Source organism: Giraffa tippelskirchi, chromosome 2, assembly GCF_054371585.1.
Source record: "Giraffa tippelskirchi isolate mGirTip1 chromosome 2, T2T-mGirTip1v1.2.pri, whole genome shotgun sequence".
NCBI lineage: Eukaryota > Metazoa > Chordata > Mammalia > Artiodactyla > Giraffidae > Giraffa > Giraffa tippelskirchi.
This window is the reverse complement of record NC_137276.1, coordinates 25,738,644-25,991,015: the sequence shown is the minus strand read 5'-3', so window position 1 is coordinate 25,991,015 and position 252,372 is coordinate 25,738,644. Positions and strand designations below refer to the sequence as shown.

General features: G+C 42.8%; 4 protein-coding genes and 2 long non-coding RNA genes across 14 annotated transcripts; 3 read left to right on the top strand and 3 right to left on the bottom strand.

Moving 5' to 3' along the window:
• Positions 1 to 3,894: 3,894 nt before the first annotated feature.
• LOC145526803 (glutathione S-transferase omega-1-like) lies at positions 3,895 to 12,362 on the top strand. Of its 2 annotated transcripts, XM_081543310.1 has the most exons (6): positions 3,895 to 4,108; positions 4,266 to 4,374; positions 7,745 to 7,967; positions 8,570 to 8,668; positions 11,246 to 11,352; positions 12,132 to 12,362. In XM_081543310.1, exons 1-6 carry the CDS (start codon positions 4,075 to 4,077, stop codon positions 12,283 to 12,285), a joined length of 726 nt encoding a protein of 241 aa, XP_081399436.1. In that variant the 5' UTR covers positions 3,895 to 4,074; the 3' UTR covers positions 12,286 to 12,362. The 2 variants fall into 2 exon arrangements, with proteins under 2 accessions (XP_081399436.1, XP_081399447.1); XM_081543321.1 differs by lacking the exon at positions 8,570 to 8,668.
• Positions 12,363 to 13,379: 1,017 nt separating this feature from the next.
• Positions 13,380 to 41,503, top strand: GSTO2 (glutathione S-transferase omega 2). Of its 5 annotated transcripts, none has more exons than XM_081543268.1 (7): positions 13,380 to 13,544; positions 20,755 to 20,973; positions 21,246 to 21,354; positions 23,180 to 23,402; positions 24,369 to 24,470; positions 39,707 to 39,813; positions 41,220 to 41,503. In XM_081543268.1, the coding sequence occupies exons 2-7, from the start codon at positions 20,940 to 20,942 to the stop codon at positions 41,377 to 41,379; spliced, it is 735 nt and encodes a 244-aa protein (XP_081399394.1). In that variant the 5' UTR covers positions 13,380 to 13,544; positions 20,755 to 20,939; the 3' UTR covers positions 41,380 to 41,503. The 5 variants fall into 5 exon arrangements, with proteins under 5 accessions (XP_081399394.1, XP_081399402.1, XP_081399411.1 ...); XM_081543276.1 differs by having other exon boundaries at positions 13,380 to 13,628; XM_081543285.1 differs by having other exon boundaries at positions 13,380 to 13,628; positions 20,636 to 20,973.
• A 10,904-nt stretch (positions 41,504 to 52,407) lies between these two features.
• Positions 52,408 to 77,649, bottom strand: ITPRIP (inositol 1,4,5-trisphosphate receptor interacting protein). Of its 4 annotated transcripts, none has more exons than XM_081543239.1 (3): positions 77,430 to 77,649; positions 76,926 to 77,050; positions 52,408 to 56,240 (listed from the first exon to the last, which is right to left on the bottom strand). In XM_081543239.1, exon 3 carries the CDS (start codon positions 56,225 to 56,227, stop codon positions 54,557 to 54,559), a length of 1,671 nt encoding a protein of 556 aa, XP_081399365.1. In that variant the 5' UTR covers positions 56,228 to 56,240; positions 76,926 to 77,050; positions 77,430 to 77,649; the 3' UTR covers positions 52,408 to 54,556. The 4 variants fall into 4 exon arrangements, with proteins under 4 accessions (XP_081399365.1, XP_081399373.1, XP_081399355.1 ...); XM_081543247.1 differs by having other exon boundaries at positions 76,930 to 77,050; XM_081543229.1 differs by lacking the exon at positions 76,926 to 77,050.
• A 9,537-nt stretch (positions 77,650 to 87,186) lies between these two features.
• LOC145526780 (uncharacterized) lies at positions 87,187 to 89,857 on the bottom strand. Its single transcript, XR_014069171.1, has 2 exons — positions 89,755 to 89,857; positions 87,187 to 89,512 (listed from the first exon to the last, which is right to left on the bottom strand). It is a non-coding gene; the product is annotated as an uncharacterized LOC145526780 (long non-coding RNA).
• A 1,762-nt stretch (positions 89,858 to 91,619) lies between these two features.
• CFAP58 (cilia and flagella associated protein 58) lies at positions 91,620 to 199,690 on the top strand. Its single transcript, XM_081543204.1, has 19 exons — positions 91,620 to 92,007; positions 92,777 to 93,295; positions 102,245 to 102,526; positions 104,496 to 104,644; positions 106,042 to 106,198; positions 107,086 to 107,280; positions 109,280 to 109,417; positions 114,065 to 114,224; positions 118,410 to 118,492; positions 122,465 to 122,656; positions 135,329 to 135,490; positions 136,138 to 136,284; positions 142,509 to 142,649; positions 143,608 to 143,831; positions 148,405 to 148,516; positions 150,357 to 150,461; positions 192,550 to 192,669; positions 195,260 to 195,393; positions 198,972 to 199,690. Exons 2-19 carry the CDS (start codon positions 93,074 to 93,076, stop codon positions 199,081 to 199,083), a joined length of 2,835 nt encoding a protein of 944 aa, XP_081399330.1. The 5' UTR covers positions 91,620 to 92,007; positions 92,777 to 93,073; the 3' UTR covers positions 199,084 to 199,690.
• Positions 199,691 to 233,744: 34,054 nt separating this feature from the next.
• LOC145526769 (uncharacterized) lies at positions 233,745 to 241,448 on the bottom strand. Its single transcript, XR_014069164.1, has 4 exons — positions 241,409 to 241,448; positions 235,525 to 235,614; positions 235,162 to 235,318; positions 233,745 to 234,178 (listed from the first exon to the last, which is right to left on the bottom strand). It is a non-coding gene; the product is annotated as an uncharacterized LOC145526769 (long non-coding RNA).
• Positions 241,449 to 252,372: the final 10,924 nt, after the last annotated feature.

The window sequence follows — 252,372 nt, the reverse complement described above, 5'->3', positions numbered from 1 at the left end:
TAAAAGGAATAATCATAGAACATGAATGAAAAGGTGAGAACACAAAAGGAATATATTTTAAAGTAAGGAGTGCGTGGTGAGTGTAAGCTAGAGAAAGGAGAGGAGAGTCTGAGAGGAGGGGAGAGTCTACCTCTCTTTAAATGTTAAAGATAACATTAAAGATGGTGGAGAGGACTGAGAAGGACACTGGTTTGGAGAGAAACTTCAAGGGAATAGTACAGTCAGGACCCGTAGCGGATGCTGTTTGGAGCACAGCGCAAGTAACACTCTAGAATGTGGAAGGAAAGCAATGCTAACTTACACCCGTGCAGCGTTTTATGTTTTTCACATTCCACTGTAAGTGCAAACAAATCCAGAGTCAGTGGATAGGAGACAGACGGAAGGGGCTGATGGCCCTAAGTACGGGTAAAATCACCAAAGGCGGGAAAGAGCTCTTATTATAAGTGGCCATTGAATAACTGGACGCGCTGGGGATGGGAGTGGGGAGGGGCGGGAGAGAAGTTACAGACAAAGGAAATCTGCGGGAAGGCACTGGGGGTTGACGGGAAGAGGTCGAATCTGAAAGTGAGCAGGTCTAAGAAGCGGTGGAAGGGAGAGGATGTAGTCTGACGGAAGAATTTTCTCAAGACCAAAGTGTGAGCGGCGAGGCCGGGGACACCGCACCTCAAATACGTGACGCTGTAGGCCTCGCCTCTCTCCCGGCCTTGCCCCAAGGGCCGTGTGTCTCTCACCCGGGTCGGGGACTGTGAGAGTCGGACCCAGACTCGGGTCTGCAACTGTTACTTGGAGGCCCGGGACTGCCCCCAGCTTCCAGACGGGAAGCCTCCATTGTTTAGGTTCCCATGACCCCTGCGCCCATTGGTTCTGCCCTTTCGGCCGCTACCCCTCGAACCAAGCCGATTGGTGGCAGCGCTGAGATGTCTCAACCAACAGGAGAGCGGCGAGTGAAGCAGGGGGGCGGGCCTCCAGTCGGTACTGGAGTGACGCAGCCTGGGGCAAATAGTTACAGTATTACAACGTTGAGTGCTGACGGTCCAAGCGCCGGTGCAGGTATAATTTCATTCAACATTCAAATCCCCAATTAGCCCATTTTACAGAAAAAGAAAGGGAGGATAAGAGAATTTGCCCAAGATTACAAAGCTGAGTAATTTACAAATTACAAAGCTAATTTAAAAGACTTTAAAGCCAAGTCTGAAATGCAAAACCTTCAATTACTGTATTACACTTTCTGATGTACCCTTGGCTATTTCAAGGACAGACAGCTTCTGGAAGTAACTGATAGACAGGTCAGCAATTTGACTTACTTCTGACCGTCCCTCTCAGACCCTTGCTTGCCCTCTCTTCCCTTCTTTCTTCCCTCTCCTCCAATCCTCTCCTCTTCCCTTTTTTAGGGCTCTTCTTCCTGTCTTGCCAAATTCTTACCTTCATTCCATTGAGAAATGTTTATTGAGTTTCTCCTGTGCATTCTGCTAGTCAGTTGGAACTGTCGAGGGAAATACTCAATAAACCAATCTATTCTAGAAATGGAAAGAGGGTTTTTTAAAGCCATACTGAGGATGAAAGGCTGGGAGACAGATTCAAGAAGCACTTGAATTGTGTTCCACCAGACAACCAACACTGCTCACACCTTGATCTGGGACTTCTAGCCTCCAGAATAAATTTCTGGTGAGAAATAAATTTCCTTGTGAGAATAAATTTCTGGTGTTTTAAGTCACTCAGTTTGGGGTATTTTGATAGTGGCAGCCCTAGCAAACAAGACAGCCATGGAGTCATACTCAAACTCAGGCAGGAAGGCTCCAAGATGGATGTGTTTATTACCTCACTCTGCTGCTCCAATAATAGAGCTAATAAAAAATAAAAACACACCCTGCTTCTCCCTTCCCAAATAAACGGCACAGTTCAGTTCATTTTAGTCGCTTAGTTGGGTCCGACTCTTTGCAACCCCATGGACTGCAGCATGCTAGGCCTCCCTGTCCATCACCAACTCCTGAAGCTTGCTCAAACTCGGTCCATCAAGTTGGTGATGCCATCCATCTCATCCTCTGTCGTCCCCTTCTATTCCTGCCTTCAATCTTTCCCAGCATCAGGGTCTTTTCCAATGAGTCAGTTCTTTGCATCAGGTGGCCAAAATATTGGAGTTTCAACTTCAGCATCAGTCCTTCCAATGAATATTCAGGATTGATCTCCTTTAGGATAGACTGGCTGGATCTCCTTGCTGTCCAAGGGACTCTTAAGAGTCTTCTCTAACACCACAGTTCAAAAGCATCAATTCTTCGGCGCTCAGCTTTTTTTATAATAATAAATAAATGGCACAGTAGTCAAATAAAATATTGACTACTCTTTTCCAAATGTAGTAGGAAATAGCAATCCACTCCAGTATTCTTGCTGAAAAATTCCATGAACAGAGGAGCTTGGCAGGCTACAGTCCATGGGGTCACAAAGAGACATGACTGAGTGATTGAGCATGCACTCTTTTCCAGCATCTGTATTATGTGCTCTGGAAGCCCCTCTTTCCTAATTAAGAGGGGGCTGACTGAGTGGATGACCTGGCCAGACAATTTTCATAGACCTATAGACTAAATCCACTAACCTACTTGACTCTGAGCATGTACCTCTTCTAGGGCTTCAAAATCCCCGTAGTTAATAGATTTTTGAAAACAGCATCATCCTTCTGATATTAGTAATATCCAGATTTGTGCTGCTTCCTTTGGGTTAAAATTAAAAGGATGTGTCCTAAGAGTGAAAGTAGGTTTACAATAGCCAGGACATGGAAGCAACCTAGATGTCCATCAGCAGATGAATGGATAAGGAAGCTGTGGTACATATACACAATGGAATATTACTCAGCCATTAAAAAATTACATTTGAATCGGTTCTACTAAGATGGATGAAACTGGAGCCCATTATACAGAGTGAAGTAAGCCAGAAAGAAAAACAATACAGTATACTAATGCATATATATGGAATTTGAAAGATGGTAACGATAACCCTATATGCGAGACAGAATAAGAGACACAGATGCATAGAACAATTTTATGGACTCTGAGGGAGAAGGTGAGGGTGGGACGTTCTGGGAGAATAGCATTGAAACATGTATATTATCATATGTGAAACAGAACACCATTCCATGTTCGATGCATGAGACAAAGGCTCAGGGCCGGAGCAATGGGATGACCCAGAGGGATGGGATGGGGAGGGAGGTGGGTGGGGGGTCCAGGAAGGGGAACACATGTAAACTCATGGCTGATTCATGTCAATGTATGGCAAAAACTATTACAATATTGTAAAGTAATTAGCCCCCAACTAAAATAAATAAATTTATTAAAAAAGAAAAAAAAAAAAAGAAAGAAAGTAGGGACAGCAACCCTCCCCGTAGTCATATTTAGTCCAGACAGAAAAAGGGAAAAGGCTCTCCAGGTGGCTGCGCGACTGGCCCTGAGCTATGGAAAGGAACCTTGGGAGAGCATGTTCTGGAATTTTGAGCAAGTACTGGAGCCCGGGCCACAGGCCCTGAAGTATTGGAAGCCTTGGGGTAGGAAGAACTGCAACCAAGTCGGAGCCACGTGACTGTGGCCAGGGCTCGCCTTCCACCGCCAGGGCGCCGGGTGTGGGAGGTCAGGGTCTGGGTGGGGCGTGGATCCACTCGCCAGCAAAGTGAAGGCCACCATCCCTCCGGGTCAGGGAAGGGCTCTGAGGATTTTGAGCGTCATTTGTGCATCTCGATATGTCAGCACCTCTTGGCCAGCACGATGAACTCTGGCACAGTCGCCACCTGAGGTGTTTTAAATAAGACTTAACCCCCACCAAACCCGGAAGGCCGGCGTTGCGTCAGAGCTTACGGGGTGGCGTCCGGCCGTGATCGCCCACCAGGCGAGAGCGGGCTGCGGCGTGTTCCTTCTTGCAGAGGGTGGGGAATGCAGCAGGGTGCGGGGTAGGGCCGCCCCAGAGGCCTTCTGCGCGCGGGTTTGCTTTACTTCTGATTGAAAGGGAGGGAGGGAAAGAGGGAAGGCGGGGCGACCGACTTTTTAATTCGCCTGCAAACCCCGGCGCCAGCTTGACCTGTACGGCGGTGAGATGTCCGGAGAATCAGCGAGGAGCCTGGGCAAGGGTGAGGCCTGCCGACCGTGATCCGACGCGTGTTGGGGGGGGGGGGTTCTGCTCCGGAGCCGAGCGGCCCAGGAGACTTCACATTCGCGGGAAACCGGCCGGAGACTGGATATCTCCACTGCAGTCCAGGCTGTAACCGCGTCCGCTTCTCTCCGCAGGAAGCGCGCCCCCGGGGCCCGTCCCCGAGGGCCTGATCCGTGTCTACAGCATGAGGTTCTGCCCGTATGCCCAGAGGACTCGCCTGGTCCTGACGGCCAAGGGTATCCGGTGAGAACCGAGGCAGGGGCCGCTCCCAGCCGGCCAGGACCAGCTGCTTGAGGAGGCTTGGAGAGGCCCGGGGGCGGGTGATGAGAATCTCTGATAGGGTCCCCACAGATTCCTTTACTGCCAAATACACTATTCTCAGCTTTCTGCGGGGTGAACTCGCCTGCCAGTGCAGGAGACAAAAGAGACTCGAGTTGGATCCCTGGGTTGGGAGGATCCCCTGGAGGCGGTAATGACAACCCACTCCAGTATTCTTGCCTGGAGAATCCTATGGACAGAGGAGCCTGGCGGGCTACAGTCCACGGGGTTGCAAAGAGTCATACAGGACTGAAGCGACTTATTGCATGCATAGAAAGCTATGAACTCTGTTCCCCTGGTGGGGAGTGGAAGGAATGCCACAGACTGCACCAGTTGAGGACATCTCGTTTTTTATGGGTCAGCAAAGCTGGGGCTCCAGTAAAGTTGGTGGCATGCAGAGATCACTGGAATGGGAATCACAGGCAGCAGCTCTTTTAGCTCTGGCACATCCCTGATTGCTTCTGAACTGCCTTCTCCGTCCCACTTCATTCCTGTCCTATTTATCTATATATTGTTTGCTGTTATTCTGAGGATATAGCCCTTTCCTGAATAGTGGATAATTTACCCTACTACAGAGTCCAGACCTTGACCATACTACTGGTAGAGTGCTGAATTAACTGTATGGTGCATTTTCTTATAGCTTGGGTTTTTGAATAAAATAAAGTTTCAGTGTCTAAAGGTTCAGATTTAGGGGAAGCCCCACAGTCCATGGGGTTGCTAGGAGTCGGACACAACTGAGTGACTTCACTTTCTCTTTTCCCTTTCGTGCACTGGAGAAGGAAATGGCAACCTACTCCAGTATTCTTGCCTGGAGAATCCCAGGGACGGCGGAGCCTGGTGGGCTGCCGTCTATGGGGTCGCACAGAGTCGGACACGACTGAAGTGACTTAGCAGCAGCAACACAGAAACTAGTTATCTACAGGAAATATTCAAGTCATTGACTTTTCTCTGACTTGAACAGCCATTGATTGGAACTGCCTCTCTTCCAATGACCTTTGGGATCTGTTGAACAGACATTAAATACCTGTGATGTGGGAGTTTAAAACATAACCCCCATTCCAAAGAAACTTTCCATCTATGAGCTTAGAGTTTTTAAACTAATTTTAGCCTTCTAGAGGGAGAATTAAGCAGGCAATACTTTTCCCTAAAAAAAAGTAAGCTATATATTCTAAAGAAAAAAAATAAATTATTTTTGGATTAATCATCACTTGAGTAACTGTTGGTCTTTAGATGAAACTGATTCTAAATACACAGCAAAATATTCAACATTTAGTAATATTTATCAATACATAGCAGATATCCAATTCAATTGGATTGCAAAAAGACATATCTTGTGCTCATGCAACTGAAAAGTTCAGGATCAAGACAGCTGAATTTGGAGGCCCAGAGTCCTGGGTTAGTGCCCTTCTGGAACTCTAGATCGAAAACTTTATCTTACTGGGTCAGTTTTCCAAAGGAAAACTGAAGTGATCTTATCATAAAAGTGAGTGTATGGAGAGTGAAGGGTGGTAACTGTTGCCTAACGGTGCAAACAACAGGAACCTGGTGGACTACAGTCCATGGGGTCACAAAGAGTCAGACGTGACTGAGCAACTAACATATTATGTTCATGGATTAGTTTTGAGTCCCAGGAGACTTTGATTAGAGAGATGGTAGACTTTACCACATGGTAGAATCTACTAAAGCATGGTCTTCTCTAAAAGACGCATCTTCCAACTTGTTGCAGCAGGTATGTTGCCCTGTTGGATCATCATTACTAAGATTACCAAAATGCATATGTGTTCTGAGAGCCTTCTTTATTACAAAAGCCGAGGATTTACCTTTTCTTTTCATAGTAGGAAATTTCAGAAATCTTGATTGGCAGGGAACCTCATTGTTCTTGCAGTGGATTGTATCTGAGTGTACAATAATCTGTCAGCAGACGAACCCTGTAATACATACACACAGACGCCAGTATTCAATCTGGCTATTCCTTTGTTCCCATGGGGGAGAGGGTGGGGTTGTGTATTTAATAGTACTTCAAGTTGTAGCTACTGAGGTGGATGGGGAGGAAAGAAACAAAAAATGTTGGGGTGTATTATTTCTGAGTAACTAATCTGTTCTATTGAACACTCATCCATCTTTGACAATGATATGGACCTAGCTTTAGAAATTATATGAAACTTCCCTTCCTCTTATTTCCCCTAAAATCTCTCAGACAAGAGAGAAGTTAGATCTAAAAACAGTCTTAGTATAGTCTGGACTTGACCTGTTTCTTCTTTATGGGTTTACTTAGTGTGATTTACCCATGTGGCAGTTTTAAAAAATATCAATGCATGGAGATTTAATCTGGGAGCTTATTTTGTGGTTGAATTTTTTGGATTCTCTAATATTCTTATAAAAAATGACTAGCTTTCTATTCAAATTAGCAAAAGGAATTTAATTTTATCATGTTGATGCTATATAGTGGCTGTGAACAAACTCAATTAGTTGGCTCATTTATTGTTGCAATTAGATACGTCTCAGTCCCAAATGGAGTATCTAATTGACAGTCTTGAAGCATTTCCACTTATTGTGTACTGAGTACCTATCTGAAAATGTTTATATTTTTTCATAGCACATAAATCTGTTTAAAACTTTGCTGATTTACATGTTTGTTTATGAATATGACCAAGACACACAAGATCACTGCTTTCCTGGAGCTTATATTCTAGGCAGGTGATATAACAAACATGTAATTAAGTGAGCAAAGTAATTTCAGTTACATATCATCAGTACAATGGAAAAAGTAATTCAAGGAATATAAAAAAAGGTCATTGTGGCCAGATCATAATGACCAAACCAAAAGTCATAGGAAACGTGACAGGTAAGCAGGGGCCAGATCACATGGCATGGAAAGGGGTTTAGAGTTTATCCTCACTGCAGTGAGGAGCACTTGAGGGGTTGTAAGTAAGCAGGAGGGTGGCCTCATCCAATTTACTTTTGTAAATGGATGTGGAGAATGAACTATAGGGAGGTCACAGGGGAAGCAGAGGGGCCAGTGGGACTACTGTAGAGATCCAGGTTGCAGGTGATGTCTTGGTGGCAAGTGTTAAAGCTGAGAAGCAGATGAAGGCAGACTGTGATTTGAAGGTCTAGCTGACAGGTCTTGCTGATCCATGTGATTTGAGGAAGAGGGGGCAGGGGAAAGGAATCAAGGCCACGCTGACTCCAAAATTTGGGGTCTGATCAGCTAAGTGGGTGATGGGACCAATGACATTTTATTCAGGAATACAAGAACAATGTTACTGTCTTCACTGTCTTCTATGTTTTTCAGGCATGAAGTCATCAATATCAACCTGAAAAATAAGCCTGAGTGGTTCTTCAAGAAGAATCCCGCAGGCCTGGTGCCGGTTCTGGAAACCAGTCTGGGTCAATTGATCTGTGAATCTGCCATCACTTGTGAGTACCTGGATGAAGCATATCCAGAGAAGAAGCTGTTGCCAAGTGATCCCTATGAGAAAGCTTGCCAAAAGATGGTCTTTGAGTCCTTTTCTAAGGTGTGCGTTTAAGAAATTTCAGCTCCTATTTAAAATATCTTTGTTTTTAAAGGTGAATCATTGCTGTCACTCTTGGTTCAGTGATTTGGGAGGGAAAGACAAACAGAATTATGCTCTTGCCGGCTCTGACATGTCCTATGAGTCCTTTCATAATCTGGACCCTGTTTACTTTTCAAAGTTACATCTCTTTACTCTTCTCCTAATACTTTATATTCATGTCATGGTGAATATTTTTATTTTTCCCAAACTTGCCACCTTCTTCTCTATTCTTGCTAGAAAACTCTTTCTCCTCACTTTGCCAAATTGTCTGTAAGTCCTCTTTCATGTACAGTACATGCCATTCAGTGTCCTTTTAAGATACATTTGATTCAGACTCACCAAAATGGCTTATTTGCAGCTTATAAAATCCTGAACAGTACAGCATCCTTGGTGACCAAACTGTTTCTAGGATCAGTATATAACCTCTGTGAACAGGAACTGGTGCACATTTCAAGTGTATAGAATACCCTGACATGGTCTATGAGGGTTCTATCCTGCTTTATGTGACAGGGTCAGTATGGTTAGCCTCACACTGATAAACTAAGAAATTATTCTGTGTCTAGGTACCACCTTTGATATCGACGATTCTTAGAACACAAAATAAGGAAGACTGTTCTGGCCTAAAAGAAGAATTGCATAAAGAAATCACCAAGCTAGAGAAGGTAATCAATCCCTTCTCCTTAATTCTTATTGGGTTAAGTGATATATTGTACCCACACTCATTTCTCCTCTTTTCTTCATATTCCCATCTCCAAGATGACTTTAAGATAATTAGAAATAATATCAAATAGGAAATTTTAGTTTACAACAGATAGCAGCTGTAAGCTACTGTATTTAAGATACAAACCAAAATACCTAAAAATGTTTTGTCATGGACCTGCTTTTAAAACTTTTTATTGCACTGACACCAAAATATTAAGAAAAAATTTCAACCAAATTTCCACAGCTTTACACCTGTTTATGTTTTTCCATGCTTGTTTTCAGTCCTTGAACATATATTTAAAACGTTAACATAACTATAATCAGAACATAAGTCATTTTTTCTGCTTGATGTTATATAATAAACTTTTTATAAATAAAATTATTTTATACATTAAAACTTAAATAAAATTATATAAAAATGTTTATTATATAATGAACATTTCCCACAAGAGTCTGCCATTAGACAGACACTTGGGGAAACCCAGATGTAGTTTTTTCCTCCTTTGTGGGAGAGATGCTATTTGGACCTTTATATGGAATTCTCTTCCATTTACACTCAGCCTTAGGTTTTTACTGAGGGAAGACACAGTTCTTGTCTCGTATGGAAATGCATCCTAACCTTTTATCAGTAAGTTTGCAGTTTACTGTAAAGTGAGTGAAGTCACTCAGTCGTGTCCAACTCTTTGCGACCCCATGGACTATAAACCTGTCCATGGGATTTTCCAGGCAAGAATACTGGAGTGGGTTGCCATTTACTGCAGATTTTTTCAAAGCTTTTTTCCTACTAAGAAAGTTCTATTACTAGTTTGCTAATATTTTTAAAAACTCATGAGAGTGTTGGGTTTTATTGAGTATTTTGTCTGCATCTATTACATCTGCTGAAATATTCACTGACTATTTTCCCTTTAATCTGGTGAATAGGTATGGTAGCATTGACAGATTTTTCTGGTGTTGAACCATGCCAGTATTACTGTGTAAAACCCACTTGCTTTCAATGGATTTTCATATATATTTTAAAACTAGTTGATATGTGATTATTGCATATTTGTTCATAAAAGAGACTACTTTGTTCTTATCATGTCTTTGTGGGTTTTTTTTTGTTGTTGTTGTTGTTTGTTATTTTGGCCATGCCAGGAGGCCCCTGGCAGTGAAAGCACAGAGTCCTAACCACTGGACCCCCAGGGAATTCGCTATATGGTTTCTATATCAGGGATTTTCTCAACTCATAAAATGAGTCAGGTTACTTTATCTGGTTTTCTAAGTTCTGAAACCATTTGATAGGGTTTGGCAATTTCTGTAAAACATTTGAGTCTGGTGTCTTTTATAGGGGTAGAGTTTTTATCAGTAGTTCAGGTTCCTTAATGTTAATTAATTTTCAGGATTTTTATATTCCAGTTTTGTAATTGGACAGTAATGAATTGTAATTCATTTGTAATGTTAAGTTTTATAATTTACATTTTTCTTTAAAGTTACATATTTCATATTCTCATATATACAGACAGAAAGAGGATCATGTTTCCTGATTTAGAAAAATCTCTATGTACAACAATAGCTGACTCTCGAACAAAGTAGAGGTTTAAGGAGCCAAGTCCCCAAGCAGTAGAAAATCCACATACTACCTACTAAATTTGGGGTTAGTTGGGGGACATGTAATTTTCTTCCCATCTAGTTTTAGACTCCAGGTTAAGGACTCATGCATTAAAGTGAGTGGTACTATTTCCATGTTTCAGGCTGCTGAGAGAGTATTTCCTTGACTGAAACTATCATACTTAACTTTATTTATGCATAATATAATTACCAGGCACTATAATTTAATGACAGACCTAGACAATGTTGGTTCCTTGTACAATTCTGAGTGCCTAATAACTGCAAGGCACTCTGCTGAACAGTATGGGAGGTAGAAACTGAGAGGCAGTCCATACCGTTCAGATGACTGGTTTGATAGTAGACCAAATATAAATACTCAGGTAGATATAAATAATCTATCTACAATGCAGGATGTTATAAGGGCCCTGAGAAAAATCATGGATGTTTTATAAAGTGCTTTGGTATTTATTAGCCAGATAATATTCTCAATCTTCTGTTTGCAAAACCATAATATCAATTCACCTCCTTAAATTTCAGACATATACTTTTGTACTTGGTTTTTAAAGAATTTTACTTGGTACTGTTTAATAGTTAATCTAGTTATGTCCAGTTTATTTTAAGTAAAGTTTTTATTGATGTATCATATGCAGAGATTTACCCAAAGCATAAGAGTACAGCTTGAATTTACAAAGTGAACACAGCCATGAAATTGGCATCCATATCAAGAAACAGAATATTAGTTTTGGATGATTTCTGTACTTTGTACAAATGGAATCATATAACATACACTTTGGGGTCTGACTTCTTTCATACAATATCAAGTTTCTGAGGTTGTGTATGTTGTGTATAGTTCATTCCTATTCTTTGTATAGTGTTCCAGCATATGACTACTGAACAGTTTATCCATTTTAGTCCTGATGGACAGTATTCTTATGCTGTTTAATATTCAGGTTCTGACTGATAAGAAGACAACCTTCTTTGGTGGCAATTCTCTTTCTATGATTGATTACCTCATCTGGCCCTGGTTTGAACGGCTGGAAGCTCTGGAGTTGAATGAGTAAGACATTTGATTATTTTTTGCATAATTTAGGACAATGATAACTGGAATAATATATACTAACCTTTCATATAGACAAAAATTAATGTATCTCATTCAGTTGACATGAATGGGAACAGCAGACAGGAGGAGATTTGGACTTTCCAGAGCATGTCCTATACCTACACTCACCATTTTCTCCCATCTCTGGGCTGGGCAGGGGTGGGGAATTCTGTAACAGGTAGTAAAATGTTTGAAAGGTGATTTACTTCTCCCCTCCTGGTTAAAAATCCATAAGGATGCACGTTTTCGTAAGGCTGTCAGGCAGGATTGTGTGACCAACGCCACCTCCCATTTACCAGCAAGAGTCCCACACTGTTTGCCGAGCTCCATGTTTTGAAGTTTAGTAGCCACCTTGGCTTACTCCCATTTCCTAAAACTTAGAGCTGCTCAGTTGCTATTAGTCACAGTCTGACCACAGAGTAATAAATATGTCATGTTCTTGATTGTCTTTCACAATCTCATTTTAAAAAGCTATCAGTCTTAGTTTGGACAAGTTCTCAGGTTAACCGAGCAAGTCACTTCACTCTAGTCTTAGACTCCTCTTCCACAAAACAAGGACCTCTACAATATCTTCCAAATCTCATATTTTATAATTATGCACATCTTAAAGAAGTATTTCTAAAGAACTGTTTGAAAAGATTAGAGGAAAATGATATGAAACTGCAGAGTTATAGAAGCCCTTGCAATGCCTTCCTACTTAGCCTTGTTCATCCCTTCATTATTTCCATCTCCCACAGGTGTGTAGACCACACTCCAACTCTTAAGCTGTGGATGGCAGCCATGAAGGAGGATCCCACAGTATCATCTCTCCTCACTGATGTGAAGACCTTTCAAGGTTTCTTCAACCTCTACTTGCAGAACAGCCCTGAGGCTTGTGACTATGGACTCTGATGGGGACAAGTCAGCAATGAAGACATACCTGATACTTTCCTTCACTAATATGAATAATACCATGGTTTATTTTACCACTTGCTCTCATGTTTTATTGAATCATCTCTGATTTGACACCAAATTTGGCCATATGGTGGGCTTTCCTCAAGGCCCTCCTGCAGCAATATAAACACATTTCCTGTCTCAGCGTGTTCAAATGACTTTAAGGGTTCTATCACACTCAATGCTGAAAATTTCTAAATCACCTCTAGTGAGAGCTGGAAGTCAATCTGGATTTTTAACTGCCCATAGGACATTTCCACATGGATACTGTGTTGTCATTACAAGAGATGCCCTTTCAAGTTTGTCTTCTAGGCTCTGAGTTAAGAACTTTTCAATTCCTCATTCTTTCATTTCCATGTCTGACTCCGTTTCATGCCTTTAATACAGCAGTAATGACTGCTGTTGCCACTTAAGTCCAGACCCACATTAACTCAAAGCCAGGTGACTAGGTGGTCTCCTATTGGTTCTCTCAGGCTTCAATCACTAACCCTTTCAAAATCCTTCCTACCAAATCCTACGCTGCCCAGCACAAAAGGTGTTCCATGTATATAACTAAATGCTGAGGTCACATCCATTCTAACGCTGAAAGAGTAATTCGGAAATACTAATGTCGTCTTTACTCTTCCATAGCTCATTGGGCTTCTCACTATTCACTTTCTACCATCACATCACCTCCATGAGAAAATAGGTCGGAAAGCATCATTTCATTCTACATATTATTCAGTTAAGGTCCTGAGGTTAACTGAAGTCTTAAGGTGCTGGAGAACATACCCAGTACAGGGCTCTTACATCAGAACTAGGGAGCAGGCTTTCAACCTGCCCTCATACTCTTTTAAAAAAGTAAGAGCACCTAGCAATCCCCTAAGGCTCACCCCTGGATTTCCGATACGATAGGTCCAGGTGGGCCCGGGAGTACACATATGAAATGGGTCTTTCGCCCTATGGTGATGCAGGCGACCTGGGGGCCGCACCCTAGGAAGCAGCAGCGAACTAGTTGACTTCACAAAAGGTCTCCAGCCGCCCACCTCCGCCGCCACCAATGCCCACGCTCCGGGCTGACCCATCTCTGTTGCCGTCCGCCTGCCCCACCCAACAAGCCCGGGTCGGCTGCGGGCGGACTTCAGTCGGATGTAGACCCGGGCGCTGATGTGCCAGGACCAGCCACTATTCGGCTTCCACTTTGACCAGCCACAAACCCGTCGGGATACAAGATTCCGGTACCCAGGACCCTGTAACGCGGCCGCCCATTAGCTCAGCTCTGCACCGCTCGGCTGGAGCGCTTCCAAAGGCTTGGAGGATTGGTGAAGCTCCGGGCGCCGCGGCCAATTGGGGGATAGAGTCGCGTTCCAAGGGGCGGGTTCCGCCTGGGCCCCGCCAGTCTCTGCGACCTATTCCCCCCAATCTCCCCCCCCCACCCCCGCTCCGTATCCGGTTCCGTCTGCCGCGCGCCGGGAGGTGTCTCGGGGACTTCTGTCATTTTGCCTGCACAGGGTGGGTTGCCGGGGCCTGCGTAGCATTTGAAGGGGAGAGGGGTTTGAGGTCAATTCTGAATCTTGAGATTTTTCACGAATTTGGAGACCCAGAATGGGATTGCCGATTTTTAATTTTGTGTAACACTTTTAGACGAAAGCCCAACTGTCTTCACCAAAGTTTCATCAATGATTTTAACATCAAAAAAAAAAAAAAAAAAAGCTATTCTGAGAATAAGAAACAGGTCTTTAAAGCGAATACCTTTAACTTAACGGGGGGAAATGTTGTCTATTTTCTGATTTGACTAAGACAAGTAAAGATGACCCCATATCACTGATTGTCAGCCCTGCATTGGGTACCGCTATTTTAGCTACATTGTAGGGACCTAGGTTGGGAAGATCCCCTGGAGGAGCGCATGGCAATCCACTCCAGTATTCTTGCCTGAAGAAGCCCATGGAGATAGAAGCCTGGTGGACTACAGTCCATGGGGTCACAAAGAGTCGGACACTACTGAGCGACTAAGCACAGCACAGCACAGGGCACTGGCAGTCGGGGGCATTTGGTCCCCAGGAATGTTCTGTCTTGTCAGAACTATGGGTCTTCCATGTTACGTTCAAATAATAAAAATAGTAGCTATTCTTGAATGCTTAATAGGTAATAGAGCGATCCTAGGTAATACAGGCTTGTCATCCACTGTCTGAATTAATTCTCCCCAAACCACATGATGTATTGGTGCCACTGGCTTGGAATTACACATGAGAACACTAAGGCATAGAAAGTTGCAATATGTCCAGGGTCACCCAGCTAATAAATGCTGAAAAGGAGATTCAAATCCAGCCTGAACTCTTATAGTCATTCAGATCGTTCTGAAAATAAGAATATACCTCTGCCCCAGACTCTTCACTCATCAACTTTTAGGTTTTAGACAGTGAGCTGGAAGAGGACTGTATCCACCTTTTTGACACACTGCTATTATGCCTGGGCTATATCAGAAGTGTTGACATTCCTTTTCGAAACCCAGTGTGTTTTGTTTGATTTTATAAATGTTTGATTTTGGCTTATTTTAGGATCTGCCATTGCTTATTCAAGTGGAAAACAATTTATTTTTGATCCCATAAGTTATAGAATAGTGATATGAAAGGAGAATCAAGTACTTAGAAAGTCTCCTTTGACCCTGCCCCATTGGAAAGAGGACGCTTCTCCCACTGACAACTTTAGTAATCTTATTTAATGTCCCAGAGACATTAGAACACAAGATTCTCTATGATCCTAACTTCTTGGAAACAAGTCCTAAATCTAGGCCCATTTGAGAAAGAGCCTTTTCCCTTACTTGTCTAACTCTTTGAACTTGGTGAACAATAGTGGGACTCTCAGTAACATAATCTGTCATGTAAATCAAGCTTCTGAAATATTAAGAAGAATGTCTTCCAAGTTCTTTCACTATCCGAGATTAGTATGACAAAACAATTTTGAAAAATTGCAAAATGCAAACCCCATTTCCTCTCCTCAAAACAGAGACTCATATTAATAGAGTGAAAAGATTATTTCTGTGGTGGCACTTTTTTTCCTAGAAAGCTTAAGACATCTTCACCCAGGACTGAAGATCTCCACATTTTCAAAACAGATCCGATCATATTTCAGGTCTCTGGAAACCAATTTGCAGTAGGTTTAATGTAGCCTAATTACCATTTATTCCTTGCTTGAGTGACTCAGTATTAAAGAGGTGTAAACATGATATAATAACAAACAAGGGAAATTTGCAAAGAGGATTTCCAAGAGGTACTTACTAAGTCTCAAAGAGAAAATAGGGTTAAACTTAAATGTCATAATTAAAATCTTTCTGGGGTAACCATATTGTTCAGTGGTAAGATTAAAAACTGAAATGTAACTTGCAGCATTCAACCCATTCAATTGTTGTTAAATAGGTAACTGGTGAAATAAGCATTCTGAGTTAAACTTTAATTCTGATGTGCAAGGCAAAGCTCAATTGCAGTGCATTTTATCTTTTTGGATATAAAATCAGAATGTACTATACTATTAAAAATGTGTCCTTATTCACTAGGATTAATCATTAATTTTGAAGTAGACTAAACTCTTACTATACTGAGGATAGCCACCTGAACAATTTCATCTGATACTCAAAACCCATCAAGTAGGTACTTAGTGTTCTCATTTTACAGGTGAGGAAGATGAAGATCAAAGAGGTTAGATAGCTTGCCTAAGTGCCAAGGTCAGGGTTTCAATATAATGCCAAGTGAGAACCTTGACATAATATTCCTTCCCTTCAGAGGAAGAACATTCCATCCTTTGTCCATTTTCCCCTGACTACATCAAATAGAACTTCACCCCATGACTTGCCATATATTAATACAAGTATAGAGTTGAACCTTGAACAACATGGGTTTGATTTGCAAGGGTCCATGTATACGTGAATTTTTTTCACTGAACACATGCTACAGTACTACATGGTCTGCAGTTGGTCGAATCTGCAGAAGCACAGATGTAAAGGGCTGACAATGGTGGACCAGTGCCCTGAAATCGCTACTTTTTCAAGGGTCAGCTGTATTTTTAATAAACAGTATTTACCAGCTCTCAGAGTTGGTTTGATTGAAAAGTTGGGGATAAGGAGACACAACATGAAAATACATTGTCTTCTAGTGTAGTAGAAAGGTGGACCCAGGAACCTTTTACTTTTCAAATGGAATCCTCAGTTTGGTTGCTAATTCAGTCATCATCAGTGTATACCAGGGATGGGCAAACTAAAGCCAGTGGGTCAAGTTGAGCCCACTGCTCACTTCTGTGCAGTTCAAGAGCTAAGAATAGTTAGGGAAAACATTTCAGTGAAGAATTATGATTTGTAACATGTGAAAACTATGTGAAATTCAGCAAGAGTGAGTCCTAATGTAAACTGTAGACTTTGGGTGATAATGATGTTTCAATATAGATCCATTGATTGTAAGAAGTGTACTACCCTGATGCTGGGTGTTGATGGGAAGGCTATGCATGTGTGGGGATAGGGTGGTCGGAAACTTCTCTATATTCTGCTAAATTTTGCTGTGAACCTGCTCTAAAAATTAGTCTGTTAAAATATACCTGTATATAGAATTCAAATTTAGTATTCATAAATAGTGGTTTATTGGAACATAGCCATGCCCATTTATTTATATATTATCTGTGGCTATTTTCACTTTACAAGGGTAGAGTTGAGTAGCTGAGACAAGATGGCTTGAGAAGCCTAAAATGTTTACTGTCTTGACCTTAACAGAAGAAGTTTGCCCGTCTCTGGTATAGATTAAGATTCTAGATGGAGTGACTTGCCCTGGAAATCAAACTTCCAGACTTCATAAGCCTCCTTCCACCTCTTACTAGTTATCAGGCTTTTGACAACTGACTTAATCTTGCTAGCCTCAGTTTACTTGTCTTTTTAAATGAGGTAAGAAGAGAACCCTTGTAGGATTATTTTAAGGATTTAGTGAGTTAATACACATAAAGCATTAAATAAATGTTAGTATAATTTACCTTGAGTTTAGAGAGTTTGACATTCCTCATATGGCCTTTCTCTTTAGAATCTGTTTATATGAAAGTTAACTATTTGAAATACTATACTTCCTTTATGTGAGTGTCACATTTACCTGATCAGGAGTCATTTCCTTGTCTACCAGAAGCTCTCACATGACATGGATATATTGACTGTTTCTTTTTTACACACCAGTCAGTTCATTTCAGTTCAGTCACTCAGTCATGTCTGACTCTTTGCGACCCCGTGGACTGCAACATGCCAGGCCTCCCTGTCCATCACCAACTCCCAGAGTTTACTCAAACTCATGTTTATTAAGTCGGTGATGCCATCCAACCATCTCATCCTCTGTTGTCCCCTTCTCCTCCTGCCTTCAATCTTTCCCAGCATCAGGGTCTTTTCCAGTGAGTCAGTTCTTCACATCAAGTGGCCACAGTATTGGAGTTTCAGCTTTAGCATCAGTCCTTCCAATGAATATTCAGGACTGATCTCCTTTAGGATTGACTAGTTTGATCTCCTTGCAATCCAAGGGATTCTCAAGAATCTTCTCCAACACCGCAGTTCAACAGCATCAATTCTTTGGCACTCAGCTTTCTTTATAGTCCAACTCTCACATCCATACATGACCACTGGAAAAACCATAGCCTTGACTAGACGGACTTTTGTTGGCAAAGTAATGTCTCTGCTTTTTAATATGCTATCTAGGTTTCTCATAGCTTTCTTCCAAGGAGCAAGTGTTTTTTAATTTCATGGCTTCAGTCACCATCTGCAGTGATTTTGGAGCCCAAGAAAAATAAATTCTGTCACTGTTTCCATTGTTCCCCCATCTATTTGCCACAAAGTAATGGGACCGGATGCAACAATCTTCATTTTTTGAATGCTGAGTTTTAAGCCAGCTTTTTCACTCTCCTCTTTTACTTTTATCAGGAGGCTCTTTAGTTCTTCTTTGCTTTCTGCCATAAGGGTGGTGTCATCTGCATATCTGAGGTTATTGATATTTCTCCCAGCAATCTTGATTCCAGCTCGTGCTTCATCCAGGCTGGCATTTCGCATGATGTACTATGCATATAAGTTAAATAAGCAGGGTGACAATATACAGCCTTTACGTATTCCTTTCCCAACTTGGAACCAGTCCATTGTTCCATGTCCGGTTCTGTTTGTACGCCAGTTTGTACTTTTTGATTAAAATTAATTCCAGAACAGTAGTTACCCTATTAGTTTCTCTGTTTTCAAAACTGTCAGTGTGGCAAGTCAAGAACCAATTTGTCTTTTCCAGTGCCAAGTTTCTTGCTGACATATATGCATTTTCTTTTCAGAGAACATTTATTCATACACCCCCCCCCAATTCTTATAAAGTGACAACAGCTTGCTGTATCTCACATGAAACCACTCAGAGTGACTTAACAAAGAATGCAGTTGAGTCACTATTCTAAATATTTTCAAAGATTCTTATTCAGTAGAAAAAAATGTTAACACTGTTAGCCAAGAATTTCTGAATAGATTGGAATTCCAAAGACCAAAGGTGGCCATTCATAAGCTATACAGTTAAGTTCTGTGATTTTCATTAAAAAAAAAAGATATTTAGATTCAGCTAACATTTGTTGAGCAGCTATATCTGTTTTTGGATTTATGTCCTTTCCTCTCCCTACTGTTATCAGCTTTAGAGGTCAAGTCAACGACCCAGACTTTGGACTTAGAAAGTTCTTCAACCATAATAGCTGATCACTTTGGGGAAATAATTTGATTTTCTGAGATTATTTTCTAACTTGTAAAATAGGAATAATAATAGTAATAGCTGGCTGCGTAGTTGTGGGAATCAAATAAGGTCATCCATGGAAATCATTTAGTCACTGTGAGTGTAAAATATATTTCTTTCCTTCTTTACCTGTCAACCCCATAAAATGCATTTAGAAGCAATTCCCATTTCAGCTCTAACCTGTAAAAAATAAAAGAATTATCTTTCCACCTGCTAAACTTCAGGATCTCAGCTTCTTCAGTTCAGTTCAGTTCAGTCACTCAGTCGTGTCCAACTCTTTGCGACCCCATGAACCGCAGCACGCCAGGCCTCCCTGTCTATCACCAACTCCTGGAGTCTACCCAAACTCATGTCCATTGAGTCGGTGATGCCATCCAACCATCTCATCCTCTGTCGTCCCCTTCTCCTCCAGCCCTCAATCTTTCCCAGCATCAGGGTCTTTTCCAGTGAGTCAGCTCTTCGCATCAGGTGGCCAAAGTATTGGAGTTTGAACTTCAACATCAGTCCTTCCAATGAACACCCAGGACTGATCTCCTTTAGGATGGGCTGGTTGGATCTCCTTGCAGTCCAGGGGACTCTCAAGAGTCTTCTCCAACACCACAGTTCAAAAGCATCAATTCTTCGGCACTCAGCTTTCTTTATAGTCCAACTCTCACATCCATACATGACTACTGGAAAAACCATAGCCTTGACTAGACGGACCTTTGTTGGCAAAGTAATGTCTCTGCTTTTTAATATGCTCTCTAGGTTGGTCGTAACTTTCCTTCCAAGGAGTAAGCATCTTTTAATTTCATGGCTGCAATCACCATCTGCAGTGATTTAGGGTCAGAGCAAAGGCTAGTTATCCCTTTTATCTCATGTAGATGGAAGAGCTATCCAAGTGACCTCCGTATTGCTGGGCTGTTGGCAGTATGTTTTTGGTAATTAAAAAGGGTCTGCTCTGAAATGTGTACTGGGAGTTGAAGAGAGCGCACAGATTTGTCTCTGCTTCTAGATACCTTGTTTCCTATTCATTACCAGTTTTTCATAACTTGAGTAAAATCTCATAAATAAGGCTGGAACTAGAGTAGTGAGGACATAAAATTAAAGGAGACACTTTAGGGTCGTGCAAGATCTTAACGCTAAGTTTTTCTTATCTGCTAGATGATGAAAAAGTTTGGCCTTATTTTGTAATTTATTTAATTTATTTATTTAGTCTGTACTGGGCCTTCATTGCTGCATAGGTAGCAAGCGGGGGTTTACTCTTTAGTTGCTGTGCCTGGGCTTCTCATCGATGTGACTCAGTAGTTGTGGTTCCCAGGCTCTAGAGCACAGGCTTAATGGTGGTGGTGCATGGTCTCAGTTGCTTCTGGGCATATGGGATCTTCCCTGATCAGAGATCCAAATCCTGTCCCATTGAGCCATCACGGAAATCCTTGGCCTTATTTTAAGATAAAGTACACTCATGTACAGAGTATGGCCAGGAGGGAGGGCTTAGCATGAGAAAGAGAACGTTAGTGTCACCCCGGTCAATTTGTATTAAACTCCCTTGGAATAAGTGGAATTCACATGCCCATTCTTCACAGATTCTTGATGCAGAGAAAAGACCGCGCAGGATGTGACTTCAAAGCAAGGGGTACTTCTCAGGTTTGTTTTTCCCACTCCTGCTACGCTGGCTTCTGAATCTGGGGCTCTGTCTCCTCAGGTTGAATTATCTTAGCTGCCGTCCTGGATCACTTCCCCACTTCCCCACGGGCCTGTTGCTCCAAAGTTGCATTTGGGGCCCGCGGGGCGCGCCGGAACGCCGCTCTCCTTGGAGCCTGCGCCGGCGGCAGCAAGCCGCACGGCAAAGACTGTGAGCGTTGGTCGCTGCGCAGACGCCGGGAGAGCATGACTGACGACGCGACCAGGACCTTGGGGAAAGGTGAGTCCTCCTGACAGTTGTCCGCGGGCTGGGGGTGCCGGGTGGCTGGATGTTGGCTCTGGAGAGGAGATTTCCGGTCCTTGGCTCGCAGACCAGCGCGGCGGCGAGGAGGATCGCGGTTTCTCCGCAAAAAAGCCACGTGCAAGAAAAAAAGGTGTCCTCTCTGGGGCCCGGGAGGCGGAGGCCCGCGGCCCTCGTGGGGTCCTGGGGAGGTGAATGAGCCCCTCTCTACACAGGGCTAATACGCCTCCCCGCCCCACCTCCACCCGCAGGAAGCATCCCCCCAGGGCCGGTCCCTGAAGGCATAATCCGCCTCTACAGCATGAGGTTCTGTCCCTACGCTCACAGGACGCGCCTGGTCCTCCGGGCCAAAGGCATCAGGTGAGCGGCGGGAGGCCCCATAGGCGCGCCGCTTAGGTGTCACAGGCTCTCTGTCACTTCTGAGACGAAGTCAATAAACGGTTTGCAGAGGGCAGGTGGGTTCTTGAGTGGGCCATCCTGAAATGCAGAATCAGGTCTCTGCAGGAAACCGTTAGGACCACTCGGAGTAAACTGAATGATGGCTCTGGTGAGCTGGGTTTCTTCCCTAAAGTTTGTGAAAGAGGGGACCCCGGAGGCTACCGAGGCCTTCTCTGACAGCTCCATGAAATGCAGCCCAGACCCCACCCCCCAGGTTTATTCAGGTCAGTTCTGTTCCCTTTATTGCACTAACAACATTTCCTTACTTATCTGTTTTTCCTCCACACTCCCCAGTCTCACTTCTATTGCCCCTCCCCCAACACCCGCACACCCACACTCACACACACACTCTCACACACACTGTCTCTCTCACACACAAACACACAAATGTATGTTCTTGAAGGAGGGACTTTGACTTTCTTATTCATGGGCTAGATGAGAACATGGCCAATAATAGGCACTTAAAACTATTTTTTGAATGAATGAACAAATAGTTCCAAACAAAGAAATAGAAAGGACTGCTATCAAGAGGTTTCCCACACACCTGAAAAATGGGTGCATACGGGTCATAGAAGGAATTTTGCAAGACTAGCTCCTGCAAAGGAGGTCTGGATTTTGAAAGCAGAGCAACTTTACTGTAAGGGGAGAGGCTGCACAGAGCCAGCTCAAAGCTGAAGTGTTACTCCAGCCTCCAATATGTATTATTAGGGAATGACTTCAGAGTTATGGACTTCAGAGTTATAGAGATGCAGAGACTATTACAGAGACGTTTTTTAGAAAAAAAAAAATTATGTAATTCTGCTCTGTGGAGTGTCTATGGCTTTTTTCCAGGTTCTTCCCTCTTGCTCAATTCTAGTTGGCCTAAAGTTTACTTAAAAAAAAAAAAACAACACAATAAATTGATGTTTTACCCACAGTGATGAAGTGGCAGCTTGAGAATTGATGGAAATCCTTCTTTAGGGCAGGCTTTCTCACCCTCGGCACTGCTGACATTTGGGGCAGATGATTCTTGGCTTTGTGTGTTTGGTGAGGGGGTGGAGCTGTCCTGTGTGTTGTTTGGATATCTTGCAGTGTCCCTGGCCTCTGCCCATTAGATGCCAGTAGAATCCCCCTCCTTCCAGTTGTGGCAAACAGAAAAATGTCTCCAGATATCAGATTTGTACTTTCAGACTTTAAAATGTACTGAAATCTGTGGTGCTGTGGTTAAGCTTGTGAGCTCTGAGTCAGACTGCCTGGCCTCCCGTCTTGGCTCTGCTACTTCCTGGTGGGTGATATTGGGCAAGAGATTGAACCACAAGGAGCCTTATTTCTCAGAAGGGATGTGTTAAATGATTTCTTTGCCTTCCCTTGTTTGCACCTCATCATGATTCCCCAGTTTACCTCATGGGAATCATGGAGAACGAATGGGATAAGGCATAGAAAACATCGAACACATCCTACTGCTGAAAAGAAGAATGATGTTGTTATGAACTTTTCTTTGTACAAACCTTGATTTAAAAAACTTGTTGCAAATTTTAATTTTATAGACTGATTGTTTCCGCTTTCAAGATGAGTGTCTGGGGACTTCCCTGGCAGTCCAATGGTTAAGACTCTGTACTTGCACTGCACGGGGCACAGGTTTGATCCCTGGTCTAGAAACTAAGATCTCACATGGGGTCTTTGTGCACTTCGGAAAAAAAAAAAAAAGATGAGTATCTGCCTATTCCTCTCATTTTTGTTCTGTCCTGTTTTCCCTTTGCTTTATAAGGCATGAAATTATCAACATTAACTTGAGAAACAAGCCTGAATGGTACTTTACAAAGCATCCTTTTGGCCAAATTCCTGTCCTGGAGAACAGCAAATGTCAACTGATCTACGAATCTGTCATCGCTTGTGAGTACCTGGATGATGCTTACCCTGGAAGGAAGCTGTACCCATATGACCCTTATGAGCGAGCTCGCCAAAAGATGTTATTGGAGCTATTCTATAAGGTATATCCATTTAAAAAAACAAAAACACTTAACACTTTATTTTACTTTGTATGTCTTTCTCAAACTCCAATCCATTTTAAAAGTCAAATCATTGGTGGAATTGATTTGTTTTAATACCTGTGTGTGCCTTAGGAGGATAACTGGTGTGGAATTATAGTAAAGCTGTGACCTCTGATATTAAAGGTTAAAGTCTTTGCCAATAGCTACTTTTCCAGTGGAACTAAGCAATCTTAAGAGTTATGATTATGGCATAGTTATGATTGTGTAACTTGAGACAAGAAATATTGAAAGAGTGGAAAACTGGTAATACTTTGAAGGAACTATTTCCAAGGTCTCAAGCGAAAAAAATATCGGGGTGTGAAAAAGGTAATGCACAGAAGGAGATTGCCCTTTATGGGGAACAAGAATGCAACTGTCCAGGAAATATGAAGAAGAGAGAAAAGGGGACAACTGTTGATACTGGGAGAGAATGTGATGGAGAAATTTTATGATAGTCTTTTTTTAAAAGAAAAAAAATGACTCAATGATATTAGTGACTGATGTCTACTGAGCACTAACGATGTGCCAAGCACTGTTCTAACTATTTTATAAAGGTTAATCTGTTTAATCCTCATCGCTGCCCTTTAAGGTGGGTACTATTCTTGTGTCCATTCTTCAGATGAGAACACTAAGGCTTAAAGAAGGTAAATGCCGCACCTAGGATTGTATGGAAATAGCTGAACAAGTAAGGAGTATGGTATAGAGTGATAGTATGGAAATAGCTGAACAAGTAAGGAGTAGCAGAGAGCCCCCTTTAAAGCACCTTGTTCACCAGTGTGCTGTGACAAGTGGATTCCTGAAACCACAGAGATCGCCATCAGGTGGCACTGTTGACAGAGTGACAGAGCTCTGGCTGTATTGTCAGGCAGAGCAGGAGCATGGAGTGCCCTCGGACTTCTCTGCTCAGAACCTGTGTCCTCCGATCAGGTCCCACATTTGACCAAGGAGTGTCTGGTAGCATTGAGATGCGGGAGAGACTGCTCGGATCTGAAGCTGGCCCTGCGTCAGGAGTTCTGCAACCTGGAAGAGGTAAAAATGGGGCCCTCTCCTGGCCAGATGTGGATAAAGTGATACAGGTCCACACCCTGGTCACCCTGACACCCTCCGCTTTCACAGACTTACATACTTTTCCTGTCAGACTTTGATAAGTTCAACTACTAGTCATTTGACTTGGTACTTGCGCTCCAGTAACCTCCTCTGGAATTTTTCTTGAAAATCTGGCTAGGGGTAGGAGAGGGCATGTGATGAATTTGTTCCTTTCCCAGAATCACCACATTCCTGACCTATCTCTGCACGGATTCTGTAGCTTCTACTTCTGAGTCCAAGGTCAACATTGGTTAAAGATTCTGTTTGGGTTCTAGTATTGATTAAAAAAATTGTGAAGGTTTATTCTTTCACACACATACACACAAACCTAGAGGTACAGTAGTATAGGGCCGTTTTGATGGCTTCTTTATGAAGTTACCAGGGACTGAGGTTTTTTTTCTCTCTTCCTGTTCTGTCATTTTCAGTGCGAGGCTTACATCTTCAAAATAACAAAACAGCTGCTGGAACTTCAGCTATCACATCCAAGTTCCAGGTTACAGAAAGGACAACAGAAAGGAAAAAACTGGCAAAAGGCCATACTCCTTTTAAGGCTTTCCTTGAAGTTCTATCCAATGATTACTTAAATTTCATTGACCAGAACTTAGTCATTGAGTTATAAGTATCTGCAGGGGAGGCTGGGAAATTTAATCTCTTAGCTGGGACCACCTTGCATAATATCAGAGTTCTGTAATTAAGAAGGAAGGGGGAGAGACTTCCCTGGTGGTGCAGTGGCTAAAACTCCACGCTTCCAATACAGAGGGCTCAGGTTCTATCCCTGATCAGGGAACTAGATCCCACATGCCACAGTTAAAAATATCTCACATGCCACAACTAAGACATGCACAGCCAAATAAATAAATAAATGTTAAAAAAAAGAAGAAGAAGAAGAAGAAGAGGGAAGTTTCTATGGGTAATCAAGGAGCAATCTCTGTTCCCAGATCCTCTGTGTATCTAGCAATAATAGGGCTACTTACCCTGTATCTCTCTTATAGTCTGGAAGGTGGTCCTTTGACTTCCTTTATCTTTGTTCTAGAAACTGATAAATTCCCCTATGGGTGGGTTGTAATTCTTTGGCAGCCAAGGAACACTATTTTTATCCCCTTAAAAGAAGGCTGATTACTAATATTCTTCCATCTGACCTTTGTGAAGTGGAAGCTGCTAAATTTATTTACAGTTCCAGCTGCCTGTCTTAGATTTATATAGTTTCAGCATTTATGGATTCAGCATTATGTGTAAGAAATGTCAGCCTTTGGTCCTGAGAACACAGACTGCGGTCTTAACTCTGAGGAGGCAAGTAGGATGAGGTGGAAAGAGTCTTAGATCCTAGGCTTGGCTTTATGGGATTCCAGAACCTTCATCAAGGTTCTGGACCTCTCTGTGCCTTCATTTCCACATTCACAGAATGAAAGAGTCTTTTAAAAGGTGTGTTCACAAGTTTTGCAGGAGGACTGCCCAGTGAGAGAAGGTCTGGTAGGTGGTTTTAGACCCTGCTTCAGCCAGACCAGCCCTGCTTTCAACACTGTGTTTAACAAGACATCTAATAAGCTTGAATTTGAGGAGGGAGGGGGACCTTGCTTTCAAAAAGAAGTTTGATAGCTCTTGCCCATGGAGAATTTTTATGGTCTTTATTTTCAAAGATTAGCTGAACTGATTTTATCATGTCTGGTTACCTCTTACAGTTAAATGCTGGGCCAGGGAAAGGAGCCTTGAAACAAAATCTTTTAAATTCAAAGATAATTGAAAACATACATTGACCTATCTTCTTCCTACTCTGCATTTGAATGATGGATGAACTTTGAAAATTACAGATTGCTAAGTAAACGTGTAATATTACAATGGAGGCACAGTTCCTTAGTTTGGGTTCTTCCAGGGAAGTGAACCTGTATTTTCGTGCCGGGCATGAGGCTAAAGTTGCTTTGCATACGTCCTCTTATTTAATCTTGCCAACGACCCTCTCAGATATAATAAGTAGCATCAGTGAAACTCTGGTTAGTTAAGGGCTAGCCAGGGCTAATTAAGAACCACTGAGTATGCAGTATTGTTCCAGATTTGAACTGGTTTTTGTCCCATAGAATGTTAGTAGGAATTATAACTACAACACAGGTAATATCAGAATCTGAAAGATGCCCGCTGAGCTTGAATTATTTGATACATTCCTCTGGATACCAGTATATTGACTCTAGGAGATTCTAGTGAAATTGAAACTTGTCAGAATAATTCTAATAGAGATGTTTTCTCTCTATTAATAGAGATGATGTGTACAATTTTTTTCTCCACGGTTTTGTACAATCAGGCTTTTCTGTGAGTTGAAAATATCTTAAATATCTATGGGCTGTCTTGAGTGATAAGCAACTCAAGAGACCAGTATGTAATATTCCATGTTATCTGCAAGCAAACAGCTTAGTTTAAGTTGGCAACCTTATACTCGAACGTTTTCTTCTTTTTAAATAAATACCCTGTTTGACTTTTACATTTTTCTTTTAAGCAAGTATCATCAAAATCGAAGGTTTATTTGTGCTTGTTATATAACCATATTTTTCCATGTTATTTTTATAGTTCTTTGAGATACACTTTTTGTTGTTCAGTTGCTTAGTTGTGTCTGACTCTTTGCGACCCCATGGACTGCAGAGGCTGGACTTCCCTGTCCTTCATTATCTCCCTGAATTTGCTCAAACTCATGTCCATTGAGTCAGTGATGCCATCCAACCATCTCATCCTCTGTCACCCTCTTCTCCTCCTGCCTTCAATCTTTCCCAGCATCAGGGTCTTTTCCAATGAGCTGGCTCTTCGCAGCAGGTGGCCAAAGTATTGGAGCTTTGACACCATCCTTCCAATGAATATTCAGGGTTGATTTCTTTTAAGATTAACTGGTTTTATCTCCTTGAAGCCCAAGGGACTCTCAAGAGTCTTCTCCAGCACCACAGTTTTAAAGCATCAATTCTTCAGTGCTCAGCCATAAAGATATTCCAACTCAATCTATACATGACTACTGGAAAAACCATAGCTTTGACTATATGGACCTTTGTCACCAAAGTGATGTCTCTGCTTTTTAATATGCTATCTAGGTTTGTCATAGAGTTTCTTCCAAGGAGCAAACATCTTTTAAGTTCATGGCTGCCGTCACCGTCCACAGTGATTTCGGGGCCCAAGAAAATAAAGTCTGTCACCGTTTCCATTTTTTCCCCCATCTATTTACCATGAAGTTATGGGACTGGATGCCATGATCTTAGTTTTTTGAATGTTGAATTTTAAACCAGCTTTTCCACTCTCTTCTTTCACCTTCATCAAGAGTCTCTTTAGTTCCTCTTCACTTTCTGCCATTAGGGTGGTGTTATCATCTGCATATCTGAGGTTATATGCTAACATGTAAATAAAGGCCTAGAAAAATGTCTGGAGAGATGCACATCAGACTCCTGCTGGTGCCTACTACTGGAAGGGGATTAGCCCGGGGGTGGGAAAGAAAAGTGGTTAAGAGCAAGGATAAGAAGGGAGATCCTTTGCCTTCTATACTGTTTTCTATGTTTGAATTTTTTTTTTAAATAATGAGAACAGTGTTCTGTATTACATGTGTAATTATTAAAGATGGGAAAAATCACTTTTCATTCTGCATAATTTTCCATATGCATAAGCCAGAGTTATGTATCCAGCACAATCATTAGGGTTATTTAGATTGTTTCAGTTGCTTATCATTATTAATGATGCCTCCCAGAAACAGCAGCTCCTTTGCAAAAAAAGCCCTTTCTCTGTTTTAAAATATGTCCTTAGGCCAGACTTCCAGGAACAGAATTAACAGATCAAAGGGTATGACCATTTTTAGAAGCTAGAGCTGGATGTTGCTAAATTGCTTCCCCCAAGGCTTGTGCTGTATACCCCCTACCCTCCATGTGTCGAAAATGCCCTTTGAACCAATCCCTTTTCACTGTTGGGAGATTTCATTTAAAAAGATACTTGCCTGTCTTGAGAAACAGTAGTTTCTCATGGTTGCTTTAATGTATATTTCTTTGATTGATAGTGAGGTGGTATATTTTCCCCAAAGTATTCCATTTCTTTGTGTTTTATTTGTGAAAATGGTCTGCTACCCATCTGTTTGTCAAGATCTTCCTGATTGTCCTTGTTAAATTTTTTAAGACTTCTTTATATGTAAAGGATATTGGCCTGTTTTTAAGATACATTGTTTTGTTTTAACTTTTTGTCATTTTTGTACATACAGAAATTTAACATTAAAAATATTGTGCTATCTTTCCTGTTGTGATTTCTTCCACTGCTTTTGTACATAGGAAATCCTTTCCCCCTTCAGAAATTTGATAATATGCTTTCATATTTTCATCTACCACCCATCACTTTAAAGATATTTGACTTGTCAAGCCTTGCCCCACTAGCTTTCTCCCCCTATTATCTTACAAATATATTGCAACAAAAAGAATTAAACCTATGAAAGGGATTCCAGGATAGAATTTTCAGGGTGGTCCTTTGATCACCTGCCAAATGTTGACAGGTTGCATTCTGAATCTTCACAGGAAACTCCTGGTTGTAAGTGGTGACCAGCAGAAGCGGCATGCTTGGCACAGACCCTGCTTCTCAGGCTTCTTTCCAGAGAAGTGGGTTTTATCTATACTCTAAGTTTGTTCTGTATCCTTGGTTTGTTTTAAAGGGAATCCGTTAATCTTCATTAGCTCAGCCTCAGCTATAGTATGTCAGTGGAGCAGGTACCTGAAATTTGAAATCTTGAGAATCTCCTCTTATCTTGTATGAACTCAAAAGATAACTGCCCTGGAGTGGATTATTTCTGCTTCTGGTTAGGGTCTGCATTGCTGATGTGACAGCAGGTGGCTTTGTGTATTTTATAGGAGGGGGCCGGTTCTGCTTCATAAGAACTGTTTCCATCAAGAAAAACCACTTCCTTCCTCCTCCAGCCAGGCCAGAGCCAGCACACTGTCCTGGTTAGAGCCAGGAGACTTCTCTGTGTGCAGGGCAGGTGGTGCATTAAGATCACAAGTGCAGTTATTGATGCTGCACTTGAGCGCCCAAGACTTTAGACTGAAGATTCTTAGGATGTCTGGTTTGAGGAAGTCTGGGCTTCTCTTTGTAATCTTGCTCGTCACAAAAAATTTTGCAGATTTCCTTTTCCTCCTTGGGGAACCTCTTGGCTGGAGAGCCTTGGCCAGTGAGCCTCGCCACGTTGGCCACCAGGGGGAGCCCAGCGCGCTTCTTCCTTCTACATGCGCTCTAGCAGGAATCTCTTTTTGTCCGCCTGGGGGAGCCCAAGAGGCCTTCGAGGCAGATGAGCGACCCTTCCAGGGTTCAAGTTCAGGGGTGCAAACAGCTACTCACGTGTGACCAACCAGTCTCTCCCTCTTCATTTGCATGCTCATTCCTTTTTCCGAGTCACATCCAGAAGCAAAAGAAGGATCTGTAGTCATTTTTCAGTGAATTGGAGAACAGAGAAATTTTAAAAACAGAGTTTTCTACTATTCCAGAACGTCAAATGGCTTTTTCCTAAAATAGCTCAAGTCTTAATCTGAATGGAAGATGAGTTAACACATTAAGGAAATCCCAGGTCTTGAAGCTAGAGGCTCAGTTCCTTCCCCAGGCCATGTGTGGCCTTCTGGGAATGCCTAGGGCCTTGGCGGAAAGTATCTTCTCTAAGAAGGCCATCTTGAAGGACAGTATTTCTGAAAATGAGGGAGTCCATTGCGAGAAAAGTTATTCAACATTAAGAATGACCAGTATCACTGTATGTGACAGGTGGGTGACAGAAATACCGCAAAACAGAGTTTTGATTTGTTTTTTTTAAAAAGACATTGGCTATTAACATAGCCACGGCTCAGTGGGTGAGGCAAAGCTGAAGCTTCCTGTTCTGATGACAGAACATTTAGGAAAGATAAGACATAGGACATTAAGACTGTCAGTTTATTTTACCTCTGACTGTCCTAAAATTCGTCAAAATATGGGAGTTGGACCATAAAGAAGACGAGTGCCAAAGAATTGATGCTTTAGAACTGTGATGCCGGAGAAGACTCTTGAGAGTCCCTTAGACAGCAAGGAGATAAAACCAGTTAATCCTAAAGGAAATCAGCCCTGAATATCCATTGGAAAGACTGATGCTGAAGCTGAAGCTCCAATCCTTTGGCTACCTGATGCCAAGAGCCAACTCATTGGAAAAGACTCTAATGCTGGCAAAGATTGAGGGCAAGAGGAGAAGGTGGCAAGAGGATGAGATGGTTGGGTGGCATCACTGATTCAGTGGACATTAGTTTGAGCAAACTCCAGGAGATAGTGAAGGACAGGGAAGCCTGGTGTGCTGTAGTCTGTGGGGTCGCAAACAGTTGGATATGACTGAGGGACTGAACAACAACAAAAGGGACTTAGTTTAAACTGAGAATACAGAAGAACTATTTTAAGTCAAGTTGCCTGAAGACTTTCTTATCCATGGAATGAGACAGGAAGGAGAGAATTTTGAAAAGCTCTTTTGCCATGATTGTATCTCACCTCTAAGTTAGTTGCCTGACTGAGAGAGAATGCGAAAGAGGAAGATTGTAAGGAGGGGGTGGGGGGAGTCCTCACAGGGACTCTCAAAGCTGGGCCAGTCCTTGGCAGAAGGAAGGAGGCTTTCAGGGTTTGCTGATTCTGAGCTTGTTGCTGATACTTACATTTAAAGAACAGACAAAGAATTCACAAGAGACTTGGGAAAGCCTCTGTGATTACAATCCTCATACATACATATTTGAAGTGACTGACACAGGGTTGACACTAGTCTGGGACTTAGGAGAATGGTGTCTTTGTCTTGGCTCTGGCACTAACCAGAGAGCCCTCTTACTTCCCTGGGATGGAGTTTCCTTCTCTCTAAGCAAGAGTCTCTTCCACACAGGAGACAAGAATCAGCTCACCAGCGTGCTTTCCTCTCTGTTTGAACTGCCAGGAAACTCAAGTCAAATTCAAAGCTTTATTTATTAAGGAACTCTGCAGGAACCTTGGCTTGATATCTTGAGACCATTTTCCTTCCTTATTTTGACCTTATGTTCTAACTTTTATTTTTCCCTTTCTTAGAATGTTATGATTTTTCATAGTTAATATTTTAGTGTACACATTTTTGTACCCTGCACCTCCAATCCTTTGTCTAGTGAGCATGGTATAAATAAATGGAAAAATGGAAGGGGAGTTATACTAGATGAATCCAGGGGCCCTTCCAGTACTGAAGTTTTGTGATTCTCAGGGGACAAGTCATTTTACATGTCTGGAATGTCTCAGGTTTTCAGAGAAGGGAGCTCTCTTACTGAAGGTCCTAAAGATGATAATAAGCTTCCAAAGAGGCCTGACCAGGATGTGCCCCTGGGTCACTGTGATGTGTCTGTAGAGAAGCCAGCACTTTGAGTTGGTTTATAGGAAGACTGCTTTTCTACTGGAATGTTTAGACTCGCTCTGTATGAAATCTGGTGGAGAAAGGCCTGTCTGAGGCAGGGCTTAAGAATCTGCAGCTGTATCAAGAACTCCAAGGAATTTTGATGTCACACTTGGATTTAAGAAAGTCTGAGGGAATGTGTAAATGTATCACAGGGGCAGGGGAGAGGCTGGCAGAAGACATCAATTTCATCCACATACTTATCTTGACTTTTTATTGTAATAAACACCTTGATAGAGGACAGACTTCTTTGATAAATAGAAGTAAAGCAGTTTTGATGGTTCCTAATGTCTGAATGAATAAGCGTACCATTCTGTTAACAAAAATTGATTGCATCTATATGATCATATGTATTCAAAGACATACTCCTACTTTGAGTAAACGAAAGGTTTTAAAATATACTAAATAAACATCAATTACTTAGCAGTTATTCATTTTCAAAATATCTCATCACCTCAACGAAAGACTTATCATGGGTTCTAATAAATGTCCATATATGGTCTGTTTTGACAAGGACTTTCTCAAGAGCATCTCTGCTCTGTAAAGCGGAAGAGTTATATAAAAGTTCCAGAGTCGGTTAGTTGAGATTCAGTTCTGATTTGTGCCATGAAGGCCAATAATAAGCTGGACAGATACATTTCAAAGCCAATGATAAAAGTTTGGGTAATTATTATCTGATCCTGACCATAAGGAAGGTTTAGGGCTTTCTGGAATTCATAAAAACTGGATGTTTCTTTTCCTTATAAATCAGGTCTTATTACATATGATTGAAAATAGCCTCTTTTAAATTTTCATTGGCCAGGTTCTACCATTTTAGTACTGTCTTCTTCAAACAAAATGATGCCACCTAACATTATTTCAGATTAGTCAGGGGGACTCCTCTATGCCATGCTGGGAAGTAATGAAGACATAGACTTTAGGGTACCAAGATTTGCTTTCTCCTCTGAGAAGGGTGGTGGCGAAGGATTTTCTTTCTGTAGATGTAACCTCTGGAGGTCTCTGTGAGTTTTCATCATGAGAGCTCATGTTTATTCGTGCATGATTCCATCATTCCTTACCATAACCTCTAAGATGGGCACTAACATTACCACCATTATACAAGTTATACAAGTGAGAACACTGATGAGAAGGTGAGTAAATTGTCTGGGTTCCATGTTGAATGAGAGGCAGAACCCAGGAGAGGACCAGGTCTGCCAGCCCCAGAGTTCGTTCTTAACTCCACCCCCTAGACTACCTCATAGAAGCAACAAGCTGGCTTGAAAGGTAAAGAATCAAGCCTGAGAGATAGAAAGTTTGAAATGTAGGTAAAGGATATGTGCTCAATTGCTCAGTTGTGTCCAACTCTTTGTGGCCCCATGGACTGCAGCACACCAGGCTCCTCTGTCCATAGAATTTTCCAGGCAAGAATACTAGAATGGGTTGCCATTCCCTACTCCAGGGGGTCTTCCTGACTCAAGGATCGAAATCATGTCTCTTTCGTCTCCTGCATTGGCAGGTGGATTCTTTATCACTAGTGCCACCTAGGAAGCCCAGATAAAGGATATAGGGATCTAGATCTTTTGCTACAGGGAAGTATTTAATTGATTATGAGTTATGTGGGTCAAAGAGAGTCTTTTGTTTGACTTAACTAGATAACTGGCATCATACTTTTCTCAATGGGAAGAGCTGGCCCAACAATAACCTCTGCTAAGTACTATTGCTTTTTAAATTTTCAAGTACCTCCCCGCCCGCCCCACCACCCCCCCCCCCACCACCACCACCCCCACTGTCTTTGGCTATCTCTCTGTCAAGAGTTTATCTGTTTTCTTTTTTTTTTTTTATTTTTTATTTTTTTTTTTTTTATTTTTTTAATAAATTTATTTATTTTAGTTGGGGGCTAATTACTTTACAATATTGTAATAGTTTTTGCCATACATTGACATGAATCAGCCATGGGTTTACATGTGTTCCCCTTCCCGGACCCCCCACCCACCTCCCTCCCCATCCCATCCTTCTGGATCATCCCATTGCCCCGGCCCTGAGCCCTTGTCACATGCATCGAACATGGAATGGTGCTCTGTTTCACATATGACAATACACATGTCTCAATGCCATTCTCCCAGAACGTCCCACCCTCACCTTCTCCCTCAGAGTCCATAAAATTGTTCCATGCGTCTGTGTCTCTTATTCTGTCTCGCATATAGGGTTATCGTTACCATCTTTCAAATTCCATATATATGCATTAGTATACTGTATTGTTGTTTTTCTTTCTGGCTTACTTCACTCTGTATAATGGGCTCCAGTTTCATCCATCTCAGTAGAACCGATTCAAATGTATTTTTTTTAATAGCTGAGTAATATTCCATTGTGTATATGTACCACAGCTTCCTTATCCATTCGTCTGCTGATGGACATCTAGGTTGCTTCCATGTCCTGGCTATTGTAAACAGTGCTGCGATGAACATTGGGGTACACGCGTCTCTTTCAATTCTGGTCTCCTCGGTGTATATGCCCAGCAGTGGGATTGCTGGGTCATATGGCAGTTCTATTCCCAGTTTTTTAAGGAATCTCCACACTGTTCTCCATAGTGGCTGTACTAGTTTGCATTCCCACCAACAGTGTAAGAGGGTTCCCTTTTCTCCACACCCTCTCCAGCATTTATTGCTTGTAGACTTTTGGATAGCAGCCATTCTGACTGGTGTGAAATGATACCTCATTGAGGTTTTGATTTGCATTTCTCTAATAATGAGTGATGTTGAGCATCTTTTCATGTGTTTGTTAGCCATCTGTATGTCTTCTTTGGAGAAATGTCTGTTTAGTTCTTTGGCCCATTTTTTGATTGGGTCGTTTATTTTTCGGGAATTCAGCTGCAGAAGTTGCTTGTATATTTTTGAGATTAATTGTTTGTCTGTTGCTTCATTTGCTATTATTTTCTCCCATTCTGAAGGCTGTCTTTTCACCTTGTTTATAGTTTCCTTTGTTGTGCAAAAGCTTTTAATTTTAATTAGGTCCCATTTGTTTATTTTTGCTTTTATTTCCAATATTCTGGGAGGTGGGTCATGGAGGATCCTGCTGTGATTTATGTCGGAGAGTGTTTTGCCTATGTTTTCCTCTAGGAGTTTTATTGTTTCTGGTCTTACGTTTAGATCTTTAATCCATTTTGAGTTTATTTTTGTGTACGGTGTTAGGAAGTGTTCTAGTTTCATTCTTTTACAAGTGGTTGACCAGTTTTCCCAGCACCACTTGTTAAAGAGATTGTCTTTTCTCCATTGTATATTCTTGCCTCCTTTGTCGAAGATAAGGTGTCCATATGTGCGTGGGTTTATCTCTGGGCTTTCTATTTTGTTCCATTGATCTATATTTCTATCTTTGTGCCAATACCATACTGTCTTGATGACTGTGGCTTTGTAGTAGAGCCTGAAGTCAGGCAGGTTGATTCCTCCAGTTCCATTCTTCTTCCTCAAGATTGCTTTGGCTATTCGAGGTTTCTTATATTTCCATACAAATTGTGAGATGATTTGTTCTAGTTCTGTGAAAAATACCATTGGTAGCTTGATAGGGATTGCATTGAATCTGTAGATTGCTTTGGGTAGAATACTCATTTTCACTATATTAATTCTTCCAATCCATGAACACGGTATATTTCTCCATCTGCTTGTGTCCTCTTTGATTTCTTTCATCAGTGTTTTATAGTTTTCTATATATAAGTCTTTTGTTTCTTTAGGTAGATATATTCCTAAGTATTTTATTCTTTTTGATGCAATGGTGAATGGTATTGTTTCCTTAATTTCTCTTTCTGTTTTCTCATTATTGGAGTATAGGAATGCAAGGGATTTCTGTGTGTTAATTTTATATCCTGCAACTTTACTATATTCATCGATCAACTCTAGTAATTTTCTAGTAGAGTCTTTAGGGTTTTCTATGTAGAGGATCATGTCATCTGCAAACAGTGAGAGTTTTACTTCTTCTTTTCCTATCTGTATTCCTTTTATTTCTTTTTCAGCTCTGATTGCTGTGGCCAAAACTTCCAAAACTATGTTGAATAGTAGTGGTGAAAGTGGGCATCCTTGCCTTGTTCCTGACTTTAGGGGAAATGCTTTCAATTTTTCACCATTGAGGATAATGTTTGCTGTGGGTTTGTCATATATAGCTTTTATTATGTTGAGATATGTTCCTTCTATTCCTGCTTTCTGGAGGGTTTTAATCATAAATGGATGCTGAATTTTGTCAAAGGCTTTTTCTGCATCTATTGAGATAACCATATGGTTTTTTTCTTTCAATTTGTTAATGTGGTGTATTACATTGATTGATTTGCGGATGTTAAAAAAACCTTGCATTCCTGGGATAAAGCCCACTTGGTCATGATGTATGATCTTTTTAATATGATGTTGGATTCTGTTTGCTAGAATTTTATTAAGGATTTTTGCATCTATGTTCATCAGTGATATTGGCCTGTAGTTTTCCTTTTTTGTGACATCTTTGTCTGGTTTTGGAATTAGGGTGATGGTGGCCTCATAGAATGAGTTTGGAAGTTTACCATCTTCTGCAATTTTCTGGAAGAGTTTGAGTAGGATAGGTGTTAGCTCTTCTCTAAATTTTTGGTAGAATTCCGCTGTGAAGCCGTCTGGTCCTGGGCTTTTGTTTGCTGGAAGATTTCTGATTACAGTTTCGATTTCCGTGCTTGTGATGGGTCTGTTAAGATCTTCTATTTCTTCCTGGTTCAGTTTTGGAAAGTTATACTTTTCTAAGAATTTGTCCATTTCTTCCAAGTTGTCCATTTTATTGGCATATAGCTGTTGGTAGTAGTCTCTTATGATCCTTTGTATTTCTGTGGAGTCTGTTGTGATCTCTCCATTTTCATTTCTAATTTTGTTGATCTGATTCTTCTCCCTTTGTTTCTTGATGAGTCTGGCTAATGGCTTATCAATTTTGTTTATCTTCTCGAAAAACCAGCTTTTAGTTTTGTTGATTTTTGCTATGGTCTCTTTTGTTTCTTTTGCATTTATTTCTGCCCTAATTTTTAAGATTTCTTTCCTTCTACTGACCCTGGGGTTTTTCATTTCTTCCTTCTCTAGTTGCTTTAGGTGTAGAGTTAGTTGATTTATTTGATTTTTTTCTTGTTTCTTGAGGTACGCCTGTATTGCTATGAACCTTCCCCTTAGTATTGCTTTTACAGTGTCCCATAGGTTTTGGGTTGTTGTGTTTTCATTTTCATTCGTTTCTATGCATAATTTTATTTCTTTTTTGATTTCTTCTGTGATTTGTTGGTTATTCAGAAGCATGTTGTTTAGCCTCCATATGTTGGAACTTTTAATAGTTTTTTTCCTGTAATTGAGGTCTAATCTTACTGCATTGTGGTCAGAGAAGATGGCTGGGATGATTTCAATTTTTTTGAATTTACCAAGGCTAGATTTATGGCCCAGGATGTGATCTATCCTGGAGAAAGTTCCATGTGCACTTGAGAAAAAGGTAAAATTGATTGTTTTGGGGTGGAAACTCCTGTAAATATCAATTAAATCTAATTTGTCTATTGTATCATTTAAAGTTTGTGTTTCCTTGTTAATTTTCTGTTTAGTTGATCTATCCATATGCGTGAGTGGAGTATTAAAGTCTCCCACTATTATTGTGTTATTGTTAATTTCCCCTTTCATACTTGTTAGTATTTGCCTTATATATTGTGGTGCTCCTATGTTGGGTGCATATATATTTATGATTGTTACGTCTTCTTCTTGAATTGATCCTTTGATCTTTATGTAGTGTCCTTCTTTGTCCCTTTTCACGTCCTTTATTTTAAAGTCTATTTTATCTGAAATGAGTATTGCGACTCCTGCTTTCTTTTGGTCTCCGTTTGCATGGAATATGTTTTTCCATCCTTTCACTTTCAGCCTGTGTGTGTCCCTAGTTTTGAGGTGGGTCTCTTGTAGACAGCATATATAGGGGTCTTGGTTTTGTATCCATTCAGCAACCCTTTGTCTTTTGGTTGGGGCATTCAACCCATTTACATTTAAGGTAATTATTGATAAGTATGATCCCGTTGCCATTTACTTTGTTGTTTTGAGTTCGTGTTGAAACATCCTTTCTGTGTTTCCTGTTTAGAGAAGATCCTTTAGCATTTGTTGGAGAGCTGGTTTGGTGGTGCTGAATTCCCTCAGCTCTTGCTTGTCTGTAAAGCTTTTGAATTCTTCATATCTGAATGAGATCCTTGCTGGGTACAGTAATCTGGGTTGTAGATTATTCTCTTTCATTACTTTAAGTATGTCCTGCCATTCCCTTCTAGCCTGAAGGGTTTCTATTGAAAGATCAGCTGTTATCCTTATGGGGATCCCCTTGTGTGTTATTTGTTGTTTTTCCCTTGCTGCTTTTAATATTTGTTCTTTGTGTTTGATCTTTGTTAATTTGATTAATATGTGTCTTGGGGTGTTTCGCCTTGGGTTTATCCTGTTTGGAACTCTCTGGGTTTCTTGGACTTCTGTGACTATTTCTTTCCTCAATTTAGGGAAATTCTCAACTATTATCTCCTCGAGTATTTTTTCATGGCCTTTCCTTTTATCTTCTTCTTCTGGGACTCCTATGATTCGAATGTTGGGGCGTTTCATATTGTCCCAGAGGTCCCTGAGGTTTTCCTCATTTCTTTTGATTCTTTTTTCTTTTTTCCTCTCTGCTTCGTTTATTTCCATCATTCTATCTTCTACCTCACTTATCCTATCTTCTGCCTCCGTTATTCTACTGTTGGTTCCCTCCAGAGTGTCTTTTATCTCCTTTATTTCATTATTCATTCTATATTGATTCCTTTTTATTTCTTCTAAGTCCTTGATAAACATTTCTTGCATCTTCTCAATCTTTGTCTCCAGGCTATTTATCTGTAACTCCATTTTGCTTTCAAGATTTTGGATCATTTTTATTATCCTTATTCTAAATTCTTTTTCAGATAGAGTCCCTATCTCCTCCTCTTTTGTTTGGCTTTGTGGGCATTTCTCATTTTCCTTTACTTGCTGAGTATTTCTCTGCCTTTTCATCTTGTTTAGATTGCTGTGTTAGGCGTGGCCCTTCTGTATTCTGGTAGTATGAAGTTCCTCTTTGTTTATCTGTTTTCTTGATGGTTCATCTATCTGTGTTGATTTGTCCCATTTGGGAATGCGTACTTTTGTTTTAAGGTGAAAGTTTGATAATGTTGAGTGGCCAACATATATGAAGTTCAAAAAGCTCAAATAAAAAAAGAAAATATGATAGAAAGACAGTATTGGGATTTGAGAGAGCCCATTAGATAGCCCTGCTCTTCCTTGCCTTAGTTTTGAATTGGTTGAAAAATAAGGCTAAAGAGGAAGACACGTGGAGACTATGGTATCTCCTTTATTACAGATAAATTGGATCTTGGAGAATGGAGGGGCACAACCACAACAAGTGAGGTTCCTTATGTGGCCCCTCGCTCCCAGTAATGGGCAGTGCTGCTCAGAGGCAGGGTCCCCTCTCCAGGGGCTGAGCCCTAGAAAGCTTAGAACAGGGAGTAGCCTGTTCTAGGCTGAGAGAGGTGGGGCTTTTCTTCCAAATCCTCCAATCAGATGAGCCACTGGGGTACTCCAGGGTTGAAAGGAGGGTGGGGCTAAGGGTGGCCAGGAGAACAGACCCTAAAGGAGATGGAAGAAACCTCAGGAAAAGGGAAGAAGCATTCACCTAACCAGATGGAAGACGACTCCAAGCCTTGGGTCTCCTTTGGGAATTAATTTGATATTTGTGTTTAGTGCCTATAAATATGTTAGCAGATGGGTTAATTAACTTGCTTTTGCTCTGTTTAAACTTTCAGATTCTTGGCTATCAGAACACCGTCTTCTTTGGCGGAGATTGTATATCCATGATTGATTACCTCTTTTGGCCCTGGTTTGAGCGGCTGGATGTATATGGAATAGCCGAGTAAGACATTAAGCTGTATGGTCATGGATTCCTAGGGTCACACTGGGTAGCAGTGCTTCAAATGATCTTTGTGCCATCTGTCCTCCTCTCCTCTGGACATGTTTCACATGAATGTGGGATGTAGTTTTAAACTATGTGCTTCCTTGTTCAAAATGTACCTGTGCTGTTATGCCACTAACTGTGGACACACCCTTTATCCATGTTTCTGCTGCTAAGACTGCATCCAAAAGCCTCCCTAGTGTTTCAGAGCCTGCTGGCTGTCCTCACTACCCATCTGGCATAGCCGGTGGTGAATGCAGAAGCAGGTGGATGGTCTCAATCACAGGGTTTTGGTGGCTTGTCTGTAGCTCCCTCGGTGGCCCTCCACCTGGTCCTGCCGTGTCACCTGGTGGACCCCACATCCCTTATGGGGCACCTTAGTTACCGGAGGAATCTTTCCCCAGATAGACATACCCTTAAACAACAAATGATTTTTAAAGTAATATATGCTTGATGTTAGATAAAGAAAATGGCCAGCCATATACCACATGAGTGTAGGGATGCTTAAAGTAGAAGAAATTGCCCTGTAGACTCGGGGAGACCACACAGGGGCCCCGGACAGACATGTGCTTTGTTCCCACGACACTCACAGGAGAACTTGAACTTGTGCTGGCTCTGCTCTCACACCAGCCAGTCACATGGTGGGTGCCGGACCCTTCTGGTGTTGGGGAATGCAGTCCTGCCGAGGGGGAACTGCATGTGGACTTTTATAATGCACATGCTTGAGTTTACCCAGGATTCATCTTATGAGCTCCTCACTTAGGGCAGGTCAGATGTCACAGACTTGGATATTTTAAACCATGTCAGAACATAAACCTCACCAAAACCTGTCTCCTCTGGGGAGAGATCTTGAACCACACATTAGGAACCCTCTCCTCCTGGATTTTCCATTAACAAGTTTACCGTCTGTGCAAGTCACTGCAGATCTGAGACCTACATATCCTGATCAGCCCCTGAAAGGACCCAGTCAGTTCCATTATTTCAAGGTTTCATGATTGTTTTACTCATTTCTTTAAAAATGTGTTTTTGAAAACTTTTTTTTTCAATCCCTCAAAAGTAAAATATGAGAATGACTGAAGAATGTATCTTTTTGTTGGTAAACAGTGAAAAACAGATACCTTATTTCCCCAGAGCGCTCAGTCCACAAGTATTTTAACTGCAGGGTTAAAAACAACTTTGGTGATTCTAAAGACACACAGCCATTTCAAGAATCAGATTTTCCTCCAGTAAGTGACTGTGCTCAGTTGATGGGAAGGTAACTAAGATAGCTCTGTTGCCCCAATAAACCCATCTCTTGTAGCTTGTAGTCTAAAATGGGACTCCCCCTTCACCTTCAGACCGGCTAACGCTTCTCTCCTGTTCTGCAGCTGTGTGAACCACACCCCTGCACTCCGGCTCTGGATTGCAGCCATGAAGCAGGATCCCACAGTCTGTTCTCTTCTCACAGATAAGAACACCTTCCTGGGCTTCTTGAATCTCTATTTTCAGAACAACCCCAATGCCTTTGACTATGGGCTAAGTTGCTGAGCCTTGCAGTCCACCCCTTCACCACCCAGACTTCCCAAGCCTGTCGTGATTCTGCACTTCTTTTGGTGGGGCAGTCAGTCGCTCTTCATTTTCTTTGAGGTTCCAAATAAACGAGACAGAATCATTTCTGATAATCATTTTATGACTCCTCTAGCCCATAGCGCCTAGAGATTCTCTAGAAATCTCAGTGTTATTGTTCAGAGATGTTTAGGGAGACCGTGTGCCTCCCAGCTCGATGACGTTTGCCCCAGTTTGACCTCCAGGTTATTGATGCTGATGCTGATGCTGAGGTTCAAGGCCGCTGCCCCATCACTGATGCTGTCGCTACAGATTGGTACCCTATATATCTTCCTGGTGAGAGAGATGAGAAGGAAGAAAGCACTTCAAGTCCACATACTCTCCATTTGGCAGATGAGAACTGCAGTCCTTGTCGGCGTGCGTGAGTCGCGCTCTCGTTCCAACTTTTTGGCTGTGGGCCTGGGAGACATGGAGGTCTTGTGACGGAAAGAATTCCAAAGCAGGAAATGAAACACCCAGTATCACCCTGGACTAACGACGTCAGAATATCACCGGTGCGCTCGGTGCTCAGAGTGGCTCACAAAATGTTCTAGAGTTGACATCCTGCCTTAAAAAATTACACATGCCCTAAACCCGGTCACAGGCAAAGGTCGTTCTGTTGGATTTGCGTCACAGATGCTTTCAATTCACCCCAACACATGCCCCTGATTGCCTATTGTGTACCAAGCCTGGGCCACGTGAGTGATAAAGATGACAAAGACACCAGAGCTCTTGATCTCTTCACTTATCCTGGTTGAGATTTTAAACCTAGAGCTTTGGAGCAACTTGCCTTGTAATGGGAAGGTTTCTCTTTTTAAAAAAGGTTGTTTAAACTGCAGTATAGTTGATTTACAATGTTGTGTTCATTTCAGGTATTAGAGTTTTCATTTTTCCCAAATATATGACCAGGAATGGGATTGCAGGATCATATGGTAACTCTATTTTTAGTTTTTAAAGGAATTTTCATTTGTTCTCCAGAGCGGCCACGCCAATATATTGGAATGCTTCCGTTGGCCAGGAATGGCACCTCGGCAGGCTCTGTCCAGCTGTGCCCTCCTCCAAAGATGATAAGGAGCCCCAGAGAATGGCCAGGTGTGACGACAGGTGCCTTAGGAGTGGGACATGCCTGGCGAACACCATTTTATCTCAGGGTCTCAAGATCAGCCTGTGATCATTTGCTTTGTTCACGTGGGATCTTTTCCCAGCCTCTAGCCACGCTGAGACCAGGCAGTGGCAGGAGTGATGTGGAGCGATGTTCAGACTTGTCAGTGCCCACAAAGGAGCTGTCTGCTATTCTTGCCTCTGACTTAGCCCAAACTGGCCCATTACTCCCCATGTCTCATCCTGACCTGGCCATCTGCTGCCGCTGGGTGGATTTTGACTCATGTAAATAGTTACCAGTGTGACTCCATGCCAGCTGGACAGAGCGAGCTGGCTCGGGGAGGTAGCCAATCTGCCAGAGCAGGCGCCACGTGACCGGGCAGTCTGCTGTGCCATCTGCTCAGGATGGGGTGCTCTGTTGCCATGGTGCCCGAGCCAACGCAGAGAGAGGTCTGCGAGTCACATTTCCTTGGGATACTTGCTCGGCTTCCGTGGCTCTCCTGGGACTCAGGGACTGATCATCTCTGCAGGTGTAAATCCTGTGTGCTGGCCAGCATTTGGCACGGGACTGAGACTGGGCCTGTCGCTGGATGGCTAAAACCAAAGATATTCTCTTCTGAGGCTCCATGTGCTAATTTAGAAAGCTTGGAGAACCAGGAAATAAAGGATGGAGGAGAGTGCTCATAGGGAAGTGTGCAGGCTGGGCCTTCCACGACTTCCTTCTCATTCCTTTATGTCATCTGTCTGAGCCACAGAGGGATCTGGATTATCGACCTCTGGATGAAACTAGGCACATTTAGCCTGGAGAAAATAAACAATTAAATAAGGCTCCATGAGGAATTTCAAAATAACCACTTCTTTTATTGGTGGGGTAGGGGAGGTAGAAATAATACATCAGGGTTAAAAATATTTCAGTGAAAGAGAAACAGGAGGTTGTGCATCATCCCATGTCCCAGAGAGAACCACTTTTGACAATTGGAGAATATCTTATAAAAGCATGTTGAACTATGGATTTAAGGTGAAATCTGTCCTCTATGTCCAGCAAATTAGAAAAAAATAGCTTAAACCACCACATTGAAAGAGCCTCATTGTCCTAGATGATGTTAACATCAGAGCTGACGATCAGAGGAGTCATGTGGACTTCTTTCCTTCCTGGTTCTGGACAGAAGCCCATCTGGGCTGAGTCCAGTTACATCCTGACACAGTGTTGTGGGGAGTGGTCAGGATAGTTGGCAGTGGTTATGGTGGGTGGGGGGTGGGGATGGTGAGTAAGGGTTACATGAGATTCCTTCTAGCTCTAAATCTCTCTGATGGCGGACAGCAAGCAGAGTGGCTGGGTTAGAGTGGATGAAATCTAAACGGTCAAGTCCAAGGTGGAGCATCTTCACTGTTACAGGGACTCCCCTCAGTTACCTCCATGTTCCTCCACGTTGGATCTTTGGTGGTCGGGCTGGGGGTGGGGTGTTTCTCTCCCTTAAGTTCTCACCTCGTGTACCGCCTGGTCCACATCTCCTCTGTCGGAGTCAATGGTCTTCTTGATGGAAGGGGACATCACCGCTGTGCCTTAGGCTCCTCTGTCATTTACGTCAGCTTGGTTCTGTTTGTCATCAAAAGTTATACAAACAGTCAACCATCCAGCCCGAGGGGCTTCTCACTGATTAGCCTTCAGCCCCTTCCTCCCCTCACACACACAATGAACACTGGGCCCACCCAGGAGCCCCCTCCTCACCCCACCCCCCATTTCCCTTTTGTTCACGTCTGTGAGTCCCTGGAAGGCTGAGCATCTGGTCTTTACTAACGTTTTGCTTGCCTCTGCCTTGTCAGACCTCTAGAGCCTTTGCAAATGCTGCTTCCTCCATTCTCTAATCTTCCTCAGAGCAGCCTCCTGGTGCTTTTCTGCAACTAGATTTTCTCTTGAAATGTTCAGATAAGAATTCTTCTTTGGGCAAAGAGGTGGTATACCATACAGGATAAGAAGAGGCCTGTGTGGTCAGATGAATGTGTTCAAATTCTCACTCTGCCACTCATTAAATTCCATGGGTAAGTTGCTTCAGCTCTCTGAGCCTTAGTTTCTTATCTGTAACACGGGACCACTAAGGACATGTTCCATAGGGCTATTGAAGAATGATGGGATTGTCCATGTCAGGACTTAGCATCTGCCAGGGAAATGCTCAGTGAATGGACAACAACCCTATTACCATGGTGAGCGAGCCTTCTGCGGATGATCAGACATGAACTCTGCCATTCATTCTCCCAATACTTCGCCAAACAGGATTGCACACAGCTTGATCCATGGTTTAGAGTTGTTTTCGGGTGGCTTTGCGGCTTCCCTCATAGCTCAGTTGGTAAAGAATCTGCCTGTAATGCAGGAGACCCCAGTTTGATTCTTGGGTCAGGAAGATCAACTGGAGAAGGGATACGCTACCCACTCAAGTATTCTTGGGCTTCCCTTGTGGCTCAGCTGGTAAAGAATCCACCTGCAATGCGGGAGACCTGGATTCAATCCCTGGGTTGGGGAGATCCCCTGGAGAAGGGAAAGGCTACCCACTCCAGTATTCTGGCCTGGAGAATTCCATGGACTATACAGTCCATAGGGTCGAAAAGAGACACGACTGAGTGACTTTCACTTTCACTTGGGTGTGTAGGTTTAATCTCAAATGCTCCCTTCCCCCATTCCCATTCAGTGCATCCAAAGCCTAGTTTTAATATGGTGAATCTTGGAATCTTGCCATGTTGCTGATGATGGTAAAATAAATACTCTTTCCCATGTTATGGAGTACTCAGAATCCAGCTTCTCTGCCCTCTTGGAGCATGTTACCACCTTACACGGGTTAAAGTGTTAGGGCTTTGCAAGGACTGCCCAGCTACCAGGCAGCTTGGATGTTGCATGAAACACAAAAGCACCTGGGACTGTGCTGTTAATGGAAAGGGTGATTATTATCGTGTGCTCCAGACAACAACTGTGGGCTACTCTGCCCTGTCATTTCCTCCCAAGGATCCACCACAACCAAGAATGCCTTTGCAGACAGCAAGAGTCCCCAGCCCCCTTGGTCAGTAGCAGACAGCCTTCTCAGAAGGCGTGGTTGGAGAGCAGCAGTCAGCTCCCTGGCTGGGATCCAGTGGGAAAGAGCCATCCACAGGCTCATCCGTCGGCGACACAGGACAAGCAACGGAGGCAGGCTCTGTGCTGGTGAGGCTGAGTGTGGCACCCTTCCCCCAGCAGCACAGGACAGGGGGGCTGGGAAGCAAGGAGGGTGGATGTCTGCTAGCAGGGGCACGCGTGCTAAGTCACTTGGTTGTGTACAACTCTTTTGTGACCCCATGGACTGTAGCCTGCAAGGCTCCCCCGTCCATGGGGTTCTCCAGGTAAGAATACTGGAGTGCATTGCCATGTCCTCCTCAAGGGGATCTTCCGAACCTGGGGATCGAACCCATGTTTCCTGAATCTCTTGCATTGGCAGGTGAATTCTTTACCACTAGTCCCACCGGGAAGCCCCCAGATTTTGCTAAATCTGGGTTTATACTTCCAAAGCTGTGGAATATTTCATTTACACTTCAGGGGTTTAGGAAAACCTCTCAAAGTATGTGTGTGTGTGTTTCTGGGTATTTCTGTCAAAGGAGGAAAGTACCAGGATGAATACTGAGGAAACTTATAAATGATCAGAGCAGGAGATAGTTTAAAAATTCTATCCCAAATAAGTATTGGCCATTCATGTGCTAAATAGAAAGGCCCCCTTGGGGTCTTTATCTGGGACACTGTCCTGGTAATCTGCTGGCAGCAGGGGGTGGGGTACACACAGTCTTCCCAGGGGCAGGGACAGGGGTACTACTGAGCCTGAAGCCAGGGGAAGAATTAGCTGAGGCTCTGCGGAGGAAGCGCTGGAGGAAGCTCTCATCTAAGCCTGGCTTTCGGTGTGTGGAGGAGGGAACTCAGGGCAGAGTCAGACAACAGAAAATCTTCCATTTCCTGAGTGGTTGCCTGCCATATGTCAGGCACTTTACGAATCCTAGTGATACCTCACAGCCTTTGAGGTAACTGCTAATTACCCTCATTTTACAGATGGGTAAACTGAGGCTTCGAGATGAAGTAACATGTTCAGATGTCACATGGCCAATAATGGGCGAAGTCCAGGTTTGAATGCAGGAAGTCGACTCCAGAGGCCATGCTCTTAACCTCTGCACTCCTCTGCTCCCCCTTCACCCATACCCACTTGCCTCCTGCCTTCCTCTGACTTCTCCTTCTGCTTAGCTCTCTAGACTGGGAGCTCTCTCAAGGTAGGAATAGTGTCTCACTTAAAATTTGACTTCCTAGCAGCTGGCACAGTGCCCAGCATATAGTAGTGATAGCCGCTCAGCGCTTTGTAAAAGGGCAGATGACGTGATTGGATGGATGATGGAATGAAGGGGTGTATGGATGACACAGAAACCTGCAACCGCCTCCAGGGGCTGCTTCCAGGCAGCTGTCAGAGCCGATTCCCCCCTTTGCTGTCCAGAAGAGCCCCTGATCTTCCGAGAAACAGGGATGCTCTGCCTGGTCCCCTCTCTCTGGCTCTCCTGTTTCTATGCAACTGCTGGTCTAAGCTCTGGTTGTTCGGCAAAGGGATCAAGAAAGCAGAGGAGGCAGAGAAGCCAAGGAAAGTGCCCCAGACACTATGGTCAAGTGCAATCTCTGAGCATGCGCCTGGCCTGAAGGTAGATGCGAAGCAAACAGGTCCTGCAGGTCCCACACTGTGTGCTAAGGGAAACCAGGGAAGACAGACTCACATGGGGAGAGGGGGTACTTAGGGACAGCCTCATCATCCGTGGGGGAAACACCAAGTAGGAATTTGGCTATAAGGAGCCCTCTTAAGGGCAAGGGTAATAACCGCTACTGTTTTTGTTGTTTATTACTCATCAAGCCCCAAACTAAGTGCTTCCCATGTGCCCTGTTGACTCAGTCTTCTCAATGACTCCACGAGATGGGCAGCATTATTCCCAATTTACAGAAGAAATGGAGGCAAAACCATTGCTCATAGAAATTAGTTGACTTGCTGAGCAGGACGTGGCACTGCTGGGACTTGACCACAGAGCCCAAGCTCTTAGCCCCTGTGTACTGTCTGAAATCTCAGTCTCATTGGTCCTTGCATGGCTTTGTCACAGAAATCTGGGCCCCCCAAGGGCAGAACCTCACAATGGCCCTCCAGTCTGAGCAGGCACATGGAAAGGGGGCAGGGGGACCTCCCTTCCTGTCTCTCTCTGGTTCGTTGAACACTCAGCTAAGCAATCTTACTGCTTGAGGTCTTGTTCTGTCCTGGAGGGGTGTGGCTTCAGTAGCTTCCCTGCCTGAAGGATTACAAAATACCATGAGGTGGAGACAGATGTGTGGAGAGAGCTTCTCGGGGAATCCTTCTTGTGGGAGCTGTGTTGTCAAGGGGAATGAACGCCACCCACCTCTCTGGCCTTGAATCTGGCTCCACTAAAGGTTTTGCTGTCGCCCCTGCTGGCCCTGATTCTGTGGGTACCAGGAATCGGGGGCATGTATCGGTTAATTCCTTGTCTCTGACAAGGAGATCTTGGAGCTGAGGTTCAACTCCTGGGGGCTGATTCAGCACTAGCCATGCCTTTTGGGAGAGATCCAAGACCATTTTCAGCCTTTGGAGGGCCAACCAGTGTCCCAAGAGACCTTTGGTCTAACACAGCTCAGTCCTCTCCAGTAATAGGTGAGAAACAAGGCTTGGGGGCTGTGTGAGTCATCTCCGGGAAGACAGGCCCAAGGGAAGCTTGTAAGAAGTGGCAGGAAGTGGGTCTCTGCTTTCTATTTCTGTTTCAAATAAACTGACCCTAAGAGAAACCTTCGGAGAAGGCAATGGCACCCCACTCCAGTACTCTTGCCTGGAAAATCCCATGGACGGAGGAGCCTGGTAGGCTTCACTCCATGGGGTTGCTACGAGTCAGACATGACTGATTTCACTTTCACTTTTCACTTTCATGCATTGGAGAAAGAAATGGCAACCCACTCCAGTGTTCTTGTCTGGAGAATCCCAGGGACGGCGGAGCCTGGTGGGCTGCGGTCTATGGGGTCGCACAGAGTCGGACACGACTGAAGCGACTTAGCAGCAGCAGCAGCAGCAAGAGAAACCTTAATGATCAGTGGGTTTTAAAGAGACAGATGAGATTGAATTCTTCCTGACTCCCTATCCCCACCTCCACCCCCGGCCTGAAAATCTCACCTTGCACTTCTAAGACCTACCTGTTGTGATCTAGGAAAAAAGAAATAACTCTGAACCTCACTGAGATTTATGTGGTTCCATCTTGGTGGGAGAGAATTTGTTGTTGACAGTTTTATCTTCTGGTCTCTTTGTGGGGCTGTAGAGAAACACCAAAGGGATAGAAAACACCGTTGTCTCTAAAGCAGGGGTCCCTCATTGTGCAGGAGAAAATAAACCAGCCCTGGGGCTAAGATGAATTTAGCACAGGCATTTGGTGATGGAACGACAATCGTACTGATTTGATTTTCTTTGGGGAGGCTCTACACATTTTCCTGTGTGAAAGGACAAAGGTCTCACTTGCACTTCGTTTTCCTAGCAGCTGGCACAGTGCCTGGCATATACCAGTAGCAGCCACTCACTCAGTGTTTTGTGAGGGGGCAAATACACGAATACGTGATTGGATGAATGATGAAGAGATATATGTTTGTCTTAACAGCCCAAACCCTAAGCTGATCTGGTAGCTCTCATATTCCTGTCTCCCTGCACAGGCCTCAGAGCCATATTGTTTCACTTTCAATTACTTACCAGTCTTCATTTTTCTCTGGCTTACTTTGTGGACATTGTTCTTACCTTCCTGAAAGACCCAGTTCCTTGGGGAAAGAGCCCCCCCCCCCCCTTGTCTTATATTTCTGTTCCCTACAGATCATCTGACCCAGGGTGGAACACAAACTGTTACTCAGTCCTTGGTTAAAAAAAAAAAAAGCCCTTTCCTCACTCTAGAGTCATGATGATTAAATAAATTCCAGAATAAAGGGATTATTCTTAAGTTAAGATGCTTGGTGGTAAATCCATATGCAACAAGTTGGTGAGTACAGATTACAGCAATTATTAGCAGAGGTGCACCTCAAAGCAGGTTTAACACAGAGATGTTCACTGCAGTGTTGTTTAAACAGCAAAAAAAAAAAAAAAAGAGGATATTTAAGTGTTCCTTAGGGGAGGGTGGGTAAATTAGGGTACATCTATCACACAGGGAGATAGCAAGCAGCTGTTTTAAAGACTAAGGTAGATTAAACAGTCAAAAAAGATGTCCAAGAAAAGTTAGACGCTGTGGTGCAATTTATGTAAAAAAGAACAAAAGGCAGACTTCCCCCGTGGTCCAGTGGTTAAGATTTCATACTCTGAATGCAGGAGGCATGGATGTGATCCCTGGTTGGGGAGCTGGGATGCTGTATGCAGAAGAGTGTGGCCAAAAAAAAAAGAACAAAAGAACAAAAGGGATGCATCCACACATGTGATACATACACAGAAAAATGTGCTTCCCAAGTGGCGCTAGTGGTAAAGAATCTGCCTACCAATGCAGGAGACGTAAAAGAAGTTCAATCCCTGGGTGGGGAAGCTCCCCTGGAGGAGGGCATGGCAACCCACTCCAGTATTCTTGCCTGGAGAATACCATGGACAGAGTCTGGGGGCGGCTACAGTCCGAAGGGTCGCAAAGAGTCAGACACGACTGAAGTGACTTAACACACACGCACACACCCACACAGAAAGATGTTGGAAGGATACACAAGACACTTCCTATTCATTAACGCTGGGGGAAATGGGCTGAGAAGTCAAGAGTGGGGGCTTTTATCTGTTACTTCATTTTTCTGTCAGTGGCTGGATTTTTTAATCATGACTACATTGTTTTTGTTTAAAAAAAAAACCCAAAAAACCATGAGTTTGAAAAACAAGCTATCTTTTGATGGCAAGGAAAAATGTTAACTCTGAAAGATGTCCCTCCAGGGTAGTGGGAGGGGGTGAGGCAGCCAGGCAGGGGAGAGGATGGGGGAGGTGAACTGAAGGCCCACACTCTGTCACTGGTTCTTGGCTCTCTCTGCTTGTCATCCACTGGCCAAACCAAACAATCTTCCTGCTCTATCCCATGGGGCAAGACCAGACAGGGCATGAGAACGTTCTGAATCACAGTCTGCAGAATGACTTCAGTTAGAACTTCCGGGACATTCGCTGACTGCTGCCACCAAACCCGCTCTGGAAGAGTGCCTGGTGCACAGCAGGGGCTGCTTAAATGTTGCCTATGTCCATGGTGCTTTCCTGAGGGCTTTCCTGGTGGCTCACAAAGTAAAGAAACTGCCTGCAATGCAGGAGACCCAGGTTCAACCCCTGGGTTGTCAAGATCCCCGAGAGGAAGAAATGGCAACCCACTCCAGTATTCTTGCTTGGTGAATTCCATGGACAGAGGAGCCTGGCAGGCAGAGTTGGATATGACTGAGCAACTCATACACACACACACACACACACACGCAAATGCTGCTTTCCTGCTCTCACTTCACAGTTCTGGATGAAATGCTTTTCCTGGTCAGTCCTGCCCAGCTTTGAGAAACAGTCTCCGGCAGTGCCTGACTGTGAGGCCTTTCGTAATCCTCCAGTTATCAGGGGTTCTTGGACTTCCAGCATCACCTGGGGAACTTTGGATGGCAAGGGAAAATGTTAACTCTGAAAGATGTCCCTCCAGGGTAGTGGGAGGGGGTGAGGCAGCGAGGCACGGGAGGGGACGGGGGAGGTGAACTGAAGGCCCACACTGTCGCTGGTTCTTGGCTCTCTCTGCTGTCGTCCACTGGCCAAACCAAACAATCTTCCCGCTCTATCCCATGGGGCAGAGAAGGCAGATTCCTGCACTGAACTCTTAGAGACTCCACTGAAGTCTGCTGTGTGGCTCAGGAAGCCGTGTGCCAGTGATACCCAAACCTGACCTGCCAGAAAGGAGTGCTCACGAGCTTTGCTTTCCGTATCCTCTCTGCTTCTCATACCACTAGTGCATTCTCAGATGCCAGATCCCCCTTGGACCACAGATCCCAAGCAGGCTCATTGGCTCCTACCAGGCTTGTGTTCTAACAGTTTTGGAAAGGAAGTGAAAAGCCATGCTCAGCTAGGGGGTATCATCAGTCACTTGAGGGTGCTTTAGGACTCTTACCTGGGTGCCCTGTAGGTTCAAGTTGGTGTCTGGGCATTTGACCTAGCTCTTCCTGTTATTCTGATGACAGCCTTGATTACAAACCAGTGCTGGATTACAAAGCAGGTTCTCAACTTAAGCTGTGGTTTGACAAGGTAGAGAGAGGGGCTGGGGTTTTGAGGAGGGAGGAGGGGTCTTCCTTCAACCTAACCAACCTTGTGGCTTCAGGCCAGCCTTCCTCATTTCACTTGCCAAGATGCATAGAAAAAGTCCTGGGCATTTGGCATAGCAAATGAGCAGACACTGGGTAAAGTCTAGCATCCTTGGGAAGAAAAGAGATTCCTTGAAGAAAGTTGTCCTTAGTGAAAAGGCCTAAGTGCCCTACAGGCCTAGAACTCTTCGGTTTATAAGGTAATCTGTTTTCTTCAAGCCAAAAGCTTCATGTTACTCCCAGGCCCCCACATTCTCTGCACACAATCAGCTCTGTGAAACAAGGTTTTGTGTTGAAATCCACTCTATAGCTGGCTTTCAAAGGCCCTTTCTGAAACTCTGCAGGCTGCCTCAGAGATGGGCCAGAAATATTCTATTTTGCAATTTTTAAAAGTTTTCCAAAAGCATAAGAATAAAAAAGGGAGTGAAAACTTCCTCTTGTCAATAGGAAATCCACCCTCTCCCCAGCTCTGCCCTGGGAAGCTCAGATTTCCTGAAGTTAAAAACAAATACTGTGACCAGTTTCTACTCCTTGTAAGAATTTAATTCTTCCTTTAATATAAATAAGGCAGCATGAAATACCAAGAGTCCCGCTGCTTCCTGCTTCAGAAGCAGCTTTGGTGCATAAAAGATCCCCATTTCCCTGCTGAGTTGTTGTCTCTGTATAAACAAGAGGCCAGAAGGTAATTTTTTGGTGAATTTTCTCCTGGAAGCAAAGGGGAAGCTGGGGGAGATTGAGGCTTGATCTTGGCTTCAGGAGACTGGTTCTTGGTCACTGGGGTCTCTTCAAAGTACATCAGATGAGGATGAAGATCGGAAAGTAAAGGCATGGGTGACAATAAATAAGGAAATTTACCCCAACTCGGGAAATGAATCCCCACAGAATGGGTGCTTAGGGTTATTGCTGGAGACCATGTGGGCCTGGGGAGGGACAGGCCCAGGCACTGCTCAGTCTAACCCCAGCTCACATGGAAAGCTTCTTACAGCTTCCTACAGTCTGTAATGCCTCATCACAGCTGAGCCAACCACTGCGAATTAACCCTGTCAGGCAAACTGTTCATCTTCTGGAAATTTCCAATGCTAGGTGAGAGCACTCCTGGGGCAGAGACAGGATCTTTTCTTCATTTATGGTAAGCCTGACACCCCAAGGAATCAGGCACGAGTCTGGCAGGTACGGGCAGCTTCAGCCCTGGAGGGAGAGTGCTGGGGAAGGAGCACTCATCCTTGCTTCCTGCTTGGCCCTCTGCAGGGTGACTGAAGCGATGCCAACAGAGGAGCTCCCAGAGGGCTAGAGAAGCCACAAACAGAGGAGGGAGCGGTTTCAAGCCCCCCTGAGCCAGGCCTGGAGACGGAGGCCAACTCTGACCGCAGGCTTTAGTGCTTGTGCAGGGACCGCAGCCCAGTAGTGCCAAGGTGCCCTCTCTGAGGCCTGTGGGCTGTGCCTATAGTATGTCTTCGTGTGTCCCTGTCAGCCAAGCCTCTGTCAGGCTCTTTGGGTGTTGGTCATCTGTGTGGCCAGCAAAACCCATCCAGAAAGGGGGGTTCTGCGCAGTAAGGGAACCCCACTGGAATGAACCACCAAGGGGATGTGGGGGCCTGCATGTGGAGCTGGGATTCCACAATAGATCTTGCTTCCGGGCACCCTTTGCTCTAAGATTGGAACCCTGAGGGAAACCCTGGGCTATGGCATCCCTCATCTCTATGACCTTCTCTGAACTGGGCATCTTCTCTGAAGGCCAGACTTCAGGCCAGACCCCAGCACACCAGGTACCAGGCTCTTTCCTTTGCCCCAGTCACCCTGTGAGTGCCCTTCTTTCTCTCTCATCTTCCACCTTCAGTGCCTCCACCTCCCAACATACTGGTGGCTGGAGAGACCAGCTGTGGAGACAAATGAGGGTGAGGAGCCACTGAGCTTGTACCCACATGGTATGTGGCCCCTACAGGGTTCAAAACGCAGCATCCAAGGGGAAGGGGCAGAGAGAAATGGGTACACCCTGAGTGAGATGTGGAGCTGAAACAAAGGCCAACTTCAACTTCTCTCTGCCAGGTACCCAATTCTGTACAACAGAGACTAAGCCACTTGGGCTGTGAATCTCTCCAAGTCTTTTCTCCAAACAGTATAAAAATGGCAGCCACAGTGGGGATCCCTATAGTGTGGGCTATGGATGGAACGCTGCAAATTCCCATACTGATGCTCACTGTTGGGCTGCAGATGCCTGCGGCCAAGGGTTACCCCAAAATCAGGGTGCGGGGTCTTAACTCGGGTTCCTGTTAGCATTCCTATAGATCCTTTGTTGATATTCAAGTCAAGACTGGACCTGGGATATAAGAAGAATCACACCCAAATCGCTGTATGCATTGTCTGGTAACTCAGCATCCATAGAGTTCTATCATCATCTTTGTCATTGGTAGTGATCCAAAATTCAGCCGCAAAGGATCCGTCCCTAAACCTAAACAATAGCTTCAACTGGCAAGTCCCAACGGCATGAAAGCAAACCAGCTTTGGCTTGGAATTCCATTTCCTCTGTACTATAGGGTCTGGCTTCCCCAGCAGGCTGAGCCATGGCACCCTATAAAGCCTGCCGTCTTCCCAGGACAGGGCCTGCAGATGCCCCCAGGGGTGTGAACACATAGGATGCCCTGTGTCCTGGCCCTCTGGGTCGTGGATGCTCTATAAGATGACAGTTTTTGGGGGCAGGCTGGCATGGTCTGAGGGGATATGGAGGGAGTACTCGCTAATGAGCGCTGGGGCATTCTTGAGCATCTCATAGAAGGAGTCCACTGTCTTCCGGTAGAGACTTCGTTGTAGGACAAAGGGCCGGAAGAGGTTGAGAGGCTCCGCCCTGCGCACGGCCTCAGGGAGCCCCATGGCCTCTGGCACCTTGCGGTTGCCAATGAAAAAGTGCTGGAGCTTCTTCTCCAGCAGGCTCTTCTCCAGGAAGCAGAGCAGCTCGTGGAGACGAGCATCGAGCTGCTCGGCCTTCCAGTCGGCGGGCCGCCGGGCGAGCAAGAGGTGCAGCAGGGCGGTCTTCAGGTGGTAGTTGCCCAACCCGCTGGGGCCGGTCAGGCGGCTCTGCTTGGAGAGCAGGAAGGAGGCGATCTGCAAGCAGCTGAGGTGGCAGGCGCCCTCGGGCAGCGCCTTCGAGGTTATCCTGAGGAAGTGGCGCTCGTAGACAGCGAAGGACAGGAGCCAATCAGTGCTGGATGCCCGGGTCCCCCCGCCGGGCTCCCGGGCAAAGTGGGAGACGAAGTACAGGTCGGAGTCGTCACACTGGATCACAGGAATCAGGTTGAAGGGCATGGACTTCCCCGAGCGGAACCTGATCTTGAGGGACCCCGGGGTGTCCAGCTGCCCAAAGGCCAGGTCGAACTCGTACTTGTGGGCGATGCGGTGCCAGGCTCTGGTGAGGGCGGTCTGGAACCACTTCATGACGCGCATGGTATCCAGGTACGGGGAGTCAGGGGCGCACAGCGGGTCTGCCGCCTTGCTGCCGCGGCGCACCACGTTGTTCCTGCCGTGGAGGAGACACAGCATGTCTTCTCCAAGCTTGGTCTTGCCGCAGATACAGCCCAGCGTGTCCTCGTCGGCCCGGACCACCTTGATCTGACCATAGCCCTGGCGATCCAAAGGCACCGAGCGGCTGGAGCACCAGAGCTCTGGGTGAAAGTGGTAGGGCTCCGGGGGCATGAAGGGCACGAAGAGGTCGCACAGCAGAGGCTTGTTTACCTGCCAGTTCTCGTACATGCTGTCCACACCGATGAAGTCCTCCACCTCCATGTCCGAGTCCCGGCTACACAGGCTCCTCAGGGCTTCCAGCAAGTCATCCACGAAGCCTTCCACAAACTCCCGGGTGCGGGCGGCGTCAGCCGTGGCCCCCCGGATGCAGCGCTCGTAGAAGTGGTCGAGCGTGGCCCTGTTGGGCAGGGTGAGGCCCCGGAGCGGGGCGCCCTCCAGGTAGGGCAGCTCGTCCTCATCCGAGCCCAGGCACTCGGGCGAGGGCGCATCCTGGTGGTCTTGCCGCCACACCTCGATCACCAGGAAGAGGATCATGCAGAGAGTGCTCCACAGGTCCCAGGCAGTGCGGCTCTCATTCTGCTGCTGGCCCTCCTCGGCCACCCGCTCCAGTGCCTCCTTCTCGGCCTCCTTGTCGGCCGCCAGCCGCGCCATCTCCTCCTCCAGGCGCAGCTGCTCCAGCTGCAGCTTCTCCTGGTGCGCCTGCATCTGGCGGATGATCTCCTCCTCGTTCTCGGGGACCGTGGCATTCTCTCGCGGGAACAGCAGCGGGTGGTTGATGATGGCTGTCACCACCACCAGGCACACCCGGAAAAGCCCCAAGGCCATAGCGGCGGCTTTCCTGGGAACAGAGAGAGACACACCGATGGTCACACTGAGCTTTCCTCAACACCGCTCACTCCCTTGTCCTTCCCTCCCACTGCCCTCCACCCCACCCAACCCACAGCCCAGTCTTGTTGGGAACAAGAACCCTGAAGTCCCACACCAGCATCCTGGCTAAACCACCACAGTGGTGGACCTGTTTCTGTCTGCCCAAACAGTCTTCTTTCTGGGAGCAGCACCCACTTCCTCTGGGAACCCAGTCTTTTCTATTCCCAGCCCTCATGATTTGGGTGGGGATGAACCCACCCCCAGTCAAGGGGTGAGCATATAACCCCCCGCCCAAGACTACTTCATACTCCCTCCTCACCCTGGCAGTGGTTGTTTCTGGATGAGTTTATGACCTGCTCTGGCCAGTGGGAGACAGAGGTAGGATTTGTTGGGACCAATGGGGAGAAAGACCCTGTTGGCTAGGGTTGCTGAGGGAACCCTGAGGGATTACACCTGCTATTGGCTCTCTAGCTACCTCAAAGGGAGATCTGCCAGAGAGAGATGCCAACATGGACCCAGCAGTGCCTGAAGCCATTACCTCTGGACTTTGTAGTCATATAAATCAATACATTCCTTTTTTTTTTTTTGTGGCTGCACCGCATGGCTTGCAGGATCTCAGTTCCCTGACCAGGAATTGAAACTGAGCCTGGAAGTGAAAGCCCGGAATCCTAACCACTAGGCCACTAGGGAATTCTGAATCCATTCTCTTTTTATTTAAGTCAGTTTCTTTTCTAACAGTTGAAACCAAAATAATCCTGTATAAGACATTCTTTCTTCCCCCTCAGTGAATGCCTGATTCCTCAGTACAGTATAGCCTAGTGGTTAAGAACGGGAGGGCTGGGTTCCAAAGCCAGCCCTGTCACTCACTGAATTAGCTGTGTGACCTTGGGCATGTTAATTTACCCCTCTGAGCCCCAGTTTCCTTACTGTACAAAAGGAGAGCGAGAGCACCCAGACGGTCATCATATTAATGAATTCATTGTTCATACAAACTACCTACACAACACGGTGAATGGTGCACAGCATATGTTTACTGAGCAGTAGCTGAAACAGTCTTGAGCCCTTATATACCCCCAATGAAAACCTCTCCTTCTGATCGGAAGACCGCACCCCAAATTCAGACACTGTTCTCCTGGCTGATCCTGGATCTTTCCCCGGACAGTCAAGGGAACAACGAGTGACTGAGTCATTGACTTGCCTCTCACTAGTCATCTGAACTTCTAACCTGACTTCCTAATTGTGAAAGGAGACGTGCCATTCCTCCAGGATTTTTAGGTCTCAAGTGACTTTGGGGTAAGAACTAACCCCTTATAATACTTGCTATTCAGACTGTGCAGCTGCAACATCCCCTGGGAGTTTGTTAGAAATGCAGAATCTTGGCCCCACCCCAGACCCACGGAACCAGAATCTGCATTTTAATACCATCCACATTAAAGTCTTCAAAGGACTGTCTCACAACATAACCCTTATATATTATACTCTCTCTTTTCCCTGGCTGGAATCTTGGGAAGTAACAATTGGCCTTTTCCGAATTTGCCCCACCCACTTCCTGTTGCGGACCTCAGCTAGGAAAGCAAATGGACAAAGGAGATCATTGCTGGAGAACCAAGAGCCCCCACCTCTGCCCCAATGCATGCCAACAGACCTGATAGGAGCCCCATTCCCTGACCTTGAATTTGCACCCTGAAAGCCACATGTTCTGGTTCTTACCCTAATGGTCCAAGAAGTAGGTAGTCTATCACTAGGTTAAGAACACCTCTGGACGGCATCACCGATGCAATGAATATGAACTTGGGCAAACTCCGGGAGATGGTGATGGACTGGGAGGCCTGGCATATTACAGTCCATGGGGTTGCAAAGAGTTGGACACAACTGGGTGACTGAACAACAACAAAACAACAACAACAACACCTCTGCAGGTTCTACCTGGCAGTGCCAGGATATAGATAGCCTGAGTTTTCACACCTGGGCAAAATCTGATGCTCAGAGGTCACCCCTCCTCATTGGCAGGAACCAAAAGTGTTGGGGGTGGGGAGGTCCAGCAGCAGCAGAGTTCAGTGTAGTTATGTTCAGGCCTACGAGGTGAACTTTGAGACACGCATTTCCACTTGAGAAGTCAATGGAGGACAGGAGAAAGTGGAGGAAGTTGGGCTGGGAGGGAGGTAGGGTGAGGAAAAAGTGCAGGGGGCAGCCAGCCAGTTTCTCTGCCCCAAGACAAGGAGCAGCGTGCTGGATAATTGCATGAACAGGCCAGCCCTGGTTTCTACATTAGAGAAACATCAGTGGAAAATTTGACCAGGGTGGTCCAGAATAAAACTGTAAGGCTGGCTGATAAACATGGATCAGAACTTTAGGATAAAGGTGTGGAGTACTAGTATAGAAATGGCAACCCACTCCAGTATTCTTGCCTGGGAAACCCCATGGACAGAGGAGCTTGGCCAGCTACAGTCCATGGTGTCGCAAAGAGTGAGATATGAGCAGGTGACTAACACATACAACATACATAATAGTAGAATACCAGGCAGCAGTCAGTCAGGAGATAACTTGGGTGTTTTGAGGCCCTAAAGGGCCTGTACTACAGACAGCCACATTTGGGCACAAGCAGGCCCTGACAAGTCACAGCCAAAGTCTTTGGCAACACCTGATTCTTGAGGTCAGTTTCCAGGGTAGGATGCCACCAGCTGGGGAGTGGGGTGCCATCACTAAGTCCTTTAACTGGGAAGTCCTCCCCTTCTCTATCCAACAGCTTCCATAGGGCTCCCTGTATATGTCCTCATGCCTGCTGCAAGATGATGTGCTCAACTAGGGCAGGCAAGTTTCAAAACTCCAAGTCAACTAGAGCAATCAACACTGTGAGGAGAGGCTAAGAGGATGGACTCTGGAGGGGACAGACTGGGTTAGCACCAGCATGTGCACTACTAGATATGTGACCTTGGACAAACCATTCAACTTTTCAGAACCTCAGTCTTTTCATCTGTAAAATGGGAATAATAATACCTGCTGTTGTAAAGGAAATAATGCACAGAAAGTACTCAGCAAAATGCTTGTATGTTAGTCACTCAGTCGTGTCCAACTCTTTGTGACCCCATGGACTACAGCCCACCAGGCTCCTCTGTCCATGGAATTTTCCAGGCAAGGATATAGGAGTGGGTTGTCATTTCCTTTTCCAGGGGATCTTCCCAACCCAAGGATTGAACCCAGGTCTCCTGCATTGCAGGCAGATGTTTAACATCTGAGCTACTAGGGAAGTCCAAAATGCTTGCCCCTGAGCAAATTTTCATATAAAATTTAGCTGTGATGGGGTGGGAGTAATAGATGAACCTGCCTGCAGGGGTCTGCAGATGCAGTGGGCCAAACAAATGCCCCTTCAGGGGATGCAGGCAGCCATAGGAACACTAGCTATAGTAAGGTTATGAACAAGACTCAAAAGGAGCAGGAATCACAAAAGACCCTGGGCTGTAGAGACAGGCCCAGGTTTGAACCGTGACTCTGTCCCCTGCCGAGGGGTCGTGGGTGAGTCATTTGGCTTCTCTAGGGCTCCACTGCCTTACTTGTGAGATGAAGCTAACAGCAGGCCCTCCTTCACAGAGAGGGGAGGTTAAGCAAGACCATCCAACTCGGGTGCTGAGCAGTGCCCAGGATGGGGTAAACACATTACAACACCACCTCCTTCCCCCTTGGCCTCTATGGGCTTATTATCTCACCTGTCAAGCACACCAACCCCACCCAAGTCCCAGGGGTGTGGAGGAACACACGCTCAAAAGTGCTCTGAAAGCACAAAATGCTCCCCTAAGCCTGCTGTTCCTCGGTAAACCACTCCATCCACCCTGCCCCCCGGCAATGGGGGGGTGAAGTCTTCTGAGCCTTGGATCCTCCTGGAGGTGGAGTTCCCTCTGACTCACTTCTAGTTTAAACCACCTCCGCCCTCCTGGGGATGGGATGGAATCCCAGCTGATGTCTTGCTCCTGATACCCTTTGTGCAGGCTGGCTCTGCCTGTGGTGCCTAAGTGATGGGGAACAGGGTGGAGCTGCTGAGTGCACACTAGGTGGGGCTGGGTTAGAGGCCTCCACTACTACACCTCCCCAAGCCAAGTCACAAGAACTCTGCCCCAGGGTCCTTGGGGGTCAGAAGAATGAGGTAGAGAATCTGGATGTTGGGACTTCTGGAGACCACAGGGGCAGGACAGCAGCTAGAGCCTCTTACAAAACTGTGGATACACGCATGCACACATGCACACATGCACACACACACATTCCTCACCAAAGGGTCCCTTTCCCCCAGATTTAAGTGTTCTACCTCTGCCTTGGCCCAAATCTCTTACCTCTGCAAGGCTGCCCCATACATGTAGTCTGACATCCAGCTGGGTTTTGAAATATAAACCTAGGTCACTTGGAGGGCTTTTGTGGGTCTGCTTGCCAGGAAGCAGGCAGGAAACCTGTGGAGTTCCTCTCCACCCCCGCCCTTGCCCACAGAGCGTGGCGGCCCATGCAGGTCATGGCTAAACTTAGCCTGGCAAATGTCCAGGGTCACTGGGGCAGCAGGGGCTGGGGTGGAGCGCTGCGTGTGGTCAGCCCGGACCAGTGGTCTACTCAAACCCTTACTCTGAGCCTGGCTGGAAGCCTCAGACCCTGGGGGAGAAATCTAAGACCTCCCCTCCCTTCTGCAGGTCCCTCACTTCCACATCCTCAGGCCCCCGAGGCACCCCCACCACAGCTTAATCCAATAAATGCCACTAAGAGTTGGTTAATAGTGGGACTTCCCTAGCGATCTAGTGGTTCAGACTGCACTCTCAATGCAGGGGCATAGGTTCCATCCCTGGTCAGGGAACTAAGATTCTGCATGCCACACGGCCAAAAGAAAAAAACAATAGTGATACACTTCATTTTATCAAGCCCTCACTAGATGTGGGGCTTCCCTGGTGGCTCAGATGGTAAAGAATCTGTGTGAAATGCAGGAGACCCGAGTTCGATCCCTGGGTTGGGAAGATCCCTTGGAGGAGGTCATAGTAACCCTCTGCAGTATTCTTGCCTGGAGAAGTCCATGGACAGAGGAGCCTGGAGGGCTGCAGTCCATAGGGTCGCAAAGAGTTGGACATGACTGAAGCAGCTTAGCCCTCACGCACAAACATAACACAGTGGAAGCAACTTGGGCTTTGATGGAGGCAGTCAGAGCAGGCTTTCTCAGCCTAGCTGTGCCTTTTCTAGTTGTGTGGCTAGAAAATTACTTCTCATCTTGGGCTTTGGTTAACCCACCCGTGAAACAGGGGTAACACCCACCACTTAGAAGGTTACAGGGATTGCTGTGAGCAGTGTCCAGCACATCCTAGTGAAGTAAAAGTGCTGGAATTCTCCAGGCAGGAATACTGGAGTAGGGTGCCATGCCCTCCTCCAGGGGCTCTTCCCACACTTAATAGTGCGCAAGGAACATGCTGGGTGCTACAGGGCCCACAAAGATGAGGGTGGCATAATTTTCAGTAGCGAAAACACTACAATCCATGCAAGAGGCGGACAGAATGAACAATAGGCTACAACATTGTAGAGGGAGTTTCATTGCTGTTCTTTGTGGGAACTTCTTTGTAGATCTTCTCTGCGCCCATCGACCTGGTTCCATATCCACCATGCCCCTTTCCTTCCAGGCAGAATTCCGACAACAAATCGAGAACAGCAGGAGCCTGTGTCCAGCCCTATAATGTGTTCATCAACACCCGCCTGGCTCTGTCACCCACCTGCCCTCACCTGGGGCTGGCTGACTGTGGCCTCAGCAGTGGGGGTACCTTTCTCAGCAGCTCAGCAGCCAGGCCCTCTGCCTCCCCGGGACAGTGCTTCCAATGTGATTGTGGCTTAGCATCCCTAACATCACTTAGAGATATGTTAGAAAAGCAAAATTTCAGGTGCAGTTCCAGACCTACTGATCAGAAATTCAAGGGGTGGGGCCAGCACCTCTAGGTGGTTCTAATGCCCACTCCAGTTTGAGACCCACCCCTTCCCAAGCCAGGCAGGCTTCTAGGGAGGAGGAGGGTAGGACTCCACAGTGTCCCTGCAGCCCAGATCCTGGCGCTTGGCAAGGGTATGCCCCACGCCCAGCCTCTCAGATGCAATTAGCTCTGCTAATTACCACGGTAGACGTAGCTCAGGCCCTGGCATCATCTTCAGAGCTGAAAGGAGAACCTATATGTCCTTACAAAATGGAATAGGGAGGAGGGCTGATGGTAGGGGAACGCACTGACAGCCCAGGTCCCGTGCGGTGACTGGAGTCCCTTTCCTGTTGCTTAGGTTCTGGGCCTTCCAAGAAAGAAGTGGCTAAAGGAGACCCCAACTGTCCAAAGTTTGGGCTGAACCCCTCCTATGTCACTGGCCTTGTGCTGGAGTTTCACAGTCCTGGCCAATGAAATACATGTTGTTAGGGGGAAATAAATCCACAATTTAAGAAAGTCAGAATTTAAAGTGGTACTCATCTAAGCTCCATTTTACAAATGGGGAAACTGAGGCATAATGAAGAGACACACTTGACTGGGAGAGTGGGTGAAGGTGGCTATGGTCCAGGCGGACTGTGGACCCTCACAGGCAGGAGAGGATTGGTGAAAGGTGATGTTTTCATTAACAGCTAACAGGAAGCTAATTACTCCGTGTGTGTTTTGTCATTTAATTTTCAGAACACCAGATAGGTGGTTGTGGCATCCCTATCTTATGAAGAGACTGGTGGTCAGGGAGCTTCACTGGGCAGCCTCTAAGATTCCCTGGACTGCAATCTGTGATGAAGCCTGCCTTCCGCCCTCTGCTTTACTCCTTCCATCCCCCCAGGGGCTGACAGGAAACCTCCCCTGCCTGGTGACACCTTCCTGGCTTCCCTATCAGTGGCGACCACCAAAATCATCAGGTTGGCTGACCCCAAGCTTCCTAGGCCTTGGAAAAACAGGACTATAAGCAGAGAGAGGTGGAATGCAGAGTGCAAGTTTGACCCTGAGTCTTGGTTTGGAGTTTGGGCCCCTGGAGCAGACTGTCTGAACCCTGGTGATGCACGGTCTGTCTGTCTCATGTTCAGTCTGTCTGTCTCATGCCCAATTCCACTCTTCTCTCTTAGCAGAGGCTGCATCCCATGCTGGTGTCTGATGAGCTTCCCTGCTATTCAACAGCATCCACCATTCAGGGCCGGCTCAGGGGTCCCTCCTCCGGGGAGCCTGCCCTTTTCCAAACCCCTGTGGGTCAGGCTACATCCCTGCTCTTTACTGTATGGGTTTATGCTGTGTCCCTGCCTTTCTACCTGCAGTGCCAGCAAAGGCTCGAAGCTGAACATCGTCTCCATCCCCACCCCTACCTCCTCCAGGCACCACACATGGGGCTGGACACCTGCAGGCACCCAACGTGTCAGTGGGAGTTGGTTTATCACCCACTTGAGAGGAATGGTCTGCTGTATAAGTGATGGGTCTCCACACATTCCTTCCTCGCTGCTTGACTCTGGGCCAGGGGACAGACAGACTCAGCACAGATGGTGCCATAAGGGCAGCACTGCAGGCACTGGCTGCCGCCTCGCAGGACAGGAGTCCCCTGCTGGAGAGGAGAAAGGTCCCACCCGGGCAAGGCAGACAGCCTCCACCAGTGCATTTCAGGCTGGGGTCTCTTCACCTGCACCCCGCAAGCAGATGGGGGAGGGGAAGTTCAGGGAGAGGGGGCCTGAACAGCTCTAGGGGTGGGAACTGGGTGCTGGCTGGCCTGAGGCCTGGACAGAGAGGGAGGGGCGGACAAGGAAAGAGGAAGGAAGAGGACCAAAATTAGTTGAGAAAGTGGGTAGAAAGTACAGTTTTGGGCCCCCAGGGCTTCCTCTTTTCAGTGTCTTTGCAGCCCGCCCCCACCTTCCACTGCATCACCTTTAACTCCTCCCACTGGTGAGCACGACCTCCTTCTTGGCCTCAGCCTGCCACTTCCTCAGACCTGCCACTTTCGTGGCCAGTGGGCTCCTTCCTTTATCTCTTTTTTGCCTTCCTGGGGGCAGGAGTGGTGGTGATGTGGGGATGGGGTGGGGAGGGGACACTTCCCCACTGTAAATGGCTCAGTGCAGGTGCTGCACACCTGGGCTACTCAGGCCTTCGCTGGGGAAGCCACCATACTGCATGTTCTATGCACCCAAAATGGCATGATCTTTTCTGTTTCCTCCAAGAGAAGCCAGAAAGCTGCATTTGACCAACAGCTCAATTTTACTCTGCTGTCCACTCTTTCAAAAATCCTTTGAAATCCATGTGAGACAAATAAACTGTATCAGTGGGCCACCCAGAGTCTGCTGCCCCTCACATGCCTCCTCTCCCCGCCCACTGCCACCCCCAACTCCCCACCCAGCATTCCACTCAAGGCTGCCTGTGACCCCGGGACTCTCCTCACTTTTCCCCCTCAGCTACACCACCACCTGCTAGCTAGCACCTTTGCATCCGTGACTCCCTGAAATGCCTCCTCCCACCGCTCACCCCCGCTCAACTTTTCACTCCAAGTCCAGTGCTGACTCTATTCCAGTGTCTTCCAGTCGGCCCCAGCAGCCACCCTCAGTTAATTCTAACCAGCTGGTGCCTGGGGCTTACATGTGCCTTCCCCACAGCCTCTCCAGGGACGAGAAGGAAAGAGAGGGACCAAGAGAGGGACCGTGTGGTCTAATGGGCGGGTACTGAGCAGCACTCAGATTACAGTCCAAGGCCTGTGGTTCCCAAGACCAAGAGCTGCACCCTCCTAACCCAGGGAAATGCCAGAGGTCAAGACTGGCCCTGGCCCTGGTGGGGGTGGGGGAGCAGGGCAGAACAAGGGAGAGAGCAGAGCCTCCACCCCCACGCCCAGGGAGGTGGACTACCTACCGATGGGCCTGTGGGAACTGTACACTGGAGGGGAGCAGCCTTTCCACTGACGGGAGCTCTGCTGTGGCCGCACGTGGCCACACTGGCCAGACTCCCTGAGGGAGCCCGCTCACATCCACCAGTGTGGAGTTTCTGCCAGGCCCAGTCTCAGAAGAGGGAGGCGCTTCCACAATGCCACCAGGATGCCAACCCCATCCTCTGGACTGGAGTCAAGCAGCCAGCCAGCCCAGGTGCAGCAAGGACAGTGGCCTGGAGTCCGCCAAGACAGCCCACATCCCTCCTGTTCCTGCTCCTCCACCGCATCCCATGCACGTCCCTCGGCGGGCAAGGGATGGACAAGGCAGGGAAGCCATCAGTCTCCCAAGAAGGACAGGGCATCCTTCTGTCCAGTCATGCTGCCTGACTTCCTCACCGCCAAGGCCCTGAACCACAGGGCATCATGGAAAGTCACAGTAAAATTCTTGGGCCAGAGAGAGAGACAGACAGACAAAGGCCTGGGGTCTCAGAGGCTAAGGGATAATAAGGAGGCCTGTGGTCACAGAGACAAGAAAGGGCTCCCCTGGCAGCCCTGAGTTGAGGCCCACACCCTCCTCTCTCCTTCATCCTCCCCAAGGCTCCTGGAATACACGTTACTGCTGTTGAATGGTACCCCTCAACAGGACAAGTCCATGTGCTCATACCCAGACCCTGTGAATGGGGCTGTATTTGCACAAAGGGTCTTTACACGTGTAATTTAATTAAGCATCTTGAGATGAGACACTTCTCAATCACCCTGAATGCAAAGACACCCATCCTTCTAAAGAGACAGAAAAGGAGAAAACAGACAAAGACGAGAAGGTGACGGAAGATGGAGGCAGAGGTTAGAGTGATGCTCCATAGCCCAGGAAGGTCTGGAGCCATGGGAAGCTGGAAGAGGCAAGAGAGGATTCTTCCTAAGGGCATTTGGAGGGAGCGTGGTCCTTGGAGTACCTTGATTTCAGACTTTTGGCCTCCACAGCTATGAGAGAGTAGAAATCTGTTGTTTCAAGCCACCACGTTTGTGATATTCAGTTACAACAGCCCTTAGGTCGCCAATGCAGTCTCACAGCGCCTCCCAGCTTGGTCACCCACCTTCCCATTTCTGCTGGTCACCAGCAGCAAACCAGCTATCACCTGGGATTCCAAGCATAGGATGCCACACTATTGGGCTCTCCCTCCTGGCTGGGTGTGGTCCTTTGGAATCAGCTCCTCTGAGCCCTCCCCTAATTCCCAGCCACCTCAGATAACCCTGGCCCTGGAGGTCTCCCTGCCACACTTCAGGGAGATCCTGTGCCCATGAGACACAGGTCTGAGCTCTAGTTCAGTCAGGGGACCCCCTCGGTTCCCTTCCCTCCTCCCCGGGCCACTTGAAATTATCTACTGTCCTCTGAACACCTCCTAGACTTACTTCCCCACCATTCCCTACAATGTCCACACCTAACCCCATCCTACAGTCCTCACAGCCAGCCCATTTCAGAAACCACTTCCCAAAGTCTTCTGGATCATCTCTTCCCCCAACTCAAGACAAATCCTTTTCTCTTGAAGGGGACAGATGAACACTGGGAAGAGACAGCCAATTTACTAAACCTCTCAAGTGTAGGCGGGCATCTGGCACTAGTGTAGATGGTGTCTCCAGAGACATGACCCAAGTAGGGACCCAACAGAGACTTGCTCCTCAAGGCTTTGTTCTTGGCTCATCTGCCTGTGCAGCAGCCCCATTTCCCAGGCAGGAGCCCAAGGCAACAAGAGGTTGAGCAATTGCTCAAGGTCACACAAGTGGGAAGAGAGCAGAGGAGCCAGACACTGTGCCAGGCCTGTGGTTCTGGACCCTGCTGTCTCTCCAGTGGACCCCAGGCCTGAGCTCTGGTCTTATCCCACTGCGTTCCTTGGTTAGGCTCCTCTAGGGTCAAGGTAGGCCTGTGTGCCTTGACATTCTGCAGAGCACCTGGCAGAGATCATATGCAGGGCCACCTGTTCACTGTGCCAAGGACATGGCAACCTTGGGGACCCACTGGCTTACACCCTGCATATGGAGACATCTGCTTTCTAAAGGCTTCTATAAACAACGTCCATGCATTTCCTACAGCGGGTGTGTACCCAAGGGCTTCCCTTGATTCCCAATTCCCACATCAGGTTTTCTAGACTTGAAGTTACAGGGTGCGTTTTAACAACAGAAGCATAGTACTAACCGTGTCCCAAAGTGAAGCAGCCCTTCTTACTCTCAGACATTGGCTTGGCTTGAACTGGTGCTTCTGGGAAGTCCCCTCTGCCCCTGGGCCCTATCTCACTCCCAAGAGCAGCTGCCCGGAGGGAACATGAATGCTTACTTTAGGGTGGCCACACAAGGGCTCCCCAGACTGTCCGCTGTCTCTCCCTGCACCCTGTGTTTTCTACACCCCAGGCCTCCAAGCACAGCAGCAAATGCTCAGGGCAAACCCGGCTTTTGCCCTGGGACAGGGAGGGCGGTCTGCAGCAGGGGGCGGGAAGAAGGCTCCAGACCACAGCAAACACACAGGCTTAGGGGAGGGACTCAAGGGGGTGGAGCAGGAAGCTGAGAGTAAATACAAAGGACAACAAAGGGAAGGGAAGGCCCTCCCCGCCACCCACGGGCCCCTCTCAGAGCCGAGCAGGGGATGGAGGGATTAAGTAGACTGTCAGTGCCTAGCAGCCACCTACCCTGGGTTGGAACAAAGAGCCCAGCTCAGGGAGACACCCCAGCCTCTCTGGGCATGAGAGATGGGCCCCAGGGGCTTTTCTGTGGCCACAGAACAGCCAGTTCCCCTACTCCCCCGCTCTTCCCTCTCCCCTCCCTCCAAACTGCCTCTTACTCTGTTCAGGCTTAGAGGGGTGCTAGCCCCCACCACAGTGAAATCCCAGGCTGTGTTCCCACTCTGGTCCCCTGAGGCCTGGGCATACCTGACACAATGTCTGGGCCCCAGCTAGGATGGGAAAGGGGGAGAGAGGTGGGGAGGAAAGGAAGCGCTCTGGGCCTCCTACACACACACACACACTCTGGGCCTCCTGCGTGCGCACACACACACACGCACGCACACACACACACGCACGCACACACACACACAGAGTCATGCTGCTCCGCCTCCTGCACGCGCACACACACACACACTCTGGGGCCTCCCGTACACACACACACACACACACACAGTCATGCTGCTCCGTGACTGCAAAGATCTAAAGACCCCTTTCATCTTAATAAAGGGGAACAGCAAGACTCAAAGGCAAGAAGGCGGCCAACCCAGCTGTAAAAAACATAAGAGCTGCGGTTGGCCTCTTGGCTGGGCTCTCCACTGCAGGGACCTCCCTCACCAGGGCCACACCAGTCAGAGCAAACCAGTCCTCCTCCTCCAGGGGGACCTAGGAACTGTGAGAAAAATGACCCCCAGAATCACCCAGGAACAGTCACCCTCCCTGTGAATTACACAAAACCACCATCTACAACCACACGGTTTTCCAGCCACAGGGTTGGAGTGATGACGTGGTTGTGAGGATGCCCACACTCTGTCCTAGCTTCTGCCCGAGGCTACACCTGGCACACAGTAGGTGTCCCAGAACCAATGTCAGGTACACACGGGTCAGGCTGGGATGTGGCTTTTCAGTTCAACTTGCCACTGATACTGCCAAGTTCACTGGACATCCTGCCACCCCAAGGCCACCCAGAAAGAAATAGCCCAAAGCTCTTCAGCTCAGAAGGGCTTCACACTTTGTAGAGGCTTCCTAGAGAAGGGCCAGACTCTGGAATCAGAGGCCTGGATTTGAATCCTGGCTCTCCCACTTGCTATAACAATAGCACCTACTTCATGGCATGGCAGTCACATGGTCATGCTCCGTAAAGGACATTGTTACTATCATTGGCATTGGTGAGGAGGCCAGGTCTCCGTTTTGATTTGTTAAATCCTGCTGGGTGCATCTTAGGGACTTCTCTGGGCAGAGGTAAGATGGCCTACATTCCTGCAGCAACCCCAGAAGCCCGGGGACAGGGGAAAGTTGTCACCTCTACCTCCTGTTTTCGTCTAAAAGCCCCAGGGGCTGCCACCAAGGGAGAGCAGGAAGTTTGGCACCTGGCAAGTTCACAGCTCCCCGCCCTGCCCATCTGGCAGCAACACTGAGAGCTCCTCCACCATTTCTGAGCATCTATAAGAAGAAACCAGTGCTGGTCTCTGATACCCGGCATTAAAGGTGCTGCATGGATGCTTGCTGAATGAATGAATGAACTCAGGACTAGGAAAAGAACCTCACTGCCTGTATTCCCCGGAGCAGGAATTTGAAATGGGAGTGGAGTAGGGGTATCCTGGATAAAGTAAATTCAAAGTTTTTTTCCTTCCCCTGGGAGGCACCCTGCCATCTGAAAAGCAAAGCCCTAATAGTGGTCAGCGCCTTGGGAAATGTGAGCACACCCCTAGGGACAGACCACAGCCACTTTAGGTCTGTACAGTCTTCTGCTAACTACAGTCTGGCTAACCACCACCACCGACCACAATGACGTCCCAGGAATGAACTCCGACACAAGTTATCTGACCCTTAGCTGCCTCTTCCCTTGACACCCACCTCCTCGCTTGAGAGCCCTGGAGAAAAGGAAGACAAATGGAGGATGACAGGGTGAGATACAAATCAGGCAAGGAAGAAGCAGACAAGCAATCCTTGGTAGAGTGACAAGCAGCTTGGTCTTTCTGGAGGACACCAGACAAGCTGCAGGGCCCTGACATCCAGGGGAGGGCTTAGTAAACAGCAACCGACATGCTCCATTTATTGAGATTCAAACATGATGCAAAATACTTTACTTTGCTATATCATCCTCACAATAAACCTCAAAAGGAGGCACAGAGAGGGGCAGCCACCCACACCAACATCACAGAGCTGGGATTTGAACCCAGGACTGCTGGACTTTCAAGCCCCTGGTCCTTCCATGATACCATGCTGCTCACTGACCTGTGAAATATCAGACATGCACCTGTGGGCTTTCCTTCCCTGTACCATTTAGGGAAACTCTTGCTCAATGTGCTCGTGTCTGACTCTTTGCGACTCTGGACTGTAGCCCACTAGGCCCTTCTGTCCATGGGAAAAACAGGTGACAATTTAGGTGAAATGTGGGCATGATGCAAGGAGTCAGACTTAATGAAGCTATGATGCTCTTTCCACCCAGAGATTCTGGGTGTGTGACCCTGGATATCTGAGATGGCTTTTCAGTTCAAAGGATGGGGAAGCCTCCTCTGCAGTGGATGGGGAAAGAGGAGTGAGGTCTCTTGAGACCCTGGGCAGTGTGTTTAGGGGTGAGGCATTGGGAGGAAGAGGCATGGATGCATGGGGGCATTCAGAGGAGACACACAAGGGTGGGGCCCAGGCATCCCCGCTCTCTTCCCCTCCGGCCCAGGCATGCCTACCTCCTCAGCTACTCTGAAACAAAGTCAGCAAACAAAGGACCTTTTCAGGAACCCAGGCGGGTCCCCAGACTGCTACTAAGCAGGCTATTGAAACAAGCTTCCAGGAGAACCGTTTGTTATGAGCACGTGGTTTTGCATCAACAGGCTGGGCAATTATGAGGACAACGCCCTCCCTGTGGTTTGAGGCAGGGGTAGGAGACCCTCCTGCATCTGCGCTGCAGGGAAGTGACCTGGAAGGAGGAAGCCCAGGAAAGCTTCAAAGGGGAGCCCCTCCTCCTGGGTACAGCAAGGGTCCTACTGTGCTATTCACCTGCAAGTGAGTCTGTTAAACACTGTGGGCTTTGATTTTTTTTCTTAGGAGTTCCATCAGAGGATCTCAAGTGCACTGAATATTATCTGTTTCTGGTTGTTACTGTCCCCATTAAACAGACAGAGAAACTGAGTCCTTCGTGTCAATATCACTGAGCAAGAGAGGACCTGCGGTTGGCGGTCTGCCCGTTGTCCTCTCACCATTGACACTCAGACTTTGTCAGATTCTGTTCTTAGGCAGGACACCATGGACCCTCACGGCTGTCCTCGCTAACACCACTCACCAAATCTCCAGTATATCTCAGACACCCTCAGATCCTACATAAACTGCTGGGGAGGTCTCATGTAACCCACTTAGAATTCCACAGGGCATGCCAGAGCTCAGTGAGAGGCAGACTCGGAGACCTTGTTTCTATTGCCAGTTGGTAGCCACCCCTGGGGCAGTGGATTCTGCACAATCTCCCTCTGTGTGGATCCGATCACAAGGCCCCGTGAGGCCACTGAAGACCCAGCACAGTGTCGAGCACTTTGTAGGTAGACAGTAACAGCATACTTGTTCCATCAATGAATGAAGGTTCTCTCTTAGGTCAGCCTCCCCAGGAAGGAGGCCATGTTTCTTACTTTCTTTTAGGGGAGGAGGTGAAGAAGAAGGGAAAGCCCCTTTTCTGACCTCCCCATCACCACTGCTGTCTGCTCTCGCCTTACTCCCTTTGCGGACTAATTCAGGTTGTAGAAGGGAGGCCCAGAGCCATGGAAGCCACAAGAAGCCCCTCAGGAGGCATCCTTCTTGTTCTGAGTTGCAGCTCAGAGACCCAAACAAGAAGGCAGCTATTAGTACTTCGGGCCTGGAGCAAACCCAAGGCCCAAAGACCCTTCACCAAAAGGCTCACAGCCCAGACCTTGGACTTGCAGCGTTGCCCTCTTCCCCTGGCCCATCCTGAGAACACACCTGTGGATGTAGCACTTTCAGCGCTCCTTCCCTTCAACATGTGTCTTACAGTTGGGTGGTTCTTGTTCCTCCCAGTATAACTTAAGGTGGAGGTGTCTGTTGCCTTGGGCAACAGTGATGTCACTGGTGAGGTACTTCCATTCTGCTGATGTCACGGGGTGGGCTACGTGGATGAAGGGGCTTGAGCTTCCTACAGGAAGATGTCCCAGGTTCCAAACTGCCCAGGAGGACCCTGTACACCTCGTGGGCACAACCAAACGATCCTCTTCCTGTCCCAGAAAAACCTCACCTTCTCTCCCCTTTGGGTGCCTGTTCAGGCCATGCCTCAAACCTGGCTTTCCCTCTCCTAGTGTTGGTGGAAAGGTCGGGATGGGTAGCTTTACCCTCAGCTCTGAATGAACCCCACACCAGGGCACCAATCTCCTTCTCACCATCTGGGAGAGTCTGGCTCCCTGTGGCCTTGCCCTTTGCCCAGAGCTAAGAGGAGGTAGCAGTGGGGAAGTGAGGTCCCAATCTGGCAGAGAATGCTGATCTTCCATTGACCTCCACTGTCTTTAAGTGCTCATACCAGCCAGAGACTGGTCTGCACCAGGCACCATCACAGTGGGTTTTTGTTTTTTTTTTAAATTTCATTTTATTTTATTTAATTTTTGGTTGTGCTCAGTCTTCATTGCTGCTTGGGCTTTTCTCTAGTTGTGGTGGTGGTGGTTGTTGGTGGTTTAGTCGCTGAGTCGTGTCTGACTCTTGCGACCCCATGGACTGTAGCCCGCCAGGCTACTCTGTCCATGGGTTTCTCCAGGCAAGAATACTGGAGTGGGTTGCCATTACCTTCTCCACATCACAGTGGTTTATAAGCAGGCCCTGTGAGGCATTGTCCACATTTTACTAATGACAGAGCCGAGGCTTGGAACAGTCAAAGCACTCGCCCAACTCCTGGCTCTGGAGACAGGACTCAATCCAAGGCTGCCCTAAGTCAAAGTTGATGTGAATCATACCTCCTTGGCTCTGGGGCACCTGGAGGCTGTGGCTTTCTAAAGAAGAGCCATGAGGGGGACTGGACTGAGACCAGGGAGAACCCTTTAAGTCCAAAGAGGCCAGCTTGGCAGGCCAGGTGGTTCAGATAGCCAAAGCAAGGACTTAGGACTGTATCACCCTCATGTTCACACAGGGGCTGCAGTTAAGTGGTCAGTCCTGGCCCTTCCAGTTCGTTGAGTATCTGTGTCGACTAAGAACCATGTTTCTTTGCTCTATACTTGACTTCTTGTTGACCCATCCAGGCCACCTGACCATCTCCTTGGTTTGCATTTACCCCTGTGGTCTGAACATACAACCCTGAAATTTTATAGTAGTTATTTAACTTACGCAAATACAACTTAATGTAGCTGGGAGCTCCTGCTTAGAAAGCACTAAATGAAATAAGTAAATAAAATAAAAATGCTAAATTATGAAAGAGGACAGGGGGACATCTTATTGGCAAACACTGCCCTTGAGGGACTGGCTAAGGAGAAACACAAAACATATAGGACTGCTGATCTACCTGGCAGGCATCTCTCCATTGGTGATGGGGCCACAGAAACGAACAGAGTCCGTGCTATTGGACCATTGCTGCCCCTGCCCTCTGCCTCTCCTGACCTGAATCCAGCTTTGCCAAGCACAAGCTGCCTTCTGATTTTTAGTTTCCCATGTGGCTTGCCCAGGACTCAAGAAGCCAGTATCACTGGCTCCACAATGGTTACAAAGTCTTCTTGCAAATTAATACGTTAGCAATTTTATTTGTACACTCTGTAGTGTACAAGAGCTCTCTGTAGATGACTCAGTAGCTCAAGTCTAAACTGTTCTGAAAATTGTGGAGATAGGGTTTCTGAATGTGTGCAGCTAAGAGCCAGATTCTGGGACAGGTTACATGATGTGGGAAATCGGCTAGGCACCAGTCGACCCTTTCCAAGGGCATGATGAATTCCCATTAGCTGAGAAGTCGATTTTGTTTAAAATACCGTCTATAGACAGCAGATAGTAAAACACTCCGTTCCAGCTAATTAAGTGCTGTAACGTATAAGGTGAAAAATAAGTGACCATATATACCCAGCTGTGAAATGCAGTTTTGGAAAGTCTTTCTGGATGAGCTTGGGAAGGGCGTTTGCAGACGAACAGCACTGGACAGGGATAGAGGCTGTAGAGCTTGCAAGTGTCAGGACAACGTGTTCAGATACTTCTTCCATCGTCCATTCCCTCAGGCATTCTCTGCCCAGGTCAGGGACCCTGCATGGCCCCTTTCCTCTGCACCACACCCAGGGAGCACTTACTCATCACCCTCAGGACAGGCCCCAGACTGGATGTGCGATGCCACACTGCCCAGTGATTAAAAAGGAAAGACATCTGAGGCTTGGGCCAGGCCTGCCTCTCTCTTTCCTTTCTTTCAGCTGCCAGGTAAGTTTCCCATCTTCCTCCATCTGAGCTGATAGTGGGTTTCCTTCCTCTGATAAAGAAAAGCGCAATCGCTCTTATCTCTTTCTCATGAGAGGCCCCAACCAAACTAGCTGTTTTTGTTTTTTTAATTTTTTTTGTTTTGTATTTTTTTAAATTAATTAATTTATTTTTTACTTTACAATATTGTATTGGTTTTGCCATACATTGACATGAATCCACCATGGGTGTACATGTGTTCCCCTTCTAGAACCCCCCTCCCACTTCCCTCCCCATCCCACCCCCCTGGGTCATCCTGGTGCACCAGCCCTGAGCACCCTGTATCATGCATCGAACCTGGACTGGCGATTCGTTTCACATGTGAAAATTTACATGCTTCAGTGCCATTCTCCCATATCATCCCCGCCTCGCCCTCTCCCATAGAGTCCAAAAGACTGTTCATACGTCTGTGTCTCTTTTGCTGTCTCGCCAAACTAGCTTTTGAAACTTCACCTGCTTCTTGCTCTGTGAATGCTCAGTGACTTTCAGGCTTCTGAACACTATACCCCTCTGTGACTTAGTTTCCTCAACTATATAGAATGGGGATACCAATACCTATGTCACCGGGCTACTGAGAATATTAAATGAGTTAATACAAGCAAAGTGATTTTGGGGAAAAAAAAAAAAAGCCTGGCAAATGTTAAGCCCTCAATAATTGGTTATCAGGCTGCTGTGTACAGTTGTGTGGGTGGTATACTGCTCAAGAACACCTGGCTGGGAGAGTGGTAAGGATGAATCAAGCTCACATGCCAGCTTGCACAGCTATGTGCCTTGGCTCTGTCCACCCAGATGAGGCCCCTGTTTTCTAAATGATACCAAGGTGCCATCTTCTTGTTAAGAGGAAGCACATTATTCTAATTCATGCAGATGATGGAACAGGCTAGCAGCAGTCTTGGAGGTTGTTATTGTCAGCTCTTGGCACTCTTTCGGCTACATCCCCTTCCCCAGCAAGACAAGATTAGTCCCAGCCACAAGTAAGGTTCTGCTCCTCAGCTGCCCAGAACATCTGGAGCACTTACCCCTCCCTTAGCAGGCTCGTGGGGTAAAGCTTTCCCCAAGGGCCCCCCAGGGCTGCCCTCCAATTGAGGGGACTCTGCACCCCAAACATGGAGCCACAGAGTCTTGGACTCTGGAGGGACCATCTCCTTCATAATTGTTGATGGCCACCTGTCTCCTGACAGTGATGGCAGCACCTTAACTACTGAGGCGCTCCAGTTGTCAGCAAGTTCCTCCTTATTTCTGAGTAAGTAAAATCCATCTCCTGTTTCTCCCACCCTGTGAACCTCTGAGGCCAGACAGAGCAAGTCTCCTCATTCTCTGGAGTGAGGTTGGAGATTCCTGAAAGCCAGAGCCACCTTCCCCTAGGTTTCTCATCTCTGGAGGAAATACTGCCAGTCATTCCCTTTTCCCAGACATGAAACACTTTCCTGACTCTCATGGCATTCCATCCTCTTCCCCACGGACCAGTGAGAACAGGGCTGGGCACTCCAGCCCTCCACCCAGAGAAACACTTTCTCCTCCAGACAGAATCCTCCATCTTTTTCCCTTTATTGATCGCAGGGGAGCTCAAGAAGGATAAAAACACAAGACCAAGTTCCTCCCAGACAATACCTTCTCAGGTGGGCAATTTTGCTAGAAGCCTCTACCAGAAGTTCCTCCCCTTTCCTGCCCTCAGATAGAAAGTTCACCCACACACCCTGTCTTTGTGCCTCTCATGTGTGCTGCAGGAGCTGGGAGGTGTTCTTGGTGACAATTTCTGGGCTGATGGCATGAGGTTAAAAGTTCAGATCCTCGCCACCAGAAAGTTGGAGCTTGAAACTGCTGCATCTTTGAAAATTACCGAGCTGGAGGATGGCACTTGCAAAGAAGTCTTTCCACTGGAGAGTCAGCCTAACCACTTTACGGTTACCCACAAGTGGAAAATATGAGAGCAGGATGGCCTGGAGCAGCAGCAGCACACAGGGAATTAGCAAACAATGAAAGCCACTTCAGGCACGTAGGCTGGAGAGAGGACTCCAAAGCACAGCCCATTGTGCTATAAACAGGTGAATGGCAGCAATTCTACCTGTGCAGCAGGCCTTTTGCAAGGCTGGCTTGGACCTGGGACTGCACCCTACACAGGTTTGCTTTACCTGGCAGCCACTCAGCAGTAGAACTAGTTTATGAAAGGGAAGAACCCTGGGTCAAATCCAAAAGAAGAACCTCCCCGCTCCCCCCTAAAATAGGACTCTCAATTGATTTAAATTCAAAAAGACAGGGTCCAGGATCCGCCAGTACCTGGGACTCTTCTAGTTTTGAGGGAGGGTGGCATTGTAAGGAGGGATGGTTCTCACAGCTTTCAGAGGAGCAAAAGGCAAAGTGTGGTCCCTGGGGGGTTCAGTAAAATACTTGCCCTTCCTGGGAGACAGCACTTTTGCTTTTAAAGAAAAGGAGCATTTTGGATGGGACGCCCAGTCCTGGGGCATCCGAGTTTCTCCAACTCGCAGCCAGGAAGTTGGAAACTCTGGGAAAGGGTCTGGGATGCTACTAGAGGTCAGGTGGAGACTAGCAGCAGCCCCAAGAAGTTCTGTACGGCGTGGGGTCTCCTCCACTAACAGCCCAGAAACAGGAAGCGGCGAGGGCTTTATCCCGCCTCCAGCAACCTCACGGCTTCACTACGTTAAGCCTAGAAAACAAAGACTTCATACCTACTCTCGCCTTCCAGGAGGGGGAAGGAAGGATGGAAGGGAGCTGGCTAAGTAGCAGGGCGACTCGACTACTCTTTCAGCTCCAGCGCTCTGTTCACACGGTCCAAAGTAACGGATCTTCGGGGCTGTAGAAACAACAAAGTGGTCCCGCTTCCGGCATCGCGGTTCGGTGAGCCGGGAGGAGGAGCTGCCGCCGCGCGGGGCTGCAACGCAGCGCCCACTGGGGTCTCCGCGGCCGGAGAGAGGCCGGAGAGGAGAGGCTGGGATGCAGGACCCCGCACTGCACGAAGAGGGAGAGGACAGCCCCCCACCCCCACCCCCGCCGGTGCTCGGGCGCCGTAACCCAGTCCCCTAAGTCAGTCCCAACCCGGGGGGCCGAGCGGGCGCGCAGCTCCAATCCGCCTCCATCTCCGGCGCAGCTCCGCCTGGTCCCTCTTCTTCCTTCCAGCGCACGAGATGCTCCGGGAGGACGCAGAGCCTCGCGGCCGCGGGCCCAGTACTTACGTTCGGCTTCTGTTCCCGCTCCCCGGCCGCGGGAGGGATCCCGCGAGTCCTGGCTGCGCTCGCGGGTCCCGGGGGCCCCGGAATCCGCTGTTTGGCTGCGGCTGCAGCTGAGCGTCCCGCCCGACAATTAGAGGAACGAGGGCGGCGATACCTCGGCTGGCTCCCGCCTTCTGGCCCCCATCCGCCGGCCTCTAGAGGACTTCAGAGTTACTCATTTCCTAGATGTCAAAGAAACTTTTCCTCCTTATAAGAACAAAACACCCGCCTCTCCTCCCTGCCGCGGAGGCTCCTTAAGGTGGACCATAAGGGTTACGGGGCGGCTGACCCAGGGTCCGCCGCGGAGATCTGCCCATCGACCACCCCAGAAACTCCAGAGGGGACAGAAGAACTGGAGGGTGATCGGGCAAGACGGAATCTGGCTGCTGCATTTAAACTGGAGCAAATGGAGAGGGAGTCAGGAGGGGACGCCCTTAAAAGTCGGTCTGGGCGGGCAGAAAGGAAGGAGTTAAGTCCCTGCACGCCTACACAGGGTTTTCCGCGGCGCGTTTTACAAGCGGTGGAATTCCAGGGGCCACTTATTTTGTCCTTTGGAGGGAAATATAAGTCGAGACACAAGGCCGGTCCTTCTTTGCCACTTTTAAGTAGATTAAAATAACTCACCAAATTCTATGATAATTGAATGCATCTTTGCCTTTTCCTGAGTAACTAGGCACAAAGGAGCATCATTACTAAATACTTTAATCTATAGAGGGCGCTTTAGTGTCCAAAGCGGGTTTACAGTTGGGATGTTAGACCACTATTTTAGAAGGAGAAACTGAGGCCAGGACGGACTGTAAGTACCCTGGTCAGATTTGATGGGTTATGAAATACATAACCTATTGTCTTCTCTTTGTGACTTGCCCAAATTCCACAGCCATTAGAAGTGGCTGAGAAAGGCTTGAATAAATCCTAGGTAAGTGGCTTTGCAGGACTTAAACGCCACTGAGGGTACATTGGGGGAAATTATGAGAACACACTGTCTGAATGATTATCACCATTGCCACTGCTGTTTAGTTTTAGATCACCTTCTTCCTATCCTCCGCAAGCCATCCAAATAGCTTTCACAGTCGCCTGGAAGACATTAGGTTGAGTCTGAAAGATAAACAGGCAATGAGAACAAGTTCTAAAAATAGACCCCCTGGCCCTTGGCCCAGGTTACTCTTGTTTTCAAGCTTCTGCTGCTGCGCACAGCTCTTTCCTTATATCAGAGACAGTTATGGTAGAGTTTTGGGGGGCTATTGGGGAAGGGTGAGGAATGGGGTGATCTGTGGAAACCTTCCTGAAAGGGTGGTGATTTTGAAAATGTCTGCCAGTTGGATGGGTGAGGTATTCACCCATCCATCCCCCAAGTAGGGGGGGAAATTCCTGGGAGGTGGGGACCCTGAGCTGAGCACCACTAACCTGCCTTGTAATCCTTGGGGTAGAAATCAGAGTTATATTATGCACTGTGGAATGCCAAGAATAGTGCTTGAATGCCCTCTGGGATTGTCCTATATGCAACGTTGTTTCAGCATTTTCTAACGGTGGTTTATATTTACTGATAAGGGCAACAAATCTATTACATTTGGTTTTCTTTCAGACCTGGTGATTTTAACTCTCCGCGACCTCGTGGTCACCTTCAGCACCGCTCTGTTCTCAGCATTAAGTCCACTTTCCTATTCTAGGCGCATGAGTCGTTCATGAACTGGCCTTAATACTTATCTTACCAAGCACATATCTCATTCCTTTTTCCACACCAAACTTCTTGTAGTTCTTGGAACTTGTGCTTCTCCGAATGTGATATGAGGTTTGTTTCCCCACCTTGGATGTTCACATGGGCTCTATCTTCTATCTGCAACCTTCACGCCACCTCTTCCTCCAACCTGTCATCCCCTATGTACACATACACTTTTTTTTTTTTTTTTTTGCATGGCTGAAGTATTCTTGCCTGGAGAATCCCAGGGACGGCGGAGCCTGGTGGGCTGCCGTCTATGGGGTCGCACAGAGTCGGACACGACTGAAGCAACTTAGCAGCAGCAATGTGTGCTCAGTCTTAAGGTCTCCAAATAGGTGATTTCTTCGCTAGGAAGTCTTCCTTGAACCCCCATGCCTGGGTTAGACACTCCCCTCCCCCATGTAGTTTGCATAGCACCTTGTGCTTATTCTAGAAAGGTTTTTTAAAAGACAGGAAAGTACAGGGACTTCCCTGGTGGTCCAGTGGCTAAGACTCCAAACCCCCAGTGCAGGGGGTCCTGGTTGGATACCTCCTCAGGGAACTAGATCCCACATGCCACAGCTGATAGTTTGCATGCCACAACTAAAGATCCTGCGTTGTTGTTTAGTTGCTAAATCGTGTCCAACTCTTTTGCTACCCCCATGGACTGCTGCTAGGCTCCTCAGTCTGTGGGATTTCCCAGGCAAGAATGGGGTGGGTTGCCATTTCCTTCTCCAGGGGATCTTCCCAACCCAGGGATCAAACCCATGTCTCCTGCATTGGCTGGCAGATTCTTTACCACTGAGCCACCAGGAAAACCCAAGTTAAACAAAAAAGATCCTACAGGTTAAAAAAAAAAAGATCCTGCATGTAGTAATGAAGATTCCTGCGTGCTGAAACTAAGACCTGGCACAGCCAAGTAAGTAAAGTTTTAAAAATAAATATTTTAAAAAGACAGGAATGTACAAAGTTTCAACTTCTGGGAATGTGAGGGGCCAAGAATTCAGGGAACCTCTGCTGAATACAGAAATGTTGGGTAAACAATCAACAATTGAAACAAAGAAAGGGGGATCACCCCTAGGTGTGAGACAGGAAGAAGGAACTCAAAGGCAAATAGGGTTATTTGACATGAATATAAGCACAAATGGCTAAGGACTGGGGTTGTACCCACACAAATCTTGGGTTCTAGAAAAGCAGAGATCTGGTCTTGAGACTCCTGCCTAAAGCTGACACTCTGGGAAGGATCTTAGGAGAAAAAAGTCTCCCACTCGTCCAGGGCCACACCAAAGAAGTTTGTGGTTTGTTTGGGGCCTCTGGATGAATTTTAAAATAAGTGCTAGAGAGACTGAAACCACTAGCCTGCCTTTGCCATGCTTAGTTGTGAGGTCCCAGTATTACCCATGTGTTGAGAGAACCCTGAAGTCCAGAAAGAATATAAAAGCTGATTCCAAAGTGATGAATCCCCCCAATCCTGTCAGAAGCAAATGCAAAACACATTTTTTTTTTTCTAATCTCTGACAGATAAAAATCTCCCATTGGAGATGAATTTATAATAAGAAATTATAAACCCAACTAGGAAATGAACTACGTGAGGGACTGGATCGGTGATAAACAGGAGAATTAGCTCCTTAAGAACTTGAGGCAGTAGAACAACTTGAAAAAGACTAAAATAGTTCTGTTCAACATAATTACAGAGACAGAAGGATAGAACATACCACTATGAAAAAATAGGGCCGATTTGGAAAAGTGCAAATACAATATTTAGAAATAAAAAGTTTAGTCATTTAAGTTTTAAAAACCCTCAATGGGCAGAATTCTTTTTTTTTCCCTTAAGTCAGTAGTAATATATTCAACAAAAATCCAGTGAAAATAAGTCATTAAAAAGGGGAAAATAAAAGTAACATACTAATTTTACTTGTGAATACTGTTCTATAAATTCTAAATAAAATATTTATGCAGAATTCCGTAGCACATCAAAAAAATATTACATCATAAATAGATCAAAAATGAAAAACTGAAAGACCATCACTAAGATCTGAAAAGCCATTAGAAAAAATTCATCATCCAAATACAGATAAACATTTCTGTAAAAATATGATAAAAGTAGAGAGTGAAATTCTTCTCCAAAGCCAATATTATGCTTAATGGGAAATGGTAAAATTAGTGCAAGATGAGAATGTCCTCTCACCACCCCCTCCTCTTTTTTTAGATTTGTCAATTAGTAATGTGTTAGGTTACAAGGAATAGATTACCTGACTATAATTTTATGTGTGTCTAAGACAAGACAAATACGGCTTTATTTTTCTCAAAGGAGAAGTCTGTATATAGGCTGCTTTTGTTCAATACCTTCCTAGTTTCAGGGCTGGTCAAAGGTTATGCATATTTACTGTTTTGCTATTTATTGCAAAATTGTCCTCCAAAGAAGTTTCACCAATTTAGACTCTCATAAAAGTGTGAGAATGTTTGTATCCCTGCATCTTTTTTTGCATTGACTATTTTTTGACTTTAATTAGTTTGCCTCTTTTATAGGTAAAAAATATCTCAATGTCTTGTTGTGCATTTCTTTAATTACGAATGGGGCTAAACAGAACATTATTACTGACCATTTTGTTTGTAAGTAATCAGTAATAACTTCACCTGTTTTTCTGTTGACTTCTTTTGTGTGTGAAAGTAAATGGATTTTTTTTTTTTTAATGATCTTTGGTGCTAAACGGGACTTCAAATTCCACAGTGAAAGGTGACTTGTGATCAACCCCAGAACAACTGCAGGGCAGCCTCACACTGTACTTCACAGTCAGGAATGTTGGAAACAAAAAAAGCCAAACAAACATGGGGACAGATTTCCTGTTCACCCCCAGCTGCGATTATCCCAGTGTGTGGAATAAAATACATGATAGTGGAAGAGACAGGAAGCCAATGCTAGTCATGCAGGGTCTGATGGATGGAAAGAAGAGCTTTTCCCTTGATTTGGTCAATCTCTCACCATCCTGAATTCACCTGTGCACGCAGTTTTGAGAGATAATAACAAATTGGTTACGGGTTTTTTTCTGTGAAACAGGCTGCTTGGCTGAGACCCCAAAGGTGTCGTTGTACAGGACAGATGATTTGCATTTGCTTTCCTCAAGGTTTGTGTTGGGAAACCACCTCCCTTCCCTTCTTGGAATGTTGCTGCCAGCAAGGCCTTTGGAGATCTTTTTACCAACAAAAATGAAACCAAGAGAATTTAGGTTACGTACTCAAGGTCACATTATTGGTTAGTGACAGCATGCATGTGTACATGTTAAGTTGCCTCAGTTGTGTCCAACTCTTTGCGACGCTATGCACTGTAGCCTTCCAGGCTCTTCAGTCCATGGGATTCTCCAGGCAAGAATACTGGAGTAGGTTGCCATTTTCCTCTTCCAGGGGATCTTCCCAACCCAGGGATCGAACCTGCGTCTCTTATGTCTCCTGCATTGGCAGGCGGGTTCTTTACCACTAGGGCCACCTGGGAAGGCCGCATAGTAATAGCTAAAATGTATACTGTGTGTTAGATGTTGCTCAAAAACACTTCACATATGATAACTTGTTTAATTCTCATAATAACCATAATAGGTATTGTTGGAAAGCCTTGGTAGTTCAGCGGTAAAGAATCCACCTGCAACGCAGGAGACTCAGGTTTGATCCCTGGGTTGAGAAGATCCCGTGGAGAAGGAAATGGCAACCCACTCCAGTATTCTTGCCTGGGAAATCCCAAGGACAGAGAAGCCTGGTGGGCTATAGTCCATAGTGTCACAAAAGAGTCAGATATGACTTAGCAACTAAACAACAATAATAGGTATCATTTGCATTCCCATTTCACAGGTAAAGAAACTGAGGCCCAGGGAAGCTAAGTAACTTATCCAAGATCACACAGCTAACAAGTGACAGTCAGGATTTGAACCAGGAAATTTGCTCCAGAATCTTGCCTTCAACTACTTTGCTATGAAGAAGTAAATCCCCTTCAAATGTACAAATACATTGAATTTCCCCAAGAATGAGATTACAATAGAACATTTTCCCAACTTTTTAAAAAATACATTCTACCCCAGAATGTGAATACTCTCACATACAAGTACCTTACAAGTGAAAGACAGTTACCTCAGAAACACTCCTTATGCTTAGTACATGTGATAGACTCTGGTGTATTCCCTCTTCTTTTTCTCCTTGCATCTCGTATCCTTTTTTGAAATAAAATGCAGGCTACCACTTACTCAAGAGTCAGGATCCACGGCTTGGAAAAAATACCTCTTTAAACTGATCTTCTAGTTCACATCTCTGTTACGAAAGCTGTTAGTGGTTTTACTTGTTAAGTTTCCATCCACACACACCACTTGGAGTGGGAAAGACTGTCAGATAACTTCTGTCAAGCGTATTTCTGGTCAGGAGGTATTCATTGCTCTCCTTGTAGTTAATGTCCAATGATGATACATGAAAGCTTTAAGACAAATCACCGTGCCGTTACCTTAGAAAAATCTTCATTCCCTCATTCATTCATTCATTCTTTCATTCAATATGTGGCACCTACTATATGCCAGGCATTGTGCTAAATCAGGAGTTGGCAAACTCTGGCTGGCAGGCCAACTCCAGAGTGCCACCTGTTTGTGTAAACAAGGTTTTCTTGGATCACAGCCAAACCCATTCATTTATGTATTGTCTGTGGCTGCTTCTGTGCTTATGGCAGAGTGAAAATAGCTGCTACAGAAAATGTGTGGCCTGGTGAAAGCCAAAATATTTCTTAATCTGGTTCTTTATAGACCTAGTTTGCAGATTATGGTGCTAGATTCTAGAACACAATGGTATTCTAGGCTGGTCTCTACCATCCTGGATGTTTGAATTGTCCTATTTAGCTTACACTGTGTTTCAAGTTCTTTGGTGGCATTGGAGGGGGAGGTGTGGAGGTTTTTTGCCTCCCTTGCACTGCCTCAGAGAACACCTGTTCACAATAGATGCTCAGCAGGCATTTTTCATTACTGAAACTGTTCGGTAGATTTGGCAGCAGATATTGGAAATAAAGCAACCTATCTACAGGGTAGAAAGAGTTTATTCCTTTAAAATAGCAAAGAGTTTCACTTTACAGATGCTTATCTTCGCTGCTAAGAGAAGCAAATGGTAACTTTTGTTGAGTGCCTACCGTGCGTCAAACCCTGTGGATAAAAAGAAAAGCCTTCTTTGACACTTGCATCAAAGATGGCAAGAGAAATGAGATACATGCATTTGATAGTAATACTTAGTACTTCTATTTAAGGACCTAGTGTATACTTGGAGATGATTTTATTTAATTACCTTAGAATCTTAAATGTTTATGTTCTAATAGCTTTTAGCTAGTCACTAATCACTCCCAAGAGTGATTGCTGTGTGCCTGAGTGCATAAGCTGATTCTATTTTTCCTTTCTTCCTTCCTCTCTCCCTCTCTCTCTTCCTTCTTTCCATTTTTCCTTCCTTTAACAAACTTTCTGTTTTGAGTGTCTCTTATGGGTCAGCACCATAGATGTATTAAAGAAAAGACTGGTCTTTCCAGACATAGATATGAACACATGATTACAATACAGTGCATTGACAGAGGGATGCTCATATTTTCTAGTAACACAGAGAAGGTGTGCCAAACAGGGGAAGACTTCCTCGGGGAGGTGGCACAGAGTTGAGTCTTGAAAAAACTCACTGGACAAAGGAGACATAGGATATTATAGACAAGGCACCAGCATACGTAAAGACTAGAGGTATTTGAAAATATGATGTTTTCAGGGGATAGTAGCCCATCATCAGAGGGATTTGTGCCTTGATTTTTTTTGCTTACAGTTCTCTCTCTTAAGGTGATTTTAAAAATTCTGTTTATTCACTTATTTACTTCTTCATTCATTTAGTGTATTTGTTTATTTGTAGTGGGAACAGGTTGTGTGGATTGATTCAGTCTTTTTCAGCAAGTCGGTTAGCTGGTTGGTCTGTGTAAATCTTCACTAGTTTTAGGTAGGACATCAAACCGCAACCTTGGCCTGGCCCCTTGGGCAAGAAACATTCCCTGAGTGAGCTAGTTTACCTATCCAGTCACATCCAGAAGAAATTTGACCCAGTGGGAGAGGGGCAGTTAAGATGACTGGGTTGTGACACAGTCTGCTTGTAAAAATGATCCCAGGCAGTGGAGACTGCCCACTGCTTCTGCCTTGTGCCCGACGTTTCAATCTTCCTAATAAATCTGCCTGAGCTTCGCTGCCTCCTTGGGTATCAAGAGAGGCGTTTGTATGAAGACCCTCTGGGAATCGATGTCAAATGCTCGGCAAATGTTAAGTTAGGTCTGCAGCAGTGTGGGAAAGGAGCAGATTAAAGGAATAAAATGTGGCCCAAACAGTTTCGGAGAGTACTAGCCAGCTGGGATTCTGTTCTGTCATTTAAGGTGAGCATGGGGTCGTCTGATAAATGATAACAGCTTTCTGTAACACATGGGCTTTTAATCTTCCCAAAAGCCTGGAGGAAAAGTGTTAGCTCTGATGACTGGAGCAGTTTTTCCCATGTTGTTTGCGGCCCCAAATGCAGTGTTTAGATTTTATAGACATTAAATCCAGCGACGTCACAATGCCTGTGCAAATAGGACCTATGTTGGTCCTATTTTGTCTTTTTCTTTTGGTGGGGTTGGGGTGGGGAGATAAAGAGTGGAAACTTGCTGCTTAAACAAATAAGATGAATTTGTTAGGAGGATGCAAAATATCTGGCAGAAACCAAGAGAGCAGGTGTGCTGGGCCCCCTCAGGGACTGCACCCAGCATCTGAAAAGGCATCAACCACCAAGGGAGCCCCTCCCCCAATTCTTCCTTCCTCTCTTGAGCCTGTGGAATCTCCTTCTTGTTCATTTATTCTTCCCTCTATGCAGCCTGCCTTTCTCTGCCTCTTTTGGGCGGCACATACTCAGTTCCAGGCTTCACAATGAGCAACTTGCAACTTTTGGTCCTAATTATAAATTCCCAGGAAAGATAATGGGTCACGTGGGTTAAGTCTCCACTCCTGATCGTTTCAGCTATGGCCAGAGGTGGAGCGGGGAGGTGGGAGGAACCTATTTCTGGATGGGGATTCTAGGCTGCACGTACTCCCCCCATATTGCTTCTAGGAGCTCTCTGATCCATCAGAGGAGTAGGTTTCTTTTAGGACACAGTCATTTTGTATTGCAGGCTGGAATTTCCATGTGGAGGCACATATCCATGTTTCTTTCTGCTTTTCTGGAGTTTCACTTCATAGCCTCATGGAGTGATGTTGAAGAGGTGAGCACTGTTCAGAAAATGCTGTTTTTATTACTGAGTCACAGCACACAGCAAGTCCTAAGGAAGCTAAACAAGAGGCGCTATATCCAGGTTTCAAAGCTGTGGTTTTCCAGTAGTCATGTACAGATGTGAGAGTTGGACCATAAAAAAGGCTGAGTGCCAAAGAATTGATGCTTTCAAATTGTAGTGCTAGAGAAGACTCTTGAGAGTCCCTTGGACTGTAAAGAGATCAAACCTGTCAATCCTAAAGGAAATCAACCCTGAATATACATTAAAAGGTCTCATGCTGAAGCTGAAACTCCAATACTTTGGCCACTTGATGAGAAGAGCTAACTCACTGGAAAAGACGCTGATGCTGGGGAAGATTGACGGCAAAAGGAGAAGGGGACCGCAGAGGATGAGATGGTTAGATAGTATCACCAACTCAATGGACATGAATTTGAGCAAACTCCAGGAGACAACGGAGGACAGAAGAGCCTGGAGGGCTGCAGTCCATGGGGTCACAAAGAGTTGGACACAACTGAGTGACTCAACAACAATGATATGCAGGTTTAAACAAGGAGCTTTGCATATGTATTACAGATCATGATCATACATTTAAATTATTTAGCAGAGCAAATGGGTGCATCCTTTGCTGTCCCTGGTCCTTGAGTTTATAGCTATGTCTCTGCTAGTCTTCCAAAGGCTCCACATTCACCCAGACCCTCATATTGTTATAGCCACGCGTTCCGGGAAACAAGCTCACTCAGAAGGACGATGCAGATAGTGAAGTGCAGTTTATTACACCGGCGGGCCCAAGGCAGAGTATCCTCTTAGCCAAGGACCCCGACCAGCATTTGTGAAAATCTTTTATACCCCATGTGTACGTGTCTGAACCCACCACCCAACTTCCTTGTGACTTACATAAACAAAGGAAAGGTAAATACAATCACAATAACTCCATCATTCATGTGTTATGTGTTCAAACAGTCAATAATCAATAAGCCTGAGGTTACAGATAAGAATTTATGACCTGTCCAGAGGGGGTCTTATCCTTCTATTGTCATTTCCACAGGCACTAAGCACAGAGTTCAGAGTCCATTAGAGAGGTGGCCAAGCATAATCAGCACGAACAGGCCTAAGATGGAGTCCAGGCCCTTTGAATTCCTTCTTCAATATCAACATTAATGTCTCTGAGTCCCTGATTTGGACCGCACCCTTCCTGGAGCAGGATTTTTGCATTTTTACCTTGGTATCTGCCCAGTGCTATTTTCCATACTTGGGATTCTTTCTCTTTTTCCATGTCTCCACGTATCACTTACAGTCAAGTTTAAGAACCACATCTACCACGTACCTTTCCTTACTAGTACCATCCATCCTTCACAGATCTTCCTTATTTCAGAACTCATTCAGTAGTCATTCACTTAATAGTTACGTACTGAGAGGCGTGATGGCCGTTTGTATTAGTTTACTGGGGCTGCCATAGTAAAGAACCACAGACTGGGTGGCTTAAACAGTAGATATTTGCTCACAGTTCTAGAGGCTGGACATCCCAGATCAAGGTGTCTGAGGGTTTGGTTTCTCCTACGACCCCAGCTTGGCTTGCAGATGGTCGCTTTCTTGCTGTATCTTTCGTCTGTGTGTCTCTTTGTGTGCCCAAATTTCCTTTTCTCATAAGAGCAGGAGTCAGATTTGGATTAGGGCCCACCCTAATGGCCTCATTTTAACTTATTTACCTCTTCGAAGACCGTGTTTCTCAAATACAGTCACATTCCGAGGTACTGGGGGTTAGGGATTCAACATACGAATTTTAGGGAGATCCCGTTTAGCCCATAACACCAACAGAGACAGGCTGAACAAGAAAGAAAGTGCTACTTGTTCTCTTGATGTTTGACAGCCTGGTAGAAAAGATGAAACTGAGCAGGACCCTCCTGGATACAAAAGCCTATCTCTGTTTCTTAATTGTAGGAAAAAGGCTTCAGACTCCTAGACCTTCCCTGAGTACCAAAGGGCAGATTCAAACAGTTACTAATTGAGGAGTGGAGGGAATGCATAAACAAAAGAGAAACAATATCACAGCCATAAAGCAGGGTCCTAGTTCCTCCTCAAATGGTATACATAATAATGTATCTCTGATCTCTTCTACTGGAACCAGGGCATCCACCCGGGTGGGGGATGGTAACTTCTGTCTAAACACAAACAGGAGGAACCCAGACTGGTTGGAACCTGAAGGTTGATGATTGAGATTCCTGGAACACCACCTTTGTTACCTCATCACCAACCAATCAGAAAAGTCACACACTTTGTAGCCTGTCCCTGCCCCCCAAATCATCAGGGAGTTCTGGCTTTCTGAGTGCTGTCTGCCTATTAAATAAGGAAATTCTGATATTTCAGTTTGTTTGGCCTCACTGTGCATTGGGGACATAAACTTGGGTTCAACAACAAGAACAGAGATGAAGCAACTATTTCCATGAATCCATAGTTAATTACCATTATGGGATGGTCCAAGAAGCAGAAAAAGAGGTACTTGAAAAGGTAGTGTGGTGTTAGGGGCAGGTCAGGAATGTCCTCTTAAGTTAGTGAGATCTGAAGGAAGGATGGGTGGGCGTCAGCCAGGTTGAAGAGGGAAGGTCGGTTATTCCAGGTTGGTAGTAGGGAGGAATCAAAAGAAGCCATTGCAGCAAGAAGTGAGTGGTGGAAGGCAGCAGATGGCTGACGGGACCAGATTACACAGGATATTCTGTCCTGACATCCTCATTTCAGTGCTTACTGCATCGTGTCTTGGACTGATTTTTGTGTGTGGAGGAGGGGGGCACTGCATGTTTTACTTCCGCTTCTGCTCCTTTAGGGAAGGGAGACTTGATTCCTTCATAGTCTCCATGGTGTGAAGGCATATAGTAGGTGCTCAGTAAACAAATTAAATGGGTGTAATGAGAACTGAGATTAACAGAAGCCCTCTTGTCTAAATTAGGGGTTGACCCAGTCTGGAGAGAGTTTCTCCCAAAGGCTCTAGAAGGTGAGGACTTTTGGTCGTACGATGCCACCTAGTGCTCCTTTTAATTACAGCAACAAAGGGGAGTCTGGTAGTGAGTAGTCTTCGACTGCAATCTGGAAAATTGGGACACAAAGCATTTTTTTTCATCAGCATAAATTAATTTGTCAAGCCACCCATCCTCTCATTCACTCATCCTCCCTTTTTGATGTCCTCCTGCATCTCTTTACTGTGAATTAAAGATGTCATCTTCCTGTCCACCTTCAGTGGTTCCCTGAGTTTCTGTGTTCTGTCTTTCTGTCCCCACATGATAAATAATACTCTCAGGTATCAATATCTAGATTCCCTGAGCACTCACAGTGCTTGCTGTTGACAGAGTCTGTTGTAAATGGCACCATCACATCATGTTAGAATTAATTGCAGATTTTTCTTTCTGTCCCCCAAAGCCAAAGGGCAGTGACTTTATCTTACTGCTGTGGCTCCTATGGCCAGCCTTGGGAGCTATTGTTCTGTAGTAGTTGCTTAAACAAAGTGTTTTCTGCATTGAACTGCTGCAGCCTTGGCAGGCCATCTGCTTGTGAAACTGTCCCGTAGGCAATTCCCAGGCAGTGGAAAGACACATAGCTCTACAAGTCACACCAGTACAAGATACAGGGGGCCAGGGCCCTCTAGGTCTTTCTTTATGGCTGTGTACCTTTAACAATGTTATTATGGAGTTTCTCTGGATTATGGTGGTCCCATGAGCTGGTCCCAGTGTTGTAATCAAGTTTTCTGTAAACACAAAGCAGCCTGAGTCATGTTTCCTGCTCCATCTCCACCTCATTTCTATTAACTTGGCTTCAAGTTTGGTCCAACCTGCTTCTCCAGCTTCATGTGCCACCTCTTTCACTATTTCCCTGCACATTATGGCTCAGTCATATTTTGTTCTATTTGTCCACCAGACACACAGTCTCTGTTAATGAATGAGATATCACTGAACAAATGTTAATTTCCCTCAAATTAATTCATAAATTCAATGAAGTTCCAATTAACATTTGTCATGAGGAACTTGAAAAATATCCTGAAAACTTGTATGGGGCGATAAAGATTCATGAATAGCCAATGCAATTTTGACAGAGCAGGGAGGCGTGTTCTGTCCTTTAACTATGATGACTGGCTACAAAATTATAGTAATAAAACTTTGTGGTGCTGACACAGGAATAAACCAGAGAGTTCAGAACAGACCCATCTATATTTGGGGAAGATGTTGAAAAATGGACTCACTCCATTGAGAAAAATAAAACTGGATCCTTATCTCACACGATATACGGATGGATTAAAGAACTAAATGTGTAAAAGGAAAATTATTAAGCTAATTGGGCTTCCCTGATAGCTCAGCTGGTAAAGAATTCACCTGCAATGCAGGAGACCCCGGATTGCTTCCTGGGTCGGGAAGGTCCACTGGAGAAGGGATCGGCTACCCACTCCAGTATTCTTGGGTTTTCCTTGTGACTCAGCTAGTAAAGAATCTGCCTGCAATGTAGGAGACCTGGGTTCGATCCCTGGGTTGGGAAAATCTCCTGGAGAAAGGAAAGGCTCCAGATGGATTGAACTAAACATGTAAAAGTAAAATTAGTAAACTAATAGAAGAGAATGATAGAGAATATATTTATAACCTTGGGATTGAGAAGAATTTATTAAATTATACTAAAAAGCATAAAGAGGATGAAGGGTTTTAAAATTAAAGATTATTCTTCCACAAAGGATATCACAAGCAACATGGCCAGTCTTTGAAAGTAGATTAATGTCTAGATGTTACAAAGACCTCTTGTAAATCAAAAAGAGCAATAGAAAAATAGGCAAAGGCTATAAATAGACAATTCACAGAAGGAGACCCCAAGTGGCTTATAAATGCATGAAGAACTGCTCAATTTCACTCATAGAGAAATGCAAATTAAAACAATGTGCTGACATGAATTCCATGATACTGACAGAAATTAGGAAACTGGCTAATTAGATGAATCAGTATTTGTAAGGCACTGGGAATAGTATCTGACACTTAGTAAACACTATATGACTATTTATGAATAAATAAACCACTAGATGCTGGTAAGGATGGGAGTAGGGGACACCCTGGAATGTGGTGTAGGGCAGCAGTTCCAGTGTGCCATCTAGCAGTACTTGGTGAAGTCAAGTACCCAGGGCTTCCGCCAGGCTACTAGGCACCTTTGTGCCATTGGAAAATACTGTCCACCACAGTATGAATTTGAAGAGGGCATACCTTGTGGATAATCACAGCCTGTAGGTTCATGGCTTGACTAAGGAACAAAGCTTTAGTGGGAAGGAAGGGACATGTCTTCCTCCAGCAGACCACATGGGTAAGAGGGTGGGGTCTGTTTTTCAGCCCCCACTGGCTGTTGGCTGGACGCATCTGTGCAGGACAATTTGAATATGATGGCCTCGTGCATCCCCTTTGGTTTTAACAATTTCACTCCTAGGCATATATTTCAGAGGAGTTTGTTCATAGGTCCATAAAAGACCACTGACAAGGATGACCATAGCTGCATTGTTGATGATATTGGAAAGGTGGAGCCAGCCTTGGTATCCAGCACTGGGGGGCTGAAAGTAAAAGGTAAGGATGTCCAACACAGAGAGCACTGCCACAATAAGAAGCAATGAACTGGGATTACAACACCTACAAAACAGGGACCGAACCTTAAAAAGATTGCTGAGTGAAAACTAGAAAACAGGATGATTCTTAAAGTCCAATACCACTCTTACAATTAAAAACACCCACTAATGAAAATGCTACACATTTTTTCAAAAATATATACCCAGGCACATAAGTGTGGGCTCAGTCACTTCAGTCGTGTCCAACTCTTTGTGACCCTATGGACTGTAGCCCGCCGGGCTCCTCTGTCCATGGGATTCTCCAGGCAAAAATACTGGAGTGGGTTGCCATGGCCTTACCCAGGGGTCCCTCCCCACCCAGGGATCCAACCAGTGTCTCCTAGGTCTCCTGGATTGCAGGTGGGAGCCACCGGGGAAGCCCATATACCCAAGCACAGTAGCATGAATTCCTATGGAGGCTGAAGTTGAGGTGTGGAGAAAATGAGAAAAAAAGGAAACAAGACAGAGGTCTTTAATTAAAGAGTTTAATTACTCCAACCCTGCACCTGAAGTCTAAAGGAGTGGAGGAGGAGGGACAGGGAGGAAGAGAGAAATCAGATACTAGGCAGATTTTCGGGATGTGGCTCGACGTACTTTTTCAGGGTGCCTCGACCTCTGCACCCTATTTTCCTCACCACTAGTGACGACAGCCTTTGGGAGCCGGGTCTGTGTTTCCTCTACTTTAGTTCTCTTCCGCCCACCCCCTCTACCCTATGTTTTGCACACAGCAGCTGTTTCACAAGGGCTGGAATTGACGCGAACCGAGAATATTTCCTGCTCCCGTGACCGAGTCACTTTGTGACAGAAGGCAGAGGGAGACTGCCGGGCTTTCCTTCATTCAAACCCTCTGATCCACATCTTCTAAGCGTCAGTCCTTGGTTCTCCATTGCCGGCTCCCGGGTCTAACCCCAGGTCTCAACTCGAGTCTCCTTGGTCTTGGATGTTCCTCACTTCCGCGCACACCCCGGGACTCCTCCCAGCCGCTCAGAGACAATGCCGCTCGTTGCCCTGGTCTCGCCCCATGCAGGATGCACACACAACTCCGAGGAGCGCAGCCCAGGTGCCCGCCTCGGAGGCTCCACCCCTTTCGAACCTCCGCTAGCGCCCCCAGCGGGCGAGGCGGTTGCCAGGAGACCGGGGGACGCGCCGAGCGCCGGGTTTCGGCCCCCCTTCCTCAGCCTCCGGCCCAGTTTCCGCGATCTCCACAGCTGCCTCTGAGGCCACCCGCAGAGCGCGCCAGGATGGCCGAGGTCAGAAGTCAGCGCCCCCTTCTCTGTCGCCTCTCCTTCGACCCCTCCCCGTCCTCTCTCTCCTGCTATCCCGTGTCACATCCACTGATTCCGAAAATTCCCTCAGTCAGCATCCTATCCCCACCCATAACCTCACTCCCTACCCCCACCACCCCACTCCGGTTCCCAGTTCCCATTGGCGCTGGGTCCATTATTTCTTGCCCCTCCTTTCATTGGGTGGACACCCCCCTGCCCCCTCCCCCGTTAAACTGGCACTGTGCTGTGGGACTTTCATAAGTTCTCCCCCTCACACATGACAGGCCCCCACTCCTAGATTTTGAGTCGAAAGGTGAAACCATAGGAGAGATACACACAGAAATATTGACGTCTTGCTGAATGGGGAAACCTAGAAGAAGACTTCATAAATACCCAGTGTCACTCTTGTTTACTGACCACATCACACCACAATTCCCTATCAACTGATCACCCGTTACTCATTTCAGCCCATCACTACTGCCCTGTGCTGTCACTGACCACTGTGTTGATATCTTATGCCCTCCCTTCACTCCCCCACTTTGTAGCACACTCCAACTTCAGCCTCACTGATGTGAGGTTATTTCTGCAACTCTTTAGTGACCCCTTGCCTGTCTATTGTTGTTCAGTAGCTAAGTCGTGTTGGACTCTTTATGGCCCTATGGACTGCAGCATACCAGGCTTCCCTGTCCATCAGCCTGTCCCTTAGCACCCTCATTTATAACCTGGACAACCTCAGATCTCTGTCCTCACTTGTCAGTCACAGTCCTCCTCCATTATAGCCCTAATTCAAATCCTTCATCACTCCATCAGAGACCTTCCCAGTCTCTCTCATCACATGGTCAGTCCCAGCCAGGATTAGTTATATAGTTTGTGGGGTTCAAGGAAAAATGAAAATGCAGAGTCTCATGTTAAAAAAATAACAGGTTTGAGCAGAACAGTAAGTAAACCAAGGGTGGAGCACATCTTAGCAAGGAGGCTCCTGCAACTGAATAGTTCACACACCCACAAAGCCAGGCCTGGTCCCAGCTTCTCTCACTACCATCATACCCCTGTTCCAGTTCTTACTTTGGTCTCCTCTACACCTTTCACATCCCCTCATCATTCCATTTCCTCCACACCTAGTCTGCCCTTCCTGCGGTCAACAACTCTCTCTCCTTATCATACAATCCCTCTCATACTCTCCATCATCTTCCCTCTCTAGGCGCCATCACTCTCATCCATCCTGCCAAATGTCTTTCTTTAAAAAAAATTTTTTTTTTAATTTACTTTTAATTGGAGGATAATTGCTTTACAGTGTTGTGTTGGTTTTTGTTGTACAACAGTGTGAATCAATCATAAGTATACATATATCCCCTCTGTCTAGAGCCTCCCTCCCTCCTACCCCCATCCCACCCCTATAGGTTGTCACAGAGCACTGGGCTGAGCTCCCTGTGTTATACAGGAACTTCCCAATAGCTATCTGTTTACACATGGTAGTGTATATGTGGCATTGATACTCTCTCAATTTGTCCCACCGTCTCCTTTTCCCCTGCTATGTCTACAAGTCCATTCTCTACATCTGTGTCTCTATTCTTGCCCTGAAAATAGGTTCATCAGTACCATTTTTCTAGATTCCATGTTTATGCGTTAATATACAATACTTGTTTTTCTCTTTCTGACTTACTTTACTCTGTATAACAGGCTCTAGGTTCATCTGCCTCAGTTCAACTGACTCAAATTTGCTCCTTTTTGTGGTTGAGTAATATTCCATTGTATATGTGTACCACAGCTGCTTTGCTCATCTGTCGATGGACATCTAGGTTGCTTCCATGTCCTAGCTATTGTAAATAGTGCTGCAATGAATATAGGGGAACATGGACCTTTCTGAGTTATGGTTTTCCAGGGTATATGCCCAGTCATGGGATTGCTGGATTATATGGTAGTTTTATTCCTAGTTTTTTAAAGGAATTCCTTTACTGTTCTCCACAGTAGCTCTATCAATTTACATTCTTACTAACAGTGCGAGAGGGTTCCCTTTTCTCCACATCCTCTCCAGCGTTTGTTGTTTGTAGATTTTTTGATGATGGCCATTCTGACTGGTGCGAGGTGATATCTCACTGTAGTTTAGATTTGCATTTCTCTAATAATGAGAGATGTTGAGCATTTTTTCATGTGCTTGTTGTCCATCCAAGGCCAAATTTCTTGCCTTCAGTACCCACACTCATTCATACCTCTTTTCTTCCCATTTCCTCCTCCTGTTCCTTCTAGTTCTTTAACTTTTCCTTTATTTCCTTTTCTCCCCCACTAGTCCTCTTGGTTCGGAGAAGGCATTGGCACCCCACTCCAGTACTCTTGCCTGGCAAATCCCATGGACGGAGGAGCCTGGTAGGCTGTAGTCCATGGGGTCACTATGAGTTGGACACGACTGAGCGACTTCACTTTCACTTTTCATTTCCATGCACTGGAGAAGGAAATGGCAATCCACTCCAGTGTTCTTGCCTGGAGAATCCCAGGGACGGGGGAGCCAGGTGGGCTGCCATCTATGGGGTCGCACAGAGTCGGACACGACTGAAGCGACTTAGCAGCAGCAGCAGCAGCAGTCCTCTTGGTTTATTTCATTCTTCTTCATTTTCCCTATGTAAGCCCCAGATATCAACACTATAAACTGATTATTTTCCCGTCCCTTCCCTTTCATAATCCACTGTCATTTTTTCATCTATTTTTCTTTTCAGTTGACCTCAGTCAAAGTTTCCTCACCTTTGCTTTCATAAGTCTTCATTTCCACGCAGCCTCATTTTTCACTGCAGCTCTCTTTTTCTTTTCCTTTCCCCACTGCTCTTGGCACCTAGAACAGTGCCTGGCTAATAGTACACACCCAAATTGGTGTTGTATGAAGGAGCATCACAGCTCCTTTCTGATCAGTTCCTGTTGAAATCCTGCTTCTGAAGTAGATACCATTATATGCTATAACAATGTAGGTACCAACTGGTTATTGGTCACAGCTAAAAGATTTTTGCTTTGCTTTGAATTGCAGTGTATTTTAAAATGACAATACGAACACATTTCTTTTGTTCATAAAAGTTTCTTTACAACTTTTTTTCTTTGATATTTTTCCATGCCTGTGCTTAGTGCCAAGTGTACAGGGAAAACCTTTCTTGTGAACAAATCTTTAGGCTAGTGATCAAGTGTTGATGAATACCGTTTCAGTTCAGTTCAATTCAGCTGCTCAGTCGTGTCTGACTCTTTGTGACCCCATGAACTACAGCACGCCATGCTTCCCCTGTCTGTCACCAACTCTTGGATCTTGCTCAAACTCATGTCTCTTGAGTCAGTGATGCCATCCAACCATCTCATCCTCTGTCATCCCCTTCTCCTCCTGCCTTCAATCTTTCCCAGCATCAAGGTCTTTTCCAATGAGTCAGTTCTTCGCATCAGGTGGCCAAAGTATTGGAGTTTCAGCTTCAACATCAGTCCTTCCAATGAATATTCAAGACTGATTTCCTTTAGGACTGACCGGTTTGATCTCCTTGCAGTCCACAGGACTCTCAAGAGTCTTCTCCAACAACACAGTTCAAAAGCATCAATTCTTTGATGCTCAGCTTTCTTTTATAGTCCAACTCTCACACCCATACATGACTACTGGAAAAACCATAGCTTTGACTAGATGGACCTTTGTTGGCAAAGTAATGTTTCTGCTTTTTAATATGCTGTCTAGATTGGTCATAGCTTTTCTTCCAAGGAGCAAGCATCTTTTAATTTCATGGCTACAGTCACCATCTGCAGTGATTTTTGGAGCCCAAAACAATGTCTGTCACTGTTTCCGTTGTTTCTCCATCTATTTGCCATGAAGTGATGGGAATGGATGCCATGATCTTTGTTTTTTGAATGTTGAGTTTTAAGCCAACTTTTTCACTCTCCTCTTTAACCTTCATCAAGAGGCTCTTTAGTTCATCTTTGCTTTCTGCCATAAGGGTGGTGTCATCTGCATATCTGAGGTTATTGATATTTCTCCTGGCAATCTTGATTCCAGCTTGTGCTTCATCCAGCCCAGCATTTCACATGATGTACTCTGCATATAAGTTAAATAAGCAGGGTGACAATATACAGCCTTGACGTATTCCTTTCCCAATTTGGAACCAGTCTGTTGTTCCACGTCCTGTAAATACCATTTACAGGGAAGGAAATGAGAACATTGCTGGGATAAATGTTTGTTGTGTGTTCATGTTTAGCATCAACAAGGGGAAAGCATTGAGCAGCAGCAGCACCATTCCTTGGAGAAGGAAATGGCAACCCACTCCAGTACTCTTGCCTAGAGAATCCTGTGGACAGAAGAGCCTGATGGGCTGCTGTCCATAGGGTCGCACAGAGTCGGATACGACTGAAGCGACTTAGCATGCGTTCATGCATTGGAGAAGGAGATGGCAACCCACTCCAGTGTTCTTGCCTGGAGAATCCCAGGGATGGAGGAGCCTGGTGGGCTGCCGTCTATGTGGTTGCACAGAGTCGGACACGACTGAAGCGACTTAGCAGCAGCAGCACCATTCCTTAATACAAGTTTTTCTTCTTTGTGGAATTGCTGTATTGTGATCTTTGCAATAATCTGCTTTTTAATCAGGAAGAAAACCTCTGTTGAATTTAATACTAGTATTAATACTAATGTTATACAAAATGTTCTATAAATATGCTTGTGACTCCGTATCTGTTTAAGATACAGACACTGTTTTGCTTGCATCTCGTATTTAGAAGTGTGATCAACAGCACAGGTGCTTTTGAAGACCAGTAGCATATTGACTTTCTCTATGTTGGAAAAGACAGGTTTGTCAGGGCAGAAGGTAAACTAGACAACTTACCCAAAGTCTGCAGGGTGAATTTGAATTTTACTTTATTGTTGGGATTAGAGATTGTGTCAGTTAATTCCTTTGGCTAGTAATAGAGGTTTTTCTTAAAAAAATTATTGGAAAAGAGTTGATTTACAATGTTGTGTTATTTTTGGGTGTACAGCAGAGTGAATCAGGTATACATATACATATAACCACTATTTTTAAGATTCTTTTCCCATGTAGGTCATTACATTGAGTATTGAGTACAGTTCCCTGTGCTGTACAATAGAGGGTTATTAGTTATCTATTTTATATATGGTAGTATGTATATGTCAATCCTAATCTCCCAATTTATCCCTCCCCTGCATCTTTTCCCCCTGATAACCATAAGTTTGTTTTCAATAGCTTTAATTCTTTTTCTGTTTTATAAATAGGTTCATTTGTACCTTTTTTTTAGATTCCACATATAAGAGATAACATATGATATTTGTCTTTCTCTGTCTGACTTACTTCACTCAGTACAACAGTCTCTAGGTATATCCATGTTGCTGCAAATGGCATTATTTCATTCCTTTTTATGGCTGAGTAATATTCCATTGTATATATATACCACAACTTTTTAGAATTTTTATTATTGGAGTTTAATTGCTTTGCAGTGTTAGTTTCTGCTGTACAACAAAGTGAAACAGCTGTATGTATGTCCTCTCCTTCTTGAGTCTCCCTTCCCCCCAAGTCTCCCTTCCCCCCAAGTCTCCCTTCCCCCATCCCACCTTGTACCACATCTTCTTTATCCATTTCTCTGTTGATGGACATTTAGATTGCTTCCGTGTCATGGCTATTGTTAACAGTGCTGCAAGGAACATTGGGATGCATGTATCTATTTGAATGAATTATGGTTTTCTCCAGATACATGCCCAGGAGTAGGATTGCTGGGCTATATGGTAGCTATATGGTAGCTCTATTTGTAGTTTTTTAAGAAGCCCCCATACTGTTCCCCATGGATGGAGGAACCTGGTAGGCTGCAGCCCATGGGGTCGCGAAGAGTCGGACATGACTGAGCGACTTCACTTTCACTTTTCACTTTCATGCACTGGAGAAGGAAATGGCAACCCACTCCAGTATTCTTGCCTGGAGAATCCCAGGGACGGGGGAGCCTGGTGGGCTGCCGTCTATGGAGTCGCACAGAGTCGGACACGACTGACGCGACTTAGCAGCAGCAGCAGCATACTGTTCTCCATAGTGACTGTAGCAATTTACATTCCCATCAACAGTGTTAGCAATAGTTTTGATTTTAAAGCCTGTTTTAGTGGAGATATCAAAGCATAATGTTACAAACATAAATAAGACCTTTCAAAACTTATCAGTTCTTTGCTCAAAAGGTGAAGTGGTTACCTGTGGCTTCCAGAATAATTTGCTCCATATTCCTTAGAATGCTATCAAGGTGTCCAGTCTGTCCCTAACTCCCTGTCTAGTCTCTGTCCCTGTCCATATCATACTTCTTTAGCTAACTTGAGCTTCTTAACCAATTTCAAATCACGGATACCTGCTTGGCCCTGAGTCTTTGATCAAGTTTTGCCATGGGCCAGGAATGCCCTTTCTCTTCACCTCTACCTGTGAAAACTCCAATCTCCCTTTTATGCCTGCTCAAATGCCACTTCTTTTATGAAATTGGCTTTAATTCTTGCTGCTGGGAGTAATTCCGTCTTCCTATAGGTCCTCATAGAACTTTGAATCCATTTTATGGCAGGTATCAAACTCCATGCTTCTATTTTCTGCATACATACCGCATCAGCTCTTAATGTATACATTTCCTATGGGAAGACTGTTTACTCCTTATTTTGATATCTCCTCCAGCCTCCTCATTCCAACTTATATACAGAAGATGTTCAATCAATATTTTCTGAATAAATATATTAACCATACTTATTCTTTTTTATTATTATTATGCCGTTTGTAGTAAGAAATAGGTGTATTCGTTGGCTAGGGCATCTGTAATATAGTACCACAAACTGGGTAGCTTACAGCAGAAATTTATTATTTCACAGTTGTGGAGACTAAGAAGTCTGATATCAAGATGTCTGCAGAGCCATGCTCCCTCTGAGACTATGAGTAAAATACTTCCTTGCCTTTTCCTAGCTTCTGGTGGTGGCCAGCCATCCTGAGTTTTTCTTGGCCTGCAGCTGTATCAGTCTAATCTTTGCCTCCATCTGTCACATGGGTTCTTGTATGTGTGTGTATGTATCTGTGTCCAAATGCTTCCCCTGCTTTTTTTACTGAGATGTGATTGACATGTAGCATTGTATTAGTTTTAGGTGTATAACATAATGATTTGATACATGTGTGTGTGCGCTAAGTCGCTTCAGTCATGTCCGACTCTTTTCGACCCCATGGACTGTAGCCCACCAGGCTCCTCTCTCCATGGGATTCTCCAGGAAAGAATACTAGAGTGAGTGGCCATGCCTTCCTCCAAGGGAACTTCCCAATCCAGAGATTGAACCCGTGTCTCCTGTGGCTCCTGCGTTACAGGTGGATTCTTTACCGCTGAGCCACCAGGGAAGTCCAAGAATACTGGAGTGGGTTGCTATTCCCTTCTCCAGGGAATCTTCCTGACCCAGGTATTGAATCTAGGTCTCCAACATTGTAGACAGATTCTTTACCATCTGTGCCACCAGAGAAGCCCCCTTGATTTATGTATACAGAAGCCCCCTTGATTTATGTATACAGTTTGAAGTCATTACCACAATAAGTTTAGTTAACATCGATCACCCCACATAATTATAAAAATTCCTCTTTTATTATAAGAACACTAGTCATATGGTGGAGAAGGCAATGGCACCCCACTCCAGTACTCTTGCCTGGAAAATCCCATGGATGGAGGAGCCTGGTAGGCTATAGTCCATGGGGTCGCTAAGAGTCAGACACGACTAAGCGACTTCACTTTTACTTTTCCCTTTCATGCACTGGAGAAGGAAATGGCAACCCACTCCAGTATTCTTGCCTGGAGAATCCTAGGGACGGCGGAGCCTGGTGGGCTGCCGTCTACAGGGTCGCAAAGAGTCGGACACGACTGAAGCGACTTAGCAGTAGCAGTAGCAGTCATATGGTATTAGGAACCACTCTACCCCAGTATGACTTCAACCTAATTGTATTTGCAATGACTCTATTTCCAAATAAAGTCACATTCACAGTTACTGGGGGTTAGAACTTCATCATACCTTTCTCTAGGGTACACAATTCTGCCCATGACACTAGGAAAAATACGAATTCTTATATAACTAAATCCTGGTTCTCATCTAAGTCAGACTTGCTTGAATTACATGTATATGCTCTTATTTTAAATAATTTGCTGCCCAGCTAATCATGGAAAGCAAAGGGGAAGAAAGCCCATGACCATTGCCCAGGGGACATTTCAAAATTCTTGTGGAGCTGAACTAAGCTAATTTTTAAAGGGGTAAAAATGATGGCATATTTTAAAATAGAATACTCTACATTCTGGACAGGTTTCATTGTTTAAGTGTGATTTCATGGTATCTATGTTATGTCTGACCTCAGCATGCTGTGGCTTTCCTCTGCAGTCCTGAGGATGGTAAGAAGCAGCCTTGGAATAATCATATCAGCTCTCAAAATTTATTGAGTACTTACTGTTTGCCAGGCACTTGGCTAAGTGTTTAACGTGAATTATCCCATCTAATCTAATCCTTAGCACTATGTGGGAGGAAATATTAGGAAATATTATCCTCATGCTTATGTATGCATATGTACAGAATGCTTATGGTCATTTAGTCGTGTCTGACTCTTTCCGACCCTATGGACTGTAGCCTGCCAGGCTCCTCTGTCCATGGGATTCTCCAGGCAAGAATACTGGAGTGGGTTTCCATGTCCTCCGCCAGGGTATCTTCCCGACCCAGGGAACAAACCAGTGTCTCCTGAGTCTCCTGCATTGGCAGGTGGATTCTTTACCACTGAGCTACCAGAGAAGCCCACGTATATGCAGACCTTCATATAAATCACCTGCTTCTCAGTAGCTTTTATTTTGCTTGTACGAAGGTCTTATTCACGGATAATAACAGTCATTCCTGAATAGCGATGAGGTAAATATTGCAATCTTCATTCTCATCTTTGACTTTTTGAACAGGAAAAGACTGAAAAGCTAGTGCTGGAGGAAACTGTATATGAAGAAATCGAAAGGGATTTTCAGGAGGTTCTCAATGAACTTTCAGGAGACAGAAGTTTGGAGAAATTTAGGGTTGAATATGAGAAGCTTCATGCTGTCATGAAAAAGTCTTATGACAATGAAAAGCGTCTGATGGCCAAGTGCAGAGAGCTGAACGCGGAGATCGTGGTTAATTCCGCGAAGGTCGCCACTGCCCTGAAGCTCTCTCAGGATGATCAGACCACCATCGCATCCCTGAAGAAGGTCAGTCATCTTCTAGAAAAGGAACCACGGCAAGCTGCCATAAATGCATCCCATCTTTAAAACATCATCCTTTCATTATATTGGCAGCTCTGGGCTGGTAGTAAAAGAGTTATTATGTAAAAATTTACATGATTTATGTATTCATTAAGCCTAGGGAATAATGTTCATTTTCAAAGAAAATAATTTGCTTGAGTGAATTTCACTGTGTAGAAAATAATGTAGAACCTTACTGACTTGGTTCTAGGAAATACTGGGTTAGCAAAAACATTTGGCCATAAGTAAGTGCAATATTAGGAATCTCAGTATCTCTTGTTTGAAGAAAGATAAGTATTTAAATACCTTATGATGATAGCTTGTTAAAGATATTTTCATATTCCTATTTTTTCCAATATTTTGGGAGAGATTACCTTGAGAATTTCCAGATGATAGTTTTTATGATCTTTTCTCTTATTCCCCTTTTGCTTCTGCAATGATTGTCCCAGTTTCTCATAATGGGAGAATGGGGATTCAGTCTGGAGGAGTGGTTATTGAGGAAGTACGGCTTTATTTTACATTTTGTTTTTTCATCCTCAAGTATGCTACATTGTTTTAAAGGTGAAACACAAACGTTCTTTGTAGATTGTAGGGTGATAAGAGGTTAAGATATTTTATTTTATAATTGAAACCCTAGTGCTGAAAAATTATCAGAAAATGTTTAGATAATTCCCTTGATATCATACAGTTAAACATACCCCAGTTTTTTCAGTGTCTTTCTCTCTCTATTGTTATTTTCTTCTAATCTTTGCAGGAATACCAATATAAGAAGGCTTTCAATCATTTTATGATGAGAACTCCCTCCCACTTCTTATTGTAAATTAAAAAACTGGAAATTAAAGTCATGAATTGACTAAAATATAGTTGGTGAAATTGCTTCAGACAGAACTTCATATAATCATATTTTCATTTAAATATCTTTCTTTTGTTTTGCTGAAAATAGTACATATGGTTGCTACAGAAAAAAAATCCCATGAGCTGACATTTTGTTTTGAATCACTAAATTATGTGCTGCAATTACCCAAGAATCATCTCTTTCTAATGTAATGGGATGAATTTATTTAATTAAATACTTTCTTCAACTCATTTTATTCCTTGTCACATAAAAGTAAAATATTTTCACCTTAAACATATAGATTCTTGTTTGTGTAAAAGAGCTCACATTCCACTTGATGAAATTTTGCAAGAAAATTAAGTGGCAGGGCAAAACTCAAGGCTGTTGCAACATTTACTGTCCTTCATCCACGTACTCTAATGCCTGTGATTCTCTTTTAAGTATTTCTGTTAGTATTCCACATTGCATTCAGAATAGTATTGCTTTTCCCCTATAAGCATTTGATGAGAAGGCCTAGGCTTTGGTTTCTGGAAATGGGAATTATCAAGGTTGTTGTGTACAATTAGGTGACAGTCAAGGCCTCATTTCTATGGATGGCTCTAAAGTTCACATTGCCATCCAAGAGCTCACTTAAGCCTGAGGGCAAAACATATTTTTAATATGGAATCTATGAAGAGCTTCACATTTAAGGACTTGGATCCAAGACCATTCCTTTTCTTCTTTTTTTCTATAAAATATCTGGACTTGGAAAGCACATGAACTTTCATTTTAGATTTTGTAAACATATCTTAACATCTGTATTAGAAATAATCCCACTAATTTTAGCAACTCTTGCAGTATATGAACCCTGTAACTATATTCACCTACACAAGAGGAAATATCCTTTGCCAGTTTCCATCTTTAAAACAGCTCTTCAGTAATGACTAACTCATGCCAAACAATACAGTAAGTCAATATACATTTAATGCATAGTGTATAAGTATAATCTGTCCCTATAAATAACTTCTATATTGTGCTTGTTTTATTATTCTATTTATTCAATTTATGTTGCATCTGGAACCTAGTTTGGTTTTTCTCACTGATATCCCATGGCTCATCTAGGAAATTGAAAAGGCCTGGAAGATGGTGGATTCAGCCTATGATAAAGAGCAGAAGGCGAAGGAGACGATTCTTGCCCTGAAAGAGGAAATAGTGAACCTAACCAAACTAGTTGAGCAAGGGTCTGGACTGTCCATGGACCAAGATAGCAAGTAGGTCATTGCCTCCTGAACACATGTTGAATTTACTTTTCCAGAGGCCTCCTTCTTCAACAGACAGCCTAAGGCTTGTTGGTTCTTTGTGAATATAAGACACTCCTTTGTTGGGTTGCCAGAGATAGCTTCTTGTCTATTACTGTTTTTTTTTCTTCTTTTTAATACTCCCTTTTCCACACCCAAGAATTTCATTTTTTTTTTAAATAAAGATATTCTTTTTTAAAATATTTATTTATTTATTTGGCTGCTCTGGGTCTTAGTTGTGACATGTGAACTCTTTAGTTGTGGCATGTGGGAACTAGTTTGCTGACCAGGGGTCAAACCTGGACTCCCTGCATTGGCAGTGCAGAGTCTTAGCAACTGGACCACCAGGGAAGTCCTCTCAGGACTCATTTGTGGTTATATCAAACTTCTGGCTCTGTAAAATCAGTGATACAGTTTGAAAATGGGTAAAGATTTTAAGTTTATTTCTCTGAAACTTGTATGGAATGGAAATGGCTGACTTTCTATGCAGATTCCCAGCCCCTCCCAAACATCCTTTGACCCATGACTAGCCATATCACTATCCTTTCTACTTTCTCAGGTTCTAGGCCAGAAAATAGTTTGCTCTTCACACCTGTTACTCCTCCATCCCTCAAAGTTTTGTCTTGTTGACTCAGTCTTCTAAGCATCAGTTCATTCTTCCCCTCCTCCCCATCACCACTGGGTCCCCCATTCTCTGCAGGATTTGGCAGCAGACTCCTAACTGTTCTCTCTGCCTTCAAGGAGACATCTCTGCTCTTTACCATCTTTCATACTAGCCTTATGCTTCTCAAACATGTACTACTACATGCTTCCATCGCCAACATGTTGCACCCTCGACAGCTACCCATTTCCAAAGGATAAAGACCAAAGTCTTGAACATACAAAGCCCTTCATAGATCTGCCCCAGTCAGCCTTGCTAGACTCACATCCAGCAGCACCACGCTTGCCCACGTCTCAGCAGCACCATGCTTGCCCACGTCTCAGCAGCACCATGCTTGCCCACGTCTCTATACATTTGGCCCTACTGTTTTCCATGCCACGGATCTCTTTTCTTCCCTTCTCCACACAGTAAACAACTATTCGTCCTTCAAGACCCATCTTAAACGCCATCTTAACTTTATCACCATCAGCTTCTCTGTTCCAGCCTCGCCCCTAGCCCCAGACCTAATGACCAGGCAGAAGAGTCATTGTGTTCCCTGTTTTCTGTAGGACCCAATAGTTCATTCTTGTGTGTTCAGTCGTGTCCGACTCTTTGTGACCCCATGGACTGTAGCCCGTCAGGCTCCTCTGTCCATGGGTTTATCCTGGCAAGAATACTAGAGCAGATGGCTGTGGCTGTTAAGTCTGACTCCCATGTTCTTCTTTCGTAGTATCCGGGATTTGCTGAAGTTCAAAGAAGAAGTGACAAAGGAACGAGACCAGCTGTTGTTAGAAGTGGTGAAATTACGAGAGTGCTTAGCTCAGACCACTGAACAGCAGCAAGAAATGGAGCGGTCCAGGGAAGAGGCAGAGCAGGCCATCAGTCAGGTCGGCTCTGAACACGGAGAGCAAGATGAAGAAACATCACCTTCCAGAAGGAGCTTTTGTCCTTCTCCAGTCTCCCTTCCCATCTTGTTGCTCTCTCTGATTTACCCCCCTGTTCCCTAGATGAAGCATTCGTGCTTCTGCTTGTTTCTCTGGTTTGTTTTTGCAAGAGCAGTTTTACTTGAGTCATTCTTCTCAATAGTTTTTGCCTGAGAAGTCACCAAAACAAGGCACTGCTTACATTTCTGGCCCAAGAAGGTGTCCCCTGTGATGGCCAGGGTACCCTGCCTCTGGGGATGGTGGAAGCAGTTCCCCTGGCCTTTCTCCTTTGTGAGGAAGCTGAATCCTTCCATACACTTTGCTATAAAGCCAGAGGTCAAAAAGATAGTACACAAATGCAAGCTTCAGGAGAATAACAGGAGACTCCTTTGAGCATGAGATAAGATAATGACTTTTCATAGAACTTGGCCATCATGATAAAACTATACAGTACTGTGTTTAGCAATATCCAGGACTCATGGAAAACACATTTTCATATTTAGGGTAGCTGGCTACATTTTATTTTGTTTCTGTTGATGGAGAGTTGGATGGATTTTTTTCTGTGTTTGACCTCCCTAGAACTCTGGGCTTCCATATTTAACTGGATTTTATACCTTTCTTTGTGGATTTGTTCCCACCATCCACCATTTGGTGCCGAGGCTCTGAAAAGCAATACAGAATATTCTTGAAAAGGTTGAACATTGGGGTTCAAAGATGACTCTCCTACAGGAGAAATAGTACTAAAAAATCACTGCCTTGAAAATATCCGAGAGAGGGAGAGGCTCAGCTTGTTGATACTCATCCTGGAAAGGGGCTCATCTCTTCCCCACCTGTCCTTTCTGTGCCCGTAGTTCCAACAAGAAATCCAGCAACGTCAGAATGAAGCTTCACGGGAGACCCGGAAGAAAGAAAAACTAGAGAAGGAGCTCAGGCAAATTCAGGTGGACATGGACAGCAGGCAGACGGAAATCAAGGCGCTGCAGCAGTATGTGCAGAAGAGCAAGGAGGAACTTCAGAGGCTGGAGCAACAGCTGAAAGAGCAGAAGGTGGGCTGGGCAGGGCTGCGCCGTGGGGTCTGGCCAAAGATGATTCTTGAATTTCCTCTGGAAAGCAGCAACTCCCTTCACTATGGATGTTGATGGATGTTGGTAACACAACATGTAGCACTGTGTTTGGTCTTTGACTGACCCTGTTGGTAGGTTCGTCCTCCCCTGTCCTCTGCCCCCTCCCCGCCCCCCATACTCCAACAAGTTAATCTCTTTTTACCCTTTTATTGAGGTATAACATAACTCATAGAGAAGTGTATAAGTCACAGATGTACAACCTGATGAATTTTCTGCCCTTGAACACATCTTGGTCACCTGTATCCAGCCTGGGAGAAACAGCACCGCAGGAGCCTCCTCATTTCGCGCCCCCTCCCAGTCACTCTCTCCCACAAAAGTCAGCTCTCTTCGGAGTTCTGAGCAGACATTAGTTTTGCCTGCTTCTGTACTTTACAGAAAGGAAATCATACAGGAAGTACTCTTTGGTGTCTAATGTCTTTCTCCTCATATCCTGTTTGTGAGATTCATTTATGTTATTTCCACAGTTATAAAACCACACTGTCTAATGTGGTAGCTAACCACATTTGGCTATTTACATGTAAATTATTTAAAATGAAATAAAATTAAAAATTCAGTCCCCCGGTCGCACCATTTCAAGCGCTCATAGCCTCATGGGACTAGTAGATACGCAGAACAGAGAACATTTAGTTCATTGCAGAAAGTTCTATTGGACAGAGCATTCCAGCCTGTAAATATAACGTGATTTATTTTTAACATGCTTATTTTTAAGTTTCAAGTTTGGAAAACCATACACAGTCTTTATGTGTTCTAAATATGATACTTTTCTAACATTTCCTCTCTAGTAACAGTTTAAGGCAACACAAATGCTAATCTGTCTTTTCTAATTTCTTAAAGAACCAATTCATGTAATTGAAAAAAATCATTTCTTGAAAGTGTGTTCTTTTCAGAAGTTTCCAAACTGTTTTTCAAGCCATCCAGCACTTTTTTCTTACAAAATTAGATATTAGAGCACATTCATTTGTCAGGTGCTTTATTAATTTTACATAAAGCCAGAAATCAAGTAGATAATATATGATGTGCAATATCCATGAGAAAAACATGAGGCTTTCTTTGAGCATGGAAACCTTTCTTTGAGAGGTTTTTAGTCATCGTAAAATTATAGTCAGGACCCACGGAAAAGCTTATTTAGTCCTTATTGATGGGAAGTTGCATGGATTCTTTCTGTGTTTAACTTTGCTTGAATGGAAGTTATTGGATAAGTGTTTTCTAAACCATCTTCTCCCCGTTTCCCCGCTTGAACCTTTTTGATATTCCTCCATCTCCCCAGTATTTTCCCAATAGAAATGACCTCCCAAAATATGTGTGTTTATAAATATGTAATTATGAAACTATATCTTCTCAGGATAGTTGAGGTAAGGAAGAGGAAAACCCAACTGACTCTGAAGTCAGGCAGTTATAAATCATTCCACTACTGTTCCACAGTTTTGACTTAAGTTGGATTAAGGAGAATTGTCTCTTGTGTTGGTGTTTAGTGAAAGGTTGTGTTCACAAAAATGTCATAGGCATGTTAATGCAGGATTTGCTTCTGAAGATGTAGCTTCTGAGCCCCATAGCCGATAAAGCCTGCTTGAATCTCTAGCTCATTTGCAGTGATTATAGCAATTGTTGCGTATGTGAAGCCTGCCAAATGGCAAACAGGCATTAAAATATTTATCCACCACCTGTGAACAAGGCTTCCCAAGGCTCCCAGAAAAAAAAAATTATGCTCTCTATGTTATCTATTAGAAGGCATCATTTCCCTCAGCCGTTTAACAGTCATCATATTTGAGTGCATTTGTGCTTTCACTGGGTAGCGAGAACCATTTCTGCAAAGATGAAAAGATAGGTGGTTGCCTTGCCTGTCCCAGGAGGTCTGCATGGCCTCCTGTGTGGGTATGCAGCCCCTGTAAAAGCATTAACCAGCTTGTTCTGCATCTTTCAGATACTTAATGAGAGAGCCGCAAAGGAGCTGGAGCAGTTTCAGATGAGAAATACTAAACTTCAGCAAGAGAACGAACACCACACTTTGGTTTGTGAACAGCTATCCCAAGAAAACCAGCAGAAGGCGTTGGAGCTCAAAGTAAACACTGAGTGACATATTTGTTCCTTTGGCACACCCTTTTTCATTCCCTGCTAGTATAAATACAGGTTGATCGGTGCTGTTGGGAGCCTTTGGTTGCATAACCTGCATTAGCCTTGGTCCACCAGAGGCAGATGTAAACCTACAGTGATTGCTTTATTCCCAGAAGCAGTTTAATATAATAGCGTCCATTCTTATAACATTGCAAAGCTGATTCTTGATCATATGATTATGCAGATATTTTCCAAAGCGAGCTCAGATGTTCATCTCTGTAGTTCAGCCTTGCAAGTAACCAGCTGCCCAGAGCTAGAAACCATTTACACATGTGAGTGACAAAGAAGTCAGATTATATTTCACTGCTTATATGGAATGGGAGGGATGGGGGATGGACTGGTACTGGTTGGTGTCTACTCTTAGGACTGCAGAATCACGATTTTCACTTCTGTCCAGTGTAAATTTCAAGGATGGTCTCCCTTCACTGAAGAGTGCTTGCAAATTAAGTTTGGATAACTGTTTTATACTTGGATACATATTGTCTGCCTACATGCTTAGCAGAGTGGCTTTATGTTTATCAGCAGTTCTGAAAAATCCATAAACCCAATTCTAGTATTGTTAGAACACTGGGTAATGGCAAATCACAAAAATACATTGATTTGAAAAGTAAATCTTAACAGTTTTTGCATCACATCCCCTTTTGGGAATCTGATAAAAGCATGTGTGTGCGTGCGTACACACATACATACATACACACACTTACTAATATATGTACATCTTATGTCTTATTTTGCATGCAGTCTCAGAAATTTTCAGAATTTTTCTGAAGTATCACTATGAGGTCTAGATTAATAACTATTGAATTAGAACATTTCATTTTTTAATTGAAAAGGATTTTAGATGAACTAATTTGGACCCCACAGGATCTGAGGCTGAGGAACATTTAAGCAGTCCAGAAAGGCTTGACTCTCTGTTCTTTATGAGAGTGTTCCACGTTAATGCATAAATGAAATGACTACTGAAGGCAAAATAATGTATTAGTCCCTAAGGTGAAATCAAAGTAAAAATACTTAAGTCAATAATTCTCTCCTTTAGTAACATGCATGGGGCACCTTGAAAGATGGAATATTTTGTTATCAGATCCTAAACCTCTGGGATTCTATCAGTGATCTGAGCATAACATGCCCAGCTAAGTGCAGTCTCTTCATTGTCAAAACTGAGGATAATTGCTACTCTTTATTTGCAGAAAATCAACTAGTTTCTAAGAGTGACAAATTTTTTAAAAAATTCATAAAACTTGAAGTCCATAGACAAAAATCTGGTGCTTTACTTTGCTAGAATTGTCGTTTTGATAACTTTTGATATTGTGTAGACTTGCTCGTTAATGCCACCCTGTCCTTCTGTCCATATGGACAGTCATAGACTAACATACTCTGCTGAAGTAGATGTTTTTCTTAAATTCTCTTGCTTTTTTTTATAATCCAACAGATGTTGACAATTTGATCTCTGGTTCCTCTGCCTTTTCTAAATCCAGCTTGTACATTTGGAAGTTCTCAGTTCACATACTGTTGAAGCCTAACTTGAAGGATTTTGAGCATTACTTTGCTAGCATGTGAAATGAGTGCAATTGTGGAGTAGTTTGAACATTCTTTGGCATTGCCCTTCTTTGGGATTGGAATGAAAACTGATGTTTTCCAGTCCTGTGGCCACTGCTGAGTTTTCCAAATTTGCTGGCATATTGAGTACAGCACTTTCACAGCATTATCTTTTAGGATTTGCAATAGCTCAACTGGAATTCCATCGCCTCCACTAGCTTTGTTCATAGTGATGCTTCCTAAAGCCCACTTGACTTCACACTCTAGGCTGTCTGGTTCTAGGTGAGTGATCACACCATCGAGGTTATCTGGGTCATTAAGATCTTTTTTGTGTAGCTCTTCTGTGTATTCTTGCCACTTCTTCTTAATATCTTTTGCTTCTGTTAGGTCCATACCATTTGTCCTTTATTGTGTCCATCTTTGCATGAAATGTTCCCTTGGTATCTCTAATTTTCTTGAAGAGATCTCTAGTCTTTCCTATTCTATTGTTTTCCTCGATTTCTTTGAAATTGTTCATTTAAAAAGACTTTCTTATCCTCCTTGCTGTTCTTTGGAATTCTGTATTCAGATGGGTGTATCTTTCCTTTTCTCCTTTGCCTTTCATTTCTCTTCTTTTCACAGCTATTTGTAAAGCCTCCTCAGACAACCATTTTGCCTTTTTGCATTTCTTTTTCTTGGGGATGGTTTTGATCTCCACCTCCTGTACTGTGTTACAAACCTCTGTCCATAGTTCTACAGGCGCTCTGTCTATCAGGTCTCATTCCTTGAATCTGTTTCTCACTTCCACTGTACAATCGTAAGGGATTTGATTTAGGTCATACCTGAATGGCCTAGTGGTTTTCCTTACTTTCTTTGATTTAAGTCTGAATTTTGCAGTAAGGAGTTCATGAGCTGAGCCACAGTCAGCTCCTGGTCTTGTTTTTGCTGACTGTATAGAGCTTCTCCGTCTTTGGCTACAAAGACTATAATCAGTCTGATATTGGTATTTACCATCTGGTGATGTCCATGTGTAGAGTTGTCTTGTGTTGTTGGAAGAGAATGTCTGCTATGACCGGTGCATTCTCTTGGCAAAACTGTCAGCCTTTGGCCTGCTTCATTTTGTACTCCAAGGCCAAACTTGCCTGTTACTCCAGGTATCTCTTGACCTCCTACTTTTGCATTCCAGTCCCCTATGATGAAAAGGACATCTTTTTATTGGTGTTAGTTCTAGAAGGTCTTGCAGGTCTTCATATAATTCTTCAACTTCAGCTTCTTTGGCATTAGTGGTTGGGGCATAGACTTGAATTCCTATGATGTTGAACAGTTTGACTTGAAAAGGAACTGAGATCATCCTGTCATTTTTGAGATTGCACTCAAGTACTGCATTTCATACTCTTTTGTTGACTATGAGGGCTACTCCATTTCTTCTAAGGGATTTTTTCCCACAGTAGTAGATATAATGATCATCTGAATCAAACTGCCAAAATCCACTGGATCATAGAAAAAGCACAAGAATTCCAGAAAAACATCTACCTCTGCTTCATTGATTCTGCTAAAGCCTTTGACTGTATGGATCACAACAAACTGTGGAAAATTCTTAAAGCCATCTTACCTGCTTCCTGCGAAACCTGTATGCAGGTCAAGAAGCAACAGTTAGAACCAGACATGGAACAATGGACTGGTTCCAATTGGAAAAGGAGTATGTCAAGGCTGTATATTGTCACCCTGCTTATTTAACTTATATGCAGAGTACATCATACAGAATGCCAGGCTGAATGAAGCACAAGCTGGAATCAAGATTGCCAGGAGAAATATCAATAACCTCAAATATGCAGATGACACCAACCTTATGGTAGAAAACGAAGATGAACTAAATAATCTCTTGATGAAGGTTAAAGAGGAGAGTGAAAAAGCTGGCTTAAAACTCAACATTCAAAAAACAAAGATCATGGCATCCAGTCCCATGACTTCATGGCAATAGATGGAGAAACAATGGAAACAGTGACAGAATTTATTTTCTTGGGCTCCAAAATCACTGCAGATGGCGACTGCAGCCATGAAATTAAAAGACCCTTGCTCCTTGGAAGAAAGGCTATGACCAACCTAGATAGCATATTAAAAAACGGAGACATTACTTTGCTAACAAAGGTCCGTGTAGTCAAAGCTATGGTTTTTTCAGCAGTCATGTATGGATGTGAGAGCTGGACAATAGAAAAGGCTGAGTGCTGAAGAATTGATACTTTCAGACTGTGGTGCTGAAGAGTCCTTTGGAGAGCAAGGAGATCAAACCAGTCAATCTTAAAGAAAATCAACCCTGAATACTCATTGGAAGGACTTATACTGAGCTGAATCTCCAATACTTTGCCAAGTATTCACCTGATGCGAAGAGCCGACTCATTGGAAAATACCCTGATGCTGGGAAAGATTGAAGGCAGGAGAAGGGGACGACAGAGGATGAAATGGTTGGATGGCATCACCGACCCAATGGACATGAGCAAACTCTGGGAAATAGTGAAGGACAGGGAAGCCTGGCATGCTGCAGTCCATGAGGTTACAAAGTGTCAGACACGACTGAGCTACTGAACAACGACAAGACTAATGTACTCTGAGGAAGGGGAGGGTGCCTTTTCTATTGCGTGCAGTTGCACCACAGTGGCAGTGTGGATCCAAAAGACTCAATATTTTACAGCATGTTAATAACCTCCAAGAGAGATCACTTTATGAATCTGAAAGTTGGTAATCAATACAACATTTGTACACAAATTTTACACATTTATGATGCATACAGCTCAGCATTCTCATATTGTTTGATTCAATGATTCAACAGTATCTTGAGACATCAGGTGTAATCAGTCTTTTTCATTGTTTTTAGCTTATTTAACAATATATTTTTTTCAGAGACTACAGTTTTTCAATTTCTCTCAAAAACTACACAGTGTGTGTTTTGATTTAATCCCACAGAACAATTCTGCACTGACCTAGAAAGAATGTCCTTTTATTGATTCTGAGTTTACCATCATCCAGTCACCGACCCTTTACTGAGCAAGTATCCCTGGTAATCCTCTCTCACTAATTACAGGCCAAAGAGGAAGAAATCCATCAGATGCGCCTTGACGTTGGGAAGCTCAACAAAATCAGAGAACAAATCCATAAGAAATTGCACCAGACTGAAGATCAAAAGGGAGAAGTAGAACAGCAGAAGGAAACCCTGAAAAATCAGATCTTGGGACTAGAGAGAGGTAAACCAAGAATCATTTTGTGTTTTGTTTTTATTAGATTATAAGCATTTCATTGGTGACTTATGTCTTTTGATGACTCCATGCGTGCAAGCACAAACCATGCGAAATGAATTCAGTGAAACAACATTGAAACTAGTAAGTAGATAATATGGAGGAGACATCATTTTGTATACCTTGAACTTTCGTACCTTGAAAAACTCTTCAGTGGATTATGTTGAGCCCAAAATATTGCTCAGTATTTGTCAATGAAGTAACAGCAGGAGACATAAGGGATGCTGGTTTGATCCCTGGGTTGGGAAGATCCCCTGCATGAGCAAATGGCAACACACTTCAGTATTCTTCCCTGGAGAATCCCATGGACAGAGGAGCCTGGCCGGCTATGGTCCATAGGGTCACAAAGAGTGAGACACTACTGAAATGACTTAGCATGCATGCAAACTCTTAAGTCTGGGTTCTACATGATCTTTCCTTCAGTTTTCTCTTTCACAGAAGATGCAGGAGAAATGAAACTTGAATATTCCCCATGAACAGTATATGAGATGATAGTGTACCCAGAATCAGCAAGACAAAAATAAATGGCTTCCAACTCCTTTCCTCTTACCATATGGCAAATCCCTATTCTACCCAACTATCACTTTGATCTGTGGAGGGAAAATTTAAGTGCCACAGGAAGCCAGGTAGTATAGAAACATCGTTAAGGATACAGACTCTGAAGTCAGATGTGCCTTGGTTCAGATCCTACTTCCTTCTCATTTAGCTTTTGGGGATGAAATGGCTAATATCTAGAAAGGACAGTGCCTAGCACGTAGTAAGTGCTTACTAAATGTCATCTATTATTATCCAGATATATTACTGCTTATAAAAGTTACGAGAAAATGCTATCACCTTCTAAAAAAGAATATAATTAGAAATATGATATATACTAGTTAAATATGGTGTAGTAGAAACAGCTTAGAGACTTGGAGACAGAAGATCAGGATTTGAATTCTGACTGCACCAGAAAATGTGAGGCAGGAACACCTCATTGAACTCAGCCATAGCTCACTGAGATAACATACCCAGAAGCATAAACATGTACATTGCCTCCCTAAAAGTTAAAATCTAGATCTCTAGATAAGATTATTGGAAATATTTGTCACTAAAGTCTTTGAGAAGTGCCAATATTTTTCCTTCTAAGACATCGGAAACAATCTTTTACAGAGGCACGGTTGCAGTTGATATTGATCGTTTCTCCACTTATGTACTCATTCAATAAATTGAGTCCATACTGTGTGCAGGCATTATGTTAGGCATTGGGTGCCTGGAGGTTCCTGCCCTCAGGATGCTTACAGTGTAGCATGAGTTTATAATCCAGTATCTTCAGTGACAGACACAAACACACACAAAGGTAGAACTGGTAGAGCACATTTTGTAATTGACTTAGTGAATTTCAAAAGGACTCCCATGTTAAAATTTCTGTATTTTTGCAGGCAATAGTTCTAAGCTGTGCAGAAAAAATTTCTCCATTAAGTATTGACCCCAATTATTCATTCTTAAATCATGTTTAAAGAAGTCATCGTGCTCTCTCTTCTGGTTATTTTGTAGATTTCGTTAGCATTGTTATTTCTTCTTAGGGAGCACTTCCTTTTGATGTGCCCTATCAGAGAGTGGCATTGCACATAATGGTTAGGAGCACGAGGCCCCCATATGTTATGATTTCCTGCCACAAAATCCAAGAAGCGAACTGAAAAATTGCCAGAAATAACAGGAGTTCAACAGGGTGGCAGGTTATAAAATAAATATATAGATATCAATGGCTTTCTTTCCTACAAAGAGTCAGTTACAATGTATGATGGAAGACCCCTCCTTTCACAATAGCAACTAAAGTAATAAAATATCTATGAATAAAGTTACCAAAATATCTGTAAGACCTATATATATAAAACACTACAGAATTCTTTTGAGGGATGTGAAGGAAGACTTGAAAAATGGACCAATACACCAAGTTCCTGGATGAGAGAACTCAATATGATACAGATATAAATCTGTCCAAATTAATCTGCACATTTAATATTTCCAATAAAAGTTTCGGTGAGTTATGTTACTTGGGACTTGAAAACTGATTCTAGGGTTCCTCCAGAAGAATAAACAGGTGACAATAGCCATAAAATCCTGGAAAAGAAGAGTGAGAAGGGAGCATTAGCCTTTACCAGTTGTTTAAATGTATTTTAAAGCTCTAGTAATCTAATAGTTTGGTGAAAATGCGTGAATAAACAGATCAATGGAAAAGATTGGAAAGGCTACAAAAAGACCCATGATTATCATCTAAGATAAAGGTGTTGTTTCATACCAGTTTGCAGTATGGGTTATTAAGAAAATGACAGTAAGACAATAAACTACTTTTTGGGAAAAAAATTAAGGTCAAATGTAGGAACAGTAAAGCCAAGATGGAGAGATTTAATGAAATTAAAGCTATTTTCTTTTTTTTTGGCAACAAAAGACTCTATTGCTGTTTAGGTGCTAAGTCGTGCCCGACTCTTTTGTGACTCCATGGACTGTAGCCTGCGAGGCTACTCTGTCCGTGGGATTTTCCAGGCAAGAATACTGGAGTGGGTTGCCATTTCCTTCTCCAAGGGATCGTCTCGACCCAGGGATTGAACCCGTGTCTCCTGCATTGGCAGGTAGATTCTTTACCAGTGAGCCACCAGAGAAGCCCCCAAAGACTCTGTATAAGAAGACAAATTGACTAAAATATTGCCAAAGAATTAGTATCCTTATTATTAATATATATAAGGTGCTCTTTCAAATTCACAAAAAGGTAAATAATTCATGAGAGAAATGGGCAGAGGGATAGTGTGGGCAATCTGAAAAACAGAAAACAAATGATTGATCGTGAAACATGAGAAAGTAGTCGACTTCACTACCAATCAAAGATATGTAAATTGAATATAGACATACTGGTTTAGAAAAAGCTATCAGGTTGTCAAAGATCAAGGAGAATGGTAATAACTGTTCTAGTTTGGGTGTGGATTTAAACTGCTATTAATTTTTGGAGAGAAATTCGGCAGCTGGAGAAAAAGGTCTTTAAAAAGAAAATCACTTTTGATTCAGGACTTCCTCTCCTAGATGGCCAAATGAGCAGGAACTTTCATAGGATTATTGCTTATAATTGCAAAACAAAAAATAAAAAGAAGCAATTTAAATGTTAAGATAAGGATTGGTTTAATAAATTAAACATTTTTATACAGTGAAATATGAAGTCTTTAAACATTCTGATGTAGATACACATTTATATTATAGAAAGGTATTTATTTATATTGGTTACTTATAAAGCAAGTTACAAGGCTGTATGTGTGTTATGGCTACCTCTTGGTGTATGTGGTATATAAATATATTTGTATACACACATGTATTTGCATAGGAAAATGTCAGGAAAGAGACACATCAAAGTCTTAAGTAGATTGTGATTTTTTAAAATAAATTTGTTTATTTTAATTGAAGGATAATTGCTTTACAGTATTGTGTTGTGTTGGTTTCTGCCAAATATTAACATGAATCAGCCACAGGTATACATATGTCCCCTCCTAGACTCTGATTTTTTAAAAAATTTTCCCTTTAGTTTGTTTTTTAGAATTGTTTACTTTCCAATTTCTTCCTGTGTTTCTAATTACTTGTATAATAAAAAATATTTCAAGAGAGCAAGGACTTTTGGGGCTTCCCTAGCATCAAAGTGGTAAAGAATCTGCCTGCCAGTGAAGGAGACATGGGTTTGATCCCTGGGTCAGGAAGATCCCCTGGAGAAGGAAGTGGCAACCTATTCCAGTATTCTTGCCTGGGAAATCCTATGTCTATAGGAGCCTGGAGGGCTACAGTCCATGGGGTCACAGAAGAGACGGACACAACTTAGGGACTAAATAACTACTACAAGGACTTTTTGGAGTCAGAGAGACCAACTTCCAACCTTAGCCCTGTCACCTCTTGGCTGTAGACCCTTGGCATATGGGTCTCTAAGCCCCAGTTTCCATCTCTTTAGTGGGGTGGGAAGACTTACCTCACTGAGTTATAATGAAGATCACGTACCACTAAATAGAAAGCAGTTTGATAGCTACAGATAAATATATAAAGCAGTTTTCACGTCACTTTGGCAGATTCTTTCTTGGCAGGCTCTCTTTATATTTATTATTGTTTTTCTCTCTGGTGGTTTAGAGGTGGAGGCCTCAAAGAAACAAGCAGAACTTGATAAGAAAGCGATGGACGAGCTTCTGAGAGAAAGGGACATATTGAATAAGGTGAGTTTGTTACAGTAACACTGGTGAATAAATGTCTTTCTTTAGTGCTATAATATCTGCTTGTAACCGGTTGCAGGGGAAAGAAAACTCTTGAGCCAAACAAAAGTAGATTAGAACTAATAATAGTGCTCAGTTGTCCTCCAAGCAGCTGTCCACCTCCACCGTTCACTGGCTGTGAATTGAAACCACAGTATCACCTGTGAGCACAAAGGGACTTTGAAGAATTATCGTATAAACTAGCAGGGGATTTCAGAGAGTCCTGTGGTTTCTGTTTCTATGGCTGGTGTCTTATTTGGCCTCTAAGCAGTTGATCAAGATTTCTGATTTTGATATCTAAAATTTGCAATTTTGTGCCAATCCCGAAAATACAAGTGAGTTCTAATAAACTTTAACTTTTAGGTGTTTAAAGGCTGGCCGGTTGGCCATACAAAGAGTCTCTAACCTTTCCTCCATCTTTTCCGGAGTGTTGGAGGCTTTGGTTTCTGCTTCTGGTGCTTATTCCTGCTAGTCTTTGAGCCGGATATAGTCCAAAGCTGAGGGAGAGGCTGGGGAGAGCTTGAGGCTTAGAAATCCTCCAGTCAAGGCAGACGCCGCCCCCACCCCCCTTTCCTCTCCTAGCCCCTTCCAGAGGATTACCTCCATTGACAGTCACTCTTAGGAGATTAACTACATTCAAAGATCTAGGGTACCTGTTCCTGCTCAAGAATTCCCCCCAGGAAGAATGAAGCATGAAGCGATGGGCCAGGTGTAGAGTGGGGAGGCTGCTTCCACAGCAGACAGCCTGCTGGCTTTTGGTCAAGAGAGCTTCATCTTATCGAAGTAGATACAGCCTATATTCATTCATTTCAACTTTTTTAAGTTACTTTAATATTTATTATTTTAACATTTCTTTAGGTTTCCCAGAAATGAATAAATGTTAATGAAGTAGATTATCCTGTAGCTTAGAGCAGACTATTTAGGGAATCTCAGAAAAGAGTAGAAGATTAGGTACCTTTACATGCTGAGCACTCCTTAAGAAAGTCATTAATTTTTTTTTTAGCTTAATCCTAGAACTGTGCCTTTATTCTATGAATTTATAAATACCATAAATATATAAATAATATCATATAAATAATAATATAAATACTATTATTGGATTTAGATTTTTAAAAAAATTTTTGTAACACATACAACATTTAATCCATTTATATTTTGTATGTTCTGGTAAACTGCTTTTGGATTTTCTGCCACAATAGGACACCTAATACTTTAATTTTACACTTATTTGTTTGATTTGACAATATCAGCTCCATCTTGAGGGCAGGTAGTTTTTAAACTTTTTTTTCTTTCCCAGCCATTGCATCCTTAGTGTCTGACAGAGCGCCTGCTCCTCTGCAGGTGTGCAGTCAACCTTTATTGATAATACATTCTTTCCTCACTGACTTGAAATGCCACCTTCACTGAATGAATGAGTGACATAGTTTTGACAGGCAGCAATGTTCATATATTTGGTTCTCTCAGAGTCGTGTTGAAAGGAGTTTCTCTTTCACAGAGCAAATGTTTAATTCAGCACTTGAAAGTAAAGTTGACCTTTTCCATTTTTCTATGTCGTCATCCGGAGAAGGCAATGGCAACCCACTCCAGTACTCTTGCCTGGGAAACCCCATGGACAGAGGAGCCTGGTAGGCTGTAGCCCATGGGGTCACGAAGAGTCGGACACGACTGAGCGACTTCACTTTCACTTTTCACTTTCATGCACTGGAGGAGGAAATGGCAACCCACTCCAGTGTTCTTGCCTGGAGAATCCCAGGGATGGGGGAGCCTGGTGAGCTGCTGTCTATGGGGTCGCACAGAGTTGGACACGACTGACACGACTTAGCAGCAGCAGCAGCATGTCGTCATCCGACCAAGGTTTAATGATCTTTTTTTTTTAAACCAATTTATATTCCAGTGGTTTTCAGTCCTGACTGCAGGTCTGTATTGGTTAGAGATTTGGGAAGGGATTATGAAATGCCTCATGGAACCCAAGGGGCTTTCCAGGTGGCTCAGTGGTAAGGAACCTGCCTGCCAGTGTAGGAGATGTGGGTTTGATACCCCGGCTGGAAAGATCCCCCGGAGAAGGAAATGGCAACCCACTCCAGTATTCTTGCCTGGAAAGTCCCATGGATAGAGGAGCCTGGTAGGCTACAGTCCATGAGTTCACAAAGAGTCAGACACGATTTAGCAACTAAACAGCAACATGTAACCTAAGGATACAGCTGGGCCTCAGGAATGATGAAAACCTGGCCTTCCACTATTGGGATGCAAGCCCTCTCCCTCTCCCTCCACCACTAGACTTCCAGCTGAGTCATAGCTTCATTTCTGTCTTTCAGTGAAATCATCTCTCTCTCTCCGTTTCCCTGTCCAAATGGCAGAAAAAAGCTATCACCAACAAACAGCTCCCGAGTCTACATCTTCTACTGAGTTATAAAAATCTAGAGGCTCTATTTTGGAAGTCGCTGGGTCTATTCAGCTGTGGCTAGAGAAGCAGATATGCTGTGGTCCATCATGAGCATGGCTGCAGAGTTGCACTGTATTAATTCTGTGTTCCAGAGGAACAACCTGGCTTCTTGTGCGGCCAACCCAAGGCACTTCCATTGTAGTAGCATCAGAAACCACCAGGGCAGCTTTCCAAAAAAAAAACATAAGTGCCAGATCCACGGAATCAGACTCTCTGGAGTTGGGATGTGAGCATCTGTGTTTTTTTAAAAAAAAAACAGGTTAATTCTTTTTTAATGTAGTAAAATACACACAAAACCAAATTTGCCACTAGTGACATTTGGTACATTCACAGTGTTGTGTGAAACATCATGAATGTAGTTTTAGAACATTTTCATCACCCAAAAGGAAACCCTGTACCTGTCAAGCAGTCACACCCCACTTTCCCCTCCTCCCATCCTTGGAAGTTACTCATCTGCTTTCTGTTTCTGTGGATTTGACCATTCTAGATATTTATATAACTGGAATCATACCATATGTGACTTCTTATGTCTGACATCTTTCACTTAGGATGATATTTTCAAGCTTCAACCATGTTGTAGTGTCTACTCCATTCGTTTTTATGGATGAGTAGTATTCCACTGTATGGATATAGCACATTTTGTTTATTTATTCATCAGTTGATGAATATTTGGGTTGTTTCCCCCTTTTGGCTCTTATGAATAGTGCTGCTGTGAATGTTCATGTAGAAGTTTTTGTTTGAATATCTGTTTTCAGTTCTTTTGAGCAGATGGCCAGGAGTGATGTTGTTGGATATGTTAATTCTGGCTATCTGTATTTTTACTAAGATGATTTTTATTTTATTTTGTAGTCAAAGCCTGTGATACATGATTAGGTTCAGCTGTTCTAACTTCACGAGCGAAAGGCTAGAATTGGAATAGAGATTGGCTATGGGGTCAGCCGGCTTGGGATTCCAATCCTAGCTCTGTCACTCCCCTGGTGTGTGAATTTGTGTGTGCATGCGTACATGCTCAGTCGTGTCTGTCTCTTTGTGAGCCTACAGACGGCAGCCTACCAGGCTCCTCTGTTCATGGGATTCTCCAGTAAAGAATACTAGAGTGGGTTAACATGCTCTCCTCCAGGGGATGTGCCCAACCCAGGGATCGAACCTGTGTCTCCTGCTCCCCCTGTATTGCAGGCAGATTCTTTACCGCTGAGCCACCGGGGACGCCCATGAACTTGTAAGCAAGTAGCTTATCTTCTCATTCTCAGTTTCCTACTCCTAATATGGGAGCAATATAGGCCCACTTCCTAGGGATGTTGTCTCTTAGTGCCTTTTTATGTGTGTTTATAGTGCTCTGAGAAATTAACAGAACAAGCTCTTAGTAATCTGTAGAAAATATGCTTATTTTTATTCATCTCCCAAACAATGCACCTAATTATTTTAGGATTAAGGCAACAAGTAAATTTAACCAAAAACCCACAAACATTTTTCGGTGCTGTCCATATTTTCAGAATATGCTTAAGGCGGTCAGTGCAACCCAGAAACAGATAGACCTGGTAAAGCTCCATGAACAAGCCAAGAGGAATCTGGAGGAAGAAATCCAAAACTACAAAGAGGAGGCTCAGAAGCAGAGAAAGATCATCTTTCAGCTGGAAAAGGAGCGAGATCGGTACATCAATGAAGCTAGTGACCTTACCCAAAAGGTAAGCTAGTCCTCCATGGTATGGGTCGAGCATCAGTGCATTATTTCTGATTGCCACACATTGTTGCAAAGACAGATTATTCAGATTGCAGCTTGTGGTTCACATGCAGATTTAAGATAGTGGGCAATAAGCTCTGCTAGCAAATCAGCTACTGCCCATTTAGAGTAGACAAATGCTGATTAGATATCTGCAGAATGTAAGTTTGGAGGAACACAAATGCATGTGATCAGTCCATCCCTGGCAGGACATGTCTTCCTTGTAAAAGATGCCCCGTGATCCTCACACCCCTGGTTGGAAGTCATTGTAAAACAGCATGTTTCTCTTGCAACTTGATCATGTAAGAAGCTCCAATGATTGATTTACTGACTCTGAGAGGACTAGTTGTCAGTTCAGGCACTCATATTCTCTAATGTGGCTAGCTTGTTAGCCTCTGTATCCGTCAGATTAAGTTGTAGCAAATAATCCTCAGGTCTCAGTGGTTTATAGCAACAGAGATCTATGTTTTGTTCACATTAATGGCCTTGAGGGTCAGCCACAGCTCTGCTTCACGTCCTCTTCATTGCAGATGAACTCTGTCGGGATGTGCTGGCCTCTTATAGAGGGAAAACTGTGTAATAGTGAACCTTTGATATGCCCTCAGAGTTTCTGCTGGCAAAGGAAGGGTAAAAGGTCAGTCCACTCGTATTTCATGATCAAAGGAAGTTACGTGATCAAGCCTAATATCCTCGGGCAGGAGTGTGATCCTACTAAGGGAAGGGCCCTATCTGGTGAGACAGAGACTATATCTGTACGTATATCTGTTGTAACCTCCTACATCTTCCTTCCTGGCAGTCAGTCTCCTGCCGCTCCTGGCTACCATCCCACTGTCAGAGTTGTTAAAAATTCCAATGAAATCTTATTATTACTCCCAGCCTTACAAACCTCAGTCATCTCTCAGAAATCTGGGGCAGTGCTTCCTAACATGCTTTGCATCACAGCATCGTAGAAAATAGCATGTCTACAGTATGTGAGAATGAAGGGGATGAGCCTGTGCAGGGCTAGAGGGGCTCACCTAGGGATGCTAGCTGCCCAGGTCCCACGTAGCCCACCTATAGGTAGAGTGGATCAGTATTTTGCTACATATCTGTAACCCATGCAAGACACAGCAATTCATGTATTCTGACTTATGTAACAGAGGCTGAGCTCTTTGTTTTATCTGGAAAGCCCTTTCCTCCCCTTTCTCTGAATGGAAAACTCTTATTCATGCTTCAGTACCCAGATAAAATGCTCATGTCTGGGGTCAAACCTATTTTAACTCCTTAGGCAGAGCTAGTCACTTCGGTTTGTTGATATCTCTGGAAGAGCTCTTACCATCTTCTAGTGTACTTATTTATTTATACCTTTGTTTGTAGTGAGCTCTTGGGAACAAGGACTTTACCTCATTCTTCTCTTCATTTCCAGCACACAGTAAATGCTGGTAAATAGTAGGCACCAAAACTGGGTTGAACAAATAGATAGATGATGAGTGATAAAAAAAGATTGTTGTCACTGATTTTAATATAGGATTGTGTATTTCTCTCTGTTTGCTTATGAAGGAGAGATACTGGTACCAAGTTTTGCTGGTAACTGTTTTTCACAGTTTCTGATGTTTAGCTGCGCAAGGTTACATAATGTTTCACCTAAATAATTTAAGCACAAGTTCTTAAAATATTATTTATCAACTACAATTTTTCTCTCTTACTTAACTCCTGACAGCATGTATCAGTTGCTACAGCAACTTGTGTCACCTCTGGACTTCTTATTAAAAACATGTTTATCTTTTTGGCACCTTCTCGTATTTCTTTCTTTACTGTCTCTCTCTCTCTCTCTCTCTCACACACACGTACCTCATTCCCAGAAACAGAAAGCTCCCTTTCATGTATCCTATTTATAGGAAGTTGAGGAATAATACCAGGGACTTGGGGGAAGACGTCATGAAACTGATATTTTCATATCCTTCTAAAGTGAGTTGTTCCAAGTTTATCCTTTTGACCCCACAATTTCTTTTGTAAAAACTGAGTGTATGAAGAATAAGAATGCAAAGATTTTTATAAAAGAGTATTCTTCAAAATAAATTGTGCAAATTTGCCATGTGTCATTAAAATTACACGTTTGAAAAATATTTTTTAAATGGGGAACATGGTCACAATATGAATCTGATAAGAACAAAATGCAAAATTATTTATATGGTTTGACCTAAATTTTATCTGTGTGTAGACAAAAAGGATCAAGGTCATTATTTCATGGAATGGTTAGTGAAAATTAAATGAGGTAATGTCGGTTAAGTATTTAGAATGATCTCTGGCACATAGTAAATGCTATGAAACATTTCATAATAAGCAAGTAAAAAAATTAATTAATTTGTAGATAAACAGCCCAGAATTTTTGTTCAAAGTGGCACTTGAATGTAGCTATTTTCAACTTCTTGTTAAATGTCAGTAACAGAGATGAAAAGTTTTAATGGCATCAAACACTACAGTTGACATAAAGCCATGCTAACATAGAAGAAAAGAGATTGGATGAGAATTTTAAAGCCAGTAGAGGTGAACTGAGGAAAATCCACCTGGCCCTCAATTCACAGTCCCTTGAACTTGCTTGCAGTTGGGAAGGGGAGGGGCAGTGGTGAGCAGGAAATGGAGGGAGATAGGAGAAGATGAGAGAGTAGGCTGGGCTCTTCTGGGAGACAGCACCACTTCCCCGGGCAGGAATGACTGAGGAAGTGCTAAGCATGAGACCTCCGATGGTCAAGTTTAAGTTCTTTACTGTGCTCTGTACCTGCAACCTTCGGTGACAGTCTGCATCAACCCTGTGGCTGGATTGTGCTTTGTGGGGACAGGGATGGGTTGATGAGGGATGTGGGATGTGAGGTAACACACTTAGAAAAGGAACCATATGTGCCAGAGAAAAATGCCAATCAAGAATCTGGAATTCTATTAAAATAGGAAATCAAAACCACAGTGAATAGGAGAAATATAATTCCTCGAAGAATTCTTGGAGATATACTAAGTGTCATGTTGGGCTTCCTAGCACACAAAATGAAGATTATAGATGTTCTCTTGTTGTGGTTAAGAACAGTATGATCCTGGTAGGACAGAGGACTATCATCTGGGTTATAAGTCCAAGATGACATTACCTCTAAGACAAAACAAAGATGAAACAGAAAGGAAGTGATGGATAAGGTTGAAAAGAGACTAAAACACATGCAAACCCCAAACCAACCCAAAGCAAGCAATGGTAGATTTAAAATCCACATTGAAGCTAGTAAGTTAGTAAAGAACAGAATTGATGTGGAAAATGGAATCAGTGAAGCAGAGTGCAAACCTGAGTAGTTCTCTTAGAATGTTCAGTTCAGTTCTGTCACTCAGGTGTGTCCGATTCTTTGTGACCCCATGAACCGCAGCACGCTAGGCTTCCCTGTCCATCACCGACTCCAGGAGCTTGCTCAAACTCATGTCCATCGAGTTGGTAATACCATCTAACCATCTCATCCTCTGTTGTCCCCTCCTCCTCCTGCCTTCAGTCTTTCCCAGCATCAGGGTCTTTTCCAGTGAGTCAGTATTTCACATCAGGTGGCCAAAGTACTGGAGCTTCAGTTTAGCATCAGTCCTTCCAATGAACATTCAGGACTGATTTCTTTTAGGATGGACTGGTTGGATCTCCTTGCAGTCCAAGGGACTCTCAAGAGTCTTCTCCAACACCAAAGTTCAAAAGCATCAGTTCTTCCGTGCTCAGGTTTCTTTATGGTCCAACTTTCACATCCATACATGACTACTGGGAAAACCATAGCTTTGACTAGATGGACCTTTGTCAGCCAAGTAATGTCTCTGCTTTTTAATATGCTGTCTAGGTTGGTCATAGCTTTTCTTCCAAGGTTTTCTTCATACTCTTAGAATATAGTTGGAAACAAAAGACAAAAATGATCAAAGAGAGGATAAGAGATAAGGACAGGGAATAAAAAGCATCCAATAGGTTGCTGGTCTCTGATGGAGGAACTGAACCCCAAATCAAAGATGTAACAGAAAATATTTTCTGGAGATGAAGAAAGAACTGTACATGCAGATTGAGCATGTTTCTGGCAAAATCAGTGACAGGAGAAATCCCATAGACTTGCTCTTGGAGAAAGTCGTGTGTGTGTATGTTGTTTCACCCACAACGATAAACAAAAGTACTCTCTGAAGAAAAAGTCGAAGTGTAGTTCCTTTTTTTTTTTTAATAGGAAAAACAGTAGAAGGTAATGGATCAACATGTGAAAACTAGGTATTTCTGAGTAGTAGGGATACAGATTGTTTTTAATTTACCTCTTCTGTGCTTTTTGTGTTCTTCAAATTTTCTGAAATGAATATGTATTACTTGAGTATCCTGAACCAAAGAAAAAAATATTAAAAACCCATGACCTTTAGTCAAGGACCAATAAAACCTTACAGGAGCTTTATTTAAAATGTTTTCTAATCCATCTGTACTTGGTTCCCCTCTCTGGCAGGTGAAGAAATCTGATGTTATTACCATATCTGCGTTTCTGAGTGTGCCTCATGCCACTTACAAGTTCCTTGAGGGCAAGTCTTCTTGAGCTCTTTATGTTAATTATTCATTAAATAGGTATTCAAATCTATTTTGAAAGAGTGAATGGAAAGCATAATTAGACAACTGAATCAACTAGTCAAAGACTTATTTTTAGTTATCTATATCAAATTCTTCTTCAGTAATCTGTTTATCCCATGAAGTCACAAAGTGGACATGACTGAGTGACTAAAGTTTCTTAAACTTATGGGTCTGCTCTCCTTTAAATTCTTTTGAAATAGGTTGCCATGATGGACGGAGAGGGCAATGGCACCCCACTCCAGTACTCTTGCCTGGAAAATCCCATGGACGGAGGAGCCTGGTAGGCTATAGTCCATGGGGTCGCTAAGAGTCGGACACGACTGAGCAACTTCACTTTCACTTTTCCCTTTCATGCACTGGAGAAGGAAATGGCAACCCACTCCAGTACTCTTGCCTGGAGAATCCCAGGGATGGCGGAGCCTGGTGGGCTGCCATCTATAGGGTCGCACAGAGTCGGACACGACTGAGGTGACTTAGCAGCAACAGCAGCAGCCATGATGGATAATGTTATCTGAATTATCGTTGGCAATTTTAGCTGTGAGTGACTTCTGGCCTGATCTCCTCTTCCTTCTGGGCTGCAAAAACAGTGTCAACATTTGCTTTCTGATTCTTTTTATTTAGAAGGAAAAAAAAGGTAAAATCTAAGCTGCTGAAAGCCCTACATTACATTTTATTAATTTAACTTGGCATTTGCAAATGAGGAAGGAGATCCCTTTTTGTGCAAGAATTGGATGGCTCAGAATCCCAAGCCTTTCCTTATGTGTTTGTCTCAGTCAACATGTGTCATGATGTTACTGCATAATAAACAACCACCAGGTCTCACCAGCATGCAAAAACAAGCACTTATTTCTCACTCACACACCTGCAGTTGACAAGGGTCAGCTAATCTGGGCTGAGCTTGCCTGGGCTCGGCCTGGGGCTGTGGGTTGGGTCCAGATTTGCTCTGTGTGCTTCTCATCCTCCAGGAGATGCACACTGTTCTCATGGAGAATGGAAGGAATGCGAAGGACAGACCCAACCATGCAAGCACAGTTCATGGGTCTCTACTTGCCTAATGTTCTCTGACACCCCATCAGCTATGGCAAGTCACATATCCAGGCCCAGCCTCAACAACAAGGCAAGTAGACTCCTCCCATAGAGGTGGTGGGAGCAAATATTCATGGAGCCATGACAAGCTACTATAGTGTTTCAGCACTTATTCTTTATAGTTGGACTTTTTTTCTTTTATTATTGGAGTATAATTGCTTTGCCATGCTGTGTTAGTTTCGCTGTACAGCAAAGTGAGTCAGCTATATGTGTATATATATCCCCTCCTTCTTGAGCCTCCCCCTACCCCATCCCACCCCTTTAGATCATCACTGAGCTGGGCTCCTTGGGCTATACAGCAGCTTCCCACTAGAAATTTTACACAATATATATTCAGCAGTTTTTATCTTCATGGTCTTTCCTCTGGTGCAGTATAAATTTTGTTATTCGGCTAAATTGGGAGGCACCAAGAGTGGCATTATAAGTTGTGGTGGTTTAGTTGCTAAGTCGTGTCCAATTCTTGTGACCCTATGGACTGTAGCCCACCAGGCTCCTCTGTCCATATGATTTTCCAGGGAAGAATACTGGAGTGGGTTGCCATTTTCTTCTCCAGGGAATCTTCCTGACCCAGGGATCGAACCCAGGTCTCCTGCACTGCAGGCAGATTCTTTACAGACTGAGCTACTAGATAAGCCCAATTATAAGTTATGGTCCACCATATTTACTCTTTTCTAGACTTTTATAAATTTGAGGTAAGATCATTCCTAGTTAATGATTAAAACTTGGTAACATTCTGCACATTATGCATTTGACTCATTTTAGGACCCCCTTCTTTTTCAATCTAAACATTAAACTTCTAGCTATCCCCTCCCAGGCTTCTTATATCCTGAAAAGCATTTTTCACAATGAATTCCTACTGACAAGCTTCTTAGCTCCCAGCTTATTTGCCTTATAACAATGTCAAGCAAAGCTCTTGTAGACAGAGGTTCCAAGAAATGAATAATAATGTGCTTTCAAGGATTTAGAAGTAAGTGAGGATAGCAAAAGTTGATCAAAGAAATATCATTCACTGAATGGGTACTTCGTAATAAAATGAAGTTTCTGTTTCTTCAATATTAATTTGGAGTTTTTTTATACAGAGCATCTTTAATAGGGTAGAACTCTAGAGAGAGCCTTTAAGGGGACATACACAAATTATAAGCTTTTCATGTTATAATGAAATAAGTGTACATGGATCACTCTTTTCCTGGAGGAGAACAGAATTTGATCCATAGAAAAAAATCAAATTGGTTTTTTAAGTGCTAATATTATATAATATCACATAATGTTAACATACCATGATAGTATATTAACATTTATTAAATGATTAAATTATGATATGCCTGGTACTTATATTATGGCATAAATATAATTTTTCTCACTTTTATCCTCATTATAGCCCTCCTAGGTAGATATTATAGCCTTCATTTCTTACATAACATGTTATTAAAAACAGATAGAAAAATAGATATGCCTCCCTGAATTTGAGATAGAAGATAAAATAAGAAAGCAAGACAAATATAGAAGACTTAAAATTTCACATGACTGGGCACAAAGATTTTTTTTTTTAAGAATGAGTTTTCCAGTTTTATTATGGAAGTAAAGGCATTGTCAGCATTCAAACCATTGACACCAAGTCAGAAAAACTTACTTTAAAAGTTTATTATACTGATATTTCATCAATTACAGTTAAAAGATCCCAAATTCAGTGACCTACTTTCTCTTCCTGCCTTAGTACATATGATGTTTTGACTATGGCTGCAGATTTCCTACACACGTTATTGATTTTTATCTCACTATTATTTCTATTGGCAGGTTGTTTTAACAGAAAAAGAAAAGGTAGTAGGTTATAAACTGAGACTGTACCCTCATAGTGCACTGTAAGCATTTTCTGGTCTCCTCTGAAGTAGGCCTCCACATGCTAGGCTCTCCAACCCTCTGGCTGTAATAAAACTCTCTATATTTGGATGTGATTTATCTCAGAGTTGGTTTGAGGTATCTAAAGTATAATCAACTAATGAAGCTCCAGACCCATAGCTGGCATTCTGCATTCTCTGATATATCCTTTTAAACTGGGGACATTTTGCTGATGAAAGGTTTGTGTCTACCTAATACTATGCACATTTTATGCATTTTCAGGATTTGAACCTCTGTGTGGCATTGGTTTAAATGATCTCCCTCAAAACAAATTGAGACTCAACACTTAGAACTAAATTGCTTTGTGAATTGTCTTTTCCCTTTGTTTCTATACTTTTAAAATTTTTGCTGTCATTTAAACGAAATAACCTTTGATCTTTTTGGTATCGTGATGGGTTCCTATTACTCCCAGCTTCAAGAATCTGGAAACAAGTTTGACTTTGTGTACTGTTGTTTGCAAAAAGATGAACCCGGCTAGCTGGGTGCCCCAGAAAGAAATGCCCTTGGCTACTTCTTTTCTCTGGAGCATTATTCTGTCTGTGCAAAGGATTATTCTTGCTGTAATATTTCTCAAAGTGATTGAACAAGCAATTTTTTTCTTTTCTCTGATGTGCTGCTTAATATTCTGAATGCTGATGATGCTGTTCAAAGTATTTTCAATCTATTCATTTCACTGACCGCAACGAGGGTGGTCATGTCCATAGAAAGGCTACATTTGGGGCTAAGATAGTGTCTTTCTTTTAAAAAATCAAACAAGTAACAGATCCAGGAATGGATACCTTATTTAGGTTTCCCATTTGTTCCTAACTTAAACATTTTAGTTGCTAGGTGGTACCTTAAAAGGCCACCTGCTACTCATTTTCAAGGATTCTAAAGGGATAGATAAAAGAGACCATGGAAGAAGTAGTGAAATGTCTTTTCATTTCAGATCTACCCACATGCCTCTTCTGCAGACCTCCTCTTCTCAAGTTTTCTAATTTTGTTCCTTCAAGCCCCCTAACCAACAATACAAGCCATTCATCATTGAGTCTGTATATATTCTTACCTTGGGCCATTTTCTTTCCACACAAAGTGGGTGATGGCAATTAATACAAATAAAACAGCAAAATAATATAAAATACTTTGTACAAAGACTTCGCTGGTGTCCAGTGGCTAAGACTCTATGCTCCTAATGCAGGGGGCCTGGGTTTGATCCCTAGTGAAGGAACTAGATCCCACATGCTGCAAATAAAAGATCTTGCATGCTACAACTAAAGAACCCACATGCTTGAACATTGAGGATCCCACGTGCTGCAACTAAGACCTGGTGCAGCCAAATAAATGAATGAATAAATATAAAAAAATACTTTGTGCAACTCTGGTTGTATAAATGTGAAAGATTGGTTGAAATAGATATTTTTCTTGAAAATATGTACACACATCAAGGCTTGACTCAAGGAGAAGTAGAAACCATAGAAAGATTAATAACCATGGAAGCCACCAAAACATCTGAAAGAGAGTTAGCTCCAGTGTTGCCACTGGGGGCCTAATTATTTTAGAATTGAGTTCCTTCAAACTGTTAAGAATCAGATAATTCCCAGGCTATGTAAAATTTTTACAAAGAAAATGAATTTAGAAAATGTATTATGTATTCTTGGGGGTAATTTTTTTTTCTGTTGGAATTTCTTTATTTCTTTTTCTTTTTTTATTAATTTATTTTTTTATTGGAGGATAATTGCTTTACAGAGTTGTGTTGGTCTTGTGGGTAATACTGATTGGCATTACTTTACTGACCTAACCCGTGCCTTCTGCTATGATAATGAACAAAAACTCCAGGCCTTGGATAAAGCTTGGGGATGAATGAGTCCTTGGGTGGGATGATCAAGGAATAAGAAGGAAGAGGTAATTTTCACAAATTATGTAAATACCCGGAGAAGGCAATGGCACCCCACTCCAGTACTCTTGCCTGGAAAATCCCATGGATGGAGGAGCCTGGTAGGCTACAGTCCATGGGGTCGCTAAGAGTCGGACACGACTGAGCAACTTCACTTTCACTTTTCACTTTCATGCATTGGAGAAGGAAATGGCAACCCACTCCAATGCTCTTGCCTGGAGAATCCCAGGGACGGGGGACCCTGGTGGGCTGCCGTCTATGGGGTCGCACAGAATCAGACATGACTAAAGCGACTTAGCAGCAGCAGCAGCATGTAAATACCAAATATTAACTTCTTAGGTAAGATGTGTGTGAACACCCTACTGCCCTCCCAGTGTTTAATTCTCTCATAAAACCCTGTGCATATCTCAGATTATTGGTTGCATCCATTCCTTGATTATCATTTTACAGTGGAGTCACTCACTAGAAGTGAATTTGAGGGTAGGAATGCATCTTATTTTTCTTTACATCACTGGTGCTTTTATAGTGCCTGCCATAGATGGGTCCTCAATGCATGTTCAATGAAAGGATGAATAAATAGGTGAGTGGTTGAATGAATTAACAAAAGGGTACTCAGCTCACTTTATGAAACTGGCTGAAATCTTGATATTAAAATAGAACCAAAAAGAAAACTATAGACTTAGGTCATTTATGAATATGTATGTAGCATCCTAAATGAACTTCTAGCAAACCAAATTCAACAGTACATTAAAAGAATCATCCAGTATGACCAAAGTGGGTTTATCCTGAAACCACATTGCTGGTGGTATGAAAATGTAAAATGTTACAGCCAGTTTTGAAAGCAATCTAGTAGTGTCTATTAAAGTTAAAAATATCTTTTGAGCCACATACTCCTCTTCTGGGAATCCATCAGAAGTAAAAGAACAAGTGCATAAGGACACATGTATAAAGTGTTTATTGTAGCATGGTTCAGAGTAGCAAACCAATGGAAACCAAGTGAATGCCCGTCAGACGGGAGGGGTTCCCCGGCACTGTAGGCCGTTGTGCCCCTTTTAAAGGGAATGAATTAGAGCTACTCTACCTGATTCCCATGAAGTATAAAAAGCAAGGTGCGTAGAAATATATAAGAGGACCCCACTCTGCTGAAAAATAAAGACCAGATTCAGAAAGCAAAAGGAAAACAAACCCCTGTATCTGTATATTCACTAGTTGGCTGGCTGAGAACTACATTACTTCTTTTGACTTCAGTTTCCTTATTTGTAAAATTGGGATATGATAATGCACATCTATGAGGATTTTTGTGAAGATTAAATGAGTTAATACCTGTAAAATCCTTGGTATATAGAAAATACCTGAGAAATATTATCTGCTATTATGATCATGACATTAGTAGACCTAAATAGAATACGCAGAATTCAAAGAAAAATATGGAAGAACACATACTGGATCGTTAACCTGGTTACTTCCTATGTCAATGAGGGACTGATGTGGGTGGAAGGGAGAAGATTCAAGTAAATAAGGAAGAGAAAATAAATGTTTATTTCCCATTTATGCACTTATTTAGAATTATGGCATATGGGACTATGAATAAAGAAATAAAATCAGAGTACTTGTAAAAGGAGACATTTGTTACTAAGTATATCAGATCAATAGAACTGATAGTGTAGTGCAAAATAATATATGCTAAAAAAGCATTTATTAAAATTTGATTCCATCCTTCCTTAAATATAAATCTAAGAAAACTTTGAAAGATATTGGATTTCACTGGTGGCTCAAATGGTAAAGAATCTGCCTGCAATGCAGGAGACCTGGGTTCAATCCCTGCATTGGGAAGATTCCTCTGGAGAAAAGAATGGCAACCCACTCCAGTATTCTTGCCTGGAGAATTCCATGGACAGAGGAGCCTGGTGGGCTACGGTCCACGGGGTCCCAAAGAGTTGGACACGACTGAGCGACTAATACTTCTTTCAATATTTAAAGATATAAGGGGAAATATATTAAACACCAGCCATCATTAACTCTGTTGGGGAAACATTAGAAGAGGATTTCTTAGCATATATTTTCTGGAATACTAATTCTACAAGTAGAGTAAAAGGATTCACTGCTGCAATGACTGGGGATTGGGAACATGATGCTCACAGGTATCTGAAATCTGAATCATAATATCAGCATGACAAAGAGCTAAGTCCTTTTTGACTTAGCTAGGTTCTAGGTAAAATATCTCTTCTTTCGATGAAGCTTCCCTGGCTGTGTTATTTCAAGTGCACCCCCTTCCTTCTTTCTCTGTCATGTTTCTCTGATAATTTCCTTCAACTACAGTCATTAATTAAGAGAATTCCACTGAAATGCAGTGAAATATTCTTAAGAATTTTCTCCTTGTGTGTTCTAGCTGTTGTTAAAGCATAAGCTCCATTCATTCAACCAGTTTTGCTTGCAAATTTTTTTTTTCTTAAGGAATTTTAGAAGAAGTTTGTCCTTAGAAAATCAATTTCTGTGGCCGTTGCAGCTGAGAGTCATGATGATGTCATTTCTACTGTATGGATTGCTTGTTGAGAAGCATTGGCTCACGGTGGAATTTTGGGTCTCGGTTTTCCATACTTGCAAAAAAAGAGGCAGCTATTTCTGCATCTCATCTGCCTCAAAGTGTTTTACACACAGTAGAACACATATTTTTATGAAGTCTTTTGGGTTTCCCTGATGGGAGTGAGTTTGACATTGGTAAAGACAGTGTTATGATTGCTATCCATGTCAGAGGTCACTTTTCTTTCTTGTGGTTAACCTTATAAAGCCATGACTGTGGCCAAACAGCTGATCTATCTCTTACCCTTCCTAATGCTTTGTGTTAAGATCTTTTTAAGCTTGTGCTTTTTTAGAAATTCCTTTCCTTTTTTGGTGGTTGGGGTGGTCGAGAGGTTTTCAGAATTGGAAGAATTTCTTTATTTTCTTGTCTGTCTTGTGATCACAGAATAACTGTGCTAAACGTTCATGTTTGAGCAGAATGGTGCTGTAGATAAGTATATGTTTGCTCCTAATCACCTGGGCTGAACTTCTGTGTTTACCGCAGTGATTATAGCCACAGTCAGATTTTCTGATTGCTGGCATTTCTGCTCACTACCCTGAGATGCAAAATCTCTGTTTGTCTTGAACCAACAACCACAGATGGGCTATTTAACCATCTTTATTACTTCTTTCTCCTCCAGGTCCTCATGAACATGGAAGACATAAAAGTCCGTGAAATGCAGATTTTTGACTATAGGAAAAAAATCGCTGAATCAGAGACTAAATTAAAACAGCAACAGAACCTGTATGAAGCTGTGAGGTCAGACAGGAATCTGTATAGTAAAAATCTGGTTGAGGCTCAGGTAAAGAATCTATTTATGTCTTTACATTTTGCTCCCTTCCCATGCTGGGTTTAAAGCAGTTTCTGTTACCCTAATAGCAGAATTTACAATAGATTGAGAAAGAAATTGGGGAATTCACCTGAAAGAGAAGATCAGTTTATGCAGAACTGTCAGATTGTTTGAAATGGAAATGACACAGTTTAATCGGATGTGAAGATCGTGGCCCTGGTTTTAATTATTATGTAGAATTGCCATTCTCCTGTTTCTCATTTTTAAAATTGCAATAGCTATCATGACTCAGAGGGGAGCAGCATACTCTTATCATTTAAGTGCAGAGTTTTGCTTTGTAATTTTTTAGTTAAAAATGTTTGCTGTGATTCCAATCCGTTTCTTATACAGTGAGGAGTAAAGTATGTGCATGTGTGTATGTGTATGGCATATTCATTATGTATTTTTACATCTATCTCATGAAAATATTTGGAGAGTTAATGCTATGAAATACTTTGAGGTCTATGGGCACAAGATACAAAGATACCCAGTTGTAATCGATCAGGAAATCATTGTTTTAAATGAATCTCCCTTAAAAGCTCTTGACTGTGTATTGAACTTCCATAGTGGATGATGTCTATTTAATTCACTTTCAAACATATCTCCTTTCATCTTGTTAGGATGAAATAACAGAAATGAAGAGAAAATTAAAGATTATGACCCATCAGGTAGATCAATTGAAAGAAGAAATCTCAGCCAAGGAGTCAGCACTTGTGAAACTACATCTGGAACAGCAGCGCATAGAAAAGGAGAAGGAAACGTTGAAGGTACAGACCTTATAATAAAGGCGATGGACCAATTGTCAATCCATTAGACCCACTGGAGCCAGGCTCCGTGCTCAGTGAGGGTAGCTGGGGGAGCAAGGAGAACAACCAAAGCACCAGGAGGATGAACTCCACCATCTTGAGGTCAGTCTTCCCTATAGGGAGTGCTCCCAGCTAGAATGGGAAGGGGCCAGTGGAGATGCTGAGCTCCTAGATTACCTGTGCTGGTTCTCATGGCATCAGTGGAAGAGAACTTAGCAGGTCAGCACTGCCCAGGAAGTCCTGGAACTTTCAGGCTCACTACGATCTCTTTGCATTTACAACCCAAGTCCAGCCGTTTGCCTGCACTCAGCCCTCCCAAACTCCTCCTGGGGCTTCTATGAGACAATGCTGGCAGAATCCTTTGTGCCGCTGCCTTGATACTTATTTACTTCATGTGCACGTGCCTTTTCTGCTTGCTACATCATTGTCTACCAGGTGTCAGACTTTGTCCTTACTTGTTTGGCCCTCAACTGGGTTCATGGATCACCTTACTTCTGTGAGTCTAAGAACTTTGTAGCCACTCCTCTAGGGAACCACCTTTGTCTTCACATATTGCTAAGATATATCCTTTTAAATCTATGACTTTAGGACATTTTCAGTCTACTAATACAACATAAAGACTTGTCCCCCAAGTATATGCCAAATAATTATACTGGATCAAAACTTTGAATTAAATACATTTTACTATACATATTCACTAAACCTAATCTTTTTACCTTTTCCTATCCAATCCAGTAGATTTCCCTTCTAATTCATTTGACCAAAGAATTAAAAAAGAAACTTCTAAGAGAATAGTGCCACTTTTATTTTTTGTAATGTGTATGTTTATGAGCCATTTGCAGAAACTTCTACAGCCAGTGAAAGACTGAATTTCTGCACATGATTATCTTCAAAGAGAGTTCCTATCTTGAAAATGAATATGCAGTGTTGGACAAATTTCATGTCAAATTTCCTTGATTCTATGACGCTATAGATTGAAATACGCAATCTCAGTTTAATAATAGTTTTTTGTCAACTTAATGATAGGTCTTCATGGAAATAGAACTACTACATTAAATTAAGTTAAGGTACATGAGGATGGAGAAAAATTAAAATGAGTGAAAGTGCCTTTACAATAAAGATATGGTAATTGATATATTTACCTAAGACTTTCATCTCCTCACTCCAGCTCATGATAGAAAAAAACAGAAAATTCTGTACTAAAATTTATTTACATATAAAGAAACATAACTATATATTCTAAAATTTGAAAATACCTTGCATCTTTGCCCTTATTCTCTTTGTTTGAAAGCATATTAATAGTTTTATAAGAGGTTGTTTGTTCCACCCTGGAAGTCTATGGTGTGATGGTGTTTATTTATCATTGGCTGAATCAGAAGAATCTTATTGCAAACACTGCTTTATTCACAGGCCTCATGGACCCATGTTAGCAAGGCTTCAGTGTAACTGGATTTGGTACATCATCTCTACCTTTCAGGGGATGACATTGATCCTCATCTCTTACTTTCCAAGGAATGGAACAATAATAATTAATCAAAAGATTAATTGTTGCTGCATAATGGGGTCCAAGGAAGACAAAGTCCTGCTTTAGAATAAGCAATGTCCTATGCAAAAAGGAATTATTCCTGATTCCTTAGTTTGACTTTGGTTAATATTTGTTTTAATTATACCCTCCATCATTAGACGTCTATACATATAGCTCCCAAGAAGCATCATAATAAAATAAAGGAATAAAGTTCATAATAAAATAAAGTTTAAATCATAAACTTTATATTATTTTAATCATAATAAAATAAAGTTTCTGTTTCTTTGGTCCTGTGCCAGCAGAGTTGGCAGCTGGTGACTAAGGGAGATGATTAAAGAGCTTCTGCTCTAGAAAGTCTGCTCCAAATGGTGAATCCTAGGTTTGGATAGCTTTGTGTCATCGATTATAGGAAGATGACTGCTTTGGACTTACTGTGAAACTAGGATGCTTTTTCCTCAGCTTTTCCCATTAAGGCAAGAATTAGGAACAGAAAAAAGGCTGCCTCCTTGATTTATTATTTGAGGTTATCCAACGGTGACTTGCAATGGTGCCTCGACTGGATAATTTTGGCCTATCATTAAGCCCATTTGACATCCTTTAGAAAAATATGACAGCTCAAATGTTGAGTTTCAGCCTTTTGACTTTTTTAGCCTCAAAGATGAATCACGCTTACAGAGGTCTCTGAATTTCATGCATCTGAGCTTTGCAAACCAAAACTCTGGAGGAAAGGGCAGATTGTTTTTTTTAGTAACTTTGCTCCATGAGAGACATGTAGCTTATTATAGTGAGTTATACAAAGCTACGTTGGTACATAATCCCTCCCGGAAGGGCAAGCCCTAGCCTATTTGGTAGACAGTGAGATGCTTTTTGACAGGACAACCCAATTTATTGCTTCTCCAAGCCCAAGACAAACAATTGTCCGTAAGAGATCATCCCCATCCTCATTCATCCCCCCCAATAGAAAAGTCTTGCTTTTTCCATGTTTCTTTCTCAGTTGCTGCCAGGCTCTACGGACTCCTCAGGATTCTAGACATTATCAGCACATGATGGTTATGACAGGATGTCAATAGTTCTTTGTAGATGTTGCTGCATCTGTGTTCATCTGCCCATTCTATCCCCGTCTTGTTTCACCAGCACTAAAGGGGCCGTCTCATGTGGAGTGTCTGCCTTCTAGTCCTAACAAGCTCTCAATTCTGTTCATCACCACCCCATCATCCCACATCAATCTGACAGCACTTTGATTCTTGGTGAATAATTCAGCAGCAAATTCTCTGTGTCCAGAGCTCAGCGTCACATTAGCAACTGGCTTCAGGGCACCATATCCTTGTACTCAGAGGACTCTCTAGAGCAACTTGGACGGGAACTGTTGGAGGGAGGGGGAGGGAGAGAGAGAGAGAAAGCCTAGTTATTCTCGTGGTTAGAAGACTTAAGGTGGTCCTATTTATTTTGCAGGATATAAACAGATGGTTTCTGTGAAACCCAGTGAATGTTGGGATCCTGTATGAAGGGGTCAAACTCCCTCAAGTATGCTTGTTTTTTAGAAAATTTTATTTATTTATTTTTGGCTGCACTGGGTCTTCTTGCTGCACAGGGCTTTGTCTAGTTGTGGCGAGCAGGGGCTACCCTCTAGTTGCTGTGCGTGGGGGCTACTCTTCATTGTGGTACAAAGGCTTCTTACTGCAGTGGCTTCTCTTATTGAACATAGGCTCTGGGGTGTGCAGGCTTCCATAGCTATGGCTCCCGGGCTCTAGAACACGTCCTCAATAGTTGCTGTCCATGGGCTTAGTTGCCCTGCAGCATGTGGAATCTTCCCAGACCAGGGATCAAACCTGTGTCCCCTGTGTTGGCAGGCTGATTCTTAACCACTGGACCACCAGAGAAGTTCCCAAGTATGGTTCTTGACATATGATTTATGCCCGCAGCCAGATTGGGTGATACATACGCCATGAACACCTATCACAAAACTGTATAATTGTAGAGGTAGTGAGAAGAGCTTGTCCTGCCATCGGATTACAACTTTATGCCTCGGGTCCCATCTAGAATGTTGCTTGATGAGCTTGTGGGTGCACAGTAGTTGTTACCATCTTTCCTGGATGAGACAGCTCAGATTTACAACTGCTAAATGCATTAGACCTAAGGTGTTTTGTTGATGTTAACATTTGCTGCCAATGTCTAATGCCACATCTTGTTTACAGTCCATAAATTTATGACATAAGGAGACCACTCAGAATTTTGATATATTAGGAAAAAAGCACTGAGCAGTGCCAAACACATGAATGGTTTTACATTTCAGACAGATACTTTTACACACCATTGATTGCATTTTAATATAACAGCGGCTTCATTTTGTTCTGCTGATGGATTCTGATCCGCTCTCGGCACTTAGGAACAGGGAAGTGAGTATTGCACATCTGGGAAAATAAAAGTTTTATTAAAGAAAGCATGAGCCAAACAGGTATTTTACTGCTGTCTTCGCCGTCACCTTAAATGATTATGGAAATAGAAAGGCTGGTTCTTGACTCGCTTTCCTAACAGGCAGTCCCCCAAAGTGGTAAATGAAATACCAGACCAGATCTTTCCTCACCAAGTGTTTCCCTTTGCTTATCCCTGGACCAAAATATGTTTCATGAATGAGCAAACAAAATGTCATAAAGGAAACCCTATGTTTTATAGTAGCTAGCTGCATTTAGTTTGTGACGTTACAGGTCTATTGCTAGGTGTGCGGCGTCTTGTACTGTTTGGATAAATTTGAGCTATGGGATTAATGACTCTTGGTCTTCATGGATTAGAGGCAGGTGGAAACTAGAGTTGGGTTGGTTCATAGGCACTCGCTTGCAAATATTTGGTTTTCTGTCATCCCTTTTGTGACATTTCTGGGTGGGTGGAGGTGGGGGAACCCAATTCTTCCTTGAAGGAAAAAGTTACTAGTTTTTCATTTTCACACGTTGACCTGCAGGCCATTTAAAAGTTGGAGGCTTAAAATTGTCTTGTCCTCTCCCTTGTGATTTCAGGTGTGAGTGAAAGCAGAGTTCTTCCTTCATCTTTCCTTCTTGTGCTGAATCTGGCTGTGATCCCACCTGTCCTTATATGGGCATGGAACCTCAAAGCTGTATTCTTCTTTCCTCTAATATGATTAACTCTCTGGCTCCCCACTGCGTACTCTCAATAGCCCATGGCGTACAAGATCCTTCTCAGGTTGTCTCAGCTGTTTTACCAGGCTTACTTCCTGCTGTTCCCTACCTACTACTCCAACTCAGCCACATTGGATGTTTTGCCATCTGGTAAACACACCAGGTGCCTTATAGTTTGCATGCCTCTGTTCACGTGAGCCTGACCACTGACTGCTCTCCCCCAGCACGTACATCTCCCTTTTAGAAATAACTGTCAACTGCCAAAGCCCAGACTTCTTTTTCTCTCTAAACCCCCGGGAAGAACTAGGAACTCTGCCCTGTACTTCTTCACACAGTAGAGAGCATTTCCATACTGTAGCGTGGTTGGTTATATCTGTCATCTCCAGTGGGTGGTAAATCCCTCACGTCTTACTCATCTCCTGTATTTGACTTGGAACTATTGTATGGTGATAGCAAAGGGAACAGAAACTCTGGAATGAAAAACTCTAGATTGGAATCTCAACTCTGCTTCTTATCAGCTGGGTGACCTTGAGCAGGTTGTTTTGCTCTTCTTTGTCTCTGATTGCATTTGTGAAATTGGGATAAAGGTAGCTAGGCACAATACTTAATATCATGCCAGGGGTGTTGTAAGCCACAAATATACTTATGGATTTGGAGCAAATGTGTCCTGTGATGTGAGGAATTTTCCTTCTGAAACTTAACCAGTCAAAGCGTCCTTTCCTTGCTTCTCTTAGGATTTCCATGTAGCCTCAAGAGCCTCAAGATCTGAGTTCTCCCAGGAAGCCTTCCTAACAGCTGCAGTCCTCTGACCTCCTGTGGCATCAACTCACTGTCTGTGTGACAGAAAAGATCCTGAAACATTATTGCCTGGACTTGTTAATATTTGCATAATACTTGTATATCTCATCTTCTCATCTAGATTGGAATCGTCTTAGGAGTAGGATCTATATATCTTTTTATACTATAACATCTCTTCTGTTTCATCAGGATGTTTTATAAGACAGTCGTTTGATTGTTATCTTTATTAATTTACATTTTGCTTATAATAGACTTTATCTCTGCAGCTGATATGCTGATGATATTAGGATTGTTATAGGAGCTGATACATACAGATATACCCCACCCAGTCCCTCCCCAACCATGCTCACCCCTCACATCCTTCTCTGTACTATTTGTGGATTCTCCTCATGTTTAGCTGGTAAGAGAACTGCTGTTGAATACCAATGAGGTTCCTGCTATACTGATATAGAAAAATGATGGAAATCCCTCAAGGGCAAAACTCATAGAATAAACATGATCACTGTAATGTGCATCGTTATTTCTTTACAGGCCTTGTGTGTGTGTGTGTGTGTGTGTGTATGTGTGTGTGTGTGTGAAGCTTTCTTTGCTTGCGAGGGTGATCAAACCATGCTAAACGAGACATCACAGGGAAGTATAAGAAGCACACTATCCATCTAAACCTGGGCCCTGCCGACCTGGTTTGTGCTGTTACAGAGTGAAATCGGTCTGTATCTTTCACTCGTTGTCAGGCCGAGCTGCAGAAGCTGAGACAACAAGCCCTGGAGACCAAACACTTCATTGAGAAGCAGGAAGCCGAGGAGAGAAAACTCCTGCGAATTATAGCAGAGGCTGATGGGGAGAGGCTGAGACAGAAGAAGGAGTTGGACCAGGTAGGAAGAGACCACACCTCCCCAGACCTGCAGACTCTATCAGCAGACACAATTGTTTGATTCAGCTCCTCACAAAACCTCATTCTTTTCTGAGCTCTTCCATTGAGTCTCTCAGAAGAACAGCCCCAGAGGCCCACTTCCTGTTGATTAATTATGAAATATCCATTCATTTATTCTGCTCCTCTTTACAAGCACTTCCTGTGTGTCACCCACTCCTTTAGGCTCTGGGCACTGACCAACAAGAAAATAAGTTACCCTGCCCTTAGGAGGTTTACATTCTAGCATAATATCACTGTTGCATATAATTACAATGAATAATTACATAATTTTGGAGGTTAGAAACTTAAATGCTTTCAGAGATCTAGCAGGTTAAAAAAAGAGACATTGGCTTGTGCAAGACAGTGAAAGTGAAAGTGTTAGTTACTAGTCATGTCCGACTCTTTGCGACTCCATGGACTGTAGCCTGCCAGAGCTCTCCCCATGGAATTCTCCAGGCAAGAGTACTAGAGTGGGTAGTCAGTCACTTCTCTAGGGGATCTTCCTGACTCAGGAGTTGAACCCAGGTCTCCTGCACTGCAGGCAGATTCTTTACCATCTGCACCACCATTGAAGTGTGTGGTGCAAGACAGTAAGGAGTGGTAGAACTTGGCAAGAGCTTGCCCACCCTAAAGACGTTCAGATTTAAACACATACAGTAATATGTTGGAAAAAACCCATGGGCCATGGACTCTTACTATTAATAATATAATTTGTTGTACTATTTTCAGCAAGACTGCCAACTCTTGTGGGAGGAGTCCAGTATTGGCTGTCTAGCAGGCTATTTTCAGTGCCTCACCTACTGAGTGCCTAGCACATGTGGTCATTGGATGGGTGTTCATTGATTCTCTGAATGCTGCTGCTGTAATGAAATGTAGGACATTTTGTCCCCCAGTGGCCATGCCCTGCCCTACCTTTCTAGGTCATCAGCGAGAGAGACATCCTTGGGTCACAGCTAGTCCGGCGCAATGATGAGTTGGCTTTGCTGTACGAGAAGATCAAGATCCAGCAGTCTGTGCTGAATAAAGGCGAAAGCCAGTATAACCAGAGGTTGGAGGACATGAGAATCCTCAAACTTGAGATCAAGAAGCTTCGCCGGGAGAAAGGGATTCTTGCCAGGAGTGTGGCTAATGTCGATGAACTCAGGTAATGGAAGATCCCCCTCGGAGGGGAGCGCATAGCAGCCTGTGGGGACCTCCTAAGGGCCTTATGTTCCTCCCATTGGTCACCGAAGGTCTTTTTTAAAAAAAGATAATTGTTTTTTTAAATAAATATCTTCGCTGGGTCTTAGTTACAGCACATGGGATCTAGTTCCTTGACCAGTGATCAAACCTGGGTCCCCTGCATTGGTCCCCTGAGTTATAACCACTGGACCATCAGGGTAGTCCCGGTCATTGAAAGTCTTTTCCTGGTTGCATAAAAATAATTTTTTATGTTGAAATGATTAGCAAATAATGAGAACAACTTTTTCATAACCCATAATCTAAATCATGTCTGTTCTATGTCACAAAAAATGAATTCATTTCCTTTCAGAGGAACATAAGTAAGTGCAAAAGTGTTTTTTGAAAACTTTATTCCAGATTTAGTGAAAGAAATTTCAGTTAAATCATAACCACAAAGTAGTTACAATTCAGAAAAAAATTCCCCCAATGAGCTCTTTAGAATTTCTTTAATAAGGCAGTATGCAAGAGACAGAACATCAATATTTAAATTGAATCTGGTAACATTTGCACATCTTTTTCTTGGAATTACACACAGAATGAAAAGAGGGGGAAATTTTAATTTTATCACTGTTTGAAAACTCTGTTTCCTTAGAAGGCAGCCAAATTTTACATCTCACTCTTGATTTATCTTCGGCAGCCTTCACTTGAGCTTAGTGCGCCTTCTTCTTGCTTTAAATCTTACATTATACAAGATCTACTTTCCCTTCGGGAAAGCATCACCATGTTTTATATGGGCAATTGCAGGAAACCAAATAATAGGTCTGGTGTTTTCTCAGTAACCATCTTATCCTCCACAGACTTGTAGATGAACAGTATCCTTGGCCATCTTGGGACAAGGACACAGTCTGGATCTGCTTCTTAAATTAATTGAATTAGATGGTTTTGATATTTAGACGCAGTGAATATGTTTGGGAATAACAAAGGAAGTTGCCACCATCAAGGATAGATCAATACTCTCTTTTTTAAAGAGTTGCTCATATTTCAGACGATGAAAGTAATACAAATTCATTGTAGAAAATTGTGGGGCATGCAGAAAAAATGTAAAGAAGGGATTAGAAAATCACTCTTAAGTCTCCTATCCAGAGATACCACCACTGACATTTTGGAGGCAATTGGATTTACTCTAAGATGTGATTGAGTGATATCCAGGACCATCACTAAACTTGCCTGGCAGCTTAGTTGATAAAGAATCTGCCTGCAATGCAAGAGACCTGGGTTCGATCCCTGGGTCTGGAAGATCCCCTGGAGAAATGAATGGCAACCCACTCCAGTATTCTTGCCTGGAGAATTTCATGGACAGGAGAGCCTGGTGAGCTACTGTCCATGGGGTCCCAAAGAGTTGGACACGACTGAGTGATTAACACAAACTTGCCAGCCAAGTGTTATTTTTATTACATATGCAAAGCACCAAATTCTACCCATTCTCACTTTGTTGATACTAGATTTTATCTTTATAGTGGAAGGTGTATGTTCAGCCACTCAGTCGTGTTCGACTCTTTGCAACCCCTTGGACTGTAAACCGCCAGGCTTCTCTGTCCATGGGATTTTCCAGGCAAGAATACTGAAGTGAGTTGCATTTCCTCCTCCAGGGGATCTTTCCGACCCACAGATAGAACCCGAATTTCCTGCTTCTCCTGCATTGGCAGGCAGATTCTTTACCCTTGAGCCATCTAGGAATTCCTTATAAAGGAATTTAATAAACTTAATAAAGATATTGGAGGCAAGCAGGCATGAATTCCAATCTATGACTTGCCACCTACAAGCTGTGTGACCTTGGGCAAATCACAACTTATTTGAGCTTTCAGTTCAGTCCAGTTCAGTCGCTCAAAGAGTCGTGTCCGACTCTTTGCAACCCCATGAATTGCAGCACACCAGGCCTCCCTCTCCATCACCAACTCCCAGAGTCTACCCAAACTCATGTCCATCGAGTCGGTGATGCCATCCAGCCATCTCATCCTCTGTAGTACCCTTCTCCTCCTGCCCCCAATCCTTCCCAGCATCAGGGTCTCTTCCAATGAGTCAACTCTTAGCATGAGGTGGCCAAAGTATCGGAGTTTCAGCTTCAACATCAGTCCTTTCAATGAACACCCAGGGCTGATCTCCTTTAGGATGGACTGGTTAGATCTCCTTGCAGTCCAAGGGACTCTCAAGAGTCTTCTCCAACACCACAGTTCAAAAGCATCAATTCTTTGGCGCTCAGCTTTCTTCACCGTCCAACTCTCACATACATACATGACTACTGGAAAAACCATAGCCTTGACTAGATGGGCCTTTGTTGGCAAAGTAATGTCTCTGCTTTTTAATATGCTGTCTAGGTAGGTCATAACTTTCCTTCCAAGGAGTAAGCGTCTTTTAATTTCATGGCTGCAATCACCATCTGCAGTGATTTTGGAGCCGCCCAAAATAAAGTCTGACACTGTTTCTCCACTGTTTCCCCATCTATTTGCCATGAAGTGATGGGACCAGATGCCATGATCTTAGTTTTCTGAATGTTGAGCTTTAACTTTTTCACTCTCCTCTCTTACTTTCATCAAGACGCCTTTTAGTTCTTCTTCATTTTCTGCCATAAGGGTGGTGTCATCTGCATATCTGAGGTTATTGATATTTCTCCCGGCAATCTTGATTCCAGCTTGTGCTTCCTCCAGCCCAGGGTTTCTCATGATGTACTCTGCGTATAAGTTAATAAGCAGGGTGACAATATACAGCCTTGACGTACTGCTTTTCCTATTTGGAACCAGTCTGTTGTTCCTTGTCCAGTTCTAACTGTCGCTTCCTGACCTGCATACAGGTTTCTCAAGAGGCAGGTCAGGTGGTCTGGTATTCCCATCTCTTTCAGAATTTTCCACAGTTTCTTGTGATCCACACAGTCAAAGGCTTTGGCATAGTCAATAAAGCAGAAGTAGATGTTTTTCTGGAACTCTCTTGCTTTTTTGATGATCCAGCAGATGTTGGCAATTTGGTCTCTGGTTCCTCTGCCTTTTCTAAAACCAGCTTGAACATCTGGAAGTTCATGATTCACCTATTGCTGAAGCTTGGCTTGGAGAATTTTGAGCATTACTTTACTAGCGTGTGAGATGAGTGCAGTTGTGTGGTAGTTTGAGCATTCTTTGGCATTGCCTTTCTTTGGAACTGGGATGAAAACTGACCTTTTCCAGTCCTGTGGCCACTGCTGAGTTTTCCAAATTTGCTGGCATATTGAGTGCAGCACTTTCACAGCATCATCTTTGAGGATTTGAAATAGCTCAACTGGAATTCCATCACCTCCACTAGTTTTGTTCGTAGTGATGCTTTCTAAGGCCCACTTGACTTCACATTCCAGGATGTCTGGCTCTAGGTGAGTGATCACACCATTGTGATTATCTGAATTTGTTAAAATTAAACACAAAAATGTAATGTGCCTAGCACAGAGTCTAGTGCAAAAGAAATCATCAATCACAGTACCCAATACCGTTGCCCTTCTCTGTGGTTGACACTCTAGAAAATAGTAGTGTTAAAAATATGCTTTTAATTCCGAGCAGCTTGTTCTGAGCTCCCTTTTGAGTGAGCATCGTGCAGTTAATTCTAATGGTTTGTCTTGCTAATGAGGGGAAGTTGTATTATTGGTTTAAATGAAACAATTAAGTAAAAGAGATGGCTTGGTATTAGTAATCTACACACTTGCAGCAGACAAGAACAGATAATAATATCCTTCTCGCCCATGTCAACCTGAGTGCTTGCTTCTGCTCTGCCTCCCAACAAAAACTTGTCGTTCAATAGACTGGCAGCCAGTAGATGGTTGTAGACTCTGGTTACCTATTAACTAGAGATTTGAGAAGTGTATTTGAGCCAGAGCTAGTTCTTTGGGACTTTTTCAGTCACCTGTGTAGCTGCGGAACATGAGACAAACAATCACTTCTAATTCAGTATTTTTCAGTACTGGCTGCACATTAGAATTACCAGCAGAACTTTAAAATCTGTGAAACCCAAGCTAATGCTAGATCAGTTCAAGTGGAACTCCTTTGGGGGTTGGTCCAGGCAAAGGCACCTGTCTCCCCAGGTGATTCCAGTATGTTGCCAGGGTGGTGATGCACTGTGTTAATGGATGTCAGGTTTCACCTGAGCCTCAGTTGCTTGCATTGCTTGGCCATACCTCATGGTGGAACATAGCTTGTCCTCTCGCTGCTACTGTAGAAGACATTTAGAAACATGGAACACTATATTGAAATTCTCATGAATTACCCTTTCCCTGTTCTTTCCGTACACTTCTAAAATTCTCTGGGTATCAAGAATCAGTTCCTGGTACTTTTTTTTTTTTTCCCTCAAAGCTAAAGCTGAAGTTTTCCCTCTGCAAGAATTGGTATCACCTGTGTCTTGCCTTAGGCGGCTGGTCTCAGTGTTCCCGAAGTCTCCCCTAATCCTTTTTCTGTAAGATGTAGCATGCATGAGACCATGTAAAGAAAGGATACTCAAATACTTGGCAGAGAATTTGTTTGCTAAAGAAAGTTTGACTTATTTAGACAGGAGCTTTTTCACACGCAAAGAGAGTTCCTGAAGGAGAGGACGAGATGCCGAGCCCTGGAGGAGGAACTGGAGAACCCCATGAACGTGCACAGATGGAGGAAGCTCGAGGTAACCTTCGGGAGAGCCTTCCTCCCACCCCCTCAAATCTCTCTCTACCCTACTTGTCTTCTTCCCTAAAGTGCAGTAACAAGCACAGTTTTATTTAATCTGTGCCGTTGTCACCCAAAATGTAAAAGACTGGATCAAATGTAAATGAGATTGTTCCGGATTTGGGTTTTGTTTTTAAAAGCCTTTGCATCCTTTTATTTCCCAAAAGGAAGTGTGGCTTTTAAACTTGCCCTCATTTCAAAGAACTAGTATTGTGTTCGTCAGACTCCTCCTTTTGGGATCTGGGGACACAGCCAAAGTCCCTTTGGAAGATGACGGATAATAAACCTCTTATTTTATTTTATGACCTCCTGAGATTCATTTCCACCAGCAGATAGCAGTAACAGAGAAGCTCTGCTTATTCAGTAAAAAGATGCCCATCTCCTCTAGTGGTAACCAGTAAGGTGGGTACAAGAAGGGGCTTTGACTAAGTTAATAGTTGGAGTGTTGGGAGTATAGGTGTATGTGATATAAGAAAGAGCAAGGAAAAGGAGAAAATCAGCCAAGTAGGTTTTTGTTTTTCATTTTTATTTTTTCCTTTAAATGAAGAAAGCATTAAGGATAATGCATTATAAATTGTTATGTAAACATGAGGCCTGAATTTTAACAGTGTCCAGTCTTGCCAAGTGAATGTGTATGCCAAATCTACTTGCAAAATATGGATATTAGTTGGCACTGCTTAGCATTTCTTAAGCAAAGTTATAGTCAGTGGAATATCTCCTGCCTTTTGGACCCTCATTTATTCCTCTTCAAATGCCAAGAGTGGGGTAGTTTACTAAACTAACAATAACATGAATGTGTCTGGAGAAGAGAGATGAAAACTGTAAATTCATTTACTGTCACATTAGTTTATTCCATGTGTTTTCGAGCAGATCTTTTAAAGTTTTCAATTCCATGTCAATTTCTATTTAAAAAATTGGAAAACAGAGACTCTGGGAGGCAGTTGAAAGTATTTAGCTGCTAGATTAATTCCAAATGTAAGTATAGTTGAAAGTGAACTTTTGGCTCAATGTCTAGAGGACAAATGATCAATGTATAACAGTAGATCTTGTTTGAATTGTACACAGATAGTTATTGAAGGTGCATCAGAGCTTTACGGATTGATAATGCTGTTTGAAAGCTAAATGCCATGGTCGTGTCCTAATTAGTAGACTTCCACATCCTGGGAACTTGCACCATCATAGGCTATAATGAATCTTCTTGTTGACAATTATGAAAGGAGAACCCTGTCTCATTCCAATGTAAACAAATGATGGTAGGGAAAACCTCAGAGCATAGTAATTAAGAAGCCCGGGCTTTAGAACCAGGCATATCTGGGCTTGAATCCAGCTCTGACCTTTATCAGCATGGGTAAATGACCTCCTCTGAGCCTCAGTTGCCTTATCTGTAAAAGGGGAAGATAATACTGTCTAACAGGACTGTCAAGTGACTAAAATTTGATAATGTGTGAAAAGCACTTAACATAGTGTTCAGGTGGTGCAAAGAATCAGGTATTAGGCCCAGGAGCTGCCATCACTGCTGCTGTGATTATTTCCCCTGGTGGAATAAACATACTCGCTTTCCACTTACAGGCTTACTAGGGACGACAGAGACGATACTAGCCAAACATCAGTCTGTTTTGATGACTGTCTCATCTGTTGTGCAATGCATTTTGTTTTGTTTTGGCTTGTTTCTGATCTTTGTCTATATTGGGTCTATAACTTTTCAATAGATTTTAATAGAACAATAATTATTTTCTGTAGGGACCTCAGGGCTCTGAACCTGGTAATCTCAACTGCTTTATTTTTTTCCCCTTGAATAGGCCAGTGACCCCAGTACCTTTGAGCTGATACAGAAAATACACACACTGCAGAAGCGTCTCATCAGCAAGACGGAAGAGGTGGTTGAAAAAGAGCTGCTCCTCCAGGTACCATTTCCATTTTCTGTGCTCATCAAACTGTTTCCTTAGCACCATCATCTCCAGTACTATGTTTTTAGAGCTAGATATTTGGCAGCGTTGCATGCCCCATTTTTAACTGTAGATGGCAACAGGGACTCACATACAGAGAACAAACAACCTGATTAATTGGTTTTTTATGCTGCCATCACTAATATTTCAAGAATTCTAGAAAATTAAGGTCAAAGCTACATCTACTGCATTGAGTAATGTGAGCTCCCCTCCCCCCAACTTCTCTGTAGTTTTGTTAGATTCTTTTAAACGCTTTTCTTCACATCTTCATATAATGTGAAATGCCATGACTTGGATTTTGAAAACTAGCCTTCACATAGAGCACAAATGTCCTCTTGAAGGTTTGTGAGAGTGAAATGGAAGAAAAGGTATCATTTTGAAGACTTTATGTAGTAAGTTATTCTGAAGCAATCAACAGTGGTAACATCTTTGTGTATCTGTATCTTTGCAAGTACCAGTTGTCACTATTATCACCATTATCATCATTGTGCCAGATACTGTGCTGGTGGCTTTATCCCCTCATCCTCCATTCCTCTGCACAGTTCTGGGGAGATGGTGAGGTTGACCATTCCCAATCAGTGAACGAGAAAGCTGGACTCCAGGAGTTTGATGTGGATAAAGAATACAAGCTCTGGTGTTAAGCGGCCTGGCTTGTAATCCTGCTTTTGCAAATCTGTAGCTGTGTGAAATTAACTTACGTGCACCTGAAGTTCTTGATCTGTGTTATGGGACAATACTAGAACCTGAAAAAAGGGTGCTATTGGGATATTGAGGGTGTGTAAGACTGATGGCTCAGAGATGCATTTGTGGTCATTGCAGTTCCTTCCAGGAACAGAGCACTCGTGGTGGTGGTTTGCTCAGTTGCTTTGAGCCTCGGCTTCAGTGGTTTATGGCGTAAAGCCACCTGAGCTGTTGGTCTGGCGCTCTCGGCAGGATTTCATTTTCTTTCCTGAGATGAACAGCACCAAGTAGTATTATTCCTTAAGCACAGCCGGTTCTGCGGCTCCGGTACACATAGATCTTACCCAACACCCTCACCCTTACACCCCTGGGACTCTGTCTCTTCTCCCGAGATATAAGGGTGTGTTTCTTGCTGGCATTACATCCCTTCATTCAATTTAATAACATGCCCAGGTACTCTTCTATCTAAGGATATTGTACTGGACAAGGAGACAAAATGCACATCATCATGGAGCTTGTATCTCAGTGAAGAGTAAGAAGGGAGTAGTTAGACTTTTTTGCTTCTTGCGGTTAGACAGGATCCTGAGATATTAATAGTATTGAGCAGCGGGTTGTGAGCAGGTATCTCACTTCTTAGCTGAAGCATTGATTTGTTGGTACAGGACTCTAGTGCTATCTTTTCCCGCCTCCTAAGCACATACAGAGAGAGGAGCCACAAGATCAGAATAATCTGGAATGTCAAGCCCCTTATATTGAGGAGAGAAACCTGTTCTGGAGAGACCCCAACCCTATAATGGGCTTTGTAGGAATGAGAAATAAACCTTTACTATGTTAAATCACACATAGAAAAACTGATGGCTCAGGAACCCCTCCCTGACATTGTGCCTTGCCCTGTCTCATGCACTCACAGCAATGCTCCTTGTCCTGACTCCCCAGAAGTAAGAAGAAAGCTCCTGAGCTTTGCTCCCAGCCCCTATCTCTGATGCCTGAGGGCAGCCCAGTATGGAGGAAGTCTGTGGTTCTCCCCTGTAATAAAATTAAGCAGCACTTGGTAGATAATTCTAGGATATAAGGCTACTTGTTCCCAGGAGCTTAACCATTGAACTTCAACAGCTCCCTGCAAAACTGAGAAATCCAATGCAAGAAAGAGCATGGCTTCACTCTGGGGGCAGCACAGAACCTAGCATGTAATTGTGTCAACAGAATTCGTTTATTTCCCTTCACTTTACCTGCCCTCAGGCGTCATCTCAGGTTTCATCACTCTCATCCAGCCCCAACGTGGGGAAAGTGTGGCACTTCAAGGTCCTGGGTCACCATTTACCACATACCAGCCACAGTAGCTCCCTCCTTCACCTGGGCCCTCCGTCAGGCTGGCCTCATGCAAGGTGTGTGTCTCTGCTCATTGTTTTCTCTGCAGTCAATGAAATCTGAATGTGGGATATGTGTTGGATGATATTAAGAAATTACTGTCGATTATATAAGGTGTAATAAGATTATTATGGTTATGTTTTGTTAAAAAAAAAAAGCCTTTTTCACATGAGAAAGGCACTGAAGTATTTACAAATGAAACGATACACAGTCCGGGGTTTCTTCTAGAATTTCCCAGTAAAGAAATGAAGGGAAGGGAGAAGCGATGGGAGACACATGGATGTGGAGATAGAGGATCGATGAAATAAAATTGGCAAAATGTAAAAAATAAAAGGGATGTTGAAAGGAGGATTGAAAGAGTTTATCATTATGCTTGACATAAAAACTGCCTATTATTATTTATCATTCCAAAGCCCATAATCTTAACCACTGGGTTATCTTTACTGAAAGTAGGCGCTTCTCTATATGAGCAACCGGTACTTGGCCCTCTTCTTTTACATTTTGCATTAGAAAAGACATTTTCCCTGAAGCTGAGTGCACAGTGAGTGGCCAACAGGGATCTTCCTCTCCTTTTACAGATGAGCACGGGTAGTTAAGAGGACAGACTTTGGAGTCAGAAAAATCTGGTCTTGGCTAACAGTTTATATTTCATGACTTGAGGAGAATTGCTTACATTCCCCAAATTTTGGTTTCTTCATTTGTTTGTTGTTGTAGTTCAATTGCTAACTTGTGTCTGACCCCATGGACTGCATCATGCCAGGCTCCTCTGTCCTCCGCTACTGCTCAAATTCATGTCCATTGAGTCAGTGATGCTATTCAGCCATCTCATCCTCTGCCACCCTCTTCTTCTTTTGCTTTTAATATTTCCCAGCATCAGAGTCCTTACCAATGAGTAAGTTCTTCCCATCAGGCAGCCAAATTATTGGAGCTTCAGCTTCAGCAACAGTCCTTCCAATGAATATTCAGGGTTGATTTCCTTTAGGGTTGATTAAATGGAGATAATAATGCCCAGTTTCATTATGGGAGGAAGATACTCCTGTCTGAATACATGACTCAGAGGTGCTATTGTAAGGATAATGAGTTAGCGCACGGGCACCAGGGTCCATGGTCCAGGGTTTGTGCTGTGGCTCCACCAGTGCCAGCCACAAGTCACATGCCTGAGGCCACGTAGCTGGTAAGTGATAGAGTAGGGACTCAGACAAGGCCATCAACTCCAGCGCCCATGCTTCCTGTCACTTCATTGCCTGGCCTCTCCTGTTCTTATCACTTTGTCAGTTTGAAAAGGAACCAATTTTGTGTTTTGCCAGACTTCTCTATTGGAAGCTTGTTTCATACTTCATTGACTGCTCTAACTTTTTAACTTCCATCTACGTACTTTGGGTTCATTCTGTTCTTTTTCTACCTTGTTAAGGCTGGTGCTCAGCTCATTAATGTTCAGCCTATATTTCTAATGTAAATAAGCATTTACAGCTGCAAAATGTCCTTTAAAAACTTTAGTTTCTTCCCACAGGTTTTGAAAAGTGGCATTTTCATTTTCATTCAGTCCTAAATAGTTTTTCCTTTGAGAGTAAGTCTTAAAATATCCCCTATCTGTGGATGGCAGAAAATATCCACTATTTAAAACATCTACTATTTCTTCTATGGTAATTAGAAGTACAAATTGAAATTTCCAAATATATATGCATTTAAGCTGCATGCACACTGTCACTTCAGTTGTGTCTGACTCTTTGTGATCCTATGGACTGTAGCCTGCCAGGCTCCTCTGTCCATGGGATTTTCTTACCTATTGTTTACTGTGACTGATGACTTTCATTCATGGTGTTCATGGTGGAGTTTTTCCTTTTGTGTTGGATTTTGGATTATGAACTTATTTTTGGAAATACTTTATTTATAGAACTTGGGAATGGTCCAGGTTAAGGGGGTGTCCTTTCAGTTGTTTCTGTTGGGTGCTCTAGGAAATATCATTTACTTGGGATAATTTTTTGTATTAGATTCTCACTTTGGGTAATCTAGTTAATATATATTAGAATTCTGAACTCTTATGATTGAAGACCCATGGATACAAATTCTTAGGGTAGCCATTTTTTCCCACCCATAACCTGGGAGAGATACTTAGATTTCATTGTGGTCTTCCTGTCCCAGTGGATGAATTTCTTTCTGTTGTCTCTTTTCACTGAGGGTGTAACTCTTTTAAGTCCCTAACTATATGTGGGGGAGTCTCCGTACCAACTGCCCACTTCATGCAGGCTCAGCACCTTATCTTTTATCCTCTTATGGCCATTCAAATCCAAGCCCCATGCTCAGTAAGTCTGGCCACTTGTCCCAGTCAGCCCCCCATGGGAGAGCTGCAGTATCAATTTACTGTTCTAATGTGCAGTGCACCCTTTGATTTTGACACTTGAAGATCAAACTACTTGCATCTGCCATTTTGTGGTTGAAAGGATGTGTTGTTTTGTTGACCAAGTCTAATGCTTTGTGGACTTTAGTTTTTGCATTATTTAGTATGCCATAATGCCATAAACAGAAATTTCTCATTTATTCTAACCCCTAGTTTTCTCATCCACAAACTGAGACCCACCCACAGAACTGAGTGTAAATACTGATCACAGTGTTTAGTTATCATTATCATTATGGTGATGTTTATTAATATTATTAACCAACAAGCATTTTTTCCCAAGGCTCCAGAGTTTAATAGCCTGCCTCACTCCCCTCTGTCCAGTTCCTCATTTCACTTTATTTTTTTTTGTATGGTTGGGCTGCCCTGGGCCTGCTGTGAATTTTCTTCCAGAGCTTGAGCATCTGCAGAAAACAAGCCTGTTATCTTGGTGAAACCCCAGGTGCTCCACAGGGTTTGACAGTTTCTCAATTTCTTCTGTTTTATTAAATTATTAGAGAGGTTCTCTGAATACACAACAGAACATTTTGCAATTAGGAAGATTTTTGGTTGAATTCTTCTGAGTATCAGAACATTTTTTAAATGATTTTAATTTGTTCCAGGGTGCTGAAGAGCCCCTATCATGTCCCGGCAGCAGATGTAAAGGAAGTCTATTTGCCCCCAATAGACTGTGAGTTCTTTGAGGAAAGGCACTTGTTAATTCATCTTTCTAACCCCAGTGTCTGATATAGTACCAGGAACATAATAGGTGCTCAATAAAGATGGACAGGCTCTTTGCCTGGGCAACTCCTATTCACCTTTTAGCATGTGTGTGTGTGCTAAGTTGCTTCAGTCATGTCTGACTCTTTGTAACCCTGTGGACCGTAGTCTTCTAGGCTCCTCTATCCATGGGATTCTCGAGGCAAGAATCTTGGAGTAGGTTGCCATGGAGTGGGTTGTGATGCCCTCCTCTAGGGGATCATCCCACCCCAGGGATCAAACCCACGACTCACGTCTCCTGTACTGGCAGGTAAGTTCTTTACCACTAGTGCCACCTGGGAGGCCCAGCTCTGAGCTTGAATGCTCATTCCTCAGGGGTCCCTCTTAGATCTCTAGGTTAGGTTTCTTGGTATTTGACTTCGCTTTCTTACCACTGTCACACTTATAACTAATGAGATAATTGTAACTGTGTGCTGAATGACTTTCATGCTTGACCATAAGCTTTGCAAAGCAGTTCCTGTATCTGTTGTAATGATTATTTCATCCCTCACAAATACTTGTTTAGTGACTGATTAAATACTGCACGAACAGTGGTTCTTTAGTAAGTAGTGTGTGGCACAGTCATTTGAGTTCTATATTTGAGCTACAAGAGGTTACGGGAATTATTCTTCCTGTTGCCTTTGCATTTTTGTTATTAACTTCTAACTTTGCAGGAGCCTGGGATATACTGTGGTTTATGAATCAATAAACTTGATGACAACTGCTTTTGCGTGCTGAGGCAGGCTAATTCATGTGGTGTACTCAGATTTCTCCCTTTGTTCAGTGTGAACGTGGACATGGTTCTTGAACTTGGCTTTACAGCGTCAGTGGTAAGAAGTCTGTATTCTTGCCAGAACTGGAATCTAAAGCACAGATGGGAAGGATTGTTTTTTCTTTCCCCACCAGGCCACCCTCCCATTCAAGGAAGTGAGGGCAATGCAAGCATCGCTGAGATAGGCCTTCTGCTGCCCTGTCCTTTCTGTTTTTGCTCCATTTGTTTCTCATCTCCAAATCCCTCGGTAGTAATCATTTCTTTCTTTCTTTTTTTTTTTTAAGCATCTGCAGGATTAGGTGGACATATGTGCCATGAGTAACTGTTGTCTGTTACTGGGGTATCATTACGTCATCATCAGCACCATCATCACATCAAGAAGGGATTCCAAATAATGGCATAAGGCCTGCTAGCATTGGAGTAGGAGGCTCTGATCCCTTGCCAGAGGCACTTAGAAACACAAGGAACATGTATAGCAGCTGGGACTTGTTTTGTCCAAGTGTTTAGCTCAGGTACCCTCACCTTCAGGGCCAGACAGGTAACAAAGAGCAAGGTGAACTTTGTGTATCATGATCATAAGTAGCAACTGACAAGAGGCCTGAGAAGTAGAGTCAGAAGGGAGAGGTGGGGCCTGCAGCACACAGGGGGCTTTGGGTCCCCTCTCCAGGACGCAGCTAACCTCACCCCAGCTGATTGCAGGCCCAAGTCATCAAATCTTTAATTTTCCCAAGAATAGTTAGATATACGGATTTTTATGTTCACTGTACTGAGTTTAAAATATTGGCAACTTTAAGAACATTGCCCAGGCCTCCCAGGAATATATTAACCAACCACCCTTGACCCATAGGAGGCTAGCTTGCAGCCTCTAGCTTCCAGGCCTGGGGGAGAAAGAGATTTAAAGGAGCACCAGCAGCATGATCAGCTTTACTTGTTTCAGTTTCTTTGATCTAGTCCGTTGTTATGATTTCTTAACAGATGTACAGCGTGAGAATCAAAAGGGAAAGCGGGGCCAGGGAGGGAGGAGATGGGGGAGGCTGCAGGTTGTGCAGTGACGGACGGTCAGAAGTGAGTGAGGCTGGGCTCCTCGGAGGAGGTGAGCCCAGAGACAGAGAAGGCAGGGTGTGTTTTGTGGGGGCAGCTGTAGGTGGGCTTAACAGAAGATGTCTTCTTAAGATGTCATTTCCCCTGCTGCTAATAACTCTACCTTAATTTCATTTTACAAGCTTTTTGAAAACAGAAAAGTGTTTTCTGAATCGAAGAAGCCAAGGGCTGCCTCCTGCCCCTCTTGATGTGTGGGCAGCAGATGGGTGGTAGGCATCCGCTCAGGTAACATGCCAGGGCCCTGGGGTACCAAGGTAAATGAGACAGATATGGTCCTGGCCTTGACGGCCCTCCTGGTTCTGTAACCACAGGGCAGTGTGACAAGTCCTGTGATTCTGCACAGGACTCGGTGCGACTCTGAGCAAGGCTCTAAAGTGGCCGGGGGTCACAGTTTGGGCTCCCCTAATCAGAGACTGAGATGAGGGCTAGGGTTCTGGTGGTTTGGGGGGTGGTCCCAGGAAGCTGGAGGGAGGGAGCAGAGCGTGAGGGAGGGGAGGAGGAAGAGCCAGTTCAGAGGGGAGAGAGCTGGTCACCGCTGTGGACATCTGAGTTCTGGTGACACTGGTGTTCCTCTGAGGAACCTCACTGGAACTGCTGCAGAACCGCCCCGTCAGAGGAAGAGAGGCTGGCGCTGTCCATTCTCTGCCATCCCCCACTGGTTGAAGGTTGCCCAGGCAATACTGGGTGGAATGCCTGTTGGATTATTGTGTGACATATAAAAATGATACAAAATTAAAATTTCAGTGTCCACAAATCCAGCTTTCTTGGCACATAGCCACGCTCATCCACTCATCTCTTGTCCATGACTCCCTTTATGCTACCACAGCAGAACAGAGTAGTTGTAACACAGACTAGATGGCCCACAAAGTCCATAGCAGTTACTCTCCAGCCCTTGACAGTAAGGATTTCCTGCCTCCTCCTAGAAACTTCCATCACTTGAATCGAGAACTGAGCCTCTCAACGCTGTTCTATGACACCTCCTCCTAAAGCCACTAAACATCCCATTTCTGTGACTGCTCCCTCTCCCCAGTTCCAAAGGAGTCATTCAATTATTAATGAACTGTCTTAAGATGTGGAAGGTGAATTCTGACATCATGTCCCAGTTGCCAGTGGTGTGACGGACACCAGCCATGATTCTTGCCCACTCTGTTAGTGGATAGCTAAGTGAGCACCCTTCCCAAACAGAGCTGAAATTGTCGAAGGAACTCCCTGCCTAGAGAGACCGATACACTGAAAGGCACAGTGTGAGCTGAAGCTACTGACTAGAAGCCCATCTGTAGGCTTTTGCTCTGGTCTAACATCAAAGGGAAGATGAATGAAGTGAGGGAGAAATACCTCCTGCAGAGCCTCACCATCCTCACCAGAGAATATCTAACATGTTGGGAATGGTGGCAGGGGCTTCTTTCCCAGTGTGCTCCTGGAGGGCTGCAGGCACCTCTTCCTGGAACTTCCCAGGGAATTCCTGCTGTCTGGCACATGCTGCTCCATGTCAGAGAGGATGGAAAGAGCAATCGGAGATGGATTGTTCAGAACACAGGAGGCTAATGCTGTGCACACATCCATGTGGGTGGCCTACCGGGCACCATATACCTCTGTCCATTTGGTTTATCTGAGACAGCCTCAGTGTGAGTGCTTGGAGAGGGTGGCATCACAGAAACCATTCAGACCACCACAGCAACCATTAGTGTCTGGTGGGCACATTTTCAGAGTGCCTTCCATGTATCTGTCTCAGTCATTACCAAATGTTCCTCTGAGGATTGGGAAAATCTGTATGTTTCCAAACATTCTTTGGTCTGTAATGCAATGAGCACAGTTCAGTTCTGTTGCTCAGTCGTGTCTGACTCTTTGTGACCCCATGGACTGCAGCACGCCAGGCTTCCCTGTCCATCACCAACTCCCAGAGCTTACTCAAACTCATGTCCATCGAGTCATTGATGCCATCTAACCATCTCATCCTCTGTCATCCCCTTCTCCTCCTGCCTTCAATCTTTCCCAGCATCAGGGTCTTTTCAAATGAGTCAGTTCTTCGCATCAGGTGGCCAAAATATTGGAGTTTCAGCTTCAGCATCAGTCCTTCCAATGAATATTCAGGACTGATTTCCTTTAGGATGGACTGGTTGGATCTCCTCGCTGTCCAAGGGACTCTCAAGAGCCTTCTCCAACACCACAGTTCAAACGTATTAATTCTTCAGTGCTCAGCTTTCTTTATAGTCCAACTCTCACAACCACACATGACTACTGGAAAAACCATAGCTTTGACTAGACAGACCTTTGTTAACCGAGTAATGTCTCTGCTGTTTAATATGTGTCAATGAGCACAATGTCTAGCATAAAGTCAGTTTTGTTTTTCAGTTTTGAGGACCTCTGTTTTTCCCATGGCCTTCTTTCTTGCCTTTGGAGATGTAAGATGTTATTTTTTGAAGTGGTAGTCTTTGTATATATTTATTTTTGTGCATTCCTTTCCTTTATGAGATGATTGGTAAGAGCTCCTGACAGTTTCCTGGTTGTCGAGCATGTGGGTCCTGGAACTGGATGACTGGAGTTTGAATCTTGGCTCCGCCAGCTTGTGTGAGTGTGCTTAGTTGCTCAGTTGTGTCCTACTCTTTCTGACTCTCTTGGACTGTAGCCCACCAGGTTCCTCTGTCTATGGGATTTTTCAGGCAAGAATACTGGAGTGGGTTGCCATTTCCTCCTCCAGGGCATCTTCCCAATCCAGGGATCAAGCCTGTGTCGCCTGTGTCTCCTGTGTCTCCTGCATTGCCGGTGAATTCTTTACCCACAAGCCTGCCACCAGCTCAGAAACACTAATTCAGTTTCTGCATTTGTTAAGTGGAGATAGTCATGCCTATCTCACAGCATTGCTAGGGAGATTATGCTCATATATGTAAAACATTTAGAACAATCTCAGACACAGAGCAAACACTACATTACCTATTAGTCTTTCTCATTTTCATGTCAAAACTTAGCAAAAGAAGATGCAAAATGATGCTTTCAAGATCTGGGGAGGGGACTTATTCAGATCCAAGAAATCTAAAATCAGAAACTACTTCTTTATCTCTCAAGCTTTGCAATGACCCCGTTTAACAGGTCAAGAAACTAAAGGTCAGAAAGCTTTATGGGTCCTCAGAAAATGCCTCTGCCATTATTGGCAGCCCTCAGAGAAAGGGCAATCGTGCTGGTTGTCTAGGACCCACTGGTCTCCTTTATGGGAGCAGGATTTTAACATGCAGATGTTTTGGGCTTTTCTGAAAATTGTGTTCAGCTTCATTTAAGGTAAATAAGTTTCTCACCGTGTCTCTTCATACTCGCCTAGGTGTACTTAATGTTCCCAATTATTGTAGCCCTTTCCATATTCCCTCTCACTGGTTCTCTATAAATGTGCCAGCAATAACTTCCTCTAGCATTAGAGTCCTGCAAGCTTTAGGAGTTTCTTAAAAAGAGATTGGCTCTGGTAGGCTCCATTAGGCAGATGGAGGTTAAAAACCAGTTTATACCTTCAACCATAAGGACCTGAAACACTTGTGATTTCAGCCAGCCCAACGAGATACACAGCTGACTGGTGGGCTAGACCTTTGATTGGATCAGGAAGGGTTTTGTTCATGTTATGTGATTTGAAACAAGTAGTTTTCGAAAGGGGCTGTCTTGATTGGCTTCCTTCTCCTCGCCCCTGTTTCATCTCAGTATTGAGTTAGGGTTGAGGCATTTTAAAAATGTCAGAAATCCAGAGCAAAGCAAGCCTGATTCCAGAGATTTCATTAGCAAAGAACGGACAGACAGTAAGTCTGTGGCACATACTGAGGCTCTTCTTTCTCCTCATGGGAATACCTTCTACACCCATGAGAGGGGACTTCTGCCCAACTTCCCACCCATTTCTCCAACCCCTGCCAAGACTCCTTTTCCTCCTCACTCTCATCCCCCTAAGACTGGAAAGGGGGGCATTGCTCATCTTATTGGTCATAGCCTGAGACTTGGGCCACTTGTTGCTGATGGGCCAGGTTGTCATATGTTAGATAGCTCCTGCCCCTCTGCTGAAGCTCTCTTGCTCTTCCAGTGTCTGTGTCAGAGGTCAGCAGGCCAGAGCAAGACCCACCATGTCCACCATCCATCTCACTGTATCTTCAGTTGGGTGGCTAGGCTTCATTGTGCCTGCTCTGCCTGATCACTTAAGATTCAAGGGAATATCACAGTCCCAACAATTCTCCAGCTCAATGGACAAGAGAAGCCTTTCATAGCAGATGGTATAGGTGATATCAGACAGAAAAGCATAGTGATTAAGAGCTCAGACTCTTGAGCAAATCAAATGTGTTAGTCCAAGCTTACTCATAATACCATGTAACCCCAACCAACTTACTTTCTAAGCCTCAGTTCTTGATTTGTAAAATGTAGGTTATAATAGGAGAAGGCAATGGCAACCCACTCCAATACTCTTGCCTGGAAAATCCCATGGACGGAGGAGCCTGGTGGGCTGCAGTCCATGGGGTCGCACAAAGTTGGACACGACTGAAGTGACTTAGCAGCAGCAGGTTATAATAATACCTTTCATATGAAGTTTTTGTGTAGATTAATCAAGGTCATTTTTATCATCAAGTACATAGCCTCATGCTTGCAGTGAATGAATGATACCTGCTAGATATCATAGATTGCACATGGGATGTAGATTTTAGAAGGATTCCCAACTACTAGCTTATAAATGGCTTAGTATAACTCAATATTTCATAGGCAAACTCACTTTGGGAAATAAAACAAAGTCATTTATTAGATTTTGATTTCTTCAGTTGGCAATTTAGGCAGGGCTCAGCCAGCCAGTTTTTCTATTGGGCTCGCCAGGACTCACTTGTGTTTCTACAGGCATCTGGCAGGTTGCTAGGAGCTGGTTAACTTAGATGGCATAATTCACATGTATGGTGCTTGGTGTTGGCAGCTGACTGGAGTGATGGAAGTGACCGACCACATGTGTCCATTAGGCTAGTCTAGGTTTATTCTCCTGAATAAACTGATATCAATTTCAGGGTTACCAAGAGCAGCAAGAAAAGACAAGCCCCAACATGCAAGTGCTTTTTGAGCCTCCATTTATGTCATGCTTGCTAATGTTCCATTGACCAAAGCTAGTCACAAGATCAAGCCCAGAGTAAATGTGGGAGAGGACTAAGATCATGAGACATGCAGCCATTCTTCCAACGATATACCAGAGTCTCCTTTCTTTGGTATATCTAAAGGGGAAATACTTTTCATTTAAGCATTCAAGTGGTATAAGATTTCTTTTTTTAAATCCTTTGTCAGATATGGTATTTTAATATGCTTGGCATCTGGTTGCTATCCTTGAATTTGAGAAATCCATTGCTGACATGTTTTTCTTTTCTTTAATCTTTTATTCCCTTTATTTGGGAAATTATAGTTTGCTGCAGGACATAGTTCTTTTTATAGGAGAAACAGCTGTGATGTCATAACGGAGCACGTTTCCTCAGGGATGTACATTTATCCCTATGCATTTGGAAACATTATCTGTAATCCATTTTTCCATTTCCATTTTGGTCTCTAACTTCCTATTGAATAAGAGCAAGTATGTGAACCAAAAACATATAAATTGATAAGTTAATCTTTTAAAAATGTTTATAGTTTTCTTTTGATTTCTAGTTATTGAGCTCTGATAAGGAAATGTTTTTAAAAAATTCAAAAAGAATTGCAGTAATATGGCTAGTAACTGAAAATGGAAACAGATTACTTAGTTAAAACAAAACATTTTCAATAAAGAATTTCTCAATGAAACATTTAGATTCTTATTGAATCTGAACATAATTATATCTTACTCCCGAAACAAAACAGATTTCCAGTGATAAATGTTTCTGGACAGCAGCAAGATTCAATTCAGTGCATTTCAAGATGCAGATTTATTTGTGAAATTAGAAGAAAATAGTCACCAGTGAGAACCTGGGGGAGTCCTATCTATCTTTAGCTGTTATATTGGTGCTTCACCCAGAAATATCTCGGAGATAGAGGTGCTTCTTGCAAAGATGAGAAAAAAAAAAACTGCAACTGGAGCAGAAATTAATTTGTATTTATAGTCCAAACGCCTACATGAATCCTTAATCTGCTTTTTTATGATTTTAGGGGAATTTATAGAATCGTTTAGATTGGAAGAAATCTCCAGTGGGTCATCAAGTTCCCCCTCCTTATTATGGCAGCACTGATTTTATTATCCTTAAAGCAGCTCTGATAGATGGGTGTCAAGTCTGGCTCATGTTTCATGCATTTAAAAATGTATATTCCCTACCCTGAGTGTATTTAACGTGGAAGAGACAGACCAGGAGCTGCCTATATGCCCAGGAGACTTTTTCTGAGTTCCTGACTCACAGTTCTCTGGAGTCAATGCCAAATATGTAGTATATTAAGCATTATATTGATGTCATCAAACCCAGTTTGCTTCAGGCTTCTGACAACTGGAAACATTTTCCCCAGTGTGTATAGGAACCCAGCTGTGCTCTCTCTTCTGAGAAGATAACAGAAGATCTTTCATTCCCTCTTTCTCCTTTTGTCCTGCATACCTCCAGGGACCTGCAGTCCCTCCCCCTACCCCCTGCTTAGACCAACTATGAGCCAAAAGGTGTTTTGGGGGTATCTCTAATATCTGTAGAAGTTTGTGAGACACAAAGAAATATAAGATGTGGTCCTTACCTGCAAGAAATTTGTATTCTATTGGAGAAGATTCCTGAGGTATATCTGGGAAGAAATGAGACTGGTCTCTACAAACAGTGTGTGTCCTTCATGGATACCTTGTCCTTCATGGATACCTTGTCCTTCAAGGATACCCAATGGTGCACAATCACATTATAATGGATCCCAACAAAAGTGAGTGCCCAATTATCCAGTGCAGACACGGTATAGGACAGTGTACAGTATGGTACACTGTGTATGTTCTTTAAAACCACTGTAAGTGCCAAAGAGGCAAGAGCAGGGGGAAGTAATAGGAACTAGCTTCCTCAAGGATAAAGAAGATATGATTGGGTTGGACTTTGACGTGTTAAGGTGACTCATCCAGCTATTGCCTAAAACTATGTGTTGAGGAAGGTTAGGGTAGCACTTGAGAGTTCAGACCTAGTTTTTGAGTTCTGGTTTTGCCAGCAGTGACTTTGTGACCATGGGCAAGCAACTCACCCTCTCAGAGCCCCAGTGACTCCAGCTCTAAAGTGACAAGAATAATAGTCCTTGGTTTTCAGGGCTGTTATGAGGATGAAATGAGAGAACTCATTCAAACTGCCCAGGACAGAGCTGGACACACAGGGTGCTAAGAGCTAACTGTGTGTGATGGTGGGGGGTGGGGTGAAAGAGGCACTGTGGGAACACAAGGCAGGGAGGTGATGGAAAGAGTCCTTGAAGTAGGCATATTTGGAAACATGTGAAAAGGACACATTAGGCTGAAAGAAGATGAAGAGTCAAAGTTCTGGAATAGGGGTGAGGATGTTTGGGTTCTGGAGATGGGGCTGAGTAGCATGGACCCAGAGCAGGTTGTTTTGTGTTGGGGAGTGCCTTGGATAAGTTGGGTGGGGACAAATTGTATGGTCTTAGACACAAGCATAGGCATTAAACTTGCTCCAGCAGACAACTGTAGACTCTAATTGTGGTAATGACCACAGCGCTCATGGAAGAAGTTACGGGTTTTGAATGCCTGTTGAATTATTGTGTGTCCAATCCCTAGATGGATCCTATATTTTATGCATTATGTGTAATACTCACAATAATTTTTATCACATATGCATTAGGCCAATTTTACAGATGAGGAAACTGAGGCTCAGAGTGATCAAGTAATATGATCAAGGTCACAGAGCTAACCAGAGGAAGACTTGGGGCCCAAACCCATTCAGTCTAGAGTGAGAGGTGAACCTTGTATTCTAGCCCAGATTGGTTGGCCTGCCAGGCATACATTCTGTAGGATATTAACTGGTCAGGAGTGTGACACAGTAAAGTGATGAGAAAGAAAAACAGAAAGGGACATGGACTAGGGACTGCAGCTGAAGGAGCCCCTAAGAGATGGTTGTAATCTGGTCCCAAATTACTGAGGATATTGGCAAGGGACAGGACTAGGGCTGGGGAGAAGGGAGTAAATCCATGAACTCTTTAAAAGGACCAATTTATAGGACTTGGCAATTGAATGTCTGTGCAGTACAGAGGAGAAGAGTTAGAGGTGGCTTTCTGTTTTCCATCCCTGTCAGTGATAACTCCCAGGTTGGTGCAGCTGGTTGCAGCCTTGGGGCCTGTTGGCCACATCCCATCCATCCTGCTCTTACTCTCCCACCATCTCCCCATGTCCCCACCCAAACTCAGAGTTGCCCAGGCTGAAACTTGAACCATGAGTCTCTTTAAATCTTAAACAGAAGAGAAAACTGCTGCTGCTGCTGCTAAGTCGCTTCAGTCGTGTCCGACTCTGTGCGACCCCAGAGATGGCAGCCCACCAGGCTCCCCCATCCCTGGGATTCTCCAGGCAAGAACACTGGAGTGGGTTGCCATTTCCTTCTCCAATGCATGAAGAGAAAACAATACAAAGCAAAACAAGAAAGAAACTCTGTGTCACAAAAAGGCTGCAGACAGTAACCATCACAGAAGAATGAGAGACTCCAATAATTCTTTCCTCCCACTTTCACTCTTCCTGATTGTGCCTCTGGTGGGCATTGGCAGTTAGGGTGAAAACATCTTTCCCCCATTATGTGTTCCAGTTGGTTACTTCTGGCATGTTGGGAAGCTGTTAATTTTTGCATTCTTATTTGTATCCAATCCACCATGCTACATAGCTTCTCAGTAAAATTTCTAGGGTTTTTAGGTTTTCTTCTAAGAAGTGATGATTTTCTTCTTCCTTTTCAATAATTATTCAATTTGTTTTAATTTCTTGACTCACCACTTTGTTTATAATTTCAGTTATTTAAAAAAATTAGTTGGAATAAGAAAAACAGTGTTGATTTTTTGAGCATCTGTAGGAAGGATGGATTATAAATCAGAGAGGCTAAAGATAGAGTGAATGGTCAGGAGGCTATTGCAATAAAATCACAATGTTATGATGCCCAAGGCAATTGAAATGAAGGAAATAGTTACAAGAGAAAATGGACTGGCCTTGTTATTGTGGCCTGGGCACAAAAGTTGACTTTGAGGCCTCAAATCCAAAGTCTGGTAATTTAGAGTCACCAGGAACTTGACTCTGTTGTTAACAGAGTTTGAAGTTTATTACAATCAATTCATTTGAAAAGAGGTGAGAAGATGGAAATTAGTTAGAATTCTCAGTTTATAAACTACTCCATGAATGTGGATTTAAAAGAAATTAGCAGGTATTTTAATTTTCTTCAATATTGCCATGGTCTGACTCTTAATCTACCTAGAGGCAAAACATCACATAATATAATTTATCAATGTTTTTCCGGTTGACAAAGCCATTTTCCATATATTGTCTCATTTTGTCTCCAACAACTCTGAGATGGATGATGCGAGAAAATCTAACATTTGCTCTGCAAGTTACAGTTTGCAAAATTCTCCCACCTACACGACCTCATTGAATGCTCACCCTTACTGATTGCTAATATGCACCCAAAACGCTTATCTAATTGTAGTTTTCTACGTGCGGACTTTCTGTCTTTAAAGTGAAAGTCCCCATGGAGAATGTCCAATCTTGCTTGGTCCATACACCGAACTCCTCTTCATTTCTCAAAATCTTGTTCAAGGAAGACATTATCTTTGCCTCTTCCTCACAGGAGAGAGGTGGAGTGGCGGGAAGCTGAGCAAAGTAGCTCAGGAAAGGAGAACTCCACCCTGTGGCCCTGGAGGAGAGGTGTATGTAGAGGACAGCTGACAAGAAGTTCCCTTGGCAATGCTGAAGGTTATGGACACTTTGATGTGGCCTTATCACCTTTCTCTTTCCCCTGAAGTGGAGCCAGTGGAGAAAATAGTGTGAGGTTGTGTAGTGTGCAGTTTAGAGGATGATGTTTCATAAGTAAACACACATATGTGCGTGTAGAGGCTCCCATTCTGCAGCTCCTCTCACTTCCTTTAATCTTAGGAGAAGGAAAGAGAAAGCTCACTTGATCGTTTGCAGGATCTTTCAGTGAAGTGTATCTGGTTTTATAATGGAACTCAGAGCTCGTCTTGTAGAGGCCAAGGGAGGAGAGAGTTTCAAAGAGGGGATAGGTCATCATTGTTGGTATTTTCAAGAGTAGGACAGAGGGAAGGATGAGGCCACAAGGTAGTTGCCCACTGGTGCCCTTTAAGAGTCCAGTTCTGGAGGTCGCTGGGCATGGAAGCCTGGCCACCAGGGACTCAGAAGGGAAGAGACGTGAGAATGAGGAAGTAGACTTGGGTTACTTGCGTAAGACATTTAGTTATGAAGGATTGGGGGAAATTTTTTTAAAACATACATATAAACTGTTATGAAAAATTTAAAAACATCCATATAAATTGTTACAAAAGATTCAAAGAACTTAGAAACACAGAATAAACCATGCAACACTTCTGACCTTTTTTGTTGCATCTCCAAATGTAATAGAGTGACATGCTCTTTCAATCCTTGGTAAACATTTAAAGAGAAAGGGTGAGATTCATTTGCATGTCAGGCCATGAGAGCAGAGAGTAAGCCCAGAAGAAGGAGAGGAGAAGATTCAAGGAAGGCATGATGTATGTATGTGTGTGTGTGTATGTGTGTAAAATGTGTGGTTTTTGTGCATGGGTGTATTTAGTGTGACGTTAGTTGCTCAGTCATGTCTGACTCTTTGCGACCCCATGAACTATAGTCTGCCAGGCTCCTCTGTTCTTGAAATTCTCCAGGCAAGAATACTGGAGTGGGTTGCCATGCCCTCCTCCAGGGGATCTTCCTGACACAGGGAACAAACCTGGGTCTCCTGCGTTGCAGGCGGATTCTTTACCATCTGAGCCACCAGGGAAGCCCTGGGTGTATTCTACATGCATTTATTTATACACACATACTGGGAGAGAGGATGAAGGCATGCAGCTCTTCATTTGTTATGGACAGGAAGGAAGAGAGCATTTATTAGCGGTGATGTCTTGTCATGAAGATTGGGGTCTCTTAAGACACCTCTGTCTGTTCAGATCAAGTCATCTGCTGAAAGGGAGTGTGACCAAGGTGAAATTGGAGTCCTGAGGTCCGGAGAGGCTGCTGGGGAGGTGACATCTGGGTGTTCACAAGAATGAAAGTGAGAATTGCTAAGCAATTGCTAAGTGAGGAAGGAAGCAAGTCACCATGCACAGCTTGACTTAGTAATGGCCCTGCTGGGTACGTTCATTCTGTAGTGGGCTCCAGCAGTACTGGGTAGCGTGGGAGCTGAGAAAACCTGACTGTAGGGCAGAGGTCAAACTGGGTGTATGCACAGTGGGTGTGCAGATCGGGGAGGAGGGAGTTAAGAGTGCAGAGGGCATTGGCAAGTATTTGACTCTGGGTAGAGGTAGGGGAAGCAGGACAGCACAGCCAGGAAGAGGCTAATGGGCAGTGTGGAGCAGGAAGGTTGAATGACAGTAGGTCCCCAGGAGGTAGAGAGTGAAGGAGTGAAAGAAATAATAAGTGAGGAGCCTGCATTCAGAGAGGAGAATGTGGAAGTGGGGCATTTTAAACCCTGCTCTTGGATTAATGACATTCATATTAAACTGGCTATGGAATTTCAGGTATACTATTTCAACTGGATAAAAGCAAAGCAAAAAACCGCCACAAAAAACAAAAAAACCCCACCAGTGCCTTTAGTGGTATATTAGACTCTATTTCCTGAATTTGTTTATGAAATTTTCCTTGTTATTGAAGCATCCCTTAGTGTCATTTCCGAAAATCATTGTGTCTCCCAATGGCACATATTTGGAGAAGTCTCTATTTCTCTTTAATACAGACTATTACAGATGCTCTCTGACTTGTGAAATCCTTCCATTTCTACAAGGTCTAAGTAAAAGATGGCTACAAGGTACATTTTTATACCATGCCTTGCTTTTATTTTATAAAATGTGGTATTTTAATATGTTTAGCTACCTGTGTTCCGTGGTGGCTGAGATGGTAAAGAATCCTCCTGCAATATGGGAGACCTGGATTTGATCCCTGGGTTGAGAAGATCCCCTGGAGGAGGGCATGGCAACTCACACCAGTATTCTTGCCTGGAGAATCCCATAGACAGAGGAGTCTGGCGGGCTATAGTCGATGGGATTGCAAAGAGTCAGACACCACTGAGCGACTAAGCACTCAGCACACACCTGTGTTGACCCTTAGCCTAGCTTTGGCTGGCTTGGACAGGATATCAATTATAAACTTAATTTTTGTTTTCACAACCTTTCCTATTTTCTGCCTACTTGAGAGGGTTCTGCTTTGCCCTCTCACTGTCAGCCCCTTCTCTGCACTTGGAGGGAAGGATCTGTCCTTGTCTAAATGGTTTTCTCCTGGCTTTTGAGATACATAATCATGGTCTCAGTGAAGGAGGGATGGACAGACAGCACATGAATGAAGTTTTTCTAGGAATTGTTGGGTCAAGGATGTGAGAATAGCTGCAGATTATGAGGGAAGGGGGATTTTAAGAACTGATGTAGATGACATATCCCCTTTGCAGTAGTTGATATCAAGGAAGTTGTGAAGTTAGTCTGAAATGACTTGTTATTACTAGTAACTTTCTTGGCCATGGTACTTCTCTGTGACTGGACCGCATGGGTCTTAGTATCAAGAGGGCCTCATTAGCATCATCACTTTCCAGTCAAAAATAGACCACATTAAGAAGAGAGTAACCCCAGGACCACTGAAATAACATGAATTCATATAATGATGATCCACGGGACAACTGTATTTACAACATTTTGGGCTTCCCTGGTGGCTCAGACGGTAAAGAATCCGCCTGCAGTACGGGAGACCTGGGTTCGATCCCTGGGTTGGGAAGATCCCCTGGAGGAGGGCATGATAACCCACTCCAGTATTCTTGCCTGGAGAAGCCCCATGGACAGAGGAGCCTGGCGGGCTACAGTCCATGGGGTCGCAAAGAGTTGGACACGACTGAGCAACACAGCACTCGGCACGTGGGACAACAGAAACATTAGAGGACTGGCAACAAAATGCCATTTCCTTACAGCTGTTGTTTCTCATGTTACATTCTCACCTCATGATCTTCTTTTGGAAATGAATCTACTTTGTATTACAGAACTTAATACAAAATTTTCCACTTCCTTAAAATTTTATTAAGTGCTTTATAGAACAATTTGTGTAAGTTTCCGAGTTGTCGGCTGTGCAGCATAATGACCTCATATTTTTTCATCTAGTTTCATGTCATTATTTATATAAAGAGGTGGATGGTTTGCATTCAGATTCAGTTCAGTTCAGTTCATTTCAGTCGCTCAGTCGTGTCCGAATCTTTGAGACCCCATGAACCGCAGCACGCCAGGCCTCCCTGTCCATCACCAACTCCCTGAGTCCACCCAAACCCATGTCCATCGAGTCGATGATGCCATCCAGCCATCTCATCCTCTGTCGTCCCCTTCTCCTCCTGCCCTCAATCTTTCCCAGCATCAGGGTCTTTTCCAAAGAGTCAGCTCTTTGCATCAGGTGGCCAAAGTATTGGAGTTTCAGCTTCAACATCAGTCCTTCCAATCAACACCCAGGACTGATCTCCTTTAGGATGGACTGGTTGGATCTCTTTGCAGTCCAAGGGACTCTCAAGAGTCTTCTCCAACATCACAGTTCAAAAGCATCAGTTCTGCGGCGCTCAGCTTTCTTTATAGTCCAACTCTCACATTCATACATGACCACTGGAAAAACCATAGCCTTGACTAGACAGGCCTTTGTTGGCAAAGTAATGTCTCTGCTTTTTAATATGCTCTCTAGGTTGGTCATAACTTGCCTTCCAAGGAGTAAGCATCTTTTAATTTCATGGCTGCAGTCACCATCTGCAGTGATTTTGGAGCCCAGAGAAATAAAGTCTGACATTGTTTCTACTGTTTCCCCATCTATTTGCCATGAAGTGATGGGACCGGATGCCATGACCTTAGTTTTCTGAATGTTGAGCTTTAAGCCAACTTTTTCACTGTCCTCTTTCACTTTCATCAAGAGGCTCTTTAGTTCTTATTCACTTTCTGCCATAAGGGTGTTGTCATCTTCATGTCTGAGGTTATTGATATTTCTCCTGGCAATCTTGATTCCAGCTTGTGCTTCTTTCCAGCCCAGTGTTTCTCATGATGTACTCTGCATATAAGTTAAATAAGCAGGATGACAATATGCAGCCTTGACGTACTCCTTTTCCTATTTGGAACCAGTCTGTTGTTCCTTGTCCAGTTCTAACTGTTGCTTCCTGACTGTATACAGATTTCTCAAGAGGCAGGTCAGGTGGTCTGGTATTCCCATCTCTTTCAGGATTTTCCACAGTTTATTGTGATCCACACAATCAAAGACTTTGGCATAGTCAATAAAGCAAGAAATAAATGTTTTTCTGGTACTCTCCTGCTTTTTCAGATGGTTTGCATTCAAATTAGGCATATGTGAAAAGTGAACATGTTTTTTTTCCTGCAATTTTAGATCTAAAACAACATTGTTTTTCTATTTCATTGCTGTCCAGTAAAAATGTAATGTGAGCCATATCTATAACTGTAAATTGTCTAGTAGTTTCAATAACAGGATAAAAGGAATCAGGTGAAATTAATTTTAATAGTATACATCTTTCAACCCAATTGATCCAAGATATCATTTTAACATGAAATGAGTTTTAAGTTATTAGTGTGATATGTTACATTTTGGGGCTACTAAGTTCAGAGTATCTTAGTATGTATTTCACATTTTTACAGCACATAGCAATTCAGACAACCCACATTTCAAGTGCTTGATAAGCCACATATGGCAAGTATTGATTGGCATCAACCTGCTTTAGGGCCACAGTTACTTGAATGTCAGCATGGCTGCTAAATTCTTTCTGAATGTTTGTATAATCTGAATTTGAGAGAGAGAATTATGTAGTCATTTAGATGAATTAACCATTCATCATTCTTTTCTTTCATTTACTCTTTCACTTGCTTTTGTTGATTCACTCATTCATTCATTCATTCATTAGCTTAGAGTCCTACTTTATATCATAAATTTTAAGAAATATTGCAAATGTAGAATAAAAGTGAATTTCTATATATTCTTGGTAGGTGGGATATGCTCTCCTTTTTTTCATTTGAAGAAAAAATGTTAATTCAGAAAAATAGAGTGTAATAGAAGAAAAGAACTCTCTACCCATCCAGAATGGTAAATATTAATGTTTTGTCACATTTTTGAGAGGGTTATTATAAAAGGTTTATTATATTATAATAATCCTAATATAATATAATATACCTAATAAACCTAATACAAACCTATTATAAAAGGCTTATTACTCACATGATGAGGCTTTTGGCGGAGATCAGAGTGGCTGTCAAGCACATCCAAAAGTGGTTTGTGAGAGAGCAGTGGCAGGAAACTTGGTTGGGGTTTTTAGAGTGGTTGCGGTGAGACTGGGGTGCAGATTTGTTTTTGATTAGAAGATAGAGTAGATTTTCCACATTGAGTGAATGCCCCTTTGTACTCTTTCAAAGTTCCATTTTCTTTCCTGCCTTTCCTAGAGGCAACAACTATCATGAATTTGATGTTTATTCCTTCAGTATGTTTTTATGCTTTTAGTACAAATTGATGCATTTACAAACCAACATAGAGAATTACTTTCATTTATACACATGGTAATAGAGTACATGTATTATTATTCATTTTTGTTTTTTTCCTCCCCACTCAACATTATATTTTGAGAAATATCCAGGATGAATCACATAGATGCTCCAGGTAATTCTTTTGTATATTTCACTGTTATTTATCTACTATATTTATATTCTACTGTGTTTATTTTTTTACAAGGCACATTTAGTTTTTCCCCCAAACGTTCGCTACTGTGAATGTATTTCAGTGAGCTTTATTATACAAGTCTCCTGGTATACATAGATGAGCATCCCTCTAGATTATGTACCTAGAGGTTGGGGAAGAACTTTCTAGTGTAATGCCAAAGGAAGAAATCACAAAAGAAAAGTGATAGTTTTCTCTACCTAAAAAGTGTGAAACATTATCAGTATAGCAGAAAACACTTTAAAAATGAAAAGACGAAAAAAGAAAGAAAAATTTGCAACAAATATGGCAGAAAAAGCATCAATATCTTTGGTAGCTAGTGAGCTTTTGTAAATCAATTTGGAAAAGATGATCACCTCAATGAATAATTTAATAGAGATAAGTAAGCAATTCACAAAGGAAAAAATATGAAAGGTTAATAAACATATAACAATATGATTAACATTACTAGTAATCAAAGGAGTGAAAATTAAAAAAAAGAACAGGTATCCTTTTTTCCTATCAGATGAGCAAAGATGATAAAAAATTGATTATACTTAGTGCTACTGAGAATGTAGGAGTAATAGGTACTTCTGTATACTGTGGGTGGAGTTTGAATTGATGTAAATGTTCTAGAAGAGAATTTGGTAGTATGTCGGACTCAGAGTTTCTACTTTTTTAGAAATTAATTCAGGGAAAATAAGTCAGTTGTATAAAATGCTGCACTGCAGATATAGTGTATATAGATATTTCAGTGTTATTTATACCATATATAAAGTTAAAGATGGACCAGTGATGAATAATGTATCATGAACTGAAGAATATGACTAAATCAATCCAAGGCTAAAATACCCAAGAACACCATGATAACACCAAAGATGCAGTTAATTAGAGGAAATCAGAAAGTCCTCCTAAGAAAGTTACTTTGAACAGTCTTAAAGGATAAGGTGTTTGACCAGGGATTGAGGTGGGGCTAGGCTTTCTGGAGAAAGGAGTGGCCAGAACAAAGGCATGAAGGCTTAAAAGAATCTGGAGGATTAGGGAGTAACAATGACTTAACAGGGTGGGCTCACAGGAAACACCAAGGGGAGCAAAGATGGAGCCCTCCATGCTCTGAGCCCATCCTGTGATGTCATGGTTCTATTTTTGCTTGGAAGCTATTTAGGATTTAATCACGAAATCTAAGTTACTTGGAGTTATTTCAAACTCAAGTATGTAATTCCATTAGAGTATTTCTAATTTTGATATTGAATTGGCTTACTCAGAACTATGTACTTTCTGAAGAATTTTCCACGTTAGCAAGATATCCCTGAGCTGCCTTTCACTGGACACATAGCATGTTTTAATAACTTGGTGCTTTATGCAGCTCTACACACAGCTGCTCTATTCTCCCCTGATTCTTCACTCCCTCTGGATTGGCTGGTGGCTGAGAGTAGTGGAGGGAGGTTGTTCGGCAGTGGATTGGAAAGAATCCAAGAGTGTGTTGGTTCAGGCTTGGAGTCACACTGGCCTGGGTTAGAATCCTGACTCTGTAATTCATAGGTGTGCTTGTGCAAGAGCTTGTGCAAATTACTTGGCCTTGCTGAGCCTCAGTTTCCTCATCTGTGAAATGGAGCTTGTGTATGAGGATTACATACATAGTGTCTGTATTTTTCAAAGCTTGTGATACATACTCAGTAAGTGTTAGCTAGTATTATAGTGACTATTTTGTGAATAATTGGAAGCATCCTGTCTTTTCCTATTAATCCCCAAGGGATCGTTTATATGATAGGCCTAATTAATTTTTTTATGGTTCTAGGATTTCCTTTTTATTTCCTACCTCAGTGGCACTTTGGTGAGAGGAAGCTTGACTTTCATTGTCTGGCCTGACCCTTCACCCCCAGACTTTAAGGAGAAGAGATTAGGAGGCCCAGATATGTGCTTGATTAAAGCATGCCCCTACGCTCTCTTTAGAAACCAAAGGTTCAGGCAACCTAATTCAGTCACTCTGAACAAATCACTAAGATGCAAGGACCCCAGAGAGAGAGAGATCCAGGGGAAAGAAACATATAGACCCAGACAGGTGGCCTTTGCAGATGAAATCCTTGAATACTTGGGAAATTATATATATATTCTTTTTTCAGATTATTTTCCCTTATAGGTGATTATAAAATATTGAATATAGTTCTCTGTGCTATGCAGTAGGTCCTTGTTGGATATTTATTCTGTGTACAGTGGTATGTGTATGTTAATATCAAACTCCTATTTTACCTTCTTCCTCCTTTCCCCTTTGGTAACCATAAGTTTGTTTTCTATGCCTGAAGGTCTATTTCTATTTGTACATAAATTCATTTGTATTATTTTTTTAGATTATAAGCAATATCATATGATATTTGTTTTTCTCTGTTTGGTTTACTTCACTTAAGTATTATGATCTCTAGGTCTATCTATGTTGCTGAAAATGGCATAACATTATTTTATTCTTTTTATGGCTGAGTAATATTCCATTGTGTGTGTGTGTGTTTGTGTGTGTGTGTAAATACCACATCTTTATCCATTCATCTGTTAATGGACATTTAGGTTGCTTCCATGTCTTTGCTCTTGGAATTTATGTTTAAATAGATGAGTAAACAATTCTAGTGGTTTCAACACTTGCCCTTGTTGACCTCAACCATATTTAATGCTATCAAACACTTTCTACACTTTCTTCTTCTGTTATCTCATGGCTCACAAGTTTGCTGATTCTCCTCACTTGCTGACTGTTCCTTCTCTCTTCTTTCTTGGCTCTTTTTCCTCTTTCTACTTCCCTAGATGGTCACCATTCTCTGAGGCATATCTGTGAATATTGCTTTTACTGCCTTCTCCTCCGAGGATCTTGTTCTTAATTAAGGCTTCGATTTTCACCTTTATATAGATACAGTCCCGAGGCTAATCTAGACTCTGCTGCATTTTGGATTCATATTTCTTAATACTTGTTGGTCAAGAGGATGTCCTATTGATTCACTTTTTAAAACTGAGCTCATCATCTTCCTGAAGCCAGCTCTTTCCATGGCTTGCATGCACATTTTCATGGTGTGACAGTTTTTCCAGCTATGAAGAGGCTTAAAATACCAAAGTCATGTCTAATTCTTCCATTCTCCTCCTACTATGTCAGTAAATTCCATCTTCAGATGCTCTTGCGTCTGTTCCTAACCTTATTTTTTTGCCCCCAGGCACCATCTTGATTTAGGTCCTCATTTCTATTATCTTGGACCTGTGTTCTTCAAAGTGGAGCACTTAAGACAATCTACTAAATTTTGGAAGAAAATATTAGAATTTATACATATATACATATACATAGTTTAATCTCAGTCTTTAAAATGTTCTATTATATATATATATATATATATATATATATATTTATCTTGTAAATAATTTGAGCCTGGATATATACAATACAATAGTATTGTATAAATACTATAGTAATAATATATTAATATTTCCCACCAAGAAACCCTCAATGATTTCTGCCTGTTATGTTGAAAACATAGTCATCTGCCTGTCACTCAAGACCCATCAGTCCTTCTTTTTACTCTGGTAAGTTTGCAGGCTTTCATGTTCCTACTCTTTACCTTTATACCTTTGTTTATGTTTTTCTCTTCTTTTACTTTCCACTTGCTGTAAGAAGCAGTACATGTGTTACTTAAGAGCAAAATGGATATATCTCAGTCTTTGAAATATTCTGTTTCATATAGGTTCAGATCTTGGTTCTGCCACTTTCTAGTTGCTTCATTTGTCTAAGGCACTGATGCTTTTGAGCCTCAACTTTCTCATCTAGCAAACAAGAATAATAACGATCAGTTCTCAGGTTTGTTTTGATGAGTTATTGAAATAACATATGTATTGAGCTTAGCATCATGCCTGGCATATCCATAATACCTGTTCTATAAATGGGAGCTGCTGCTATGGCTTATGATACCCTTTTTCCAATTTTCTTTGTCTGGTTCTCCCAAACTGTGAGATTGTACAGGAAAGTGAATGTTGTCATATGTAAATATGTTCACTAATGAGCTTGCAATTTATATGACTGTTATTACTCAGACCTCCTAACCAGCATCACGTGAGTAACTCCTACCCATCTTGACATCACTGGTCTCTCTTTTTCAGTAGAATTGTCCAATGTTATTAGTACCCAACAGAAAGTGCAAATACGATGTAAAGCAGTTGTTAAGTAAAATTGTAAACTTTACAAAAGATGTCAAGTCTCATGAAGTCAATGTAAGAACTACTAGAAAAATGATGCAATCATGTACAAAGGATGAATCAGCATCTGACAGAGAATGAAAATTTAACAAGTAAAGTATAGGTACCTCAAAAGAATGTTTTATATCAAAGGATTAAGGGGATTTGGGAGGAATTAATGAGGGCTTTGAATATTTCTGCTAAGATAAATCTTTTAAAAATAACTGGTTTGAGCACTTAACCAAGATACAAAAAGCATTAACCATGAAATAAATTATAGGTAAATCTTACTAAGTACATTAAAATTAAGAATGCCTGCTCCTTTAAAGAAGTCAAAGAAAGCAAGTCACAAGCTCTGTATATCTTTATATATAGAATAAATTAAAAATCATAAGTCAATAAAAGAAAGACAACTCAGTAGAAAAACAGGAAAACTATGTATGTGAACAGGCATTTCTCAGAAGAGGAAACACGAATGATGAATAAACTTGAAAAAATGTTCAACTTTATTTTCTAAGCAGAGAAATGAAATATACAACTACGTTGAGATACAATTTTGCAATTTCTAGAGGGATAAAAGATGTTTATTCACCTACTGCTCTGTTATAAATCACCACCTATTTCACAGGTTAGTGCAAAATAGATTATTTTATAATCTCAGTGGACCAGGAGAGTGGGTATGGCTTAGTTGGGTACTGTACTGAGGAATGCCTGATGACATCAAGTAATGGCAAGGATGTAGATCAGTGGGGATTTTTACACAACGCTTTGGAAAATTATTTTACAGAGTCTTACAAAATTGAACATTCAATTTTGATGTTGATGTTTTGATGTTGATTAAGATGCAGCAATTCCGCTTTTAGGTCTATATGCTGGAAGCACTTGTACTTCTGAGCTAGGGAACATGCACGAGAATGTCCCTAGCTACATTGTTGGTTAAAACAAAAACCCTAGAAACAGCCCGAATGCCCACCAACAGGAGAATGAGTAAATTGTAGAATTCTCATTCAATAGAACATCAGGTGAACTACATGAACAGAAACACATGATGACATCAACAAATCTTAGAACCATAATGATGAATAAAACAAGCAAGTCAAAGGAAACTAGGTAGACTTGGATATGTTTTTATAAAGCTCAAAGCAAAACAAAATTAAATAATAGGTATATGATAAAACTCTATGAAAAAAATCTAGGGAAAGATAATAATGAGATTCAGAATGGTGCTTACCTTGACTGATGGTAACAGTAGTGTAGTCACAGGGATGGGACAGAAAAAGGAATATGCTGATTTAGGTACTAATGATGTTCTATTTCATAAAGTTGGGGATTGATTAAATCATGAGCATTCAGTTTGTTATTATGCTTTGTTGTTGTATATGGTATTGATATTCTTTTGTACGGTTGTTAAATAATAAAAATTTAAGAAAATGGTGTATTACAGAAGTCAGATATATGAAGTTAAATCAAATTGTGCTATAAAAATGTTAGTTATGTTAAAAAATCCAATCATTTAAATTGATTTTTGTTCTAATAAGTAGTATATCATTACAATTAAAATATAAAATATTAAATAAGACAAGATAAACTTCTTTTTATGAGTTTTAGATGAGTTTTTCAAGGAGAAGCATCTCATTTGAATTTTCTTCTGTACTATTTCCTATGAAAAATGATCACATTTCAAGTGGATGGACTTTGAGTGGCTTTAGCTATTAAATTTGTCCTTTGATAGTGAGGCCCTTCTCTAATTCATGAATACAAATATTGCTGCTACTAATACTACCACCAAGACCAATCTGAACTATTGATATTTCCCTCTCTGTGGTCCACCAAATGAATCTCATCTCTGCCTTTGAACCTATTCACAAACTGCACACCACTCCTACCACCTCTCTGTAGGCCTGGCATTACTGTCTTGCTTAATGGCTTATTATTTGTTTTTCCTCAACTGAATAGTAAGCTCCTTGAAGTTTTTGACCTTACTTGTCTTTGTATGTATGACACTGGCATAATCATATGCATGTGATTAGTACTAATCACATGTAGTGGTAGTGGTACTAAATAAAAACTTATTTGGCTTGAATTTATCTAGACCTGTTTCATTACAAGCTTTAAGAAATGACAACACTATCATTATTTAACATGTGCTAATTCTTCACATACATTAAGTTGCTAGGTAAGGTACAAAGGTATAACAAGCCAATAGTCGTGGTAATAAAGTTAAGGCTGTTCTAGACAATTATATGCTTTGTACAGGTCTTCTTAAACATTTATTTGCATTTGGAAATAAAATCCCTTGTGAAAAGATCTCTCAAGAAAGTTTGTGTTAAAGAAGAAGAAAAAAGAAAGTCTCCATTGCTTATATCAGAAAGCAATAGAAAGTATTTTCTATTGTTACAAAAACGGTGAAGGTTAGTGCATGCAAATTTCTCCCATGCCTCATAAAACACTTAATCATCTACATCTGAAGCCAAGAACCACTGTGTAACCAAGTGGTTCCATGCTCATAAGGAAGTCAGCTGTGTAATTCTATTTCATCCCCAAATCTAGCATCGCCTAACCTCTCCAGGGGGCTTTACTACTTCATGACATCATAAACAAGACAGGTCCAGAGTTCAGTTTAGCTGACATTTTTGTTATAAACCTGATAAACAAGAAAGCCCCAAGGTATCAGCCATTATTTTTTCCTTTTACACTAGATAGAAATGTAATATGTTTACAAATTTCTAATTTATTTTCCTACTAATGAAAACAGGCATTCCTAGATAAACTAGGCAATGTTCTGGAGTGCCTTTATAGAGAGAGGGAAGCAATTTTGTTTAAAAATTTAAATCTGGCTTTAGTCTTTTGTTAAAAATTGTGGATGGGGGTGGGAGGATAGAAAAGGACTGAAGCCAAGCAAAGAGGCAAAAGTGTATTGCATTTTTAATTATGGAAAAGAGTTATGTGTGCAATTAGAATTTCTGTGTTTAAGGAGGTTGTTAAAAAAAGTCAGCACATTATTTAGTTGAGGACTGTAGTTAAGAATTATGCTTGCATTTTCATTCTTACATGTATCAGTATGCACGTGCACATACAAGCAAAGTTTTCAGAATTAAGTGAATACATTTGTAAGCGTTAAGAATTAAAAAAAGTATTTGAAACAACTTTCACTATCAGGAAACCACTGTAAACATTTAAGTAAAAGATCAAGTGATTTCTTCAATTACATACAATATACACAATGAAAAGTTCAGCTCGAATCTATGCAACTTACAATATTGGTCACAGTATTGAATTATGTACAAGCTCTGTTAACAGGAAGATGGTATCCAATGGCCTAATTCAAGTAGAAGTTCTCAACATAAATATATCTTACCTCTATTGATGTGTCCTACTAAAATATGATGGGCATAGTTTGCTGACAGTATAAATTGCAAGTAACAAAATTACTAAGTGTCTTGAATGTGTTTAGATTAGCAGTAGGGTTGAGAGGGAGCTTTAGAATAATCCGTTGTGGTTCTGACCTTAAAGCCTCATAATTCAATTGGAAAGAAAGAATGGACTCATAAAGATTAAATATTGAAGTAACACAAATGGCATCTGTTGACATTTTGGAAATGAGATTTTCTGTATACTCTGTGAAGTAGGCTTTCTCGGAAGTAGTGGTTACGGGATTTAAAAAAAAAATCAACTTTGTCTGGAACCCATTGAGTGAGCAAGAGTGAAGGCAAGATAGGTGTCTCTTCCTTGGAATGTGTGACATCTAAGCATCTGAGTGGGTGGTTTTCACCCTGGCGGATGTAGATAAGTGTGTGTATTTGGACCAGGAGGAGAGTTGCTTGTTGCGCATGAGTGAGTTAGTCCACAGGGTGCGGTAATTATTCCCAACACTCGCCCAAGCAAACTGATGAATCCAGGGTGAACAGAATCAATGCACTGGCATTTGCTAAGCTCAGATTCAGATTAAAACAGAATAAATTAGTTCCTCTTCGTCAGTTGTTGCCTCAAGTAGGTGAGCTGAGGAAGAAGAGCATTAAGTTGCACACTGAATGTGAACTACCTTCTGTTTTTAGCTGCAAAGTGGAAGACATGGAAAAGAAACAGACAGTGCATATAAAACTGTAGCTCAGTGGGGAAAGGAGTTCTGTCAACAACTCAATTTATTCCTCTGAATTATAGCCAGAATAGCACTGACTCTTATTTGCATAGACTGTTCAGAACATAGACTTTGAATTTATTATTAGATGAAATACAAACACCTGAAGTCTGAGTGGTTCCATATCTGGAGTTTCCAATATGGGGTTCAGACTGTCACCAGGTAATGGCATCGTTCTTTGAAGCTAATACTGTAATTAATTTCTTACCACTGTACTCAGCCAATATTGACAATGAGCCGTGGTGGTATCCAGAATCATTTGGCAGTGATTCTTGCAGCAAAAGAATCCATAAACATATCTTACAGTTTGTCCACCTGAGAGACTGGGGTGTCTAGGAAGAGAGCATCGTTTCAAGGATGGAAGTAGTATGGTTAATGTTATGCTCAGCCAAAGAGAGGGTTAGTCTCTTGGTGTTAATAGCTGAGCTTTTTTCCCCCCCAAATATAACTGTTCATAAAATAATTTAAAGTGTGAAGCATGCTACAAAGTAATATTGATGTGCATTAAGCACAAACTCTGAATAAATAGAGAAGTGCTGACCCGAAGATGTGATCTTTTGTTGGTGGGGAAATAATAAACTATTTATGATTTTCTTATGATGTTCCATTGGCATATGGTGCTTCTAACCCAGTGACAAATTAATTGACTTGGTTTAAAAAAGAAATGGATGTGGCTTAATGAAGAAGGACAGGATATGTATTACAAGGCAGCTGGTTCTTCCACTGCTGGCTTATGGAGACAATATACATCGGACAGCTAATGAGTCTCTGTTGCATAAGATAGATTCTCTATATAATAGAATTGCATGCTTTGTCTCTAAATAGGGTTATTATACACACCATTGCACAATGTTTGAAGAGCTTGGTTGGCCCTTGTAGAGGGTTAGGAGAGAAATAAATTGGAAAACAATCGTACTTAAGACCTTCAATCCATCAAACACTCCATGTTTATCTAAATTACTAGCACGTTCTCCCCAAATACAAATCTGTATGATACACGGGGCTAGAATGTTAATGCTGACCAGGCTTCACATTGGTTTCATCAAAAGCTAGGTTTTCTTTTGTAAGCATAGACCCAAGTTCACGCACGTTGAAGCCTGGCAGCGCATTTCCACCACTAAGCTCCATTCCCTCTTCTACTGTCTTCATCCTAAAGTATCATTTGGTATTCTTTCCACCCACCATGAATGCACATGCATCACTTGTCCTGGCTTATTTCACTCTCAGAACTTTTTGACTTTGAATACTCAGGCAATTTTCATGATAATTCAGTCAGTTTCTTCATTTCCTCTCCACACTTGTGGACCCTCACTGTTCAGTCACTCAGTTATCCTTTAGAATAAACCTATTTCATTTCATTTTATAGCCACAATAAAGCCCCAGGAAGTTACAGAAGACAGGATAAGTGGCAACATCGTCCACTCTGTGTATGAAGATTTCATGTCCTGTTAGAGGACATGGCAAGGCCTGTCCAGATGGGCTGGGTCAACAGAGAGGGAACACAGTCATCCTCTGACCTCTAATTCCCTCTCACCTGCCTTTGTACCTGGCTCCATTCTCCTATTGGTGTTATTGTGTTGTTGTTGTTCAGTCGCTAAGTTGTGTCCAACTCTTCTCAACTTCATGGACTGTAGTTCGCCAGTTTGCCCTGTCCTTCACTATCTCCTGGAGTTTGCTCAAATTCATGTCCATGTTATCGTGTAGCCTCTAGGAATTCTATAACTCAGTCTGACCCTGGTTTGTTATGTTCGGGGTAGTAACACGTCTTCAAGCCCCAGAGGAGGTGTTGCACGGGAACGGTGATCCTTCAGTATATTACGACAAGGTTTTTGACTTGTCGAAGGAATCACACACACCACTCATTCCTGTTGACCTTGTGATTCTCACCTGTGAAGTGAGGAAAAGATATTTGCTTCTTGAAGTCTTTTCTGTGACTCATTCCTCCTTTCCTACCAGGAACAATTGAAAGGAATTATGCTTGTGAGACGTTTGAGGGTTCTTGGAATAAGATGACCTTTTTCGGTTTAAGACATTATTATATCCCAAACCAGATTGCTCCCCCTCATCACTGGGAGATTCTTTACTTTTCAAGTCTTACTGTACTCTGGGTATAGAGAACAGTGAGATTAAAGAAATGGGCAAAACAGTTTCATGGGTTTCCCCACATATTTATTACCCTCTCCAAATTGAATCTTGAAGTCTTGTCAGACGTGTTATTTTTCCAACAGAGCAGGTGTTAAGTGGCTATAGAAAATAAACTCACCTCCTGATAACTTTCTCATTGCTGGCTGCATCCATTTACTGGGAAGGTTATATTGTAAGGTGTGACAGGAGGTGTTGTACAGCAAAGGAAAATCACCACTTTGTAATTCTCTTTGTCCAAGTTTTCTTTTTTGTGCCAGCTCTTGAGTTTCCACGTCATTTCTGGAATTGTTTCTTAAATAGTAAGTATTATTTTCATATTTGTTTCTCTAGAAGCTTATTGCTGTCTGATTAATTTTTAAGTTGAATATACTCTTGTGAAGGTAGAGTCATGTTATTTGTAATAAATTTTCTGTAATTTGGCCAGGAAAAGGAAAAATTAAAAACAAATCTTACATTGTCATCAAATAATCTGTTTTTTGCCAGAGAAAATAAGTGTCATCTAAATAATAGGTAAAAGAAAATTCACTAACCAGTCATTTGATGACAGTGTAAGATTACTTAGCTCTAGGTAAAAATTAGTTTCCATTTGACTGAATATTTCATTTAATGAGAAGGCTATTACTTATATTTTATTCCTTAAACATAATTAATTACCTTAAGGAAGTTAACGGTAAGTACAGAGACAAATGAGTAGACACACCAGTCTTTATCAATGTTTGTTCATATGAGTGCAGTTTAGAGAAATGGGAATCCAGAATTGAGATGCCTTAGAAATAAATCTTTGCTCCTATGTAATATCTTTAGTTCAAGGATTTGAAAACACGTTACAAGCAATTAAACTTCAGAGCACAAGTGGGAATTCTGTATTGTTTATTGGTTTAATTAAATCATAGAATTATGATTTGCTTTGGAATCCTAGGAAGTCTTTTCCTTTAGTTCTACAAATTTGCATATCCTAGTTTTCCTGGATTTCTACTACTCCCTCAAACCAGTTCCAGATCTCTTTTCTTCCTATGTCATGTTTCTTAAAAGACTTACTTTTCTTTCTTGTTACATCTGACTTGGTCTTCAGCCTCTGTGACCTTTGCTGCCCATGTGTTACTCCTGCCTTTCTGACCTTTCTGGTCCTCGCAGCCCACCCCAGAGGCCATGTTCAGTCTTCTGTTCCTGTTTCTTCTCTTGATAGCTTCTCTTTGATATCACTGACCATTCACAGCATTCCTGCCTTTTTAGACATCGTTTTTACTCTCCCTCATTCTCTTTCTCTGGGTCTCTCTCACTTACCCACCCCTTCTATGCTAGTTTTCTCAAAACTCTGGTTGCCCTGGCCCTCCCTGTAAGCATCTCAGTTGATGGATCCACTCCCGTGGTTCTGGACAAGACCCATCTCTAGATCCAACATGCTCCTCAATTCTCAAGTCTGAGACCTTACTTTCAACTTCTCTTCTAGATATTCCCACAGGACTTCAACCTTAACGTTTCAGGAACCCACTTACTGTCAGCAGAGAATGTAGTAACAGTTCCCTCTCCTTCTCTCTCTCCTCCCCTGTCCCAGCCTCTTTGCCTCTACTGCCATCACCCTCCAGACTCCAAAGTGTCCATGTTAAAGGCTCTGAGGTCCTCTTGGCTCCTGTTCCTTCTTTCCTCACTTGTCTGGTCATTCACCAAATCCCCCTGGTCCTACCTCAGAACTCTCTTCACATCTACCCACTTCCCCATTCTAGCAATCTTGGGTCCAGCTTTCTTCATCTTCTGTTGTACTGGGGCTTATTCTGTTCTCTGATTTCCTGATGGAGTTATTGCTCTGAAAACAAACCCAGGCATGGCTCATCCTTGGCTCCCAGTTGCCTAAGGATGTGGTCCCAAACCACATCGCCAACCTACACACCCAGTCTTTGCTCTGTCTTCTCCCCTCACCTTCCCAGTGCACCTGCTGAGTTGAGTCACTCAGTTGTGTCCGACTCTTTGCGACCCCATAGACTGCAGCATGCCAGGCCTCCCTGTCCATCACCAACTCCCAGAGTTTACTCAAACTCATGTCCATAGGGCCAGTGATGCCATCCAACCATCTCATCTTCTATTGTCCCCTTCTCCTCTCACTTTCAATCTTTCCCAGCATCATGGTCGTTTCAGATGAGTCAGTTCTTCGCATCAGGTGGCCAAAGTACTGGAGTTTCAACTTCAGCATCAGTCCTTAGAATGGACTGGTTGGATCTCCTTGCAGTCCAAGGGACTCTCAAGAGTCTTCTCCAACACCACAGTTCAGAAGCATCAATTCTTTGGTGCTCAGCTTTTGTTATAGTCCAACTGTCACATCTCTACATGATTACTGGAAAAACCATAGCTTTGACTAGACAGGCCTTTTTTGGCAAAGTGATGTCTCTGCTTTTTACTATGCTGTCTAGGTTGGTCATAGCTTTTCTTCCAAGGAGCAAGTGTCTTCTAGTTTCATGGCTGCAGTCACCGTCTGCAGTGATTTTGGAGTCCAAAAAAATAGTCTGTCATGGTTTTCCACTGTTTCCCCAACTATTTGTCATGAAGTGATGGGACCAGATGCCATGATCTTAGTTTTCTGAATGTTGAGTTTTAAGCCAACTTTTTCGCACACAGAACATAGCCTTGTCAAACTCAATGAAACTAAGCCATGCCATGTGGGGCCACCCAAGAAGGATGGGTCATGGTGGAGAGGTCTGACAGAATGTGATCCACTGGAGAAGGGCATGGCAAACCACTTCAGTGTTCTTGCCTTGAGAACCCCATGAACAGTATGAAAAGGCAAAATGATAGGACACTGAAAGAGGGACTCCCCAGGTCAGTAGGTGCCCAATATGCTACTGGAGATCAATGGAGAAATAACTCCAGAAAGAATGAAAGGATGGAGCCAAAGCAAAAACAATACCCAGATGTGGATGTGACTGGTGACAGAAGCAAGGTCCGATGCTGTAAAGAGCAATATTGCGTAGGAACCTAGAATGTTAGGTCCATGAATCAAGGCAAATTGGAAGTGGTCAAACAGGAGATGGCAAGAGTGAATGTCGACATTCTAGGAATCAGCGAACTAAAATGGACTGGAATGGGTGAATTGAACTCAGGTGGCCATTATATCTACTACTGTGAGCAGGAATCCCTTAGAAGAAATGGAGTAGCCATCAGGGTCAACAAAAGAGTCCGAAATGCAGTACTTGGATGCAATCTCAAAAATGACAGAATGATCTCTGTTCGTTTCCAAGGCAAACCATTCAATATCACGGTAATCCAAGCCTATGCCCCAACCAGTGACACTGAAGAAACTGAACTTGAACGGTTCTATGAAGACCTACCAGACCTTTTAGAACTAACTCCCAAAAAAGATGTCCTTTTCATTATAAGGGACTGGAATGCAAAAGTAGGAAGTCAAGAAAAACCTGGCGTAACAGGCAAATTTGGCCTTGGAGTACAGAATGAAGCAGGGCAAAGGCTAATAGAGTTTTCCCAAGAGAATGCACTGGTCATAGCAAACACCCTCTTCCAACAACACAAGAGAAGACTACACATGGACATCACCAGATGGTCAACACTGAAATCAGATTGATTATATTCTTTGCAGCCAAGATGGAGAAACTCTATACAGTCAGCAAAAACAAGACCGGGAGCTGACTGTTGCTCAGATCATGAACTCTTTATTGCCAAATTTAAACTTAAATTGAAGAAAGTGGGGAAAACCACTAGACCATCCAAGTATGACCTAAATCAAATCCCTTGTGATTATACAGTGGAAGTGAGAAATAGATTTAAAGGACTAGATCTGATAGACAGAATGCCTGATAAACTATGGATGGAGGTTCGTGAGATTGTACAGGAGACAGGGATCAAGACCATCCCCATGGAAAAGAAATGCAAAAAAGCAAAATGGCTATCTGAGGAGGCCTTACAAATAGCTGTGAAAAGAAGAGAAGCGAAAAGCAAAGGAGAAAAGAAAAGATATTCCCATTTGAATGCAGCGTTCCAAAGAATAGCAAGGAGAGATAAGAAAGCCTTCCTCAGTGATCAATGCAAAGAAACAGAGGAAAACAACACAATGGGAAACACTAGAGATCTCTAGTCTTTCCTATTCTATTGTTTTCCTCTATTTCTTTGTGTTGATCACTGAAGAAGGCTTTCTTATCTCTCCTTGCTATTCTTTGGAACTCTGCATTCTAATGGGTATATTTTTCCTTTTCTCCTTTGCCTTTTACTTCTCTTCTTTTCATAGCTGTTTGTAAGGCTGCCTCAGACAACCATTTTGCCTTTTTGCATTTCTTTTTCTTGGGGTTAGTTTTGATCACTGCCTCCTGTACAATGTCATGAACCTCCATCTATAGTTCTTCACACACTCTATCAGATCTAATCCCTTGAATTTATTTCTCACTTCCACTGTATAACTGTAAGGAATTCGATTTTGGTCATACCTGAATGGTTTAGTGCTTTTCCCCACTTTCTTCAATTTAAGTCTGAATTTGGCAATAAGGAATCATGATAGGAGCCACAGTCAGCTCCTGGTCTTGTTTTTGCTGACTGTATAGAGCTTCTCCATCTTTGGCTGCAAAGAATATAATCAATCTGATTTCAGTATTGACCATCTGGTGATGTCCATGTGTAGAGTCTTCTCTTGTGTTGTTGGAAGGTGTTTGCTATGACCAGTGCGTTCTCTTGGCTAAACTCTATTAGCCTTTGTCCTTCTTCATTCTGTACTCCAAGGCCAAATTTGCCTGTTACGCCAGGTATTTCTTGACTTCCTACTTTTGCATTCCAGTCCCCTATAATGAAAAAGACATCTTTTTTGGGTGTTAGTTCTAGAATGTCTTGTAGGTCTTCATAGAACCATTCAACTTCAGCTTCTTCAGCATTACGGGTCAGGGCATAGACTTGGATTCCTGTGATATTAAATGTTTTGCCTTGGAAATGAAGAGAGATCATTCTGTCATTTTTGAGATTGCATCCAAGTACCTTGGACTACCTTGCCCCTGTTCTATCACTGAACCTTGGCATAAAAAACTCTTCTTTTCTTTCTCTGCTTGGGGAAAAATCCTACTCATTTCTCAAGGGACAGTTCAAATGACATTTTTGTGAAATTTTCCCCAACTCCTCCAATCAGAGTTAGTCACTCCCAGCTTTTACTGGCCGTAACATTTTGTTGAAATTTTCTGTCATCTTTGTCTCTCAGTTATGTGATCATAAGTTTAGGTAGAGAGAGATGTTTTCATCCTCATTTGTCTTATTATTCGTATCCAAATGCTGCGAACATCCTGGATCCTTGATCAGGGTTGGGATATGCACAACTTTCAAAAATCGAAATATGGTTGATGTACAATATTATGTTCATTTCAGGTGTACTACATAATGATTTGACATTTGCATATATTGTGAAGTGATTGTGACACTAAGTCTAGTAACAGTCTGTCCTCACACAAAGTTGTTGCAATATTATTAACCAGTTTCCTTGTGCTGTATGTTATATCCCCATGGCTTATTTGTTTTATAACTGGTGGCTCATAACTCTTAATCCTCTTCAGCTAAGGATCCCTCTAGCCCTGTCCCCTCTGGCAACTACCCAGTTGTTCTTTTTAATCTATGAGTCCATGTTGTTTTGCTTGTTTTGTTTTTCAGATTCTACGTTTAAGTGAGATCATATGGTATTTGTCTTTCTCTGTCTGACTCATTTCACATAGCATATGCCCTCTAGGTCTATCCATGTTGTTGCAAATTGCAAGATTTTATTTTTTTATGGCTAGTAATATCATTTTGTATACATATAATGCATCTTCTTTATCCATTTATTTATCAATGTACACTTGGGTTGCTCCCATGGCTTGGCTATTATAAATAATGCAGCAATGAATGTTGGTGTGCATATATCTTTTCAAATTAGTGTTTTTGTTTTCTTCAGGTAAATACCCAGAAGTGAAATCATATGGTAGTTCTATTTTTAATTTTTTGTGGAGCCTCCACACTCTTCCAATTTACAAGTTGGCTGCACCAATTTATAATCCCACTAACAGTGCACAAATACTCCCTTTTCTCCACATCCTCACCAACACCTTTTATTTATACTCTTTTCTGATGATAGCCATTCTGAGTTGGTATCTCATCATGGTTTTGATTTGCATTTCCCTAATGGTTTATGATGTTGAGTGTCTTTTCCTGTGTCTGTTTGGCCATCTGTATGTCATCTTTAGAAAAATGTCTATTCAGGTCCACTGTTTTTTAACTGAGTCGCTTAGTTTTTTATTTTTTGATGTTGAGTTGTATGAGTTCTTTGTATATTTTGGACATTAACCCCTTGTTGGATTTATCATTTGCAAGTATCTTTTCCCATTGAGTAGATTGCCTTTTCATTTTTGTTGATAGTTTATTTTTCTGTGCAAAAGCATTTTAGTTTGATGTAGTTCTGTTTGTTTGTTTTTATATCCCTTGCTTGAGGAGATAGATCCAAAAAAAAAAAAAAAGCTTGTAAAGACTGATGTCAAAGAGTTTACTGCCTGTTTTCTTCTAGGAATTTTTATGGCTTTAGGGCTTACTTTTAAGTCTTTAATCCATTTCGAGTTTATTTTTGTATATGGTGTGAGAAACTAGTTTAGTTTGATTCTTTTACATGCACTCTGTCCAGTTTTTCCAGCACCATTTATTGAAGAGGATGTCTTTTCCCCATTGTATATCCTTGCCTCCTTTGTCATAGTTTAATTGACCATACAAACATGGGTTTATCATTATCTCTACTAATCTAAATGATAACTTCTGGGTAGATAAGTCTTGGTTGTAAGTTTTATCCTTTCATCACTTTGAATATATTGTGTCACTCCCTTTTGGCATGCAAAGTTTCTTCTGAAAAGTCAGCTGATAATCTTATGGAAGTTCCCATGTATATAACTAGTTTTTTTTTCTTGCTGCTCTTAATATATTCCTATTATCTTTAATTTTTGACATTTTACTTATAGTGTATCTTGCTGTGATCCTGTTAAGATTGATTCTGTTTGATACTACTCCCTGTGGAAACAGTGTCAGTGTCAGACTTTATTTTTTTGGGCTCCAAAATCACTGCTGATGGTGATTGCAGCCATGAAATTAAAAGATGCTTACTCCTTGGAAGGAAGGTTATGACCAACCTAGATAGCATATTTAAAAGCAGAGACATTACTTTGCCAACAAAGGCCTGTCTAGTCAAGGCTATGGTTTTTCCAGTGGTCATGTATGAATGTGAGAGTTGGACTATAAAGAAAGCTGAGCGCCGAAGAATTGATGCTTTTGAACTGTGATGTTGGAGAAGACTCTTGAGAGTCCCTTGGACAGGAAGGAGATCCAACCAGTCCATCCTAAAGGAGATCAGTCCTGGGTGTTCATTGGAAGGGCTGATGTTGAAGCTGAAACTCCAATACTTTGGCCACCTCATGCAAAAAGTTGACTCATTGGAAAAGACCCTCATGCTGGGAAGGATTGGGGGCAGGAGGAGAAGGGGACGACAGAGGATGAGATGGTTGGATGGCATCACTGACTCAATGGACATGGGTTTGGGTAAACTCCGGGAGTTGGTGATGGACAGGGAGGCCTGGCGTGCTGCAATTCATGGGGTCGCAAAGAGTCAGACACGACTGAGCGACTGAACTGAACTGAACTGAACCTGTGCTTCCTGGACCTGGCTGTCTGTTTTCTTTCCCAGGTTGGGAAGTTTTCAGCTATTATTTCTTTAAATATTTTCTCTGCCCCTTTCTCACTTCTCCTTCTTGGGACCCCTATAATGCAAATGCTATTACACTTGTTGTTATACCAAAGTTCTCTTAAACTAGTACTCATTTTTTTAAAAAATTCATTTTTTTCTTTTTAGCTTTGGAAACTTCTACTATTCTGTCTTCCAATTTATCATTCCTTTGTATCATCTAATCTGCTGTTGATTCCTTATGTTTTTTTTTTTTTTAATCCCGGTTATTGTATTCTTTATCTGTGTTTGGTTCTTCTTTATATTCTCTAATGCTTTGTTGAAATTCTTACTGCATTCATCCTTTCTTCTATCAAGTTCAGTGAGCATCTTTATGATTATTACCTTGAGTCCTTTGTTGAATGCATTGCTTATCTCCACTTCCTTTAGTCATGTTTCTGAGGTTATGTCTTGTTCTTCCATTTGGAATATATTCCTCTGTCTTCTCATTTTGCTAAGTTCTCTGTGTTTGTTTCTATGTGTTAGGTACATTGGTTACCTTTTCCAGTCTTGGGAAAATTGCCTTATGTAGGAGATCTCCTTTGGAACAACACACTCCCCTCTGGTCATGAGAGCTGTATGCTCTAATGGTACCCCCAGGTGGACCACGTGTGTCCTCCTGTGTGGCAAGGCTGACTGCTGTGGGCATGCTGGTAGGTGGAGGTGGTCCCTGGCCAGGCTGGCTGTGAGGCCACTCTTCATGCGGTGATTGCCAGTCCCCTGGAGGGCAGGCTTTTTATGTGGTTGGCTGCACAGCCTGGGGATCGCGAGGCTGCTGCCGACCAGCTGCTAGGCAGGGCCAGGACCCTCTTTGGCTTGATGCTTGACTGGATGAATCTACAAGTGAATGTAATCAGTGTGGAGCTGAGAAGGACCTTAGGATGATCCCAAATCATCCTGACCATGCTGTTAAAGTCATTGTCCTTGTCTTGATGGGACTGTTTATCTCCACTTGTGGTTATGCTCTCCACCAGGAAAAGGAGAAACTGTATGTGGAACTAAAGCACATCCTGGCTCGGCAGCCTGGGCCTGAGGCTGCGGAGCAGCTGCAGATCTATCGCCACACACTGCGGGAGAAGACCAAGCAGCTTAAAGTAAGTGGTAGCCTCTGCACCTGCCTAGCTGAAGGATGGCCGCACTCTGGGGAACACCCCTGGACAAGTCTACCGCTGCGGCATGAGGAGCCAGTCTCCCAAAGGCTGCACTCCTTTGAAATCAGCTTTTCTAGTGCTCCAGTCCCATGGCAAGCCTCAAAGCTACCCCTCTGCTCCTAGACTAATAGACTCCCACAAAACATGTACACGAACAAATGGAGAAACAATTGGGGAGAGGATGGGGGCAATGGAATGGAAATTTGGGGAACAGGGTTTGTGTGCATTTTCTCAATGTGATTTGGAATATTTGGATGGTGGGGAAGGACAAAGGAAATATTTTAACACTAGGGCCCACTAAAGCAGACCACTGTGTCAGAGCAGGTTTTTACTATTCATTCCACCTGAAATAAAGGTACACAAGGCACAGGCCACTCCCCAGTCCCCAAGGGCCTTGCTTCAGGACTATCTAAATAAGTAGTCATGAAGGGGAAGTCAAATCATTTTAGGATTCTGTTAGCATAAGTTCCCTTCTAAGTGACACAAGAACCTTAGCTGGGGCGATGGAATGTTTTACCATTACACATTTTAAAGTTTTCTCAAAAACTGTGTGTTCCCACTCCATTTTCAGCTTTACCTCCTAAAAAAGTACTTAGATATTCTTGGCATGCTAGGGAAGCCTTATACACACACATGCACAGACTGTAGCATATGCTAGCTGAATTCTGGCTCTCACCTGTGCAATGACGGTAATAGTCATTGCCTTTCTGCCTGGGGTAAAATAGATGCCGCGAGACTAATATGGTACTAATCCTTTCACAAAGAGAATGTTGTAAAATCACATCCTTTTACTTTAAAAAGGTAGATGAAATGGAAATGTAATGAAAGCATTAATTTTCAACTTACCACTCTAAGCATTCGTTTTACATGAGTATCCTGAGACATAATTTGAGTTTTACAAGAAGCATAATCTTTTGATTATTTTCATCCCTTTAAACAATTGAATATAACAAGCAAAATAAAAACTTATTTTCTCAGAAGTTGGGTGTAGATTAGAAAAGCACATGTCTCTCTTTACACTACTGTCAGATAGGCACTCTTAGCAATGGATTGCATTCAGTGGTTCATAGGATTTTGTCACTTTAACCCTTTATCTCAGGGTATCTAGATATTTTTCTCTGAATGACATGTGACCCCTAGTGGAAGATTCAGCGGTGCATAGTACCAAGCCTGCCCATCAGCTTGTCCTCATGATCTGGACTCTGTTAAGAAATTCCACATTCATTATTTGGAAACAAGGTCTTTGTTCCTAAGAGTTTAACTATTAGGCAAGTTTTCTTTCAACATGAAAATCATTTTCTCTAGCTTATGATAACATGGTCAGAATCCTTAGTCAGATAGGATAGATAGATAGAATCACAACAGTTAAGAGGAAGGAATTCAGAAGCAGTGTGTATGAGTGTGTGAAGTTGGTTCAGTTGTGTCCAACTCTTTTCAACCCTATGGACCAGAGTCTGCTAGGCTACTCTGTCCATGGGTTTCTCCAGGCAAGAATCCTGGGCCAGGTTGCCATGCCCTCCTCCAGGGGATCTTCCTGACCCGTGTCTCTGACATCTCCTAGCATTGGCAGGTGGGCTCTTTACCACTAGTGCCACCTAAAATACCTTTTCAGAAGTAGATGAACACTCAAAAGATAAAGATTGCCTTTTATGTAAATTTTTAAAAATAGAGAGCTAGAGGAAAAACAATTGCATCTATTTGCATGTCCCTTACAATGATAGCCTCCCTTTTTCCCCCTTGGTTTTTGTTGGGGGCACCCCTCACTTTAGCATCCTTTACACATCTGTTTAGATGAGTAAATGCCTTCTTTTTTTGTCCAGCCTGAAACCAGTAGCATCTACTGAACACAACAGAACAAGAGGCAGGTAATTAGGCTTCCTAACACATCCCCTCACATGTAGTACCCTCTCCCATGCATATGTCATAGCCCTCTGCATCTTAGAGGTAAATATCCCAGCGCTCTGATAAAGAGAGAACCTGTGAATAGTCCCAAAGGGTGCAGTAAAGAGGTAACTGACATTCAGCAGAACAACAACCTTGGAAAACACATAAATTGAATGCTTACTTAATGGTGGTGGTGGCAGGATGATTCTGAATAGTTTTTACAATAATCCTCAGATGAATCACACTGCCTAGTAATGACTTTTCTGAACACTTTAAAAAAGGCTTTAAGAAGCAATTTTATAGTATATGTCTGGGGGTTTTTCTCTTTTGACTCTCAATATTCTTGAGTGCATTACACCATTCATACGTGAGCCTGTTTGCATGTGCCTGATAGCTCTCCTTTTAAGCAGGGGAATAAGCTTTCATTAAGTTGGTCATTGGATTATGAGTCTTCAGAACGTCCATCAGATTTTTACCCAGGAACAGACCTTGAACTGGTCGAAGTGTGCAGATTAACTGTTAAACCTGGGCGTGGTTTTGTATCTCTAGCCTCACCAAGGTAAGTGGCAGCAGATTAAACAGATTTTTCAGAAAAGGATATTGTCTCACCATATATCTTCTGTTAATGCTGCTTTATTTGTCATACTAGGTTTTGTCTTCAGAATTGAATATGTATGAGTCACAGAGCCAAGAATACAAGTACGAGATCGAAAAACTTACCAACGAACTACTGAATTTAAAGAAGAAATACCTTGCTCAGAAACGTAAAGAATACATTCAGAAGTAAGAATTAGTCAAATGTTCTAGTTTTGTTGTGCCTTTTAACTGCTGATGAGAAAAATAATTGTGGACAGCTACAGTGTCACAGACCTTGCTGGGGTAAACTAAGTCAGCGGTGAGCAAATGACGTTCTGCAGGGTCACTGAGTGGGTTGTTGTCAGAGCAAGATGGGTGTCTTGTCTGACATTGAGACCCCTCCTTGGAACTCTAACAGGGATCCATTAATATCAGCTGTCTGGTGGACCTCCTATGGAGCAGAGGAAACCTAGTGTGATGTTTTCCCCCACATTGTTCTCACGGTTTGGGGCTGATCATGCCAGGACTGTGCCTGTAAAGGAGTTTCACAGTCAACGTGGTATGGGCTGAAGCATACTCACATTTAAAACCACAGGTAATTTTGGTAAGAGGTCTGGGTTTGCTAAAGCTGTGCCTTCTAATAACGTAGCTGGACTACTGTAATTATGAGCAGTTCACACACACATAATTTTCACCTATGTTTTAGATAAACCGTTTCTGAACCACTTCTCTGTCTAGTACCTGACTTCTATATCTGATGTAGGGTATCAGCATGGGATGCCTTTCTTCTAGGAAATGATATTGCACGTGTAAGGTGAACATTTTGGGTTTCAGGATGGCTATATGCCTGGGAACAAATATTCTCTTCACTTTGTTATTGTTTTCCTAATCCTGGGGTGAACGAGGGGACCCAGATGAATCTGTAGGTTTGAACCTTGGATACATGGCATTGCCCAAGTCACAGAGTTCATTCTGTAGAGGCTCACGCTGTGAGTTGAAAGTCAGGCTTGATGTGTCATCCACATGGACATTTCAAGGACATGGTGAAAGAGGGTCTGAATGCATCCACTATGATTCATTAGTGGCAAACAGCTATTTAAAGTAGCTGGATGTAAATTCATTTGCCAGTAAAAATCCACCCTTTTTGTAAATCAGAATGTCCCCTCATTCCACATTTAGATGACAGTTCCTAGTTTCCTTTGGCCTTTGGATCCTCCCATCACATACACACACACACACACACAGTTTTCTGGACAAAGAGAACATACTGACTGACAGAAGGACGCCCCTCTGATAGCTCAGTTCAGTTCAGTCGCTCAGTTGTGTCCAACTCTTTGCGACCCCACGGACTGCAGCACGCCAGGCTTCCCTGTCCATCACCACCTCCCAGAGCTTGCTCAAACTCATGTCCATCAAGTCGGTGATGCCATCCAACCATCTCATCCTCTGTCATCCCCTTCTCCTCCTGCCTTCAATCTTTCCCAGCATCAGGGTCTTTTCCAAGGAGTCAGTTCTTCACATCAGGTGGCCAAAGTATTGGAGTTTCAGCATCAGCATCAGTCCTTCCAATGAATATTCAGGACTGATCTCCTTTAGGATGGACTGGTTGGATCTCCTTGCAGTCCAAGGGACTCTCGAGAGTCTTTTCCAATACCACAGTTCAAAAGCATCAACTCTTTGGTGCTCAGCTTTCTTTAAGGTCCAACTCTCACATCTGTACATGACTACTGGAAAAGACATAACTTCGACTAGACGGACTTTTGTTGGCAAAGTAATGTCTCTGCTTTTTAATATGCTGCCTAGGTTGGTCATAGTTTTTCTTCCAAGGAACAAGCATCTTTTAATTTCATGGCTGCAGTCACCATCTGCAGTGATTTTGGAGCCCCCCAAAATAAAGTCTGACAGCTCAGCCCCTCCCCGTGGCCCATCCACTAGAACTGCACTGCCCCGGGCAGTATGCCACTTGTGGCTATTTAAATTAAAGTGAATTACAATTAAATCAGATTAGAAATTCAGTTCCTTAACTGCACTAGTCACATTTCACCTACTTAGTAGCTGTATGTGGCTAGTGGATGCTGCATCTGGCAGACCAGGTACAGGGCTTTTCTACCATCATGGAAAGTTCTAGTACCCTGCTCTAGACTCTCTGCTTTTGCCTTGATACTTATTCCTTGTGACTGACCTCTCCAGAGGGCATCAATGGTGGTTCCATTTAGTTGGGATCCATAAACTGGAGGGAGACAGAAATATATGAGTTTTAGGAGAACAGCAGAAAAAAAAAAAGATTAAGGAGCTGAAGGAAAATATGACCAGGCAAGAACAGAAGTGCTGAGATGGTTTAGACTGAAAGGAAGAAGGCTGAAGGGAGTCATTAGGATGGTCTATAAATACATTAAAAAGATCATGTAAAGGAGACATTATTCCCGTTAGTTGGCTTAGATCAGGCCAGAAGCATTAAGCTTAAGTTCCTTTGGAGAGGAAAATTTAGGTTATTTGAGGCAAGAGAGGGCAGGAGGAGGGGGGCCTTGCCTGCATCTAACAACAGTCAGGAGGTAGACAAGTTGTCAGAGTACTTGAAGGCGTCTTCTTTGCTGGATCCACTCAAGGCTAAAGCTTTTGTCCTATTTATGGAGGATGGTTTTTATAATAATGAAATCAATTCTGCTAAGAGACAGCTGAATTGATGAACCAATCCTCTACAGATTCTTTCCAAATGGAATAATTTAGAATAATCTCTGCGGATATTCTCACACATCCTCTTCATAAAATAGCAACTCATATCGTTTTTACCTTTTTGCTTTTTTTTTCATTTTTCTCAAACACCATTTTTATCATGCTCCAATCCTGACCTATATACCCCCACCCACCTGTCCTTGACTGCCCTACTGTATACCCCAGGCTGGCCTGGAGTCTGCAGTACAAGTCAGATTGTTTTGCAAAAAGTCGAGTTCTCTTTTCTGAAGTAACTAACTCATTTCTAGTAGTCAAATCTAATTGGTTTTAATCTTAGTAGTTTGCTCAATTTTTATTTTGAAAAAGGGACTCCAAAGATGTTTTCTGTAAGACCCTAATTATACAATAGGTAATCTATATAAATTTAAGATACTTCTGCAGGAAACCTGAATATGTGTGTGTGTGGGGGGGTCATTTAAAGAAGATCTATATAGAAGATATATTGTAGATTTTAGGGAGTTTCTTCCTTTATCTATTGCCAAATGTACTATCTTATTTATATTTCCCGGCTCTTCCTGTGTTTTAAACTATTTCTAATAATAACTGCTGCTCATCTAAAGTTATAGGAAAATTTGTATTTTATTAATGTCCAAGTTTGATGAAAATGTCCTGTGTGTATATGTATGTGTGTATGATAAATATTTATAAGTTTCCACTGAAACTTTGGAATATGAAAGTTGATAAATGATGAATTAGTCATTATAATTGAGCCAAGAGAAAGATTCTTCTGACTGATCTTTGGAACTAAACAAATACTTTATAAAATAGGGAGATGATTATAAGTCAGGAGCCTCTAGGCCCCAGCACTTGAGCTATAATGAGGCCTTCTGTCTGTATTTAGATCAACATTAGGAAGCCATGTTTAATTGTATCTTTCCCTAATTCTGTGTGTTATCAGTAACACCTAATTTCATTTAAACCATCACCTTGTCTCAAACTGGAAGCTTCGATCAAAGCAGTTTTTAGTGGTTAACTCACCCTAAGAACTCAACACCAAACTTAGAAGAGGAAAAAGATGGTAAGAAAGTTAACTCTTACCTCCTCTCTTACAGAAACAAGGACAGAATAAGCATGGAGGACACCTTCTCACAGGCCAAACCAAGTGGCCCTCGTTTTACTGGGGGTGGATTTCCCCTCAGCAAGTCAACCAAGGTGAAATCATAACTCAAAGCTGCTGGCTGGGTCTGGCTGAACAACTCATTGGAATTCACTCTGGAACATTTTGGAGGAATCTCTTTGAAATCCCTTGGATCACAGACATTTAGGGAAACCAGTCCTCGGATTCCAGGATGGAAAGAAACGCAGAACTATTATAGTCCTGTACATAGAAGAATGATGACTTTCTATTTAATCCACATGGATATTAACAGAGTGTAATTATATCTATTCAATCAGGTTGAATTATATCAATTCAACCATTGCATGAAGCAGATCTGTTGTTACTACCACATTGATTTATTTTGTAATGCACCACATCTAGATACCCTGTATGGATGAAACTTTGGAGCCTAATTTCTCTGACAGATACTGGTGCATAGATTTTACATTTAAAAATTTTTTTTGAAATGCAGTGCATTCTTATTAATAAGAATCTATTTTAATTATTACTCATTAACAAGTCATTGATGAGATGAGAAAGGTGGACACACTCTAAATTATTTAAAAAGTGTTTTGAGAGTGATTTCTATGTGGAATTTCTTTTCAGGCCTGGCGTATGAAAACCTATTCCAAAAAGACATATTAATAAATACTTCATCATAAAAAATACAAAGAACCCTTGTAGAGATCTCAATCTTTGTTTTGGTAGAATACATAAAGTTTAAAACTACTGTGAGAAATGTTTAACACAAAGATGTAATTCAGAGGACCAAGACTGTAAAATGAGGGGTTTGTACTAGTATCCTCCGAAGATCTGTTCTTTGTAGACCTCACATTTGGAGAGCAGAGTTACAAGGGACAGTTTCCAGGATGCAGGCCAGCATTTTGGGTCACTAAATCCACTGTATTTTCTGTATTTTGAAACCACAGTTAGGTGGGCATCAGTTCAAAGTTCCCCTGTTTATAGAGTGTTCACTCAGTAATATTGGTATGGGACACTCTGGCCATCTTTCTCACAATAACTTGACCTCTGTAATTTTTGAAAAAATGATTGAGGAGTAAGTAGTTCATGGATAAGCAAGGACAGTATAAGTGGATAATTTCATTTCATTCATAATGAGGAGCAGGAGACTTAAGGATCCCCAGATCCTTAGGATCCAGAGAGGTGGGAGTTTAGAGGGATCTAAAATCATGTTCTTCTGTCCCTCTTGGTTCACCACCAGAAGTAGACCCAAGGCAATGATGGCCATGAAAGTGATTGATTCTGCAGTGATCCCAGGAAACACCCTAAGAATGGGGACGTGGAACACCAGGCTAAGGCACAAAGTCAAGTTCTACAGTTGCAGACTATCGCTGGACCTTGCAGGGGCCTCTGGAGACAATGTAATCACATTTCAGAGTTGGTCCCATCAGGGTGAGGGAGCTGGGATATTTATACCTTCAGGCTTCCAGTCATTGACCAAGGACTGCTCTGGAGGGGTTCTTTTGGTCTTCCCTGCCAGTAGACAAAGCAGATCTTGGACAGAAGTGGCAACTGCTGACTGTTGGAAGCAGAAGTGGTTAAGTGCTGGGGAACTGAGTCAGGCAGCATCATCCTCTGCTGCTTCTCCTACATGATCCCAACTGAGATCTGCTGATGGAAATCAACCTCCAGGGTAGCTGGTGACCCTGTGATGAGCTGTGATCATCAGCAATTTGTGTACCATGTTGGGGCATGAGAATGGTGACATACATGGGAGAATTTGCTTAGAAAACCTTAAACCTAAAGAATCACAGTAGGGGCATTTCCATTTTTGAAAATCACAGATGCTGTCTTCCCTCAGAGCCAACCAACCATACACTAAGTCCCCTATGTACACACTCTCAAGTTGTGAACTTTCAAAGATGTGAACATATGTTCCATCAGCATCAGACATGAGTGAAATTGCAGCTTGTCCTCTATCTCCTATTGCTGACAATCCTTCAGCTTTACCATCTCCCAGCTCCAGTTAGAAACTCTTCTTGCCTGTTCACTTGATGCCAGCCCCTGTATGCCAGCTGTTGTACTATACTACTGTACTTTTCAAGGTACTGTACTTTAAAAATGTTTTCTTTATTTTTGGTGTTTGTTTTCTATGTATTATTTGTGTGAAAAGTATTATAAACCTACTACAGTACAGTATCACATAGCCAATTGTGTTAGTTGGGTACGTAGGCTAACTTTGTTGGACTTACGAACAAATTGGACTTACATATGTGCTCTCAGAACAGAACTTGTTCGTGTGTGGGGGACTTACTGTATTCTGTTTAGACAGAAGACTTTTGCAGGTAAGGTGAGGCAAGGCAGTTATGACATGTACAGCATTGGAGGGTTTTCCAGATATTCAGGGACATTTTGAAGTATTGCCGTAACCAACTTCCTTCTGAGCCCTTGGGTGGCTTTATATGAAGTTCACTTCTCTAGGGCCGGGGCTTCCCTTGTGGCTCAGCTGGTAAAGAATCTGCCTGCAATGCAGGAGACCTGGGTTCGATCCCTAGGTTGGGAAGATCCCCTGGAGAAGGGAACGGCTACCCACTCCAGTATTCTGGCCTGGAGAATCCCATGAACTGTATATATAGTCCATGGGATCCCAGAGAGTTGGACATAACTGTGACTTTCACTTTTACTTTCTCTAGGGACGTGGGGTCTGTGATTCTTGATCTATCACAGTATGGCAGAGACTCTGGAGACAGATGCCAGGTTCAAATCATGGCTCATTTTAACAACTGAGTTGAAGATGAAACGAGTTAATGCTTAGAGCAATGTCAGGCACATAGTAGTTGTTCAGTATCTGCCATTATCATTACATAAGAAATATCTTAAGTTTTGAAATTTGAGAATAATAGTTGTTACATAATACTTTATTATATCAGTTATAAAGATGATTCTTTGTTTAGAGGGTAAATGGCATTAAAATGTCTGGAGGAAGTTGTATTTGCTCATGTAATTTATAGTTTAGTATCTTGCAGAAATGCCATATTGGGGACTTCATGAAAACATCTGTTTATTTTCCTGTAGTTTTGATCTGGGGACAGATCCTTCACTTTCAGAAGTCAGAGCTTCCAGAGGGAAAGACCCCGGTGGCCTCTTGCTGCCATCTTCTTCTTGTTTCTATCCATGTAACGGAGAAGGGTGGTCAGCCTCTGCTGATGACCTCTGATCTTGGTCCCATCAGCTGAGATCACATAGGCTCTGGGAGCTGACACAGCAGCTCTGTAAGCTCACTGTGCTTATGTTCAAGAGGAGGAAGAGTATAAGGCTAGAAAAAGGTGGGAGATACTGCTGCCGCCTCTCATTTATTGTACATCCTGACAGCCCAGGGTATTATAAGCAATAACTATTTAGGTACAGGTGTTGCCACTGTCGAAAATGAGCTATTAAAAACACTGAGACTTGCAGATCATTAAAGATAACTGTGAACTCCCAGTGGGCTAAGGTGCTTTTAAAATCACAAATTTGAGCTGCACTGTAAAGCAACATTAGGATATTATACAGTAGCATCATGTTTACCCTAGGGTTTTGAGCATTTCAGAAAGAAGTCCTGTTGCTAAACCACTCACTGACTCTCCACTGGGCTGATGGGGAGCTGGTATGGTTTCTCTGTTGATGGAGAGAGACATGATAAAGGGGACTCCCTGGTCATTATTTGCTGATCATAGCTTCTCAGCAACTGTTCTTATAGCCAGGATTTTATTGTGCTTACCTCTGAAGAAATTGCTCAGAGCAAAGGTTTGTTGCTGTGATAAGCCATAGAGATAGAATTGGCCATGCTAGGAGGGGATGGCAGCAATTCACCTTGTGATGGGCTATAATTTTGCTATAAAAATTTATCCAGGGTTGATAACTATTGTTTGGTTTCCTGGTTTGCTCAACCAGATTCTGAAGTTTGACCTAGGCCAAGATACCCATCAGAAAATACTACGTCATGACTTTAGAGCAGAATGGCATTGCAGAGCCTAGACAATTTGAGGAAAGATATTCTCTCTCATGGGCTTCCCTGGTAGCTCAGCTAGTAAAGAATCCGCCTGCAATGCAGGAGACCCCGGTTTGATTCCTGGGTGAGGAGGATCCCCTGGAGAAGAGATAGGTTACCCACTCCAATATTCTTGGGCTTCCTTGGTGGCTCGGACAGTAAAGAATCTGCCTGCAATGTGGAAGACCTGGGTTCAACCCCTGGGTTGGGAAGATCCCCTGGAGGAGGGCATGACAACCCACTCCAGTATTCTTGCTTGGAGAATCCCTATGGACAGAGGAGCCTGGTGGGCTACCATTTATGGGGTTGTGAAGAGTCGGACACAACTGAGCAACTAAGCACAGCACATTCTCTCTCATAATTGTATGGAGACCTAGTTGTAATCGGAGCAAAGGGAGGGCATTTTAGAATATTAAAATGGTAAAATAGTTTAAAAATATGTCGCACTATTTTCTTTGTAGTAGATAGGAAATATTTTTATGACATTATCCATTTTTAACTTCTAATTCAATGCTGTTTTAGTATACCATTTCTCATATCTATTATTTAAAAGTTCCATTAGGCTTTTGAGGCCCATTAGAATTTTATAACAGTATGAAATGTGATATCAACAGGTATACCATTTTTCTTTTTTATAATTAAAAATAGATTTTTCCCCCTGACTTTAAAGTACCTGATTAAAATACAGAATAGAAAATTAGAGAATAAGCAAAAGAAGAAACAGGGCATCAATAATCACACCATCTATTGATAACTATTGTTTTCCTGGGCTAATACATGTCTCATTCACCTAGATTGACAGTACCAGTTGTTCTTCCTGTCATCTGTTCTGACTAGTTGGTGCTTGTACTTCTCAATTATTAAATGTTTTGAATGTTACCTTTGAAATACTATTATTTTATAATTTTGAATGTGTCTTTCTCGACACCTAAAATAAGTATATACAGATATATTTTGTTTTTAAAAATCAGAGATGTAATTGAGAGACATATAATGAAAGCACTATTTTAAGTGTATAGTTTGGTAAGGTTTGACAAATGCATATGCCCAAGTAACAAGTGTCACAATCATCGATGCCCTCCCACCCCAAGAATGCCCTTATGTCCCTTGGCAGTCAATATTCACAGCCCCATACAGCCTAAGCAATGATGGATCTGTTTTTTCACCATATACTAGTTAAGTCTTTGTTAGATTTCATATAAATGGAATCATACAGTAGGCACTCTTTTGCACCTGCCTTTTTTCATGTACTTTAATGTTTGTGTGTGTGTGTGAGAGAGAGAGAGAGATTCACCCACGTTGTTTCTGTCAGTAATTCATTTTTATTGCTGAGTAATATTCCATTATATCAACAACACAGTTTGTCTATTGATTTACCAGTTGATGAGGATTCAGGTTATTTCCATTGTTTAGCTATTATGAATAAAGTCTCTATGAATGTTCATGGTCAAGTGTTTATGTGAACAGATATTATCATTTCCCTTAGTAAATAATAAGGAATGGAATTGCTGGATCAGTTCAAGGGTTGTTATTTTTTAGTTGCTCAGTTGTGTCTGACTCTTTGTGACCTCATGATTACAGCCTTCCAGGCTTCCCCGTCCTTCACTATCTCCCACAGTTTGCTCAAACTCATGTCCATTGAGTCACTGACGCCATCCAACCATCTCATCCTCTGTCCCCCCTTCTCCTCCTGACTTCAGTCTTTCAAGGATACACATGCATTTAGCCTGATAAGAAACTGCCAAACTGTTTGCCTAACTGATTGGGCCATTTTACATTCCTACCAACAATGTGTATAAATTCCAATTATTCCAATCTTTGTCAATATTCAGAATTTTCAGTATTTAAGCCGTTCTATTGGATATATAGTGATATCTCATTGTGGTTAAAAGGTGTATTAGTATTTTCCAATGACGAATAATGTTAAGCACTTCATTCTATGTGGTTTTGGTCATTTGCATGTGAAGAGTCTTCAAATCTTTTGATGGTTTAAAAAATCTTTTTATTAGGTTGTAAAATTCTTTGTATCTTCTGGATACAAAATGTTTATCAGATATATGTATTGCAAATATTTTCACTTGGTCTGTGTTGTACCTTTTTATTTCTTAATAGTGTATTTTGAAGAGCAGACATTTTGTATTTTATTGAGGTCCAATTTATCCTTATTTTTCTTATGTAGTTTGTACTTTTCTTGCCCTAAGTAATTTTTGCCAACTCTAAGGTAGGAATGATTTTTATGTTTTTATCTAGAAGTTTTATTACAGTTTTAGTTTTTATGTTATATTTAGGGTCCATTTAGAGTTAATTTTACGTGTGGTGTGAGGTTAGAGTAGTGGTTCATTTTTGTTCCATATGGATATCCAGTTATTCAGCACCATTTGCTGAAAAGACTGCCATTTTCCATTGAATTACCTTGGCATATTTATATTAATAGAAAATCAGTTGACTTTATTTGAATAGTTCTATAGAGTGATACTTATCTATTTTGATGACAATAAGTTTAAGTCTTGAAATTTAATGGTATAAGATCTTCAACTTTTTTCTTCTATAGATAGCTTTTAATTGTTTTGGAATTTATCTATATCTATATACAGCTTAGAATCAGCTTAGCAGTTTCTACAGAAAAACATTCTGGGAATTTGGTTGAATCTAGAGATCAGTTTGGGGAGATCATTCTGACAATATTGAGGCTTTCAATCCACAAACATGGCACCTGTCCCCACTTATTTAGATCTTCAATCCATGAACATGGCATATATCCCCATATATTTAGATTAAAAATTTTTTTCTCAGCAACATTTTGTAGTCTTCAGTGTACAGAAATTGCACATATTTTGTTAAATTTATGCTAAGTATTTTGCCATTTCTGATGTAATTGTAAATGCTGTTTAAACCTTATTTTCCATTTGTTATCAGTATGTGGAAATACAATTGACTTTTGTATATTCCTTTTGTATCTGAGGACAGTGCTAAATTAATTTGTTTTACAGCTTTTTGGAAATATTTAGTATTTTCTATAGATGTAAACATGTTTTCTACGAATAAAGACAGTTTTTCTCTGTTTCCAATCAGTATGCTTTTTATTATTTGTTTATTTGTTCATAACCACCATACTTGCATGGCTAGGACTTCAAGTAATTGTTAGATTAAAGTGGTGTGAGCAGCATCTCTGCCTTGTTCTTGATGTTAGGAGGAAGGTTTGAGTCTTTCATCATGAATTTTGATGTTAGCTGTAGGATTTTCATAGATGCATTTTCTTAGGTTGAGGAATTTCCCCTCTATTGCTTGTTTGCTAAGTTTTTAATCATGCACAGATACTGAATTTCATCAATGCTTTTTCTGCATGTATTGAGTTAATCATACTTTTTTTTTCGTTTATTTTGTTAACATGGTGAATTACTTTGACTTTCAAATGTTAAGCCAACTTGCAATCTTTGTGTAAACCCCACTTGGTCATTTTTATACATATCATCATCTTTATATGTTGTTGAATTAGATTTTATAACATTTTGTTAATGATTTTTATAGCTATGTTCATCAGGGTTATTGGTCTGTAATTTTCTTATACTATCTCTGTCTGGTTTTGATTTCAAAATTTTCTTGGCCTCACAAACTGAATTGGGAAATGATCTTTCTCCACTATTTCCTCAAATATTTTGTGTAGGACTGGTATTATTTCTTCCCTAAATATTATACTTGATATAATTTTCCATTAACGTTCTCTGAAATCACAATTTTTCTTGTGGGAAGGTTTTAAATATATATATATATAGGGTTATTTGGGGTCTTTCCTGGTAGCTCAGCTGGTAAAGAATCCGCCTGCAATGCAGGAGACCCCGGTTCAATTCCTGGGTCAGGAAGATCCCCTGGAGACGGGATAGGCTACCCAATCCAGTATTCTTGGGCTTCCCTGGTGGCTAAGATGGTAAAGAATCTGCCTGCAATGTGGGAGACCTGGGTTTGATCCCTGGGTTGGGAAGATCCCCTGGAGGAGGGTATGGCAGCCCACTCCAGTATTCTTACCTGGAGAATCCCCATGGACAGAAGAGGCTGGTGGGCTAGAGCCCATAGGGTTGCAGACACGACTAAGGGACTAAGCACAGCACAGCACTAGGTCATTTGGATTTTCTGTTTCATCTTGGTTGCTTTTGATAATTTGTGTCTTTCAAGGAGCTTGTGTATTTCATATAGGTTGTTAACTTTATTGACTTAAAGTTGTTCAAAATATTCTTTTACTACCCTTAATTGCTAGGATGAGAACAAATATTCCTTCTTTTATTCTAGATATTGGCAATTTAAATCTCTCCTTTTTTTCTTTATGAGAGTCTATCTAGGAATTTATCAATAAACTTTTATTGATATTTTCAAAGAACTTGCTTTTTGTTTTAGTTTTCTCTATTGTCCATTTTTTATTTAATTGATTTCTGTTCTAATACTTAGTAGTTTCTTTCTTCTACTTTGGGTTTGATTTTATCTTATTTTCTCATTCTTTTATAGCTTCTTAAGGTAGTTGGTTTTAGCTCTTTCCTTATTTGAAATCTAGCATTAGAGCTATATATTTCTCTCTAAGCTCTGCTTAAAATTCACCCCATGTTTTAATATGTTCTGTTTTCATTATTATTCAGTCTGATTAGTTTCTGCTTTCCTGTGTGACTGTTTCTCTGACTCATGGACTATTTAGAACCATATTTTTTAATTTCACAAACACCTAGGTGCTTCTTCAGGTATCTTTCTGTTCAGTTCAGTTCAGTCGCTCAGTCGTGTCCGACTCTTTGAGATCCCATGAATCGCAGCACGCCAGGCCTCCTTGTCCATCACCAACTCCCGGAGTCTACCCAAACCCATGTCCATCGAGCTGGTGATGCCATCCAGCCATCTCATCCTCTGTCGTCCCCTTCTCCTCCTGCCCCCAATCCTTCCCAGCGTTGGGGTCTTTTCCAATGAGTCAACACTTTAATTTAATTATGTTATCATCAGAGAACGTGTCCTGTATGCTTTGAACCATTCCAAAATGATTACAATTTGTTTCATTGGCCTGGAGTATTGACTATCTTGATAATTGTTTTATATGCCCTTGAAAATAATGTATTTTTTGCTTTTGTGGGGGTGGAATGTTGTGTAACTATCAATTAGGTCAAGTTAGCTTGCTAGTGTTATTCAAGTCTTGTCTTCTAAATTGTTACTGATTTTCTTTCTACTTGTTCTATTGATTGCTGAGAATGGAATGACAAAGCTCTAAATGTGACTGTGGCTTTGTCTGTTTAGCCTTTCACTGTTGTCAGTTTTTCGATGCTTGTATTTTGAAGCTTTGAAATTAGTGCATAGACATTTAGGATTTTATCTTCTTGATAAATTGACCCTGTTATTATTATAAAAATCTTCTCTTTTTATTCCTGGTAATATTGAGTATCTCAAAGTCTACTCTGTCTAATATTAATATAGTAATTCTAGTTTTATTATTATTAGTGTTTTTATATTATAGTTTTTCACATCCTATTATATGTAAGCTATTGGTATCCTTATATTGGGCTTGCCAGGTGTTGCTACTGGTGAAGAACCCACTTGCCAATCCAAGAGACTTCTGTAAGAGACGCAGGTTCTATCCCTGGGTCAGGAAGATCCCCTGGAGGAGGACACGGCAATCCACTCCAGTATTTTTGCCTGGAGAATCGCATGGACAGAGGAGCCTGGCAGGCTACAGTCCATAGGGTTGAGAAGAGTTGGACACAACTGAAGCGACTTAGCATGGACACATCCTTATATTGAAATATCCCCACCGTACTAATAGATAGCATATAGTGGAATATTGCTTTTTTTCCCATTTAAGTTCAGTATGGAGGGCAATCTAGCCCTTTTAATTGGAGGGATTAGACCAATTACATTTAAAGCAGTTATCAATATTGTTTAGTTTAGGTCTACCATCTTTCTTTTTGTTTTCTATTTGTCTCATCCATTCCTTTTCACCTATCTGCTTTTGCACTGTTTCTTTTTAGGTTTGTTGAGGTATAAGTGACAAATGGTAAGATATTTAAAGTGTATGACAGGATGATTTGGTATATATATTCATTGTAAAAGGAACCCCCACCCCTTTGAATTAATTAACATATTCATCATCTCACATATTTACTGTATTTGGGGGGAGTAGTGAGAACATTTAAGTTTTACTGTCAGCAAATTTCAATTATATACTACAATGCAACTATAGTCACCATGTTATACTTGAATTCTTAGACCTTATTCCCCTTATAACTGAAAGCTTATACCCTTTTACCAACTTCTCCCTTTGTTTATTGTTATATGTTTTCTGGTACATATTTCTAGTTATGAGTCTGTAAATATTCTTATCTTTATTCAACTGATATAGTGTATCTTAATTGCACTCATCTCACGCGCTAGTAAAGCAATGCTCAAAATTCTCCAAGTGTGAACCGTGAACTTCCAGATGTTCAAGCTGGTTTTTGAAAAGGCAGAGGAACCAGAGATCAAATTGCCAACAGCCAATGGATCATTGAAAAAGCATGAGAGTTCCAGAAAAACATCTATTTCTGCTTTATTGACTATGCCAAAGCCTTTGACTGTGTGGATCATAACAAACTGTGGAAAATTCTTCAAAAGATGGGAATACCAGACCACCTGACCTGTGTCTTGAGAAATCTGTATGCAGGTCAGGAAGCAACAGTTAGAACTGGACATGGAACAACAGACTGGTTCCAAATTGGGAAAGGAGTATGTCAAGGCTGTATATTGTCACCCTGCTTATTTAACTTATATGCGGAGAGTACATCATGAGAAACGCTGGACTGGATGAAGCACAAGCTGGAATCAAGATTGCCAGGAGAAATATCAATAATCTCAGATATGCAGATGACACCACCCTTATGGTAGAAAGTGAAGAATAACTAAAGAGCCTCTTGATGAAAGTTAAAGAGGTGAGTGAAAAGTTGACTTAAAGCTCAACATTCAGAAAACTAAGATCATGGCATCCAGCCCCATCACTTCATGGCAAATAGATGGGGAAACAGTGGAAACAGTGACAGACTTTACTTTTTTGGGCTCCAAAATCACTGCAGATGGTGACTGCAGCCATGAAATTAAAGATGCTTGCTCTTTGGAAGAAAAGGTATGACCAATCTAGACAGCATATTAAAAAGCAGAGACATTGCTTTGCCAACAAAGGTCTGTCTAGTCAAAGCTATGGTTTTTCCAGTGGCCATGTTTGGATGTGAGAGAGAGTTGGACTATAAAGAAAGCTGAGCACTGAAGAATTGATGCTTTTGAAATATGGTGTTGGAGAAGACTCTTGAGAGTCCCTTGGACTGAAAGGAGATCCAACCAGTCCATCCTAAAGGAGAGCAGTCCTGAATATTCATCGGAAGGACTGATGTTGAAGCTGAAACTCCAATACTTTGGCCACCTGATGAGAACTGACTCCTTGGAAAAGACCCTGATGCTGGGAAAGATTGAAGACGGGAGGAGAAGGGGATGACAGAGGATGAGATGGCTGGATGGCATCACCAACTCAATGGACATGAGTTTGAGTAAACTCGGGGAGTTGGTGATGGACAGGGAGGGCTGGCGTGCTACAGTCCATCGGGTAGCAAAGAGTCAGACACGACTGAGCGACTGAACTGAACTGAAACCTCATTCAGTAAATTTCTTATTTCAGATTTTTTCAGCTTTAGAAGTTTCATTTGGTTACTTTTGTATCTTTCATCGCTCTCCTCTTTATGTTCATGCATTCTTTAGGTACATTAGCTATTTTTATTTTTACCATAGCTGTTTTGAAATCCCTGTCTTCTAATTACATTGTCTATAGAATTTATGGCTATTTCTACTGACTGAATTTTCTTCTAGTTTGGGTCACATTTTCCTGCATCTTTGCAAATCTGGTAATTTTATATTGGATATTAGATATTGTGAGTATTACACTGTTGAGTGTCTAGATTTTGTTGTCTTTAAAGAGTATGCAACTTTGTTTTGGTAGATATTTAAATTGCTTGTGAATTACCTTAGAGTCTTATTCAAAAAATTCTTTTCAAATTAAACTTGTTTTTAGACTTACAGAAAAGGTGCAAGAATTGTACAAAGTATTCATTGATATGTTTCACCCAGATTAACCAACTGCTATCATTTTACTACTTTAGTTTTATTCATTTATCTATTTTTTTCTGAACCCATTTAAGAGAGATACCTCTTTACTCCCAAATGCTTCAGAATGTATTTCCTAAAAACAAGGAACTCTGTCACATAACTCCGATAAAATCAACCTTAGAAAAATTAACACTGTGAATAATATTTTCTAATCTAGAGACTTTATTCAGATTTTGTATATTATCCCATAATTTAGGTCATACAATTTTGGCAGAATATCACAGAAGTTACGCTGAGTTCTTCTCATTGCACCACATCAGGAGACAGTCATTTCCCTTCTGATTATGTTAAGTTTAATATTTTGCTGAAGGTGGTATCACCATGTTTCTCCACTGCAAATTTACTCTCCAACCCATTGCAACTAACATACATATGTATGTATGTATGTATAAAATAGGTAAATAATTTGGGACTATGTCAATATTCTTTCCTCCTTAAATTTTACCCATTAGGTTTAGCACTATTGATGATTCTTTCCTGAATCTATAGCAGTTATAATATTTTGCCAAATGGTGATTTTCTTATTCTATCATTCCTTCTCCATTTATTAACTGGCTTTTTACTGAAAGAAAGAATGTTTCCTCCCTCCCTCCCTTCTTTCTCTCTCTTTTTCCTCCTAATATTTGTATTTTCAAACATATTAATACGTACATTATGATTATAATAAATGTAACAATTTAAAAATGAACAAAAGGCTTCCAGTGCCTAAGCCCTTTGACAAAGTGACTATTTTCATTAAGATTTCTTGTCTAATGATATAATGACAATTGAAAGAGTATTCAGTCAACAGTATATATGTTTGAGTTTATACTGTATATAATTTTTTCTGCTAAACACTTAGAAAATGTAACGATGTCCTTATAAATTTTAGAATTTTTGCATTTTTCTCCTCTTCACTTTCAAGTTCCTTTACATTTTTTCCCCTGGCTACCCTTTTCCTCTTTTATTCTATCAAGTAAGAGAGAATGTCTCTACTTTTTCTCAGAGGCTAATTCCATCTCTGCCCACAATTCAATTCCCTTTTATGGCTTATGGAATCTTTTAAGTAGACAGGATGGCATAGTGGTTAAGAGCATACAGGTTTTTGGACCACATGGATTTTTTAATTTGAATCCATAACCTCCCAATTATAGCTCTTTGAGTTCGGGCTAGTTAAGTAGCCTCTCCAGACTTCGGACTCTCATTTATAAATTGGGGATAATAACAATACCTATCTCATAGAATTGTTACGAGGGTTACAGGAGACCATATGTGATATTTGCACAGTGCCTGGCACATCATAAGTACTCAGTCAGTGTCAGCTTTTTATTTTTTTATTTAATAAGTGTCAGCTTTAATTACTATTATCTAAAAATCATCTCCTTGCTCCCAGTGATAGTCTGGAAAATTTTAAAATATTGTTCCAAGTGGTCAATTGGATGGATAATAAACATTATGAAAAATATTTAACTGTTGTCTGAATGAATATAGTCAAGAATCCTCAGATTTTGAAGCCTTCTGTTTTGCTGTTTAAATGAGTGTTGTAAAATTGAATACCTATTAAAGTATATTGTGTCAATTTCATCTCTTTCACATAAGCAATTCATTTTTCTTACAATTAATCTGAGACAGAATGCTAGGGATTCTTTCCTCTAGTTCTAGAATAACATTGTTTTCTTCTATTTAAATGAAGATAATTCCTTTTCCTCCTTCTTATTGTGATGGTGCAAGGGAACTGAATAAGTACAATATAACAATAACAGTAATAGCTATCATCACAAAGGCTTTCAATGACCCTAACGCCCAGGCCACAGCCCAGAATCTTTGGGAGGGGAGTCCACATTCTCAAACCTGGTTTCTATGGGAATCATTTGGGGAACTTTCAAAGATGCTGATGTCTGGTCCCTCCCTTAGAGACTCTGATTTTATTGGCCCAGGTGCAATGAGGGCATCAGGATCTTTTTTAAAGCTCCCATGTGGTTCTGCTGCACAACCAGGCTTGAGAATGACTGTATCACCTCCTTGAAAGAAGTCTGTCTTAAGACACACTTGGCCTCACCAGCGAGAGAAGAGGCAGCCTCCGAGGTCCTGGAGGTTGATTTTCAGAGGCAGGACTTGAACTGATATGCCTTTTTGCCTAGTCTGATCATGCCCTTCCTCATGATACTGAGATTTTTCTCCATTAAAAAAATGTTTACTTATTTTTGGCTGTGCTGGGTCTTCACTGCTGAATGGGCTTTTCTCTAGTTGCGATGAGCAGTGGCTACTATTCATTGCATTGTGGTGGCATCTCTTGTTACTGAGCATGGGCTCTAGGGCTCACAGGCTTCAATAGTTGCAGCACATGAGCTAAATAGTTGTGGCTCCTGGGCTCCAGAGCACAGGCTCAGTAGTTGTGATGCATGGGCTTAGCTGCTCCAAGGCATATGGGATCTTCCCAGACCAGAGCTCGAACCCATGTCTCCTGCATTGGCAGGCAGATTCTTTACCACTGAGCCACCAAGGGAGCCCTTTCTCTTCTTGATGGAAGCACCAGCTCATGGTCATCCCATTCCCATACTATTCAAACTGACCCAACCCTCTATCCCTCCTTATCCTCATTGTGCCCTCTGAACTCTGACCTTTGGTCAGCAACTTCCAACATTCTCAACCTTTTACTCTGAGTAGACTTCCTCTTCCTCCTCTTCTTGCCCTAAGGGAGCCTTGGCTCATTTCTTTGCATCTCTCTTGAGTAGAGACTTTTTCTTCTTACAGTTCATATACTCCATACGCCACTTCAGGTTGAGGATGGGGGATGTGTCATCTTTGTTCTGCCTTTTCTACTCTAATTCCTATTCTTTTCTCCTTCAAACTGTTAGTGTGTTTGAAGTTGGGCCATCCTACGGTATCTTCCATCCATGCTTTGAAGTTCATTCATCTACACACCCACCTCCTAGGCACTCTCCTCATGAGTCTGCACATGCTTTGGATAGTGGCTCATTCTGTTTTTTTTCATGCCTACTTCTCTCATTGCTTCTGGTGATGTTAACAACTGTGTGGATGACCCACACAATGTGCTGGGCTCTCAGTTCCTTGAGATCCTTACATCCAATAACTTTTCCTCCCTTCTGCCTCAAGTCACCATCCGATTATTCCACTTACTATGAATTATTCCAATTATTTATAGTCTTGAAGTCTTGATTTTAAATACTCTTTTTCCTGTTTTTCCAAAAATATGCTCCAGAATAACCAATGCACAGTTTTCCTACATCACTGATCCCTTCAGAACTTAGACTTCTCTACTTTGTTATCTCTTTTCTTCCTGTCCTTCCATATGACCTACAATGGACTGGCAATATTCCTAGTCTGAGTATGCTCCTTTTTTACCAGCCTTCCTCTCCCCTTACCTTCCGATTTTAACTCATGGCTTGTTTCATACCTAATTGAGAATGTAGAAGCCATACTCTCTCCACCAGCCAATCTAGAAATTTACTTAGAGCTTTGTCTATCTTTACTTCCTTCCATTAAGAGGTGAAAAGTGTCTCCACTTCTTTAGAAGGTCAGCCTCTTGTGTTCTGGGTCTTATCTCCTCACTTTCTCAAGAACATGCTGTTTCAGCAAGTTTTATTAGCTCTTTTTTGCATCATTGGTCTGTCCTACTCTATAGGATCATCCGCATTCACTTATAGATATTTGCTAGCATGGCCCATTAGAAACCAACAACCATCTTCCTTGATTTCACATCCTCCTTCCACTCATATCCCAGTATTTTTTCCAGAAAATCTTCTTGAACCCATTATCTATCCTTGGTCCCACCCACTCTTCTACCCTTTCCAATCTAGTTTCAGTTTTCAGCCACCCCTATGGAAACAGTCAAGTCAGTAGAAACCTCCCTGTCCTAATGTTACACAATCTCTCAACAACATTCAACCCAACCAATTACTTCCTTTTCCTTTAAATGATAGTTTGTGGATATGCCTCTAATATGAACTTTTCTAATATTTTCCTCATGATTGAATTGAAGTTATAGTTTTGGGGGAGGGTGGTGGAGAATACCACAGAGGGGAAGTGCCCTTCTAATCCCTTCATGTCAAGAGGAATGTGACAGGCATGTAACATCACTGATGACATTCACTTTTATCATTTGGTTAAGGTAGTGTTTGCCAGGTTTCTCCACTGTCAAGTGACATTTTTCCCTTTCCATACTCTGTTCTTTGGAAGTGAATCACTAATTCTAGTCTGGTGCAAACTCAGTCCGAGAAGGGATGGTAGTAATTAAATTTTACCAAAGAAGATATCACCGACTCAATGGACACGAGTTTGAGCAAGCTCCGGGAGATGGTGAAGGGCAGGGAAGCCTGGCGTGCTGCAGTCCATGGGGTGGCAAAGAGTCGGACACTACTGAGCGACTGAGCAACAAAGGAAGATATTTTTTTTATCCCTGTTTTCAGATGAGGAAATTGAGCCTCAGAGAGTTTGAGTGAATTTCCTAAGGCCACACATGGATGTGTGACTAATGATGTTGGCTAATTACCCAAGTCACTTATAACCAATTTGTATTCATGCAGGTAACCTTGCATGGGTGATGCAGTGGTAAAGAACCCATCTGCCAATGCGGGAGAAGCAAGAGACGCAAGAGACAAGGATTCGATCTGGGTTGAGAAGATCCCCTGGAGTAGGAAATGGCAACCTGCTCCAGTATTCTTTCCTGGAAGATTCCATGAACAGAGGAGCCTGGCAGGCTACAGCCCACAGGGTCACAAAGAATTGGACACAACTGAGCACACAGGCACAGTCTTGAATGAGGAATTAGTTTGGTTGAAATTATTTTTTTAAAAAAGCCTCCAGATAAATGCAAATATATGCTCTCAGCAAGACACTTAACCATTTCTGCAGGCCAGTGTATAGGGCAATACAAATAAAAAGAGTCCCCAAACAGTGTTTGCCATTGTCATCTAAACTACCATGTTTCTGGCTCAGAGAAGAAAACGTTTTAGAGAAGTGAATTCCAGCTTGTGTTCTTGTGATTTCAATCTGGCTGGCAAATGTGTTTCATTTGGCCTTCATGATGTTTAAAATTATTTTCTGATTTGGTTGTCAACTTTCAGAAACTTGGAAATTTGAAATACAAACCCAGATTTCATGCTTCACTTGGAAATTTGGGAACTCCAACAGCGCTGGATCTTCATTTAGTTATGACAAATTTGCATGGTGCCAAGTCAATGCTTGTTCCTTTGGATGAGCTGCCCTCTGGTTCCCCAGAGTCCCACATAGCCTACCTACTGTGACTTTTGTAGTTGTTTGAGCCCAACACTCTTGCTCGGAGGGATGATATTGCTGTCTCTAGCTAGGTGAGGGGTTGCTAAGTTATAAGGGGAGTTGATGTATTCTGTGGAGTCCCTGAGCGTACGACCACAATCAATGACAAGTTATAAGAGACAACCTCCAGCAAATGGAAGACAGAATGGCCTATACATGTTTGCAGTCTGTCAATGCAACAGGTTGCCTCAAATGTGACCCTCTTGACCTCAAATATGGTGACTGTTTACATCTGAAGTGTTGAAGCAGAGCGGGGAAGATCATGTATTAGGCCATCAGAGAATGTGTTCACTGAAGAAAGCCCCGGCAGACACATTGGAAGAAGCCCTCCTAACTCCAATATTGAAAGTGAAAGTGTGAATCACTCAGTCGTGTCCAACTCTGACACCATGGACTGTAGCCTACCAGGCTTCTCTGTTCATGAGATTCTCTAGGCAAGAATACTAGAATGGGTCGCCATTTCCTCCTCCAGGGGATCTTCCCAACCCAGGGATCGAACCTGAGTCTCTTATGTCTCCTGCATTGGCAGACAAGTTCTTTAATACTAGGGCCATCTGGAAAGCCCAAATAATTTGTATAACCTCATCTAGTTGAGACTCTATCTTTAGCAGATTTTGTTTAGATGAGATTATACAAATTATCTGGGCTTTCCAAATGGCCCTAGTATTAAAGAACTTGTCTGCCAATGCAGGAGACATAAGAGACTTAGGAGTCGGACACGACTGAGAAACTTCCCTTTCACTTTTCACTTTCATGCATTGGAAAAGGAAATGGCAGCCCACTCCAGTGTTCTTGCCTGGAGAATCCCAGGGACGGGGGAGCCTGGTGGGCTGTCGTCTATGGGGTCTCACAGAGTCGGACACGACTGAAGTGACTTAGCAGCAGCAGCAGCAACGTTTTGTTATGGGGTCAAATATAGACTGAAGGCAGTGGGGTTTTTAGTTTAGATATTTAAATCCTTGAGTGCTAACTGTGTAGTTTGTTACAATCTGAGATTGTTCCAGCTTTGCCCTGAGTTTCAGGGTTAATGTGGGCTGCCTTCCTAGCATTACCCCCATTTACATTATTGCAAGAAGTTAAGTGGTTAGGTCTAAGGACGTTTATGATCACAGATGTGAAGATTTGCCTGAGGATGTCTTTGGCCTCTGTGACTCTCTTCATCTGTGAAAAAGCCTGGGGAAATTGTTCAGAAATTAATTTTGGACATTGTGTTACCAAATCAAGACAGGTGGAACACACCTATCCATCAGGTGGGCTGTTACCCTAACAGTGATAGAGACATTAATCTCCTTGGCATCGCTAATGTTTGCAAGGAGAAAGACATGCTTGTAGCAGCTAATTATATCTCCCTGTTTTAATTAACATGTTGAATGACAGTTTTGTTCACACCTTGTTGTTTTTGTTAAGGAAGAAGGAAAAGAACAATTTTGTGCAGTTCTTTGAAGATTTAGAACAGGAATCTTGGCTCTTGTACTTACCAGATTTCAGGATCAAATAAGAAAAGGAGAGAACTATTCCACTTGTGCTGGCTGGCTTAAAAGAAAAAAAAAATTAATGACTTTTATCTTATTTTGGCTCAGACACATACCTGAGATATGATTTGAAATGAGTTTCCTAGTCTCAACTCTCCTTGCTGAAGACCTAGAGCTTCATGAATATCTCACAACAGCAGAGAACACTGCTCAGTACGATTTGACACCAGCACTGCTTTCTTCTCCAAAGAACCATCACGTGTTTTTTTAACTTCTATAGATTTAAACAGGATTTATACTTCATAAACCCAAGTGTGTGTCCAAATCCTCTTGTTATTGTAAGGAACAACAACACAAAAGCCACACTCTCAATAAGCCAGTTCTGTTTTCTATAAACCTCTAAAGAGAGATTTGTACTTTTCCCAGTCTGAGAATTAGAAGAAATAAACTGGGTTTGGCCAGCACCCTTCCCAGAAAAGCTCCCTCTGAGAACAGGCCCCGGGGCCCTGTAACTTTCCGAGCACTAATAGGAAGGACTTGGCCAATAGTGAGAATCAATTTGTCACCACTTCTTTTTTTAAAGAAGGCAGCAACTTATGTTTATGTTTGTCTTTCTGGAACATTGGTGTGTCTTGCTGTTATCTAGTCAGAGGCATTTTTACTGTTTCCTTATGGGATTTATAACCTCAGGGTTTATTTCCCTACTGACGTTTAGCGCTGCATTTTAGAATTATGCCTACCTGACACCTCAGGAAATTTCCTCTGAAGAGGTTGTATTTAAACCAGAAATGGCCAGATTCATCCTGAACCCACTGCTCAGCCGCTGCTGTCTATGCGGTGGAAGGATTCCGTAAATTGATTGTACTCTTTCGGAGTTAACTCTACCTTCTATTTTCCTTTTTCATTTGACTTTTTCTCGCCTGGCGTCCCTTTCCATTGCCTGCATATTAATAGAGTTGATGCAGAAAATGTGGCTCCTGAGCACTGCACAAGCTTATCACACGTGCGATGCCTGAAAATATGTTTGCTACATGCAAACATATTTGGGGCCTGGAAGAGAAGGACTCACAGGGAAGGGATATAGGATGCAGAATGGATATAGGATCCTATATAGGATATAGGATGGAGTCAAGACAGGTTTGGGCTCAAGTCTTGTTCTTCCAGTTACTAGTTTTAGTCATTGATTTCCTACCTTCTAAAACATGTAGGGTTGTCGTAAAGGGACTACTTGAAATAACACATATAAATTGTAGGAGATGAATAGGAGTGATAGCTGTTTTCATTGGAAAATATATCAGATTCAGGGTCCACGTGAATATTATGAAACTTGGTGGTCAATCATTTAACGGTTTCCTATCTGAGAAGCACCAACATCCCTTAAAACTTGTATTCCTTATCTGACCAGTAATCCTACCTCCTCTAACATGAGTCTGGATATAAAAGTTTCAAATACTTTTGACTGAATGCCGTATGTATTTCCATACCTGTGTGACAAAGGACTCCATGAAAAGTCCTGTGCCATACCCAGGCACTTTGATCCTATTCGAAATATTATGATTTAAGTTTAAGCTATTTCAAAGGCCTAATAATTTCCACTTTTATTCTCAACATAGAAATAACTCTTTATGCAGCTCCTAGCCCCAGCTGGAACATTTCTACCGCTGTTCCTGGGAAGGTCACATCCCTTTCATGCTCAGGGTGGACAATCACTGATTACATCAAGAGAGACCACTCTCTCATGTCGATGATAGAAAATGCACTAGCTTTTACTTAGCTGCTAATGAGTAATGGCCCTGTGGCCGGCCACAAATGTGGCCAGCCACCGCAGGGCTATTGTGAGAAGGCAAAGACGCTTTTATCCTCCAAGGCCTTGGGTGCTGCCTTCAGGTTTTGCTAAGAAGAAACTGGCTGTTGGGTCAGCACCCCATGAGTAGTCCAAGACTCTGAAAAGACTTGCTAGACTAGCATGGTTGACCAACATTATTTTCATCAAAAAATATAGCTATTGTCTTTCAATGAGATGGTCAGCCTGTTCTCTCTTTAGTGGCAAAGTTGACTTGGGAAACCAGTTTAAATCCCCAAAGTGTTGCTTGGTGAGTATAGAATCAGAGTAATGAGACTGAGAGGTTTTCAGCATGATTTCCTTTTCTTTTTAAAATTATGCAAGCAATATGTTTTTATTACAGGAAGATTAGAAAACATGATACAAAGAAAAAAAGGAGCCACACACACCATTTGGAGATAACCATTTTTAATATTTTGATGCATAACCTTCCATACTTTTTTTATTTCTCTTTTTTGAGACTTACAGACTCTAAGGCTTGGGGATAATTCGTTCTTTTAGAGACTTAAGGTCCTGAAAGAGGAACTGTTTTCAGATTTTATTTTGAGCAGGGACAAGAAGGGGAAGATCTTGTTCCTGTAAAACCAACTCTTTTGCCAGATACGTGGATGGATGGATGGATGGGTGGGTGGATGAATGGATGGATGTGTTGCAGCAAAGGGGGCTCCCTCCAGGGCCTGAGGGTGGGCTCTTGTCTAACACTCAGAGATGAATTGTCCGAGGAGACCTACGTGCTGACAAAGCAAGAGACTTTATTGGGAAGGGGTGCCTGGGCAGAAAGCAGCAGAGTAAGGGAGCCGGGGAGAACTGCTTTGCCGTGTGGTTCAGAGTCTCAGGTTTTATGGTAATGGGGTTAGTTTCCAGGTTGTCTCTGGCCAGTCATCTTGGCCTGTATTTGGTCTGACTCAGAGTTTTTCCTGGTGGCGATTGAATCTCTCAGTCAAGATGGATTCCACTGAGAAGGGTTCAGGGAGGTTGATAAGACATGTGCACCAATGTCTCTTCCCTCCTTTTGGCTCCTCCTGGATTCCCCTGATTAGTTTTTGGCAGCAGCCCCATGTTCCTTACCAGGACTTCTTATTGCAAGACAACTCACACAAGTGGCTATCATTGTGTCTGGTCTAGGTGGGCAGTTCCTGTCAATGTTTCCTTAACAGATGAGTGGGTGGATGGATGAGTGAATGGGTGGATGGATGGGTGGGTGGGTGGAAAAAAGGAGAGATGGATAGATTAATGGATTATTTGGAGTGAAGACACCTTAATTTAACCAGTAGAGTGAACTTTGAATTTGGATAACTTTCTTTGGGGGGCAGAGTTTTGTTTGCCAGCATCCTGTCCTTGGGGGAAACTCCTCTCCCCCTACTCAATGTGATACAGTTAATTATTAAAGATGCTGTATATATTCCCTCTCTCTCCAGATATTGTTGCCACAGATGACCCAGTCTGAGCAAATTTCTTGCAACCCCTTGGATACAACAATTGGTCCAGGGAGTGGGCAGGTGATCCAAACAGTGATGATCAGAGTTTTTCCTGGAATTGATGTATGAACACAGTGTCAAAATATTTGTTTATACTGAGATAGCTCAGTGGGGAACAAGGGCAGCCTGATCTTGCTGGCCCTGTGGCAGAGAGCTTGTCTGAGAGCTGGAGCCAGCAGTGCAGAGATAGACATGGGAAGAGAGGAAGAGGGAGCAGGAAAGGTTAACGGGGAGGGAGAGGGACACATACTCACACACACACACACACACACACACACACACACACACGGGCAGGTGAGAACATCCTCTCATCAATGAATTGACATCATTCAAGCCCTTGGATCCAGCCATCCTTAAAATTCCCCGTTATGTTAGCCAACTGAACTTTTCACTTTTCCTTGGGACTTCCCTGGTGGCTCAGATGGTAAAGCGTCTGCCTACAATGCGGGAAAATTGGGTTTGATTCCTGGGTCAGGAGGAACCCCTGGAGAAGGAAATGGCAACCCACTCCAGTACTCTTGCCTGGAAAATCCCATGGATGGAGGATCCTGGTAGGCTACAGTCCGTGGGGTCACTTTTCCTTAAGCTACTTTAAATTGTGCTGTGCTTAGTCAGTCATATCCAACTCTTTGCGACCCCATGGACTGTAGCCTGCCAGGCATCTCTGTCCATGGGGATTCTCCAGGCAAGAATACTGGAGTGGGTTGCCATGCCCTCCTCGAGGGGATCTTTCCAACCCAGGGATCCAACCCAGGTCTCCCGAATTGCAGGCGGATTCTTTACTGTCTGAGTTGGTTTTGATCAAATATAGCCCAAAGTCATAATTACTTCTCCAGCAACTTGGGGACAGGGGCCCTGTCTCACCTAATCTTGAAACACACAGCCTGACTTTCTCTGTCTCTCTCTCTTTTTTTTTGTGCTCAGGGTGTAACTTTTCTTCCTTTCAGTCTGCCTTGAAAACTTCAGCTCCCAGCTTTGCATTCTCTGTGGCAATGGGCCCGTATCCTTCTGGGAAAAAAGGAGCCCAAAGTGTCCTTTAGGAGATGAGCATAAGGTGGAGGGCCCACGACTCCTCGGTCAGCTGATGGGGTCAGATGGGTAGGGCAGTCTGGTTTTGATTAATATGCCTATAAAATGGAATTCTGGGACTGACCTCCATTCAACTCAAGCAACACAAAGATAATTGACCTTTGGAAACTGCCTTTGGCAGTCTTTTATTATTTTTATAGGAAAGTCCTACAAACCAATTACATCTCACAATGGGCCTTTTATGGTGCTATTAGTTTAATGCAGCTTTCAGAGAAATTAGTCCTCGGGGAGCCTGAAATTCTAGAAAAAAAAGCCCTCCACGGACTTATTTGACTTTTGGATTAGCAGGAAAGATGGATTGGTAGCCTGATATTCCCTATAGTAACTTTTGGCATTTCGAGCCATCTGACCAAGGTACCACGTTCCCATTTTGTGCCCCTGGTGTCCACCCCAAGCAAAAGGAAAAAAAAATAAATTAAAAAAAGGACAAGCTGGCTCTTTAAAGAATTCAGTCTACAAATCAAAGAGGGTTTATTCCTCCCTCAGCCTGAGGTTAAAGAAGAATGGGAGTGAGAAAATTGAAATAGCACTTGTGTTTGAAGGTCTGAGTTTTCCTGAACGTGAAATCACAAATGTCCATCTCAGACTCTCGTGTTGGCTTCTGCACCTGTCACACCCTGACCGCCATTATTTGTAGAGTGACAGTTCTGGGGCCACTGTCACAGGGTCAGGCGGTAGGTCTGGGCTGCAACAGAGGAGGCAGCGTCTCCGGAAAATCATCCAGCCCCCAGGTCAGGAGTCAAGGGTTTGGGGAGCAGAATGTGGGAGGGAGGGAAGCTAGAAGATGCCCTTCCGTGTCCTGGGGTCTGGCCCCAGGCTCGTCTGTCAGCTCACCCCTAAGATCCCGAAGAGGCTGCAGACCGGGTCCATGTGGGGCAGAGAGCCGAGTGACTTGCCCCCTGAGCTGCTTCCCCATCACCCCAACCTGGACCCTAGAAACCCCCAGCCCTTCCTATGCCAGTGTTACGTGGTCATCAGCATGGCTTCACCGGGAGCTCACAGCCCTCTGTGCCCTTTCAGCTTGAGGACTTGCTCTGCGTCCTTACATTCCTTCCCTCCCAGTTACTGTTTACTCTGGCTCTGACGTTGCTGGTGCTGCTCACCTGGCCCAGGCCCACCCAGCCGGGGCTGTCTTCTGCAGGCCCCTGTGACTGTCTCTCTGGGCTCCCTCTCCAGTAGGAGGAGCTTGCTTAGCCTGAGCAGGTGGGGTGGGCTGGCGTGTGGGCAGTCATCTCCTATGGGAGCAGCCCTCAACTGTTCCTGTGAAGGCATTGATGGGCTAAGACCCCAACTCCCTAATGCCTAGAGTGGGACAGCTCCTAAGTTTGTTCTGTGTTGCTGCAAGGAGTTCCCTGTGCAGTTGGGCCCCAATTGCCTCCAGTGGTAAACTTCTTATTAACATGCTGGGTATTCACTTCCTTCCTCTCCTGTCTCAGTTCTCCAGCCCTTGCTATTACTTGAGTCACCCCCAGAGCCTTGTCTCAGAGCCTGCTCAGGGGCTGGCAACCTAAGACAGATCCGTTTCCTATCTCGTCCCCAACTCCCTCATCATGAGGCTAAGCTCCGCGGTGACTTGTCCTGTACTGTTTTAGGCTCTTCTTGCTCCCTTCTTTACCTTGAACTCATGTGATGTCTCAGGGCATATCTACTTCAAGGTCCTCTGAACAATGACCTAAGCCCTCCCAAGGCCCTCGTGGCCAGTGTTCTTCTGGTTTTGGCCCAGTTCTTGAGTGGAAGAAATGGAGTCTCATTTTAAAGGGAGAAAGAAACAGAAAGAAGGAAGAAAAGAAGGAAAGAAAGAGAGTGCCTCCCTCTCAAGGTGGGGCAGAGAGGGTAATGCAAGGACCACACGTGTCTCTGGAGGAGGAGCAGAGCCTGGAGGAGCCATGTTCACCACCCACAGGGGCTGCCCTACATCCTTTGAATCAGATTCTGGTCCTGACCCTCATACCCGCCAACGGACCGGCTTTATTAGAAAGTGAGGTTGGGCCCTGCTCTCTTCCACCAATTAACTCCTCCTTTTGGAAGCAACGATGTCTTGCTAACAAAGCAGAAAGCTCTGGCTGCAAGCTCTGCTTGTGTGATGTGGGGCAAATTGTTTAATCTCACCATAGCTCAGTGTCTTCGTCTGAAAAATGAGGCTCATCATGTCCACCTCATAGGATAGTTTTGAGGTGTAAATAAGACAATGTGATGAAGTGCTTAGCGGAATGCCTGGCATGTAGTAAGAGCTCAGTATCGCTGGCTGTTATTATTAACCTGGCATGTACTGCCTGGTTTTGTTCATTATCTTTTGATATTTTATCTCCCTGAAGGCAGGAGGCACGCGGTGGCATCTTTCTTCCTCATGGTGAGTACAGTGTCTATATAAAGGAGGTGTGTAAAAAGATCCATGGGTAGGGACCAGGTAGGCTAACATCCTGGCTGACCTTTGCTCTCCTTGACCTTTCTAGCATAGGGCTTCCCTGGGATCCGAAGGCATGTGAAGAGGTGGTTCTGGTTGTGGCCAGAGCTCAGACTTGTCCCTGCATTCCTAAGGAAGCCGTCTTGCTATGATGAAACTGTGTCATGGGTGGCCCTCCTTTATCATGTTTGAACCTAAAGACAGTGCAGGGACTGGGGCCCCAGGAGAGGCCAGGGCAGCGCTGGGGTGTTTTGGACTCTGAGGTGCAAAAGTGTTTAAGCTGAACGTGCCACTTAAATAACAGCATTATCTGCTGCTCCCCCTTTGGTGTTCTAGACAGATAAAGATAAAATAGCCGAGGTAATTGTGGAGATGGAGTGTCGCTGGCAAATGATCTGAGCACAAAGACCATTTCCAGAGACAGATGGAGTGGAGGCTCCGGTAATTTTTCTCGAATCATGTTTAAAGTGGCACAGCCTGAAAAGCAATTCAGCAGGAGTGCCGCCTGGGGAGTCCAGGGCCACCTGAACTTTGAACACATTAAAACCCAGTGACGCTCATCGGTGACAAAGAAAGGAAGCTATTCCTGAAATAGCTCAGCATTGGGGTGGCATGGCGAGGGAACCTGATGATCACCCCTGGGACATTCTACCCACACAGTGCTGGATGCCAAGCGCTGATGTGAAATTACCAGTGAATCTGGCTATCTAAGCTTGGCTTGATTCCAGGGCTCAGAGAAGGGAGAGCACAGCTCTGGGTGGGATCAGCTGAGCTTGAGAGGCTTCCTTGTTTGTAATTTGGTTGGTTCGGGGGCATCAAGGCAACGACTTTCAGGAACCGGTGCTGTGGTGTTTAAATGTGTCCTTGGGCCCAGAGCCAGCTCCACAGTGCAGGAAGCACTTGGGGACTTCCCTCCACTCACTGTCAACCTGCTGATGCAGGAAGTAATGAGCTCTGAAGGTAAAAGGACAACAGCTTACGAAACGCTTTGCAGACATTAAAAACCACGTTGTAGAAAGCTATCTGGGCTTCCCTGGTGGCTCAGATGGTAAAGACTCTGTCTGCAATGTGAGAGACTCAGGTTCAATTCCTGGGCTGGTAAGATCCCCTGGTGAAGGGAATGGCAACCCACTCCAGTATTCTTGCCTGGAGAATTCCATGGACAGAGGAGTCTGGTAGACGATAGTTCATGGGGTCACAAAGAGTCAGACACAACTGAATGACTAACAAACACAGAAAACTATCTAATGACTTGGGAGGAAATTCATGCTATATCACTAAGGGGGAAAAGCAGACTACAAAACAGCATGTAGGTATGCCCCTGTGTTTCTTTTAAAAAAGTACATATACGCACACAGACGCCAAGAAAAATGACTGAAGAGACAGCTGAAATATGTTATTTACAACTTTTCTTCACCTCTAAATCTTTCTACAGTTTCCAAGTTTTCTACAATGTGTGTGTATTTCTTTTGTAATGAGTGAAAGAGATATTAAAATCATATCCTATGTTCAAATAGTATTTACAGTTTTCAGTGTTTTTTTTGTATACTGGTTTTGTTTGTTCCCTAGAACAGTTCTGCAGATTAGGTAGAATGGAGATTCCCACTTTACAGATGAGCAAACTGAGGCCCTGAGTAAATCAGGGGCTTAAGTAATGTGATACCTGGCTTTTAAGTCCCTGAGCCAGGGTTACAACTCAAGTCTCATGTATTCTAGTTTTAGTGTTCTTCCCACTCTATATTAGGAGTTTGAGGATAAGCCAGTGGACAGTATCTTGCCACCTCATAATTGAGATCCTAACTCTTGTCACTGGGACTTCTACCCTGATCCTGCCAGTGAGACCAGATTCCTGTGTTACGTGCTCTCAGAACCGAGTCTATTCTTTTCTGTGTTGTCCAATGCAGTAGGTACTAGTCACCTGTGGCTATTTAAATTTGCATTTAAGATAATAAAAGTTAAATAAAATTAAACATTTGATTCTTCAGTCACATTAGTCACATTCTAAGTGCACACCAGCCGTAGGCATCTGTGCCGTGTCCACATGTATCCATCATCTCAGAGAGATCTGGGCAGGCTGTTATGGGTGGCTCATCACCCTTGATGATGACACATTTATTTGTTCAGTTATTATTGGATTCATGTCTGTTCTCTGCATGAAACTGCAAAGTCCATGAGGGCAAGTATCGCGTCTGACTCGTTTCCCTTCTGGATCACCAGTGCCGTGACTGCTTTTTAAAAAATTTTTATCTTGTTTTATTTATTATTTTGCTGTGCTGGATCTTAGTTGCAACACATGGGATCTTTTTAATTTATTTTTAATTGGAGGATAATTGCTTCACAATGTTGTGTTGGCTTCTGCCATACAACAATGTGAATCAGCCAAAAGTATAAGTATGTCCCCCCTCTCTCTTTTTTTAAATTTATTTTAATTGGAAGCTAATTACTTTACAATATTGTAATGGTTTTTGCCATACATTCACATGAATCAGCCATGGGTGCACATGTGTTCCCCATCCTGACCCTCCCTCCCACCTCCCTCCTCATCCCATCCCTCAGGGTCATCCCATCCCATTGCACCAGCCCTGAGTACCCTGTCTCATGCATTGAACCTGGACTGGCGATCTATTTTACATATGATAATGCTGGAGTCCAGCTCCAGCAGGTCCAGGGGTTCCCTCAGGATGGACGGCGACGGCGATATGAATGAGACGACACAGCGAGTCTCGGTGTTTCCAAGTGTCTCCTAACTTTATTATTTTTAAGACAGCTTTTATATTTTTTGTGGTATATAGAAACAAATGTAAAGCATAGAGTCATACCAATTCAGCTTAGTGGGCATATGAATTCAGCTTAATGGGCCTATCAATTCAGCTTAATAGGCCAGCAGTTTTGACCTTCATCAAAACCGTTTGCATGTTTTTAGTTACCAAAAGCCTCATTTTGCTTACATCATCTTCTGGCCTGGGGGCCTGCTAACATCTTGTGACTCTCCATTGATAAGGGTTGATCAGTCAGAACACTTTTGTATCAGGCACAGCAGGAAAGAATTCGTCAATAGAAAGTTTCAAGGTAAAACCTGTTTTCGGTAATTTACTCTACGCCTTGAGCTTAACAGAAAAGAATGTGGTCCCATAAAGTCATAGAAGAGCAAGCTGAAGGTCAGCTCTAAGTAAGAATCATCAGTTAAATCTATAATTGTCTTATTATTTGTATTAAAGCTAAACTTTTATTTATATAAATTTTTAACTATTATGCTTTCATTATATAGGCTAAATACGTTAAGAGTAAAAACATAGTAAATATAGACTAAGTAACAGTTTCATAAAGCAATACTTCTTATATTTCCTAACAAGCCTTTTTTCCTGTGAAGGGTTTTGTGCCCATAAGGGCTTTCTGTGTGGAGGCTCTCAATGTTATTTTATTATTAAGGAACAGTTATGCACATTGGCTCCAAAGGCACAGGTACACTTATTAAACAAACCAATATGTTAGCAAAAGGAATTTAGATCAGCATATTCTATATCCCAGATAATTTTATTTAGGGTGCTACCGTTCGGGGGCCTTGTTGATTTGAGGTTTCAGAATGATCTATTTTAGAAGGAAATTGGGAAAGGCCTTTTGCTTAAGTCATAGAAAATAAGAGGTTTTTTATAGTAAACATCAGAAAGACAGATATCTTCAAGATGAGTGCTGAGGCAGCCTTCCGAGAATCCCTGAGGCCTGAGAAGCCGTGCTCAATCATTCCTCTTTCCCATGACTCTGTCATGGGTGGGATCTTGTGGGCTGGCTCCCGGCATGATAATATACATGTTTCAATGCTAATCTCTCAAATCATTCCACCCTCACCTTCTCCCACAGAGTCCAAAAGTCTGTTCTTTACATCTGTGTCTCTTTTGCTATCTTGCATATAGGGTCATCATTACCATCTTTCTAAATTCCATATATATGTGTTAATATACTGTATTGATGTTTTTCTTTCTGACTTACTTCGCTCTGTATAATAGGCTCCAGTTTCATCCACCTCATTAGAACCGATTCAAATGCATTCTTTTTAATAGCTGAGTAATATTCCATTGTGTATATGTACCACAGCTTTCTTATCCATTCGCCTGCCAATGGACATCTAGGTTGCTTCCATGTTCTGGCTATCATAAATAGTGCTGTGATGAACATTGGGGTACACGTGTCTCTTTCAATTCTGGTTTCCTCGGTGTTATGCCCAGCAGTGGGATTGCTGGGTCGTATGGCAGTTCTATTTCCAGTTTTTTAAGGAATCTCCACACTGTTCTCCATAGTGGCTGTACTAGTTTGCATTCCCATGAACAGTGTAAGAGGGTTCCCTTTTCTCCTCACCCTCTCCAGCATTTATTGTTTGCAAACTTTTTGATAGCAGCCATTCTGACCGGTGTGAGATGGTACCTCATTGTGGTTTTGATTTGCATTTCTCTGATAATAAGTGATGTTGAGCATCTTTTCATGTATTTGTTAGCCATCTGTATGTCTTCTTTGGAGAAATGTCTGTTTATTTCTTTGGCCCATTTTTTGATTGGGTCACTTATTTTCTGGAATTCAGCTGCAGGAGTTGCTTGTATATTTTTGAGATTAATTCTTTGTCCGTTACTTCATTTGCTATTATTTTCTCCCATTCTGAAGGCTGTCTTTTCACCTTGCTCATAGTTTCCTTTGTTGTGCAAAAGCTTTTACATTTAATTAGGTCCCATTTGTTTATTTTTACTTTTATTTCCATTACTCTGGGTGTCCCCTCTCTCTTGAACCTCCCTCCCACCTCCTCCCCCAAGTGAGATCTTTGATCTTAGTTGCAGCATGTGGGATCTAGTTCCCTGATCAGGGATCGAACCCAGGGCCCCTGCATTGGGAGTGTAGAGTTTTAGCCACTGGACTACCAGGGAAGTCCCCCTCATCTGGTCTTTATACACAGAAGTTGTTTAATAAATATCTGAGGAATGCTTTCTGCTGCTTTAAGATAAAGTCCACATGTCTTAGCATGGCTTCTCGGCTGTGTGAAGCAGTCTGGCTCCTTCACGAAACTCCCTCAAACACTCTTCCTTGTCTTCAACCATCCAGTTGTCCCAGATACCTTTCAGTTCCTTGGATATTTCATTCCTCTTGCCATTGTGACTTCACAATGCTGTTCCCTTTGCCTGTAGGACCCTTCCCCTACCTCAGCTTCTCTTGGATGACTTTCTCATCCTTCAAGTCCAAGGGTTAAACATTAAAATGCCTCTTCCTCCAGGCAGCCTTCCCTGACTCCCTGAGTCTAGTTTAGTGGCTTCTCCTCCATGCTCTCAAAGTACCCTGAATTTCCACCCCTATCTTAGCATACTGTAATGTAATGGCCTCTTAATATCTGTATCTTTTCAGCTATATTATAAGCCCCATGGGGCAGAGGCTGTGCCTCTGTTAGTCACCATCATGTTGCCTTTTGCCTAGATCAGTGCCTAGCCAAAAGTAGTCAGTCAGTCAAAAAATATTTATTGGGAACCCCCTACATGTCTGGACCATGCCGGGCACTAGGCTTATAGTTGTGGACAAGAAAGACTTGGTTCTCACCTTTAGGGGCTTCCCCAGTTTTTAGAGCCTTGCAGAATGTTTCTTGAAAGCATAAAGGACTAAAGCTGTGTCTAATAAGCTTGGCCTGTCCCGGGAGGGAGGTGGTGATTCCTTTGACTCCGGAGCTATGGGAGCAAAGTCAGGGATGATACAGGAGGGGCCTCTGCACTTTCCGGGCTCCAGTCACTAGGGCAGTGTTTTCCGAAATGAGGCGCTGGGGAGATTGGGGGAGGTGTCTCCCGAGGTATGTGTACTTAAATAACTTGAAATCTTTTTGTGATTTTATCCCCACCCTCAGAATCACTGCCAGGGTGTTTCTGGTAATAATAGCATTGCTTATTACACATTACCACATGTCATTTAGAACACCACCTTTGCTAAAAACTTTACACACAAAAACTCATCTCATCCTCTTCAACCCTCTACAAGGGTAGTAAAATGATCATCCCCATTTCACAGAAGGGGACACAGAAAGGTAGAGCAATTTGTCAAGGTCCCCAGCTAACAAATGGGAGAACCAGGATTGGAACCCAGGTAGTTCGTCCTCTGATATGTGCGCTTAAACGCTGAGCTAAAGCCTAATGAAAAGACTGAGAGCCACTCAGGTGGAGAGTTGCCTCCAAACTCATAGATTCCCTTCACCATGAGGATCGTGTTCTTAGCTTACACTGGTTGGGAGACACAACTGCAACTCACGACACTATTCAAGAATATTCCAAAACAGGACATAATCCATTGCTCCATTTGGAGGGCCAGACTGTGTGAGACCAGGTGGGATGGAGGAGTAAGGAGAGGACTGGATGTTCTGGGACAGGCAGGGTGAGGGCACATGAGGACCTGATGTGAAGTTGATCCAGAGCTTGGGGGTTGGGCACAAAGTGAGTTCCCCTGCATGTTCTAGAAAGAACTTGAGCCCCTCCTTGTTAATTCATCATGGAGTTATTGAGTACCTACTCTGTTCCAGGCACTGTGCTGGCTTCAAAGTGCATAATGCGAGTAGGAAACATCCAATCCCTGCCCTCGTGGAGTCTGATAAGGCAAATCAGTTTATTAAGCAAATGAGCCAACAAACACAAGGGGAGATAGATGATCTAAAGGGAAGAACATGTCTCTTCAGGAACACATAACAGAAGGATCTGATCCCGGCTGGCTGTGAGTCAGGGGAGGAGATCATGGAAAGCCTCACTTCTGAGAACTGTTGAAACTGAGATATGGGTGATGAGTTGAAGCTACTTGGTTAAAGGGGATGGCCAAAGGGATTCCAGGTAGAAGGTTCAGCACATGCAAATGTTCTGGTAGGAAAGAGCATGAGAGAGTGCAAGAAGGTCAGCATGGCTAGAATGTAGAGTCAGCAGGAAGGTGGCTTACTCTGAAGGAGAGAGACTGGGGCCAGAACATGCGGGCCCTGGATGGATGATGACCATATATCTCAGTTTTCTGGAGGCAGTTCTGGTTTGCTTCAGTTTCTGTAGAAAATTTGGAACAACGTCTCCCCTTACTCCATATGGTTTGGATGACAGAGTATATAGTCACCCCCTTACATCATGTTAAGGATTTCGTTCTTATTCTGAAATATGGTAAGTCACTAAAGTGTTTTCAGCAGACAAGATTCTCCCCTGACAGTATCAGCTTCAAGTTTCCCAGGTGAGTATCTGGCTGCAGCAAGGAGAGCACACTGGGGATGGGGGCCAAGTTTACAGGCAGAAAGCCAGTTTGGAGGCAATTTCTATAGTGATGGGTGAAGAGTGGTCTTTCATTACCAATGGTGAGGACTGCTCCCTTCCACTTCACCCCCATTCCAAGAAAGTTCCAGAACTCAAGTTTAAAATAGTTATGGAGAAAAGGGAGTGCTCTTGCACTGTTGGTGGGAATGTAAATTGATATAGCCTCTATGGAAGATGGTATGGAGATTCCTTAAAATCTAGGAATAAAACCACCATATGAACCAGCAATCCCACTCCTAGGCATATACCCTGAGGAAATCAGGGTTGAAAAAGACACATGTATCCCATTGTTCATTGCAGCACTATTTACAATAGCTAGAACATGGAAGCAACCTAGATGCCCGTCGACAGATGAATGGATAAAGAAATTGTGGTACATATACACAATGGAATATTACTCAGCCATAAAAGGAATGCATTTGAGTCAGTTCTGATGAGGTGGATGAACCTAAAACCTATTATACGAGTGAAGTGAGTCCAAAAGAGAAAGATAAATAGCATATTCTAACACACATATAAGGAATCTGGAAAAATGGTTCGAAGAATTTATTTACAGGGCAGCAATGGAGAAACAGACATAGACTTATGGACATGGGGAAAGGGGAGGAGAGGGTGAGATGTATCGAAAGAGTAACATGGAAACTTACATTACCATATGTAAAATAGATAGCCAACGGGAATTTGCTGTACGGCTCAGGAAACTCAAACAGGAGCTTTGTATCAACCTAGAGGGGTGGAATGGGGAGGGCGATGGGAGGGAGGTTCAAAGGGAGGGGATATATGTATACCTATGGCTGATTCATGTTGAGGTTTGACAGAAAACAACAAAATTCTGTAAAGCAATTATCCTTCAATAAAAAAAAATAGTTGAAACTTTGGTTGGGTTTAGGATGCCCTGGTGTCTCGTCACCAGGTGACCTTGTGGCATGCAGCAACTGAATGGGTGGGAGCCCTCGTGGGATTCCCTGAAAGGCCAAGGGCTTCCTGCCTGGTCTGGAAAAAGCACACATAGGTCACCCCAAATGTCACCCAGGGGCCAGCTAGCACACGGCAGAGGGCTGGTCATCAGTTGTCCATCTAAGTTGCCAGCTGTAGCCATAGTATCCATGCCAGGGCTGCTGGATGGACATTGTTGACACAGGAGATTTTGGTTGTGGGAGCTCATTTTCGGAGAGCCTGTCTTGGATTTCAAGTGAGGTACCAGAGTTTGAGAGGGATGCTCTGAAACCCGCTCCTCTGTGGTTACTCTCTCTCTCCCTCTGTCATTTTCTCTGTCTCTCTGGAGCTTCTACTTCGTTTAAAATCTGTCTTAAAGTACACTTATTATTCTTCCTGCCAGCCTATTAAAGCTGCCTGGGCTTGCCTGCTTTTTCAAAGCATCTCAAGTCTTTTTTCTTGGTTGGTGAAATGAAAACACAGTTATTCTAGTGGAACATTTTACGTTAGATGCAATCTAAGAAAACGGCTTACAGAACAGAGGGCTTATTCGGAAGCAGCTAGGATTTGGAGGGGAAAGGGGGGGAAGGAGAGCTGCGGGCAGACAGAGCACATTCTTGGATGATGGGGTGGGGGGCGGAGGGGGAGCCAGGGCTGTAGATGCCTCATGAAGTTTGGTGGCTCCGGAATAAGTCAACGTAAATTGAGGACCCTTTTTAGTGCTCTTATCCCCTAGGATTTTATTTTATATTTTTTAGTCCAGAATCATGCAGCTCTTTAACACGGCACCTCTCCCTCTTCTCCTTTTATTTTCCCCTATCCCTCCTGCTCTTAATTTTTTTTCTTCTACTTCATGTTTTTACTGCTTTCCCAGCTCTAGCCAGGGAGTCCCTTTTCTCTGACACCCATCTGCTGTGCATCTTTGGGTTGTGTGTGAACCATCAGAGCAGGAAACTAAAGCTTCTGGCTTACCTCCCTCTAAGTGCTAGGGCTCCAGTAGCTGGGAGTGTTCAGCTCAGCCTGTCTCTAACAGGATGTGGAGGGCAGGACTCGCTCTGAAGAAGGATGGAGGCCTCTGGGGTCACTGTGCAGCAGTTTCCCCAGCTGAATCAGATACTTACGGACTCCGTGTGATGCTGAGTTAGTGCCACAGGGAGCCTCTGCATCCGTCTCCTCCAGTCTTCCCACCTCACAGGAGGAGAAACGGGAGTCCAGGGAGGTGACCTGGGGGAGGAGGAATTCACACCCTACTACCCCCCGGGCAATGCCAGACTCCCAACTCAATGCTCTTTGCCTATTGAGGGAGAAAGAGTCTGGAGGGCAAAACTGTCCCACTCTCTTCTCAGGGCATTGTTTTAAGGACTTCATAGTATGCCATGGGACCCAAGTTCTCTGTCTTCTTACAGAATAAGGGGCCGATGGAGGGTTAGAATTTGGCTGGGAGAGCAGCTAAGTATGTGACTCTAGACCAGACGCTGCAGATGCCCACGGGGCCTAAGTCTCCTTTAAAAGAGCTATTTTCGTATCCTGTACAGTTTTTCATTAGTGATAACTGTCCTTGGATGAGCTCACCTTTCCCACGGACTGCAGTTTATTGGCTTGGCAAGGGTGTTAGCGAGTTTGGCTGTGGCTTTATTCTCCCTCCCAGCTCTCAGAGAAGTGCTCAGCCTGGGAGACAGCCCAGCCAGAGAGCTGGTAGCAAGTGAGGAGAAACATGGAAAAAAAGTCGCTCCATTTCCTTCCTTCCTGTCCCCTCTGGGCATAAGAACCCCTGGAGCACAGATCTCCTCTAGGCTCTGTGCCCTCACTCCTGTCTTCTCCCTCTGTCATGACTAGGATAAGCCTGCCACCCTCTAGACCCTGTTCCTCCTTCACTCCAAGTCCTGGCATGGGGTCAAGTGCATGGTGGCAGCTCCACCCCCACCTGCCTGGGTGTTTGATTATAGTCAGTGAATGAGCTGAAGCTCAATAGAGACTATCTTGTATTTTCATGAAGGTGATACATTTCTATTTTTTTTAGGCAAAATCAATTTATCTTAGAGCTCATATATTTGCTAGGAATGGAAGTCCCCTCAAGTTAAGTAAGGGGAAAAATATTCTAAGGCAATGGGTCTGCTGGAATCCAAGTAAAATCAGGTCAATTAGGCCACAGGACAGATGATAACCAGGCTACCTCCAGGACTAGAACAGCAGTAGAGTTCCCTGACCTTGCATTCTTGCTTCTCCATGAGTGTGATCCAGCTAAAGTCCTCTTCTGATCTGCTCCCATTTGTGGCTGAATCTCAGCTTTTCCATTTCAAATTCCCAGCAGTGGTTGAGCAAAGGCCATCATTTGGTCAAAATGGTCATTTTGGACTGAATCAGCTGTGGGCAGGGTGCCCCCAAATGCTTGGTGCCCCTGATGACTCTACTGTATTTTCATTAGCTGTACTATCATTACAGCTAAGATTAGATCAGAATGCCCAGAAGGGGTGAGGTCATCCTTTTCAATGCTTGTCCCCAAATACCTCTGCTTTAAATTTTTAAAATTAAAAAAAAAAGGTAATTTAATTAAAACTCACAACGTGTACCTGCTGGTGCTGAGGACAAATGATCCCTCCTCCACGGGTCAAAAAATGAACTTTGGAGGAAATCAGAGTGAAGAAAGCCAGGTTTCTGACCTGCCAAGAAGGGAGGACATCAGGGTTTAGATCCCAGTCCTGACCTTGGACTGTCCTAATTTCTTCTGGAAAAATAATGATGACGACAATATAGAATGAGAGTTATATGAAGCTGGAATAGTAATGCCTCTGTCTTGAAGTAATTAAGAGAACCTGGGACAGTGATTAGCACAAAATAAATGCTCAGTAAATGGTGCTTACTCCTTGGAGGGAAAGTTATGACCAGCCTAGATAGCATATTAAAAAGCAGAGACATTACTTTGCCAACAAAGTTTCGTCTAGTCAAAGCTATGGCTTTTCCAGTAGTCATGTATGGATGTGAGAGTTGGATGGTGAAGAAAGCTGAGTGCCGAAGAATTGATGCTTTTGAACTGTGGTGTTGGAGAAGACTCTTGAGAGTCCCTTGGACTGCAAGGAGATCCAACCAGTCCATCCTAAAGGAGATCAGTCCTGGGTGTTCATTGGAAGGACTGATGTTGAAGCTGAAACTCCAATACTTTGGCCACCTGATGCGAAGAGCTGACTCATTGGAAAAGACCCTGATGCTGGGAAGGATTGGGGGCAGGAGGAGAAGGGGACGACAGAGGATGAGATGGTTGGATGGCATCACCGACTCGATGGACATGAGCTTGAGTAAACTCCGGGAGTTGGTGATGGACAGGGAGGCCTAGCGTGCTGCGATTCATGGGGTCACAGAGAGTCAGACACAACTGAGCAACTGAACTGAACTGAACTGAACTGAAATGGTGACTGTGATCATCAGCTCCTGAAGGCCGGAATCACCATGTACCTCAATCTAAGTGCAAAATACAGTTATTAAGTGAATAACTGATCACCCAGCATGGCCCAACAAGAGCAGAAAGTGGCTTTCATGGAATGGACTTGGTGAAAGAAGAGACAGACAACCTGAACTAGTAGAAAAGAAGTTGGCAGAAAATGACCATTGCAGGTTTTCAAAACTGCAAGTGACTATAACCAATTTGTTCATAAAAAAGAGAAAATGGAATAAAATAAAATGCTTGGCAAACCCCCCCCACAAAATTAAAAAAAAGAAGACTAGAAGACAGAACTGGATCAAAGAACAAGGGTATCCAATAGAAAGCAGTAGCAAATATGATAGATATTAATTCAACTGTATCAATCATCACTTTGAATAACAGCAGTCTAAATGCACCAATTAAAAGACAGAGATTGTCAGAGTGGATCAAAAAAGGTGAATTGCCTGTTGTCTATAAGAAACCTATTTTCTTTTCTTTTGCTTTATTAAACTTTTAATTTTGTATTGGAGTATAGCCAGTTAACAATGTTGTGATAGTTTCAGTTGCACAGCAAAAGGACTCAGCCATACATATACATGTATCCATTCTCCCCCAAATTCCCCTCCATTCCAGGCTGCCACATAACATTGAGCAGAATTCCCTGAGCTGTACAGTAGGTCCTTATTGAAAAAAATCTACTTTTAATATAAAAACACATGTGTATTAAAAATAAATGGATGGAGAAAAACAGACCTGGCTAACACTAATCTAAAGAAAGCAAGAGTAGTTATTTTAATCTCAGAGCAGATTTCAAACTAAGGAAACTTAGCAGGGATAAAGAAGGACATTATATAATAATAAAAAAGTTGATTCTCCGAAAAGAAATAGCATTCCTTAATAACTGCTTCATAACTTAATAGAGCATCACACCACATGAGACAAAACCTAATAGTATTGCAAAGAGAACTAGATGACTTCACTATCAAAGTTGGAGACTTCAACACTTCTCTATAAGAAATGGACAGATCCAGGAGGCAGAAAACCAGTAAGGAGAGTTGATTTCAACAGCACTTTCAATCAGCTGGAGAAGATATATGTATACTACTTCATCCAACAACAGCAGAATACAGATTCTTTTCAAGCTCACACAGAACATTCACCAGACAGACCATATTCTGGGCCATAAAACAAACCTTGACACATTTAAAAGAATAAAAACCATACAATGTCTGCTTTCAGACCACACTGGCATTAAACTAGAAATCAATAACAGAAATATAAACAGAAGTACATGGAGACTAAATAACAACTTCTGAGTAACACAGGGTCATGGTAGAAGTCTAAAGAGAAACTTAAAAATCTTTTCAACCAAATGAAAATGAGAACACGGCCCTAACAAAATCTGTCGAATTCAATGAAAGAAGTACCTAGAGAGATACTTACAGCATTGAGTGCATATATTAGAAAAGACGAAAAAGTAAAATCTATTATCTATGTGATTCTAGGAAACCTATGAATTTCTAAGAAATTGGAAAAAGCAGAGAAAATTAAATCCAAAGTAAGCAGAAGAAAGAATACGAATTAGAGCAGAAGTAAATGGAATGGAAAATAGGAAATCAATGCAGAAAATCAATGAAACTAAAAGCTGGTTCTTTGAAACAATCAATAAAATTGATAAACCTCTAGTCAGGCTAAGAAAAAAAGAGGACAGAAATTACTAATATCAGAAATGAAAAAGGGAATATTACTATACATCCCAGGACATTAAAAAGGATAGCAAAGCAATACTATAAACAATTCAGTGCCCCCAAATTTCATAACTTAGACAAAATGGACCAATTCCAAGGGAGGCACAATTTGCCAAAATTCACACAGGGAGAAATAGACAATCTGTATAGGCTTGCATCTATCAAATTACTTGAACCAATAATTAATAACCTTCCAAAATAGAAGCACTGGGCTCAGATGGGTTCACTTAAGGATGGAATTATATCACTTCTCTACAATGTCTGTCAGAGGAGAAGCAGAGGTAATGCTTCCTAACTCATTCTGTGAGGTGTTGTTCAGTTGCTCAGTTGGGTCCTACTCTTCATGACCCATGGACTGCAGTACCCCAGGCTTCCCTGTCCTTCACTGTCTCCCAGAGTTTGTTCAAACCCATGTCCATTGAGTCGGTGATGCCATCCAACCATCTCATCCTCTGTCATCCCCTTCTCCTGTTGCCTTCGATCTTTCCCAGCATCAGGGTCTTTTCCAGTGAGTCGGCTTTTTGCCTCAGGTGGCCAAAGTATTGGAGCTTCAGTTTCAGCATCAGTCCTTCCAATGAATATTCAGGGTTGATTTCTTTTAGGATTGACTGTTTTGATCTTCTTGCTGTCCAAGGGACTCTCAAGAGTCTTCTCCTACACCACAGTTTAAAAGCATCAATTCTATGGCACTCAGCCTCCTTTATGGTCCAACTCTCACATCTGTACATCACCACTAGAAAAAGAATAGCTTTGACTATATGGACCTTTGCTGACAAAGTAATGTCTCTGCTTTTTAATACACTGTATAGGTTTGTCATGCTTTTATTCCAAGGAGCAAGCGTCTTTTAATTTCATGGCTGCCGTCACCTTTCACAGTGATTTTGGAGCCCAATAAAATGAAGTCTGTCACTGTTTCCATTGTTTCCCCATCTATTTGCCATGAATTGATGGGACTAGATGTCATGATCTTGGTTTTTTGAATGCTGAGTTTTAAGCCAGCTTTTTCACTCTCCTCTTTCACTTTCATCAAGAGACTCTTTAGTTCTTCTTCACTTTCTGCCATAAGGGTGTCATCTGCACATCTGCAATAATCTGAGGTTATTGATATTTCTCCTGGCAATCTTGATTCCAGCTTGTGCTTCATCCAGCCCAGCATTTCACATGATGTACTCTGCACAGAAGTTAAATAAGCAAGGTGACAATACACAGCCTAGACGTACTGCTTTTCCAATTTGGAACCAGTACCTTGTTCCATGTCTGGTTCTAAATGTTGCTTCTTGACCTGCATACACGTTTCTCAGGAGACAGGTCAGGTGGTCTGGTATTCCCATCTCTTTAAGAATTTTCCACAGTTTGTTGTGATTCACACAGTCAAAGGCGTTAGTGTAGTAAATGAAGCAGAAATAGATGTTTTTCTGGAATTCTCTTGCTTTATCTATGATCTGATGGATGTTGGCAATTTGATCTCTGTTTCCTCTGCCTTTTCTAAATATAGCTTGAACATCTGGAAATTCTTGATTCAAGTACTGTTGGAAGATTTTGAGCATGACCTTGCTAGCTTGTGAAATGAGTGCAGTTGTGTAATAGTTTGAACATTCTTTGGCATTGCCTTTCTTTGGGATTGGAATGAAAACTGACCTTTTGCAGTCCTGTGGCCACTGCTGAGTTTTTGAAATTTGCTAGCATACTGAGTGCAGCACTTTAACAGCGTCATCTTTTAGGATTTGAAATAGTTCAGCTGGAATTCCATCACCTGCTCTAGCTTTGTTCGTAGTGATGCTTCTTAAGGCCCACTTGACTTCTCAGCCCAGGATGTCAGGCTTGAGGCGAGTGATCACACCATCGTGGTTATCAGGTCATTCAGAACTTTTTTGTATAGTTTTTCTGTGTATTCTTGCCACCTCTTCTTAATAACTTCTGCTTCTGTTAGGTCCCTACTGTTCATGTCCTTTATTGAGCCCATCTTTGCATGAAATGTTCCCTTGGTAGCTCTAATTTTCTTGAAGAAATCTCTAGTCTTTTCCATTCTATTGTTTTCCTTTATTTCTTTGCATTGTTCACTTAGGAAAGCTATCTTATCTCTCCTTGCTATTCTTTGGAACTCTGCATTAGAGTGGGTATATCTTTTTTTTTCTCTTTTGTCCTTTGTTTCTCTTCCTATCTCAGCTATTTGTGAGACCTCCTCAGACAACCGTTTTGCCTTTTTGCATTTCTTTTTCTTAGGAATGATTTTGATTTTGTTACGAACCTCCATCCATAGTTCTTCAGGCACTCTGTCCATCAGATCTAATCCTTGAATCTATTTGTCACTTCCACTGTATAATCGTAAGGGATTTGATTTAGGTCATACCTGAATCTGTGAGATGGTGATCACCCTAATTACAAAACTAGACAAAGACATTACAGGAAAAGAAAACTAGAGACCATTATTTCTCATGAACATAGATGCAAATATCTTCAACAAAATATTAGCCAAGAGAATCCAGCACAGAGCACAGAGAATTTTTCAGGCAGTGAAAATACTCTGTATGATATTAAAATGATGAATACTTGTCATCATGCATTTGTCCAAACACATCAAATATACAATACTATGAATGGACCATAGTGTAAACTATGGACTTCGGGTGATTACATGGGTTTGGGTGGACTCAGGGAGTTGGTGATGGACAGGGACACCTGGCGTGCTGCGGTTCATGGGATCGCAAAGAGTCGGACACGACTGAGCGAATGAACTGAACTGAACTGAAGTGAATATAGGTTCATCCTTTGTAACAAATGATGTACCTCTCTAGTAGGAGATGTTCATCGTGAGAGGGGCTATGCATGCGTGGGTTCAGATGGTCCCTGTGGAATCTGTACCTTCCCTTCAATTTTGCTGAGAACCTTAAAGTGCTCTAAAAATTAAATGTCTTAATAAAAGAAATTTTAGGGACACTATCATTGACTAATTCATAAGAATCTCAGGGATAAGCTTGGGGAATTCTTTTTTCAAAAATGTTGCCTGAGTGATTATAAAATACAGCCAGGGAGGAGAACATCGCTGGTCTTTAAAGAATCTGAATTTGCTTTAACTTCCCTTGATTATATTGATTTCCTTGTGTAAGCCAATGAACTTCCAAGGGTCTGGTTTTCCTAAACTTCTAGGTGTTGTAAGAAGACTATCTAAATAGGGATTTACTAGTTGGCATCTTCTAACTGGTTTGTCTTACTGGTCAGAAATACGCTGGGGTTTCTAATTTCTTACTGAGAAAGGAAAATGCGATGAATGTTAGGAAGAGTCCTCACCATGGGCCTGTCTCTTGCTGAGTATCCAATGTCTGTGACCTCCGCTAATTATCACAAGGACCCTTTGAAGGGGGTCCTATTGTGAGGATAGATTTTAGTCATAGATAGGAAAACATGTGATGAAGTAAGTCTCCAGACATTGGCAGAAGCATGCTGGGAGAGGTGTGGTTGGGAAGCAGACTCCTGTGGCTCAGGCAGAGCTTGGAAGGTGGGGAAGAGATGGAGCCACCTTTTAGGAGCCATTTTTTAGGAGCCCAGGGGGTGTTCGCTCAGCCCTCCAGATTCGCATCCAGAGTCCCATCCAGGTGTGACGAGAGCACAGTTGGCTAATTAAGCTGAAAGCAGCGTTGAGGAGCCCAGGGAGGAAATCAAGACATCTGCTCCCTTAGCTCATCAGCTCGCTCTTTTGTGTTGCATCTTTGTAAGGATGAGTCCCCCCTCCTCCCAGCTGAAGGCCAGATCTGGGGGCCCAGTGAGGACAGTTAGCAAGGAGCTGTGAACTTTTTACTTAACATCTACCTTTGGTGGAGCCTGTCCCATTTCTGTTTGTGAACAGTGTCCAGAACTAATTTTCTCGGAACCCAGTGGACACAATTTACAGCACCTTCCTCACCCCTACCCTGCCTTCCTCCCTACTTTATTTACTTATTTTTATCCTGTAAGGAGAGGGACTCCTACTGCCCCATCCAGGGGGAAATCAAGGCCATGATCTGGGTTATCAGGGTGATGAACAAAGTGAAATGCTAATGAAACCCCTGCATGTGGCCTCAGGTGCCTGGATAATGGATGCAGGCATCTTTCAGCTCTTCTCAGGGACAGCTGGTGCAAAAACCAAAGGGAGTTCAACATCATTGGTTTCTTTGGTTTGTAGTAAAGTCACTTTGATGCATATATTCACTAACATTCAGTGTGTTCCTAGCTCCCTTCTGTCACCTGTTTGGGGCCCAAGAGAGGAGGCCAGAGGAAAGGTAACTGACTTTCGTATATTGAACATTTAAAAAATACCATTCAGTGAACCATAAGTTCTATATCTTCTTATTGTATTATTGTTCTTAATAAAAGCTAGTATTTACAGAGTGCTTGTATCTGCCAGGCACTAATCTAAGTACCTTTTAATTCTCACTTATTTAAAAAAAAATTTAAGTATAGTTGATGTATATTATTATAAGTTACAGGTGTACATTATAGTGATTCACATTTTAAAGGTTATACTCCACAGTTATTATAAAATACTGTCTATATTCCTTATGTTGTACAATTTATCCTTGCAGCTTATTTTACTCACCCAAGAGTCTGAATTTGCATCAGTTCTGTCATTCCAGAAAATGTTTGGCAGTTCTGTTCACTGTTGTGCTCCCAGTGGCTAGAACAGTTGCCTGGCTAGTTAATTGTCTGTTGGGTGGGTGAATTTCTGCTCTTCTGCTCAACTATAACCTTTAGGCAGGGCTGTCCAGGCAGGAAGGTGGTGCAATCTCCAGGGGGCTGTCTGCCCATGTCTGCCCCAGCACCCCTGTGCCCTGTGAGACTCTCCCGGGGGCAGGTTCCAGACCTGACTTTCCTTGCTTGCCATGTATCTTTCAATGTGGAAGATGTGCAAGGAAATAAGTGAAATAAGGATATGCCAATGAAATAAAAGCTCACCCAAGATTTGTGAATTTTAATCTTCAAAAATACTCGGAAACCACTATCATTTAATGTTTCCAACAAGGTCCAGAAAGTGTACAAATATATTTTTTAAAACTAAATCAGTTTTTCACAAGCAGTAGGCTTCTGTGATGTCCTGAGTCATGACACTTCCTAAGGAAGATATATTGAAGGAAATGAAAAAGAAACCTTTAATTCTTTGTGTAACCCAGTGTCCATCACACCTAATCATTAGGGAAATGGACAATTTTTGTTTGTTTCAGGTTTTCCTTAAGCTCTGTGGTTGGCTGTTTAGATGTCCCCATCCTGTTTGGACCTGTTCCTCTCTGAGTCTGTCCACTGTCTTTTTCTGGACACCACCTCTCTCTGCCTGGGTTCCCTTGATGTTCCCTGGGAAAACCAAGGAATAACTGAGGAGCCTAAGTGCTCTCCTACTAGTATGAACAGGGACTTGTGTTCTCCCAGCTGTCTCCTTGAATGGAATGGTGGAATCAGACACACTTAGTTTATACTTCTAGCTCACTCATGAGCTGGGTGAGCTTGGGCAAGGCGTTAAGCCGTTATTAGCATTGTTTTTAAAGGTTTTTAAAATATTTAAAATTTTAAAAATTTCTTAAAAGTTAGCATGTGCATAATAATAAACCAGAAAAAACACAAGAAGCAAAACACGAAGTCATTCGTAACCACAGTTTACAGTTTGATGTGTCCTTCTAGGTCTCATTTGTGTGTTTTCACAACTAAGCATCCATTTGTACATAGTTAAGATCACACAGCTATTATTTTTTAATTTGAGGAAGAAATTCTGAAATCTAACCTTCAGAGCTGCTGTATGAGAGCCGAGTCCACTGACAAACTCTTACTGACAACATGCCCCTGGAGGGTGTAGGAGTAGAGCTCTAATTCTAAAATCTTCTCTTTATTTTAAACATTTCTGCAGGGTTTGCACTGTATTCTAGTCTATTCGTGCCTGTTTTGCTATCCACTGAGCCTGTCTGCCCCGCACTTCTTTAGACAGAGAACTGACATTCAGGATGATGGTATATTGTGCACACCCTGCAAAGCCCTGTGACGTTTGCCATCAGCTGCCTGTCCCCACCACCCACTCCCCTCGCAAAGGCATGGGTGTCTGAGGCAGCAGAAGCACAGTGCCTGGTGCTTGGTAAGGCTTCCGTAATGTTGCTTGAAAACAATCTCTGGAATTCAGGCTGAAGAGATCAGCAGGTAAAGGGCTCTTTGGAGAGCGCCTGTTAGCCCTTCTCCTGCCCCGGGTACCTGCTGCCCTCTGTTCCTTCACGTGGCCAGCCTCCCACTCCCCCCGGAGCCTAACACTGGCTGTTTATTGAGTCTGTCAGCATTTCCTCCGTGGAGCTCAGACTGACTGATTAGCCTTCCCCTCCTGATGACTGAAGCCACAGGGCACAGCCAGGCCAGCTCTTTTCCACAAGGCATCTGCTGAGGAAAAGCACAACTGGGCCCTTCGGCTGGTCTTGTCCACTCTGCATCTATGGGCGGGTCCATGGTATGGGAGCCTGTGAATGTGTGTGTAGGTGGATGTGGGAATATACACCCATGGCTTGAGGGCTATGGAGTATGAGTTCTGCTCATGGAGCCAGTAGATATTTCCCTGGACAGTCAGGGCTGATTGGCACTCTTGGAAAGACTTTAAGTCAGTGATTCTCGTCAACATGGAGGATAATTTAGGGTGAAGGTGGCACTGGGTAACTGAAACTATTACCCTCATATTGATGCAAATTTTATTATTATTATTTCTTTTTTTGCCATCTAACTTGGGCTTTTGGATTGAAAGAAGTCATGATCATTCCGAAAAAAAAAGGTCAGGATGGATATCAGATGGTTCTTTCTTTCTCTTCACATGCATTTTATATGAGTTTCCTCAGGCCATTGCGGCCTAAGGTTCAAAGTGGGTCAGGTCATCAGTAATCTTCTATGCTTCCTAGCTCACACCCTCTCCTGCTAGTGCAGAACCCCGATCCTTGCCAAAAGCCCCTCGGGTGTTCCTGGTGTGTGCAGGGGGTGTCCTGTGAGAGCTCACGGGGGAGCTTGGTCAGTTGCTGCAGGCTTCTGCTGTGCGCTGCTGCCTCTGGGCCAACTGTGTGTATCTGTCTCTGCTGGATGTCACCACGTCCACAGGGCACTGACCCTGCTCCCCACCTCTGCCCCATTCCTCACGGAGAGCCTCTACGTCCCTCTGCGAACACATGCCCCCGTCCCCCGTGGTGTCACTAAGGCTGCAGGGAACTTTGAAGGTGCTCATGCATGGCGATCCAGGCACAGTTGGAGGGAATTTCTGTCTCCACTCTGTGCTTCCCCAAAACCATCCTGCCCGCAGCTGCTGCCTTAAAGAGTGGTCAGGCATCAAGCATTTCAATGTTTATTTAAGGTCCTCTCTTCCCAGGGATTCAGGATAGCGTGAAGTTAGATTCTAGGCAGTGGGTTCAGACTGACTGGAGTTTAAAACCTGACTCTCCAGTTCAGAAGCCATCCATACTAGAAAATTTTCTTTCCTTCTTTGAGCTTCAACACCTCCATCTGTGAAACAGAAATAGAACAACACCTGGTGGCTCAGATAGTAAAGAATCTGCCTGCAATGAGGGAGACCTGGGTTCAATCCTTGGGTCTGGAGGAGGAAATGGCAACCCACTCCCATATTCTTCCCTGGGAAATCCCATGGACAGAGGAGCCTGACAGGCTACAGTCCATAGGGTCACAAAAGAGTCAGGTGTGACTGAATGACGGGGCACGCAGCACCTGACTTGGGACTGTTAAAAGGCTGAATAAGATAAGGCATGCAAAATTCAGTGTATGTAGTGATGCTTGTAATGTTAGCAGATCAGTTCAGTTCAGTCACGCAGTCATGTCCAACTCTTTCTGACCCCATGGACTGCAGCACGCCAGCCCTCCCTATCCATCACCAACTCCTGGAGTTTACTCAAACTCATGTCCATTGAGTTGGTAATGCCATCCAACCATCTCATCCTCTGTCATTCACTTCTCCTCCCGCCTTCAATCTTTCCCATGATCAGGGTCTTTTCAAATGAGTCAGTTCTTCACATCAGGTGGACAAAGTATTGGAATTTCAGCTTCAACATCAGTCCTTCAAATAAATATTCAGGACTGATTTCCTTTAGGATGGACTGGTTGGATCTCCTTGCAGTCCAAGGGACTCTCAAGAGTCGTCTCCAACACCACAGTTCAAAAGCATCAATTCTTTGGTGCTCAGCTTTCTTCATGGTCCAACTCTCGCATCCATACATGACTACTGGAAAAACCATAGCTTTGACTGGATGGACCTTTGTTGGCAAAGTAATGTCTCTGCTATTTAATATGCTGTCTATGTTGGTCATAACTTTTCTTCCGAGGAGTAAGTGTCTTTTAATTTCATGGCTGCAGTCACCATCTGCAGTGATTTTGGAGCCGCAAAATATAAGTCTGCCACTGTTTCCACTGTTTCCCCATCTATTTCCCATGAAGTGATGGGACCAGATGCCATGATCTTCGTTTTCTGAATGTAGAGTTTTAAGCCAACTTTTCCACTCTCCTTTTTCACTTTCATCAAGAGGCTCTTTAGTTCTCTTTCGCTTTCTGCCATAAAGGGATCATCTGCCTATCTGAGGTTATTGATATTTTTCCCGGCAGTCTTTATTCCAGCTTGTGCTTCATCCAGACCAGTGTTTCTCATGATGTATTCTGCATATAAGCTAAATAAGCAGGGTGACAAGATACAGCCTTGACATATTCCTTTTCCTGTTTGGAATCAATCTGTTGTTCCATGTCCAGTTCTAACTGTTGCTTCCTGACCTGCATACAGATTTCTCAAGACACAGGTCAGGTGGTCTGGCAGTCCCATCTCTTTAAGAATTTTCCACAGTTTGTTATGATCCACACAGTCAAAGACTTTGGCATAGTCAATAAAGCAGAAATAGATGTTTTTCTGGAACTCTCTTGCTTTTTCGATAATCCAACAAGTGTTGGCAATTTGATCTCTGGTTCCTCTGCCTTTTCTAAAACCAGCTTGAACATCTGGAAGTTGACGGTTCACATACTGTTGAAGCCTGGCTTGGAGAATTTTGAGCATTACTTTACTAGTGTGTGAGATGAGTGCAATTGTGCGGTAGTTTGAGCATTCTTTGACATTGCCTTTATTTGGGATTGGAATGAAAACTGACCTTTTCCAGGTATAAATTAGCTAATAGGCCCAAAGGATACAACACAAGGGTTGGGCAAGATCAGGGCCCAGTGACAGGTTCTACATTATCAGCAGAATTAGGCCTCAACTCTCTTCTTGAGGGTTTGATATGGGGTTATTTTTCCTTATCTCCCTCTTCCTTTAGGAAATTTGCTGCCAGGAAGATTTCTCAGTCTTTTATGTGGTGCGTGTGTCCTCAGTCATGTCTGACTCTTTTGTGACCCCTTGGACTGTAGCCCGCCAGGCTCCTCTGTTCGTGGGATTCTCCAGGCAAGAATACTGGAGTGGGTTGTCATTTCCTTCTCTAGGGATCTTCCCGACCCAGGGATCGAACCTGCATCTCTTATGTTTCCTGCGTTGGCAGGTGGGTTCTTTACCACTAGTGCCACCTGGGAAGCCCTGTCTATGCACCTAAGCAAATATATATTATAAGTAGCTATTTGTTGTATGTATGTGTGTGTAGAGCTATTTGCTATTTATATATGTACTATGCTGTGCTTAGTTCTTCAGTCGTGTCCAACTCATTGCGACCCCATGGATTGTAGCCCACCAGGCTCCTCTGTCCATGGGGTTTCTCCAGGCAAGAATATTGGAGTGGGTTGCCATTCTCTCCTCCAGGGGATCTTTCCACCCTAGGGGTCGAACCCAGGTCTCCCACATTGCAGGCAGATTCTTTACCAGCTGAGCCACCAGGGAAGCCAAAGAATACTGGAGTGGGTTGCCATTCTCTCCTCCAGGGGATCTTTCCACCCTAGGGGTCGAACCCAGGTCTCCCACATTGCAGGCAGATTCTTTACCAGCTGAGCCACCAGGGAAGCCCAAGAATACTGGAGTGGGTAGCCTATCCCTTCTCCAGGGGATCTTCCTGACCCAGGAATCGAACTGGGGCCTCCTGCATTTCATGTGGATTCTTTACCAGCTGAGCCACCAAGGAGACCCCATATATGTGTATATACATACGTATTTGTGTGTGTTCCAACATACATGTACACACACACATACACACACATATAACTGCAGCTACTGAGTGCTTTGACTCTGTAGTTTAAAAATCTCTCCTGTGAGCTCACTCTGTGAGAAGACTCTGATGAAGGACTTGGCTCCTCAGGCTCGGGAAGACTTATCTAAATGGGGCATCAGCGAACATGGACTTAGAAGATCTAGTCTGAGAATAAAAGCATAATCTAGTATATCAAGGAGGAGAGAGGTTTCCCAGAACAATCTGTGAGAGCCAGTGCAAATATACTGATGTTCCCTGAAAGCAGGAGTCTCCAGCAGACCCATGTTGGCTTCAAGTTTCCTGTCAATGAGCACGGTTTTATTCCGTTTACTCCCCCAGCTCCTCTGCCAAATGGCAGAACTTTATACCATGTAAATGACCTATGATGTTAATTTAAGGAATTTCCTGGCTCAGGTTAATAGCAAACCAGACAGGACAGGACTTTGGTTTGGGGTGTTGGATTTTGGTATCTACTGGGGTTACTGGTGTTTTGAAGTCTTAAGGAGACTAGGTTATGGGACGTAAAGACGACCTATGTCTCTTCCTACATTTTATACTGTCTTTGCCTGAAGCTCAGGTGCTGACCTACTTGTGGAGGTTGACAGTTCTGACTGAGGTCTGGTCTGAGTTGAGAATGGTCCAGAGAAGTGCATGCGTCTACTAAACCCATTTCCCCCCACCAGACTGACGCCGTGTGGCTGCTTGCCACTCTCCTACAGGCATTCTAAGTGAGACAGGCCATGGTGTATGTGCATTTTCTTTAGTTCTGCATGCCGTTCTATTCCTTCTCTCATGTTCAAGGAAGTATGTAGGTAGGTGTTCTGAAGGATCCTTGAGAAAATTCTACAAAGGACTTTAAATCCCTAGCAATGGCCATATGATGGGTTATTACTTTCTAAAGGGTACAGAGGATACTAATAAATTATGACCGTTGTTCTTAATTGAGGTAACCTGAGGCTACTGCATCCTAAAATTTACACGCCTGTCTGCTTTGAGGGAGAATGGAAAATGTATACACATCCTATGCTTGGGTTTCATGTTTCAGCAAAATTTTACACATTCACATATATGGGCACATGTGCTCACATACACGTATTGTCTAATAGATTAAGAAAAAGTAGCCCCTTTGTACTTTTATTTATTTTATTTTTTTTAAATTTTTTCACTGTTTTACTTTTATTTATGGATGTTAAAAATTCTTTTATTTTTTAAAATTTATTTTTAATTGAAGGATAATTGCTTTACAGTATTGTGTTGGTTTCTGCCATCAGTTCAGTTCAGTCACTCAGCCATGTCTGACTCTTTGCAACCCCATGAACTACAGCACACCAGGCTTCCCTGTCCATCACCAACTCCCAGAGCTTGCTCAAACTCATCCCATCAAGTCAGTTATACCATCCAACAATCTCATTCTCTGTTGTCCTCTTCTCCTCCTGCCTTCAATCTTTCCCAACATCTTTTCAAATGAGTCAGTTCTTCCCATCAGCTGGCCAAAGTATTGGAGCTTCAGCTTCAGTATCAGTCCTTCCAATGAATATTCAGGACTGATTTCTTTTAGGATTGACTAGTTTAATCTCCCTGCTGTCCAAGGGAGTCTCAAGAGTCTTCTCCAACACCACAGTTCAAAAGCATCAATTCTTTGGCGCTCAGCTTTCTCTATGGTCCAACTCTCACATCCATACATGACTACTGGAAAAACCGTAGCTTTGACTAGGCGGACCTTTGTTGGCAAAGTAATGTCTCTGCCTTTTAATATGCTGTCTAGGTTGGTCATAGCTTTTCTTCCAAGGAGCATGTGTCTTTTAATTTCATGGCTGCAGTCACCATCTGCAGTGATTTTGGAGCCCCCCAAAATAAAGTCTGTCAGTGTTTCCATTGTTTCCCCTTCTATTTGCCATGAAGTGATGGGACCGATTGCCATGATCTTCGTTTTTTGAATGTTGAGTTTTAAGCCAGCTTTTTTACTCTCCTCTTTCACTTTCCTCAGGAGGCTCTTTAGTTCTTCTTCTCTTTCTGCCATAGAGGTGGTGTCATCTGCATATCTAAGGTTATTGGCATTTCTCCTGGCAATTTTGATTCTGGCTTGTGCTTCATCCAGCCTGGCATTTCACTTGATGTACTCTGCATATAAGTTAAATAACATAAATAAATTCATATTGATGTATGGTTTCTGCCATGCATCGACATGAATAAAGCAGAATGTTGTACTATAACTTCACCATGGAGGGTGCTATCCTTTAGAGGCTCATAATCTTTTCCTGGGAGCCCCAGTTTGAATGTCCACAGGAGCTGTAGAGAGGACTGTCGTGTGAGTCAGACTGTGATAAGACATTAGAGAACAGTACACATTCCACATCTAAAGGCAGTAAAAGTCAAATGGTAAAAAAACCTGCTGGCCAATATGGATGGGTTCTTCTGAACAGAAAGCCACCAGGCTCTCAGGCCCCTGCCTTGCCCTACTGCTGGGCACCCCTGGCCTCTTCTACCCTGTTCTCTCTCTCCTCTCCTCCAAAGCTGGATGTTTGCAGGGTTCTGATTCTTTCAGAAGTACAGTTGCTCTGCTCAATTAGGCTTGGAGCTCTTCAAATGCTGGGGCAGGCAGATGTGGACTTAAATTTCATCTCCACCGATTCCTGGCCATGTGGCTTGGCTATGAAATCTGAACTTTAGGCTCCTGATGTGTAAAACTGGAACGTAGTATTGGGTTGGCCAAAAACTTCGTTAAAGTTTTTCTGTAAGCTGCTATGGAAAAACTTGAATGAACTTTTGGGCCAACCCAATATCTTCTTCATGGGTTGTTTAAGAACACAGTGATAATATAATGCATTTAACACAGTGTCTGGCATATTACAGGGCTTCCCAGGTGGCGTTAGTGGTAAAGAACCTGGTAAAGAACCTCCTCCCAATGTGGGAGATGTAAGAGATGCAGGTTTGATCCCTGGGTTGGTAACATCCCTTAGAGAAGAAATTGGTGACTCACTCCAGTATTCTTGCCTGGAGAATGCCATGGACAGAGGAGCCTGGTGGGCTACAGTACATGGCATCACAAACAGTTGGATATGACTGAAGTGACTTAGCATACATGCATGCTGATGTATTACATGGGTTTAATAAATGCTAGTTATTATTGCTGTTATTAATATTTACCATTCATTCATTCATCACACATTGTCCTCTGTGTCTGTCCATCCCTGTTCACTGACTAACAGCATCTGTTAACAGAATGAATCTAGTCAAAGGGAACAAATTCCTCCTGAGGTCCTGGGACATGGTATGAGTTAGCACTCATCTACCTGGTCAAAGGTAAGATCAGGTTTGGAGTGTCCAGGAGGGAGCTGGGGTGTGGGGACCAAGTATCAGGTGGGGTTAGCTAGTGGGAGACTGGGCTCACTTGGGTCCTGGACTGCATTCTCAGCTCCCCCATTGACTACTCTCAGATCACAGAGGACTCTTTACATCCATGCATGGTCAGGGTCACCTCTGCATACCTCTGTGCCTGCAGGGGGCTGTCACTTAACCCTGAGCCTAGGTTTTGGAAGGCAGAGACGGTGGCCATTTAAATGTCCTGAGCGTTTTCAACCTCTTGTCTATTCTCATGGAACCCCCAGGTGCATTGGGGCCAGCCAGCTCTTGGGTCTTCTGTCATGTCTCTCAAACTCCTGCATATACCCCCAGAACTGACTCCAGTGGCAGTGCCCGCCTCCTTCTGAGCAGCCTTCTCTTGGCAGCTCGATACCTCTCTCTTTACCCTTCCCATTTTTTTTTCTTTCTCCACTAATGATTTTTTGTAGTTAATGAGATTTCCACCCCTGTACTCTAATTACGTGACTCTGGGGTCAATTCAGTAACCATTCAGCTCTCTGTTTATATACCACTGCGCTTCTCAGCTCTTCCTCCCAAAGTCCCTCCATGACCCCTTTATTTTTCACTGCTGCAGCAAACAAAGTATGCCTCAAAGTAGATGGTTATTTTCCTAATAAGGTGTTTCCGTAAGTGAAGAGACACTGCTATCAAATGTGAATAATCAACAAAAATATTGTTGGGATTCTTGGCCTTAAAACCAAGTGTTTGGCAGCTCAGTTAATGCTCATCTGAAGATGTCTAATATTCTGT

Excerpts from the sequence above, each read along its gene's own strand:
- CFAP58 (XM_081543204.1), top strand. The coding sequence starts at position 93,074 with ATGCACACACAACTCCGAGGAGCGCAGCCCAGGTGCCCGCCTCGGAGG. Across the intron at positions 135,491-136,137 it reads AAAATCTGGTTGAGGCTCAG|GATGAAATAACAGAAATGAA; the intron begins GTAAAGAATCTA and ends TCATCTTGTTAG. Across the intron at positions 195,394-198,971 it reads CGTAAAGAATACATTCAGAA|AAACAAGGACAGAATAAGCA; the intron begins GTAAGAATTAGT and ends CCTCTCTTACAG.
- GSTO2 (XM_081543268.1), top strand. The coding sequence starts at position 20,940 with ATGACTGACGACGCGACCAGGACCTTGGGGAAAG. Across the intron at positions 21,355-23,179 it reads CTCCGGGCCAAAGGCATCAG|GCATGAAATTATCAACATTA; the intron begins GTGAGCGGCGGG and ends TTGCTTTATAAG. Across the intron at positions 24,471-39,706 it reads AGTTCTGCAACCTGGAAGAG|ATTCTTGGCTATCAGAACAC; the intron begins GTAAAAATGGGG and ends TTAAACTTTCAG.
- LOC145526803 (XM_081543310.1), top strand. The coding sequence starts at position 4,075 with ATGTCCGGAGAATCAGCGAGGAGCCTGGGCAAGG. Across the intron at positions 4,109-4,265 it reads AGCGAGGAGCCTGGGCAAGG|GAAGCGCGCCCCCGGGGCCC; the intron begins GTGAGGCCTGCC and ends TTCTCTCCGCAG. Across the intron at positions 4,375-7,744 it reads CTGACGGCCAAGGGTATCCG|GCATGAAGTCATCAATATCA; the intron begins GTGAGAACCGAG and ends TATGTTTTTCAG.
- ITPRIP (XM_081543239.1), bottom strand. The coding sequence starts at position 56,227 with ATGGCCTTGGGGCTTTTCCGGGTGTGCCTGGTGGTGGTGACAGCCATC.